The 243793-nt window shown below is 46.5% G+C and overlaps 5 protein-coding genes and 1 long non-coding RNA gene across 24 annotated transcripts; 3 read left to right on the top strand and 3 right to left on the bottom strand.

Annotated features, from left to right (window-relative positions):
* Positions 1-10434: 10434 nt before the first annotated feature.
* On the top strand, positions 10435-45779 carry LOC105474515 (bromodomain and PHD finger containing 3). Of its 6 annotated transcripts, none has more exons than XM_011729248.3 (13): positions 10435-10566; positions 13902-15361; positions 18221-18377; positions 20866-20997; positions 23323-23451; positions 23752-24064; positions 24794-25096; positions 27092-27598; positions 30965-31058; positions 35207-35304; positions 38284-38381; positions 41911-42065; positions 43433-45779. In XM_011729248.3, the coding sequence occupies exons 2-13, from the start codon at positions 13914-13916 to the stop codon at positions 43614-43616; spliced, it is 3618 nt and encodes a 1205-aa protein (XP_011727550.1). In that variant the 5' UTR covers positions 10435-10566; positions 13902-13913; the 3' UTR covers positions 43617-45779. The 6 variants fall into 6 exon arrangements, 5 of the variants coding, with proteins under 5 accessions (XP_011727550.1, XP_011727548.1, XP_070953248.1 ...); XM_011729246.3 differs by having other exon boundaries at positions 10446-10566; positions 13888-15361; XM_011729245.3 differs by lacking the exon at positions 10435-10566 and adding an exon at positions 10924-11014 and having other exon boundaries at positions 13888-15361.
* A 10310-nt stretch (positions 45780-56089) lies between these two features.
* LOC105474519 (patatin like phospholipase domain containing 1) lies at positions 56090-129302 on the top strand. Of its 5 annotated transcripts, XM_071097146.1 has the most exons (11): positions 56090-56495; positions 95988-96210; positions 105991-106223; positions 108028-108093; positions 109162-109371; positions 110337-110397; positions 117165-117773; positions 121306-121390; positions 122584-122709; positions 126216-126321; positions 127037-129302. In XM_071097146.1, exons 3-11 carry the CDS (start codon positions 106071-106073, stop codon positions 127085-127087), a joined length of 1467 nt encoding a protein of 488 aa, XP_070953247.1. In that variant the 5' UTR covers positions 56090-56495; positions 95988-96210; positions 105991-106070; the 3' UTR covers positions 127088-129302. The 5 variants fall into 5 exon arrangements, with proteins under 5 accessions (XP_070953247.1, XP_011727562.1, XP_070953246.1 ...); XM_011729260.3 differs by lacking the exon at positions 95988-96210; XM_011729255.3 differs by lacking the exons at positions 56090-56495; positions 95988-96210 and adding an exon at positions 84170-84970.
* A 383-nt stretch (positions 129303-129685) lies between these two features.
* On the bottom strand, positions 129686-151189 carry BNIP5 (BCL2 interacting protein 5). Of its 4 annotated transcripts, none has more exons than XM_011729252.3 (12): positions 150946-151188; positions 144373-144986; positions 142734-142850; positions 141185-141249; positions 140673-140910; positions 139477-139608; positions 138392-138450; positions 137572-137803; positions 136603-136734; positions 135442-135506; positions 133666-133920; positions 129686-131658 (listed from the first exon to the last, which is right to left on the bottom strand). In XM_011729252.3, exons 2-12 carry the CDS (start codon positions 144980-144982, stop codon positions 131623-131625), a joined length of 1941 nt encoding a protein of 646 aa, XP_011727554.2. In that variant the 5' UTR covers positions 144983-144986; positions 150946-151188; the 3' UTR covers positions 129686-131622. The 4 variants fall into 4 exon arrangements, with proteins under 4 accessions (XP_011727554.2, XP_011727553.2, XP_011727555.2 ...); XM_011729251.3 differs by having other exon boundaries at positions 138392-138453; positions 140673-140907; XM_011729250.2 differs by having other exon boundaries at positions 129687-131658; positions 138392-138453.
* Positions 137202-143954, top strand: LOC105474516 (uncharacterized). Of its 4 annotated transcripts, XR_011623783.1 has the most exons (5): positions 137202-137314; positions 137740-137859; positions 139110-139262; positions 140530-142875; positions 143414-143952. It is a non-coding gene; the product is annotated as an uncharacterized lncRNA (long non-coding RNA). The 4 variants fall into 4 exon arrangements; XR_011623782.1 differs by having other exon boundaries at positions 139110-142875; positions 143414-143953; XR_011623785.1 differs by lacking the exon at positions 139110-139262.
* Positions 151190-175241: 24052 nt separating the features above from the next.
* LOC105474521 (ETS variant transcription factor 7) lies at positions 175242-198531 on the bottom strand. 3 transcript variants are annotated; one of them, XM_011729264.2, is made up of 9 exons: positions 198023-198531; positions 196041-196176; positions 185290-185454; positions 182837-182962; positions 180746-180976; positions 178335-178477; positions 175952-176052; positions 175696-175838; positions 175242-175472 (listed from the first exon to the last, which is right to left on the bottom strand). In XM_011729264.2, exons 1-8 carry the CDS (start codon positions 198026-198028, stop codon positions 175721-175723), a joined length of 1026 nt encoding a protein of 341 aa, XP_011727566.2. In that variant the 5' UTR covers positions 198029-198531; the 3' UTR covers positions 175242-175472; positions 175696-175720. The 3 variants fall into 3 exon arrangements, with proteins under 3 accessions (XP_011727566.2, XP_011727563.2, XP_011727567.2); XM_011729261.2 differs by having other exon boundaries at positions 175242-175838; positions 198023-198530; XM_011729265.3 differs by lacking the exon at positions 198023-198531 and adding an exon at positions 197328-197670 and having other exon boundaries at positions 175242-175838.
* A 2522-nt stretch (positions 198532-201053) lies between these two features.
* Positions 201054-236443, bottom strand: LOC105474522 (peroxisomal testis enriched protein 1). 2 transcript variants are annotated; one of them, XM_071097143.1, is made up of 4 exons: positions 236070-236443; positions 221722-221832; positions 210485-210615; positions 201054-202344 (listed from the first exon to the last, which is right to left on the bottom strand). In XM_071097143.1, the coding sequence occupies exons 1-4, from the start codon at positions 236119-236121 to the stop codon at positions 202240-202242; spliced, it is 399 nt and encodes a 132-aa protein (XP_070953244.1). In that variant the 5' UTR covers positions 236122-236443; the 3' UTR covers positions 201054-202239. The 2 variants fall into 2 exon arrangements, with proteins under 2 accessions (XP_070953244.1, XP_070953245.1); XM_071097144.1 differs by lacking the exon at positions 236070-236443 and adding an exon at positions 232251-233862.
* Positions 236444-243793: the final 7350 nt, after the last annotated feature.

The following is a 243793-nucleotide window of genomic DNA, read 5'->3' as shown; positions in this document are numbered from 1 at the left end:
GTAACCTTGAACTCTTGACTCAAGTGATCCTCCCACCTCAGCCTCCTGAGAAAACTGAGACTGCAGGCATGCACTACCAGGCCTGGCTAATTAAAAACAAAAAAAAGAAAATTAGAGATAGGGTCTTGCTATGGTGCCCAGTCTGGTTTCAAACTCCTGGCCTCAAGTGATCCTTCCACCTCGGCCTCACAAAGTGCTGAGATTACAGCATGAGCCACTGCACCCAGTCTATATTTCTTTTTCATGTGTGATATGGTCTGGCTGTGCCCCCACTCAAATCTAATCATGTAGTTCTCATAATCCCCATGTGTCATGGGAGGGACCCAGTGGGAGGTAACTGAATCATCGGGTAGTTACCCTCATGCTGTTCTTGTGATAGTGAGTGAGTTATCATGGTACCTGATGGTTTTATATGGGGCTTTTGCCCCTTTTGTCCATTCTACTTATTGCTGCTGCCATGTGAAGAAGGATGTGTTTGCTTCCCCTTCTGCCATGATTGCAAGTTTCCTGAGGCCTCCCCAGCCATGCTGAACTGTGAGTCAATTAAACCTCTTTCCTTTATAAATTATCCAGTCTTGGGCAGTTCTTCACAGCAGCATGAGAACAGACTAAAACAATATGAGTTATCTTTCTTGGAATTAGTAATTCTCTGATTTAAAATTTTTATTTTCTATGTATACATTATTAAATCCATCCAGAAACTCTTCATCAATATTGAAAAACTTCCTCTCATATGGTCAAATGTATGTGTTAATCTATCCATTCCGATTGTTTCTGGAGTCCTTTGTCTTCTTACTCCAATGGTTTCACTTTAGACCTGCCACACAATTCTCTTCCTTGAATTTCCCTTCATCATAATCCATAATCCTGGGGATATCTTTTGCTTCTTTCTTATACTGAATCCTGTATTAGTCCATTCTCACATTGCTATAAAGAAATACCTGAAACTGGTTAATTTTATATATGTGTGTGTGTGTGTGTGTGTGTGTGTGTGTGTATACACATGAGGTTTAATTGGCTCACAGTTCTGTAGGCTATACAGGAAACATGGTGGCACCTGCTTCTGGGGAGGCCTCAGGAAACTTACAATCCTGGAGGAAGGCAAAGGGGAAGCCCACACTATACACGGCTGGAGCAGGAGGAAGGGTGGAAGCAGGAGCCACACATTTTTAAACAACCAGATCTCATGAGAACTCATTATTGTGATGATAGTAACAAGGGGAAGCAGAAAATCTGTCCCCATGGTCCAATCACCTCCCACCCAGGCCCCACCTCCAACACTGGAGATTACAATTTGACATGAGATTTCGGCAGGGACTCAGATCCAAAGCCATTTCCTGGATCCCATGTATTTTACTTTTCTTGTTTTTTTTTTTCTACCTCATTTTTTGTGAAAAATGTCATGCAGTTATTTCCTGAGAAAGCATAGATAAATGTGAAATCTTGAATGTTTGAAAATGTCTATACTATTCTCACACTTGATATTTTGGCTGGGCATATACTTTTCTATTGGAAACATTGTTTCTCAGCATTTGAAAGAGTTTTTTTAATTGCCTTATAGCTTCTTGATACCATTCTGATTCCTAGTTCTTTGTATCTGACCTGCTTTCTCTCTCCAAAAACTTTTTGGATTCTTTCCTTTTCTATCACTAGTGTTCTTGGTTTAGATATTTTTGCATTTATTGTACCAGAGCACTGGGGGAGGCTTTCATTCTGGAAACTCACCACCTTCATTTCTGGGAAAAATTCTCATCTCTTTCTAGAACTACTGTAAATGGAATGTTGAGCTTCTTAAATTCATCTTCAAATTCTCTTTTTTATTCTCTTTTCTGTCCTATTTTCCATCTCCTTTTCTCTCTGGGAGACTTGTTAAACCTCACCTTCTAACTCTTCCATTACAGACTTTAAAATTTTTTCACATTTTTAATATTCAAGATTTGCTCTTTTCTGACTCCTTCTTTTCTGTCCTTTCTTCCTTCTTTCTTCCCTTTCTCTCTCTCTCTCCCCTCCCCTTGCTATCTTTATTTCTTTAAGAGGAGGTCTCTGTCACCCAGGCCAGAGTGCAGTGGTGCAACCTTGGCTCACTGCAGCCTCAACCTCCTGGACTGAAGCAATCCTCCCGCCTCAGCCTCCCAACTAGCTGGGACCACAGGCACATGCCACCACACCTGGCTATTTTTTTTTTTTCTTTGTAGAGACGAGGTTTCTCTATGTTGCCTATGCTGATCTTGAACTCCTGGGCTCAACTGAGCCACTCACCTCGGCCTCCCAAAGTGCTGGGATTACAGGTGTGAGCCACAGAGCCTGGCCTCCCCATCTTTTTTTTTTTTTGAGATGGAGTCTTCCTTTGTTGCCCAGGCTGGAGTGCAGTGGCACTCTCTCTGCTCACTACAACCTCTGCCTCCCTGGTTCAAGCAATTCTCCTAAGTAGTTGGGATTACAGGTGCCTGCTAAGTAGTGGGGATTACAGGTGCCTGCCACCATGCCAAGCTATTTTTTTTGTATTTTTATTAGATATGAGATTTTGCCATTTTGACCAGGCTGGTCTCGAACTCCTGATCTCAGGTGATCCACCCACCTTGGTCTCCCAAAGTGCTGGGATTACAGGTGTGAGCCACTACGCCCAGCACCTTTTTTTTTTTTTTTTTTTTTTTTTTTAAATGAAGACAGGGTATTTCTATGTCACCTAGACTGGTTTTAAATTCCTGGCCTCAAGCGATTCTCCCACCCTGGCCTCCCAAAGTGCTGGGATTACAGGTGTGAGCCACTACGCCCAGCACCTTTTTTTTTTTTTTTTTTTTAAATGAAGACAGGGTATTTCTATGTCACCTAGACTGGTTTTAAATTCCTGGCCTCAAGCGATTCTCCCACCCTGGCCTCCCAAAGTGCTGGGATTACTAGGCATGAGCCATTAGCCCTAGCCAGCTACTCTTTGAGGCTCATAGAGATTTTTGTTTGTTTTCTTTGGTTCTGTATATTTTCTGTTTTCCCTGTTCTTTTTTCTTGGATTCTGACCTTCATGATACTTTCCTCATATATCTGTTGGTTTTTGATTGTTTATTCAACGTTGAGGTAATTTTTTTAAAAGCTGTTTAAAACTCTGTGTGTTGGGGTAGGGGTGGGGAATGTTTGATACCAGGTGAGCTTCAGCATAAGGCAAAAGGTGACAGGCTGGATGTTTTAGTGAAGATGTTCCATCACCAGTATTCATAAATAGGTCTTTTCTCCATCTTCAGAGAGGAATCACGGAATTCTCTAACATTCTGTAATCCATTGCTTCTCAAACCTGAATACGCACATGAATCATGTAGGGAGATCTTAAAATGCAGATTCTGGTTTGGTAGGTCTAGAGTGGGCCCTAAAATTCCACACCTTTAACCAACTCCCAGGAGATGTCAATACTGTTGGTTCTTGGACAATAATCTAAGTAGCAAGGTTCTGGCTGTGGATGGTGGCTCATGTCTATAATCCCAGCATGTTAGAAGGCCAAGTTGGGAGCACTGCTTGAGCACAGGAGTTCAAGACCGGCCTAGGCAACAAAGTGAGACCCTGTCTCTTAAAAAAAAAAAAAATTATCGAGGCATGATGCTGTGTCCCTGAAGTCCCAGCTACTCAGGAGGCTGAGGTGGGAGGATCGCTTGAGCTTGGGAGGTTGAGGCTGCAGTGAGCTGTGATCACACCACTGCATTCCACCCTGTGCAACACAGCCAGACCCCATCTCAAAAAACAAAAACAAACAGCAGCAAAGTTCTAAAATAAACCTGGCTTCCAGTGTTTTGCAATATGACTGGGGGAAGAGGCAGGACCCCTAAGAATTTTGATCTATGAAACATTTATTTCAACTAAAAGGATGGACTGACTAGAAATGTTTTCATGGAATTTCCTCTTAGCCCCCTTCTAGACCACCAGATTCCAGTAATTTGTATCAGATTTCCCCTTCCTCATCAGTCTAGGCAAGGAAATGTGATGGTGATGATTGGGGCTGGGGGGAGCATCTTATTATTTAGTATGTAGAGTTTTCCTTTAACTTCCGTTTTCAGTGTGACACTTCATCCCTGTCTTCATTGGTTCCTGGTGGCCCCACGTCTAGTACTTCTTTAGTTCAATTTCTTGAGATAGTAAATCTCATCTGCTGTTCTTTTCCTCCATTCTCTTTGTTCTTGTGAATTTCATTGTCTTGTGGATTTCTTTTATTCTTTACTAACATTATTGAAGTTAGGGGAGGGAGTGGTGACAAATGCATGTGGTCAAGCCAGACATTTTAACCATCCAATCATTAAACTTTTCCAGAAATGTCCCACTCATTGTGGACTACTCTTTCTACAGTGTACAATGTAAATTATAAATTGAATTTAAATTTGCCATCATTTCATTGTTTTCTATTTGTTTCACCTTTACTATATTTCCTTTTCTTTCCTTGACTTCTTTTAGGTTGGTCGAATTTTTTATTCTTTTTTTCCTCTGTACTAGTTTGTGAGTTGCATCCTCATTTTTTCATTCTTTTAATGTTAATGATTAGTCTAAAAATTGCAACAGGTATGCTTTATCAACTTAATTGTGGTAAAATTTATGTAAAATAAAGACAGCTACTCTGTACAGTTTAAGTTTTGGCAAAGGAATATACCTGTTTCTCCACCACTGCAATCAACTTACAGAATGTTTCCATCACTCCACAAAGTTTCCTCATGCCCTTTATAGTCCCTCCTCCCCTCCACATCCAGGAAACCACCAATCTACTATCATTATAGAGCAGTCTGCATTTTCCGGAATTTCATATAAATGGAAACATATATTTTATTACTACAGGTATTCTTGAGTAATCAAAAGCTAATATTAATCCTTTAACTTTACCTTTTTCTCAGAGAGTATTTTAATCCTGGAATTCTCTAAAATCCTCTAATTCACTGCTTCTCAACTTTAATACGTGTATAAATCACTTACAGAAATCCTGCCAAAATGTAGGTTCTACTTTACTATGTGCTATTATTTTTGTGTATTTTCTCTCCCTTCAGTAAAATTATGCCAAGAAGATGGCTACTTTCAGGGTTGGTACTTCTGCTAAAATATGGAATTATATTTTATGGTGTCCTGGCTTCACTCACAGTTAAGAGTTTAAGATTTAATAGAAATCCTAACTAAAGGTTGAAATGATAAGACATTAGATCAAGTTGAACAATTTATACTTGTCACATACTACTTGCTCTCATGCTTGCTTGGTTTAGCATTCCACTGAGTATATGGCAAAATGTTCTAGCTAGAATTCAACTTCAAAGAGGATAATGCAAGCCATACTGGATAGCTAATTTAAACCACACTGTATCACACTCAAGCCTGACTAGAACTTAAAGCAGGGAAATTGAAGTCATTTCCCAGTTCTAAAAACTATCAGGGTCTCCTGCCCCTTCATGTCTAGCTCCCCACCCAACAGTCTTCATGCTCTGACTTTACCTTACCAGCCTTCTCTCTCATATCCCTCATTTTTGGGTCAATGGGTAACTGTTTCCTGAATCAATCTTATGGCATTCCATGTGTTAAAGATAAGACAGCAGACCCCAAATGGAGTCATTCATGCTGAGAGGTTCCATGACACCAAACCAAAACCTGTATTTTACTGTAAGATCTGACCCTTCAAGAAATCAGGAGAGAGATGACAGTCAAATCCCATGAAACCAACAAGATTTCATTTATATTCCTATAAAGAAAAATAGTCTTGACCAATCTGCTATTTGCTCATTGTTCCTGATTCATTTCACTTTTTCCTGCCTATAAAACTCATCTACTTGTTTAGCTCATAGGAACTCCTTTCTATTTTGTAGACTGGATGTTGCTCAGTTCATAAACAGCTAATAAAAGCCAATTGGATCTTTGGGACTCATCTGTTGAAATTTTATTCTTTGATGCATTCTTTCTTTTTGCTCATGCTGGTGGCTCAGCCTGGACCACACTCCCTCCACCATGTTTCTAGCTGACACCTACCAGAGAGCTTTCAGGTGGAGCTCAGATAGCACTTTCTTCACAGAGCCTTCCCTCTTCTCCCAAACGGACGAGCTTACTCCCTTCTCCAAACTTTGCCACTTTGTTGGCATCTCTCTTAAAGTGCTTATATTGCGGCATGTTCCAGTTATAAATACCCTTGCTTTATACTGTGATTAGAATGTAAGTGCCTTCAAGTCTGAAAGCATACTCTTTTCACCTTTGTGGCCTTTACAGGCATAAAATAGAACCTTACCAGCAGCTCACAAATAATAATTGAATAAATAGGTATTTCAGTGTGACCAAAAGAGGTTCCAGAGAACTTGAGCTGATTCCATCATTTCTTCAATCCTCAGGTTCCCACCTCCAATAAGAGCTCCCGAGTGACCCTTTGCTACCTCTTAATTTGCAATGATTGTACCAAACTGTGAAAACCTTCCAAGTTTGAACTTAGATTCTTCTTCAATCTTCTCCTTTATTCTTATGTCCAATCAGACAAAACAGTTGCTTTGTCATCTGATATCTGATTTGACCCTTCCTTTTCCTCTTTCTCTACCACATTTTCCATCATTCTGCTTAATGCCTTTTTATTTTCATAATGCCTAATTACCTATAGTAAATTCTTCCAGGTTTACTGGATCTCCTGTTTTACTTTCTCCAATACATAAAGAGGATAACAACAACATTTTATAGAGTTAGTAAGTTGATAAATAAGATACGGTGTGCATATTGGACCTAGTTTGTACATGTACCTACTATCTCTTTGTAGAATCTTCTCCTGCTCATGTCCTCTGGTTTCAGGAGTTGATACATGACAAGCAGCATGTCCCTCTGGCCACAGTTATTGGCTCAGGATGGCTGAGAAACTGCAAGATACACTATGCTGATGACATAATTTGAGTCCCTTGACTTGATCTTGTCTATAGCTAGATGCACCCCTGGGCTTTCTGGTTATGAGAGTTGATTTTCTTTATTAAACTCACTTAAGTTGGTTTTCTGCTAAGTGCAACAAAGATCTTTAATAAATGAAGTATGTAAAGCATTAAGCACAGTACCTTGTACATAAGTGTTAGGTATTATTTTTATCATCCCTGTCCCCTTGCCATACCTCCTACCAAATTCAACCTTTTTCTTATCATCTGCCCATACATACAGCTAGGATAATTTCCTTATTATTCCCTGCACATTTTCCCTTTGCCTGGACTGTCTGACAGGACATTTTACACTCTTTTCACCAATTCACATCCATCACGATTTAGAATTTGGCTTAAAGAAATCTCCCATTCTCTAAGAAGCCTTCTTTGAATAATGGTGGCTCCATACTCTTCACTGCCTTATCTATTTTTTCTTGTATGTGTTTTCTACTTATTTCTACTGTTTTGGATCGCACACTACTCAAGGCAAGAAAAAATATATTCTATCTATACTTGTGATCATTAGTCCCTTTCTAGATTGAGATTTTGTCATTATTTTCCTAAAAAACTTGTGCAGTATTAGACATACTCTAAGTGGTCAATGAATATGTTTTAGATATACATAAATGGAATTAAATCTACAGGGTGTGGTATGTTATTCTATTTAAGACCTGTTGTTAACCTAGCTAAACTTTTCCCATTTTCTAAGCACACTTTACATTCTTAAACCATTTTAATTAGTGTAAAAGTATCACAATGATTCCAACCTCAAATATTCCTTCCAACTGTGGTTTCAGAATCCTTTTAGTCAAGTTTCTAAGGAAGGAATATTCTATTAAAAATAATTTAACTATCAGTCAAGGCCTATTTTTTTCTCATCATCCACATGTTATTAATCCAGTGGGTATTGTGTCTGACCCTTGAGAGGTTTCTTGGCCTGATAAACTAATGACAATAGTGAAGCATTAACAAAGATATCCTGAGACGCTGAAAAAAAGTGTGAGGTGGAAGTGTGAAAGAAAGAAGTGGGGAAAAGGTGATCTTTTTTTGTATTCATGTTTCTTTTAGTTTTAAATGGTAAAACCTTCTATCCCAAATAAGTTGATTTCTACTTACAGCTGGACGATTTTTAAAAACAACTATTTGGAATTAAAGGCCCGCGCCCCTGTTCGTTGAATTTAATTGCTGTATGGTTTATTGAAAAGGTCAAGGACTAGTGAATTTAAACCGTTTAAAATAGCAAAAGATTAAAGTGAATTAAATGTAGTGCCTCTGGGATTTCTGATATATGTTCCAAATTTGTTTTTAATAATATAATTGTTCCATGTTACATTTAATATTCCATAACAGGGAACTGGTTACCTGTGCAGTTATGCTCATAGAAACCAATTCCAAATGTCAAAAATTAAAGTGAGGGCAACTGTAATGTTATGATTAAAAAAATAGGAGTTGAAAATGTTGAAAATGGAAGAGAAACACTTAGGTTGAATAAGGTCTTAACAGACCTTATTAAACTTTAAATAAAGCTTTAAACAGAAAAATCTGAAAAAAATAACACGCATTAGGTTGACTTAATGCCTTTTCAACAGCATTTAAATCATTTGACTTACAAATAGAAACCAATGCATTTTCTCAAAGTATTTATCCATTCATTTTAGTGGAAAAAGATAGCTCCTGATTACACGAATGGGAATTGTGCTAAATAAATTTTGAGAACAACCATCAAGAAATAAAAGTTACTAGTCATATGTGTAAATGATTATTACATTTCATGTTTTAAAAGAACAAGAAATTCGATATTGTTTGTTAGTTTTCAGACTTTTTTTTTCTTAACTAAAAGTACTGTAATTGCCTCTGGGGCTTTCCCTTCCACAATTAATCATCTTTTTCTTCCACACCTTCCCTCCAAATGATTATTCCCCCAAGCTTCAGAACACTTGACATTAATTCATACTATTTCATCTTCACAGCTCTCAAAACATTGCCCTGCCCGTGCTTAGCTCCACAAGCCACCCCCCTTGCATTTAAAAAATTGGTTAACAGAAGCATTTTTGTACTATCTCTTTGCCAGAAGATGCTATTTACTTGGAAACAAATTAGCTTCCTTAATCAAACTTTTGAAACTCTCTATATTTAAATTCCTTAGTATAACAAACATCTATACTTCAAAAGTAGCAGTATGTTCACTTCAAACATTCAGAAAACTTGGATCCTAAGACTTTATCCTTCATCCTCCTGACTCTGGAATACATTTCCTTGATCATCAGAACCAAGCAAGAAATTGAGTCTCACCAGCTACACCACAAGTGCCGGCAGAGGAAACACTTTCAAACTGTCATTGATCTCCACATTTATAGGTAGCTTATCCATACGTCCTTTATAAACATCATTATTTTTGGTGCTTAAGACTTCAGTCATACGAGGTAAGCTTTCCAGTTTATAGGCAAAAGGAGGTGGTAATGGAGGCCTTCTCTCCCTCCCTCCCTCTCTCTCTCTCTCTTTAAGATCAAAACAAGCCAGTTTGGTCTGATGCTGCCATTTATCAAGCATCTTTTAGAAAGCCGCCTAGTGCACTGAATTAACCAAGTCAGGTTTAAAGTGTTTCCCATGCCCACAGTGACAGACCAGCTATCAGGCATACTTAAGCAGACTGTCAAACTTTTATGTTTACTCTTTTTAAACGGAAAGTCAGATTTTTTTTTTTTTTTTTTTAAACGAATGTCTGGTGCGGAACAAGACGCTCACCTGTACACAACAAAGGCAGGTCTTTCTCGGCTGTCCTCACTGGGGGAGGGGACGGACAATCGCTAGACCTTTGTCCTCAGGTCCTGGGCATGGGGGTTGGGGGAGACGCGACTTTCTGGGAGTCGTGTAGGCACCTGCACCCAAGAAACTACAGACCGGTTTTGACCTCAATGACTGCCCGGGCTTAACCTTTGGAGAGGCCCTTTAGTTCGGGGAAGGGGCTTGCTGCTCCAAACCGTAGCCACGTCACCCACAAGGACTGGGGAGGAAATGACTGACCGCTCAAGAGTCAGGGACCCCTGTCTCTCCCAACTAGACCCGAACGTCCACAGCCCTCTTGTCGGGCTCGCCCCGTGGCGGGCAGGGCCGTCGTGCGCAGGGATCGCGGCGGGTGCAGACCCGGTCTCTGCTCGGTGTCCCCGCCGCGCCCGCACCGCCACCGTGAGGCCGAGCCGGGGACGCTGCCCCGTGGCGGCGGCGGCGGCGCCTCCGCGCTCCTCTCCGCACCGCCCCGACCGCCGCCGCGCCGGGCACGGGCGGGGGGATTTTTTTTCCCGTTTCCCCCTCTTTCGCGCTCTCGCTCCTGTTCAGCGGGAGAGCCCGCAGAGTCAGGGAGGGAGCGAGGGAAGGGGTGGAGGTGGCGGGGGGAGGCCGGAGGGGCGGATCCTGCCTGGGGGCTGATCCCTCCCTCCCCTCGGCCGGGCTCCGTGGCGGCAGCGGCAGCAGCGGCGGCTCCATTCCCCCTCCTCCCCCGGGAGCGGCGGCGGCGGCCGGGCCGGGGCCCCAGCGCGGGCCGGGAAGGGGCACGGCGGAGGCCACGGAGGCAGGCGCGGGAGGAGACCGCGCTCCGCTTCCCGGGCCGCGCCGACCTGCTCGGCGGCCGGCCCGCCCGCGCCCAGGGGCCCCGAACGGTGGGGCCGGGCAGGCGGCTGAGGTAATGGGGGCGGCAGCGGGGCCGGACAGAGCGGGGGCGGGGGCAGCAGGGCCTACGGGGACCAGGGACTGCACGGGGGGAAACCGGAGAAGCGGGGGGCTTTCCGAGCAGGGCGGGGGCGGTGCGAAAGCTCTCTCCTGGAGCGAGGGCGGCGGCAGGGAAGGAGAAGGCGGGTGAGCGGGGGAGCTGAGAAGCGAGGACCCCCTCCCGCCGCCGCCATCTTGTCTCCCCCCAAGCCTTGGATTCCGAGCCGCCAAGCCCCGCCCCCACCACGCCTTCCAATTGGCCTGGCCAGACGAGAGTTCCGCCCCTTGAGCGTCCCTTGGTCCCCTGGGTCCCTCTGACGGGCAGATGAGGCGACCAATGGGCTCTCGCCTCTCTGCCCCGCTCATTCGCTGGCGCTCGCTTTCTCTGTCTGAGGGTCGGACTCCACGTCAGGCTGTCTCTGGTGCGCTCGCCCCCTCCCCTCTGAGGAGATGTTATTTCCCTCCTTTCTTCTCCGAGGGGTCAAGATTCTTCTGGAAGAGGTGCCCCCTTAAAGGAGCAGGAGCCTTGGCTAGGGTCCTCCTTGTCTCCTGAGTAGCTTGTGTGGGGTACAGGAGATACAGTTTGATTGCAGAAGATCCTCATTCTTCGGGGACCTGGGTGGGGTGGGCGAGCGGAGGGTCAGGGGGTGCCGAGAGGAAATCTGGGGGATGGGGGATGTTGGAGATGTGTTGGAGGTGTGTATGTGGGAAGGGCTGTGTAGGTTGATAAACTCCCGCCAAAAAACTCGTCTAGACTGTAAGCTCCTTGTGGGCGAAACTCATTTCATTTCCCTCAGCAGCAGCCTTTCCCCCTCTAGAGTTTCTCCCCGGTGTCTGGAGGCGTGGGTGGGACAAAACACGTCTGTGTATAGAGTCTTGCGTGGTCGAGAGATGCTTGAGCAGCCGAGGAGGTGGCAGGTGGGGAGGGAGAAGATGGAGCGGCTTTCATGAAAGGGGGCGCCGCATCGCCTGTCTGCGCTGTTTGGGGTCGGTGTGGAGGCAGATGTTCTCACCTCTCCTAGGGCCTCGGTGCCTTTGGAGGAGTGGGTGACGAAGCAGGTCTGTTGGCCCTGTCTGCCCCCAGGGACTTGGCATTTCTAAGGAATCCAGTAGCCAAGGGCCTCTGGAACCCGGACAGAATTGCTGCGATGATTCTGTTTCCTTTGGCTCCAAATGGGGTGTGCCAGCCCGCCTGGCACTGCCCCTCAGCCAAATTGGTTTTTTGTTTGTTTCAGTCACACTTTGGTATTGGAAGGCCTTTCAAATAAGGATGTTAATAATACCTTATTAACAAGTAGCACCTTGAGAGCTAGATTGTATTACCCTCATTTTACTGATGGAGTATGGAGGCATAGAGAGCTTAAGGGACTTTCTCCAGGTCACAGAGGGCCAAGATTAGAACCTAGATTGCCCCAGAGCCTCTTTTTGTACCAGACCATAGCACCTCTGTGGTGTTCTTAATTCCCACCGAGAGGAATTGAGCATTGGAAGATCTGGGTTCAAATTGTAGCTTTATCACTTACTCGCTTTAGGTTGAGTGACATCTTTCTGAGCTTCTGTGTAGATCATAGTAGCTACACCATCTCCTAAGGTAGTTGTGAGAAATATTAAGAGGGCTTTGTAGTTTGGAAAAAGTGCTTTTATCATCACTGTCCCTACTTTATATAGATGGTAGACCCTGCAACCAAGGTGATGAATTGTTTTTCTCTTTGAAATCTTCTCCCTGTTCATATCCTTCCAAGTCTGCCCACACCATGGGGCCCTGTATCCCCAAAGGTCTCTCCTGGTGGTGACAGCCTTGGTAACTGCCTACTGCAGCTCCTTATGAGCTTGTCATCCAGAGAATGATGTGGGAAACTAGGACTTTCTCTTGGCTGTACAAGGATAGACTAGATATAAGTGTTCTAAGAGAGACTTTTGAGGTAGCAGAATGCATTGAGAGTTTACCTCAGATACTGCCCGGATCATCTTGGCCTTAGGTGAATGAAGGTCCTGGACAGGCCACTACAACTTCAGAGATCTCTTGGAGCCACTCTCAGAGCTTCTAGGGTTTGTTTCTGCCTTAAAATGTACTAGTTGGTGTATCCTGGATCAGGGGTCCCCAACCCCCAGGCCGCAGACTGTGGCCTGTTGAGAACCAGGCCATACAGCAAGAGGTGAGTGGTGGGCAAGCAAGCATTACCACCTGAGCTCTGCCTCCTGTCAGATCAGCGGTTGCATTGATTCTCATAGGAGCGGGAACCCTACTGTGAACTGCGCATGTGAGGGATCTAGGTTGCATGCTCCTTATGAGAATCTGACTAATGCCTGATGATCTGAGGTGGAACAGTGTTCACCACCCACCCTCATCTGTGGAAAAATTGTCTTCCATGAAACCAGTCCCTAGTGCCAAAAAGGTTGGGGACCGCTGTCCTGGATGCTGCCTTTTGTAGGGAATACCCTGCATACTGTAGTTTGAAGCCCTTAGACCATGTGTTATAGGCATTTCAGATGCCTTCACCCCTTCATCTCTAGGCAGGGTCAAGGAGTAGGGTTTCTGATCGTGGTAAGATGTATTGGGAGAAGACTCTAGACCTGTGACTTTTGATCCTCTGACGGGGCCCATTGTTCAGTACAGAGCTTAACAGTGGATGCTGTTCTTGTTTTCTTTTCTAAACCCTTAACTACTCATGGCTTTTCTGTAGTTAGCTGTTGCACAGCTTTATGTACATCATTAGAACATTTAGATCTTTCCCCATGTTACACTGTAATAATCTGTTTACTTTTCTGTCTTCAGTTAGACAGGGCTCCTTGAGGGCAGGGATCATGTGTGTTTGATTTCTCCTTTCATTCAACTAATACTTATTGAGTGTTTACTTAGGAGCTAAGCACTGCTCCAGGAACTGGGGATACAGCAGTGAACAAGACAAACAAAAATTCTTCCCCTCATGGGGCTTACATTCTAGTGGAAGGAAGGAAACAATAAACGTAGTAGTAGGTAAATTATGTAGCATGGTATAAGATGATGAGTGTTAAAGGGAAAAATAAAGCAGAATGAAAGGTAGATTGCTGGTGGAGGAAAAGGATTTGCAATTTTAGATAAAGTGGTCAGAGAAGGTCTCACTGAGTAGTGTTGTTCACTTGAAGAAGTGAAAGACTCAAAGGAGGTGAAGGAGCAAGCCATATGGATGCCTGAGGGGCAGGTTGTTCAGACAGAGGGAAAAGCCAGTCCTCTTGGTGGATGCTTGATCATATAGGAGGATGAATGGGTGCATAAGGGCATCCAAATCATAGTCTCCTGGCCTTCTCTCCTTAGGCCTGTCCTCTTAGTCCCCAGGTGCCATGAGGAAGCCTCGTCGGAAGTCCCGGCAGAATGCCGAGGGCCGGCGTTCCCCGTCCCCCTACAGTCTGAAGTGCTCACCCACCCGGGAGACCCTAACGTATGCCCAGGCCCAGCGGATTGTCGAGGTAGACATTGATGGACGCCTGCATCGTATCAGCATCTATGACCCACTCAAAATCATCACTGAGGATGAGCTAACTGCCCAGGATATCACTGAATGCAATAGTAACAAGGAAAACAGTGAACAGCCTCAGTTCCCTGGCAAGTCCAAGAAACCCTCATCCAAGGGCAAAAAGAAGGAATCCTGCTCCAAGCATGCATCTGGTACTTCCTTCCACCTCCCACAGCCCAGCTTCCGGATGGTGGACTCAGGCATCCAGCCAGAAGCACCCCCACTGCCTGCTGCCTACTATCGCTACATTGAGAAGCCACCTGAAGACCTGGATGCAGAGGTAGAGTATGACATGGATGAGGAGGACCTTGCCTGGCTGGACATGGTGAATGAAAAGCGGCGAGTAGATGGGCACAGTTTGGTGTCTGCAGACACCTTTGAGCTACTGGTAGACCGGCTTGAGAAAGAGTCATACTTGGAGAGTCGCAGCAGTGGGGCCCAACAGTCACTCATCGATGAAGACGCTTTCTGCTGTGTGTGCCTGGATGATGAATGTCACAATAGCAACGTTATTCTCTTCTGTGACATCTGCAACCTGGCAGTACACCAGGAGTGCTATGGCGTCCCCTACATCCCTGAGGGTCAGTGGCTATGCCGCTGCTGCCTGCAGTCTCCCTCCCGGCCTGTGGATTGCGTCCTTTGCCCCAATAAGGGTGGCGCCTTCAAACAGACCAGTGATGGGCACTGGGCCCATGTGGTGTGTGCCATCTGGATCCCTGAAGTCTGCTTTGCTAACACCGTGTTCTTGGAACCTATTGAGGGCATTGACAATATCCCACCTGCCCGCTGGAAACTAACCTGCTATATCTGCAAGCAGAAGGGGCTAGGTGCAGCCATCCAGTGCCATAAAGTGAACTGCTACACAGCATTCCACGTGACATGTGCACAGCGGGCTGGGCTCTTCATGAAGATTGAGCCCATGCGCGAAACCAGCCTCAATGGCACCATCTTTACAGTGCGCAAGACTGCCTACTGTGAGGCCCACTCGCCACCAAGTACTGCCACTGCTCGGAGGAAGGGCGACTCCCCTAGAAGCATCAGTGAGACTGGCGATGAGGAAGGGCTAAAGGAGGGTGATGGAGAGGAGGAAGAAGAGGAAGAAGTGGAGGAAGAGGAGCAGGAAGGCCAAGGCGGGGTGAGTGGCCCCCTCAAGGGAGTGCCCAAGAAGAACAAGATGAGTTTGAAGCAGAAGATCAAGAAGGAGCCAGAGGAAGCAGGCCAAGACACACCCTCCACTCTCCCCCTGGTCACTGTGCCACAGATACCCTCTTACAGGTAAGCATGCCCAGAAGGGCTCCTTAGGGACTCATGGTTTCTTCTTGGGTTGGTGTTGGCCCTGTGCCAGGCCTTCCCTAAACACAGTTGGACACTATTCTCTTCCCCAAATTTAAACTTTTTTTTTTGACCCAGGCTCGCCTGGCCTGGTTTGTGGTTTTGATTGTGCCCTCAGAGTAATGTATTTCCTTTATTTCAAAGTGAAATAAAACACTTAAGTTACTTAGAAACTCAGTTGATAGGATATCTTAGACAGTATTTTTCAATAGGGGCACTAAGTGACATTTTGGACAGGATAATTCTTCATTATTAGAACTGTCCTGTATGTTTCTAGATGTTTAGTATCCCTGGTCTTTGTAAATGCCAGTTGCATCATCTCCCCCATTGCCTGGTCTTTGTGACAACCTCAAACACTCTTCACGCATGTTTTCAAAAGTGCTTGGGGAGGGTAGAACTAATTACCCAGTGAAGAACCACTGTTTCAGAGGATTGGCATGGCCATCTGCTGTCCAGCAAGTTCTGTCCTGGGTATGAGGGGGTGGTGGTGTGGAGAGAACATGGTATTCCTCCTTTTGAAGCTTTAGATTTAGGGATAAGAGGATCATTCAGTTCAGCTGTGTAGCTAAGCTCTGTGGACCCCCATTGAGTCTGTAGAGAGCCCATGGTACCTGTTTTAAAATATCAGAGAGGTATCTGGAGCCGTTGGAGGGATGGGAGCTTAGCAGAGAAGCAAGAGAATAGGGAAGATTTCCTAGCAGAGGCTTATCTTGGGTGGTGTTCATTAAACAGTATACACTGTTAGAGCAGGAAAGAGTCTTGGAGATTGTTCATCTGATGTAGTCCTTGCACCTTCTCCCACACCCCCAGATGAAGAAACTGCGAACACGGGAGGTAAAGTTGTTCACTCCTTTATTCATTCAATGATTTATTTATTGAGCACTTAATACATGCCATGTCCTGTTCTAAGGGGTGGAACCAGGTGGAAAGTAACAGACCCTATACCACAAGAGCTGGGTCTCATGATACCTCTAGGTTGCATTCCTGTAGTCCATCTCTCTTGATGAGAAGCGTAGAGAGAAAGGAGTGCTGGGGAAAGAGTTGTATGAGAGCTATGAATAGGCAACCAGACTTGCCAGGCTGGGAAGAAGACATTAAGTGCAAGATCGGAAGGGGGAGGCTCTTAGTGTCAGCTATTACCCAAGTTAGAATTTCAGTGACTCTGAATGTGTTTTCTAGTCACCGAGCTGTTCTAGGTTATTCTTTTTCCTGAGGTAAGTGGGTGGATGCTTAGTTCCCATCTGTAGGGAGGTTTACCCTGAGGCTAGAATATTTGGTTGACATGTAGGTTGTTCTAGATGCCTCTTGCTGGGGCCAGCAGAGCTTGCTAAGAACCAGACAAACTGACATTTGAAACCCATTTCTATCACTTAGTACCTGTGTGACCTTTGGCAAGTTGTTTAACTGTGCTAAGCCTTAGTTTATTTGTAAATGAACCCACCACATAGAGCTGTTGTGAGAAATAAATGAGATAATATAAGTAAAGCACTTAGCACAGTGTCTGGCAAATAGTAAGTGCTCAATAAATGGTGGCTGCTGCTGCTGCTGCTATTTTATCATTACTATTCTTTTCCCTACCTGCACAAATGCTGTTGGGATCCTCCATGGCCAAGAGGTTGTAGACGGAGGGTGCTGCCTATATCTGGGCAGGTGTGCTTGGCATGGACATTGGTCGGGATCTCTCCTTTGGGGAAAGGCCTAGTTCTTGATTTTATAAGCTTGGCTTTGGGGCAGGGATGTCTAACTGTGGAGAGGAGCAAGGCCTAGGTGAGCAATGTCGTGCCCAACATGCCCATCCTTCTAAGGTTTCAACTTGTTTAGCTGTGCTTATCTTTGTTTCAATGGAGTGGCATGAAGAGAAAAAAGGAGAGGAAACATCACAGGAGCACTGAGGCCTTGCTTACCCTGTGGATAACCAGTCTGGGGATGTACCATGGTATAGCAGAGAGATCGTGGATTCAGGTCCAACCCAGATCCACCATCTTATTAGCTGCATTAGTTATTTTGACAGTTTATTCAGCTTCTGTTCCTATGCTGCCTTTCCATCTTTTGTGACATGGGAATAATGATACCCACCTTGCAATATGGATATTAAAGACAGATATTATAGGCTTGCATTAATTCCTCTCGTACCCTTTCCTCCCCCAAGGAGTTACTGGCTTAAACCCTGACCTTAAGACTTTTGAGTAGTTTAGCCAGCTGCATTTTCACATTTCCCATCCTCTTACATCTTTAGATCCAATTTTTTTTTTCATTTGGTTCAAAATTAACATTTTTAGGCTGCTGAGGTTTATACCATGAAAAACCAGAGGTCAAACAACTCTAAGGGATTGCATTGGGCTCAACCTGGTTGTGGGCTACTCCCTGGTTTGATGGGACTCTCAGCCTCAGAAGGCAGGAAATAGTGGCCACATTAACCATAGCTTACCCCAGTTCCTGTTCCCTTTCGCTGCTTTTATAAGAGGAGGGTGGGGGTATTGAGGCATAGGCTTGTTTCTCAGTCCATCCCTGGAACGAAGAAGTCTAGGACCATAGGAAACGGGGTTCTGGGAGAGGGTTCTTTTGGAGGATTAGGACTGCAAGGCAAGAGGTGGAAAAGCAAATGAAATACCTCATGCTGAATCTGAGCTGCTTAACTTTACTGTCCTTTTCAAGCTTTTCTCTGAGGTGAGGTATTTGGCCATTTTATTCTGTCTTCCTGTATAAGGTTCAGAAATGAACCAGGGTCTGGATAGGATGCATGGGCTATAATCTGGGCTGCCTACTGACCCTGTCTTTCACTTCCATGTGCCTCTACTTAAGGTTGAACAAGATCTGTAGTGGTCTCTCCTTTCAGAGGAAAAACCAGTTTATGCAGCGGCTTCACAACTATTGGCTGTTGAAGCGGCAGGCACGGAATGGTGTCCCTCTTATCCGGCGCCTGCACTCCCATCTGCAGTCCCAAAGAAATGCTGAGCAGGTAGGTGCAGTGGTGATTTGAGACTGGTAGAGGGAGGTGGAGAGTGAAGGAAAAGGAATGGTGGTTGGGGTGGGGCTGGCATCCCTCCTTGATCCCTCCATGGAGCCTTTGCCTACCTGTCTGGGTGGCCCATCCCAGGAACAACCCCCAGCACTATAGAGATCGTCAAGCAGCTCCTTCTGAATGGATGAGGCTTGACTTTGTAGAGAATTCTAGGGGAGAGTGGAGAGCACGCCCAGCTTTCCATATATGTGGGGAAAATCCTCTAGATGTGGCAGAAAGCGAGAAGTAGGCTGAATGAGAGCCAGGGTGGCCACATTGTGTCAATTAGGAAAAGGCGCCCTTTCCTCAAGACATTTTACTGCCATCTGCCAAAAAATGTTTCATAGTAAATACACAAATTTACGATCTAAGTTGTAGCACACAGCCTGTCCAATTGTGGTGGCTGTTAGCCATTAGCAACTGGAGTTGCTGCATGTTTAATGTTTTTTGCTCCTAATTTCCCTTATTTGAACTATTTAGTTCTTTCTCCCCCCTTCACCTGTTCTATTCCTTCTGCCTTTAAGTGTTCCCACACTGCTGCTCCAGAGATGAAGCAAAGCTTTATGTGAGTCTGGTGCCTTCTGCATTCTGTCTGATCTCACTTTTGCCTTTTGTAACTAAACTCCTGAAGTATAAGCCTGTATCTGGCCCCCTTGAACCTTTTGGTCCACCTGCTTCACTGAAGCCTCCCCTAAAACATCAGCTACCTTGTCCCAGGAAGTCTTTCCTTATATTCTCACCTGATTGATCATTGGGCTGCATTTGACACCACAAATCACTTTGTCTAAGAGCTTCTCTGTGATACCATTTCCTGCTGCTTCTACCTCTCTGACCATACCCTATGCTGATCCCACTTCTTGCTCTTTAATGGTAACATTCCCAGTGGCTCTGTTATCTGCTTGTTTGCTTAGAGAACATGTCCACTCTCATAATTGACAATAACTGTATAATAGCAGCTCCAGACTTTTTGTCTTGTCCTCATCCCTTTTTTCTGCCATCAGTCCCTCAGGGACGTTTCCATGTGGATGTGGTTAACTTGTAACTCAAATATTGGACGTTAATTATCTTTTTTCCTCTCAGTAAACTTATTTCCCCATCATTATGGCTCTCCCCTCCCTCCTGACTCATATCAAGAGTTCCCCACCTTGGAGTTACTTTTGACTCTTTACTCCCTAATGGGCCACTGTTAATCATCCCTTAAGCTGCTTTGGGGGCTTTCTCAACATGGTTTTTTGTCTTCATTCTGCAGCTCTCCTGCTCATCCATGCCCTCTTAATCTCAGCAATAGCTTTCTAGGTGATCTCTAGCCTCTAATTCTTTCTTTGCTCTACAACTGGTAGTTTCTTATTCACATGCTGTTGGGATCCTCCATGGCCAAGAGGTTGTAGAGGGAGGGTGCTGCCTACATCTGGGCAGGTGTGCTTGGCAGGGACATTGGTGGGGATCTGTCCTTTGGGGAAAGGCCTAGTTCTTGATTTTATAAGCTTGGCTTTGGGGCAGGAATGTCTGACTATGGAGAGGAGCAAGGCCTAGGTGAGCAATGTCCTGCTCTTCCATTCTCTTACTTCCTCTTCCAGAGTATACTCCTCTTTCTAGGCAGGTGACGTTAAGGCTCTTTTGCCTTACATTTGAAGCTTCTTATTAGCTGTATCCTGGATCTTCCTTGACTTTTGTAGTTCTCCAGCATCTCTGTTCTGGTCAGCCTGTTTTGCTTACTAAGCAAAGAATCACTAATTCTGCCTCTACATTTCTACCCCTTTCATCCCTTTGGTTCCAGGAGAGACCTTCCTTACTACTTTGTCCATCCATGTCTGTCACCTACCTATATGTAAAACTCTAGTAAGATTCTTCACCAGGAAGCTTCTCTGATCTAACCTCCACCTACTCAGATCTTCTATATTGTATCCTCTTAGCATTTATATTATTAGTTTTTATTATCTTTATGCTAATATGCCCTTGTGCTTCAAGCTCTAGGTCTCTTCCCTTCCCCTGACTCCAACTGTAATCTTTTCTAGGGCAGGAATCATAATTTGTTTGTTGTTGTTTTACCAAAGTATGTTCAAGCTTATAGTAAGAACCTCACTTTGTTTTCTAGCCAAGTGAAAGCTCTAGGGTGAAATTCTTTTCACCCCTGAGGTCAGTTTTCTAATGAAATTCTTTCTGACCCAAAGGGCCATAGCTGCTCTCTGGTATACCTGGGGGTAGGGGGAAGCAGTCCCAGATCCTACTCCAGCAAAGGTTATTGCTTTATAATGAAGAAACAGTGCCATAATACTGGGGCAGCTCAGGAGGAAGGCATGGGGTAGAGAAGGGTGGAAGGGCTCTTGGAACTGTGGGTTAAGGAAGGGGACAAGACTTTTACCTGCTGCAGCCCCAGGAGGTGTGAACAGGGAGAGGACTTTTGCAAGAAGGAAATTCCTAGTCCCTCTTCTCTTCCTTCCTGCAGCGAGAGCAAGATGAGAAGACAAGTGCAGTGAAGGAAGAGCTGAAGTATTGGCAGAAGCTCCGGCATGACTTGGAGCGGGCGCGGCTGCTGATTGAGCTGATTCGGAAGAGAGAGAAGCTCAAACGGGAGCAGGTAAGGAGGAGCCCCCAGCCCTAGAGCCCTAGTTCAAGGTCACTTTCTCCCACTATTAGTCTAGTATTGGGAAATCTGGGAGCCCCTGCCTTATGCTAGCTTGCTTTCTCCCCTCCCTACCCAGGATTGTAGGCTCCAAGAGCTGCCTACTTTGTATTAGCTGTGGTGCTACTGGTGGTTTCTATATTTTGGGTTTCAGCTCCTGGTAGCCTCAAGCATAAGCTTAATATCATATATATGCCTGGGCCCGTCCCTGGAATTTCTGATTCAGGAAGTCTCAGAGGGAGCCTGGCCTTGAGGATTTTGGAAAGCTTCTTAGGCCATTCTAATGGGCATCATCAGTTGAAAGCCTCTGGCCTGGGAACTTCTGAGGGTTCCCACTTGACTCTTAAACACTTATGGTCTTGAATCATTTAAATTTTCTATTTATCCTCTGTTCTAGGAGATTTTAAGCCCCTGAGCATAGGAAATGTTGAGGTAGGTAGTGTAATATAGTGGTTTAGGAACACGAGCTATGGCACCAGACTTCCTGGGTTTAAATCCTGCCTCTTCTACTTACTACCTGTGTGACGTTAAGCAAGTTCTTCAATCGCTTAATACATCGGTTTTCTCACCTGGAATATGGGGGTAATTATAGAGCCTACATCATAAGGTTGTTTTGAGGATTAGAAGACTTAGTCTATGTAAAGAGTTTAGAACAGTGCCTGGCACATAGTGACAGAGAAGTGTCAGCTGCTGTCATTATTATTATTATCAATTTTTTGCTTCCCTGCAGTGTCTACTGCACATGGCAGAGAGCAAATACTATTAATTGAGTAGATGAAAAGCCAAAACTGTTCTCTCTGGGCTAGGAATAGCAGCTGTCGCTCACATGCTTCAGAGGCCCGGGTTAAAGATGTTCCTTTCTTGCCGGGCACAGTGGCTCATGCCTGTAATCCCAGCACTTAGGGAAGCAGAAGCAGGAGGATAGTTTGAGTCCAGGAGTTTGAGACGAACCTGGGCAACAAAGCAAGACCTGTTCTCCATAAAAAGGGAGGAAAAAAAAAGATGTTTCTTTCTCTTTCTCCAAATTCTAATTCGTTGTTCAGCCTTAGCACAACCGCTTTTCTAGCAGGCCAGTAGCCTGAGTTTCCTCCTCATAGCCTGGGCATCTCATGCCATATTTACCATGGGTGGCCATGGAGGACATCTCAGGACCTTCTTCAAGGGTTCAAAATGTCTGTGCTATCCCAGGCATGATCCCACAGCTGAACTTCTTATCTCATCTCTGATTCAGAGAAATGAGAGAGAGAAAAAGGCCCTGGTCCTGGGGAAGTAGGCAGGCCTGTTTTGATACAGCCAAAAGGTGGGAATTTTCTATAGTCTTAATTTGTGGCTTCCCAACTTTTCACATTGGGGCATATGTAGAAAATAGCATTTGTACAGCATACTACTGTAAATATATGAAGCTACTTGCCACTTGTGGGGGTAAACCTGGAGGCCCTGGTGACCCCATGCTGACCCAGATGCTCCAAGGGCTGATGGAATCAGTACCTCAGCACACTGAATGGGAAATTCTGGTTCAAGCACATTTTACATCATCATTGTGTCCCTTGGACTAGTCAGACTTGGGTTCAAATCCTATCTCTATTCTTTTCTAGCCAGATAACCTTAGAGTAATAACTCTTGCATCATGCTCTCTCTAATCCTCAGATTCTGTATATATATTTTTTTAATTTGTATTTTTTTTCTTTTAGTCCTTGGTGATCCTTGTTCTGATCTATATTTGTAAAATGGGGATAATAATTTCTGTTTCAGGGTTATCGTGATGATTAATAGAGGTAATACAAGTACAGAGTTAGTGTGGCATAATGGTCAAGAGCACTCACTGTGGAACCACTGTCTGGTACTGAATTCCAACTCCGTTCCTTATTAGCTATGACTTTAGGCCAGTTACTTAGTCGTTGTGTGCCTTAGTTTCCTCTTTGTAAAATACCTCATCTGTTCCTACCTCATATACTCATTTATTTTACATAAAATGCTTAGAACATTACCTGGCATTTAGTAAGGGCTATAGAAGTGTTAATTATTGTAATTGTAATGATAATTATTATTACTGTAAATTTTAGTATGGTGTTTGGTACATAGGAAACAATCATAAAATAGTAGCTGTTGGTATCATTATTCCTAGGCTGAAGGTTGAGTGATAGCTCCTCATACTGGTCAGCTTAATATTCTATGAAAATTTGTTGTACATGATTGGTAAAAGTCAAGCTATCACGAAAAAGTTTCAGCACAGTTTTGCAGGAGATGTCCTGATCTGATCTCACCCCACCTTCCCCACAGGTCAAAGTCCAGCAGGCTGCCATGGAGCTGGAGTTGATGCCATTCAATGTTCTGTTGAGGACAACACTGGACCTGCTGCAGGAGAAGGATCCTGCACACATCTTCGCAGAACCAGTCAACTTGAGTGAGGCAAGTTCCCCCCACTTTCCAAGTAGTAAATTCTTCCTGAACTGGAACAGGGTCTGAGTAGGGTAGGAAGGAGTTGGGCCACAGGGTGTACAAAACCAGGGGTAGGAGGGTGGGTCTGGCAAAGCTAGTAGATTTGCCCTTGATGAGGGGTCAGCAGGCCAGGGTGGGCCAGGACCATAGGACTCTGAGTTAGCCTGGCTTGGCCAAATCAGAAACCGAGGAGGCCAAGAGTATTGGTGAAGGGTGTGCCTGTTTGGCTAGTAAATGGTTGTTGTAATTGTACAGGTTTTATATGTTTAGGTTCCAGATTACCTGGAATTCATATCCAAGCCAATGGATTTTTCTACTATGAGGCGGAAGCTGGAGTCCCACCTGTACCGCACCTTGGAGGAGTTTGAGGAGGACTTTAACCTTATAGTTACCAACTGCATGAAGTATAATGCTAAAGACACAATTTTCCACCGAGCAGCTGTCCGCCTGCGGGACCTGGGAGGGGCCATCCTACGGCATGCCCGGCGGCAGGCAGAGAACATCGGCTATGACCCCGAGAGGGGCACTCACCTGCCCGAGTCACCCAAATTGGAAGACTTTTACCGCTTCTCCTGGGAAGACGGTGAGAGGCCTGGATGGGTGGGGAGGAGAGGGGCCAGGAGGAGGCACAGGAACAGAGTGTACAGAGTGAGGGATCAGGGTGGTCTTTGGGAGTATAGGTAGACTCCAGGAGCAAAGCTGAGGGTGAGCACAGACTGAGGTATACCTTTGTGGCTAGAATAGTTCTAAGGGTTAAAGTTTAACTAACGCACTCAGCACTTCTTAAGTGGTAGAAAAGGGGAATCAGGTACTAGTGGTCTGTTTGAAAAGCTTAAAGCCTCATCAGAGGTCTTCCTTTCTTGGATCCCCTCTGTATGGCATTGGAGCATGGGACAGGGAGAGTGCATTGCTGGTGTGTGTCTGGCTCATTCAGAAGATTGCAGGTGGAGGACCAGAAAAATGGAATTGCCTCTGAGCCCCACACGCTGCCTGTCCCTGCTCTCTGCTTCTCGATGGCAGCAGCCAGTCACTCAGGCCAGGGTATTGCCAAGCTGCCTCATGCCTGCTCCATGGAGCCCATAATCGTGACTGTGAACTGCTTCCTGCAGACGTTTCCCAGATTCTGACCTTGTCCTTGTGGCTGCCTTCTGGGCAGTGGTGTTGCAGGGCCAAGGCCCACAGTGACGCTGCTGGAAGCTGCTGGCCCAGGCATTCCAAGAGAGAGTTTTGCATCCGAAGGATTCGGCCCCTTTCTCTTGCCCTGTGCTGGGCAGGTCCTTCAGCCCCTTCTGTCCTCCCTTCTCCCTGGCAGTGGACAACATCCTCATCCCAGAGAACCGGGCCCATTTGTCCCCAGAGGTGCAGCTGAAGGAGCTGCTGGAGAAACTGGACCTGGTGAGCGCCATGCGGTCCAGTGGGGCCCGCACCCGCCGTGTCCGCCTGCTACGCCGGGAGATCAATGCCCTTCGGCAGAAGCTGGCACAGCCACCACCACCACAGCCACCATCACTGAACAAGACAGTATCCAATGGGGAGCTGCCAGCAGGGCCCCAGGGGGATGCAGCTGTGCTGGAGCAGGCCTTGCAGGAGGAGCCAGAAGACGATGGGGACAGAGGTGAGAGATAGTCACAGGCAGGCAGGGGGTTGGAGGGTAAAGAGGGATAAAGGCTAAGCTGAAATCTAATAATGGGGTATCCTTTCCGAGTTTAGATCTGACACTTATGGGCAAGCAAAAGCCCTTGGAAGGGTCACATTTGCATGTATACGCAGGGATGATGTTCAAAATATTTAACAATCAATAGAGACCAAAATTTATCCATCTCAGTAAATGTTGGCTGTTGTATTGGAGTGGGCTCCCAAAGGCTTCTGATGTGGATATTTAGTTGCTGGATTGTGGGGAGTTTCAGGTGCTGCAGCCCAGCAGCTGTTTATTAGCCAATTAAGTATGTCAGTATTTTGCACTTGATACAGCCATATTGTACATACCAGTTAAATATCAGCCTACCTTGTATCATCATGTGGAGAGACTCTTAGAGCAGGTTAGGTTGGGATGTGAGGGGATAGCAGAGAAGGAAAGACCCCGGGCTTTTGAGCCACCTCATGGTTTTTACCCCATTTGGCTGAATCTATAGGCCCATCTCAAGTAGAGAGGCCAGACTATAAAAGATAGTTGGTTTCCACAGATTTTCTTAATCTTGAGAAAAGACAAAAAAGAAGAAAAGACAGCTGGGGAAGTGATTCTCAGAAACCCAGGAACGTTATAAGCTAAGCTGCTTCTCATTCTTCCCCTTCATTGGGGATGGAATTGTCTCCCTCATACCTGCCTTTGGATCTGAGCCTACAGGTTGGGAGAGCCTGTCACACACACAGTTCAAAAGGTTGAAAGTTACTTCCAATGGATAGGGGCCCAGATTGTAGGTAACAGCCCATTTTATTTCAGGTTGGCAGAGAATGGGGACGTGGTTGAGAGATCACATTTGACATCAGAGGGCTTTGTGTCCATTGTGATTCCTCTGGACTCCCCATGTGACAGTCAGCATGCCACTTGTATCCCTACTTCTGGGGCTGTGGCAGTGCAGAGTTGTGCCCAGTAGGCCAACAGCATCGCCTAGAAAATTAAAAAAAAAAAAAACAAACCATGTCGTAGCCTCACCTCCCATAGATTCAGTTAGGGATGTCTGGGCTTTGGCTTGGAAGTCTCAATTTTTAAAAGTTTCAAGGTGGTAGGTGAGCAGACATGTTTGGCAACCACTGATTTAACTTACTTGGTCTCTGTTTTTCACATTTTTGAACTTTTTCTGCATGCTGTACTTGCTGTCACTTGGGTGATGTGAAATAAACTCGAAAGACAGATGAGAAAACTCTTGAGTCCAGTGAGAATTGTAGATACCTAATCTGTCAAGCTGAGACTTACCTATTTATTGATTAAGCATGTGACTTTCTTGGGTGTAGAGCAATGGTTTGCAATCCTCACTTCATTAGACTCACCTGGTAAGCTTTAAAAAACAAATAGCCTATCTTTACAAATTTGGTTTCAGTTGGTATGGGATGGAGCCTAGGCACTGGAATTTTTAAGAAACTTCCTATGTGATTCTTATACATAGCCAGGGTTAAGAACTACTAATGTAGATAAAACTTACTTCTTCTGGGGTTGGGTACAGTGGCTCATCGCTGTGATCCCAGCACTTTGGGAGGCAGAGGCAGGGGGATTGTTTGAGACCAGGAGTTTGAGACCAGCCTGGGTAACATACTAAGACTCTGTTTCTACAAAAATTTTTTTAAAAAATTAGCCAGGCGTGGTGGTGTGTACTTGTAGATCTAGCTACTTTGGAGGCTGAGGCAGGATCATCACTTGAGCCCAGGAGTTTGCAGTTGCAGTGCTCTGTGATCAGACCACTGCACTCCAGCCTGCTCAACAGAGCAAGATCCTGTCTCTGAAAGAAAACAAACCTAATCCTCCTTTCTCTTTGCTTCAGATCTAAGACCTTGAATGCATCTCAAGCCTTATAACAGCCCATGCTTTTGGTCCTTGGTTATCAGTGTCAGTATCTAGCCTGTAGGAGCAGACTCTTTCTAAAATGTTCAAGCAGGTTCTCTTTTTTTCTAATAGATGACTCCAAACTGCCTCCTCCACCAACCCTGGAGCCCACTGGGCCTGCACCTTCCTTGTCTGAGCAAGAATCCCCGCCGGAGCCCCCAACTCTGAAACCCATCAATGATAGCAAACCTCCAAGCCGGTTCCTAAAGCCCAGAAAGGTGGAAGAAGATGAGCTCTTGGAAAAATCACCGCTGCAGCTAGGGAGTGAGCCTTTGCAACGCTTGCTCAGTGACAATGGCATCAACAGACTATCCCTCATGGCCCCTGACACCCCGGGCGGTACCCCACTTAGTGGTGTGGGTCGCCGCACATCAGTCCTCTTCAAGAAGGCCAAGAATGGGGTTAAGCTACAGAGAAGCCCAGACAGGGCCCTGGAGAATGGCGAGGACCATGGTGTGGCAGGCTCTCCTGCCTCTCCAGCCAGCATCGAGGATGAGCGCCACTCCCGGAAGCGGCCAAGGAGCGGGAGCTGTAGTGAGAGCGAAGGGGAGAGGTCCCCCCAGCAGGAGGAAGAGACAGGTGACCCTGCCTGTGACTTCTCTTGATACTTCGCATCTGCTTTTCTGCTTTGCCTTGCCAATCAGCACCTTCCCCAATTGGCCATCTCTCTAATGGCCCCATTGGACAGCAATAGTAGCATTGAGGGCACCATAGCTCACAGTTGGGCCTGGCATGTGAGTAGCAGCCAGGGGAAACAGGCTTTGAGCAGGTATTTTCCAGAGAGCCAGATTGTGTCTGGGACTCTCATTGGCCCTGAGGGTAAAGCAATGTTGTATAAAGTAAAATGATTCCTACCTTCATTTCAGTTCATCAAATATTTGTGTCAGGCACCGTTCTAGGCATTGGGGGAAAAAATCAATGAACAAAACAGACAAAAATCTCCTCTCTTATGGGGGAATACATTAAAAGCAAATGAGTAAACTGTATCTTGTATTAGAAGCTTTGGAGAACGATCTAGCAGGGAAGGAATTCTAGGGTGGTCTTAGAGATGGTGGCCAGGTCTTCTAAAGAGGTAACGTTTGAGTAAAGATCTGAAGGAATTGAAGGCATGAGCTATTTGTATGTCTAGGGGAAGAACATTCCAAAAAGATAGACTAGAAAGTACACAGGCCCTGGAGGTGGGAACATGCCTTCATGTCTGAGGAACAGTGAGGGAACCAGTTTGGCTGCAGCAGAGGGGTTGGAGTGGGGTGAGGTGGTGATAGAGGTAGATAATGGAGGTTCCATCACTAAAGAGAATTCTTTTTTTTTTTTTTTTTTTTTTAGTGGAGATAGGGTTTCACCTGTTGGCCAGGCTGGTCACCTTACCCCAAGTGATTTACCCGCCTCAGCCTCCCAAAGTGATGGGATTACAGGCGTGAGCCACCGCGCCCCGCCTAAAGTGTTCTTAATATACATCCAGCAAGAGCAAGAGCTAGTCATGAGTAGGTGTGGGGAAGTAATAAAATAAGTCATACTTAATTCCAGCTCTGGAAGGTTCACAGGCCATTGGGCAAATGAGTCTCTCAAAATGTAGAGAAATCACAGTGGTGAACAGTATGTTGTTATTTGTCAGGTGAGAGGTAGCATTGCTAGAGGTGTTCAGGGAATTTGAGCTGCAGGAGTTGGCCTGAGCTGGCCCTGTGGGATGAGGGCAGACTGGCAAGGAATGGTTATGAAGGCCTCAGGCCTGGGTCTGTGGGAACAAGGAGGAGGACAGAATCTCTGTGAGGGGCAGCTTAGAGAGGGGCTTCCCAGAGCATCAGGAGCCAAGACTGGATGGGTAAGATGGGACTGAATGTGAAGGACTTTGAAGCCGGGCAGAGTACTTAGGTCTTGGTGGGTTAGGGAAGACCCACTTTCTTGGCAGGGAGGGCTGCTCTTGGCTTTTGCTCTTTGTGTCCCTCATGTACTTTTATGTGGTGACTTTGGACTGTGTGGCCAGCACTTGCTTTTCTGTCTTCTTGCCTGACATTTTGTTTTCAACAATACCTTCCCATCTCATCTGGCCAAAACTTTTCTGTGTCAGGGGAGTAAGTTGGTATATAGAGGCAAGAGCCTAAGGCCTGAAGTTAGGCATACCTGTGCTCAAATCCCCAATTTCTTACTGGCTGTGTAACCACAGGAAAATTAGTTAACTTCTCTGAGCCTGTTTCCTTATTCCTAATAGGGGGTTTCTGATACGTACCTTTGCAGGGTTCTAAGAACTAGAAATACCCTTTATAAAGCACTTGGCATATAGCAGTAGATGGTAGCAGTTACTGTCATCCTCTCAGCTGAATCAGGCTTAGCCATACAGTGCTGAGAACACTGCATTAAAAGAATGAGAGATCCTGCTATTGGGAAGTAACTGTACATGAGGCCCATCCAACCTGAGGGGGCCTGTTGCTTGGAGATACTGCTAGAATCCTGTCTCTCTCTCACCATCCCAATTGCCTGGCACTCAGGAATACTTCTATACAATCTTAGTTGAATCTCACAAAAAGAGGTGTTGATCCTTTGTAAGTGAGGCACCCAAGACACAGATGGCTTCAGTGATTTAAATTGTGGTAATAATGTTAGAGGAAGAACCAGGTCACAGGATAGACATTGTGGCTCAGACACCTGCTCTTATAGAAGGGACTTGTCTCACAGTTTTCTAGTTAAGGTGTCTGTAATTTACAGCTTTCAAATCAGGTGCCTGGTCCATCTCCGCACACCTCTTGGCTCAGCTGTTAGAATTATAGGACTTTTAGTGTGGTTGGCAATTAGATAAAGGCCAGGCACAGTGGCTCATGCCTGTAATCCCAGCACTTTGGGAGGCTGAGGCAGAAGGATTACTTGAGCCCAGGAGCTCGAGACCAGCCTGAGCAATATGGCAAGACCCGGTTTCTACAAAGTTAAAAAGTTAGCTGTGCATAGGGTGCATGCCTGTGGTCACAGCTACTGAGGAGGTTGAGGCAGGGGATCACTGGAACCCAGGCTATTGAGGCCCCAGTGAGCCTTGTTTACACCACTGCACTCCAGCCTGGGCAACAGCGAGACCCTATCTCAAAAAAATAGAAAAATAAATGTGGATAGATAGGAGAGTAGAAGCCTTCACTTCAAGGTCACATACCTGGGATGACCAAACAGCCTTCATTCGCCTCTGAAGGACTCCCCACTGTAAACAGACCTTCTCTCATACATACTGAATAGTAAGTAAGGTATTATCTTCACTTCACAAAAGGAGAGGTCAAGAGACCTCAAAGAAAGAGAAAAGGAACCTGTGTTTCAGAGCCCAGCCTAGAACCCCAGGTTCTGACTCTCCCTGCCAGGAAGTTCTGGGCTGCTTTAGTTCTGCTGAAGAGTACCCCCATCCTCAATTTGGATTAGCCCTGCGAGGTATCTCAGGGTGTGGTTGACAAAGGGCCCTTATCCTTCTCTAGTCTCTCTTGACATCACCCCCAAAGAATCAAACTAGCTATTGCCAGCTATGTGAGGCATAGGTTATGTGAGTGTTTATCTGAAGAGGCAAGGTGGGTGGGCTCCTGAAAAAGGCAGAGATTACCTGATAATTGAGATTTGAAATTAGAAGCAAATCCAGGGACTTGTGAGCAAGCCAGGGTGGGAGAAGTCTTAGTATCTCCCTATGTAGCCAAATGACAGTAGCTGAGTGAGCTGTGTGCTATGGTTTCCTTAAAGTAAAAGCAGAAGGATGGGAAGGAAATTGCAGTGTCTGCTCCTTGCCCTAGCCAGCAATATTTCCCCCAAAACTTTTGTCTTGATCATATCTTCTTTATCACCCAAGACTCATTTCTCACAGGGAAAGGAATAGCCATCCTCTCCACTCCTCACTGAGCCCTCCTGAGGTGGCTGCCTCACCCTGTAGCATGTGTTGGGAAGGGGGATTTCTGCACTCAGACTCACTATGTGTGTCCTTGGCAGGCATGACCAACGGCTTTGGAAAACACACCGAAAGCGGGTCTGACTCGGAATGTAGTTTGGGTCTCAGTGGTGGACTGGCATTTGAAGCTTGCAGGTAAGAACACATTTCCTAAAGCTTTGTCAGCAGCTCTGCCACCCCTCCTTTTACTCTCCATTCAGCTACAGGTTGAACCTCTTCCTGCTTACCTTTTTCTCTCCCCCAACTCCTGCTATTTCCTGAGGCCTCTTATCTGTAACTCTGGGATTTCCTAGAAAACAGGGTGACCCTTGACTCTCAGGTCTGATCTGAGAGAGGAAGAGTAGTGCTGATGCTTTACAGGGTTTGTGTGACTGAATTTGGACTCTAGAGGATAGGGAAAGCTAAATCTCGTATTGCTCAGTGAAATTAACATTTGAGCCAAAGTCCCCTGCTGCCCCTACACACATACTTAGACAACCCAGCCTGTTAAAGACTTGGTTTTGCTCTTTGCCTTTTGGGGTGTCATAGCCTCTTTATAGAGGTGTGGTGTAGGTGTATGAAATGACCAAGTAGGAAATTTAGAATTGCCTTTTTTTTTTTTCTTTTGAGACGGACTCTGGCTCTGCCACCCGGGTTGGAGTGGAGTGGCCCAGTCTCGGCTCACTGCAACCTCCGCCTCCTGAGTTCAAGTGATTCTCCTGCCTCAGCCTCCTGAGTAGCTGGGACTACAGGCACATGCCACCATGCCCAACTAATTTTTGTATTTTTAGTAGAGATGAAGGTTCACCATGTTGGCCAGGCTGGTCTTGAACTCCTGACCTCAAGTGATCTGCCTGCCGCAGCCTCCCAAAGTGCTGGAATTACAGGTGTGAGCCACCGTGTCTGGCCTGGAATTGCCTTTTATTCAGACAAAGGTCCCAAAGCTCTTCTACTATCCTTGAGCTGAAAAGGGATGGACTTCTTCCCATTCTTTTATCTGAAGGGAGGATTTCTCAGACCAGAATCTTAAAGTTTATTCCAGGCCCAAGAGTTTATGGAGCCCCTGTTCTGTGTTCTGTATTCTGCAAGACACCAGGGCGGGTGGGGGGGACTCTTATAAATGAGAAACCCTTAGTGCCACAAAGGAAAAGTGACTTGTCCTGAAGGCTAATGTCATGACCCCACCATATGACTGCTGAATGGATCTTAGGTTCAGAGTAGGGGAGCAAAGGTCCCAGGGCAGCACCAGAAGACTATGTATTTGTATTTGAAGTGCTTCCAAGGCAGACTGGGCATGTATTCTTTTAGGCATTCAGTCTGCCTGGGCTGTGGGACTACTGGTAGGGCTGAGGGGGTCCCCAGCTACTCGTTGGCCTGGACTGGTTCCCTGCTGTGGTTTCTTTGTGATTCCCCTACCCCCAGCCAACCCTCAAAGTTGCCCTAGCTTCCTATTGCAGCCTCCAGAGATATAGGGAAAGTAGATGGAAAAAAGTTATCAGGCACAGGAAAGAGAAAGAGATTTCATAATCTTACAGGATGCTTCTGTCCTGGACCTGGGTTGAAGTTCCTGACTCCCTTCAAAGATAAGGTACCTGGAAGCCCAATTTGTTGGGGTCAGGGTAGGATTGGACCCATCAAACTATCCTTTTTTAGCTTTTGACTAAATGTGGAATGTGTGTTGGCCCCTTCTTCTATGAAGGGCATTCTTTTCAGCTATGAGCCATAAGAGCAAGCAAGGCCAGGCTCTGGTTAGCCTGCTGATTCAGGTGGCGTGTTTGCCTTTCTGCAGAACTCCAGTGCAATGCCCTTGATTTATCTGGGGCCCCTTGGAGGAAGTGTGTATTAGGATTTCAGGGTTTAAAATAGGAGATTCAAGGGCTTCAACTGCAAGCGTTGTTTTTCTTTTTCCCCCTATACTGTGGTAATAAGTACATAAGGGAAGACCTTATTTATTAGACCAGAATCATATAATCCCAGAAATAGAAATAATCTTGAAAGAACTGGTCACTAACCCATCCCCCACACCTCCTTTTTCACTTGCCCCTTGGTTTATCTTTTCTGACGATTTTCTGAGCAGGTTGGTGCTACACGTGCTTTCTATAGGTCACTCATTCAAATATTGATAACTGAACACCTACTGTGTGCCAGGTACTGTTCTAAGCACTAAGGTGCCTGTTGTCATGAAGATTATCTTCTAAAGTGTCTGTTCTCATGGATATGGATGTTAAATCAGTAAATAAGATAATTGTAGGTTGGGTTGTCTCCTTAGGCCTGGGTAACTTGGAGAAAGGGCTGAAATGCAGGCCATGATTGAGTCAGTTGTGCTTTTTTCTACAAATCAGGAACATACAGACCTATTTTTGGTGTTGCATCCTATTTTATTGAGCTCATCCTTCTGAGAGCTCATCATTCTATAGTAGAGTATTAGCAGTTTGTAATACTTTAAGTAAGACATTAAAATTTACTACCCTTCGTATGACAATAACTACAGCTGCTATTTATTGAATGCATGGTATGTGCTGTACTGAGAGCTTTATGTGTGTTCATTCATTAATCTTTACAACAACACATGGGGAGTGTAAGCCTCAGAGAAGTTAAGTAACTTGCTGAAGGTTACAGAACTGTTAAAAAGAGCTGGGTTTTGAACCCAGATAGGCTCCAAGAGTTTAATTTCTTAACTGCTTTGCTGTGCTCTCTTCTGTTGTATTTGAAGATGTCTCCCCAGATTCTTGATGTGAACTTTGATTTGTTTTTCTTTTTCTCATCTTGATGTGAACTTTGAGAGGCTTTCCTGATAAAATTACTAGCACTTTACATTTGTACAAGGACTCAATGTCTCTAATATGTTGGCAGATTTTTGTAGGGTAAGTGGGAACTAAATCCTAAATGTAAACTGGGTATTTTTTGTTTTTTCCCAAACAGTTCCTAGTTTGACTAGCAATAAAAACTACCAACTTAACTACTGGTTACTGAAAAATCATGATTCACTGGGTTTTAGTTAAGCAAAGTTTTCTTAGCATACAGTCCTGATAAAGTCAGTTCTGATTCAGTAAAACAGGAATACCCTACTCTCTAACCAGTCCCTACTCCTGGCTGCTGCTTATCCCACCGGGGGTTTCTTTAAGCATTTCTGCTTTTCTGCAGATTGACGACCTATTCTTTAAGCATTTTATTAGTAAAAAAAATTAAAGTTATATAGGAGTAATATTTTTTGAAGTTTGGATGGAAAAAAGCCCTAGCCATATCATTTTTGCCCAGAAGCTATAGTATACATTAGAACTGCATGGGGAACAATTTGAAAATACTGATGCGTGGGTGGGCTTCAGTTACAACATTGCTTTGGTATTGCTATTCTAATTTTTGCTTATCACTTTTTAGTCTTTGTGTAATATATATTTTGCCTCTTTGAAATAGCCATGAAAAAAATTTCTTTTTTTTTTTTTGAGATGGTGTCTCGCTCTGTCGCCGGGCTGGAGTACAGTGGCGCCATCTTGGGTCACTGCAACCTCCAACTCCCAGGTTCAAGTGATTCTCCTGCCTCAGCCTTCTAAGTAGCTGGGAGTACAGGCACGTGCCACCACGGCCAGCTAATTTTTGTATTTTTAGTAGAGATTAGGTTTCGCCATGTTGGCCAGGATGGTCTTGATCTTCTGACCTCCTGATCTGCCCAGCTCGGCCTCCCAAAGTGCTGGGATTACAGGCGTGAGCCACCACACCCAGCCCACTTTTTACTTTAAAAAATCCACTTCTCTCTATCCAAGAAAAACTTCACACATAAACCATTTGGAAGTGAGAAGTGCATTTTTTTTTCCAATTTAAAAATGTCTTTTCTAATTAAGGAAGTATGACATGTCCACTTTAGAAAATTTGGCAAAGAGGCAAATTTTTGAATCTCAAAAATAAATTGGTTTCTAAAGAAGACACAATGTGAACCAGAGCAAAGAATTCTGAGCAGATGTAAGATGGCCCCTGTCATGGCAAGGCTGCTTAGACTCTGGAAGGATTGACAGATGACTGATGTGACCTTTCCTTTGGATGAAGTCCAAGGTTCCTGAGCAGGGAATGAGCAACTCCTTCCAGGTTCAGTCCTTCCATGTAGATGAAATGGTTCCTCAAAACCTCATGGGAACTATGCAGTCAAAAACATGGGTTAGTGTGAGTTTTTAGGGGAAGGTGAGAACTGTCCTCCCTGAAGAGTTTTTGTAGCTCCACTCCTGTCAGAGAGGGTAGAAGGGAGAAGGGGAGTGGGCGTTTTAGTCACTGAAATTGCTCATTTCACCCCTTTCTCCCTGCTCTGTGTGCAGTGGTCTGACGCCCCCCAAACGCAGCCGTGGGAAGCCAGCCCTGTCTCGAGTGCCCTTCCTGGAAGGTGTGAACGGAGACTCTGACTACAATGGCTCAGGTGAGGAGCAGTGTTCAGGCAGAGCTGAGGGGGCCAGGCCTTCTGAGGAGCCAGCTCTTCAGGCTGCTGCACTGCTGGGGCTCTGTACCAGGCAGCCAGTCCCTGAGCTCCCCCAAACTCTTGGGCCCTTGGGCAGGGAGATGGCCCTCTCCCAGGCCAATCATACTCTTTTTTTTTTTTTTCTTTTAATTGCTTCTTAAATTTGAATAGGTTATACATGCCCATAGTAATAAAAATCAAAAAAGTACAAAAGAGTGTATAATGAAAGCTAGCACTCCCCTCCCTGGAACATCAACTGCTAGCATTTTCTTTTCTATCTTTCCAGAGGTAATCCATATGTATACAAGCCAAAACTTGCATGAATAATTAAGAGAGTGAGTAGAGAAGCCTAATATGCACATGTTCCTCTAAACCATTCCTTTTTTCCAGCTAGTAATATATCTTGGAAATCCTTCTGTGCTTTTTATTGGCTTCCCAGTGTCCCATTATATAGGAATGCCATCATTTGCTTAGCCAGTCCTCCAAAGATGGACTTTTAGATTGTTTTCATTTATTATCATAACCAGTGTTGCAGTGAGCAACCTTATACATAGATAATTTTATATCCATAGGGAGCCTATCCATAGAAGTGGAATTACTGAATTTAAGGAAGTGTATGTTTGTAATTTTCATGGATACTGCCTGTCCCCATTCACAAACGTTATCAGTGATAGCCTGTATCACTGAATCTCGCACATACATAACCCTGTAGTTTTATGGGCCCTGTCTCCTTGGACAAAGGGAATAAAGGGCAGGGCAGGACCTGGGGGAGAGGCCTGGGGTGGTGCTCAGGTGGGACAGGTGCAGAGCAGGCTGTTCTCTGAGCTCACCTCTGTCCAGCCCTGCTGTACAGGCGTGTGTGCTCCCTGGATGCCCTGTCTTTGAAGTTTCCATCTAACACACAGGCTGCAGGGCTTCTCTTCCTTCTTTCCTTTACCCAACTACTTTATTTTCCCTTAGCATCAGTTTCTTTCTCGTATGTGTGTTGATGGATGCATGCCTGTGTGTTTCATTGCTTTCCGTAATTGTCAGTGCCCAAAAGGCTGGGCTCATGTCAAGATGAATTTGTACAGCATCTCACACAAAGCCAGGAGTGGATTGGCACACTTTGTGCTTCTGGTGGTGACATCTTATTCTTACTTTTAAAACCACATGCTTATTAAAATGATGCCAAAGGATATTGACCTCCCGTAGTTCCATCACCGTAACATGATTGTCTTCATTTCTCTGTGTTGCCTTCTGTTTATTTTAGGCACATTTTTAACAAAATGCTGATCCAAACACATGTACTTTTGTATTCTACTGTTTTCAATTTTTTTTGTACTTTCTTCATGTTGACACATAATCTTTCTATATCTCATGTTATTGGAACAATGTATCTAACAACGCATTATAATTTACTTAACCATTCTATTGTTAGGCATTTGGGTTTTTTCCAGCTTTTAACATTATATGTAATGTAGTGAACCCATATTTTTGTTTAAAATCCTTTTATTCATCTTGAAAGTTATTTTTCTTAGAATAAATTCCCAGAGAAGGAATTTACTGGAACAGGTGGGTTCATACATTTTTTAAATGGCTCTTCAGACATACTGCCAAATTACATTCCATAAGGATGGGTTTGGTCTGCAGTTGCATTAGTAGTATGTGATTGCACCAGTTTCTACTCAGTCTACCTCTTTGGTATTGGATTTTATCTTTTTATTGTTACTGCTATTGATTCAATAGGTGCAAAATAGTATCTTATAATTTTAGTGCATTTTTTAAAATTACAAGTAGAGTTAAGCACAGTAGCTCACACCTGTAATACCAGCACTTTGGGAAGCCGAAGTGGGAGGGTTGCTTGAAGCCAGGAGTTTGAGACCAGCCTGGGCAACATAGTGAGATCCTATCTCTACAAAAAATGAATAAATAAAATTTTTTAAAAAGTGAGGTAGTAATATTTCTTTAGAAATAACTAAAGTGGTCACTGAGTGTGGTCACCTGCCCATTCCAGTGTATAGATGGGGGGAGGGAAAGAGAGGTTCTTCTGCGTGTTCAGAAGCATCTGTGAAGCACTCATTCACATGTGCTAGTGCATTGAGTGCAGAGCAAAGTAAGATGAAAAGATGCAGTGCCTGCCCCAGGGATACCCAGTATCAGGTTCTGACAAAAGAAGACATGCGAAGGACTTGCAGACCGCTTAGCTCTGCTAAGTGCTGTGCATCCAGGTGACCTAGGTGGCCAGGTGTGACCCTGTCAGAAAAGAGCTCAGTTAGCAAGTAATTTTACCAGGATGTCTTCCCTGGCATCTTTGTCCATGAAGCCTCCATCATGAGGACTCCCCACTCAGGGAGGCGCAGAGAACAGTATGTGGCATTGCCCAAGCTGGATTTTGGCCCTTCTCCCTAAGGCTGTGAGGATGAAGCAGTTACATTTTTCCAGGGAAAGCCATCTTAGGTGTTCTAGTTCAGAGGTCGGTAAACTATGGCCTATTGCCTATTTTTGTATGGTCCATGGGCCAAGAATGGTTTTTACGTTTTGAAATGATTGAAAAGAAAATCAAAAGAAGAATGATATTTCATAACATGTGAAAATTACATGAAATTCAAATTTCAGTGTCCAAAAAATAAAGTTTTATTGGGACATAGCCATGCTCATTCATTTATAGATTGTGTATGTGACTGCTTTCATGCTATAACAGCAGTGTTGAGTAATTGCAACAGAGGCCGTGTTGCCCACAGAAGCTAAAATATTTACTATTTGGCCCTTTACAGAACTAGTTTGCTGACCCCTGATCCAGTCTAACTTCTAAGGAAAGGAGAGGGAAAAGGAAGGGTGGAGGGGATGTTGTGACTCATTCCTGGGTTGCCCCAGTCAAATGGAGGCCACAGGCAGGCCTTTTGGGTACCATTCCAAGTCCCCTTTGGGTGCTGTCTCCTCCCCTCCCCCACCCCCCAGGCAGAAGCCTCCTGCTGCCCTTTGAAGACCGCGGAGACCTGGAGCCCTTGGAGCTGGTGTGGGCCAAGTGCCGAGGCTACCCCTCCTACCCTGCCTTGGTGAGTCTGCCCCAGACGCCACCCTCCTACCTCCCCTGCCTTGCCTTGGGGGCTAATCTGATTGGATTAAGCCAGCAGAGTATGGTGGGAGTCAGAATGTCTTTAGCTGTAGATGGGAGGGGGGTTTTGCCCCAGCCTGAGTGGGTCAAACTAGCAAGGCTCCCAGCTTGGGGCACTAAAAATAGGCTAAAAGTATGCAGATGAAGGCCAGGGTTTTTAGAGTTTTAATGGCATTTAATAGCATTTATTTATTTCCTTATGCATAAAAGTAACAGGGCCCATTTTAGAGAATCTTTAAAGCTACTGATAATGCTTAGACGTTTTATTAAATATTTGTCACGCTAAGTCCTTGAAATACTGAGGAAAGTATGATTATTCCATTTTCTAAGGAAGAAAACTGACTATTTGTGGTCATTCAGCTAATAAATGACAGGGTTGGAATTTGAGCCCAGGGCTTAAAATGTGTGACGTCAAAGCCTGTGTTCTGAGCCACTGAGTTCAAAATCATCCACAGTCCTGTCTATTCAAGGATAATTTGGGGTGTATATCCACTTACTCTTTTATAGAAAATGTATAAATATGCATATATATGAGACCATACTGCTTTTAGCCTCCCTTTCACCTAACAGCATATCATGAACATGCACATCTTATGCCATTAAACATTCTTTGTCAACATCACTTTTAATGATTGCATCGTCTTCAGTTGTATGCATGTACCATATTTTAACCATTCCCTAGTTGGTCACTTAGATTGTTTTGAATTTTTCACTATGATAAACAGTTGGCAATAAACTTCATTGTAGCTTTACCCTTGTGCACATCCATGATTATTTCCTTAAAGTGAATTCTTAGGAGTCCCTTCTTGGGGCAAAGTCTATGCAGAATTCTGATACAAGTTGCCAAGTTGCCGAAAGTTCATTTTGGTTTATACTCACACCAGCAGTAACTAAACTTTTCATTTCTTTCATAGTAGCAGCAGCTAAAAATTCAATTTTTGCCACCTTGATTGTTATTGCTGAACTCTGTCTCAGTTAGAGAGGTAGTGTCCATCTGGCTCTGGAAGATACCACTGATACTAAACCTTTGAGGCATGTCAGAATAATCTGGGGAAAATTTTAAAACAATACCCATGTCAAGTCACCTGCACCCCAGCACTATCAAATTAGACTCTCTGAGGCCAGACTGAGGCATCAATATTTTTTAGAAAACATCCTAAAGGATCTGTAGCCAGGATTGGGAACCACCCCACCAAGCTCTTACATGTATACAGGACTCTGGGTTTCTCCCAGCCCCTTCATATCTGTGACTTTAACAGCAGCCTTTTAAGATAAGGAGAGGAGGAATTCTGATCCTGTTTGGTCAGATAAGGAAATCATAGTCCAAAGAGGTTGTATTAATACAGTTTGTTGGAGCCATATTGGAAACCATGTTGCCTACTCTACTCCCTCCTTAGCAGTAGCAGGTGGGAAAAATTCATACTGATCTAGCAACTGAAGAGTTAGGGCCTGGGGCTGCCTGCCTTCACAGGGCTCTCTGCCTTGCCAGCGGTGAAACTGCAGGACTCCCAGCTCAGTCATTAAAGAAGTGATTAAGCTGTGCAGGTTTGGATTTAAAAAACAAACAGAATACCTCACAATGCAAAAACACTAGCCTAAAATTCATCTTTTTTTTTTTTAAATTACCCTCTACATTTTCTGTTATGATTAAAGAAATTCAGCCACCACCTGAACACAACCTGTGTTTTTATTTTGGTGTATGCTCTCCTAGTCTTTTTTCTATGCATTCTTCAGTATGTATTTGCATCCATAGATAGTGGATATAAAGTTTTTAATTTTTTCTGGCTCTTGTCTGTTTTTTTCCTTGTCTTTTAAACATTTTTTCTTTTTTTTGGGTAAGAGTAATATACTGCATTATAGAAGTTTGGAAAAACAGGGGGAAAAAAACAACACAAACCCCACCATTCTAGTGTTGACTCCAAGCATTTTGTATCGTTCTTTCTATTTATTGTTCACATATTCATATTATAGTTGTAATAATAGTGTATGTACACTTATGTTAAGTTTTATCACAAGCTTTGTTACCATGCTGTTTTACATTTGCATAGTATTCATTGAATGAATGGACCATTTATTATTTTGGGACATGAAAGCTCTCCTCAGATGGCAGACTTATCCACCTTGCTTTTGCCCTCGGGAAATTTTTCACAATCTACCCTCTGCAAGCACCCTGGGTTCCGAGGCAGGAGCCAGCATGCCTTAGTCAAGAGGAAACATATCAGAGTAGCCTCACTGTCTTGTTTGGTAATCAAGGAAGCTTACAAGGGCTTGTATGGTGGCTCTTGTTAGGACTTTTCAATCCCAGAAGGGACAGACAGCCTGGGAGAGAGAGTTTTGATCAAATTACACACCCGGTGGGTGGGGTAAGGTGGTTCTTCCTTAGAGTAAACGCATAACCAGAACAACTGCTTTCAGCTGCTTATCTTAAGAGGGATGTCGTGAAATTGGCAGACGTGCAAAGGTAAATAATGAGAGCAGTTTATTATGAGAAGGGGCCCAATGGGACAGCATATGGGAAGTAAGATTGCTCTGTCTCTGGAGAAGGCTGCTTCCTCAGTAAGTTCCCAGTCTTTGCTCCCAGAGCTATTAGCTCTCTGCTCTGGAAGCAGGGGCTGCGTAGGAGGCAGTGGGCTGTGGAGGCCCAAGCCTTGTCTGGGTTTAGTCCCAGTGTGATTTTAGCCAGCTACATCCTGCTTCTGTGCTTGGTGTTTTCCTCTGTCAGCTAACACCTGTCAGCAGACTTCTCAGCATCAGCAAGAGATTGAAATGAGATGATGTGTGAATAATTAGGAGCTCTGGAAACTTTGAAAGTGCTCCCTAGACCTGGATTTTGATTGTTGTGTTGATGCTGCCGGGCATTTTGCTGAGCACCCGCCTTCTCTGAGCCAGGCAAGGCGGGGCTGGATGCCAGAAGCAAACCTGAAGAAGGGCCCAGCTGCTGCCCTTGTGGAGCTTGTTGCCTCAAGGATTAATGCCTCCAGTGGCCCTTGTTTCCACCCACATCATCCCCCTCTCCATCAACCTCCAAGCTCATTCTCTAGCTATACACTGAGCCTCCTCTCTGATCTTACCATGGAGGTGTCACAAATATACCTGGTCCATGTATCAGGAAGGATTGTAGTCAGACAGAAAGGTAGTGGGTAACCAGAGACCTTGTTAGAACCAACTGGATGGCCTTCCTGATGCAGAGCCTTCTTCATAGCCGTGGTACCTAGGGAAGGCCCCCGAGCATTTGAAGTGAATTGCAAAGGTACTAAAGGGAAATTGACAGGAAAAAAAAAGTGACCTGTACTCTTCTGTCCTAAGGGACATTGGAGGAAGAGGTTTGCCTGTCTGGTCTGGACATCAAAGATATCCCACTCAGACCTGATACTCCCCTGATGTAGGTGCTTCAGCAGTTGGTCCTGCAGCAGGGGTGCTGCTCACCCTGGCCTCCCTCACTGAGTGCCCATCTTCTATTCTGCCTCCAGATCATCGATCCCAAGATGCCCCGGGAGGGCCTCCTGCACAATGGCGTTCCCATCCCTGTCCCCCCGCTGGACGTGCTGAAGCTGGGAGAGCAGAAACAGGCAGAGGCTGGAGAGAAGCTCTTCCTTGTCCTCTTCTTTGACAACAAGCGCACCTGGTTAGTGGGTGCTGCTGTGAGGGGGCTGAGGGGCACGCCAGGGGTCTGTGCTAGTGAGGTACACAGAGGGGCCATGGATGCAGTTACCCTGGTTTCCACCCAGGTGAAGGGGAAGGCATTACTTGCCAGCAACAGGCCTGTACTTGCCATGTTAATAGTAACTGAGGGGTGTTGCAGATCAGATTCCCTGGGAAACACTCTGAGGTCGAGACTTGCATCAGGAGGCTTATTGAGGAGAGCTGTGGAGTGGAGTGATGCAGCAGTGGGCAGAAGTTGCAATACAGCCCACTTGCTGTCTCACCTCATCCATTGGGCACATCTGGAGCTGGGTGGCTCAACAAGATAGAGATGTCAGGAATTGGGGCTGTGCCTTTTTGCCCTGTGCCAACTAGTAATTGAATGCCACTGCCCCAAGGGAGGGGTGTGGCCTGGGCCAGAGGCTTCCTTGGTGGAGGGTGATTCCTAGTGAGGGACTCAGATGAGAGCCTGTCGGCTTCCAACACTTCCAGTAGCTTCTGGGAAGCATGTTTCCATCCTGAGGGGGGTTCTGGCCAGTGGAGTGTCCACTACAGGAGACTTGCTCATTTATGGTTTACAGTACTTAAGGTTTCTCTTAGCACCAGCAAGAGAGTACTTTCACCTTAGCTTCTATAGAGTGAGGAGGGAGAACTAGCTAATAAAAATAGTGATAATAGCAGCTGCCATTGAGTGCTTACTGCATGTACTTATGCAGATTGCTTTATATATCTGATCCCTTTTAATCCTCATTTAAGTCTTCATTAATCCCCTCATAATCCATTTTGCAGATGAGGAAGTTGAGGCTCAGAAAGTCCAGATCCTGTAGCCAGAACTGAGATACAAAACAAGATCTTGTTCCAAAGGCTGTATTCTTAGCCACATGTTGTATTCACCTGGGAAGTTTTAAAAACACACACACAGTGTGCAGGCCCCACTACAGATGAGTTTATCAGTTCCTGGCATCAGCTGTACTTGCTAGCCATTGCCCCCTAATTCTCCAAGGCAAGGCGAGGCTCAGAGCCCCCCAGGGTGGCTCAGCTGACCCCAGAGGGCAGCAGGTGGGCCTTTCTTAGCCTATGGACCCTGACAACTCTCCAAACAGAGTGAGGGCCCAGAGAAGGACCTAGCTGCAAAATTGATTTCATGCCATTCCCCCACCCTACTCCTGCATATCCTGCTTGCTGCCCTGACCTGCTAGGTTCTTGGTGGCCTCCTGCATGGAGTCTCCCAATTTACTTCCCTCTGCCCTGTACCCTCTCCCTGGTTTTGCTGGTCCTGGCCAAGTGGGGCCACAGGAGCCCCCTGTGAGACCCACTACTGCCCAGCCTCTTACTGTGCTTGCATTTCAGGCAGTGGCTTCCAAGGGACAAAGTCCTGCCCTTGGGTGTGGAAGACACCGTGGACAAGCTCAAGATGCTGGAAGGCCGCAAGACCAGCATCCGCAAGTCAGTGCAGGTGGCCTATGACCGTGCGATGATCCACCTGAGCAGAGTCCGGGGGCCCCACTCCTTCGTCACTTCCAGCTACCTGTGAGGGCGGGGTTGGGCCTGCATCTGCTTGCCCTGCCTCCGTCCCGCAGGGCACAGAGAATCCTCTTCTGCCCCTGCCAGATGTATGGCCGGCAGCTTCCCCCTCTATGGTAGGCCAGGGACTGGGCTTCCTCCCCACTAGGGGCAAGGCCCCAGTTTTGACCAATTGCATGGTTCTCCTGGCAGGCCTGCTGTGTGCCAAAAACTCCCACCCAAGATCCCTCAGGGGATTTTTTACTGAAGAACCAGTTAGAAGTAGAAAGAGCTGTGGGGCTTGGGCCCAACTTAGGAGATGGACCCCACCCAGATGGCAAGAGGTCCTAGGCTCCTTCTTGAGGGGCTGCCTGGCCCCCTCCATCCTGCTCCCACTAACTACACCTCAGGGCGGGTGAGGTTCTGACACTGATCCCAGAGATGCTGTGGATATGCCAGGGTCCCAAGGGGAATCTCCCCAAGCTCACTGTCTCTCCCGCTTATCGCCCATTCTCACACCTCTTCCCTGTCCCATCTTCTGTACCCATTGCTCACCTTTTCTTTTTCTCTTGTGCCAAACTGACAGAAACCGTCATCACACTGGTCCTTTTCTGTAATGTCTCATTCCCCTTGAGGCCAGCTGCTATGCCAGGTGGTGTCTCTGCCAGGCTCCTCAGGGCCCAGACAGAGGCCAGCCCACAACCTGTGACCCCCTCCCCCAGGACATCACCTCCCACCCACAGACCTTCCCTTTTGCTGTCGACACAACTTCCCAGCTCTGCGAGTGTGCCCCCTGGATCAAGGCGGGTCCCCTCTTGTTTTCCTTTGCTGCCACGAGGTGGTCCAAGCCTCCAGAGTAGGCTCCTGTCAGGCTGGGTGTGCGAGTGTCCATCTGTCCACGTGGACGTCGAGGGTGGTTGGGATGGAGCTGTGCCCGTCAGTGGGGTCTGCCCTCTCCCCCCTTTTCTCCTCTCTTCTCTCCTCATGGACTTTTTCTGCAATTGCAGTCTTAAGCTTCACTCTCCACCACCCGGATGGCATGGCGCCTGCCACCAAACATCTTCCTGGCCTGCGCTCTGCCCTGCCCTGCCTAGCCTCTGCTACTCCTACTTCCCAACTTCAGGGAATGCATTACTTTTATTTCAAACTCTCTGCCTCCTTCCTTCTTTCTCTTCAACCCCCTCCCCACCTTCACCTTCTCAAAAATGGAAGGAAAAAAACTGTGAACGGGGAATGCTGACTGACAAACCAACACAACTTTCAGAGGCTTCAGTGTCTGTTCTCTAGACATTTCTTTTCACCTCCTGAGCACCAAAGTCGCAGGGCCAGTTGCAGGCTGCTGATTGCCATGTTGATTTTTAACCTGATATTCTTTTTAATTGTTTTAAATTTTTCATAGGGGAGTTTTGGACAAAACAAAGTCACTGGGGAGATCACTGCCATTTTTACACACTTGACTTTTTAAAAATACAACCAACCAACCACCACAACTTCTTATACATTTGGGACATGAGCCAGAGTTTAAAAGGGAACCAACAAAACACTATAACTTAAAAGGATGGGGTTTTGGATTTTGTATAATAATAAAAACAATACAGCATATGGCTAGGGAAGGACATGGTGTATATAATTGTAAAATACTGTTCTAAATTATTCAGGCCTATAGTTTCCATTATTGGAGTCCTCCATTGTGTGGCCACACAGTGTCGTTGATTTAAAGGAGCCAGTGCTTCCCCTCTCCCCAGGTAGTTGGTCAGCTGTGGACTCTGTGACCTTTGTCTAAACCTGTGTTGTAAGATCTTGGGACTTTCTCCCTCTCTTTCTATGTCTATCTCTTCCCCCCAACACTTTCTCTTCTTAGTCTCTCTTTATTTTTCAATCTCTGAATCTTTTAGTCTCTCTCTCTGAGTCTCATTTTTTAAAATGCTCTTTTAGAATGGGAAACGGCTCAGATCCTGCTGTGGCATGGGGCCTATGTGTCTCTGTCGCGTCTGCTGTGAAGCACATGATGCTCTATTTATTGTAGAAAGTGACTTTATTTGCTTTCTAGAATTGTTTATAACAGATGGTATAAGAGAGGTAATAAACAGAGAAAAATCTATGCTTGTAAAGAATACAAAAGTTAATTTTACCTACTATAATATGACTGTCTGAAACTTATTTTCTCTCTGAGAAATAAATGTTCTAATGGGCAGTAGTTGCTGTGTTGTGTTTAATCAGTAGGGACCTACCCCCTACCCTTCTCTTCCCGTTCCCTACAGCCACCTCTTCAACAGGCCAGGACCATTAAGAATGGGGTTGTTTAGCTGTTGCAGTTTCCTAGCTAGTGAGGGCTGTATCTTTTTTTTTTTTGAGGCAGGGTCTCTGTTGCCCAGGCTGGAGTGCAGTGGCATGATCATAGCTCACTGCAGCCTCAATTTCCTAGACTCAAGAGATCCTCCTGCTTCAGCCTCCCCAGTAGCTGGGACTACAGGCACGTGCCACCATGCCCAGCTATTTTGTGTTTGTCATTTTTAGTAGAGACGGAGTCTCACTGTGTTGCCCAGGCTGGTCTCAAACTCCTGGACCCAAGCAATCCTCCCGCCTTGGCCTCCCAAAGTGCTAGGATTATAAGTGGGAGCCACCATGCCCAGCCTCTATCTCTTGGACCCCTGGGAGCAGTGTGAAGATGTTCTCTGACTTTGCTTCCCTCCTGCACAGCGCTGGCACCTTCTGGTAGCTATTGGAAGGTCTGTCCTACCTTCCCATGCCTCGCCTTCCCTGAGGCCATGTTCCTTTAGGAGCCTCTGCTCCTCATTAAGAAGGAGAGTGACCCTTTGGACACACCTGGCACTTACTTACCAAGCTTGCTGAACTCGAGAGTCTAGGATGCGCACACCTCCTGTTTCATTGCTGCTGTTTTAATTCTATAGATGGGTAGCTGGGACACACACACAGGGGAATATAGGCCTCACTCCTCTTAAAGCTGGAAGGCATCCTTGAGCCTACCTGGTCTTCATTTTAAAGACAAGGGAACAGACTAGCAAAATAAAAAGACCAAGGTCAGCCAGCTGAGAAATTGTGGCAGAATTCTGGGACAAGGATCTGGCCAAGGCTTTCTTTATGGACTCCACAGCATTTCAAGACTCCACTGGCCTATTCTGTATCGTGTTCGTCTCTCAGTGGCTGTGGCTCTGGCATTTCTGGGTGGGAATGTCCTGAAAAGCAGAAGCAGAGGAGAGTTCCCAGAGACAAACTGCTTAGTTGCTGGGCATGGAATAGCTTTTCCCCTGTCCCTACTCCTATCCCATTCTGGTCCTACCTGGCTCCTACGCTTGTCTCAGTGGTGTGGCTGAGGACTCAGCGGTCTCTTGATCACTTCCTCGATGGGGCCTTTGACAGCCTTGTCACTGAAGTCAAAAAAGTGTCGAAGTTCTCGTTTTGGCCTAACTGATAAAGTACGGCCGGTGTGCTGATAATCCTTGTATTATGTGTTGGGGCTGCAAAGACACCCTGGTCTTAAGACACTCACAACCTGATTTATAAGATACATCTCACATAACTCCGCGTAAGACCAGCGTGAGAGTCTCAGACGTGGAAGCGTTTAGGAGAGACATGTTTGGTTGGGCAGTAATGAAAGCTTTCAGAAGCAGCAATTAATTCAAGCCTTGACAAATGGGGTTAAGAAAGACTTTATGAATTGTAAGTTGAATTAAAAAGACATTTGCAAAATATTTACAAAATATTTAGGGTGAAATTACAAGCTCATTCTATAAAACATTTTAGAAATAAAAGTGGCCAGATGGGTAGGATTTTAGCACGTGAGGCTAAGAAGCGGAGGCAAAGTCAAGAGAGGGATTGTGTATATTCCAGCTCCAGTGACTAGCTGACCTCCCATGTGACTGGAAGCCGCTGAGGTGGCGAGCAGTATATTGGGCTTAAAAGCCCTGTCACTGTCACTCACTGTGTGACCCTGGGCCTCTCTGAGACTGATGTAATAAAGGATCCCGAAGACAGGGCAAGGTGGGTGCCATTCATATATGGCAGGTAGCAGCATTCATTGAAAGATCTGAACAGGGCAGAGACTTGACTGGAGCTTGGCAACTAACTAAACTCAAAGTTAAAAAGCAGGAGTGTTGAGACAGGATACTGGGTGGCTGCTGGAGGGATCACTGTGGGTTTTGAAGGGAGGAGAAAGTATAGTTTTTTGATGAGTTTGTGTTGTCTATGGGACATCTAAGAAAAACCTCCAGCAAGCAGATGAGAGTTGAGCCCAGAGTTCAAGAGAAAGATGGGAGCAGATGACAGAAATGTGGGCACACTGGAGACCACCTGGGCAGTTAGAAGAATGGCCAAGGACAGCAAGGAAGGCGAAGGACAGACCTGAGGAAAACCCCTTACATTTAAAGTCTGGGATTGGGGAGAGGGAGAGACAGCACCTTTTGAGGGGTCTGTTCTCCAGGGAGGGCCTCACAGGGAATGTCAAGCCCTCATGCCACAGATGGAAGGGAGAGGCAGGTCAGATGTGCTCGGCATCACAAACAGGAAAAGGCAAGGCTGGACCAGAACTCAGCACCCAGCCCTTCCTGCTGTCCACAGACTTACATATTACTCGAAGTAGGCAAAAGTGTCCTTAATAAATGTTATCAATGTTGTGATTGAAATTCATGAACTCAAGTCTAAAATGATACCGTGATATTGGGACGTGTGTTGGAGACACTCTGACTCTTGGAATAGAGAATCCCATTCTCCTAACAAGTTTAAAAAAATCATTGAAAGCATTTGCCAAAATCCCTGGTCAGCTTGGCTGCTTCCATTAATGTATTAGATGCCATTAGCACCTGAGTGTGAATGTGCCGGTGTTCAGATGGGCTCTCCTGACCTGGCTAGACTCTGAGCTTCACTTTGAGAGAAGAGCAGGGGCTAGTGGCAAGACTGCCAAGATCGGAGCAGTGCTGAAGGAGAGATGGAGGGTGTGGGCCTTGACTACCCCGAGTCTGCAGGCCTCCCACAGTGTCTGCAGTAGGGCAGTAAGTGTGCAGGTCTCTAGTCCTGCTGGCTGCAGCCTTCTGGCCTCTCCTGAAGCTGGGATGAGGGAAGGAGGTCTTTGGAGGACGGAAGTGGTTTCTCCAAAAGGTGGGGCAGAAGTTTCTTACTCTGTGGTGAGGAAGAAGTGCCAGGGAGATACGTGCTGGGCTAGAGCTGGAGGGGAGTGCTGGCTCCACCCTGGTGATAGGGGAGAGCGGCAGGGAAGTGCTGGGGAGAGAAGGGCCGGGCCCCTGGTGAGGGCGCGACCTTCAGACCTGGCCCACGGACCTAGGTGAGGACAGGCGCTCTTGTTTTTGAGCCCAAATGTTGCATTTTCCAAGACCACTCTGACCCACCACGCTCCCGACCCTGGGCCTATACAACCCGCGAGACCCTATTGGGCACACACACACAGGCGGCTGGAAGTCCAGAGGAGTGGAAGAACACACCGAAAGGCACCAGCAGATGCCGACAGGCTATCCCCTGCACGATGACGTGGAATTTGGCGGGGGGCGGTCGGAGTCCAGCTGCCGGGCAGCCCAGTTCCAGGGGAACACCACCTTCCCACTTCATCCTCCTTCTGGCCTCCCCATTCACCTCATTAGAGCTACCTCCACTCAATAAAACCTTGCACCCATCATCCAAGCAAGCCCACAGGTGATCCTATTTTTCTGCCACACCAAGGCAAGAACCCAGGATACTGAAAGCCCTCTGTCCTTGTGATAAGGCAGAGGGTCTAATTGAGCTGATTAACACAAACTGTCTGCAGGTGGTTAAACTGGAAGAGCACACTGTAACATACACCCACTGGGGCTTCCGGAGCTGTAAACACTCAAACCTTAGACGCTGCAGTGGGGTCGGAGCCCACGCTCCCCATGACCTGCCTGTCTGCATGCTCCCGCTAGGGGTTGGAGCTACGGGGCACCAAAGAAGCGAGCCACAACCCCATCGCATGCCCAGCGAGGGGGATAAGGGAACTTTTCCCATTTCACTGGCACCTGGGGTGACCTTCTGTCTGCCCTTTCCCTTCGAGGGTGGCAGAAGGTAATCGGGGATACGTACGTGTGTGTGTGTGTACCTATACATACGTATTCTCTTCAACTTTAATAATAAGGCCAGAACTCCCAGGCTACACGCGGTCAAACACTCTACTACTGAGCTCTACCCCCATCACAGGCTACATAGAGTCAAAAAAGCTAATTGTCCCCAAATTTCAGAAGGGCTGTGGTGCTGTTTCCGAAAACATTTTGTGTCCTTTGCTTGACACCCGTAAGGCTGGTTGGAAGAGGGTGGATTCAGTTGAACTCCTGAAGCCGTGTCTCAATCCCTTCCTCTTCCTTTCTGCCTGGTATTGGTCCCTTTGGGGGATGCAGAAGCCATACTGGGGATGCAACGTTGATGGTTCCTCATGGGCAGGGAGTGTCACATAAGGACCCAGGGGTAGACCCCTTCCCTCCAGCTTCACAGTCCCAGGTGACACCTGAAAGCGATTTTATCTAAGCTGGTCATGAAAGATTATGAAATTTGTGGGAGTTTTTGTATGTAATGTGGGAAAATTTTTAAGTGCAAAGGAGAAATTAAGAACTACCCTTATTCTGACCACGCAGAAATTACCATTTTAATGGTCTCTTGTTTTTTCTAGGTAGAGCATGTATTTTAGTTTCTTGTACTGGGTAGTTGAGAAGTCTGTTAGCTCTCTGACATCACTGTGGAAGTTCATGGTACAACGGGAATGCAAGTCCTCCCCACACCTCCTCAGCCTAAGTCTGGCTTTTTCTCGCTTGCTGTGGATTGTGGATTGGCCCAAACCAAGCATTGCCTGTTTGTTCCTCTGTTTTGTTAAAATATTGCTAGTCTCCATAGCATTTGAAATTAGATGGGAGCTACATATCTTCATCCTGACAACTTTGCTCTCTCGGGTCAATTTCCATGGAATTCAGTCCTAGACCGAATTCTGCCCCATGTACAAACACCTAATGAGTGAGGAAGCTACCATATGGCCATATAATTCTCCTCTTGATTGAGAAGTTCCCACCTCTGCTTTCGGGTACAGCCATCAGCATCAGGAACGAAGATCACTCCACAGCAGATACAACATGCTTCCGAGGGCAGGACCAGTTAGTGGAGTAGTCAGGTCGGGAGCAGGAGGAACAGAGCCGGAACTTTGAGTATTTGCATGTTTTAGATATAGTTTTACATATAGTAACTCTGGCACACAAATCTTAAGTTTAATCTCTATGAGTGTTTATATGTGTACCCACCCATGAAACTGGGACCCAGACCAAAATACAGAATGTTTCCAGTGCCCCAGAAGGTTCCTCATGACCCCGCCCAGTCAGGACCCCCTCTGCAAGTGTAACTACCATCCAGACTTGCATTGTCCTGAGTTAGTGTTGCTTGTTCTTGAACTTCACATTAATGGAATCGCACAGCTTGTGCTCTTTTGTGTCTGGCTTCTTTCATTTAACATTGTAGCTCTGAGCTCCACCCTGTTTTGCATGTAGCTATAGTTTGCTTTTTGTTGTTGCTGAGTAATAGTCCATCATCCAAACACACTACAGTTTGTGTATCCATTCTCCTGCTGATGGGCACTGGGTTATTTCTGGTTTAGGGCTGTTATAAATAACACTGCTGTGAACATTCTTGTACATGTCATTTGATGGACATAAGTGCTTGTATGTCCCAGGAATGGAATTACTAGGTCACGGGGCAGATATATGTTTAGCTTTAGTGGATTCTGCCAGTTTCCCATTTGGTGTTCAATTTACATTCCCTCCTGTATTCATCTGATCTTGCACAGCTCCCCACCTGTATTAGTCTGATCTCTCCCAGCTATAAATACATACCTGAGACTTGGTAATTTATATAAAGAAAAAAAGAGGTTTAATTGGCTCATGGTTCTGCAGACTGTATAGGAAGCATGGCTGGGGAGGCCTCAGGAAACGTAGAATCATAGCTGAAGGGGAAGGCGAAGCAGGCACATCTTATGTGGCCAGAGCAGGAGGAAGGGAGCAAAGTGGGAGGTGCTACACACTCTAAAACAACCAGATCTGGCCGGCCACGGTGGCTCACGCCTGTAATCCCAGCACTTTGGGAGGCCGAGGCGGGCGGATCACGAGGTCAGGAGACCGAGACCATCCTGGCTAATATGGTGAAACCCTGTCTCTACTAAAAATACAAAAAATTAGCCAAGTGCTGTGGCAAGTGCCTGCAGTCCCAGCTACTCCAGAGGCTGAGGCAGGAGAATGGCATGAACCCAGGAGGCGGAGCTTGCAGCGAGCCGAGATCATGCCCCTGTACTCCAGCCTGGGCGACAGAGCGAGACTCTGTCTCAGAAAAAAAAAACAAAAAACAACCAGATCTGAGTCATGATCCAATCACCTCCCACCCGGCCCTTCCTCCAACACTGGGAATTAAAATTCAACATGAGATTTAGGTGGGGACACATATCCAAGCCATATCAGAGTGTAGTTGCTCCACATCTGTGCCAACACACAGTACTGCCGGCCTGTGGCGTTTGCTCCAGACCCGCTTGTTGAGTGACTTCCATTAAGCTCCACTGTGCAGCAAGGCCTCTGTTTTCCTTTATAGTACTTTCTGGCTTTAGAGGGAGAGTTATGAACTGCCAAGGTGCTTTTCAACTGGGGAATCCTGATTAAGAGGATGGTGAGCGGGGAGAGCTCCCTGGAGTGGATTCGCTGCTGATCCTGTCCTGGATGCCAGGGCATGAATGCACCTGGCTGTGCAGCCCGGGCTTCTCTTAGCACCCACTTCCGTACTATGGTGCCACCCAGATCCCTGCATGGGCTGTTTGGGAAATAGGGTCACACTGGACAGTCCTTTTTAGTTCAGAGCAACACAACCGTTCCCACCTCATCCTCCCCGTCACTGCCATTGGGCTCTGAGGACCCACTTCTGCTCGAGGGTTGCTTTTTTATTTTCTGTTTTTGTTTTCTTGAGATAGGGTCTCACTCTGTTGCCCAGGCTGGAGTGCAGTGGCTCGATCACAGATCACTGCAACCTGTGCCTCGTGGGGCTCAAGCGATTCTCCCCACTCAGCCTCCCAAATAGCTGGGACCACAGGTGTGTGCACCACCATGCCCGACTAGACTAATATGGTATTTTTTGTAGAGATGGGGTTTTGCCATGTTGCCCAGGCTGGTCACGAACTCCTGGGCTCAAGGGATTCACTGGCCTTGGCTTCCCAAAGTGCTGGGATTACAGGCGTGAGCCACTGTGCCAGGCCTGAGGGACCCATTTTTGAATACAGACCCCAGCCTGTGTCCTGAGGTGTTATACTTACCGGTGGCGCAGAAAGGACCCCTGCGCATCGCACCCATTGTGTCCTTGTCTACTGGCTGATGCCCAAAATTCTACCCTTAGTGCTTCATGCTTTTACCTCTCAAGGGCATGATCCTTGGGGACATGGCAGTGACCCTGGTTAGAGTGGGCCTGTTTTCCTTTAAGTGACTGGTATCCCAGTGTGAACAAAGGATGTGTGAGCAGGTTTCGATAAGGCAATACAGCAAGGACACTGAGTCCTTGAGGGGAAGGTTTAAAAGGAGATGAAAAGGGCCTACTTGCGGCTGGCTGACCTTGGTGCCACAGACGCACATTTCAGCCATCAAGGATGAAGGCTCAGAAGACTCTGAAGCAACTTCAAAGGAATCGCTCGGATCACAGGTGGGGTGAAGGTTGGAGATAAGAAGGCAGGGCCAGGGAAAAAGACCCAAGGGAGCCTCGTTTGGAAGCAGAGCTCTGGAAACAAGACTGCAGAGCCAGGGTCAGGCTGGGCAACTGTTTGAAGCCGGCCCCATCCTCAGGTGCAAGAAAGAGCATCCTCTGGGTCTAGGCCTGAGTTGTGTGAGGAGGACACAGGCTTTCCTGGGCGGGCCCTCAGGCTTCTGGCTCCACTCGTGCCTGTGGCATACACACAGGTTTTGATAGCCAGAGCCTCGCCAGTCCTCCTTTTTCTGCTCCCTGTCCCTCCCGGGACCAGGACTTGGCCTCTCCCCTCTACCTTCCCTTTTCTTCCTCCTTCCCCTATCTCCTTCTCTTTAAATTTTGTGATTTTTAAGTTCAATTGATTTATTGTCCCTCCTTGTCCCCAGCCTCCCAGTTCTCCTCCCCAGAGGAAACCAATTTCACCAGTTGCATGTGTAACTTTCCAGAGATACTTTATGCACATGAATGATGTGCATGTCCCCTTTCTCTATACAAATGGTAGCGTACTTTTTATACTGTTCTAGGCCTCATTTAAAATTTTAAAATTAAATATCGAGTAGATACAAAAATAGTATAGAATATATATACATTTTAAAAACATTCACAATACAATAGGCCAGCATGGGTACCCACGCCCTGTTCTAGATAAAGAAGCTGGGCTTTTGAAACCATGTACCTCTCTCCAGGCCCACCTCCTCTTCCCCTAAATACTACCATGAATCTTACGCTTATCCTGCGCTTTTTGTTTCTTTATAATCCTACTGCTTGTTTATAATAGATTACAATAAATATACTATATTTTTATACTAAATAAATGTAATAAACATTATATGTAACAGACATAAATATATATAACACATTAATATGGTATACCGCCTCACTTTTTTGGATTATGAACAGTTTTCTACAGCTTGCTTTTATTTCACCCATAATTATAGTTCTGAAGTTCAGTGTACTGATATGCATGTCTGGAGTTAGTTCATTTTTCACTCTTGTATAGAATTCCATTGCACGGGGATACTATGATTATCTTCATTGGACTGTTTATTAATAATAATTATTATTGTTTTCTAATTTATTTTTTGAGACAGGGTCTCACTCTGTTGCCCAGTCTGGAATGCAGTGGTGCAATCATGGCTCACTGCAGCCTCAACCTCCAGGGCTCAAACGATCCTCCTACCTCAGCCTCCCAATTAGCTGGGACTACAAGCATGAGCCACCACACCTGGCTAATTTGTAAAACTTATTTTATAGAGAGGAGGTCTCACTTATTTTATAGAGAAGGCTGGCCTTGAACTCTCAGCCTCAATAGTCCTCCTGCCTCAGCCTCCCAAAGGGTGGCTTATGCCTGCTGGGATTACAGGCATGAGCCACTGTGCTTGGCCTCACTGGACTATTTTAGGACATTGGGTTGCTTTCAATTTTGGGCTTCTAGGAACAGAGCTGGTACAAATGTTCTTAATTGTTTCTTCTGGTGTGTGTTGGGGGGAATGTTGGGGGGTGGGGGTTGGGTAAGAACTTCTCTAGGGCATTTGCAAGGTCACTGAGAAAGTACATTGTCAACTTCAGTAGATAATGCCAAAGTTTTAAAAAGTGGTTATAACCATTCACACACCCGCTAGTAGTTTGAGCATTCCTCTGGCTCCACTTCCCACCAACACCTGCAATTATCAGCTTTTTAATTTTGTAGATGGTTTTGTGTGAAATTGTAACTCACTGTGGTTTTAGTTTTCATTTCCCTGGTTATGCATGCTGCATTGTTTTACTTAAAATATGTCTTGGTGACTATTCCATATCAGAGCAGTGAGGACTTCCTCCTCCTTTCTTGGCTGGAGAGTGTTCCATCGTCATATGAAAATCTTGTGGTCAATTTAACCCGTTCCCTATTGATAGACACTGAGTGGGCTCCAGCCTTTTGCAGTCGATTCTGCGATGCATAACTTTGTGTATAGATAGCAGGGCGCAGCTGCACATGGGGGTGTGGACATGTAGGTTTTTCACAGGAACTTCCTGAGATGCTTAGAAGAAAAGGAAAGATAGTGTTTGCTCCCCCTGGCCCTGTGCCTCCCTATTTTCAGCAAATTCCCTTAATTCCATGAGTGCCTCAGGGTCAGAATGACATCCATCCTGTCCTGTTTGTACTGCACCATCTTTTCTCTCAGTGATGATGTTCCTCTCCCACCTACATCCCTTCGAGCCACCCCCACCTCCACAAAGACTCCTCAGGAATTGTCTCTACCCAGCATCTCTTACTTTTTCTTTTCTTTTTCTTCCTTTCTCTCTTTCTCTTCCTTCCTTCCTTCCTTCTTTCCTTCCTTCCTTTCTCTCTCTCTCTCTCTCTCTTCCCCCCTACTCCCTCCCTCCCTCCCTTCCTTTTCTTTCCTTCTTTTTTTCCTTTTTTTTTTTTTTTGATCAGAGTCTTGCTCTGTCACCCAGGCAGGAGAGCAGTGGTGCAATCATGGCTCACTGTAGCCTCAAACTCCTGGACTCAAGCGATCCTCTTGCCTCAGCCTGCCAAATAGCTAGGACTGCAGCTGCTCGCCGCCATGCCCAGCTATATTTTTTATAGAGACAGGGTCTTGCTATGTTGCCTTGGCTGGTCTCAAACTCCTAGGCTCAAGCAATCCTCCCTGCTCAGCGTCCCCAGTCACTGCCAGACAACTTTCTTATGAACACCCCCATCTCGAGAATTCAAGTTAGTATTAACTGAGGGATTAGACTTTGCCTGGCCCTGAAAGAGAGAAAAATAAGCTGACCACCACTCTAGAGAGTGTTTAGTCTCAAAAGTGGGCACAGTAACACACACACACACACACAAAACCAACCAACCAAACAAAAAAACAGGTAAAGGCAGACAAATCCCAACCCATCCCCTATGTGCTATGCCCTGGGCAAACCCTCTGACATCCCTCAGACTCAGCTTCTTTCTCTATGAAAAGGGACAATAACACTTACCTCTTGTGGGTGTGAGGCAGATGAGGGCCAATGTTAATAAACCACTCACATTCATGCACTCACTAGTCCAAGCTTTCATTGTTGTCAATGATAATTCTAATTCGAGCAAGCTATGAAGAGGCTATGACAGACACAAAATCAGCCAGAGGGGAGCCCACATTGGAGGGCAGCCCACATCAGAGGGCGTCCTGGAGGAGGAGATGATTGAGCTGCTTCTATCAAGGTAAGCATTGTATAGGCAATTGGGAAAATGTGCATGAATACATGGTAGGGGATGGTGAGAAGATTCTTGAAGGAGAGATCTGCAAAATCAGAAGCATGAAGAGTGAGGGAGGAAAGATTTGGACATGTTTGGGAACCAGTGCGTAAGTGGGGAGAGATGTGGATTGTAAAGGGTGTAGGACCTACTGCCCGAGAGGTGGCAAGAGCTCCATCTTTGAGAACTCAGTGGGCAAAACGAAGTCCTGGGGTGGGCCCAGGAATTGGCCCTGCACCAGAAATTCAGATGCACACTTGTGTTTGAGAATTGCTATTTTCATCTGAGGAAGGAGGTGCCGCCCAGGATGAAGGGATGTGGGGTTCAGTAGAGCAGGACCCTACTACCAGAGAGCCCAGCAGCTAGTCTGCAGGGGGCTTTGCTTTGGGAGGAAGCCTGGGGGCTGGTATTGCTTTTGACTCAAGATACTCACCTCCCCCAACTCTGCTTTGATGTGGTATCCTGCAGGCATAAGGACTGCCATGAGCTGGCGCCTGGGGCATTGCATGGGAAAGGAAAAGATGAATTGTATGTGCCCTCCAGGAAGTTTGGAAGCCAGCCTGGAGAGTGGGAAGCCAGGGCTGACTAAACATCTATAGCAACCATTTCCAGCTAAGAGCTTTAAACTCATTAGTCTCAATCTCCCAACAGTCCACGAGGGTTGGAGGCATTATGTAATTGTCATGCCCCTTTCCTGCACAGATTGAGCCCCAGAGAGGTTGAGTAGCTTGGGCAAGGTCACACAGCTGGGAAGTAGTGGAGCTGGAATTCACAAGTCCATCTGATTCTAGAGCCCATGCACAGTGTTTCTTTCTCTCCCTTCCTCTTCCACTTCCTCTTTCTCCTCCTCCTCCTTCCTCTCTCTCTTTTAGATATTGCATTTACATGGTCTCAAAATCAAAGGGTACAAAAGGATATACAGTGATAATCCTCCTCCTCCTATTTCCCAGTTTTCCTTCCTAGAGAAAACTAACGGTACTCGTTTCTTGCAACTAGCTTTAGAATATTCTATTCATATATAAATGAGTATATTCCATAGATATTCTTCCCCATTTTTTAGACCAAGAAAAAAAAAAAAAAGTGGCATCCTATATGTACTGTTTGGCACTGAGGTTTTTTTGTGTGTGTTTTTTTAACTTAGTATTTATTGGTAGTCTTTCTGTATCAGTTCATAAAGAGCCTTTCCTTATTCTGTTTATTATCTGCATATTCAACTTACCCTCTATTTGGTGGATGTAGAGGGGGCTTCCGACCTTACGCAGTTACAACCCATTCTGTGTGAGCATCCCTGACCTCAGGTGCAGAAGGCATGAGTAGCACATCTGTCAGATAACACATCTGTCAGATAACACCCTAGAAGGGGAGATGCTGGTGCCACTCATTACCTTCTCCTCAAATCTGCTCACAGACTTAACCATAATGACACTTCTTTCTTCTATAATCTGGCTGCTCAGGCATGTTCCTCTGACAGCACTTTCTCCCACAGACTCTGTTGCCAAACTTGGGTCTGCCCACCAGGTGCAGCAAAGCCAAGCACTGACATTGGGATTTGCAGCGAGAGAAAGCGAGGCATTTACTGCAGGGCACCAAGGAATGAGAGTCAGGCAGCTCATGCTTAAGTCCTGAACTCCTCAGTGGCTCACAGGTAAGGGTTTTTAAAGGCAGGGAGGCAGAGGTTACAGGCAAAGTCATAAATCAATTCGTGGAGGCTGTGTATCGGTTTGACCTAAAAGGGTGGGACATCTTGAAGCGGGGCCTGCAGGTCATAGGTGAATTCAAAGACCCTCTGATTTGTGATTGGTTAAGGAGGCAAAGCTTTGTCTAAAAACCTGGGGTCAGCAGAAAGGAATGTTGAGCTCTGGACTGTGGGCGTGACTTCCTCCAGGCCCCTCAGGAAGAAATGTTGAACAAAGAATGGTGGTCTGAGTTCAGTCCTCGGCTCCCAACTGAAGTCTCCGTGCCAGTGGATGGCATTTTCCACTGTGGGGGGCCTGGGTTTCTGAAAAACAACTCAGAAACGTACATTAAGATGTTATCTTAAGTTTCAATAGGGAACCAAGTATTTTGTGACTAACTTCCTTGGCTATTTTCTTAAAAAAGCTATTATTACCTTCTTGCTTATTGTGTTCATTTACTCTCAGGACTAGCTAGGTGCCTGGAATTTCCCTTGAAAGAACTCAAGATTTTCCTTTATTTCCATTCCTGGCAAGGGAGTTATGCCTGGCAGGCCCTTAAACTCTGTCTCAACTCTGACTATCTGGATGCTGGTCCTGTCTTCCGGGCACTGCTGCGGGGAGGGGTGGGTGGCTCTGCCCCTGTGCCCAGCACACAGTAGTGGGCACTCAGCATGGGGGAGCTGCATCTGCTCTTCTGGGGCATTGTCATTTACCTTCAAGGAGCATTTCCTCATTTGGTCCTCACAACAGCCTTGTGGGTACCTGGCAGGAACCATCATCCCCACGTTACAGGTGGGCAAACAGGGGCTCAGGGACATCCTGATTTGGCCTTGGCCTCATTGGCTGAGGAGGAAATCCAGGCCCCCTGACTCCCCACACAGTCTCACTCCTCGCCCCGCCCCTCCACACTGCCTCCCAGCGGCTGCTGAAATGCAATTAGTCAAGGAAGGACCTGCTTTTCAGCTTTATACTGTCTTGTTATTCCACACACAGAAATACCAATGGCACAGGGCCATCTCAGCCTGTTTTTGTTTGCCAACAAACATGAGAAAGATTAGGATATCTAGCCAACATTTTGTGAGTCCTCACAACACTGCAGGCAGGTCTCTGTGCACATATGTGCTCATCTACTTCTCAGAAACAGAGGGGTGGGGGCTGGTATCACCCCTGCTGCACAGATGAGGATAACAAGTAGCAGGGAGCAGAGCCAGGGTTTAAACAGATCCCACAGTTTTAGATTTTTTTTTTTTTTTTTTTGACAAGGTCTTTCTCTGTCACCCAGGCTGGAGTGCAGTGGTACAATCATTGGTTCACTGCACCCTCCGCCTCCCAGGTTCAAACAATTCTCCCATCTCAGCCTCCCAAGTAGCTGGGATTACAGGTGCGTCCACCACCACGCCCAGCTAATTTTTGTATTTTTACATGTTGCCTGGCCATGTTGTCCAGGTCGATCTTGAACTCTTGAACTCAAGTGATCCACCCACCTTGGCCTGGAATTACAGGTGTGAGCCACCGTGCCTGGCCAGATCCCGTGTTCTTAATTCCTCCTACCAATCAATTACATTAGTTATATGATACTGATAAATTGTCATTATCAATGTAATTCAAGCCTCTGCTGAAACAGTGGTGATCTACTTGGTATGATTTCAGAGACAACAGGAAGGTCCTTTACGCATAAGAAACTAGACGCCTTCCCACCCAGCTTCGAGTCACTCACAATTGCACAACTCGAGCTCCATCCTTTTCGCCCATGACTTTGAGCCCCGTTGAAACGAGATCCTGCCAGGTGTTTCTCAGTCTTCTAATGCTCAGGCCTGCTTTTCGTGACACAAACAGCTCTGTCCCTTTCTGTAGTTCCGATTATGAAAACAAAAGGTTCTTCCCACATGTAAAATTACACAGTACTCTTAAATACGTCTTCTCGAACTCCATTGCCCCATCCCAGACTCAGGACTAGCCTCCGGCGCGCTTACCGCTGTCTCTGCTTTCCGCACTCCCTGCAGATTTTAGCTCCCATCTCGTGTCCTCTCTCCAGCTCCTCCTGCCTCCTGCATGTTGGTTTCACCATCCACTCACCAGCCCCGCCGATGGTGCCCTGGCCTCCCAGTTCTTTGACCTCCTCTCCCCAGTGATCTTCTGGGGCTCAGCACTCAGGTTCACCGTCAAGCTTGAGCCCTCCAGAGAAGCCACTGTCAAATGTCTTTCCGGCTCCTACCTTGAAGCCATCGCCCCCTCAGGGCCCTACAGTCTACTGACCTCACCCCCATTCAAATCCCTACTCCCTCCTTTACCAGCCTAAATTCCAGGGTTAGTTATTCTAGTCCCTACCTTTTCTGTACTCTCCCCTCTGCATCCCAAGCTGGACTGTACTCGCTTGGCAAAAACCCCAATCCAGTTAGATCCAGCTCTCTGCCAGCTCTGCCTGGTCTACTGTGTGTCTTACTTGCGTATTTTATTACCTCTGACGCCCCCACCAGCATGTTGACCCCACGGGGACAGGGGCTACGTCCCTGCTACTCTGCCCTAGCAGCCAAAGAGTATCTGGTACATAGTAAGGGTATATTCATTAAAGTATATAGTTGAAGAACGATTTTTTTCCTGGGTGTGGAGAAGGATCTGAGAGCAGGTTTACCATAGTATCTGGAAAAAAGTAGAGGGTGGAAGTTGCATTGTGTCCAAGGGGGCTAGAGGAAGGTCGAGGAGGCAGGTATAAGGAGGCAAAGCCCAGGGGCTCCTTCAGTTTGCCCAAGATAATGCCACCATTCTTTCCTAATTAGCTCTTTTTGGTCTGAGAGAAGATCTTAGAAGAGTATTTCATTCTTGAGCTCTAATCATAGGATTCTGAACCTTTACTAAACTGTTGCTTCCTCCAGTCTTGGTTACTCAAGGCTCCCGAGCCAACTTTTGGATGGCTGTGATTATCTGGGATGTCTCAGGAGTGACTAACCATTTACCTCTTCCAAGTTCTGAATTTTACAACAGGAAATTGAGCCCAGAGAACAGAAGGACACATGGGTGCTGCTGGTAGAGCCGGAACTGGAACCCAGATCTGCCTCCAGTCCCCGGCTTGTCTGCCACCGTGTGCCATGCCCTCTCTCTGTTGTCACATGCAATCACTTGCCTGATTGTCCACACCCTTAAAAGAAGCAGAGAAAATGTTTGGTGTAATCCACACTGAACACTCAGATGAACAATGCTGTGGGAGGGAGATGGTTAAAAAAAAAAAAGGAAAAGAGAAAGAAAAGAAAAATGCAGCGGAGAACAGATTGAAGGATCCGACAAGGCTCTGGTGAACCTGCAAAACTTACTTCCTGGGCGACAGCACAGTTCTCGGGACTCTGCATGTAGCACCTCATCTACTCCTCCAGCAACCCTCTGAGGAAGGCTGTTATTATTATGTCTATTGTATTGAGACACAAGGAAGTAAGGAAGTTGTGTAACCACACACATTGTTAGGAAGTGACAGAGCCTGAACTCAAACCCTGCTTGACTCGGGCTCATGCTTTATAACCTTATTCTTTAGGTGTCTTAAATGCTGCATCAAAATTGCTTTTCAATTTTTTTTTTTTTGAGACGGAGTCTTGCTCTGGTGCCCAGGCTGCAGTGCAGTGGCGCGATCTCAGCTCACTGCAACCTCTGCCTCCTGGGTTCAACGATTCTCCTGTCTCAGCCTGCTGAGTAGCTGGGATTACAGGTGCATGTGACCACGCCCAGCTAATTTTTGTACTTTTAGTAGAGACAAGGTTTCGCCATGTTGGCCAGGCTGGTCTTGAACTCTTGATCTCAGGTGATCTGCCCACCTCAGCCTCCCAAAGTGCTGAGATTACAGGTGTGAGCCACTGAACCTGGCCAACTTTTCAATTTAAGCAAACTTCCCCCCCAGAAGACTGAGTCCTATTGAGAAGAACTTGATCTTCTGAAACAGGATGGGTGTGGGCAAGGTCGGTACTGCTTGTTGCACTGGATACTGGCTGCATATCTGCCCTAGAGAGGCCCAACAGGGAAGGTGCAGAGACCAGGGGAGAGGGAACTTGCTCTTACAGAGTCCCACTTCATGCCATGTGTTTCCGTCCGTTAGTGCTGCTTAGTTTTCGCTAGGGGCCGAGTCATGGGGTCCCACAGCTAGGAGGTGGTATAACCTGCACACTTTCTCCTTCAAGAGACTTCCCAAGGCTTGTGTTACACAGGACATGATTAAACGTTACTAATAAGGCATTTCTGGGTCGTGAGCTTGGGGTTGGAAGTCATCTCAGTACATCCCAGCTGAGGCTCTGACCTTACATTCTTCCTTTTATTTCCTGAGAACTAAAAAATATTATACACACTGGAGTTTCCACTGAGATGAATAAAAGAGTTGGAACCAGCTTATCATCAGGTTTTGACTCCGAAAAAGGAAACAACTTGTTCTAATTTGCCAAACCTTAAGTCAAATACAGTTCTATTTTTAACCAAATTGTCCACAAGATTCCAAATTTGGCATTTTTTCTTTTTAAATATTAGTGAACTGATGTGGAGTTTCTAAACAGAGGATGCCCAGTGTGGCAGAAAATAAAACAATGGCCTTGGTGTTGGGACTCGTGGGTTCTGGGCCTGGCTCTGACTTAGGCTTGTGCTGTGACTTGGAGCAGGTCACCAGCCATCTCTGGACCTCAGCTTCAGTACCATGGAAGTAAAGGGTTTGTGTGTGATGAACTCTAGGCTCCCCTGAGATCTAACTAACATTTTAGGATAGGAACATGGGCTCTGGACTCAGACCATGAGAGTTTACATCCCTGTTTCGTCACTTACTAGCTGGTAAGTGAACAAGTTGGACAAGTTGCTTAACGACTCTGAGATCCAGTTTCTTCATATGTAAAACAGAGATTGATATTATCTCTGTCCTAGGGTTGCAAAGACAGAAGGAGAAAATTCATATAACTTGCTTAGCACAGAGTTCAAGATGAACAGAAAACGTGTTCAATAGTGGTTAGTCATTACAATGATGAGTTCTTTATATGCTATTACAAACAAAGGAAGAAGCAGACCATAAAAATCTGAGCCTCCGGCCGGGCGCAGTGGCTCACACCTGTAATCCCAGCACTTTGGGAGGCCGAGGCGGGCGGGTCACGAGGTCAGGACATCGAGACCATCCCGGCTAACACGGTGACACCTCGTCTCTACTAAAAATACAAAAAATTAGCCGGGCGTGGTGGCAGGCGCCTGCAGTCCCGGCTACTCAGGAGGCTGAGCCAGGAGAATGGCGTGAACCCAGGAGGCGGAGCTTGCAGTGAGCCGAGATGGCGCCACTGCACTGCCGCCTGGGCGACAGAGACTCCGTCTCAAAAAAAAAAAAAAAAAAAAAATCTGAGTCTCCGCCAATAAATGTTTATCAAGCACATATTCCTGATTTGCGGTGAATGCTTTTGGTTGGCTACCCAAACCATTCCCAGCCCCTTCCTTGCCATCTGCAACCACAGAGATTGGAAATCCAGATATTCTCTTTCCTGGCCTTGTTCTGCCACGTGATCACGCTTTGGCTGTGAGATGTGAGCTACTGGGTGGCTTCTGGGAAGTCTTTCGTTCCCTGCTAAAGTGACAGTCCCAAGAGAAGAGCCCCCGTGGTCCCTTCTGCTTCTCCCACCTTAAATATGAATACTGTATGTTATTTGGAGCTGTGGCAGCAGTCCTGTGATCATGAGGCACAGTCACAGGAAGGAAAGCCCAAAAGCTGAGAATATTATGGTGTAAGGCTGGAAAGAGCCCGGGTGCTGGGTGACATTGCTGAGCAGAGAAACCAACCCCAGCAGTTATTGGGTGTTAGACTTTTTGCTCTGCAAAAATACCACCACCACCCATGCTTATTTAAGCCAATGACAGTTGGGTATCTTATTCCTTGTAGCTGAGTTCATCCTGTCTCATACGTCATTCGACAAATATTTATTAAGTGTCTACTAGTGGTAGGCACCATTCTAAGTATAGTTCATAAGAAGAGATAACCATCTTTAAGTTTTATAGTCTATTCAGGGAGACAGGCAAGTTGTTGTTTTAATGCAATAGAAATGTAAGAGGCAAGCTGGGTGCGGTGGCTCACACCTGTAATACCAGCACTTTGGGAAGCTGAGATGGGCAGATCACGAGGTCAGGAATTCGAGACCAGCTTGGCCAATATGGTGAAACCCCGTCTCTACTAAAAATCCAAAAATTAGCTGGGTGTGGTGGCACATGGCTGTAATCCTAGCCACTTGGGAGGCTGAGGCAGGAGAATTGCTTGAACCTGGGAGGAGGAGGTTGCAGTGAGCCGAGATCACGCCACTGCACTCCAGGCTGGGTGACAGAGCAAGACTCCATCTCAACAAAAGAAAAAAAAAAAGAAATGTAAGAGGTGGTACAACTGAAGTCTCTATATGTTAGCATAGGGGCACAAAGGAGGGGGTAAACTGTTCTGTCTTTGTTTGTAAAGGCTTTTTTTTTTTTTTTTTTTTTTTTAGACAGAGTCTTTCTCTGTTGCCAGGCTGGAGTGCAGTGGCGCGATCCCAGCTCACTGCAACCTCTGACTCCCCGGTTCAAGTGATTCTCCTGCCTCCGCTGCCCAAGTAGCTAGGATTACAGGCATACACCACCAGTCCAGCTAATTTTTGTATTTTTAGTAGAGCCAGGGTTTCACCATGTTGACCAGGATGGTTTTGATCTCCTGACCTCGTGATCCATCCGCCTCGGCCTCCCAAAGTGCTGGGATTACAGGCATGAGCCACAGCGCCCGGCCTTCAGAACAAAAGGCTTTCAGAACACATACTTCATTTTGCTCACCAATGCATCTCCAGCAAGGAGAGAAGGGGAAGGGGCCGTTTCTAGTAAGGTAGGGAACCAACAGTTCTGTCTCAAACTTCCTCACCTTGGGTCTCCCGAACCCCTCACTTCATTTCTGATACTGCCACTATTCATTCATTCATTTAACTAAGCATTCATTCATTGCATTAGTCAGCTTTGGCTAGATCTTTTTGTTTTTTTGGAGACAGGCTTTCTCTGTCATCCAGGCTAGAGTACAGTGACGCCATCATAGTTCACTGCAACCTAGAACTCCTGGGCTGCTGGGGTAGGCTTCTCTGCTTAGCAATGTCATAGTAGATGCTTAATAAATACGTGTTGAGTGTGGTAACTGTTACTTCTGTTCATCCTGCACAAAGGATGATTGCTCTTCTATGCCCTTTTGAAGCTAGGTGTAGCTATGTGACTTGCTTTAACCAGTAAGATGCGAGCAGGAGTGATGCATGTCAAGTTCAGGTGGAAGCATTTCAGAGCTGGTACAGGTCTTTTTTTCTCTTCCCCCTGTTGCCAGTGAAGGTTTAGTTGATACCATGGCCAAATATATAAACTTGTTATTCCAAGCTACTGGTAGTTCAAGATTGTTTGTTACCACAACATAGCCAGGGGGTGGCTCACACCTGTAATCCCAGCATTTTGGGAGGCAGAGGTGGGAGGACAGCTTGAGGCCAGGAGTTCGAAACCAACCTGGGCAACATAGCGAGAGACTTGTCTCTTAAAAAAAAAATGTTTTTTTAAAATTAGCCAGGCGAGGTAGTGCAAGTTGTAGTCCTAGCTACATGGGAGGCTGAGACAGGAGGATTGCTTGAGCACAGGAATTCTAGGTTGCAGTGAGCTATGATGGCATCACTATACTTCAGCCTGGATGACAGAGCAAGACCCTGTCTCCAAAAACACAAAAAAACCTAGCCAAAGCTGACTAATGCAATGAATGAACGATTAGTTAAATTAATGAACGAATAGTGGCAGTGTCAGGAATGAAGCAAAGGGGTGGGGAGACCCAAGGTAAGGAAGTTTGAGGCAGAACTGTCAGCTCCCTATCCTAATAGAAACTGCCCCTTGCCTTCTCTCCTTCCTCCAGGCAGAGGCTGCGTCACGGTAGAGATGGAAAATGCCAAATGAGGGCTTTCCCAGCCTCCCCTGCAGCTCAGGCATGGATGCATGACCCAGTTCCAGCTGGCAGATCCTGAGGGCTTTCTAGAAAGAGTTTTTTCTCCTCAATAAAACAAATAGTCTTGCTGTGTAATCCACTGCACATTGAGTTTTCTGTAACTTGCAGCCCAAAGCAGCCTAACAGTGACAGCATTGATTGCTGCAGTAATGCAGGGAGAGATGAGGCAGCCCTGAACACAGACCTTCATGGAGGGGAGAGAGAGGTGGGGATGGAGTAAGGAAGGCAGGAAGCGGAATTGGTAGGACTTGGTGAACGATTGGGTTCAGGGGTTGGGCTGTGTGTGTGCATAGCAAAAGGGGTCAAAAAACACCCGGGCACATGTCAGGGAGCCCAAGGGAAGAGACAGGTACTTAATGAAGACACCAACTCCACAAGACAGTCTATCTGAGGACCAAAGTGTGCTGTAGGAGTTGTGAAAGGAGGGCTGAGGATTCAGGGGAAGCCTCGTGGAGAGAGCAGGACATGAAGCATGTCTGGGCTTCAGATTTGAGTGGATAGAAGAGATGGTAATGTCTAGGTAGGCCCTTCCTGGTATATCTTAGACCAAATGTTACAGCTAGTACTTCACAAAAAATCTTTGCCTTGCAATTTTCATTTTTAACTTTGTTTCAACAATTTTCCTTTGTTGGACAGAAAGGCAACAGAGGGCTGGGCATGGTGGCTCACGCCTGTAATTGCAGCACTTTTGGAGGCGAAGGCTGGTGGATTGCCTGAGCTCAGGAGTTCGAGACCAGCCTGGGCAACATGGTGAAACCCTGTCTCTACCAAAATACAAAAAATTAGCCAAGCGTGGTGGCGTGCTCCTGTAGTCCCAGCTACTCGGGAGGCTGAGGCAGGAGAAATGCTTGAACCTGGGAGGCGGAGGTTGCAGTGAGCCGAGATTGGGCCACTGCACTCCAGCCTGGGAGACAGAGTGAGATTCTGTCTTCAAAAATCAATCAATCAATCAATCAATAAAGGCAATAGAGGGGGAAATCTAGTTCAATACCAAATATACTATGAATGTCAACATCATTTAAAATATGGCTACTCAACACAGCATTGGGTGGATACACTGTAGATCATTTTACTACTCCCTTACTCTGCAATGTAGCTTTACAATGCTTGAATAGTTAAAATAATGCTGCGGGGAGCTCTTTTGTTTAGTTAGGTTATTTCCTTAGAATATATTTCCACAAATGGGATAACTAAGTCAAAGAAATATTGAAAACAGTGAGTCTCACCTAAGACACGACTGTTATAATTCTTGATAATTTAAAAAAAAAAATTTTTTTTTTAAAGACAGAGTCTTGCTCTGTCACAGACTAGAGTGCAGTGGTGTGATCATAGCTTACTGTAGCCTCAAATTCCTGAGCTGAAGCAATCCTCCTGCCTTAGCCTCCCAAGTGGCTGGGACTACAGGAATGCATCACCACATCCGACTAACTTTTAAAAAATTTTTAGTAGAGACTGGATCTTGATATTTTGCCCAGGCTGGTCTCGAACTCCTGGCCTTAAGTGATCCTCCCGCCTCAGCTTCCCAAAGTGCTGGGATTGCAGATGTGAGTCACTGCTCCTGGCCAGAATTCTTGATAAATAGCAAATTGCTTTTTAGAATGGTTCTATCGTTGCACATGAGAATTTTGTTCAACATTTAAAGTGCAAGACTGGCTAACCTGAACCAGGAAGAAGTTAATGTGTCTTTTGGCTGTATTCTCACCATGTGAGCTCAGCCCTCAGCACTGTCCTCATCTTAGATTTCTTACAGTTAGGGTATGCTGCTCCCATTCTGAGGTCATATGGTCTGAATACAGAGCTAAAGTCGTAGCTACTGTTAACTGAGCTAGAAAGCAATATGTTTTCTCCCCTTATAAAAAAACAAAATTGGAAGCCTTTATTAAACAGCTAAACAACCATTAAATAGCCAAGTAAAGAATGCATCATGAATTGTTTTTAAAAACAATTTAAATAATAAATAATACTTAAATTTAAATAATACTTAAATTTCTTAAAAACTAATTGCTTCTGTTCTTTTCTCACTAATCATGAATTCTTTTCAATCACATCCTAATCTCATCCTGGTCTTGGTTCCCTAATTGATTAGATTGGGCCATCCTAGGATGGGTGGGTGGCTCACACCTATAACCCCAACGTTCTGGGAGACTGAGGTGGGAGGACTGCCTGAACCCAGGAGCTCGAGACTAGCCTGGGCAACATAGTGAGACCCTGTCTCAACAAAAAATTTAAAATATTAGCCGGGCGTGGTGGGGTGCGCCTGTAGTCCCAGCTATGCTGGAGGCTGAGGCAGAGGATCGCTTGAGCCCATGAGTTCAAGGTTGCAGTGAGCTATGATCGCACTACTGCATTCCAGCATAGTCGATGGAGGAAGACCCTGTCTCAAACAAAAACAAAAACAAAACAAAACAAAAGAAAAAGAAAAGAATGGGCCATCTTAACTGGAGTGGACTTTAAAAGTCCTTGCAGGCTGTAGGGACGGGCCTGGCTTTCTCCACCAGGAATTTGTTATTGTGGCCATTGGGTCTACCTAACTCTGAGCCTTGGATTCAGGCCCCTCTCAGGGGCTGAGACCTCTCTGGGCCATTAGTAGACAGACAGAAGCGGCTGCTTGGGTGAACTGGATTATCATTTCTCTCCTTCTGGGGCACAGGACAGCCCTGGGCATTGAGAGAGGAGCACGATCCAAGTAGAGACTGCAAAAGGATGTTCAAAGGGATAGCAGGGGCTTGTCTCCAAGTTTAATTGGGCATCAAACGCCTGCATCATTGAAAACAATAACATAGTGCCTGGACAATGAATTGCAACTTCTTTCTCAACTACGGGACTAATCATAACTCAATATAATCTGTCACTTTACTTTGCTGAATCTTATTTCCTCTTCTATACCCAGAGGTTTTAAAAAAATCGAATGCCTGTAATCCCAGCACTTTGGGAGGCAGAGGCAGGTGGATCACTTGAGGTCAGGAGTTCGAGACCAGCCTGACCAACATGGTAAAACCCCTTCTCTACTAAAAAAATACAAAATTGGCCAGGTTCAGTAGCTCACACCTATAATCCCAGCACTTTAGGAGGCTGAGGTGGGTGGATCACCTGATGTTGGGAGTTCGAGACCAGCCTGACCAACATGGAAAAACCCCGTCTCTACTGAAAATATAAAAAGTAGCTGGGCAAGGTGGCTCATGCCTGTAATCCCAGCTACTTGGGAGGCTGAGGCAGGAGAATTGCTTGAACCCGGGAGGAGAAGGTTGCAGTGGGCCAAGATCGTGCCATTGCACTCCAGCCTGAGCAAAAAGAGTGAAACTCCGTCTCAAAAAAAAAAAAAAACAAAGAAAACCCCCCAAAAAAACCCAAAACGAAATTGGCCAGGCATGGTGGCACACGCCTCTAATCCCAGCTACTTCGGAGGCTGAGGCAGGAGAATCACTTGAACTCAGGAGGCAGAGGTTGCAGTGAGCCAAGATCGTGCCACTGCACTTCAGCCTGGGCAACAAGAGTGAAACTCCGTCTGAAAAAACAAACAAACAAACAAAAATCTAACTGAGAGCATCGCTGTGAAAGCCAAATGAGATGATTCTGTGAAGGTCTCTGAAATAGCAGGCTGAGAAATTTAGTAGTAGTAGTTTTTTCATTAATTACAGTGCCGCTAACATCTCTATTGCAGTTTATAGCTTACAGGAGTCCTTCTCAAACTCTAACATGCATATGAAACACCGAGGAGTCTTGCTGAAATGCAGATCTTAGATTCAGTAGATCTGGGCTTGGGCTGAAATGTTGCCGTTCACATACCACACTTTGAGTACCAAGAGTTTCCAGCAATTTGCAAACATGAAAATTTCTAATAGTAGGTTCCTAGAAGACTTCTAGTCACCAGTTGTTTGTGTATCTCACTTGTTATACAGTCAAAATAGCCTGGGCCTTTAATATCCTACAGGTGATATAATTGAATGATGCAGATTTTTAAGGTAGGAACTAGGGTCTACACAAGATTTTCCTAAGTGTGCTTGATATGTCAATGGATGTTACTTTAAAAAGATGTGGTCAGCCAGGCATGGTGGCTCACGCCTGTAGTCCTAGCACTTTGAGAGGCCAACGCAGGAGAATCCCTTGAGCTCAGGAGTTCGAGACCAGCCTGGGTAACATAGGAAGAACCTGTCTTAGAAAAAACAACAACAACAACAACAAAAAACATGTAGTCACATACATTTGGTGAACCTTAGGTTAAACAAATCAAGCCAAATTATTTACTTCAGAGTGTTATCACTTATGATGCTCTGAGAAGTTACCCCCACATTTATTTGTTTATTTAGTTTTGAGACAGAGTCTCACTCTGTCGCCAGGCTAGTCTGCATTGGTGCAATATTGGCTCACTGCAATCTCCACCTCCCAGGTTCAAGCAATTCTTCTACCTCAGCCTCCCAAGTAGCTGCGACTACAGGCATGTGCCACCAAGCCCAGCTAATTTTTGTATTTTTAGTAGAGATGGGGTTTCACCATGTTAGCCAGGATGGTCTCGACCTCTTGACCTCATGATCCACCCAACTCAGCCTCCCAAAATGCTGGGATTACAGGCATGAGCACTGTGTCTGGCCTACCACATTTCTGAGGTTTGATAATTTCGTCTGAAATAAACAGACAGTAGACAGACTAATAGAAGAAAAAGCATACCAATTTATTAACATGCAAATGAATGGGAGTCACACAAAGCTTGAAACTCAAAGAAGGGCAAGATGATTAAAGCTTAAATACCCTCTTCATAGGGGAGAGGATGTAGGGGGATATAGGCAATTTTAGAAGAAGAGTAAATGATTTTTAGGGGAGATAAATAGTTCCAAAGAACAGAAAATAGCCTGGGACAAATTTTGCCTGGGCTCTGGGTGTGGTGTCAACTCTAGTCTTCCTTTTTGCAATATGCGTCAGTTTCCTCCAGTAGGTGAAATATGTGGAGAAGGGATTCACAGCAATTAAATATCTTCCAGAGGAACCTTTAGGTAGAGAACTTCAGAGAAAACCCTTCCCTGCATTTGCTGCTCCCCAGGTACTCTCAGTCTGAAGTCCAAAACAGCATACTTTAGGATATCATTTTCTGAACCCTAACAATGCTTTATTTCTCATATTAGTAACATAAAATCCAAACAGAAATTGCTTAAATAAGGATATTTTATTTTTCTCCCAATACAAAAAGCCTGGCAGCAGGGAAATTCTAATTAATCCAGTGGCTCAGAGACATGATTAAAGACCCAGATTCCTTCTATCTTCTTGCTCAGCCATAGATGGCACAGCACGTAGGCCTTGTCCTCAGTATGGCTATCCTTGTGACCAGAAGTTGACTGTAGCAAAATAAATGTTACATCCTGATGATGGCCAGAGGCAAAAAATGGGTTATTGCTTGTTTTTTTTCTTTCAGATGTTGTATTTTTCAGTGCTAGAATTCCCACTGAGGTCTTTTTACAGTTTTTGTTTATCTGCTGAGATTTCCCATCTTTTAATTCATTGTGAGCATATTCACATTTACATTCTTGAAAATGTTTATAATAACTGCTTTAAAATTTTTGTCTGTTAGTTTTTACATCTGGGTTATCTCAAGGTTGTTCTCCATTGACTCCTTTTTCTCTTTTGTATGGGTCACATTTTCCTGCTTCTTCTAATGTCAAGCATCTTTGAACTGTCTCCTGAATATTGCAAGTGTATAGTGTAGGAACTCTGGATTTCTTTTGGTCTTCTGAAAAGTATTACTGTTTGTGTTTATTTGTTTTAGCTAGCAGTTAACTTGGCTCAACTCTCAAACTGCAAATGCCCTTCCCTCCGCTGAATAGGAGCTGAAATCTTTATCTTATTTTTTTTAATTTTTGTAGAGATGAGGTTTCGCTACATTGCCCAGGCTGGTCTAGAACTCCCAGTCTCAAGCAATACTCCTGCCTCAGCCTCCCAAAGTGCCTGGATTACAGGTGTGAGTCACTGTACCTAGCTGGGAGCTGAAATCTTAGTTTAGATCATTTAGCCTTAGCCACGCAGCTTGGAGTCTGTCCCGCACATGTGGGGTTCAGAGATTTGAGCAGAGTCTATACACAGAATTTGAGGCTACTCATTTGTGGCTCCTTCTCCTTTCCAGGATTTCCTTCCTCACTTTCCAGCTGTGTAGTCACCAGAACTCTGTCCTCTGATTTTTCATGCCAGTACAAGTGTGAGCTTTATATCCTAGTTTTATCTACCCCACATGTCCCTGACTAGGGGCTTCCCTCAGCAAAAAAACTAAAAAAAAAAAAAAATTCATTGGTATTCCCTTCTTCCAAGTATTGACTCCCCTCCAATATCCATGACTTTTGATTGCTCTTCAGGGTTTTCATAGTTGCTTTTCATAATTTTGTCATGTGGGAGGTTTGTGGTCCCATGGGAGCTACTCAGCCGCTACTGAATGCAAAATTTTTGTTAGTGTCTTTTTAAGGAGTGAAGACATCTTTCTCAGAATTCCCCAGCAGGTTTATTCTCTGTCTTATGGGCCAGAATTGTTTTCATCTGCTCTTTCTTAAACTCCTTTGTTCTGGGGTCTTTTTGTCCTGGGGAGGTTGGCTGCCCCAAAGAAGGTAAACAGAATTAGGACTTGTTTAGTTAGGAAGAAAGGGACCAGAATCCAATGAAACTTGCCACACAGAACTTTTCAGTGCCTTTAATATGAAGGTTTGCATTGTCGCTCTCCAAGTGCTTATCCCAATCTCACCTGCAATCGTCCTTAAACATACTTATTTGATTTAGAAGTCTTTTATCCACAGAGATTTGTCAGGACTGGTCTGAACTTCTGGAAGCAGCAAGGTTTCAAGGCCACCCTTTAGTTACAATGCTCAGTGTGCTACCCCACTATGGCAGTCTGGCCAGCAGGCTCTGAGATGTATCACCATTTCCAACTCATCATGTGTTATGAACCGCAGCAATGGTTCAGAGCAAAACTTGAGGTCTGAACCAATTGCTGGAACAGACCCTCCTGGTGACTAAGTGAGTATTTTCTCAGTTTTGCACAATCTGTTCCTAGAAGGTGGATTTCTCATGAAAAATCCAAAGACAAAGGGTCTTTCCTTGGAACTACAGCTGAATTTAGGACTCCGGGCTTTATTCTGCTAATTATATTTAAGCTAAACTAAGCTGAGGAGGTGGTGACTTTCATGGGGTTATTGCTTTGCAGGTTATCTAAGGAACTCCCCCAAAACCATCGATTATCTGCTGAAAGCAGTTAAAACTATGTTTAAAGAAAAAAAATATTGAAAAGATGATATAAATATACTAATAAAGACTATTTTGATAAAGAAAGATCCCCGTAGTCCCACCACACAATGGTTTTCATTGTACAGTCCCTCTCCACACACCCACATTTTTATGTCCTATATTTCCTTGATTATAAAATGCTATCAGTTTTAAGATCCAACATTGATTTAGTAAAAGTTTTTCAGGAGAAAAAAAACACTGCAAGAACCTAATAAGAATGACCATTAATACTATACAGCCATAAAAAAGAACAAAATCATCCTTTGCAGCAACATGGATTTAGCCAGAGGCCATTATCCTAGACAAATTAACTCAGGAACAGAAAACCAGATACTGCATGTTCTCACTTATAAGTGGGAGCTAAACAGTGGGTATTCAAGGACATGAAGATGCAACAGTAGATACGGGGACTACTAGGGAGGGAGGGAGGAGGGCAAGGGTTGAAAAACTATTGGGTACTATGCTTAGTACCTGGGTGACACGATCAATTGTACCCCAAACCTCAGCATCACAAAATATACCCAGGTAACAAATCTGCACATGTACTCCCTGAATCTAAAATAAAAGTTGAAATTATTTTTAAAAAAATGAATGACCATTGAGGCCAGGCTCATACCTATCATCCCAGCACTTTGGGAGGCTGAGGCAGGAGGATCGCTTGAGGCCAGGAGTTTGAGACTAGGCTGGGCAACATAGCGAGACCCCATTTCTACAAAAAATTTAAAAATTAGGTAGGTGTTGTGGTGTGCGCCTGTAGTCCTAGTTACCAGGAGGCTGAAACAGGAGGATTGCTTGAGCTCAAGAGTTCAAGGCTGCAGTGAGCTACGACACACCACTGCACTCCAGTCTGGGTGACAGAGTATGACCCTGTTCCTAAAATGTAAAATAAGGATAAAAAAATAATAAAATGGCAATTGACGGTGAGATACATCTTAATATCAGAAACCTTACAACATGAGGGGAAAATATGTGCCTTAGGATTGAGAAATATATGGAAAAATATATTTATTTTACTTTACTATGTATCAGGAAGTGTTTTAAATTATTTAATTTTTGAATCAGAAACACATTCACATGGTTCAACATTCAGAAGGTGCAAAAGTATTGTCAGGGACAGGTTTCCCAGCTCTCCATCTCTTGGTCCCCTCCCCAGAGGCCACCAATGTTTTCAGTCTCTTGTGTCTCATTCAGAGGTAGTTTATCCTTATATCTGCAAATGAAGTCTTATGTTCTTTGCTCCCTTTTTTACACAAATGGTAGCATATTATACACCTTCTTCTGAACCTCATTTTTTACCTAAAATATCATACAGATGAATCCACATCAGGTCTGTTTTGATTATTTTTCTTTTGTTTTTCTAAGATTACATCATAAGCATTTCTCTATCTTTCCACATGATTGTTTTCTGGGGCAGGGAGGAGGGTGCAGGCTCTGTCGCCCAGCCTAGAGTGCATGCAGTGGTGCCATCACAGTGCACTGCAGCCTCAACCTCCCGGGCTCAAGCGATCCTCCTTCCTCAGCCTCCCAAGTAGCTGGGACCACAGGCATGCACCACCACACCCGGCTAATATTTCGTGTATGTCTTTTGTAGAGGTGAGGTTTTGCCATGTCCCCCAGGCTGGCCTTGAACTCCTGGGCTCAAGCAATCCTCCCTCCTCGGCTTCCCAAAGTGCTGGGATTATAGACATGAGCCACCAAGCTTGACCACGATCATTTTAATGATCATTTTTAATGATTGTTCAGTTCTGTGAGGTGACTAGACCACAATTTAATAAAAAATCCCTGTTGTTGGACACTTAGATTGTTTCCAGTGTTTTGCTATGACAGAGAGCACTGTGATGACCATCACTCATTCAACAGATATTTTTCTGACCACCATGAATGGCAATCCTCCTGCGTACCAAAGTGTCTTCCCCTAAGGGGCTTACAGTCAAACAGCAGGAACAGCCGGGGAAGTAAATAAGGCACAGAAGTGCTCCCATCCCGCAAAGAGCCTCTGAGGACAGTCTGGGCTCCCACATGAGGAAAAGGGAGGAAAGTGTTGATGGGTTTACCTAGGTGTTCAGGCCAGTGTAAATTAATAAGTTAGGTTACAATTCATTCATCAGGCTTGAGAGTTTGGTGAATGTGTGTCCACCTCAGACGCAGTTCGAATCTTCATGCACTGACCATATCACTGTCCTAGCTCCTAGCTGCACTAAACTCACGAAAGTGAGAAATAAAGAATAAAAACAATTAACACTTTGTAAGCACTTGCCATGTGCCAGGGGAGGCAAGTTTAATTATTTTCCCGTTTTCTAGATGAGAAAACTAAGGCACAGAGATGTCAAATAACTTGTCAAAGGTGCAAATAACATAGCTGTGTCTTGAACTAAAGACAGCCGGACTCCCTAAGTGGCCATACTACACGGCCCTGAGAAAGGCAGCTGGACTTAACCCTGGCGGCACATCTTGTCTTTGCTCCATGGATGCTGACCCCATCCCTTTCTCTTCTTTAAACCAGGGTAAACTCAGGGTGCCTTTATTTCTCGTTTATTGGATGAACATTTTCCTAGGAGGAGCATGGCTTTTTTTCCTCTGGGGAGAATCACCTGCCAGAACCTTTGAGATTGGGATTCTCCTCCTCTACTGCAGGTTCTTCCAACCCTGCAGCCAGGCAGTGCAAGGACAGTGAGTGCCTAGGGGTGACCCAGACCTCACACAGGTGGTCCTGGAGCTACAGAAGCCCAGGCTGATCCTCTGGCTCAGACCGTCCCACCTTCCATCCACTTTCCCCTGCCCCCACCTTGCCCACCCCACTCCTGTCCCACAGACAACCCTCCCATGCCCCCTGCTCCCACTCTGCCCTCAGTCCCCAGACAAAGCAAGCCTAAATCTCATCAGCCAGGCGGGGCTACGCAGCACATGTAATGAAACCTCCTGCCCCATTTCTAATAATTCATTTTCTTCATAGCTATTGGAACAAAAGGCCCTCTTCACCTCAGAATATTCCAAATGCCAAAACAAATAGCAGCGCACGGAAAATGTGACCATCCACAGCAATCCTTCTTTGTTTACTGTAATGGAAGTAACAATGAAAACAACAGAAGAGGCTGGCAGTGAAAAATAGGTTTCCCTCCATTCGCAAGCCCCAGTCCCCTCCTCAGAAGTAACCATCCTCAGCAGTTTTATTTCTGAAATGTTACGTGCATATACATAGAGAAGCGCTTCCCCTGCCTTTTAGACATAAATGGTAGCATACTATATTGCTTGAATCCTTGTTTCTTTATCGTTATTTTTCCTTCTTACCAATATATCTTGGAGAACTTTCCCTATGAGCACACCCAGGTCCACAATTATTCTTTTCAATAGCTGTAGAGAATTGCATTATGTGGCTATACCATCATTCATTTAACTAGCTTGCCATTGATATACTTTTAGGTTATTTCTGGATCTTTGCTATTACAATTTATGCTGTATTTAAAAATCCTGTGCATATATTTTTGGAGGACTCCTATGAGTATTTCTGTAGAATAAATTCCTGCAAGTATTGATTTTAAATAGACGGTGCCAAATTGCCCATCAGACTGCAACATTTTAAAGGAGACTGAATGAATAGCTTAGACTTGATGGTCAAATCATTTAAAATAACCAAGACTTTATTTTATATGGGAGAGAATCCTGATGCCTTTAAAACATAAACCATTAACACAAAAACATAAACTATAAAAGAAAAGAATGATACATGTTATTACACTAAAATTTAAAACCTTGTATCACCGAAGACACCATTAAAATGTTGACTAAAAACCGCACACCGGGAGAGGATATTTGCAATGCAGTCAACGGAGCCGATATTAGTACCAACGTCTACATGTTATTAACAAAAAGACAAACACTTCCCCCGCCCCGCATTCCCAAATGGAAAAAGGCTAAGAACAAGCCATTCAGAGAAGAGGAAACTGGAACAACCAGTGAACGAAATGGTGCCCAGCTTCACCAAAAAATAAGGAAAATGTAAATTAAACAACAATGAGATAGCATTTCGCACCCTTCAGACTGGCAAAACATTTCAAATCTGGCAATAACAAGAGAAGTGACGTGATTAGGTCTCTTATAAACACGCAGTGGGTGTGGAAACTGGCACGCCAACTCTAGAGAGCAATCGAGCGGCTCCTTGTAGAAATGCCCACTGTACTAACCACGCTTTCTCATTTTGTGAATTTTTTTTTTTTTTTTTTTTGAGGCAGAGTCTTGTACTGTCACCCAGGCTGGAGTGCAGTGGCGTGATCTCAGCTCACTGCAAGCTCCTCCTACCGGGTTCACGCCATTCTCCTGTCTCAGCCTCCTGAGTAGCTGGGACTACAGGTGCCTGCCACCGCGCCCGGGTAATTTTTTGTATTTTTAGTAGAGACGGGTTTCACCATGTTAGCCAGGACGGTCTGGACCTCCTGACCTCGTGATCCGCCCGTCTCGGCCTCCAAAAGTGCTGGGATTACAGGCGTGAGCCACCGCGCCCGGCCTATTTTGTGCATTTTTGATGTTCTGGCATTTGTGGCCTCACTGATGAGGGAGAGGCTGCCCCTCCCAGGGCTACCCCATTCTTAGAGATGGCAGAGGGCTGGGGTGGGTGGGGCAGCAGCGCCTCTCATATGTAAACTAGCCTGTCCAGAGCCCATGCTCTGATCCACCCTCTCTATCTGGCTCTTATACTCCAAGAGGCAAAATCACCCAGAGCCAGGCACCCGTCAACTAGAGACCACCCCTATGACCCAGAGCCCGCCATCTTGATTTGAACCAACCAGTCCTAAGCTGCTTCCCTGCCCCGACTTGCCTTATCCACGGAAAACACTGTAAAGGCTCTGGGCTGTGCTCTCCTTTTGTCTCTTCTGCCCCCTGAGCGAAACTGGGGCTTTCCCATGTGGTCCTGCATGGCAAGGAAATGTAAATACGTGTAATAGAAATCTCTTCAATGGCACTAGCCTCTCCATGTGGTAACTCAGTCACCTTCGTCAACTGAAGTCCTGTGGGTACCATTGATAAACCCACATTGTGACCTGAGAAATTCCTGTGCAGGGCCAAGGAAGGATGTACACAAGAGCATTCACTGTGGCATTGCTGGGTACAGCAAAACACTAGAAACAATCCAAATGTCCATCAGGAGGAGAATGATACATGTTGTCCCGTGGTCTCATAATGGGTCACCAGAAAGCAGGAAAATGGAAAAGACTGGAGCCAGGGATCATAATACTGAGTAAAAACAGCAATTTGCAAAATAAATGCAACGTGTTTGTTTATGTGAAATTTTTAAAAAGGTTTATAAAACAATAGTATATATTGTTTACAAAACATATCCATGTACTGAAAGTATAAAAAACATGGAAGGGAAAGAGTCCTTTCAACCTGGAACACGGTTCTCATAGGAAGGAAAGTGAAGGGTGATACTGATTAGGAAACAGTTTGAGGAGGTTTCACCTTTACTTGTGATGTCTCATTGCTTTAAAACCAGGGAAATAGCTGAGCCAAATGTAGTAAAATGTTAAGACTTCTTCAGTCTGGCTGGTGGGTATATGAATGTTTGCTGCACTAGTTTGGGTACTTTACGCTAGAGCTCTTTCATTATGAGAAAAAAGATACCATTTAGGCTGCATGAATAATCTCAAGGTCCTACAAAATAACAACAGCTCAGGAAGCCAGCAAGCTTCTCCACTGTGCCCATCTCAGCTGTGTCAAACTTTCTCCTCTCTCCTTACATCATATCTTTAAAACTTCCTGACTTTTTGGAAATGTCTAAACACTTCTACCCCCATCATGGATATGTCTACATGTTTGGTCAAGTATTCAAAAATTAAGTCACACACCTCAAAAGGCCAGTGCTACATTGGAGGGCTGTTTAATTAGTTATCGGGACCAGGCTTGGTGGCTCATGCCTGTAATCCAAGCACTTTGGGAAGCTGAGGCAGGCGGATCACCTGAGGTCAGGAGTTTGTGACTAGCCTAGTCAACATGGTGAAATCCCATCTATACTAAAAACACAAAAATTAGCTGGGCGTGGTGGCACATACCTGTAATGCCAGCTACTTGGGAGACTGAGGCAGGAGAATCACCTGGACTTGGGATGTGGAGGTTGCAGTGAGCCGAGATAGTGCCATTGCACTCCATCCTGGGCAACAAAAGCGAAACTCCGTCTCAAAAAGAAAAAAGAAAAAAGTTATCAGACCCCTACCCAGCCCAGACAAAAGGCTAAGAACAAGCCATGCAGAGAAAAGGAGGGGTAGGGAAGAGAAAAAATATCTACTTCTCGGCTTCTAACAAAAATAAGTTGGTAAACAATTTCTAAAAGTATATAAAAATTTTCAAATTAAGTTCTTCAGAATTTTCATGAATCAGAGTTATTTTACCTACAATAACAAAGTATCTATACCTTAAAGTATTTCTTTTGTTTTTACTAAAAGCAAAAGGCATATTTCATTCATTCTCTCAAAATAAGGGCTACATTTTACTAGAAATATTTAAGAGCCCTTGCATTGGCCATGAGGTTTTTAGCAGCAAATATCAAGGGAACAGTGACTAAAAGCAAAGACATTGAGTTATCTGTCATAATAGGAAGCACACACATGAATGGTGTGGGGGTTGGTGCAGTCACACAAGAATCTCATCCAGACCCAGGATTTTTCTTGCTTTCTTTTATACGATTTTTGGTGTTTTAGCCAGCCTTCAAATTTGCCCTCGATAATACCCACTCTCTGGTATTCACTTTTCCTACATTTTACCAGGGCTGGTCTGTGTGACCAATAGAATATAGCTGAGATTACATCAGAGGTTAGGTTATAAAAAGGCTGCAGCTCCTGTCTTGGGTTCACATGCTCTCCTTCCCTTGTTCTCTCTCTTACTGTCTTCATCTCTCACTGAAGAAAGTCAACTGCCAAGTCATGAGCCACCCAATGGAGAGGCCCACTTGATGAGGCACTAAAGCTTTTGTCAACATTGACCAAGAACTGATACCCACTGGCAACCAGAAGGGTGGGTTTGGAAGTGGGTTCTTTAGCTCCAGTGGGCCTTGAGATGACTGCAACCCTGTCAATTAGCCTGAATGCAACCTTGAGAGACAAGAGCGAGAACCACCTGCTAAACCATTTGCAGTTTCCTGACCCTTAAAAATGGTGTGAGATAATACATGCTTGTTTGAAAGTGCCATGTTTCAGGGTAAATTGTTATGAAGCAATGGATAACCAATACACTCAGTGTGTCTGCCACGTTTCCCCTGACGGAGGTAAAACAGCTGTTATAGATCCACACACCATATGATCCCAGGACAGTGTCTCTGGCAGGAAGAAAAGGGGATGGAGCTACCAGGGTCTTCCTATGTGCCTTTTACCTTTTATCAAGGAGGGAAATCTTTCCAAGAAGCAATCCAGCAGAGTCCCTGTTACTTCTCATGTCCAGGGGGTGGGGTCTGATGATCACCGTGAGCTCATGATTCACTCTTAGCTGAAACCGAGGACCAGGCCTCTCAGCTGCTTTACAGGGAGGTGAGCAAGGAGCAAGTGGGCCGGAGATGGCTGCTGGTAACCAGCAACAGTCTCTGCCAGCCTCCCACGGGCTCCGTTTATCTAATTGTTTGCACCTGGCATCCTTCATGCTTCGTATTTACTGTAAGCTGGACGTTAGGCCTCAATTAGATTCAGGTGACATCGTTTTGGCATGAATATTCACAGGTGATGTTGTGACCTTCCTACTCTACCGAATCAAGAAACTACCAGGTTCTTCACTAAATTAACATTTTCAGGATGTAAGCAGAGGGTGATACGCCATCAGGCAAAAGCCAATCTGGAATCTATGTGCATCTTTCTCCCCAGTATCTGTCCTGGGTGGCTTCACATATCTTAAACTTATGGGAAGTCCAGGTTCCTCTAGAAATTCATTTTGGGTTGTCTTGTTGGAAGTGTGTGTGATAAGCAATCTGTTTCTCCCACGTGATTTCCTGGGATGGATGAGTCATACAAGCAGTGTTAACTTCGTTAAAAAACACCTGCGAAGATCATGAGACGACTAAAAATCAAATGCAGAGATGCTGGAAAGCGATTCTTCCTCGATGTCATTCGCTTGAAGTTCTTAGGGCGTGAGCAGAGGGTCAGGAACGAGGGCAAATGAAAGGAACCTTCTCAGGAGTTTAGCACCCAGCAGAGGACAGGCTGAGGCCTGCTACTCACCAGCCCTTATTAGCTGTGGAGACCGGTCTGGCAGGCTCAGTCTTTGGGGTCCAGGTTAGCAGCTCCTTCACGGCCTTCCCAGGCACAGTCACGGATTTCTGGCTGACGTGTTTGCATGGAGGAGACTGTGCGGCACTGCTGTCTCCTCGTCCACAGGGAACAGAAACGTATGTGCATTCGTGGAAGTCAGCCAGGTCCAAGGAGGTGGGGACAATGGGGGCCATGTCAGGATGCACTGTCTCTGAACGGGTGGTGCATCCCCAGTGGCCCCAGATGCCTGCAGCTCATGTACAGCAGGTGGCCTTGCTTTCTGTTTCACTGGGATGACCCGGAAAAAGAAACTTATCCATAGCTGTCTTCCCCTTAACATGACCCCATGCCCTCCTCCACCGCTTACCCTTCTCTGCTGCTCAGTGGCAGGGGTCTCTGTCCTTGGTTCTGGTGCCATTCCTGCCCCCGCATGGACAGTGCCCATGTCTTGCTGTCATCTCAGATGCATCTTAAAGTAAAAGCATCCTCCACCCAGCTTCCCCACGTCTGTCCCAGTTTCCCCAACTCTGCTGAAGACAGCCCCACTCCTCCCTACCCCCAGGCTAAAAGTGAGGCCTCAGCCTTGACTCGCCCTGCCCATCCAACCAGTCCCTCGTCCTGAGAGTCTTCTGCAGCAATAACTTCATTAACTTGTCTTCCTGCAGCTGCCACCCTGGCCTGGCCACCATCATCCTAGGAGAATGGGCCACCATCCTCCTTCCTCATTCTCCATCCCCATTCTCATCTTCCTTCCAACGCTCTGCTGCTTGAGACCTCTCCAAGCTCCTCCTCATGTCGCATGTGGGCCTTCCCCTTTGGACCCTGCCTTTCTATTCCACCATATCTCTGGGGTCTATCTGTTCCAGAAGCCTTGACTCTTACTACCCTCTGATAACCTCAGACGTGCCGTGTGTCAGGCATCCTACAGCCATTACCTTTAGCCTTTACAGCTACTGTGCAGCATAGGAATGACAGTATTGTCCCTTTCACAGATGAGGAAAACTGAGGCCCAGAGAGATCATGCACAGGTCACACTGCCTGTAAATAGCAGAACTGGGATCCAACGTCATGACTCAGAAGGGCTCTCATCCAAAGTCCTTCATCCTGTGAAACAGGTCCCATTACACCCCTTCCCTCCTCTACCAGGGGCTCTTGCTGTGCCTTGTCCCAGTGCCCTGCCTGCTCCTCCCAGCTGCCTCCAGTCCCGCAGCCCACACCTCCGCACAGCTCCTCAGATGTTCCAGCCCACACTGCTCAGCCCTGCCTCTTAACTTTTCTGGCAGGAATCTCAGCCCTGCACAGTTCAGTACTTAATTATAGATTGCCTTGTACGGTTCTCTGCTTATTTCACATTTGCCTGTCTTTTTCCCAAGAAGCCTGCAAATGTCTGAATTGGGGATGGAGCTTCTATGTTCTCTTGTCCCCCCACACAGCACAGGGCCCCGACACAGCACAGGACTGGGCACACAAGCACTCAGTGGAGCTGACTTGACCTCCCAGGAAGGGGGCAGGGTCTCTGCTGTCCAAAACTGACTGGATTCCACCCTGACACACCCGCCCCCACCCCAGCAATACGCCTCAGATATCTGCACACACACGCACACATGCATACACACACGTACGCACACACGCTTTATCTCATCTAAAGCTCTCTTTTCAACCTGAGGCAATGATATGCCTGGAATTACCTACCCAAGACGGAAAACTCCCTCCTAACTGAAGCCTGGCCTTGCCCTCATTGCGGAATTCCCATGCAGATCAGTGAGTCCACCAGAATGGTGTGAGCTCCCCAGGAGCGGGGAAGCCACTGATGTCACATCCTGACAGAGAGGCTGGGGCTGGATTGGCACTTGGTGGAGGCCTTGCGTCTTGATTCTGATTCTGGTCCTGTTGCTGTGTGGTCTTTGAGGGGAGCGGGAGATGCAGTCTTACCGTCTTTGTTATATCTCCATGAGGGGACATTTTGTGGGTGTGAGGATCACTCCCCACCATCAGGACCACATGATACAGCTCCTCAGGGAACAGAACCGCAGCCCCTGGAGCTAACCCTGGTCCTCTCACACCACCTCCCTTACCAAAATGTCTGTCTGCCCTGACCCCGACATCCCCACAGGTGACCTCCCCAGCTGCTCCTCCTTGGGGTTAAACATTGCTATCTCAAACTTCTCATTTCTGAGCGGGAGGAAGAGCACGCAACACGAAGCCTCACACACTTAGAATGATCTAGATTTCAGGTTGATTTCTTCCCGCACACTTAGAAGATAGCATGAGGGCTTGGGGCTTCGCGAGAGGGTACTGACCAAGGTCACAGGGTCCGTGAAGGGCCCAGGAGCAGAGACAGAGAGAGGTGCAGAGGCGGTGGTGGGTGGGGCTCCCAAAGTCAAACTTCTCTTACAATTTTACCCAGGGCCGATGCTAACATGTAAATAAACAGACAAGTGAATAAACAAAGGGGTGTTTATATAAGAAAAACAAATAAAAATGCTTGTGTAACACACCACACATACCACACAGCCTGAAGGAGCCCAGGAGGGGCATCTCTTTGGGGATGTCCTAAAGAGACAGGGTGGGCACCGTCCTTCTGGAGGGAGGTGGACTTGGAAGCCCTTCACTGCCGCAGGAGCATGTTGGGGAGGGAGGTGTCCGCCGATAACCATCACGGAGGTTTTGCAACTGAATGTTGCAGCTGAGGACTGGGCAGAGCCTGCCTCCTTGGGCATGGCCCTGTGTCGGGGAGCAGTGAATGCGCCCTGGTGTACCACAGATGGGCAGAGGGCTGAGGATCCTGTGCCCGAGATGAATCTAGCCAAGAAATGAAGCCAGCGGGGGGCTCACGGGATCAGGACCCTGCTCACACACCGGAGGGCCGTCTGCATCTCATCCTGGGGCACCTTTCCAACCTTTGGGGTTGCCTCCTGGCGGAGCTTAACAGGCCGAGGCAGCTTCCTGAGCAGCCTGAGGTTGCTCCAGCTGGGTAGAGACGGCCACATTCCAAGCTCCGGGGTGGCAGGGAAGCTGGGCAGGGAGTTCCTACAGGGAGCGGCAGCCCAGGCTTGGGCAGGCAAGCACTGAAGGGTGGTTCCTCCTTCCGCGGAAAGCCAGAGGCCGAGGAGATGGAAGAACAGGTGTTCAAGGGGGACCCGGACACCCCTCACTCCATCTCCTTCTCGGGCAGTGGATTCCTCTCCTTCTACCAGGCCGGGGCCGTGGACGCCCTGCGGGACCTGGCCCCCCGGATGCTGGAAACAGCCCACCGCTTCGCGGGGACATCGGCGGGTGCTGTGATCGCCGCCCTGGCCATCTGCGGGATTGAAATGGGTAAGGCCTGTGTTCTGGGTCCCCTGGGAAGTCTCTTGGGGGATTCCACAGAGACAGAAGGAGCCTGAGGGAGGCTGGGGATGCTTTGGGGGACAAAGCCAGGCCTGGATGGCAGGAAGGGAAGGGAAGAACTGGTTGGAGTAGGACAGCAGCAGCTGTGACATTTGAAGGTTGAGGTCTGCAAGGCCCCAGTCTCTGACCTGCAGGGTGAGCCTGGACCCCTGTCCCTCTCCCTCAGTGCCCTTACCTGTGAGATGCTCTGTCTCCCAGCGCCTGGGAGAGTGAAGGGCAGTATCTCCCTCAAACATTGAACATGGTGCTGTCAGAAGCTACACCGAAGCACAGTCATACATTGGGGTTCAGTGTTGCTCCTGCCTGGCCTCTTTCAAAATGAAAATACCCTTGGGAGAGGCAACTCTTCAAATCTCTATCACCCTGATTGGGATGTATTGTCCACCATTTCCAGGTGGCTGGAAAGACGAACGCCCCGAGGCTGGAAGGGTAGACAGGAGAGAGCCCAGAGTGGGAGAAGAATAGGAAGGGGTGGGGAGAGAAGACAGAAGCTCTCACTTCACCTTCTGTCCTGCTGGTCCAGGAGCCCCAGCGAGAAGGACTGCTACGTTGCTCACCCAGAGAGAGAAACTGTCCCAGGGAGCAGATGCGTCTAGCAGCCCCGAGGAACAGGCCCAACAGCCTAGTGGGCTACCTTGGAGGGGTATTTTATTCATTTACGGAGCTCCTGTTCTAGACGGGGCCATGTTCCAGGCACTGAGGACAAAGTCCCTGCCCTTCTGGAGCAGAAATTCTAGAGAAAAGAAGCAGATAATAAACATCGAAACAAGGCATCTTCTAGGATAAGGTCAGGAAGTGATATGATCCATGAATAAAATTAAAGCGGGAAAAGGACTGAGAATAAAATGGAGACTATTTTAGGAAGGTGGTCAGGGAAGACTTTCTGAGGAGGTGACATTCAAGCCTAGAGCTGGGTATGGTGACAGAACAAGCTACTGGGAGCTCCTGAAAAGGAGAATTCCTGGTGAAGGAGCAGCCACAAAGCCTGTGGTGTGGAAAAGGTGGTGGGAGGTCAACCCGGGCCAGGTCATGTGGCCTCAGTAGCAAGCTCTGATCTCACCTAAGAGAGGGGAGCACAGGCGGCTGTGACAGTGGGCGGGGAGGGGCAGAGAGCGTGAGCTCCTCACGTGGGATCCCAGCTCTGCCGTTTCATGACGCGTGCCCAAAGCAAGTTATTGAACGTTCTGCGCCTCTGTTTCTCTATCTAGAAAAGTGAGATCCTAGTCGTGCCTGGTTCCCGGCATCGTTATAGCAGCCGTCTCCAGCCTTTATGACACCAGGGACTGGTTTTGTGCAAGACAATTTTTCCACACACCAGGGTTGGTGGGGGATGGTTTCAGAATGATTCAAGCGTATTACATTTGTTGTGCAGTTTACTTCTATTATCATTACATTTTAATATATAATGAAATAATTATACAACTCACCATAAGGTAGAATCAGAGCCCTGAGCTTGTCTTCCTGCAAGTAGACAGTCCCACCTGAGGGTGATGGGAGCCAGTGACAGATCATCAGGCATTAGATTCTCATAAGGAGTGTGCAACCTAGATCCCTCCCATGAACAGTTCACTAGAGGGTTCACCTCCTATGAGAATCTGGTGCCGCCACTGATCTGACAGGAGGCGGAGCTCAGGCGGTAAGTTAGTGAGCAATGGGGAGCCACTGTAAATACAGATGAAGCTTCCCCTGCTGCTTACCTTCTGCTGTGCGGCGTGGTTCCTAACAGGCCACAGACCCGGGGCCATGGCCTGGGGGTTGGGAACCCCTGGTTATAGGATTGGCTGAGCTAATATGAATCCCTGCTTAGAACAATACCTGGCATATGGCAAGTGTTCGGAATGTGGCAACCATCTGATTAGGCTTCTTAAGATCTCTGACCGATGGGCAGAGTGTGTTTGAGGGGGCAAGGTGGAAACTAGATGAGGGAAGAGATTGGGTTCAGGATGTGCTTTGAAAGTAGAGGCCATGAGACTTACTGGAGGGCCGGCTGGGCTGTGTGAGGGAGAGGCTGCAGACAATAGCCTCCTCCCAGCCCAAGCAGGGTACTTCCTGGCTGGGGACCTCTATGCTGGGTGGAAAGTCTTTATTTTAAAGAATAATAGTAATGCCCATTCACTGAGTACCTCTATATATAAGATTTTTTTTCTTTTTAATATCTCACAAGTAATAAACACATTTTTCTCACTGGACAAAATTCAAACAATGTGAAAATGTATAGAGTAAAAGTAGAAAGTAGAAAGAGGCCAGGCACGGTGGCTCATGCCTGTAATCCCGGCACTTTGGAAGGCTGAGACAGGTGAATCAGAAGTTCAAGACCAGCCTGGCCAAATGGCGAAACCCCTTCTCTACTAAAAAAATACAAAAATTAGCCAGGCGTGGTGGTGCACACCTGTAGTCCCAGCTACTCGGGAGGCTGAGATGGGAGATTGCTTGAACCCCAGAGGTGGAGGTTGCAGTGAGATCGTGCCGCTACACTCCAATTTGGGTAACAAAGCCAGACTCTGTCTCAAATAAATAAATAAATAAATAAATAAATAAATAAATAAATAAATAAAGAGTAGAAAGAAAGCCTCCATTTGCCTGGGTGCGCCTAATCCCACCGTCCCTCCTCTAGCCAGTGCTAAGGGCTAGGCATGGATCTTTCCAGATCTTTTTAACGCACTGTCTTCTGTGAATGTAGCCGTTAATGGCTCTTCCACAGTGAACTCCAGGCCTTCAGAATGGGGCTAGGGTGACAGCCCCTACTCTGTCCTGGAGTCACAGAATTCCTGCCTTGAAACACCTGGTGCAGGGATTCTCCTTCCTTTTCCAGGCACCTGCGTTGCTCGTCTGCTCCATTACTCTCACTTTTCTGTCTTTATGTCATCTTAAAATATAGCATCTGGGCGCAGTGGCTCTTGCCTGTGATCCCAGTACTTTGAGAGGCCAAAGCAGGAAGATTGTGTGGGTCCAGGAGTTCAAGACAAGCCTGGGTAATACAGGGAGACTCCATCGCAAAAAAAAATTAAAAATTAAAAAAATAATAAAAAAAAAAAGAAGAAGAAGAAGAAAGAAAGAAAGAAAAAAGACTTTTCAGAACTAATTTAACTCATTCAGTTTGAATACCGCTGCAAGCCTACTTGACCAGGCTGTGATGGTCACGGACGGCAGTGGTGGGAACTAAAACCTATAAAAAGGACATCAAGCAGCGGGGTGTAATCAAGGACTAGACTGTGGGCTGCTCATAATGATGGCAGAAGTCCAGGGAAGGGTGAGGGAGGTGTGTGTGGGACTCACTCTGTCCACTCAGTAGCATGTTTATGAGACTTGTCAGTGTCACTCCAGTCTAGTTCATTCACTCATTTAACTGCCATACAATTTACTCTTAACTAGCACTTCCTTTCTATCAGGCACCATTCTACCTCTGGCATATTAACTCATTCAGTCCTCACAACAGCCCTCCCAGGTGAAAACTGTTATTACCCCATTTTACAGAGGAGGAAACTGAGTCACAGAAAATTTAAATAAGTTGCCTACAGTCACATGGATAGCACTTGGTAAAGCTAGAATTTGAACCCAGTCTAGCCAGAGTCTACATTCTTATCCTTTAAATTGCCCTGCTTAACAATGCAATGTTAAGGGGTGCAGAGGCAGGGTTGGGGAGTCTCTCTGAGCAGGTGGAATTTCCACACAGAACTGAAGTGGGTAAGGGAATGAGCCCAAGAATATCTTGGGGACAGCATTCTATGTAAAGCAAAAGTCCCTTCGTTAGTTAGAAGCCGAAAAGGAACCAGGGCTAGGTCTCCGGTTTTTCTTCAAGTCTCTGTATTCCTACGCCACAGTACAGTTAGTCATTTTATTGATGGATATGACCAATTTCCTTGTTGTTACAACCGTGCTTGTTTGTGTCTCCCATGCTCACATGGAATGTATATCATTCTAGGGTATTTGTGTCATTAACTTTGTTAATGACTTTGATAAGTTACTCTCCAAAGCAGTTGTACCAATTTAATCACAAGCAGCAGATATGAGTTCTAATTTCCCCACAATGTCACACTTGAAAATCTTATGCCAATCTAACAAATGTGAAATTGTATCTCATCTACTGTATTTAATCTACCTATCCTGATTGCTAGTGATGTTCAGCATCCCCACGTACTTATTGACCACTAGACGTTTCCTCTTCTGCAACTTGCCTGCTCACCACATTTCCCTATTTTTTCCTACTGAGTTATCTTTTTTCTTTAATGTGTAGACGTTCTTTATATATTCTGTACACTTATCATTCACCAGTTATACACAATGCACCTCTCTTTTCCCACTCTATGTCTTGTATTTTTATTTTGCTTTGATGTCTTTAGTTACTCAGATATTAATTTTAATGCTCTCAAATGTATCCATCTTTTCATCTTACAATTTGGGTTTTGTTTTGTTTTTGAGACTGGGTCTCATTCTCTCACCCACATCGGAGTGCAGTGGCACATTCATGGCTCACTGCAGCCTCGAACTCCCAGTCTCAAGTGATCCTCCTGCATCAGCCTCCTGAGTAGCTGGGACCACAGGTGCGTGCCACCACGCCCGGCTAATTTTTAAAATTTTTTCGTAGAGTCAGGGTCTCACTATGTTGCCCAGGCTGGTCTTGAACTCCTGGGTTCAAGCGATTCTCCCTCCTCAACCTCCCAAAGTGCAAGGTTTACAGGTGTAAACCACTGCGCCTGGCCATCCTCTTATATAATACGTGTTATAAAATATCTTTATTACAATTATTTCTTCTACATTGTCTTTCGAAAGTTTTAAAGTTTTCACATTTAGGTTAATTCCTCAGGAATTCATTTTGTTGATGGTTGAGGTAGAGATCTAATTTTTAAATTGTTTTGCCATGTGATAGCCAATTAGAGGCTATCTCCACACTTACTTGAAATGCTGCTTCTGGAATATTCAAGTGTCTCTTCTATTCTGTTGGCTCATTTGTCTATTTCTGTTGTAATCATTATAGTCTTATAATAAGGGGTTCATCACCTATGGCGAGCAATCTCCTCCTCTTCCTCCTCCTTTTTTCTTCTTCAAATATTGCCTCCATTATGTTTGGCCCTTTCCCCGCCCCATGTGAAAAGCTCTGCTGGGCTTTTGACTGAAATTGCATCTTCCCATTTATAAATACAGTTGATCTTTCTATTCTGGTCTTTTTTTTTTTTTGTCCTTCAGTAAAGATTTTGTGTGTTTTATTAGATTTATTTTTCCCTTGTAGTTTTATTTTTTATTGCTATGGGAAATGGGATCTTTTTTTTTACCTATAGCATTTTCTTTCTTCCCTCCCTTCCTTCCTTCCTTCCTTCCTTCCTTCCTTCCTTCCTTCCTTCCTTCCTTCTTCCTTCTTTCTTTCTTTCTTTCTTTCTTTCTTTCTTTCTTTCTTTCTTTCTTTCTTTCTTTCTTTCTTTCTTTCTTTCTTTCTTTCTTTCTTTCTCTTTTGATACAGAGTCTTGCTCTATTGCCCAGGCTGGCATGCAGTGGTGTGATCTCAGCTCATTGCAACCTCCGCCTCCTGGGTTCAAGAGATTCTTCTGCCTCAGCCTCCTGAGTAACTGGACTTACAGGCACCCCCCACCACACCCAGCTAATTTTTGTATTTTTAGTAGAGATAGGGTTTCACCATATTGGTCAGGCTGGTCTCAAACTCCTCACCTTAAGTAATCCACCCACCTCAGCCTCCCAAAATGCTGGGATTACAGGTGTGAGCCACCGCACCCAGCTAGCATTTTCTGAGGCCCTCCTCAAGGTCATGTCCCCACTTTTGTAGCCAGCTTGGGGCTTTTCTGTCCTGAGATCCTGTGTTTTTTTTCTGTGAAAGCTGAGGTGGCAGAGGTGCATCTTCTGACATGTATGCCCAGTTTTGCGACCAGGCCAGTGCAAGTCACATGCAAATGTTTGTAAAAGCACTTAATACAGTGCCTAGTTTTTACTAGAGAGGTGGTAACCTTCATTAACCCATTCATTCACCTAGGAGGGGTGGTCTCCGTGATTGCCATTGGGGGGTCCAGAGTTTCCAATCTTGTCAGAAGTGGGGTTGGAAACATGCCTTGAAGCTGCATTTGCATAATTTTGAAAAATAAAATGTTTCTTATAAAAGAATAGTGATTTGGCAGACTTAAAACCCTACTCCCACTTAAGCTACTTCTTGGCACCTTTCTCCCCATAAAAAACTGGCAAGCCAGTCTGTCCCTCCGTCCTTCCCTTCCTCCCTCCCTCCCTCCCCTACTTCCTTCCTTCCTTCCTTCCTTCCTTCCTTCCTTCCTTCCTTCCTTCCTTCCTTCCTTCCTTCCCTCCCTCCTCCCTCCCTCCCTCCCTCCCTCCCTCCCTCCCTCCCTCCTTCCTTCCTTCCTTCCTTCCTTCCTTCCTTCCTTCCTTCCTTCCTTCCTTCCTTCCTTCTTTCCTTCCTTCCTTCCTTCCTTCCGTGTTAGTTGAGCATATACTAGGCCCTGCAGAGGATGTGAAGATACAACACAAAATGAAACTCTGATCTTGCTACAAGGAGCTTATAGTCCACTCAAACTTAAAGGCAGCTACCAAATAGTTATAATGCAAGAAAGTTCCAATTGAGCTGGGTACGGTGGCTCACGCCTGTAATCCCAGCTCTTTGGGAGGCCGAGGCGGGCGGATCACAAGGTCAGGAGATCGAGACCATCCTAGATAACACAGTGAAACCCCGTCTGTACTAGAAATACAAAAAATTAGCGGGGCATGGTGTTGGGCGCCTGTAGTCCTAGCTACTCGGGAGGCTGAGGCAGGAGAATGGCGTGAACCCGGGAGGCAGAGCTTACAGTGAGCTGAGATCACGCCACTGCACTGCAGCCTGGGCGACAGAGCAAGACTCTGTCTCAAAAAAAAGAATAAAGAAAAAAAAGAAAGTTGCAATTGAATGTTAGAGAATTATAAGGCATAGGAGTGCAGAGGGATGGAGAAAACACTTCCAAACATGGAAGGCCTCATAGAAGTGGCATTTGGGCTAGTCCGTGCTTGAAAGGTGAGTAGAAGTTGGACAGGTAGAGACAGGTTGGGCAGGAACCAAGGCTTCCAGCAGGGATGTAGCATGACAACACGACAAAGCCACGCAGTGGGGAAATGTGGTGCCTCCAGAGCATGGTAAACAGTGCAAGTCAACTGACGTCGGGAATTGAAAGGTGTAGCCTCTCCTGTGGTCCAAGTGCCCCTGCCATGTCTGCACTCCAGCTAGTCGGAAAGGGAAAAGGGAAGGGCACAGTCCTTTAGAGCAGGACTCGGAGGTGATACACGTCCTGTCAGCTACATCCCATGGATTGCAATTTAGTCACATGGTCACACCTGACTGCAAGAGAACCTAGGAAATGTAGACTTTATTTTGGAAGGCCATGTGGCCAGCTAAAAATCGGAGGTTCAATTACGAAAGAAGAAGGGGAGAATGGGTATTGGGGACAACGAGCAGTCTGCGTTGCAACAACCATAATCAATGGCATGAGGATCCTGGAGAAACTCTGCCCCTGCCTGAGACCAAGACCATGACTTCATAATCACAAAGTTGGCCAGGTGCCTTGGCTCATGCCTGTGAGCCCAGAATTTTGGGAGGCTGAGGTGGGAGAATTGCTTAAGGCCAAGAGTTTTAGGCCAGCCTGGGCAACAAAGTGAGACCCTGTTTCTACAAAAAAAAAATAATTAGCCAGATGTGATGGCTTATCCCTACAGTCCTACCTACTCAGGAGGCTGAGGTGGGAGGATCCCTTGAGCCCAGCAGTCTGAGGCTGCAATGAACTACAATTGTGCCACACTGCACTCCACCCTGGGCGACAGAGACCATGTCTCTAAAAACAAACAAACAAACAAACAAACAAACAAACAATCACAAAGCCAAGTCCACTTTGTTGTCTGGGAAAAGGCTCAGCTCTGGCCCACCAGCAGCTGCCCTTCTGGCAGTGGAAGCATGAGAGCTTCGGTCCTGCAGCAGGGGGCCTGGGCAGTGTACCATGGCACCTATTGTGTCCCCTGCCTAGAATGACCCTCTGCCCCCCTTTCAGAGAGAAAACCTTCTCCCCAGACACCATCCCATTTTACCCCACTCCATCTCTCTTTTCCATGATGTCCAGTTTGCCCATAAAATCTGTCCACCTATTCTAGCATTTGATGTTGTACAGTCTTAACTGTTACAGATACGGTGTCTCATTTCATCCACTAGGTTGGCTGAGCAAGCTGAGATCTTGTGGGTCCTATGGCTCCCACAAACTGCTCATAAAACAAGAGCTCCTTGATAACGTCCTGGTGTTTGCTGGCTATTGGCCAGTGTGACACTGAATGTGTCTTTGCAATTTGTATTTTGTAGTTTCCCTGGCTCTTGGATGATTTTCTGTAGTTATGGATATGGATAATGCTAGGATATTACAGTGTCAAGGTCAGCAAGTCCAACTCCCTCATTTTACAGGTAATTGTATTTAGACCCTGGGAGAGAAAGTGACTAGTTGGAGACAGACCTCACTTAGGTCAATAGTTTCCAAACTGTGTTCCAGGGATCCGTAGGGTTCTGCAGATGGGGAGGAAAAGCAGGGGACAGACATGTCTGAAGCCCTGGCTGCACTAGTATAGCCCTGCTGTTGTCCATCTCATACATGGGGGATCTTTCTAAAATTATATTTGAAGAAAATCTTTCAGTAATTTCTTTTAAAGTTTGAGAATTGCTGTTTGAGCCCGGTTCCCACAAGATGCAGACAAGGAGGTTGAGGATCAGATTTTGGCTGAATTACGGTGATGAAATAGATGATTCATTAGCTCATTCATTCTAGGTCCTGGGGATCTGGCCGTGAACAAAGCAGTGGATGTCCACCCTCATGAAACTGACATTCTCTTGGTGAAATTAAACCATAGAAAATTAAACATATAAAAAAGGCCAGCATGCGTGCTCAAAGGAGAAGATAAAGCAGGGAAAGGATGGGAGAATGACACAAGGGCACAGTGTTGGGTGGGCTGGCCTGCGAAGGCCCCTCTGAGGTGGATGAAGCTAGGAGAGAGCCATGTGCACTGAGGGAAGAGAGTTCCAGGCTGAGAGATCTGCAGGGGTAGTTACCCCCCGGTGCAAACATGCTTGTGTTCTCAGAAAGGGAGGTGGCTTGTCCCTCTGGACAGGAAACAGGCTTCAAAGGGATCTTGCAAAACACATGAGAGATCCAGAGTAGCTGTATGTTTTGCCCCCTGCCCTGCAAATGTGTGCACAACAGGACCCAGCACAACTCCTCCCATGGAGACAGAGCACTGGAGAAGTATTTTGATTGGCCTCCCACACCCAGGCCAGTGCTTCCTTTGGCAGCTCCTGCCCGTCCAGTAGCTGAAATTCTCCTGGGGTCCTGGAGCTGAGGCTGGCTGGTTATTGTCATTGATAGGTGGCTCAAGGTGTATTCTGATCCACTGGGACTGGCACTGGGCTTCCTCTGTGAGAACCTCGCTTTAGTAACTCCTTTCCTTGGTCACTCATGCACCCATCTTTGTCACTCAGTTGAGGAATGAGACATGGTCAGGATTGGTGGAGAATACAGTTCCCAGAAAGGAGGAGGGCTGGGGCTGAACTTCCAACTCTGCCCTTGAGTTCCGTGGGTTTTTGGCTGGCCAGGGACCCATCTTGCCCTTGGTTTTGCCATCTGTAACTTGGATAATTGGAAACACATCTCTTGGACATTATAGTGAAAGACAAAAGAAGTCATGGATACATTCCTGGCCCAGTGCTTGGCAAATATTAGTCACAAAATAAGTCTTTGAAGAATGAATGTTGAATGAATGGATGAATAGGTGAAAAGAAAATTACCTTGAAATAGAAAAGCATAGATAAAGCAGCACTTTCCAAACTCAAGAATGTCCCAGAGAACGAATTAAACCTTATTAAAACAAACAGGCCGGGTGCGGTGGCTCACGCCTGTAATCCTAGCACTTTGGAAGACAGAGGCAGGCAGATCACGAGTTCAGGAGATCAAGACCATCCCAGCCAACATGGTGAAACCCCGTCTCTACTAAAATACAAAAATTAGCATGGTGGCATGTGTCTGTAGTCCTAGCTACTTGCGAGGCTGAGGCAGGAGAAATGCTTGAACCCAGGAGGCGGAGGTTGCAGTGAACCAAGATTGTACCACTGCACTCCAGCCTGGCGACACAGTGAGACTCCGTCTCAAAAAGAAAAAACAAAAAACAAAAAACAAACAAAAACAAAGATGACTGGAATCCAGCCTGGTCTAAGCAATGTTTTTCATGATAATCGTGAGCTCATCTGCACAAGGACTTGGTTTTTCTGCGGGAATTCTGTGTGGCCCCAGCAGTGGAAGGACCCATCTCAGCTAGTCTGCACTGGCTCTGGCCAAACACCCTAGGATTATTGCTGACTTGGGAACACTTTTCATGTTAATTACTCTGTAGGTTGTATCAATTCAAGCTCTAAACCATATGTAATACAGATTTGGGTCTTCCATTTTTATGGGAAACTGTTTTTTCACCCAGATCCCTGTGCAGACACAAGCCACTGGCATCTCGCAATAGCCCAGCAGCCTTTGGAGGGTCCTAGCTTTAAGCAGAGGTCTCAGTTCACCCAGCCCAAGAATGCAGTCCCTGTCCCTGACAGCTTCTGGTCTGGTAACAGTCCCCGCAGTTACCACATCATCAGCTTTCCTTCTCATGTCACTGACTTTCAGTTCCCTCTTCATTTCTTCCTTTCTCGTGAGTTCAACCATGTCTTACAACTTTGTTTTATATTTTATTTAATATTGCGCTTTTTATTGTTATTGTTGTTGTTTTTGTTGTTTGAGACAGGGTCTCTGTCACCTACGCTGGAGTGCAGAGGCGCCATCATAGCTCACTGTAACCTCGAATTCCTGGGCTCAAGCGATCCTCCTGCTTCAGCCTCCTGAGTAGTTGGGACTATAAGCACGTGCCACCATGTCTGGCTAATTTTTAATTTTTTTTGTAGAGACAGGGTCTCACTATGTTACCCACACTGGTCTTGAACTCCTGGCCTCAATCGATCTGCCTGCCTCCGGCTCCCACAGTGCTGGGATTACAGGCATGAGCCAAAGCACCTGATCTCTTGTTTCTGAAGCTGGAGAGGTTCCTCTTTAGCTCAGCCCACCGTACTACTGGAGCTGGAAGTTCCTTAAGACCTGAATGAGAACCTCCATTTTTTCCTGTTGCAGGTATGTAGGTGAGTGTGAGTGGGTGTGTACATGTATATGTTGCCCAGATGTAACTTGGATTTCAGTCCTGGCTGCTGGGGACACTTTCAGAATCAAAATGTCTTCATTAAAAATCACTCCAAAAATTAGTTATCTGAGATGGCAGTGTTTTCTCTAAAAAGGTATTCTGCTCAAATTCACATCCTAGTGTCTTTCGAATAACAGCTATTTACCAAGCACTTAGAATGTGCCAGGTCCCGTGCTAAGTGCTTCATATGCATCATTTACTCTAATCCCCTCACAACCCTATGAAGCGATACTATATTTATATTCACTTTACAAATGAGGAAACAGGGATTTAGAGAGATTAGATAATTTTCCCAGGTTTATACAACAGAGCCAAGACTGGTATTTCTCTAAATGTCTACATTCTACATCCTCTCTAATCATGATTTCAGAAATTGCTTTGCAAGCAACATGACAGTTTTCTTGTTACACTCCATGGGTCAAGCAATTATTTATACATTGGTTAAGAAAGTGAGATCAGGCCGGGTGCAGTGGCTCATGCCTGTAATCCCAGCACTTTGGGAGGCCAAGGCAAGTGGATCACCTGAGGTCAGGAGTTTGAGACTAGCCTGGCCAACATGGTGAAACCCTGTCTCTACTAAAAATACAAAAAATTAGCCAGGCATGGTGGCAGGCACCTGTAATCCCAGCTACTCAGGAGGCTGAGGCAGGAGAATCACTTGAACCCAGGAGGTGGGGAGGTTGCAGTGAGCCAAAATCGTGCCATTGCCCTCCAGCCTGGGCAATAAAAGAGAAACTCTGTTTCAAAAAAAAAAAAAAAAAGAAAAAAGAAAGAAAGTGAGATTGAATGGCATGACAAATACAAAAGGACTTTTTATACAATATTATGGAGATGGTGTCATTGTGTAGTTGTTGTAACTCCCACTACCATGTTGGACCCAGTATCTTCCATCTCACTCAAAGGAACTTATGCTTTACATGTTTAAACCTCTCCATCCAAATGGGTAAAGATTCATTTTCTCCAAACAATCCCTTGGACTTTTTAGTAGAACATTGAATGGAAGATCTGGTAAAGCTCTGAATGTGTTCGTTACGCAGTAGAAACATCTATTTGGAAAACAACTCACGTAGGTGACATATGTTAATCCATCCCCCTGGTATCAGAAGGTGCTAACTGAGCCCCTGTGAGTGCAAGACACTGTATCCCCAACAGCCTTGCTTCATCTGTGTGTATGTGTATGTGTTATTTAATTTAATTTAATTTTTTTGAGACAAGAGTCTAGCTCTGTCACCCAGGCTGGAGTACAGTGGCAAGATCTCAGCTCACTGAAACCTCTACCTCCCAGGTTCAAGCAATTCTCCTGCCTCAGCCTTCTGAGTAGCTGGGATTACAAGTGCCCACCACCACGCCCGGCTAATTTTTGTGTTTTTAGTAGAGACACGGTTTCACCATCTTGGCCAGGCTGGTCTTGAACCCCTGACCTCATGATCCACCTGCCTTGGCCTCCCAAAGTGCTGGGATTACAGGCGTGAGCCACCACACCTGGCTTGATCTGTGTGTGTGTGTGTGTTTTTTTTTTTTTTTTTGAGACGGAGTCTCGCTCTGTCGCCCAGGCTGGAGTGCAGTGGCGCAATCTCCACTCACTGCAAGCTCCGCGCCCTGGGTTCACGCCATTCTCCTGCCTCAGCCTCCCATGGAGCTGGGACTACAGGCGCCCACCACCGCACCGGCTAATTTTTTGTATTTTTTTTTTTTAGTAGAGATGGGGTTTCACAGTGTTAGCCAGGATGGTCCATCTGTGTTTTTAAAAATTTTAATAATAAACTTTTTATTTTGGAATAATGTCAGCTTCACAGAAAAGTTGCTAAAATAGTACAGAGTTCTGCATATCCTTCACCCAGTCTCCCCTAATGTTAACATCTTACATAACCATGGCCCATTTGCCAACACTAAGACATTAATATTGGTACATTCCTATTAACTATACTGCAGATTTATTAGAATGTCACCAGTTTTTCTACTAATGTCTCTTTTCTGTCCCAGAATCCAATCCAGGATTCCACACTGCATTTGGTGGATCCATTTTTAAACCCACTCACTTAGTATTAAAATAGCATTGTTTTATTTGCTTCACTTTGGGCTCAAATTCAAGAAAGACAGTTGAGCTCTTTTTCCAATTCTAGGGGGAAGACAGCCAAACAAATGGTAAATAAACCTCCAGACTTCTTTGGTTCCCCTGAGTTAGGAGTTCACCCTTGAATCCTGTGGGTAACCCAACTCTGTAATCATGAAATCAGCACGTAAGGAAGAATCTCCTCAGTTGGGTGTGGTGATGCACCTGTAGCCCCAGCTACTCAGGAGGCTGAGGCAGGAGGATCACTTGAGCCCAGGAGTTCAAGTCCAGCCTGGGCAATGTAGTGAGATCCTATCTCTAAAAAAATTAAGAAAGAAAAAACAGAAAAAGAAAGAATCTCCTGCTATGCTCTAACTCAGAGTCTAGTATGCATCCCTGTGGGAGCACAAGTTAGAAGCAGAGTTGATAGAGCACACTGCCTGTGGTTTGCCTTGTCAGACCTCAAGTCCAGCTGAGTCTTAAGACTAGGGGGTGACTCAGTTCACAGCTGTGGCATCATCCCAGTGTCCCCTGGGTAGTGCAGGGAGAATCTATAGGGCAGGAGAGGCCACAGCCTAGATGGGAGGCAGTATTAATTCCTACCTTGGAGCAGGACCCCAAAAGGACTTTTGGGTCCACCAAAGAAAACAGAGAAAAGAGCAGGGGTAATGGCCCTGAATACATGATCATTTCCAGGGAACTTTCTAGATGCATTCCCTCTCTGCCTGTTTCACCTCAGGGTGATCAGTAAGAACCTGCAGTGGGATGTTGGAGGTTGTGCCTGAATTCTGGGGGGAAAAGCTCATAGTGGGCTGAGGGCTGAGGCCCCAGGCCCTCTACCTGAGGGCAAGCAAAGAGTCCTGTGGACACCTTGCTAGGAGCATAGGTGATGAATCAGCGGAAGACACTTCTGTTTCCATGACAACCGGATATAAGCCAGTCTGAACTTTTAAATCCAATTGTTTAGTAAACTCTTAGCGTTAGAAGAAGGTCTATGTGGAGGATTGTTATTATCCATTAAAAACATTGTTTTGTTTGGTTTGATTTGAAGTGCTAAATAGGTCAGAGTTGTTTTGCTGTTGGCAAAAGCCTATAATGCGTTCAGTACAGAGAGAAAAATGTGAGTTTTCACATACATTCTCATTCTATTTCTGCAAACAGAAACTGTGTGACCTAGGTCCCAGGGTACATCCTTCCTTTATCCATCCATCCATCTAACCAACCATCCAAACATCCATCCACTCATCCATCCATCCGGCCGATATTTATTGAGCCTCACCTTTTTCCTGGGCAGGATTTCTTACCTGTAAAATGTGAGAATTCGCTGAGATTCCTATTTCTGACCTAGGATCCCAGAATCTTAGGAGTCTCAGGGCAGTGTTTTGGGGGCTACCTTCCTAGGGAGGGTGGGGTGATGGGACAGAGTCTCAGAACAGCCTCAACCCAGAACAGCCACATTTTTTGTTGTTTTATATATTGGGTTTCCACCTAAGATTTCTTTTGAACAAAGGCTCCCTAACTGAAAACTCACTGCCCCAAAGGGTCTCTGTAAACCTTCCAGTAGTGGCACTGTAGCTTCAAGCCAAACTGTTTTTCAATCAATACCCCTGCAGTGTAGGACATAGAAATAAAATGGTAAATAAACCAGGGTCACTGCTCCTCGGAGGCTGGCTGTCACTGTGAAAATAAACTGAGATAATAGGTGGGAAAGCCTGCTTAGGGAAACGATTGTTGTTAAGATGATAACAATTATTATTATTACGTTGGGGTCGGGTATTCAAGATATACCCACAGGAAAATGCAGATTACAATTCAGTCTGCAATTAGGGACCAGATAGGAGCAGCCAGTTCTCAGGTGCTCCATGCTGGGATTCTGAGCATTTGTCGGCGCCTCCCCAGGGGCTGCTGCGCCCCCCGCTCCCCGCGCGCCCACCACGCACGCTGCTCTGGGAGCAGGGCCTGCGGCGGCGCCTCGCAGTGATTGGCTGAACCGGAGGTTGTTGCTAGGCTACCAGTGCGCCCTGAGCCTGGGGCCCCGCAGTCCCATCCTCTGTGGCTGATCCATCCCTCGCTGCAGACCTAATTCCGGCCCCCTGTGAACGGCATCCTCAGCAGCTTAAATTATCAGCCCCAAGAGCCCGTCTTTCTATGATTTTTCATTTAGCAAGAGGCCACGTGGAGATGGGGAAGAAAAGCCTTCTGTTTTCATCCTCTGGGTCATCTTGAATAGCGACTTCTCTCTCTGGGCCTCAGTATCCCGCTTCAGGTTCTGGAGTTCGTTCATTTATCCATTATTCATGCCTGCGTGCATGTTTCTTAAGTGCCGACCGTATTCCAGGCACTATATTGAGTGCTAGGGACAAAGGAATGAACAAGACAGAGACCATCCTTGCCCTTGTGTAGGGGGGAACATTATCCACCTAAACAAATAAACGCATGTACAATTATCCCTTTTCTTCCCCTTTGATGATTTTTCTAGCCCCTTTTTCCCCCTACTATATCTGTAGGATCCCCCAAGTTGACAGGAGAGGGAGTGTTCTCCCAGTCAGGCCTACACTATTCTGAAACTGGGGCGCACCCTCTCGCTCCACGCTCGTATTTTGCTCTTTTGATTCCACACTTGAGCCTGACCACAGCTTGATAAGGATGTGGGGGCTGGGATCACTGTCTTCTGTTCAGATGAGTAGGCTGAGAGTCCGAAACATCCAAACGCTTTGTCACATAAGGAATGATTGCCATACCCAATGTTTGAGCATTTACTGTGTACAGGCACTTTAAAAGCTGTCTGCCTCTTCATAATCCAGTAAGGTAGGTATTCTTAGACTAATTTTACAGGCAACAAAGTTGAGGATGAAAGATGTTATTTAAGTGGCCAGTGATGATCTAGATAGCATGTGGTGAAGCTGGGATTTGAACCAAATCTGCCTGGCTCCAAAGCCTAAGCTCTTTCCAAGAAATGGATGTGGTCACGGAAAGACTCTGATCAGCTGGGCACAGTGGCTCATGCCTGTAACCCCCGCACTTTGGGAGGCTGAGGTGGGAGGATTGCTTGAGCCAGGGAGTTTGAGACCAGCCTGAGCAACAGGGCTAGAGACCCTGTTTCTACAAAATAAAAAGAATTATCCAGTATGGTGGCACATGCCTGTAGTTCCAGCTACTCAGGAGGCTGAGGTGGGAGGATACTTTGAGGAGCCTGGGCAACAGAGTGAGACCCTGTCTCTAAAAAAAAATTTAAATCAAATTAAAAAAAGAAAGACTCTCCGAGTGGCTGAAACTTGGAAATATAGCTTCCAAGTGCCCTTCAAAAATCTCCCGGTCTCAACATCTTTTTACATTTTATTTTTTAGAGGCAGGGTCTCACTCTGTCATCCAGGTTGGAGTGCAGTGGTGCAATCATGGCTCACTGCAGCCTTCACCTCCCGGACTCAAGTGATCTTCCCACCTCAGCCTCCTAAGTAGCTGGGATGACAGCAGCATGCATGCCACCATGCCTGGCTAATTTTATTATTATTATTTTTATTTTTTGTAGAGACAGGGGTCTTGCTATGTTGCCAGAGCTGGTCTCAAACTCCTGGGCTCAAGCGATCCTCCCATCTCATCTTCCCAATGTGCTGGGATTACAGGCATGAACCACCACACCCAGCATTGACCCAGCATCTTATTTACTTATTTTTCTTGGCACATTAGACTCATAAAACCTGGTGAGCTGACCACACTAATCAATATTGTTAACTCTGCAGTCTACCCATCTATCTGGGATGATCTTGCCTTCAAGCTTTTATTGGGTAATTAAGTCAAGTAGCTCTTCCTTGGGGGCATCTCCATTGCTCTCAGGTTTTTGTATTCCTTTGTTCACATACTGAGAGGCTTGATGGGCATAGATTATGGCCCATCTCTGCCCTGGAGGAATTTCCAGCCCTCAGGGGAGGTTTCTGAAGACCTTCGTATGGGCAAAGCTCAGTGATAGGTTATTGTGAGAGGAGGAGGAGAACCAGATTTGCCCTCAGAGAAACCCCTCCTCTGAGCAGAAGTGGATGTGCCTAGGGTGGGCTGAGGGGTGGGAACAGTCAACCTTGAGTACCCTGATCAGGACACATTGGGTCTGCGGTGCTGCTTCTAATAACCTCGCTGTGGTTAGTATGGGACTCTGTGTCTCAGAGCCTGGCAGCATGCAGCTCGGAAGGAGGCCTTTAAATGGGAGAAGGTGCTGGAAAATATGGTAATACATAAAGAAGTAAGCTAAATTTATCCCCTCTCTCAGCACCCAGCAATTGCTATGCTTAACACTTAACTTTCTACTAGCATAGATTTGTTTAACCAGATTAGTTGCTGGGTGAGAGAGAAAGGAGAGAGAGACAAAGAGAGACACAGAGAAGAGACACAGAGACAAAGAGAGACACAGAGAAAGACAGAGACTTTGAAGACAGACAGGAACACGCACACATACACACCCCCCCCCACACACACACACACCTGGAGAGAACTAAGAAGATGCAGAGCTAACAGTATCTTTTGGTGTGTGGCTTCAGCCAGCAGCAGCAGAGCTAGACTGAGAAAATCAGACAACTTCCTGCCCTCTTCCTCCCAGGCTACATGACTGGCTAGAGCATTGCTAATTTCCAGATAGCACCATTTTCAGATGTCAGTACTTTGGAATGTCGACACTGTTTCCATTATTTTGTCCCATGTTTTGTTCCTGTCACCCACTCCCACCACTGAATAGGTGAGTTGACTGTAGATGAATAATATACTAAAGCCACCATTAAAGTAAACATTATAAGACTTTAAATATGCATGCCTTTGACCTAGCATTCTCACTTCTAGGAATTTATCCTAAGGAAAATAAGTATATGGATAAAGAAGTTAGCATGAGATTGTTCATTGCATCATTTATTTAGAAAAGCAATGAAACAAACTAAATAGCCAACCACTCTTGGTTTCCTGATCAATAAATAATGGTATAACCTTACAACAGTTTTCCATACTGCTTTTAATATTAGAGTATAGGCTGGGTGCAGTGGTTCATGCCTATAATCCCAGCACTTTGGGAGACCAAAGTGGAAGGATTGCTTGAGACCAGGAGTTCAAGACCAGCCTGGGCAACATAATGAGACCCTATTTTTACAAAAATAAAAAAGTTAGCTGGGTATGGTGGCACATGCCTGTAATCTCAGCTACTCAGGAGGCTGAGGGGAGAGGATTGCTTGAGCCAGGCATTCCAGGGTGCAGTGAGCTATCATGGTGTCCAGCTTGGGTGACAGAACAAAACCTTATTTGAAAAAACAAATTAGGTTATAAATGAATATTTGTTGACCTGGAAAAACATTCACAACAGATTAAGTGAAAGAAGCAAATTACAAATAGTATGTATTGTATGACCCTTTATAAGTATGAATAAAAATAAAATATATAGTTTAAGGAGACAGACCAAATGTTAGTCACTAGGAGGAGGGATTCCAAGACATTTTATTTTTTTTCTGCTTATCTGCATTTTTAAAAGTTTTTCCATAATGAGCATGTCTGAGTTTTGTAATAAGAACAAATTTCCTTGCTTCCCTCCCAGGGGTGGCTTCTGCTGGGAGATCAGGCATTCCTGGCTCCCAGGCATCATGGGAAAAGCCATTGACCCTTGCAAGGTGTTAAGCTGGTCACTAAGAATTCCCTGCCCTGGCTTGACTCCCCATCCCGGCTGGTCTTATGGGCGAGACCTCAGTGATCCAACACCTTGGTATCCAAATGAGCAGTTGCTGTGTCACCTGTGAGTGGGTTAGCCTCTGCCCTCCCTTGAGGGCAGACACTGTTTACCACTGTTGGCACATGGTAAGTCTAACCTTACTAAAACTGTAGGGCCTTTCTGCCTCCCAGGAGCACCCTCCCCTGTAGGAGGGTAACAGCTATGATGCTCCATTGCTCAGGGCGGTCCCTACTACACATAAGCAGGTGTAATTCTGAAGGTTGGGGAAAAAAAAAAAAAAAGGCTGTCACCATGGCAACCCAGGCTTGCTCAGCCTCTTCATTCCTGAGATCAGTCCAAATCCCAGGGAAAGAAGGTGGGGTATGGAGTCAGAAAAATCACTGCCTGGCTGCCTGACCTCAGGCAAGACACTTACCTTTTCTCTGTGTGAGTTTCTGCATCTGTAAAATGGTGCTGAAGCTTCTTATCTTACCTCCAGGACTGGGGTGAATAATCTGTAAACTGTAAAATACAAGAGGAGTAGGGCATCCTTAGTTTTGGCTTGTCCCCAAATTGCCATGTGACTTTGGGCAAATCACTTAACCGCTCTGTGTCTCAGCTGCTCTGTTTATAAATAGGCGAGTAAGGCACACTGATTACTTCCCAGATGTATTGCGAGGTGCCTATGAGAATCCCAGAATCTCAAAACTGGAAGGAATCCTAGCCCTACCACTCATGCAGGAATCTTTTTGATAAACTCTCTGACAGAGGTACTTATCCAGCCTCTGCCTGGTTACCTCCCATGGCGGAAAACTCATGACCACACAGCTTCCCTTGTAGCCATTGCTACATGACACTAACTATAAGAAAGTTCTTCACTATAGCGTATTACAGCATGTTTTACAAATAAATGTTTGTTTAAAAAAGTTAGCAATCCTTTCCAGAGCTATCTTCACTCCTGATTTTCCCAAAGGCTTGCACAGGGTAGAGATGAGCAGTGGTCAGCAAAAAGTAGGTGTGGGCTCAGCTCCAGAAGAAGCTTTTGGCTTAGCGTAGTAGAAGGAGCCCAGGCTCTGGGGTCACACAACCTAGGTTGAAATGCTAACTTTATCCACTTACTAACTGGCTGACGCTGACCCTGGGAAAGTTATATTACCTATCTGAGCCTCAGTTTCCTGATCAGTAAAAGGAAGATAGAAATACCTATCTCCCAGTATTGTTGTGGGAATTAAGCAAGTTATCACTTCTTATTAAGCTGACAACACAGACTTCCCTGGTGGGATTCTGGGGACTTGGGGTGGGGAACATTACACCCTCTTCTGCCACCCTGAATAGCACATCTGCCCTCTGAGCACATGGCACAGGCGAGCCTTACATACTCCATATCTCAGGGTCATCTCCCTCTCAGACCTGGACCAGGGCCATAAAGGAAAGGTGACGCAATGGTTTCAAGACAAAGTTCACCTCCTCCACGTGATTCACCGGCCCAAGGCCAGCACCCCCTCCCTGCCCACAGACTCAATGGGCACAAAGCAAGTATCCCAGGGCATCACTTGGGAACAGCTTCCAACTGCACCAGTGTTTTCATAGGAATCTCATACAGGATCCCAGAACTGTGGTCTGGCAGTGGACTTCCAGGCAGAGTGACAAGAAGTTGCGGAAAGCTATTTGGGGTTGGGGTAAAGTGTTCCTTTAGCTGTTGATAAGAAGGTGTCTGTCACGTAGCAACTCCTGGACAAAGGTCAGGACGCCTGGGTCCAGCTCCACCATCGCCTAGCTCTGGGCTCTCTGGAGCCAGCGACTTCCTTCCTCAGTGTCTTGCTTTCCTCATGTGCGGGACAGCAGGCCGATTCCTGGGGCTTTCCCAGCTCCCGAATTCTAGGTTTCCCCATTTGTTGGATGAGTTGGAGAAACCACCCTAGACCTCCCTTGGCCCCTGGCCACTGGGTGGTGCCGACCACCCCCTCTTCTCTGCTTCCTTTGCAGATGAGTACCTCAGAGTCCTCAATGTGGGTGTGGCCGAGGTGAAGAAATCCTTCCTGGGGCCCTTGTCCCCATCCTGCAAGATGGTGCAGATGATGAGGCAGTTTCTGTACCGGGTCCTGCCCGAGGACTCCTACAAGGTCACCACGGGAAAGCTCCATGTGAGCCTCACCCGCTTCACGGACGGGGAGAGTGTGGTGGTTTCAGAGTTCACGTCCAAGGAGGAGCTCATTGAGGCAAGGGGGCTGGGAGGGAGGGAGGGCCAAAGAGGGGGCGTGGGAGGGCTGCTCCTGCTCTCTCTCCACCACCCAGCCCGATGCCTCACCCATCTGCCTCACTTCCCTAGTCCTTCCCTTGCTTCATGCCCCCAGTGTCTCCCTGTGCAAGGTGCAGTGTTAGATGAGATGGACACAGAAGCCCAGGACAAACCAGGCTTGACCACCACCCTCAATGCTTTGGCCTTCACGTCCGTCCTGTCTGGCCCTCTGTGCTAAGCCTGAAGCTTCCCAGAGGCCCAGGTGTGACCTGCAGAGGGCCTGGGGCTCTTTCAGGGCCTTCCAGGCTGGGCTGCCCTGCGTCCTCTCTGAATTACTCACAGTTTGTGAGAACAGTCAGGGGAGACGGGCCCCCATGCCCCCTTTCTGCCTCCTCACTTCCAGTGGCCCTTGATAAGGGATTGAATTACTACCAAATCAGTTATCACTTAGAAAAGTGCATGCTAGGCCGGGCGCGGTGGCTCAAGCCTGTAATCCCAGCACTTTGGGAGGCCGAGACGGGCGGATCACGAGGTCAGGAGATCGAGACCATCCTGGCTAACACGGTGAAACCCCGTCTCTACTAAAAAAATACAAAAAACTAGCCGGGCGAGGTGGCGGGCGCCTGTAGTCCCAGCTACTCGGGAGGCTGAGGCAGGAGAATGGCATGAACCCGGGAGGCGGAGCTTGCAGTGAGCTGAGATCCGGCCACTGCACTCCAGCCTGGGCCACAGAGCGAGACTCCGTCTCAAAAAAAAAAAAAAAAAAAGAAAAGTGCATGCTAATCCTGAGTGCACTGCCCTAAGCTCATTAATATGAACTTTAGTTATGAACAATGATTGCTGGAGAGGGCTGCAGATAGGTCCCATTGTCTTTCGGGACAAAGGGGTCAAGCTGCATGGCCTCCACCCCACATCTCCACTCTCCTTCCTTCCCCACATACAGGGCCTTTGCCTCCCCATCTGCATCCCATACTGGCCTGGCAGTAATCCTGGGGATGAGGGATTAATAGGCAGTGTGCACGGACACCTCCTCCACTCCTCATGGCCCCCTGGGTTTATCAGCAGCCGGCTCTTCCAGATCTGCCTCCTCACGCCCACCCCCGTTCCGACTTCATCGCCCACTGCTGCAGTTTTCTCTCCCCGGCCCTCTCCGCCACCTTCCATTCCTACCATGCCAACCCTAGCAAACCACACACAAGCCAGACCTCTGGGCCTTCCTACCTGCCGCTCCCTCTGCCCGGGATCCCCTCCCTCCTTCCTACGCTGCTTTGCCTGCTGCTGAAACCCAGTCCCTCCTGCCAGGGCACTTGCCTTCATCCCCTCCCACCCTGCCTGCACCCCTCTTGTGGAGCCACAGTGCCCATGCTCACCTCCACCAAGCCCCTGTCACCCCACTGCACCGTCACCCACTTGCTCACTCCCCCCTGTAGAGCACTCCCAAGGGTGGGCCTCTCAGCCTCCTTTGCTGACACACATTAGTGGTTGTTGAATCCCACTGGATTCATGAAAGTTCAGCATCAGAAGGAACCCTGAAGCTATTGAGGACCCCCTCCCACTTTAATGCTGGGATGTCAGGGCCAGACGGACCAAGTAGGTTACCAAGGACCCCATTAGTGAGGACCAGGCCAGGAATTGAACTCGGAGCTTTGCTTCCCAATGCGGCACCTTCACTTAGGATTTAAGGAGGTCCAGCCTGGTGGTGGATGGCCCAGCAGCGGACAGACGAGCCGTCCCCACCCCGCCCCCTGGGCCTCCGGCATCTCAGCCCTGTTCTCTCCATACAGGCCCTATACTGCAGCTGCTTCGTCCCCGTGTACTGCGGCCTCATCCCCCCGACTTACCGCGGTGTGGTGAGTGCTCCAGCATGGTGAGGGGTGAACCGGGATCCAGGGGACCTCGGGTCCCTGTGACTCACACCTGGGGGAGCAGGAGGGTGGTCTCAGAATGCAGTGGGAGGACCTAGAGTTGGAGAATTTCTCGTGTTGTTACTCAGAATTCCCAATGTAGATGGCTTTCTGGGTCTTTAAGATGAACTTCTCCAGCTGGGGTGGGCTCCTCTCTGGATCCGCCTACCCACTGCTGAGCCCGGCAAATCAAGGCTCCATAGGCTTGGCAGGCTTTCCCAGACTTCTCGGAACAGAGGAGGTGGACCCTGAAGCGCTGGGACCTGGAACCTCAAATGATGAGGATGTTTTCTGAGGCCCTTTAGGCCAGGGCCTTACAGACTTTAATGTGCCCGTGAATCACTCGGGGTCTCGTAAAACTACACAAGTTCTGATCCAGGCGATCTGCGGCAGGGCCTGAGGATCCGCTCCTAACCAGCCTCAGGTGCTGCCCATGCTGCTGGTGGGTGGGCCACACTCTGAGTAGTGATGGTCTAGCTCATGCCCCTTCCTCATTTTATATGCAGAGAAAGTTAGGGCCAGAGACTAGGATTCAGGTAGTAGATGGAGCCCGTATTGCACGTCAGCCAGCCTGAGAGTTAGAGCCTCAGTATTTATCATCCTTCACTCATAGGTGAGAAAACAGAAGCCCCAGAAAGGACGGGGCTTGTGGGTGAACAGGTGGTGGGGCTGTGGCAGAGGGGCACATCTCCTGCTTTACCCAGAGTATGGGTCCCCTGCACACGAGCCCTGGGAGCCCCAGTCTCAGCACCACTAAGATAGCGGAGGGAGGATCAGTGCAGGACAGAGCACCAGGCTGGGAGTCCAGAGGCCAGTGCGGACTCACCAAGTGACCAGGGGCACACCACACACCCACCAGGACCTCCATCTCCAGGCTTATCCCGAAGGGTCTTCTGGACCTTCCTTGATGGGCCCTTGAAGCTGGTACCATGTCCTATGGGCCATTTTGAGGTACTCCGAGTGGGGCTGAGAACTCTGGCCCCAGGTGAGCATTTCTCACTCTGCCCCACACAGAGGTACATTGATGGGGGCTTCACAGGCATGCAGCCCTGCGCCTTCTGGACCGACGCCATCACCATCTCCACCTTCAGTGGGCAGCAGGACATCTGTCCCCGGGACTGCCCCGCCATCTTCCACGACTTTCGCATGTTCAACTGCTCCTTCCAGTTCTCCCTGGAGAACATCGCCAGGATGACCCATGCATTGTTCCCCCCGGACCTGGTGGTGAGAGGCAGGAGGGGTCTGGGGAGTAGGGGAAGGTACCAGGGACTAGGGGTGGGGTTAGAGAGCCACTGGGGCCCACTCAAGTTCCATCTGAGTCTCCTCCCCTCAAATGATCCCTTAAACTTCCTCCTAGACCTGCCTACTGGCCTTGCTTCTAACTAGCTATGTGACCTTGAACAAGTGCCTTAAGCTCTTCCTGCTTCAATGTTCTCCCCTGTAAAGCGAGATGATGTCAGAAGTGCTGATAGAAATATTAACTGAACCCTTCCACTCAGACAGTTCATGTACCAAAGCAAGGGTCGGCAAACTGCAGCCCACGGGCCATATCCAGCCTATGGCTTGTTTTTGTACAGCCTGTGAGCTAAGAAAGGGGTTTCCATTTTTAGAGAGTTATGGGGGAAAAAAAGAAGAAAAAGAAACAGAACATTAGGCAGAGACTGCATGTGGCCAGCAAAGCCCAAAATAAGTATTTACTATCTGGCCCTTTACAGAAAAGGCTTTGTGGGTAATACCTCATGTAATCCTCTAGCATCCTCTGTGACCAATATTATTGCTGTCCCCATTTTGTAGATGAAGAAATTGAGGCTGTGAGAGGTGAGAGCAACACAGCCAATAAGGGGCAGCCCAGAGACCTGAACTCAGGCTCCAAACTTTGCTCTTCATATGGCCCCAATGCACCTCATCTGGTTCTGCCATGAGCACCCAACACTTTCCTGCCCAGGGGAGGCTGAGGATCCACCATGAATAGTGTCACTCATGAACGCAGCATCACTGGGGCGTGTGACCAGGAATTGCTCCCCAATTCTTCTTAGTAGATAGTGAGGGATGGGACACTGGATGGGTATGTTTTGAAAAGTCCATCAAATAAAGTTCAAGAGCAATGGGAGTAGCAGCTCTGGGTCAGGGGAACTGTGGCTTCCTTCATCACCGCAGCCTTGGTTATTCTCCCGGTGCCCCGCCCCCAGATCCTGCACGATTACTACTACCGAGGGTACGAGGATGCAGTTTTGTACTTGAGGCGACTGAGTAAGTACCGGTGGGGCCCCAGGCAAGGGCAGTGTTGGAGGGTAGGGACAGTTCAAACCGTAGAAGGGCTGAGTGGAGGGGTATTCCCCCCAAATTTGTGACCTGGAGATGCCCTTCACCTGGGAGAGCTGGAAATGGGGGTGGGGATCTAACAGGCTGCATCACCCAGCCCAGACCACTGGGTCTAGGAAATAGGATCTCCATGTAAAGGGGGCTTTGGGGTTAACTAAGGGCACAGTGTCTAGGACAGTTGTACATGTATGTTTATGAATGTAAAAACTCTATTTAGGAAATCCAGAGTTCAGATCTCCCTGGAGAATTCCATTTTCATGTCATTTCATTCTCTTCCACTTTATTCTCTTTCCAGTAAAATTGCACTATTAAGGTAGAACTGGATGTCACTAGTTTATATTTGCGTAAGACTCTGAGTGACCAGCAAATCACAGAGAAGAGCCTTTGCACTGTGTAGGTTTGAAATGGTGGTCCCTCCACCTATATATTCTCTGTGCTTTATCAGGGTGGAAGAAACAATTCCAATGACATGTCTTTTATGTGCTAACTCCATGGCAAACATCTTTGTTACAAGAAATGAACAAGACTGGATGTGGTGGCTCATGCCTGTAATCTCAGAACTTTAGGAAGCCAAGGCAGGAGGATCACTTGAGCCCAGGAATTTGAGACCAGCCTGGGCAATTGTGAGACTCCCATCTCTACAAGAAATTAAACAATTAACTGGGTATGGTGGCACATGCTTATAGCCCAAGCTACTTGAGGTCAAGGCAGCAGCAAGCCATGACTGCACCACGGCACTCCACTCTGGGCGACAGAGTGAGACCCATCTTTTTTTTTTTTTTTTTTTTGAGAAGAAGTCTCGCTCTGTCGCCCAGGCTGGAGTGCAGTGGCCGGATCTCAGCTCACCACAAGCTCCGCCTCCTGGGTTCACGCCATTCTCCTGCCTCAGCCTCCCGAGTAGCTGGGACTACAGGCGCCCGCCACCACACCCGGCTAGTTTTTTGTATTTTTGTAGTAGAGATGGGGTTTCACTGTGTTATCCAGGATGGTCTCGATCTCCTGACCTCATGATCCACCCTTCTGGGCTTCCCAAAGTGCTGGGATTACAGGCAAGACCCTGTCTTTAAAAAAAGAAAGAAATCAACAAAAGCTTTGCCATATTTAGAATCAATTATTTTCAGAAAAAAGGATCACTAGATCAAAGGGTTTACCTAATGTTACATCAGAAGCATTTTCCTTGTTGCCACACGTCTTTGTGACTGTCTTTTTTGGCAGTTGTATAATATTCCATCATAGCTGTACAGAAAAATTGGCTTGATCATTCCTTTGAGTTTCCAAATGTTTGTGATTATGGGTAATTCTGTGGTAAACTTTTTGTGTATGTAGCTTTAAAAAATACTCTGTGGGTGAGATTAAGGGGTTGGATGAGATTTTCTTCCTAGGAGGTGTTCACTTATTTTTCCCTTCTTCAAAATTCCTTCCTGCTTCCCAAACTCCCCTTATCCTGTCTCTGCTTTCTCCTGGGTCCTTTCTCCCAACAAGGGGGGTGGACAGGCTGGACAGATAGGAGAGCAGGATGGAGAAAACCTGGGCTCTAGAGGCAAGTAGCTCTAGGCCCCCACCTCACCCATAGCTATGTGACCTCCGGATAATCGCTTCTCCTCTCTAAGGCTTGGTTTCCTAACCTATGAAAAAGGGGGTTTAGATCCTAGCTCCTGACACCTACTAACTGTGTGATCTTGAGCAGGTAATTAATCTCCTGGGGCCTCAGTTTCCTCATCTGTAAAAGGGGCCTAATTATGGAACCTTATGGTTTTATTTCGAAGATTAAAGGAGCGAAGCCACAAGACCTTAGCACAATGCTCAAATAAATGGTAGCTCTCATGAGACGTGCTGAGTCCTAGCCACGGTCAGTCCAGCCTACTGCAGGGTGAAACCTGATGGTGGCACTTCAGGAATCCGCCCCCAAAATTGAGCCAGTATATGGATGGGGCAGGTTTCTTCAATGGCCCTGGAATCACTCCAAGTAGGAACAGATACAACTCCTAAGGGAGAAATGGTCTCGTGCTGACTACCAACTATTTTTGCTTCCTCTTCCAATTTGCCAGTGTACGGCATGGCTTTTTCAGCACAGATTTCACCTCCACCACCTCAGTCCTCTTGGATTTGGTGGGAGTGGATTTTTCTCCCTGCATCAGATGTGAACAGGAACTACTGACACATACTGAGAAATTGCAGCTGGTCTCCAGAGCCACACCCTTATCCCTACCTGCCATCTGGGAACAGAAAATGGGAGTCCGCCTGGCCTCCCTCAGGCTGCTTTCTGGGTGGGGGGTCACCTCCAGTAGGAAACTATACCCCAAAAGGTGTCACCCTCCATTTCTCAGCTCACATTCTCACAACCTCTTTCTCCTCCCTCCCAAGGGAGGAGAATTAATTATTCCTGCTGCCAGGCAAGCCACTCTCTCTACACTCGGCCCATCCTGGCAGCGGCCTCCTGCCAAAGGGAAGGGCAGTGCACGCTGGCGTGCTTGAAAATCCGCATTCCCCACACAGATGTATGAACGTGGGTGCTGAGTGAGGTTGGAGCTCAGAGGATGCCATGTCTAAAATATCCATCCGGCATTCAGGCATGCCTGGCCAAACCTCTTTTCCGCCTTCCTCCCCGACTCCCTTCTTCCCTCTCACAGTTTGGTAAGTGTCTCCCTCTCTGTACACACACACACACACACACACACACACACACACCCCTGTGAAACCATCACCACAATTAAGATAGTGAATAATTCGTCATCCCCAAAATTTCCTCATGCCCTTTCATGATCCCTCCCACCTTCCCTCACCCCCTGCCTTTCCCAAGCAACCCCGATCTGCTTTCTGCCATCACAGATTAATTCACTACAATGTGAACTCTTTTTTTAAAATCTGAATTATTTCACTCTGCATAATTATTTTGAGATTCATCCATGTTGTTGAATGTATAAATAGTTTGTTCCTTATTACGTTCCGTGCCACTGTATGAATGTACCACAGCTCACCTACCAAAAGAGTTGAATATACCACTGTATGCATATGCCACAGCCCATTTACCCATTCCCCTGTTGATGGACATTTAGGTCATTTCCAGATTTGGGCTATTATGGATAAAGCTGCTGTGAACACTCATACATGAGTCTTGGTGTGGACATATGCTTTCATTTCTCTTGGGTAAATACCTAGAAATGGAATGACGGGATTGCGTCGTACATGCATGTTTAACATACATCCACAAATATTTTAATCGTGGTAAAAAAACACATAACAAATTTTAAGCACGTAGTTCAGTTGTGTTAACTATGTTCATATTGTTGTGCAGCAGATCTCTAGAATGTTTTCATCTTGCAAAACTGAACCTTTACACACATTGATCAACAACTCCCCCTTTTGTCTTCCTCCAGCCCCCAGCAACCGCCATTCCACTTTCTATGCTGATGGTTTTGACTACACTAGGTACCTCATATAAATGGAATCATGTGGTATTTGTCTTTTTGTGACTGGCTTATTTCACCTAACATAATGGCCTCAAGGTTCATCCATGTTGCAGCTGTAGCATGTGACAGGATTTTCTTCCTTTTTTGAGATGGAGTCTCGCTCTGTTGCCCAGGCAGTGGCACGATCTCGGCTCATTGCAACCTATGCCTCCTGGGTTCAAGCGATTCTCCAGCCTCAGCTTCCTAAGTACCTGAGACTACAGGTACATGCCACCACGTCCAGCTAATTTTTGTGTTTTTAGTAGAGATGGGGTTTCACCATTTGGCCAGGATGGTCTCGATCTCCTGACCTCATGATCCGCCCGCCTTGGCCTCCCTAAGTGCTGTGATTACAAACGTGAGCCCCTGCGCCCGGCCGATTTTCTTCCTTTTTAAAGCTAAATATATTCCACGTTTTCTTTGTCCATCCATCTGACAAGGGACACTGGGGTTGCTTCCATCTTTCGGCTATTGTGGATAATGCTGCAGTGCCCATGGATGTATACATGTCTCTTCCAGATGCTATTTCAATTCTTTTGGATATATAACCAGAATACATGTTTGACTTTTTAATAAACTGCCAAATGGTTTCCCAAAGCAGTTGTACCATGTTTCATTCCTACCAACAGTGGATGAGCATTCCCATTCCTCCAAAACTTTTGGTCTTTTTTTTTTTTTTTTTTTTTTGAGACGGAGTCTCGCTCTGTTGCCCAGGCTGGAGTGCGGTGGCCAGATCTCGGCTCACTGCAAGCTCCGCCTCCTGGGTTCACACCATTCTCCTGCTTCAGCCTCCCGGGTAGCTGGGACTACAGGCGCCCAACACCTCGCCCGGCTAGTTTTTTTTGTATTTTGTAGTAGAGACAGGGTTTCACCGGGTTAGCCAGGATGGTCTCGATCTCCTGACCTCGTGATCCGCCCGTCTCAGCCTCCCAAAGTGCTGGGATTACAGGCTTGAGCTACCGTGCCCGGCCAACTTTTGGTCTTTTTAATTAATGCTCAGAATGTTTCATTCTAGCCCTTCTAAGAGGTGCATGTCAGTAACATATTGTGGTTTTAATTTGCATTCCCCTAATGACTAATGACTTTGAGCATCTTTTCATTTGCCTATTTGCCTGCCATAGATCTTCTTTGGTGAAGCATTCGTTCCACTCTTTTGCACATTTCTCACCTAGACTCTTAATAAGCTTTGTGTTTTTAGGGTAGTTTTAGATTTATGGATAACTTGTGAAAATAATACAGGGTGTTTGTTTCACATCTGTTATATGTTACAGAATGATACATACATACCATGGTATTCAGTCCAGTACATTTGTTACAACTTACGAACCAGTCTTGATATATTTTTAAGTAAGAGCCATTGCTTATTCAGGTTTTCTTAGTTTTTACCTAATTCGTTTCTCTGTTCCAAGAACCCTCACCCAGGGATCATATTACATTTCATTGTCACATCTCCTAGGGTTCCTCTTGCCTATAACAGTTTCTCAGACTTTTCTTATTCTTTTTTTTTTTTTTTTTTGAGACAGAGTCTCATTCTGTCGCCCAGGCTGGAGTGCAGTGGTGTGATCTCAGCTCACTGCAAGCTCCGCCTCCTGGGTTCACGCCATTCTCCTGCCTCAGCCTCCCGAGTAGCTGGGACTACAGGCATCCGCCACCATGCCCGGCTAGTTTTTTGTATTTCTAGTAGAGACGGGGTTTCACCATGTTAGCCAGACGGGGTTTCACCATGTTAGCTGGGACTACAGGCATCCGCCACCATGCCCAGCTAGTTTTTTGTATTTTTAGTAGAGACGGGGTTTCACCAGGTTAGCCAGGATGGTCTTGATCTCCTGACCTCGTGATCCACCCGCCTCAGCCTCCCAAAGTGCTGGGATTACAGAGATTTTTCTTATTCTTGATGACCTTGACAGAGTTGACTATCGGTCAGGTATTTTGTAGAATGTCCCTCAGTTGGGGTTTGATGTTTTTCTCATGATTAGGCTGGGGTTGTGAATTCTGGGGAGGAGACCACAGAGGTAAGGTGCCATTCACATTGCATTACCTCACAGGCACATGCTGCCAACGTGACGTATCCCTGCTGATGTTGACTGTGACCACCTGACTGAGGTAGCGTCCATTGGGTTTCTCCATTGTAAAGTACTCTTTCTCCCTCTATCCTTACTGCAGTCTTTAGAAGAAAGTCACTGTGCACAGCTCATACTTAAGGAGTCAGAAGTTATGCTCTACTCCCTAAAGGGTCAAGTATCTACACAAATTATTTAGAATTCTTCTGCAGGGGAGCTTTCTCTCTTCTCCCTGATTTACTTACTTAGGTAATCATATGTTTATATCCGTATAGATTCACGGTTATGTTATACTTTGGGTTATTATTCAATACTACTTTATCTTTTTCCTCAAATTGTTCCAGCTTTGGCCATCGAGAGCCCTTTCAGTTGGCTCTTTTACACATTTTAAAAACTGAATTATTTGTTTTCTTATTTAAGGGCTGTTGTATGGTCTAGATAAATGCCCCTCCCCCACCCATCGTTTTTGAGACAGGGTCTCACTCTGTCACCCAAGCTGGAGTGTAGTGGCGCAATCATGGCTCACTGAAGCTTCAGCTTCAGACTCAAGCAACCCTTTTACCTTTCTCAAGAGTCTTACAACCACAGTGACCTTCTCAGAACCAGCCTCAGCTGGTTGCCTCCCCTGCCTAAAAGTCGTGCTACAATAATGCTTGCCATGAAAACCAAGGATCTTAGCTGCTGCCTACAGCCCTGACATGGTCTGGCCCCTGCTGCCTCCTCAGCCTCCTCCCCCAGCATGGTCCCCTCACCCCACACTGACCTTTCAGGCCCCCACCACCTGGAGTGTCCTCAAACTTTGTGGCTTTTGTGTGTACTGTTCCCTCTGCTGAAACACCCTCACCACCCCGCCCTGACCATCCTGGGCCACGTGCCCTTCATATCTCTGCTCACTGCCAGTCCCTCAGATGACCTGCCGTCTCTCACAGCACCACACTCCTCTCTTCCTGCACTTGCCTCAGCTGAAACTCTAGATGATTTGGGTGGGCAACGCCTGCTCCCCTACACTACACCGTAAGTGCCAGGAACCATCACGTTTGTTTTCACTCATGATAAATTCAAGTAAGTACAGAAAGACCTTTGAAAAGCACTGATCCTGTTTAGGAAAATAACTCAAGAAACCATTTTCGCAAAAGCCATGCTGCTGCCTGGGCTGAGTAACACCCCATGCTGTTGTTTCTCCTAGATGCTGTTTATCTTAATTCTCCCTCCAAGAGAGTGATTTTCCCCCGGGTGGAAGTGTACTGCCAGATAGAACTCGCCCTTGGCAATGAGTGCCCTGAACGCAGTCAACCAAGCCTTCAAGCACAGCAGGCCAGTCTGGAAGGAGCCCCACGACCTCACACGGAGTGGGTTCCCAAAGGGGATGGAAGGGGCGGCCACAGTCCGCCTGTGTCCCCACCTGTGCAGACACTTGAATCCACATGCGAGTCACCTGTTTCAGCACCAGTCTGTCCACTTGAGCAGCCACCTGCGCAGCCACTGGCCTCTTCAACGCCACTTTCTCCAACTAACATGCCACCTGTATCATTCCCAGCTGTGCACAAGCCACCCAGCTCCACACCTGGCTCATCACTGCCCACCACACCACCTGGACTGTCACCTGTGTCACCTCAGCAGCAGGTACAACCGTCTGGATCACCACCCAGATCCCCACACTCTCAGGCACTCACTTCACCCAGGCCATCCCTGGGGCCTTCAACTGTGGGGGCACCTCAAACACCGCCCCGAGGTTCTTTTTCAGCCTTCCCTGCTCAGCCACCTGTGGAGGAACTAGGCCCAGAACAGCCCCAAGGTATGGACCCTTCTGGCTTCTTATGGCTTTCTCATTCCTGGAGCCCCTCGGCAAGAGAGCAAGGACACCAGGGCCGATAACTGCTTTTCTAGGGGTGCATGGATGAAGTTAGCAGTGAGCTTCAGCGCCTCTGTTCATTATGAGGACATTCCGCCACAAGGGGGCAGTATAAAGGACATTGGTTCATTCCCTTGGTGCAGTGCTTCTCAAAGTGTGGTCCCCCCACCCGCAGCAAAAGCATCACCTGGGAACTTGTTAGAAATTATAATCCTCAGGTCCTATTGCAGACCTACTAAATCACCAACTTTGGAGGTGGGGCCCACCTGTCTTTTTTACAAGCTCTCCAGGTGATTTTTTTGCCTGCTCACATTTGAGACCACTGGGCCAGTAGATTTTTACTGTGAAACCTGCTGTGCTGGGCAATGCTACTCAAAGAGTGGTCTGCAGACCAATCCAGCCCTCAACTGTGTGTTACTAGCCCACCACGGAGTGAATGCAGAAATTAAGAGTAATCACTTAGAAATGTTTGTAGCACTAAGGTATTGCCACAACATCCTGGAGCTTGACCATTTTTTACTAATTTATTTGCATTGTATTTCACAAAAGTACGAGTTTGTTAGACTACAAAGAAATTTTTTAAAAACTGGTTCCTTACTACTACAGATGATTTCAGAAGCACCACTATATAGGCTGCAAAGATAAACTGTTCTCAATTCCTTACTCAGGAAATCTCCCTTTCAGCAGAGGAGATAACACGGATACTAACCTCAAAAATACAGTCAGGGCCTGGGTGTGGTTACTCACAACTGTAATCCCAGCACTTTGGAAGGCCAAGGTGAGTGGATCACCTGAGGACAGGCATTCAAGACCAGCCTGATCAACATGGTGAAACCCCATCTCTACCAAATACAAAAATTAACCAGGCATGGTGGTGCATGCCTGTAATCCCAGCTACTTGGGAGGCTGAGGTAGGATAATCACTTGAACCCAGGAGCTGGAGGTTACAGGGAGCCGAGATTGCTCCATTGCACTCCAGCCTGGCCAAGAAGAGTGAAAATCCATTAAAAAAAAAAAAAAAAAAACGGAAGTATTAAGTACTATATAACTAACAAAAACACAGTGTTGGAGGGTATTCGTAGAGAATAAGATCCTCCAAGCTCCCTTGCTGGCTGAATGCCGTTTGTACTGGCAGTGGGGGAGGCACCGCAGGAGATCAGGGGGAGTATGAAAAGCTTCTTGGAGGTGACTGGTGAGTTTAAATGGGCAGGATTTTGAACATCATGGTTTGTGGGATATATGGGATGGAGTAGAAAGAGCATTTCCGATTTTGTTTATTTAAGACGCTCAGTTGCAGTGCAGGGATGTGCAGGGTACTTTCAAGGTACTTTAGGAAGGAGAGGACATGTGTGTGGCCACCATGGATGGTCTGGGTGGGGACAGAGGGACAGAGACCCAGATGAGGGACTGAAGCCAGATTGTAGGGTGCTCATGGTCCTCAGCCAAATTTCCAGAGCTATTATAGTAAACGTTACAGATCGGCAATGTCTCCTCCTCTGGGAATTAGCCCCAAGTTGGCAGAGATGCCCTTTCTTTGGAACAGGTTTACTTTGACTCTTTTAATGAGACAGAAACAAAAGGCCATTAAGAAAATTAGGCTGTGGCTCATGCCTTTGAGAGGCAGAGGCGGGCAAATCACTTTCAGTCAGGAGTTCGAGACCAGCCTAGCCAACGTGGTGAAACCCCATCTCTACTAAAAAACAAAAAATTAGTCGGGCATGGTGGCAGGTACCTGCAGTCCCAGCTACTCAAGAGGCTGAGGCAGGAGAATCACTTGAACCAGGGAGGCAGAGGTGGCAGTGAGTAGAGATCTTGCCACTGCACTCCAGCCTGGGCGACAGAGTGAGACTCCGTCTCAGAAAAAAAAAAAAAAGAGTCAGAAAATAGGTCACAGTGTTTTACCTGCTCTCTTATTTCCTGTTGAATGCAAAACATTTATTTTACATTAATCATACCTGTGCATGAAGGTGGCCATCTTCACGTACCTGAGCAATCCTGGGCCCCAAGTTGGCATCTTCACTCATATTGGGGGTGGATAGAGGGCATATATAGTCTAGTGATTCTCCACTGGAAGTGATTTTGTCTCCAGGAGACATTTAGCAATGTCTGCAGACATTTGGTTGTCACCTAGTGGTTAGAGGCTGGGGACACTGAAAAATACCCTGTAATTCACAGAATAGCCTCTGTAAAAAGCGCTAACTCTTAGTGTCAATAGCATGTACTGAGATTGAGAAACCATGTTATAGCCTACAACTGAGCCTCAATGGTGACATCCTAGGCCATCTATGCGAGTTAGGCAGAGCTGAGACGCCCTAGAGCAAGCTTATCCAATGCGCGTCCCAGGACGGCTCTGAATGCACCAGTCTATAAAAAATTCATAAACTTTCTTAAAACATTGTGAGATTTTTTTTGGATTTTTTTTTTTTTTTAGCTCATCAGCTATCATTACTGTTAATGTATCTTCTGTGTGGCCCAGGACAATTCTTCTTCTAGTGTGGCCCAGGGAAGCCGAAAGACTGGACACCCCTGCCCTAGAGTTTAGTAGTATCAGTCATTTAATGATGGCCATTGGTGGCGTTGGGGAACAGGAAAATTGTTAAAAGCCCTAGGAAAATCCAAAAACAGAAGGACAAGCCTCAATGTGAATAGATTTGGGAGAGTTAGGGACATACAACAGGCCTCTAACAAAATAACTTCAGAGGAACCTACATATACTTTATATTACTTTTATTTATATATAATACATAATTACATATTAACCTTCATATATTATGTACCCCCATACTCATTAGAAACATGCAAAGAGCTCACTTAAGAGCAACGGTTGTGAAACTATTAATACTCTGTTCCAAGAAACAAGCAAAAAGCATTACATGAAGCATGTGATGGAAAGTCCAGCCCCCTCCAGGGGATTTTCCTGAAAACCTTCCCTAACACACTGCTTTCTGTGAGGGCGCTATTTTTTTCTTTTCCTTCTTTTTTTTTTTTTTTGAGACAGTATCCCACTCCCAGCTCACTACACTCTCAACCTTTGGGGCTCAGGTGATTCCCCTGCCTCAGCCTCCCACGTAGCTGGGATTACAAGCATGCACCACCACACCCAGCTAATTTTTGTATTTTTAGTAGAGACAGGGTTTCACCATGTTGGCCAGGCTGGTCTCGAACTCCTGGCCTCAAGTGATCCACCCATCTTTGCCTCCCAAAGTGCCGGATTACAGGCGTGAGCCACTGCACTTTCCCTGGGAGTTGTTTCTAATGTTCCACCAAGGGTCCGAGTCAGCCCCTCCACAGATGCCGCAGGCCTGCATCTCAGTCAAGTCTCACAGCATGACTCTGGTTGTAAAGATGAGAATTTGAGGAAAGAGAGTTCTTTGCTGTTTTTAAACCTTCTCATTTACTTACTATTGCTATTTCAAAAATGACTCCATATCCCCCCTCCCCATCTCCCTCTCGTTTCCTATATTTTTACTTTTAGCTGTAGCTCCTCTTGTCTCTTCAAATCCAAAAAGCGCCGTGCCTCTGGTTCATGTGAAGGAAACCGTCAGCAAGCCTTATGTCATGTAAGTTTCTCCATGGAGCACGTTCTTTCCTTTGGGCGGGAGAAGGGAGCCCGGCTAAGCCATATCTTCCACCACCTTAGCTGCCCCAGGAACCCTGGGATCCTTTTCTGGTGTGTGTGATTGTGTGATTACAGGTCCACCCCTTTACGTCTCACAAAGCCGCCTTCTCTTGTTCAGTGAGGGCAATGTGTGGGGAAGGAGCCTGTCCGTGTTGATGTCATTCTCTTCTCCTGCACACTGGGAATGCTCCTTCTCTGAGTGCAGTGTGAGAATGCGCATCCCCTGCCCTCATATTTTATTCTCCGGTGATACCACCGTTCAAGAAGGCCTGCAGGCATCCTACCTCCCAGCCTTAGGCAGCTCCTGCATGGCATGAATTAAGGATCTCTATCAAAGGCCTTCCTTACTCGAACTATTTTCTATTAGCCTCATAATGACCTGATAGTCCTAGACTGTAGACTGTCCCCAGAAAATCTTTTTTATTATGCACATCAAGTGTCTGGGTTGTGCAACATACACTCCATTGTATCTTTGCAATAACTATGAGAGGGCCTGGGGATCTGCATTTTTTAACATCCCTGAGGACCACATTACCCAGGCTCCCTTGCTGGCTGAATGCCGTTTGTACTGGCAGTCGGGGAGGCACCGCAGGAGATCAGAAATTGGGTCGAGGGTATTTCTCCCCACAACCCCAGCCCCCTCTGATCCCTCCCTGCCTTGGGACCACTCTGGCAGTGGCTGGGTTTCTCCATGACCACAGCTGCAGGTATTGAGAGAGCAGGGCCCGAGGCATTCTTGCTTTTAATGTTTGCACTCTCTCTCACATCAAGCGTATTAGAATTTACCTGCTTCCCACATTAAGTATAATTTTAACCATAAAACTTTTTGAAAGAGTTTGTATGAATTTAACAATTTTGAGCTTAGGCATAAGTTATGCATTTTGTTCACATAATTTAAACCTTTTTAAATTTACATATAACTGTATAAAAGTCTGAGTTTCAGTTGACTCATGGACATGATGTTACTTAGATAAATATTCATCGATTATATTTTTAAAAGTTTGCTGGGAAATCCAATGCTCAGCCAGGGTTGAGAACCATAGCACGGGTGTGCCCACTTGCGGAGCTGAGCAGGCCCGGATGTTGGAGGGCCCAGGCCAGGCCCATAATGAACCACTTAATCTCTTTGCCTAGGGAGAGCCCTGCTGAAGACTCAAACTGGGTGAATAAGGTCTTCAAGAAGAACAAGCAAAAGACAAGTGGCACCAGAAAAGGTTTCCCAAGACATCCGCGATCCAAAAAACCAAGCGGCAAAGTGCAGTGAGAATGACTAATGTTCCTTAAATCCCACGGAGAGGAGCAGCTTTGGGAACTGTGTTCAGGGAGATTCTGAGGAATGGAGGGGAGAGTAGAGGAGTAGTGGAGGGGTGGGAGGTTGGGCTTTGGAACAGACACATCCAACATAAAATTCCTGCTCTGCCACAACTCCACTCAGGGATCATGGTTGGGACACTTGCTCTCCCTGAGCCTCCATTTCCTGTAAAATGGGGATGATACCACTTCACAAAGTTGTGAGAGTTTAATGTGATCAATGATGTAAATTGCCTCATAGAATGCAGCATGTGTAATAGCTCACAATAAGTAGATGTTATGTTTATATAATTCCCAGAGGTTAGCTGGTTGTCTCTCTGCTTCTGAAGAGATGCTACTTAAAAACAAAACTAGACAGGCCAGTCACGGTGGCTCTAAGCCTCACCTAAACCAAGTTTTAATTTTTTTTTACTGAGTCATCATATTTTAATTAAAGGCTCATGCAGGTATACAAACACACTCACAAATTCAAATGACAGCCTCAAATTCAAACCAAGCCAGGTATTATTTACAATTATTTCATTGGGTTATCAGTGTATTCTCTGAATTGGCCAGGCATGGTGGCATGTGCCTGTAGTCCCAGCTATTTGGGAGGCTGAGGCGGGAGGATTGCTTGAGCTCGGGAGTTGGAGTCTGGCCTGGGTAACACAGTATTCTCTGAATGGAACAGACCCACACTGCTATTTAATTTGCTTCAAGTCTTTGTTGGTCAGAGAAACCTCTAATCATTCTGAGCAACATCCTTCCTGGTTGTTCTTGTCCCAAGTGGGGTCCCTGGATGAGCACAGGGATTTATCAGACAGACAAGGGTCAGAGGCTCACCTGGTGGCCAAAGACCCATCTCGAAGTCTAAGCAATGCACTTGGTGAGTGGTGGGAAGCAGTATGGTAGGAGGAGATTCTCAGAGCTGCTGCAGGAAGTGGAACAAACCACATGTTCTTTCTGGATGACAGGTAGGTAAGGGACCGTGCAGGATGGCAGCTAGAGGTCCCTGGGTTCATGGGATCAACAATCCCAGCCTGGGATTCTTCTCACTCATTCTTGATCTCCAGCCCCAATGCTTTCCTGACCTTTGAGTGTCCTTATCTCTGTCTCTAGGAGCTCATGGTCAAGTTCGGTCGTGGGAAGCCAGGCAGGTCTGCGGTGGGTGTGGGGAGCCTCCCTGGGGCTAGGAGCACTATCTGGAGGCCAAGCCCAGGCTCCAGTTCCTTGATTCCAGGGCCAGCTCTCTTCCCACTGCAGCAGAGAAGCAGGAACTGTCAAATTCAGCAAGAGCCACTTTGGTCGACAAACCTTCTGGGAATGAAGGTGCTTTACAAAGAAACAGGCTGTGATAGAAACAAACAAGACAACATTCATAAACTGTGGGAAGCACTGTTGTCATTGGGTCACACCTCCTGCACCAGGCAGGTGGTTGTCTGCTGCGTTCTTTCACAGAACAGATGATGAGCCTGCCTGGAGGTGGCAATTTACCAACTGATGGTCTTAAGCAATTCCAAAGGCTGGGGTAAGGGGTAGAAAAGAGAAGCTCAAAAATGTTAGGGATAGAGAAGCGGGGAGTGATTCAGGAAGAGGAGAAACCTGCTCATTTCCTCCCAAACTACAACTACTGTCACATCCATGGGCTAGTCCTGTGCAAACTTCGAGTCCCCAGCTGATATCCCTGCTGACAAGCAGAGAGAGGCTAGAACAAAAGCTAAAGTGTAGATGTCCCACACACTAATCAGTATTGCTTTTTAATCAGAGGTCGAAATTCATACTCTGATGCAAATTGTATTAGTCAGTTATTGCTGCTATTATAACGTTGCATAACAAACAATCCCCCAAATCTCAGTGGATTACAAGGACAAACATTTGTGTTTCTCTTTCATGGGGCTATGTGTTGGCTGGGATAGCTGTATTTAGGCTGCAGGCTGGGTTAAGTCTGCTCCAGGCCCCTTTCATTCTAGGACCAGCAGTGATGCCAGACTTGCTCTTCTCCTGGAGCGTGGGTGGGTGTACGTATCAGCCTAGCTTTCCTCTGCTAGCCTTGGCTCTCCTCCAGTAAGAGTTCAGTGGTCATCTGACTCTGAATTGTCACTGGCCTCAAAGTGAAGAGACAGACTGAGAAATTGAGAGGCTGCCTACAGGCTACAAGTGGAGAAGGAGGACCCCATCTTGCCCCCAAATCCTCCTAATTCCTACCAAGTCTGTGAGATGCCGTTTCCACCATAAGAGATCCTTTTCTTTGAATTTCTGTGTAATTTCCCCCATTACAATGTGAGTGTAATAATAATAGCTACAGTTTACATAGTACTTATGTGCCCAGCGCCATGGCACAGAGAGGTTAAGTAATATGCCCAAAGTCACACAGTTGGTAGGTGGCAGAGCCAGGATCCCAATCCAGGTTGTCTGTCACCAGTGTCCTGATGTTCCAACTCAGTGACACAGCCTATGAGGGTGGTAGGAGCACTGGAGTGGGAGTCAGAAGTCACAGAGGTTAGCACTGGTTTCTCCATTCTGGCAAGTTACTCAGTGGGAGTTTCAGTTTCTCTCTATAACATCGGCCCTGCCTTCAACCCATGGTTATTTAGGACTTAAATGAGAGGCTGAATGTGGAAGCATCCTGTGTGATTCTGGTAACAAAGACATGTCAGGACCTTATGACCAGTGCCCAGGCCTGTGTGGGACATTTGGGAGGGTCCCAGGCAGTGTGTAGGCTGGGGCACAAGACAAAGGAGCAGAGAGAGGGTATCTGAATGCGTGGTTCCTCCTAGGAGCTTTTAGGAATGCCGATTCTTGGGCTCACCCTGCACCTGCTGAATAAGAAACGGGGCTGTGGCCCAGCAGTGTGTATTGTGCATGGTCCACCAGATGACTGATGCACGCTGGAGTTTGAGAACCACTGGATTACTATGGAAGAGAAGCACAGAGGAGAGGCAGCTAATTCACTCTGTTAGCTTGGGGATCTCAGAGAACCTGGTGGAGGTGTGGAAGAGGAGCAGAAGTTAGTCAGATTGAGGATGGGGGTGTGGGAAGGTATTCCAGGCACATGGGATGGCCCAGAACAAGGAAATAGTCTATGCAAGCAGTTAACTGCGGTTGCAAGGATGGAGGTAGCGGAGAGGCCTGGAAGTGAACTTGGAGATGTGGTGGAAGGTAGGTCAGGCTGGCTTGAATGACCGGCTAATGAGGCTGGACTTCCCATGTGGTGCTGGGGAGTCATTGCAGGGTCTAAGCAACAGAATGATAGATTTGAAATTTATGGAGATTTGAAAATCATCCAGGAATGTACAAGTCCACATCCCAGTGTTTTTCTGGGCTCCGCAAGTGTTTTCCTCCATTTTCCTAGAGAGGGCGAGTTACTTGCCCAAACTCACACAGCAGGTGGAGGTAGGGCTTGGAAATGAGGCCTTCTGATTCTCCCTTTTGTCTCCCTTCTTTTCACCTGTTCTTCCTCGGCTTCTCCTATCCAGGTCTGCTGCCTGCCCACTCCACTTCCCTCTGCTCTCCACTTCTGAGACAGTTTGGCTCACCTACAGACCTCATCCCAGCCGGATCCAGGAATGCAGCTGCCCTGAGGTGTGGAATTCCTTAGGATGACCTTGGAAGGCAGACACTGCCTGTCCTGTTCTGGGATGCTGTGGTGACTCCTGGGTCTCATTGATCCAACTCCTCTTCTTCTCCCACCTTTCCCTTCCTGGTCACAGTCAAGGTCAACACTAGCCCAGGCAGCACCTTGTGTACTAAGAAAATAGCACTCCTTCCTGGAGAACCTGACTACCAGCCACTGGAAAATTGTCATAATATACTGATTTTGTTAGAGTAAGATACTTGACTGACAACTGCTAGAAAACTACAAAGAACATGCAAAGACATGCATAAGTCTACGAATCGCCTACCCCCTTTATATGGCACTGTATCTTTGTATACTGTAAACTCTGTACAACTGTACTCAGCCATCCGGAGACCACTCCAGCCCTATCCCCTTCCTAAAAAAACAAGTATCTGTTGAACTTTCATACATGGAATGATGTTTCAAACACCCTTGTATCACCTCCCACTGGAGATTACATTTGCAAGCAGCAAAAGACCCTTGGGTAATGAAATGAACCCCCTAACTGGCTTTTGGTGTAACCTGAGATTTCCAATTTCCGTGCATTGGCTATAAAAGGCCCGGCTACTTGCTCAGGGCTGCCCAAGGTGTATGAACCTGTAAGGGTGATCCTTGGTGGAACTCAGGTTAGGGAAGCCCTAGATGGGGGACTCAGAAATGACAAATCTGTCCTTTTCCTAGGAAGCTGTGAGCCGTGAGAGAGAACTGGAGCTGGAATGGGAGAGAACCTGAGGATCCTGAGGCCAAGCCTGCTTCTCACTGCTGTCCGGCACACTCCCCTGACTCTAGGCCTTTTTGAGGACCGGGGGCAAGACCTACTGCCAGTCCCAGTGGTGCGCAAGATCTGTTTCCCTTCCAGGGTGAGCATCTCAGCTTCCCTGCGATCCTTTCAACCCTTCCACTGCCCTACTCTGGACAGACTGATGGACGCCAGCACTGATCGGCGCTCATGGACCTTCCTCCCAACCTTGGCCTGAGCTTGCTTCTTTGAGATGGGCCGGATCATTTCTACTCTCCCCAGGATCCTGTCCAAGGGCAAAACTCTTGGGGGCCCAGCAGGACTGAGCCAACGACACACTCCCTCTTTCCTGTGGTGGCAGGAGCCCAAGTTCTATTGTTTGTTTTTTAATTCTCACAGTGTACTAACGGCTTGGCCTGAGCTGGTCACTGGAATCACTGGCTGAAATTGCTCAGGCAGCCCAGGCATCGAGATCTTTCGAGCTCCCCTGGGATTTTGTGGTGCTGCGGTGTTGAGATGGGCTGCCCTGAAGTCCTGGGTGGCTGTAGAGGAAGAAGGAGGCCAAATGTCCCTCCCCTGCAGCCAACACAAATGAGGGCTAACTCTCTGTCTGCTGTTCACACCTCAGTGAAAATGTTCCATGAGGAAGACAACTTCAGCCTCAATTTTTCCAGCCTGTCCAGAAAATAATTGCCCCCCACCTCCCCAGAGAGCAGACAATCTCCAGTCCCCGCCAGGCCCAGCAAGGAAGCCCCAGCTGCCCACAGGCCTCAGGTACATTTGCTTACCAAATCCTGAAATGCAAAACCCAGAATGAATGGGTGGAGGACGATGCTAAACTGGCCTTAGGAGCCTGAGGAAGCCATATGCAAATTTAAGCCTGGTGGGGTTGGGGATTTAGGGGCTTGGGGCTCAGCTGTGGCAACAGACCCCACTTAACATGGCCATTTCAGGGAATAAAATGTACCTTTGAGACCCTGAAAAGGGTCAAAGTCCCAGGGGTCTTGCATCGTCTGCCTACTCTGGTTGATCTGTGACCAGACCAGCCAAAGGAAGCAGCTGGAGGTGTGTGCTGGGGGGAGACTGACCAGAGAGGCCCGCCTGGCCGCAGGCCTTTCTTCCAGGAGTGGCCTCCATGTTTGCAGAAGCCTGAGGCCTGGGAACTAGGGGGAGGAGAGTGGCCTCTTTTGCACAGCCCAGGAATGCTTGTTCCCTGGGACCCAAGGAAGACTAGAACTTAATCATAATTATTGTTTTAATTCAAAGTCTGTATTTAGAGCTCAGATGCTCTTAATGTCATTTATGTTAAAGTATTAATACATCCACTTGTTCCCTTCACTTGGGTTAATTATTTTTCTTGTTTTGAGGTAATTAAAATAATTGTTCTTACATTAGTTTCAGAGTTGCCAGATAAAATAGAGGACATTTTGTTAAATTTGAATTTCAGATAAACAATGAATAATTATTTAGTAAGAGTATGTCCTCAATATTGCAATTATTTATAATTTATCTGAAATTCAAATTTAACTGGGTCTCCTGTATTTTTATGTGCTAAATCTGGCAACCCAAACTAGTTTCTTTCTCCTTTTTCTCTTTTTTTTCCTAATCAACATGAATGGATTATTACATGTCAGCCACTGTGCTTTGAAACTAGGAGGCCTCGCTTGTACCAGGGGCAACACCAGAATGCTGTCTTTTCTTCCAGACAAGCACCTCTGACTGATACCCACAGCACAACCCCACTGTAACCCAGCTAACACCTCCAGTTCACACCTCCAGCTCAACCGGTTCTCAGCTGACCCCATTATCTCTGACTCACCCACTTAGGCTTCTGACTTCTCAGAGGGAGGGAATTAGGTTAATTATGTTATGATGTTACTTGCCCACCTTTTTAAAGCCATGCAAAGCAGCAGGACCTCCATGCACCTCAGTGCTCTTGTAAAAACCATCTGTGTTGCTCTACATACTTGCCAGCACTTGGGGGAAAAAAACCAAAAACATCTATGGTGGGAGTTGAGGGGCCCCACCCCTCCACAGCACCCGCACATGGTGCCCTATATTCATATTGGCACAAAAGCCCCATAACCAGTGGGGCCTGTGAGCATCCTGAGGGCAGGGGTTATGTCTTTTGCATTTGTGTATTCCACACAGTTAGCACCAGAGCTGGTACACAGTAAGTGCTCAATAAACATTGGTTGAATAAATGAACTAATGGATAAGATCATAAGTGGAGGGAAGGGCACTAAAATAGGAGTTATCAGAGCCTGATCCTGGCTGGGTTCTGTCTGTATCTGGTTGTGTGACTGTGAACAAGGCGCTTCCCCACTCTGAGCCTCTGTTTCCTCATCTGTGAGAGGAGGATAATAATGTCGCCTCCTCCTGCTATCCTTGGAGCATTAGGGTGAGCCTTCGGGGACTGAGGAACAAATACTCATGTGTCACCTGAGAGGAGAAAGAACATCGTCAATATCTGTCTCTGGAGACCACATTTTATGGACCAAAAACCTAGTGCTGTGTTCTAACAATTTTTTATCTTGGCTCTGAGTGACAGAATTTAAGCACCAGATTTGGGGGACTAATAAGAGACAAGGTAGAATCAGTACTGCTCCTGATTTTCCTGGACATACTATGAACTGTCACATTGAGAGTCAGTGAGTTGTAGAATGTCAGGTCTGGAGGGCAAGTATCTTGTCCTCAGGGTCACCCAGCCTGGGGGCAGCTAGACTAAAACCCAAGTCTGACACCCAGCCCAGGACACTTTTTTTTACTGCATCAGCGAGCTGGCACTCCAAGGATGGGACACCTGGAGGGGATCCAGGCAGGGACAGGGAGGCCAACCCCCACAGCCTTGCAAGCACCAGACTGTCATAGATGTGGCAGGTGGGTATCTGTCTTGCTTCCATGGTGAATAACCCAGATCACACCTTTGCGCAAGTTAATTTCTTTATTTGCTCAAATAACACAGTACAAAAATGAGACTCAGATGCCAGCATCAGAAGCACATATCAAATACTCATAGGGCTTCAAGAACATCATTCCAAATAAGAAACTATGTACAAAAGGTTCCTGACCTTAATTTCATAACTTATTCTGACCCTTCATATTTGGGTGATCGTGAACACTGCCTAAAACAAATCCACAAATAGCTCACCTCTCCCCCACTTCTCAGAAGCAGCAGTAAAAACTAAATGGCTTTCCAGATAGGCTGAATTGAGCTTATGGAGCCGGTGCCTCAGGTTGGAGGCCAGTCCCATGTAAGCACCCAGGGCCTCTCTGCCCCAGGCTGCTCCTCCTCCCCAGTCCTACCCCATGGTGTGACAGCAGGTTCAACACAGCAATACCATGTCCCCAAGGGTCACAAGATCTCACTTGCCATCCAGGTTTAACACCCTTTCCCCCGTGACCACATGTTCTGGGCAGTGTCCAAGGGCGCCGGCTGTCTGTCTATAGTCTTGTCCTTCCTGCACATAGATATGAACATGTGGCAAATTTCACGCCTGAGTCAAGCTGTTGAAACTTGAGCTGTACAGAAGGCAAAGCCTCTGGCACCCCCACACTTCACCTTTGTGCAAATACAGAAAACAGCCCTTTCTCAAGACGTGTTACTGCTACCAGCTACAAAACTGTCATCATAAATCTACAAACCCACAATGTCCAGGATACGAATAGCACCTCCTGGAGTATGGTGCGCTTGGGCAGTGCAACAATCCATATCCACCCCTGTGCAACAATCCATGGCAGTCTAGCCCATTGAAGCCCTCCTCCGCTTCCTGAAAACTACCCAAAAGAAGCTATAGTACATACATGGACATGGCACTAGGTAATTTTCAGAACTCTTCACACCCATTTTCTCACTGACTCCTAGCCAATCCCATGAGATGGGAGAGGTGCAAGGTATCAGCTCCATTTCTCTAGTCACAGAATGTCAGGACACAGGTTAGAAGGATTCTGAGAGACCAAGGGTCCGCAGTCTCTAGGTCTTTCCATCTGGGGCCTGCAGAGTTCCTGGGAGGCATCTACAAGTCCATATGAGCACAAAGAACTGCCGGTCAACTGAAGAAATGATGGGATACACTTCGATGCACATCTGCTTGGATGCATGTGAATGTTCTGGTTGGAAATTAAATAAAAATTTAGTTTAAAAACTAGACTCAGTTAAAACGAACATCTGAGAAAATATCAGTAGGCCTTCTGGGTGGGATCCTAGACTCCAAATTCCGGAGAGGAGTGGGGATGTGTGGAGGGTCACCCAGCAATTCTGGGGTAGGTCCAGCAGGTGGAACCCTGGTCTCCTCACTCCCAGTCCAGTGCTGATTTCCCCAGACATGGCCTCTGTGTCTTGCCTTGTGGAAGAATGCTTTGTGCTTCTCAGATACTAGGGTATGGACACAGAATGGTTGTCTGCTCTTGTCTTCCATTACGTTTGTGAAGCAGGGATTGGGACATCACAGAGCATCTTCAGGGTCTCCTGGCTAAAGCTGCAAACCATTCGGCTAGTTCAAGGGAATTTGAGTGCAAGACACAGCTTTCAATCTGGACTTTGAATCTCAGGACTTGTGATGTTCTGGGAAGAGAAAAAGAACATAGATATTAGCCACAGCTCAATTATTTATGGGTTCACTCTGGAAACACCAGACTTCCCATTACCCCATTGACACCCCACCCCAGCCTCCATCTCTGGGTCTTTGCTCTTGCAACACCTCCTGCTGACATTGCTCTCCTGATCCTTTCTCCCCAGACAGCCTCCCCATTCTCAAAGGTCAAAATCAGCACCTCCACCTCCTGGAAGGCTCCCAGGACCAACTTGCTTCATGGGCCTCAGTTACCACTCATTTGGCATTTGGTTGCTATTTAATTTTGTCATCAAACAGTTGTCTTTTCCATTGGCAGATGAAGCTTTTGAAGGCAGAACCTTCCACAGAGCCTCACAGCACTTTGCACAACTAAGCACATAGGAGGCTGTCAACAGCTACCAGTTAAATGAATGAATGAATGAATGAATGAATGAATGAATGAATGAATGGTTAGTAAAACCAGAAGATGGAGTCAGGGCAACTGAGGATGTCACAACTGATGTTTCTATAGTATCTTTCACAAATAACTCAGATCAACCTGTAAGCTATTACCTAAACCACCCTAGAGGGCAAATTATCTGTAACCTTCCTATTCTCTCAGAGAAGACAGTGAGGCCAAGAAGAGAGACAGGTCTATGGTAAGGAGGATTTCCCACCAGGAAAATGAGCCTAAGTAGAGCAGAGCATTCGAATGACAAGATACAACTATCATGAAATAAGCCAGCTGTCTTGAGAGACTTTTCAAATGGCTTCTAAAGGTAATTCCAAGAAAGACAGAAGTGTTTCGGGTGATAGTAGCATCATTGCAGAAGGGTCTGCTTTCCCAGGGGACCACTTGGATGTAGAAGTTCTGGTCCTGTTGGTCCAACACCAGCAAACAGAACATTTCATTCCTCTAAAGTCACACCTTCATTCAGTGGCTTCTGCACTGTGGATCTGGGTCAAATGTTTGTAAGCAGGTTATGTTAAGTGAATTAGAAAAGGATGAAGAAATCTTTATCAGAGTCTACCAGAAAATATGAGAGATCAGAATTTTTAAAAATCAGGCCAGGTGTGGTGGCTCATGCCTGTAATCCCAGCATGAATCTTGGCCTTGGGAGGCCAAGGTGGGAAGATTGCTTGTGGCCAGGAGTTCAAAACCAGCCTGGTCAACATAGTGAGAACCCATCTCTATACAAAAAAATAAATAAATAAAAAATAAATTAGCTAGGCATGGTGGCATGCACCTGTAGTCCCAGCTACTTGAGAGGCTGAGGTGGGAGGATCATCTGAGCCCAGGAAGGTTGAGTCTACAGTGAACAGTGATTATACCATTGCACTCTAACCTGGGTAACAGAGCAAGACCCTGTCTCAAAAAAAAAAAAAAAAAAAATCATTGACAAGCATCATCTCTGAAGGGAATATCTCAGAGACTTGGAGGAGGGGAAATTATTAGGAAAAGCATAAATGCACTCAGAACAGTGAAGGTGACGTCAGGAGAGAGGCTGTTCATTAGGCAACCAAGGCCAGGTCAGTGAGTGATCACCTCCTGGAAGCCTTCCAGAACCAACAGCCCATGGAGCCTTCTTGTCTACCTCAGCCACCCCTTATTTGATAGATAACCTTAGTTTGTTATTTACATTTTATGACAGTCTAGAATTGAGAAGGCAAGCAACAAAGCCCACAAAATAATAACAAGGCAAGCTAAGATCATAGCCCGTCCAATATGCCATTCTATCAAAAAAGCATGGAAATGTACATGTAATTGAAGACTAAAGCCAAATAAAGAAGATGCTAATTATGGAGTAAAATCAGTGAGGTTTCAGAAAAGAAAAAGGTCGTCATGGTTTAGAATTGTCTCAGAAGGCCTCAGTGAGGAGGTGGCATTTGAAATAGACCCCAAAATTCTGAACTGAGCAGGGGAGGGGAGAGGAGAATAAATAGATCCCACTGGAGGCCAGCTGTGAGCCTGCTGTCACTTATGCCACATCGCCATTGTCTTCCCCGCCCTCTCTCACCGGCTGGTCCTCCCTGTATGGGAACCGGGTGCAATTGTAGTGGTCTCTTAGGCCCATGAGGATGCACATGGCGTGGCTGTTGTTGCCAGCAAATTTGTTAGCTAAGCTAACATCAAACTGGTAGAGTCTCCTGGCGCTGTTCCTGTCCAGCTTAGAGGAGTGGGCCACCTGGCTGCGCAGGGTGGCTACCAGCTTGCTGAGGGAGGAGTCCGAGAACTCATAAAAAAACCTCTTAAAGCTGGGGTGGCGCCTGATCTGGAAGTGGAAATGAAAGCAGGTCATTAGTGTTGCTGGCAGTATCCCTCCCACCAACTGCCCCTCCTGCAACTCCATGCAGCCAGGCGGGGCACCTCCTCTTCCCTGGGATGAGCTCCGCTTGTTACATCCCTCCACTGCCCCTAGCCTCTCAGAATCTGTTCTGCAAGGTCCAGCTCAAAGCAGCAGGACAAAGTAGAGGGCAAAGGTGGAAGTACAGGTCTTTAGACTCAGATAATTCAGAAGCAAACACCCCACAGAGCCTTCTCATCTACCCTAGCCACTCCTTATTTGACAAGTAATCTTACTTTATTATTTAAATGTATGACAGTTTAGAATTGGGATGCTTGAGTTGCACTTACTAGGTATGTGAGCCTCTGGTCATCTGTAAAATGTAAAATATCCACCCAGCCCCAGGATTGCTGGGGGGGATTGGAGGGGGAATGAAATGAGAGAGTTTACAGAAACGATTTAGTGCCGAGTAGATGTTAGAGGAATTTTAGTTCCTTCTAAGCCTCCTCCAACAAGCTCCTTTCTCTTAATAACTAAATGAGTTCCCCAGAGGCAGACCCAGACACAAGGACTTGGGTACAGGCATTTTATTCATTAAATGATCCCAGGAAATGCTGATGGGAGAAGGAGACCTGGAACAAGAATGGGAAGGTGGCCCAAGGGGTGGCAACTGGAGCTTAATCCACTCAGGGCACCTTGGAAGCCAGCTGAGAGCACGTTCCTCAGTTATACCACATAAAAGCGAGGGAGCTGGGGTCTCTATCCACCAATTCCCACCAGCCATTGGTTGAGGGCTGCTCATGCGGAAGTGGAGGCTGTTAATTGTGCCCCCAACATGGGTTGCAAAATGGCCCTGTGTCCTCAGGCACAAGGAGGCAGGAGCTGGCAGCTGGACGGGCCAGTGTGCACTCTGGTGGTGAAGAGAGGCACCCAGAGCGTCCGCTATGCTGATTACTCATCTTTAACCTGACCTCTTCACATGTGATCTGTGTTTGTCTCTCCAGATAGACTGTGTTTTCCAAGGGTGGGGAACCTTCTGTTATAGACTGCCTATCAGGGGAGGAAAATCAACTTGAAAGAATGGGAGACCAAATAAATGCTGAAGGGCGTGGCAAGACCAAGAGTGAACCCGGAGACCACAGGGAATGGAATCGACTGTGCGGGTGGGGCAGGTGGGAGGCGGCTTCCAAGGACGGGGGACATGAGCCGAACTTTAATAGCTGATTTAGACAGGAGTGGTCCTGGCTGGGGCAGGGAGGTCACATGAGCATTGTGTTATTTTAAACAGTTCCCTCATCTGCTACATGTCTGGCGCTTTCTACATATGCATTAAGCTTGGTCAAGGAGGTAATCATCTCTCATTTTGGAAAAGAGGAAACCGAGACTCAGAAAGGTGAAGGGACATGCTCAAAGTTGCCCAGAGGTGCAGACTTGGGGATGGAACCCAGGTCTCAGCTGTGGGTAGATGAGGCCCTGGGGTTGGCCTGGGGAGGGCTGAGTGGTGCTCACCTGCTGCCCCAGTTGGCCATCCACTTCTTGGAGAAGCTCCACAAGCTTCTGGATGATGATCTCCTCTAAGGAAAAGAAAGGAGAATTGAGTGACTGTCGACTGGGTGATGCCCGGTTCCCTTCCAAAAACAAAGTGCTGCAACGACACATCCACCTGGGAAAGACAGTATTTTTTCTCTAAAACCCAGCACACACATTAGTTATGATGGACCAAGACACTTCTTGCCTTAAACTAATGCTGGAGTGTGAGAGCCTTGTTTGGGTTCCCTTTATAGAAACAGAAGGGACTTTGGCTTGCTGGGCCTCACCTGTAACCACATTCAGCTTCATTTGATAGGTGGGAAACTGAGGCCTCCCAGTGTCCCTTATCTAGGCTACAGAGTAGCACAGTCAAGAATGGGAGTTTGGACGAGGAGCAGCACATCAGAATGCAGGGAGGGGACATGCCAGGGCTACTGACCCATTAGGAATGCACCCGTCCACTTGGGTTCTAAGCAGCGGTGTGCCAGGGCCTGGTCGTACTAAGTTCCCTGTAAATATTCAGGAAATTTGTGGACTAGTTGTCTTGTTTTGTTTTAGACAGAGTCTCGCTCTGTCACCCAGGCTGGAGTGCAGTGGCGCGATCTCGGCTCACTGCAACCTCCGCCTCCTGGGTTCCAGTGATTCTCCTGCCTCAGCCTCCCGAGTAGCTGGGACTACAGGCGCACACCACCATGCCAGGCTAATTAATTTGTGGACTAGTTGTTACAAACTGTTAGCAGCTTGAAATCAGCCACAGTAAAAATATTTATGCCATGGAAATCTGCAAATGCTACAAAGTAGGGCATCCTCCTCCCAATGGAGAGCCTGTCTGCCAGCACACCACTGCTTATGAGACCTGGAGCAAGCTAGGAATTTCATATGAAACATTCAAGCAAACGAATGGGGGGTGTTAATTACATCCCACAGGATAGACAGGTGTCCTCTACCTGCAACTCTGCCCCAACAGCCCCAGTTTAAGGCCAAGCCTGTGCCCTCTGCCCCCTCCTAGAGTCTCCTGGGGTCTTTGCCTGCTGCCTTCCCCATTCCTTCCTCAGAACCCTCCCCTATTCAGCCTGTGAACTCCATGTGGAAGAGAAGCGCCCGGGAAGCTGTCCAGGTAAGTGCAGGGGTGGTACTGACTAGATTCATATGTTCCATTCGGCTGAGGTGCCCCTTCTGGCGTGTGGCCTCTGGCCTGGGAAGGTGCTTCTGAGATCACAACTGGCTCCCCTTCTGCGGGCAGGGGCTCCCGGCCTGAGAGATCTTCGGGATCTAGGGCAAAAAAGGGTTGTTGAGTGTTTTTGCAGAGAGCTGAATCTAGTTCCTGACAAGATGTTCGGAGGCACGAGCATCAGCGGGGGCTGGTTCCAGGCTCCTCCGTGAGTTTCCTGTCCCCGGCTCTGCCTCAGAGGAGTTCGTGGTGCACTCCTGGCCTTCTCCAGAAACCTGACTTTTGCCCACCAACCCTTTCTGCCTCCTTAGTCTGGGAGGGGCTCAGTTAAAACAGGTGTGCCCACAGGGCCCACCAAACGAACCCTCTCCCTCTGCCAGGTTTTCTGGGTCCCTTAGCCTGTCTGAACCTCACTTTCTCCAAGTGTTAAGTGGGAGTGATAAGATTGACCTCACAGGGCTGCGAGCAGGTTAAATCAGATAATATGTGTGCAAGTAGCACATAGTAGGCACTCTGTGATGTCAGGGGAATTACTGTACACCAGTGGCCCTCATGCCTTGGTGTAGTGAAAAAACAGGCCCACACCATCTCCTACTTCGTCAAACCCAGTCTCTGTGCTTTTCTATGAACTGGCCAGGTGATTCTGATGCACAGCGGCACGGCTCTCTCACCACATTTATTGTTAAGTGTTTGCATGTGGAGACGGAGGGGAGGGCGTGTGCTGTGAGCAGGGGCTACCGGGGGTGGGGTCCTGCTGGCACCTGGCCCCTCACCTCTCCCCACACTTCCACATCCCCCACTCTGCTCAGCAAGGAAATAAACAGGGCTTTCAGCAACAGCGGACATCCCCCACTATGCCAGCCTGTCAGCGACAGGCCACACAGCAGCCCTGCCCAAGAGGAAGCCTCTGTTACCATGGCAACACCAGGCCTGCTCACCAAGGCTGCTGGAGGTGGACGGCCGATGGCCACCGACACACAGGGGCAGAAAGCTGGGCCTCTTGGGCCGTCGGGCCTCTGGGCTGGCAGCCCCCGGTCTCCTGGGTTCCTTGGAGCTGTGTTTCTTATGGTAAAATGCTCTCCTGAAGCTCGACTTTTTTTCTACAGATTTCCTTCTGCAGTGTGGGGCCAGGTTTTCTAGACCCACCTCTTCCTCCTGGACTTGAGGTTGCTGTGGGGGAGATGAGAGAAACTGAGTCGGGGCCCCTGACCTTGAGGAGATCTCAGGTGAGCTGGGGAAGGAGACCCACGGTGGGCTAGGAGGCGTTGCCCAGAGAAGAGTGGTTGATGCTCAACGCTGGGGAAATATGTGTGGTCTAGAGAGGGCTGGGGAAGCTTCAAGAAGGAGAGACTGGGTCCTGGTGCAGTGGCTTACGCCTATAATCCCAGCATTTTGGGAAGCTGAGGCAGGTGGATCACCAGGGGTCAGGAGTTCGAGACCAGCCTGGCCAATATGTAAAACCCTGTCTCTACTGAAAATACAAAAATTAGCTGGGTGTGGTGGCGCATGCCTGTAGTCCCAGCTACTCAGGAGGCTGAGGCAAGAGAATCGCTGGAGCCCAGAAGGTGGAGGTTGCAGTGAGCCGTGATCGAGCCACTGTGCTTTAGCGTGAGCGACAGAGCAAGACTCCATCTCCAAAAAAAAAGAGGGACTGGAGTAGGGCTTTGGCAGGACACAGAAGAGTTCGGCAAGGACAGGGAAGGCAGGGTTGGGGAGCCCACAGTGAGGTCACGGTTACATGGGGAGCGTCTTCCTCACCTCCTCCCCCTGCTGTTCTTCCGAATCTTGGAGCATGGAAATGATCTTCTGAATGAATTCTTCTGAAAAAGATCAACAGGCATGGTTACACTGTGGTGCTAGAAAAACTCTTCTGTGATCAGTCTTCATTTCCTAATGCCCTGGTGGTTTCCTGGGTGATTCTCCAGGGGGCTAAAGAGCTGCCAGAGGTGGCCTGAGGGCGGAGCTGGTTTCATGGGATACACATTCACTTTACCAGTGAGGGCCTCTAAATAGATGCCCAGGAGGAACCCCTCAGGGCCATCTGGAAAGGCCCATTCCCTACAGGTGCCCTCACCATGCACCTTCTCCCTGCCCAGGCAGAATCCCCCTTCAAGGCATATTTTCTATGAAAAGCAAACAAGGCAGAATGGCAGGGGGTAGGGGGCAGAGATCTTTCCAGGTCTTTTCAGACCTGCCAGTGATTTTATTTATATATATATATATTTCTAGGCCTGGCTCTGCCAATGGTAGAATAATAATTACAGTGATGGGAGATGCCATTAGCTGAGCTTCCCTCCTAAGGCTCCTACCCCTCTCCCTATCCTCTTTACTTCTGAGCTCTGCTCTTAAGCTGGGTCACCCAACAATGACAATAACAGCAACAAATGGCACCTAACACATATTAGCCACTAACAGGGGCTGTCCTAAATGCTTTGACAATTCTAGAAAGTAGGTACTTGCTGTCCCCATTTCACAGATGAAGAAACTGAGACCAGAGACGAAGTAACTTGCCCAAGTCCACACGGCTCAAAGGGGTCAGAGCCCAGACTCAAACCCAGGTCCGTAAGATCACCCCATCAGCTGAGCACTTGTTGTGGGCCTCCCGTTGCCTCCTGTCTGCCTCATCAGGGTGAGCACCAACACTATTGCCATTTATCGAGGTTCAGTCAGGCAGCCTGGCTTGGGCCTGGGCTCTGGACCCCAAGCTGCCTCCCAGCCTGCTGTACTCAGAGGGAGGTCTGGACAGGTCACTGCCTCTCTCTGGCTCAGTGTCTCTTTGCAAGTGGGGGAGTCAGAGCAGAAATTTTGCAAGGGGTGTCTGAGAAAAGGAGAGGAGTACTAACTGTATTCCGAGGCTCTGTCCAGCTGAAGCTCCTCTCTAGGTCCCCAGCTCTCTGATGGGGTGGGAAGCACGAAGGGACCTGGAGCCCCAGCCTCTGTAGATGCGGCCTCCTGGACTTTAGGCTCTTCCAAGCCTGAGAAGCAGAAGGAAAAAGGGGTGTGTTTTGTCCGTCTGTGGCTGTCAACTATGCACAGAAGCTAGCACAGACTCTATAGTGGGTTCCGTGGCTGGATCACACTAAGGCCTTATGGGGCTGGAAGACAGCTGCCGGGCAGGGTCGTGTCTCTGATTTACTGGCCCAGACCAAGCTCCCTTATCCCTTTGTGCTTCCATAGAACTGGCTTTCCTGGGCTTTGTTGCCCTCTCCTCCCTCCACCGTTTTGACTTGATCCACAAGTTGAATAGTAGAGGCCTGTCATGTCCCATGACATGAATTAATGAATCACAGCCAGAATCCCCCTGCATGAAAATATCTCCCACGTGGCCTGAAATTCCCCTCGTTGGTGTTAACCATCACCCCTCCTTTCTAAGCTATAAAGTCTCCCAGCCAGGATGACCTAACAGGATGGCCTGTTCTCCCTGATGCCCAGGAAGAAATAACTCGTCTGATCCTTTCCCCCTCTAGCTCTGGCCCATCATCCATGGGCCACGTGACCTTGAACACATTGTTTTACCTCCCAAAGCCTCAGTCCCTTCATCTGTAAGATGGGGATAATAGTTGTACCTCATCTGATGGCTGTGAGGACTGATTGAGTTATTGATATGCAGCAGGGAAATGTCTCACTTTACAGGTGAAGAAACCGAGGCACAAAGATGGGGAATGACATAGACAATATGCTAGAACCCAGGTCTACTGCCTCCCCTGCTCCAGCTCCTTCCTGCACACACTACTCCCCTCCCTGCCAGGGCGCAGAAGCTGAGGCAGCCAAGAAATGTGGATAGTTGGGGAATTGCGGAACATAATTTCCATCAAGGGCTTATTGGGGTTGCCTAGACCTCGCTGAGGTTTTGTGTGTGGACGTGACCCGCTGGCATTCTTTCTCTCTTCCCACAGTCATCCTCACACCGCTCAGGGCAGAGAGCAAAAGTCAGACCAGGCGCAACGCAACCTTTAAAGTGGCCAATTCCATCCCCTGGGAAGGTTCCAGAGCTGGAGGCAGCTGCAGGGTTGCTATGGCAACTGCAGAGCCTGCTCACCATAGCTGCTGGAGATGGAAGGCCGATGGCCGCCAACACACAGGGGCAGAAAGCTGGACTTCTTGGGTGGCCGGGCCTCTGGACTGGAAACATCTGCGGCCCTCCTCTTGGCCTCCTCGGAGCCGTGTTTCTTAAGAGAAAAGGTGCTCTTGAGGCTTGTCTTTTTCTCTTGGGATTGCTTCCTAACAGCCAGTGCTGGGTTTGGCAGGGCCACCCCCAGCTGTGAGATCAGAGACTGCTGCCGGGAGAGGAGAAAAACTGAGTCAGGTTCATGACATTGAGGAGAGGGGGAAAGCTCTCTGGATGCAAAGTGAAGGGTAGCCAAGCTGCAGGATGGCCCCAGGAGAGGGGAGGCAGCAGAGGCCAGAGCAGGGGGAGGGCTGAGTTCTGAAGCTGCAGGAGGCTTCAGGGAAGGAAGGGACTAGAGCCCGGCCTGTAAGGACAGGTGGAGCTTGACAGAGGAGGAGGAGAAGGCAGAGAGCCCCTGGAGACCTGCAAAGTTTACTCCTCACCTCTTCTTCCCACTGGTCTCCCACTCTTTTGAGCAATTCCACAATCATCTGAATGATAGCATCCTCTGGAAGAAAGCAAATGCATTCGGTTATTCTTTCTAAATGCACAGACAACTCCTTCTAAATTACCGTCTTGGACAGTTCTCTTAAACAACTCTTTAGGCCACACAATGGAGGGAAAGCACCACATCCCAGGGGCAGGTCCTTCTGAGAGAAAGCTGGAAGATCCACGGGGAAGGCACTGAGCCAAACCATGACACTTCATGCAAGACATTTCAGGTCAGCCCTTTAGGCATTCAACTTGTGCCCCACTGTTTCCTTTGAAAGTCACAGATCTCGGAACATCTACTTTGGGTTCAGTAAGCTGTGTGACCTTGAATAAGTTTCTTAACCTCTCTGGGCCTTTATCGCTCCCAGTGAAATGTGGGTCATAATCTGTGTCCTGCCTCCCCCAGAAGGCTGTCAGGCTGTCATATGAGGGACTGGGCTTGAGAACACTTTGCAAGGCTAATGCTGATCTTCCAACCTGCAAAATTCCAGTGGGAAAATGGTGGATACCTGGCCTCACTAAGGTGGAGGATGAAAGGACATCAGCAGGGATGACACAGAGAGAGCCTGCCACGCTGATGCCTCAGCCACACCCCCATCTCTGCACAGAGAAGCCACTGACAATGGAAATGGTTTCCTTTGATACTCCGGTCAGCCTTTTCAAGGACAATGTGCCCACACTGTCCTCTGATAGGTACCAGCTGATGAGTTTACATGAAAAGAGATGCAAACAAGGTTCCCTGTTCTGAGGCTATCTGTGGGTTTGCTTTTTTTTTTTTTTTTACTCCTAACTTCCCTCTCTCACTTCCCTCACTTATAAATTGTTTGGCTTTTGTTGCTTGACTCAGCTACCAGCTGGTTCCCTCTCATGTAAGAAAACAATTAGCTGCAAAATAACTAACTCAATGCCTTTTAGTTATTCTTTGACACATGCATAGCTCCTTCATTTCACATGTTATAAAATATGCTCATCTTTTTTTACAGGGAATTAGACGAATAGGGGATTATTCTCGATTTATTAAGAGCACTCATGGTATTGTGGTTTTGTGTGAGACTGTACTTATTTTTTGGAGATGCATGTTTAAGTATTTAGGGATGAACATGGTTTACTCCAAAATGATTCAGCAACAAAATGATACGCACACAAAGCAAACTGGCAGAGTGTAAACAACTGAGTATACAAAGCATTGAACTATACTTTTCACTCTTCTATATATTTTTTAAAGTAAAATACATTTTAAAAGACTAAGAAAAGTTCCATTTTCATTAACACATAAGGCAGAAGCATTTGCCAGCAGCCTTTCCAATTCCCTAGCCTCCCTTCTGTGAAATTCTAAAATAAGCAAACGTGGCCAGAAGCACCAAAAGAGGCAAGAAAGGCCAGTGCATGTATTTTGAGAGCCACTATCCAAGGTCTCAGTAATCATTCAGAACAATCCGTCTCATTCAGTAACAGCCACCTCAGTCAGAGGCAAAAAGGTCACTAGAGATTCCGACTCACTATCAGGCTTTTTGAGCTCCTCTTCTTGCTGGTGACCTGTGGCGTGGGGAGAAACATCCAAAGCTCCAGCACCATCCACTTTGATGAGGAAGGAGTGGCAATCAGAATCTTCCCCACCTGGAATAGAGACGTAAGCAAACGGGTATGTAGGTGTGTATGTGCGTGTGTCAGTGACATTCTCCCGACTTTGTTCATCAACACGAGAAAACAGCACAGAATTCACAGTGCAACAGGCACTGCTGCAGCCTGCTCCAGGCCTAACCAAAAAACCAGAAACCCACCAAGGTTTTTATCTGAGAAGAGGCTACTTCCACCAAGACACCTCTCTTGCTAACCCCCTCCCTGCAAACCCTCAATCTTCTCCCCATCATAAACACCGAGTTTTGAGTGCCACGAGGCAGAGCCCCCCTCCCTCTAGGTGCCAGTGGGCATTCAGCTGCAGAGCCTTGCGAGGCATAATAGGAAGGCACCTTGGGAGCCAGCACCCTCATTTACCTGCGGGGAATCAAAAGTTCCAGAGGGAGCAGCTCAAGCTCAAGGTCACACAGCAAGTTTACTCCTGATGGAGCCAAGTCTAGAACCAAGGCCTGGAAGCAGCAGCCCAGAAGCACACAGGCACCAGTGGGGTGGGAGTAGGGCTTCCCTCCTCGCCTGACTCCCTGCCTTCTCATTTCTCCTAGGTCTGTGCTCCTGAAACTAGAGGAGTTGGCAGTAACAGCTATTGTGCATTGAGCACTTTCCTTGTGGGCTGTGGCCACTCCATGAGACAGTAACTACTTATCTTCATTTTATCCATGAAAAAAGTTGAGGCTCAGCGAGGAAACCTGCCTCCCTGGGCCACACAGCTTGTGAACGGCGGCCCTGCGAGTGGGCGAGTGGTTTTCCCTGGCGCTCAGCCGTGGTGCTGTTCTACCTCAAAGAAATGTCACAGTGGGCCAGGCGTGGTGGCTCACACCTGTAATCCCAGCATGTTGGGGGGCCACGGCCCGTGGATCACTTGAGTCCAGGAGTTCAAGACCAGCCTGGCCAACATGGTGAAACCATCTCCACTAAAAAATACAAAATTAGTCAGGCATGGTGGCGGGTGCCTGTAGTCCCAGCTACTCGGGAGGCTGAGGCAGGAGAACGTCGTGAACCTGGGAGGCAGAGCTTGCAGTGAGCTGAGATTGCGTCACTGCACTCTAGCCTGGGGGACAGACAGACACTCCGTCAAAAAAAAAAAAAAAAAGCAAGCAAGAAAGGAAGAGATAAAGAATGGAAGAGAGAGAGAAAGAAAGAGAGGAGGAAGAAGGAGGAGGAGGAGAGGAAGGAAGGAAGGAAGGAAGGAAGGAAGGAAGGAAGGAAGGAAGGAAGGAAGGAAGGAAGGAAGGAAGGAGGGAGGGATTCACAGCGGTGCGGAGGGAGGGAGGGAGGAAGGAAGGAAGGAAAAGAGGGAGAGAGGGAAGGAGGGAGGGAGGGATTCACAGTGGTTCGGAGGGAGGGAGGGAGAGAGGGAGGGAGGAAAGAAGGAAGGAACGAAGGAAGGAAGGAAGTCACAGCGGTGCGGCCCCTGACTATTCTTGTCACTCTGTGGAGAGGCTCCTGGAGCAAGTTTAGAGCACCCTAGGGGTTTCCACAGGAACAGGCACGGTCCACTCACCCCTGCGAGCTGGGCCCAGGTCAGCCTCCCCAGAGCGTGAGGCAGCAGCCGCCTTGGACAACCCTTCCTCTTGGCCTCTGGCATCCTGGTCTTGAGCTGCTTTAGTCACCTCGGCTGCATGTTTCTTGTGACCTTGCTTCTTGCGACTGGCCTTCTTGTCGTGGTGGGCTCTCTTCCTGAGGGCTGGCTCCCCTGCTGCTTCCAGGGGCTCCAGAGGCTGGGAGAGGCCCTCCTTCCCCCTTGGCCTCCTGCTGGCCTTTTCTCTGGGCTCCTCAGGGCCCGTCCTCACGAAGAAGTTCAGCACGGTCTTCAGCCACCCCTTCTTGGTGTCTTGCGAAGGCCTCTGCTCACTGGGGAGAAACTCTCCAGTCTCCTCGGGAGTGGGGGCTGCAGTGGTGGTGCAGTGAGCCTCAGCAGACGGAGCTGGGTTGTCTGAATGTCTGGCCCAATCACTGGTCGCCCAGTGAAGCGCCTTCCTGGAGGGGGCAGTGGGCAGGGAGAGGCAATGGCAGTCCCACGGCTCCAAGCCTTTCCCGGGGGCCAGCGGCCTGTCCAGAGACCTGGCTTTCCTCTCCGCCAGGGGCTTCCTTGGGCACCTTGGATTCTCCATCGGGCTACAACAAAAACAAACAGCTCCCTTAGTTTTTTTGGTTTCGTTTTGCTTTGTTTTTCTGTTTTTGTTTTTGTTTTTGTGACGGAGGCTCGGTCTGTTGCCCAGGCTGGAGTGCAGTGGTGTAATCTCAGCTCACTGCAACCTCTACCTCCTGGCTTCAAGTTATTCTCCTGCCTCAGCCTACCGAGTAGCTGGAATGACAGGTGTCCGCCACCACACCTGGTTAATTTTTGTATTTTTAGTAGAGATGGGGTTTCACCATGTTGGCCAGGCTGGTCTTGAACTCCTGACCTCAGGTGATCCGCCCGCCTCGGCCTCCCAAAGTGCTGGGATTACAGGCGTGAGCCACTGTGCCCGGCCCAACAGCTCCCTCAGCAGAGGCCTCCTGGGCACGCCGAAGTTGGCTCCCGGCACTGACCAGCGGACCCATTCACCCTGCCTGCTAATGTGAGTAGTGTCAACTTCCCATGTCAACAATTTCTCAAAGCTGTTGTCTTGTGCAAATTCCCCCAAAACCCTCGGGGAATGGGGGTCATTATTCTCATTTTCCAGAGGATAAAACTGGACCACAGGAAGATCGTGCTCAGATCTCAGGGCTGGTCAGCTGCACCTCCAGAGCCCCTGAAAGGAACATAGCCCTGTCCACACCTAGGTTTTAGTCTATCAAGACTGATTTGGGACTTCTCCAGAACTGCATGATAATTAATTCATCTTGTCCAAAACCACTGGGTCTGGGGGCTTTTCTCACAGTAGCAATGGAAAACGAATACAGCCGGAGCCAGAGGCCTAGTCCTGCCCCTCACTAGCCTTGGGACTTTGGGCAGCTCAGGCACCTCTTCTGGCCCCATGTGCTCATCTGAAGCATGCCTGAGCCCTGCCCTCTCTCACAGGCTGTCGTGAATATTCCATGAGGCAGCTCTGTCAGTGGCAACTCTTTTCTTCCAACTGCTCAAGCCAAAAATGTAAAGTCACCCCGACTTCTTTCTTTTTTTAAAAAATAAATAATTTTATTTAGAAAATAGATATGGGGTCTTGCTGTGTTTGTCTGGGCTGGTCTCAAACTCCTGGGCTCAAGCGATCAACCTACCTCGGTCTCTCAAAGTGCTGATTACAGGCATGAGCCACTGCGCCTGGCCTCCTTTCTTTCTTTTACTCCCACATTCACCCATCAGCAGAGCCTGTTGGCCTCACTCACATAGAGCCTGTCCTCACCCCAACAGCCCCCTGGGGTCTCTAGGTCCCCATCTGCACTCACCTGAACTGTTACCACCGCCTCCTAACTGACCTCCCTGCTCTCCTCTTGCCCTCCCCAGTAACTTCTCCTCTTTGCAGCTATGGGGGCTTTTAAAACAAAAGTTACTTCCCTTCCTCCAAGGGTCCCCTTTCACTCAAAGTCTTTACAGCAGCAGGCACGTCCCACATGTACCAGCCTCCATCACCCCTCTGACCACATCTCTCTCACTCCACTCCACACACACAGCCCTGCTTGCTGTCCTTCAGGCCCGCCCGCCTCAGCGCCTTCACACTGGCCAGTCCCTCTTTCTAGAACATTCTTCCCTCATGGAAAGAATGAGTTTGTTCATGGTTTGTTCCCTCACTTCCTTTGGGGCTGTACTCAACTGTCACCTTCCCATCGAGGCCCTCCCTGCCCACTTCCCATCAGCGCACCCTTTCCCCTCCTACCCTATGCGCTGGTGGTGTGCAATGTCGTGTCTTTATGTGTTTAGTTGTTTTCTGTCTGAGTCTCTCTCCATCTCCTGTGTTTATTTTGCTAGGTCTTCTGTCTTTGAGTGTCTAGAACAATGTCTAGCATATCACTGCTACTGAATAAGCACTTATTAAACAAATGCATAGATGTATAACATTTAGTAAATGGCACAACACATAAGGTATCTTTGGATGTGTAGTTAACATGAAATCACTGCTTTCAGGCCAATTTCATCTTAGAGCAGTAGGGACTCCTCCATTCTCCATCCAGAATGAAGCAGCGGCCAATGGAAAAAGACAAAAAAACCCTTTCCCTCCCGGGCAGCATTTCAAGCAGGCCTGGGTGTGGGCGGTGCACTTCATTTGTGTATCTTTAATTTAATCTAAAACTGCTGGGGCTTTCCAATTTTTCCAGAGTTGTTCAGAAGGCCTCTTCCCTTCAGTGGAAGGTAAAAGAAAAATAAAATATGGTTTTGAATGCCAAACCTGAGCCCCTGGAGAGTCCTGTGGAGTTTAGGACCACAGGTTGCCTGCTCTAATTTGTCATTACAGCTTTAGCATGCATTGACCAAGTAATGTTTAGTGGTATGGGATGTACTCTAAAATGTATTCTATTGCTATGCTCAGCTTAGAGGCAAAAATAAGAATCTATAATTGCAATTTCTTATGTGTGGGATCCACAGGAAAGTGAAGAAGATACAGAGAAAGAAGAAAAGAAATGGGAACACACATATTTGAAGGTGACATGAACATTTGGGATGCCTTCCCTCCTCCAAGCACCCGTCTGGGAAGGAAACCAGACGATATTGCAGCCCCAGGTCGCCAAGGCCAGAGGCCATTGGAGCCAAGTGTCCACACGTGGATGACCTTGGAGGAAATGAGAAATCAGGTCGGGGTGGAGGCAGGCAATTTAAAAGGACTTATTTGTTATTTAATGTTCCTTAAAAGGAACATCTGGGCTACACGGAAACTTTTAGCAGTATGTATCTGTACCTTATATGGAAATTCACTAATATTCCTGAAAGACTCAGAGACTGGCTGCCTTACGGTTGTGTTTCCGAAGACAACGGGGGGTAGGACAAGGAGAAGAAGTCATGGGGAAAAATTTATGTTTGTTCTCACTTATTTCTCTCAAAAAACATTTAATAAGCACCCACTCTGCACCAGAAATTATGCTCGGTGCTAGGGATACAATCATGAACGAGATGCAGTGTGTGCCCCCAGAGGGAATATTCTGGTCTTCTCTGAACGCGCAGGAATAAGGATGTGAGTACACAGTGATGACAGCAATGTTCCATTCCCCTGCATCTGCTGTCTCTTCAGAAGCACATGGTCTTAAAAGAAGATAAATTTAGGTTGAAGTTCTATGTGATTTAAGATCATATTTTAAAAAAAGTAAGCCGAGCCAGAAATATTTACTGAACGCTGTCAGGGTTCTCTCTGCGTTTTCCATATGTTCCTGTGGTCAGGGCAAATTGGATGGGGTTGGCAGAGAAGCTGTTCATTAACAAAACCACAGAACCAGGACACTCTTGTTCAGCTCAGCCTCTCTTCCGTCTGCACAGATTTGGCTCCATGGGACCCATCGCACGGAGGGCCAGCGCTTCCTTACCCAGTTAACGGGAAGAGAGACGCAGTCATCTTTTAAAGAGCTGTCATTGCCATGGAAACGGTTTTCGCCACTGCCAATGGCGGCAGTATCCTCCTAATGCATTCCAAGGACACGCTGCTCCTCCTGATCAGAACATTAACACAATCCCACCAGCACATGCTTTCCCTGACGTTTTTTCAGGAAAGCTACTGTGATTTGGCCGCCCCCTCCCTGGAAAAACCGGTGCCCTGAGCCCATGGGGAGATGCGAGAAACTAAGGCCAGGAGCCCCGCAGCTGCTGCTGCAGCCCAGAGGCAGGAAGGGGGCCGGGTGACGCCCAGCCTCTGCTACCCAAGAGTTTCCCCAATGAAGAGATTCCAGGGTCTCCCAAGGCTTCCTAATTCCAAATCCAGTGACCTCTTCCCATGCCTTGTCCTCCCTAACGTGCTGCAGCATTTGATACCAGCCCTACTTCCTTCTTTTCTCTTTCCTCTCTGGGTGGCTGTGACTGTGCTCAGTCCAGCTCTCTCCTCCCTCTCCCCCGCTCCAACTGCTCCTCCTCTGTAATGTTTCAAAGATTGTCTTCAGCCCTGGGCCAGGGATTGAGAGAGTGCGGCTGACTGGGGAAGACACACCAACACGCCCCCAGGAAGACCCCTGAAGAACCTCTGTGGATGGTGTGTCCTCAGACTTTTAAAGTCTCTAAGCCCTGGGAAGCTTGTCTTTTAATCCTAATAACCTCCCCTTTCCTACCTGTGCCAAAATTAAAGACTTTCCAAGTATAAAATTCTGCTATCCAGGATTTATCAAAGCAAGACTTTCCTTTCTTCTTCTTTGTTTTGTGCCCCAGGTGCTCAACTACATTCAGCCCGACCACCAGGGAATCCCACCCCGCGCAGGCTGTGCTCCAGACCAGGAACCCTAAGCCAGCAGCGCGGCCTCACTATGCGGAAACCCAGCTGCTCTCGTAAACTTGTTGTGGATGTCAGAGCAAAGTCCAAATCAGCTCAGAAATACCCGAGTGATCTACAGATCACAAGACTTCTTCTGATAAGATGTGGCATTTACTGGCGACATGTCCAGCAACAGCGACAAAGAACCAGAGAAGGCTCACGAAGCTGACCCTGGAGCAGGAAGTTTGCCTGCCTTCCCCAAGCTTACTGCTGTGTATTGTTTACTTTCTAAGTTGCATGGTGACCTCATCTCTATGCCTTTCATGGAGATAACTTTGCGGCTCCCCTTTTCCACCCATGATTCACACAATAGAAACTTCACAGAGAGAAAACCTGCGGCACACCCACAGCAGCACCCTGAGGGACAGAGTGTGTGGCACACGCACGTGGACCCACAGTCCACACCACAGACATCCACGTGTCACCAGAACACACTTGTGCACACCACAGACCTACACGGACTCAAGACGCCCTGGATTTCTCCTGTCCCAAGTGTAAGGGAATAATTATATGACCAAGCTCACTACTTGCCATCGGTGCTAACTCTAAGTTCCGTGAGAGGGGACCTGAGCCTGGGAGGCTCTCGGTGTTCGTGAAACAAATAAATGATACATAGGCACGTGAAAACCCAAACCATCTCACCTTCATGCAACCACACGGCGTCCAGAGGGCCCTTTTCCTTTACATGATCTCATTCCATCTTTGCCAAGGGCTGTGACTCAGATGGGCTAACAGTGGTGCACTGAGGCTCTCAACCATTAAGAGACACGCCCCAGGTCACATAGCCGGGAAGCAGAGAGCTGAGACTCGAATTCACTTCTCCGGATCTGAATCCTATCTTCTCTATTCTACACCAAATGGCCTCATGTAAGCATAGATACACATGCACACACTTACATACAGACTTAGAGGGGAGAAACCTGCTCTTTCACACTGATGGAAATAACCACATTCACATACACACCTACAGTGACCTGTGCACACAGAGTCACACAATCACGTGTGCCTAGGTATAGACACCCATGCCCTCCCCACCCCATTCTGTCCTCTATCCAAGACCACGGGCAATGCAACACTGCGTGAGGAGTCGGTCAGGACTGTGGGTTATAATCCACCCCCAGCCTCTAAATTCCCATCCAAGAAAGCAGTAGACCATGAGTTTTTTTTAATAAGATCTCCCCGTTCTTGGACTAACTTCCGAAACCTTAAAACTCATAGAATCTTAATTCAACCATAGGTAATAATAACACCTCCCATTTATCGGGGGTCCCCTCATGTACCTTCACATAAGGTCTAGAACTCGACCTCTACCACATCCTATAGGGAAACTAGCAGGTGAGCTATGTAATGCTGCCCCATCCTACAGACAAGAAAACTGAGGCCCAAGGAAGTGAAGTTCCTTGCTCAGGGTGCCGGCTAATAAGCAGGATTGGGACTTGAATACAGAGTTTTAAGTCCAAGTGAGCCCAGAGCTCTTTGAGAAACACCCCATTGAGATAATGTCACTGAACCCTGCTTCATCTTTTTAGAGATAAGAAAACTGATTCCCCCACCTCCACCCCTGCTGCCTCTCTGGGAGGGCCCAGCATGCTGGAAGCAGAATTGGAACTGGACTCTTGGTTTGACTCCCAGGACTAAACTCCTCTCCGGACCCCAAGATACATACCCACTGCTCCAGCCCCCAAAGGAGAGGGTATTGTTCAACCAACCTTGGACCACAGAAATCGCTTTTGTCCCGAACACCCGGGGCCGGGATCTTCAGACAGGAGGTCTCTGTGGTAGGCTCTCCTCCCTGTCAGCTGGAAGTTGTGTCCAATGAGAAGTCAGACCCAGCTCTCCCAGGGAGAAGATGCCACGACTTTGGTGCTGGCAATTTTCTGAGTGTCTCAGAAGATGCTTTGGCCGTCCATATATATAGTATCTTCCAGGAGCTGAGCTCATGGCAGCCAATCCAGAGAGCCATGGGCTGGCTCACCTGCCTCCACCTGTTACCACCCATCCCAGGGCTGCTCCCCGCTCCTCCAATGATAGGAGGCTTAGCTCAGCTACCCTGGAAAAAACAGTTTCACTTGACAACTTCCTTATTGCACCCAAACCCCAATAAGAAACCAAAGCTCAGAAAATAACCTAAGGTCTGGCTGGGGAAAGCCCCACCTTAGAGTTGAAAACAAGCCTTAATGGGAAACGCAGGTTAGGGAAGAAAGTGGAGGTAGCTTTACTGCCTTTACAACATCCCTCAGTTATCTTTGAAGATTAGTGGGTACCTAGAAAGAAAGGTCAGCGATGGGATACATACGTCCCTTGACCTGGAGACAGCCCAGAAGAAAGAGCCCGCAAGAGCCACGTGCTCCAGATCTGCTGCGCCCGGGAAGGGTTGCCACGGATCTTGAGAGAACATTCTAAGAAGTCCTAAAAAGTCAGATTTCCACTTTCTGTAATGCCTTATTTAAAAAAAGAGTGTAAATACATGTTTATAATCAGAAAAGAAAAACTAGTTTTATTAAAATGAAAGCAAAGGCCGGGCACGGTGGCTCATGCCTGTAATCCCAGCACTTTGGGAAGCCAAGGCAGGCGGATCACATGAGGTCAGGAGTTCAAGACCAGCCTGGCCAACATGGTGAAACCCCATCTCTACTAAAAATACAAAAATTAGCCAGGTGTGGTGGCAGACACTTGTAATCCCAACTACTCAGAAGGCTGAGGCAGGAAAGTCACTTGAACCCAGGAGGCAGAGGTTGTAGTGAGCTGAGATCACGCCACTGCACTCCAGACTGGGTGACAGAGCGAGACTCTGTCTCAAAAAAAAGTTAAGAAATTCTATTTTGGTTCATTAACACAGGGAGGCATTACAAAATAAATACGGAGGCACCAGACTTTGGAGTCAGCCCCGTCTGGAGACACCTGCCAGCTATGTAACCTCAGCAGAGGACACAATGTCGCTGAGCTTGTGCTCACTTATAAAACAAGTGGTCATCTCAGAGGGTAGTTGTAGGGCCAAATGTGCTAATGCTTATAAAGAAAAGAAGGAGGCCAGGCATGGTGGCTCACATCTCTAATCCCAGCACTGTGGGAGACCAAAGCAGGAGGATTGCTTGAGCCCAGAAGTTCAAAACCAGCCTGGACAACCTAGTGAGATCTTATCTCTACTAAAAATTTTAAAAATTAGCCAGGCATGGTGGCACATGCATGTAGTCTCAGCTACTCAGGAGGCTGAGGCAGGAGGATTGCTTGAGCCCAGGAGGTCAAGGCTGCAGTGAGTCGTGATCATGCTACTGCACTCCAGCTTAGGCAGCAGAGTGAGATCCTGTGTCAAAGGAAAAAAGAAGAAAGGAAGGAAAGGAAGGAAAAAAAGAAAGAAAAGAAGGAAGAAAGGGAGGGAGGGAGGGCGGGCGGAAGGAAGGAAGGGAGGAAGGGAGGGAGGGAGGGTATGGAGTGCCAAACATCTTTCTTTCTGTGTATTAACAGTGCCTGGTACTTGTAAGGGTTCAATAAAGGCCCAATATTTTATTACAGGCAACAGAGTTATTAATGCTTCATTCATTCTGTCAACAGGTTTTGGATCCAGCTATGTGCCAGACACTGTCTCAGCACTAAATTTAGAGTTTATTAGTCAAGAAGTCACCCAGCCTTCAAACAAAGGTTAAATAATATTACATATTTTTCATTTATTTAATGAAACTATTCTGTCACCCACTTCTTCCAGGCCCTGTGTGTATTGTATGTGTTCTTTCTTATTCTGAGGTGAATATGCCTGGCCTGGCCCAGCCCTCACAGAGTCCACAAAGTAGTTGGGAAGAGAGAAACACACAGAGAAAACCATACAAGCAAGCAGAAGGGAATGGGAAGTTGTTTAATGCATACAGAGTTTCAGTTTGAGAGGAATGTTGTACCACCACCTCCACCATTGAACCATCTCCACAACTTTTGAGATGTGGAGGATTTTCACAAGGCAAACTCAAACTCAACTTTTGAGTTGTGGAGATGGTTCAGTGGTGGAGAGTGGTACAACAATCAAAATGTACTTAATGCCACTGCACCGTACACTTTAAAAAGGTTAAAACAGTCAACTTTATGTCATGCATATTTTACCACAATAAAAAGAAGGGGAGGGGCAGAGAGCCACGTGGGACACTGTGCAGGCACCTCCCATGTACCCAGCAATCCCATCTGCAGGTACATGCGCTCCTAGGTTCTCACGGGAGGGACAGCCGTCATGGGCCGCTCTGAGCATTCCACACCTTTTCCATCAGGGGTCTGGGGGAGCAACCTAGCCCTGCCCTCAGTGCCTGCCAAAGATCACGTCCTGGGCTGGAAATCTGGAGACAGACTCTGGCAGCTACCTGACCCGGGGCCAAGGTCGGCTACACTATGTGTGAGCCCCCATGCAAAATGAAAACAAAGCACCCTTGCTCAAAAAGTATTAATAGTTTCAAGACAGACAGCAGAACTTTAAACCAAGCACCAGGCCCTTCTGAGTGCACACCCTGTGCAACTGTCCAGGTCACACAGCCTTGAAGGGGGCTCTGAAGGTGACAGTTCCCAACCATGTGCTGGGAGGGAAGATGCGAGAGGGAGACAGAGGGAGATTGAGACAGAATATTTTTGAAATGTTTATTTAAGTATAACATATAAAAAGGTACGCAGATCACAAGGAGATAGCTCCATGAATTTTCACAAAGGGAATAAACCGGTGTAAACCAGCACCCAGATGAAGAAAAAGAACATTCCTAGCACCCCAGAACCCGCCTTGTTCCCCTCATGACTCCCAGATTAGATTAGTTTTGCCTATTTTTGAGCATCATCGGTCTGCATGTTTTCTTTTACGCCTGACTTTTTTCACTGCATGTCTGCGGGACTCAGCCATACTGCTGTGCTGTCATTCTCAGACAGACAACCCCAAGTGTCAGAGCCGGTGCGGGGCAAACAGAATTCTCATACGCTGCTGGTAGGAGTGGAAAATGGTGCAACTACTTGGAAAAATCGGCTGGCAATATCTACCAAAGCTGAACAAACACCTGCCCTATGACCCAGCAATTCCACCCACGGATAGATACATAACAGAAATGCATTCCCATGGCCCCCGCCAAACTTTTATATGAATGTGTATAGCAGTGCTGTCTGTGATAGCCAAACCCTCAAAAACTTGAAACGACTTAAATGCCCATTAACAGGAAAATGTATAAACAGTGGCATATTCACAAATTTGAGATTTTGTTGTTTTTTGTTTTTTCCCGGAGAGTCTGTATATTTGTTTAGAAAGATTTTTCACCCGCTTGTGTAGCCTGGGTGTGCAGCGCGGGGCACGGAAGATAAAAGTGGTCTTAGATAAAAATGATGGTAGCCAACGGAGAGGGGTGGGTGGAACACAGGGCCCCAGTCTCAGGAGCGCAGGATGTGGTGGTTCTGAGTAACAAACCTCAGAAGGATTTTCACAGGGCACCCTCTAACCTCTCTGAGTGTGAACGCTGCTTCCCAGAAATCCGTCCCCATCCCGCCAGAATTATCTACATATGGAAATGAGCTCAGGCCTTCATTTGCTCTGCGGCTCCTGCTCACCGCAGAGCAAAGAGCAAGCTGGTGAACTCTCACTCCTTTCCCCGGCCACACCCTCTGCCTGGCGCCTGGTAATTCGACGTCCAGCCTCCAACCCACCGGCCTTCCCTAAGTCTCCTTCCCTGTCCTCAGTGAGAGGTACCTGAAAGACTATGACCTCACTCCTTCTTAAGCCCCGTCAGGACCCAGGACCAAAGTCCCCAGCCCGAAAATAGCCTCAGAATATCCCCTCGGTTGCCGTGTGTGAGGCCTGATTTAGGTCTTGTGCCGGAAGTGCTCAGTGAATCCCAGTTCCCCTCCAGGCTCCCCTGCTTCGTGGCTCCCAGGGACTCCTAGACTGTCCTCTCCCTCGGCGGTCTGCGGGTCCCCGCTGCAAGTGGGGGCCTCGAGTGCGCATCCCCATGGAGTGGGAAAGCGGTGGCTTTGACTTTAGGCAGACCTGCGCCGCAGCTCCGGCTGCCCACCCCCAGAGGGCGCGCTGGTGATTGCAAAGACGACGGCCATTCGCAAAATGGTTACCAGACAGACCTTAGGCCCGTAGCAGGGGCTTCTAAATACGTAATTTTTGCCCCCACAATGATGTTCATAAAGCGTATATTGCTATTTTACAGATCAGGAAATTAAGGCTCAAAAAGATAAAATAGGCCGGGTGCGGTGGCTCACACTTGTGATCCCAGCACTTTGGGAGACCAAGGCGGGCAGATCACTTGAGGCCAGGAGTTCAAGACCAGCCTGGCCAACATTTCGTATTTTCGTAAAAATACGAAAATTAGCCAGGCATGGTGGCGTGCGCCTGCAGTTCCAGCTACTCGGTAGGCTGAGGCAGGAGAATTGCTTGAACCCTGGGAGGCGGAGGTTGCAGTGAGTGAGCCAAGATGGCACCACTGCATTCCAGCCTGGGCAAGAACAAGACTCCATCTCAAAAAAAAAAAAAAAAAAAAGAGTAAAATGCTTAAGTGATACTAGTAAACGGCAGATTAAAACCTGCCAGTCAGCCAGGTCTTGTGGCATGCAACTGTGTTCCCAGCTACGCAGGAGGCTAAGGCAGGAGAATCTCTCAAGCCTAGGAATTCTAATCTGGCCTAGACAACATAGCAAGACCTTGTCTCCAAAAAATAAAAATAAAAATGTACCAGTCTCCAAAGTACACTCCACTGTTCTTCTGAACCTCAATTTTCAAACCATTACAATGGGAATAAATGATACCCGCCTTGCGGGAAACTGGAGTGAGGCAATGCAGTGAGCACTTGGCACAGGATGCTGGTGGGCACTTGGGTAGTGGGAGCATTTGCTGTAGAGGAGCCCACAGTGAGGTCTCATCACGGGACTGGGGCCCACAGCTCTCTCACAGAACTTGCTCCAAGCCCAACACTGTCACATGGCTGAGCCCAGCGAGGATAATTCCCAAATTCCTCTTTCCTGGGCCCTAAGGTGGACACTGGTCTCCTCAACCTCCAGTGGCTCCAGCAAGTCCTCTCACACTGTGCCAGTAAAGGAAGCACCTGGGTAAGGCAGGGTTTCTCAACCTCAGCTCTGTTGACATTTTGGACTGGACACCTATTTGCTAGAGGGGACGGGGGTTGTCCTGTGTATTGTAGGATGTTTAGCAGCATCCCTGGCCTCTACTCACTAGATGATGGTAGTACCCCACCCAGTAGTGAAAACCAAAAATGCCTCCAGGTCCCCTGGAGAGCAAAATCTCGCCCAGCTAAGAACTATTGGCGTAAGCAATAACAACATGCAATGATCTCAGGTTAACTAGGAGTCCCTGAAGGCAGGTAGTTCCAGGTTTGGGGCAGCAGCTTGATGATGCCAATAAGCACCAATGTCCTAATGCTCATCACTTCATGATCACAAGATGGCTGCCACAGATCCCATTGTGCCACCACCACAGTCCCACTCAAAGGCAGGCAAGAGGGGGAAAGCGATGGTGTCATCTGTGGCATCACCTTTAAACTAGACAGTTTTCCTAAACACTTCTCAGCAGATCTCCCCTATGTCTCATTGGCCAAAACTTGGATATATATCCAGTCCTAGCAGCAAGGGAGCTGGGAAAATGACTAAGTGGCAAGGGGGAAGAGGGATGGAAATGGTGGGCCCTCCCTGACCTGGCAGAATAGACACTCCTCATACTTGCAGAAATTATTTTTAAATCTATCTACTTTTCCTCACTAAGGCTTCAGGACAGGGATCCACATGTTTTCCTCTGTATCCTCAGAACTTAGCCTCGTGTGCAGCACTTAGAAGGTGTTTACTCCATGCTCGTTGAATGAATTAATCGATCAATTGATCAATTATTTGACCTTCCCCCTTCCTTGCTTATATCACTAAGAGCCCTAAGTAGGTGGTTATTTATCGATATGCAAATTAACTTGTCTAATTACAAATAAGCCTTTGATACAAATAATAATGCAAACATCTCCCAGTTTCTCCAATAAGCCCTGATCCCTCTGGCCATTGAATATGCTGTTCCACTTGCCTGGAACATTCTTCCTGCCACCTCTAACCTCCCCTCACCCCTCTTCAGCTGGCCAGCTCCTTGTCACTCCTAGGTCTCAGCTTAGATGTCACTGCCTCTGGGAAGCCCTCCCTGATCTCCTCAGTGTGGCTCCAGGTCTTGGTCACCTGTGCTGCGCCATCCTAGCACTTATCACCCTGTGTTGTGACTGTGTCCCCAGCAGGACAGGAAATGCCCATGGAGACCAGAACAGCTTGTCCTTCACCAAAGGTGAACTTAAACTTTTATTGTTTGAATCATTTATGCCAAGGGTTGGCAAAGCTGCTCTGCAAAGTGCCAGATAGTATTTTCAGCTTTGTGGGCTGTATGATCTCTGTTGCAACCATTCGACTCTGCGGTTGGAGGGAGAAAGCAGCCATAGCTGATACTTAAACAAATGAGCATGGCTGTGTTCCAATAAAACTCTATTTGTGGGCACTGAAATTTGAATTTCATATGAATTTCACATGTCATAAAATATTATTCCTTAAAAATTTTTCAACCATATAAAAATGTAAAAACCATTTTTAAAGGCTCACAGGTTGTACCAAAACAGGTAATGGACCTTAGTTTGCTAACCCTGATTAATACTGAGAGTCACATGTTTGGGATTTTCTAGGTCATTCTCAAAGATACAACAGGATCGCATAAAGCAGTAATGCACAGTATTTCTTAAGATCAAGCAGTAAGTTAAATTTGAAAGTGCATTAAATGACTTAGCCATCACAACCCAGAAGACTGTGTCTTAGGAAATCAAAGATTAAGATTAAGACTGGAGCTGGGCACAGTGTCTCACGCCTGTAATCCCAGCACTTTGGGAAGCTGAGGTGGGCAGATCACTTCAGATCAGGAGTTGGAGACCAGCCTGGTCAACATGGTGAAATCCAATCTCTATTAAAAACACAAAAAATTAGCCAGGCCTGGTGGCAGGCGCCTGTAGTCCCAGCTACTCAGGAGGCTGAGGCAGGAGAATCGCTTGAGCCCAGGAGGTAGAGGATGCAGTGAGCTCACATCGCACCACTGCACTCCAGACTGGGAGGCAGAGTGAAACTCCATCTTAATTGAAAAAACTAAAAAAAAGATTAACTTAAGACTGGGAAACTGTTACTATCAGGGAACCATATCAATAGGTTCAAACAAAAATGTTTGATAATTTCTATATGCAATTCTGTTGGAAATTTTAAAAACTAGGCAGAAGGATATTTCTTTTCCATAAAAATGATTTCTCTGAAATGATATTCAAAACATTATCTAGATTAATGAAAGTAGCTGGGATGTTCCAGTCTACATCTTTCTCCTGTGCTGGATGCTTCTGGCCCTCAAACATCAGACTCCAAGTTCTTCAGTTTTGGGACTAGGACTGACTCTTCTTGCTCCTCAGCCTGCAGATGGCCTATTGTGGGACCTTGTAATTGTGTGAGTTAATACTTAATAAAAATATATAATATATAATATATAATATTAATTCTGTCCCTCTAGAGAACTCTGACTAACACAGTAGCCATTGGAAAATTGAAAACAAATTAACTGAGACTAGTTGTCCTTAGGGCATAGGAGTGAGGGTGGGAAATAGGAGTGAGGGTGGGTTTCCCATAATGCTAGTTTGTTGTTGTTTTTTGTTTTTTGTTTTTTGTTTTTTTGAGACAGAGTCTCGGTCTGGCTGGAGTGCAGTGGTGCGATCTTGGCTCACTGCAACCTCCACCTCCCGGGTTTTTAAGCGATTCTTCTGCCTCAGCCTCCTGAGTAGCTGAGACTACAGGCGCCCACCACCACACCCAGCTAACTTTTTGTATTTTTAGAAGAGACGGGGTTTCACTATGTTGGTCAGGCTGGTCTCAAACTCTGGACCTTGTGATCTGCTTGCCTTGGCCTCCCAAAGTGCTGGGATTACAGGTGTGAGCCACCGCGCCTGACCTCTTGTTGTTTTTAAACCAGATTTCCTGTGTTGGCCAGAACATTCACAGGGGCATAGAACTTCCATGCACTGCTAGAGCAGGAGGGTATATGGACTGGTGCAGCCATTCTGGAAAACAATCAGGCACTGTTAGTCAAAACTGGTGTATATATTCCCAGGACCCAGCAATTCCACTCCTGCATGTATATTCCCAAAAAATTCTTACACAAGCCAGGTGCAGTGGCTCACGCCTGTAATCCCAGCACCTTGGGAGGCTGAGGTGGGCAGATCACCTGAGGTCAGGAGTTCGAGACTAGCCTGGCCAACATGTTGAAACTCTATCTCTACTAAAAATACCAAAAAATAAATTAGCCGGGCATGGTGGCAGGCGCCTGTAATCCCAGCTACCTGGGAGGCTGAAGCAGGAGAATCACTGGAGGCGGAGGTTGCGGTGAGCCAAGATGGTGCCATTGCACTCCAGCCTGGGTGACAGAGCGAGATTTGGTCTGAAAGAAAAAAAGAAAATTAGTTACCAGTGTTTCTTTGGCTCTGTCCCCAACCAGGTAAATTATAGAAACAGGCCCTTTTTGTCAAAGGCTGTTTGATTCCAGGAGTACCTGCCACAGTGATAGTTTCCAGGTCACTCTTCCTCACGGAAAGATTCCTTCCCATCCACTCTGGGTTTCACACATTGGGCCCTCTCAGTATCACAGAGAAACTCCAGCTGCACGGCCAGGCCTCCTCTCTCACAGTGAAGCTGTGGCTCCAGCTCTCTGGAGACTGAGCAAATCCAGTTCAAGCCCTGACACTTGGGGAATGTGGAGGGATTTCCCCACCAGCACAGGCCTGGGAATGACTATGAGCACAGAGGAGGAGAGAGGATTCCAGAAGGAGTTAACTGTCTGCCCCAAATGCCCATCTACTTCTCTTTCCATTGAGCATCACAGTTTCTTCTGCAAATGGGCCCCATTATATCCACCCTCCAGCCAGGTGTGAACTGACCGACAGTAAGTTGAGTCCTAGGAGTCAGGATTCAACTGCCAAGGCGGGGTTTGGACACCAGGCCAAATTGTGGACTAGGTAAAACCAGGACAGAGCGAAGCCGCTTTCCATAAGACACGCCCATCAGTGCGCCATGTCAGTTTACCATTGCCATGGCAACACCCGGAAGTTACTGCCCCTTTCCATGACAACTACCTGGTGACCTGGAAGTTACCACTCTTTTTCTAGAAATTTCTACATAATCTGCCCCTTAATTTGCATATAATGCAAGTGGGTATAAATATAAATGCAGCCCTGCCTCTCAGCTGCTGCTCTGGGAACACTGCCAATGGGGTAGCCCTGCTCTGCAGGGAGCAGGACCTCTGCTGGTGATGTACACTGTCGCTTCAATAAAATTTGCTGTTTTACCACCACCAGCTTGACTTTGGATTATTTTTGGGGCAGAGCCAAGAACCTTCCTGGGCTAAGCCCCAATATTAGGTTCACCTGCCCTGCATCAAAAGGATGTAATTGAGGCCTCTGGAGCTGGGACCTCTTTTACAGATACGAGGTTACATGAAAGGTTAGGCAAGGAGAGGTTGGCCGCCATCACGCCACAGCCATGACTAATTAATCACCGTAGCTTGAGGGAAGGAGAGCAGCAACTGGGCTCAGCTGTGTCGGGTCCCTCTCGGTCATGGCCGGAAGAACGGCTCCAATAGGATATGTCCAAATCCTAATGCTCAGAACCTGTGAATGTGACCTGATTGGGAAAAAAAGGGTCTTCACAGACATAATTAAGGATTTCAAGATGAGATCATCCGGGATTTGGAGGGGGCATAAATCCAGTGAGAGTGGTCCTGAAAAAAAAGGCAGGAGGAGACCTGAGGTTCACAGAAACACACAGGGGGAAGATGGCCACATGAAGATGGGGGCAGGGATGGGAGTGATGCAGCCACAAACCAAGGCATGCCAAGGTCTGCCCGCCAACTCCAGAGGCCAGGGGCTGGGAGAGACACAGGGAAGGGACTCCCTGTCAGAGTGCCCAGAGGGAATCAATCTCTGCTTGATTGTGGACCTCCTGTGAGACAATTAATGTCCATTGTTTTAAGTCCTCAAGTTTGTGGTAATTTGTTACAGCACCCCAGGAAAATAACACTCTCTCTCTCACACCCAGCCACGCAGCAGACTGGGTCTCCAGGTCCTGAAGCCCCCACCCACCTCGCTCAGGCTCGTGGTTGAGCTGCCTGTCAACCGGAGTGTCCCCCTTCCTGCTGGCGGGCAGGGGCCCTCAGGAGCACTGACTTTGATCGTCCTGACTGTCCTGCTGAAGGGGTGGATGCCAGGCCGATGGCAGAGCCTGAAGATCTTCCATCCTGTCACTCTCAAAAGTGTTCCCTTTGTGGCCCTAAAAAATAAGCAAATAAAATGATGTAAAATAATTAATCTTGAAGTAAAAAATGTAAAAACAATGCCGAGGCTGATCCCTAAAGCACCTCCTTGCCCTTTTTCCTACCCTTGGTGACTTTTGTTCTGAGTCAGCTCTGACCTTCAAGTCCAGGGTGAGACCAGGTTTCCACGCACAGAGGTTGCCCACAAGGTGAAACTTGAGGGCCAGGCCCTCTGAGCTCAACAAACTGCAATTCCCAGGAAGTATGATCAGATGGCGGGATCTCAGGCACGAGGCCCAGGCAGGAAGGGGCTGTATTTCAGGGAAGGAGCCATATTTCAGGGAAGGGGCGGGCCCTTGCATTAGCGGGTGACAGTCCTCTCAGTTGATAAGAACACCCCATTAACCAGAAAATGGGCTGTCCAAGACAGACTTTGGTCTTATCAAAGCAGGAGCAGACAGCCTGTCGAAACAGCTTGCGGGGAGCCAGGCTGTTGTACTGCAACGATTAGTACATGCCTGTGTCTCATTTACAACACCAGAGGCTCCACACTTTAGCGATGGCCACTGAGGGTTTTGTTACGGTGATTCTTGTTTGCCACTTTCCTGCCTAGGAATAGCCACTGTTTAGAAAAAGCTCTTCCAGGATATTTTTTCTATGCACATAGCATTATATTATTCCTCTTTTTTTTCTTTTAATACAGGGTCTCACTCTGTTGCCCAGACTGGAGTGCAGTGGCATCATCACACCTCATGCAGCCTCAACCTCCCCTCACCTCAGCCTCTCAAGTAGCTGGGGCTACAGGCAAGCACCACTATACCAAGATTTTTTTTTTTTTTTTTTTTTTTTTTTTTGAGATGGAGCCTTGCTCTGTCACCCAGGCTGGAGTACAATGGCACGATCTCGGCTCACTGCAACCTCCACCTCCTGGGTTCAAGCGGTCCTCCTGCCTCAGCCTCCTGAGTAGCTGGGACTATAGGCATGCACCACCACGCCCAGCTAATTTCTTGTATTTTAGTAGAGACAGGGTCTCACCCTGTTGGCCATGATGGTACCAATCTCTTGACCTTGTGATCTGCCTACCTCGGCCTCCCGAAGTGCTGGGATTACAGGCATGAGCCACTGTGCCCAGCCACGAATTTTTTAAATTTTTGGTAGAGATAGGTTTTGCCATGTTGCCCAGGCTGGTTTTGAAATCCTGAGCTCAAGTGATCCACTCGCCTCACCTCAGCTTCCCAAAGTGCTGAGATTACAGGCGCGAGCTACTGGCCTGGCCTCTTTGTTGTTAGTGGTGTTGTATTTTGTTCCAGTGGTGGTGGCAGTTCCCAAAAAACATTATCCTAAGGGAACTTTTGGTCACAGAGTGGGGAAGACTCCCTTCTCTCTTCCAAGTCCCAAATAATTTCTTTTTTAAAACTTAGTGAGGGAAGCGGTTCAGAACTCCAAGAGACCATCACTTCTCAGGAAGGGGGGTTTCCACACAAGGGGACATTAGGAATAATTGCATTTCACCCACATGAACTTCTCAACCTTCTGCTGATGACTTTTCCCTTTGAAATCTTGCAAAGTTAGAGTGGAACTTGCAGCCCCTATTCCCACTCCAGCTTAGGCAGACAGGGATAGGGTAAGGGGACAAGCAGGTGAACCCAAATCAGCTTGTCCCCAGCAAGATCACTCACTGCCTCTCTCCCCAAGGCAATGCTCCTCCCTTTTGTAATCCCAAGACAGTTGACAACACATCCAAGTCCAATTTTTTTTTCACTTGGGGCACTTGAGAGGTAAGTAAAATTCTCATGACATATGGAAGAGACACAGACTAGAGAATATCCCATAATTTTAGTCTAATTCCTTGAAATAATTTATAGAAATTATCTTATATAACAAAAGCAACTATGCCTTGCTGTGCCATGTTCTCTGAATCATCATCCATTTTACCAGCTCCACATGTTCACAGACAGGGCAGCATCACCACTTGGCAGATGGCCCAGGAGCCCCAGCCTTGCACCTGCAGAGGCATCACGCGTCCTTCCCCATCAGTTCTTGCAGATCTTCTCTTTATGTGAGCTGCAGGGTTTTCCACTGTATTTACTTACCCAAACCCCATTGCTAGACCTTTGGATTTTCCCCATGTTTTGTAAGAATAACCAGTGCTCCAGAGAACATCTCTATAAATATATGTCTGCACATATGTGAGAAGTTTTGTGAAAGTTGTATTCTCAGAAACAGAATGTCTGGGTCACAAGGGAGACACACTTACAACCTGGGTAGGCCCTGCTGAATTCCCTTCCAAAAGTGCGTGCCTCTTTCCACCACCAGCTGTGTCAATGAGTGTGGCTGCTGCTTCACCCTCACACTCACTGTGGACACTGTGGAGCCTGTTCATTGCTGTCCATCAGATGAGCCACTCTTGTCTTAATCAGCCTTCCTTTCTTTCCTTTCTCTTTCCTTTCCTTTCTTTCCTTCCTTTCCTTCCTTTCTTTCTTTCCTTCTTTCCTTCTCTCCTTCTTTCTTTCTTTTTATTATTATTACTATTATTTTGGTAGAGGCAGGGTCTTGCTGTGTTACCCGGGCTGGTCTCCAACCCCTGGGCTCAAGCAATCCACCTGTCTTGGCCTCCCAAAGTGCTGGGATTACAGGCGTGAGCCACCGTGCCAGACGTAATTTGCCTTTCTTTCACAGTGAAGTTAAGCATCTTCTCAAATGCTTCTGGGCCTCTGAGTTTGTTCCTGAGCAGCAGATTCTTTATTGGGGAAAAAAAAATCCACTTACAAATTCTATTGTTTCCTCCTGGAAGTGCTCATTATAACCAAGAGAATACGTGGAAGCCCTGTCTTCCTATGGCACACAGACCCTTCTCACCTCGCGGGGAAAAGGAAACTGTTGATGTCAGCACCCACCAAATGCCACATGCCGGGAGCCGATTCCAGGGCTGCTCCACAGGAAGCCGCTTCTCCAGCTTTTGAGGGCACCTGTGTTCACAGACAGGACTTCAGAGATCAACTTACAGACGCCACAGAGAGGAGGAAGTCACTTCACACCGCAAATATAGTTTTTATACAGACAAAAATAAAAGGATTGTCAGTTATCTCAAGTAAGTACTGAACCAAAGTACATGTTAAAATCTTGACGTAAGGTCCTGGTGGGTTGGCCTGGACCACACCATCAAAGGCCCTTTTTCTCCCTCAGAGGCGGGAAAACTGAAAAGTAAACTCCCCTGGCCCCTTAGCAGCTGGAGTTTCTGATGTGAATTAGGATCTGACAATTCGACGCCCTGGCCCGGGTTCCCTCTCAAGTGCTCCAAGTGAGGAAAAAAAATTGGACCTGGATGTGTTGTCAACTGTCTTGGGATTCCTCACCCAGGAAGTGAGGTGAGGGCATTTTCCTGCGGATCCCGTGCTGCTGAACAAGCAAGGTCAAGGAGAAGCTGCGCGTTCCAGCAAGGCTCGCGTGCTGATGATACGCCTCCATGCGCGGCTGGTTCCCTGCTGCGGTGCTGAGGTTCTGGCTCATCCCAGGAGCCCCACCGGGAACCCGCTCCTCCCCTCTTCCAATGACTTTGTAAACCCCTGATGCCTTTCCCGCTAAAATTAGCTGCTGTGGTTTCCTCCAGCTGAACCGTGACTGATACAGCTCACAAATATGCTTTATCTTGACGGAGGCAGCCATGCAAGATAAGAGAAAGAAAAGTCTAGACAAAGGGCAACACGGGCATGAATCACGCTTATTACGGTTTTCCCAATAGCACTTTAATTAGATACCTCGTCCCTTTAGACAATGTGAAAACTAAGCAGAGGCACAAAGAATGAAATAAAAATCATCTGTTATTCCACAAGAATCAAATATTGACGAGAAGAAAACAGCCAGCCCCACTGAGATGCTGGGTCTAGCAGGCCAGCTGCTGTTCATCCGAACGCAGACTCACCAGCTCATGTGAGGACAGCCTGGGCTGATCTGGGCTCACACTTAATATCTGATGTGAGACTGCAGAGGAGCTCCCAGCTCCTTTCCGAGAGTGAGGGGAAAAGTTGTGGCAACAAAACGCGATGGTAATAACTTATCTCATTTTTCTCCTGGCAGAAAACTTGAATACCAGAGCATCCAGTTCTAACCCACAGACCTGGCAGCCTAGCGGGAGGCTGAGTGTCTGTACTTTTTCTGCCTCCAGTCACCGTCCCTGAACCCCTACTGACCACCCACCATGCCTGGACAGGGTCTTCCGTATCCCTCTAGCGCATGCTAGAACCTGAAATCTATTTGTACTTATTTAAACTGGGCCTATTCTTTCCATCTTCAGTCCAAGGTCAAAGTCGCCTTCCAGAGACTCCTTTCCTTCTTTTTTCCAGAGAAAAAAAAATGATAAAACTACCTATCATTTACTGAATATTCAAAGCTACCAAGAAGTTAACCCTCATAAGAACTTCACAAAGTAGGAGTTATTCTCATGTGACAATTGTGAGGTTCAGAGAGATTGAGTCCATTTTCCAACATTCCACAGTTCATGAGACATGGAAGTAGGATTCAAACCCACAACCATCAGATTCAAAGCCTGGGTTCTTAATCCTCATGCTACATCCCACTTTGCCAGGCCTAGGAAAGTCCCCCTGATTTGCTGCCCTCTTTGGGGGAGCTGCCGCTCTATGCAGAGCCTCTGTTTGCTCATAAATTTGTTTTTGTTTTTTTAATAATAACTCCACTGGGATCTCATTCACATGCCATAAAGTTCACTCTCTTTTTTTCACTCTGTCACCCAGGCTGAAGTGCAGTGGCATGATCTTGGCTCCCTGAAACCTCTGCCTCTTGTGTTCAAGCAATTCCGTGCCTCAGCCTCCTGATGTAGCTTTAACTGGAGGCATGTGCCACCACACCCAGCTAATTTTTGTGATTTTAGGAGAAATGGGGTTTTGTCATGTTGGTCAGGCTGGTTTCGAACTCCTGGCCTTTAGCAATCCACCTGCCTCGGCCTCCCAAAGTGCTGGGATTACAGGCATGAGCCACCATGCCTGGCTAAAATTCACTCTTTAAAAGTATACAATTCTGTGGGTTTTAGTATATTCACAGAGATGTGCATTAATCACCACCACTGCCCACTTCCAGAGCATTCTCATACCCCTGGAAAGAAATCCCATATCCGTTACCAGTCCCTTCCCAGGCCCTCTCACCCCCAACCCCAGTCAACCATTAATCTCCCATCTGGCTGGGTGGATTTGCCTCTCTGGACATTTCATATAAATGGAATCATACAAGCACATGTTGTGACTGGCTCCTTACACTCAACACTATTTCTTCAAGGTTCACCCGTGTTACAGCATGTGTTAGAACTTTATTCCTTTTTCATGACTGCATAATGTTCCATTGTGTGGATAGATCACATTTTGTTTATCCATTCAGCAGTTAATGGACATTTGGGTTGTTTTCATTTTGGCAACTACAAATAATGCTACTGTGAACATTTATGTACAAGTTTTTATGTGGACATATGTTTTTAATTTTCTCAGGTATATAGTTAGAAGCAGGATTGCTGGGTCATATGGTAACTCTATTTTAGCTTTTTGAGAAATTACTAAGCTGTTTGCCACAGCAGCTGCATCATTTTATGTTCTCACCAGTAATGTATGAGGGTTCTAACTTCTCCACATCCTCTCCAACACTTGTTAATGTCCATCCTTTTTTTTTTTTTTTTTTAATTATAGCTCTGCTGTTGCCAGAAAAAGAGTCTCAATCCAGACCCCAAGAGAGGATTGCTGGATCTCACACAGGAAGGAATTCAAGGCAAGTTACAAAGTACAGAGAGAGGATAGTTTATTGAAAGCTACTCAGTTACAGAATAGGGCATCCTCAGAAAGCAAGAGGAGGAACATGCCATCTCTGTCTTAAACTTTTCTCATACAGGAGTCTCATCTATGTAAAAGCTAAGATAAATTATGTCTATGTGTGAGTGGGCTGACAGCATGATAAAATTTAGTACTTTGTTGATGTAAAGAAAGTTATCCTTGGCATTTTAGTGCATAAGTACATCAAAGCATGACTATAGTCATCTTAAAAGCATATCTTGTTAAGGATAGTGGGACATCTGGATTTTTTGTTATTGTAGGAGTGTGTCCTTGCAGGTATTTTTAAGGTGTTTCCTCAACTGTAAACATCTTAGGACCATGAGTCATGACTAGCAAGGAACGTGCCTTGATACTTTTAAGATGGAGTTGATTTTAAAATGATGTCACTGTGGCTCTCCTATGCTTCTGTTTCCCTAACAATCTTAGTGAGCGAGAAGTAGTATCTCATGGTAGTTTGTTCTTCATTTCCCTAATGATTAATGATTATTGTGGTTTGACTGTGTCCCCCTGAACCCCCGCCAATTCTCATCTTGAATTGTAGCTCCCACAATTCCCACATGTTGTGGGAGGGACCCAGTGGGAGGTAATTGAATCATGGGGGCAGGTCTCTCCCGTGCTGTTCTCATGATTGTGAATAAGTCTCACGAGACCACATAATTTTATAAAAAGGAGTTTCCCTGCATAGGCTCTCTCTCCCCTGCCACCATGTAGGTTGTGACTTGCTCCTCCTTGTGTTCTGCCATGATTGTGAGGCCTCCCCAGCCATGTGGAACTGTGAGTCAATTAAACCTCTTTTCTTTATAAATTACCCAGTCTTGGGTATGTCTTTATCAGCAGCGTAAAAACGGACTAATACAATGATGTTAGCATTTCTTTTTTTTTTTTTTTTTTTTTTTTGAGACGGAGTCTCACGCTGTTGCCCAGGCTGGAGTGCAGTGGCGCGATCTCGGCTCACTGCAAGCTCCGCCTCCTGGGTTCACGCCATTCTCCTGCCTCAGCCTCCTGAGTAGCTAGGACTACAGGCACCCGCCACCGCGCCCGGCTAATTTTTTTTTTTTTTTGTATTTTTAGTAGAGACGGGGTTTCACTGTGGTCTCGATCTCCTGACCTTGTGATCCGCCCGCCTCGGCCTCCCAAAGTGCTGGGATTACAGGCTTGAGCCACCGCGCCCGGCCGATGTTAGCATTTCTTCATGTGCTTGTTGGTTATTTGTGTATCTTCTTGGGAAAAATCTCTATTCATGTCCTTTGCCCAATTTGGGGCTATTTGTCTTTTTATTATTGAGTTGTAGGAACTCTTTATCAGTCCTGTATACAATTCTCTTATCAGATATATAATTTGGAGATATTTTCTCCATCCTGTGGTGCTTTTTTTTTTTTTTTTTTTTTTTTGCTTTCTTGATGGTGTCTTATGAAGCACAAAGGCTTTTAATTTTGATGGAATTCAATTTATCTATTTTTTGTTTTATTATTTTCTTTTCTTTTTTTTTTAGACAGAGTCTCGCTCTGTTGCCCAGGCTGGAATGCAGCGGCCGGATCTCAGCTCACTGCAAGCTCCGCCTCCCGGGTTTACGCCATTCTCCTGCCTCAGCCTCCCGAGTAGCTGGGACTACAGGCACATGCCACCATGCCCAGTTCAGGTCTCCTGCTTTGTCATAGGCCCTTTTTCCTTTTGGTGGCTGATCAAGACCCAGCTTGGTAAATTAGTCACTGGTCAATCAGGAAAAAAATAATGTTCTTATTGCAAATCACTTTAGAGTTTGCAGAGGGCTAGAGTTGGCATATTCTGTCCCTAAGGTTGGAAGGGTCCCTGGCTGAAAGTCCAGAATCCCAGACTCTCCAGGTCCGCCTGGTGTTCAGTTTCCCCATCCCTAAAACCCTAAAACTGGGTCAGTTCACTGACGCTCTTGGGGGTGGTGGAGAAGAAAGTGCCTTTGTTGGTGCTTTAGAAGCTCTCTAGAGATTTGCACGCCACGGTCAGCCACCCACAATCAGCTGTCCCCTAAGAATCTGATGTGTACTCCCCATCCCACACCACAGGTCAAGAACCTGAGCTTGTCACTGGCTGGAGCATATGATCATGTGACTGAGGGGAAATCTCTTCCTGCTCAGAATTGCTGGAATTTTAAGAGCCATGTTTAGAACTCTGGGGCTTTCCAGCCAGAGCACTTTCAATAATACACCGTGCTTCCTTGAATTGGGATGTTTAGATAGGCCGGATCTGGAGAGCTGAGGTCTATTCAGGAGACTTTATGATCTCAGTGGTCTTAGCTGATGGCTCCCCCAAAGGAAGAGGATGGGAGAGGGGAGCTCTAGGCCAAGGTGGTCTTCTCCTCCCAGCCTGTCTATGTTATTCATATCCATTAAGATTGCATTGGATTGCACATAACAAACTAACAACAGTGTCCATCTTTCATGGTGTGACCTGCAGGTTAAATAGAAAGGGGATGGACAGGCCGGGCGCAGTGGCTTACACCTATAATCACAGCACTTTGGGAGGCCGAGGTGGGCAGATCACCTGAGGTCGAGAATTCAAGACCAGCCTGACCAACATGGAGAAACCCTGTCTCTACTAAAAATACAAAAATTAGCCAGGCGTGATGGCGCACACCTGTAATCCCAGCTACTCAGGAGGCTGAGGCGGGAGAACCGCTTGAATCCGGGAGGTGGAGGTTGCGGTGAGCCGAGATCGCGCCATTGCGCTCCAGCCTGGGCAACAAGAGTGAAACTCAGTCTCAAAAAAAAAAGAAAAGAAAAGAAAAAAGAAAGAAAGAAAGGGGACAGACAGACTACAGGGGAGAAAATGACATAGATAAAGCTGACTTGTTCCTACTTACACGTTTTTACATCTCCAACAGCTCAATTTAAATTTGGCCGCTCTCACTTGATTCTATTTTATTTTCCTTCACAGCACATATCACCACCTGCCATTACATTCTGTTTTGATTTGTTTATTTATCTGTCCTGGTCACCACGATATTCCTGTTTCTAGACAGTGCTTAACCTACAGTAGGTGCTCGATGAATGCTAACTAAATGAATGCATTATTTCATTTGAAATTTCTCAACAACTCCATGTGCTAAGCAGGGCAAAGGATGTTGTCTTTCATTTTACAAAAGTGAAAAGTGAGGCCTAGAAGGGTAGTGTAACTAAAGCCAGCAGAAAATTAAGGAAGCCTCAGTCCTTTTTTTTTTTTTTTCCTTTTGAGACGGAGTCTCACTCTAATGCCAGGCTGGAGTGCAGTGGTGTGATCTCAACTCACTGCCTCCACCTCCCGGGTTCAAGTGATTCTCCTGCCTCAGCCTCCCAAATAGCTGGGACTACAGGCATGTGCCACCATGCTCAGCTAATTTTTGTATTTTTAGTACAGACGGAGTTTCACCATGTTGGCCAGGATGGTCTCGATCTCTTGACCTCGTAATCTGCCTGCCTCGGCCTCCCAAAGTGCTGGGATTACAGGCGTGAGCCACTGCACCCGGCCAGTCTTTTTGATTCCTAATCAGGTCTACATGGGTAGGGTGAGGGTAGAGAGGCTTTGACACGCCCCTAGCAGATGTCCCAGATCTGAAAGAGGCCTCATCTAGGCCCCTGCTGACAAACTACTCAAGGATAAAGTGATCATAAGAAGAGGAGATAAGAAGTTATTCCCAATAAAGAGACTGGGAAAATAGGAATTGCAGAAACCAGTGTCCTGTGGGTTAGGAGAGGAGGCCGACACTATCAATGGACAGTTGGCTTTTTGGTGCCCCTCAATTCCACCCCCACCCTTGCTACTTACTTTGTCCCCTGGAGGTGTGAGTTCCCCGTCACTGGAGGTGTTCAAGCAGGGCCTGGATGTCTACTTACAGAGCATGCCTGAGCTGGAGAGTACACCTCCCCGTGAGAGACGGCAGGCTTGCTGTCCACAGAACATGCAGCCAGCCACCGCCCGGCCCCACACTAACACAAAAAGAGGCTTTTGCACCACCTAGTGGACATGGTTTTAAACTGCAGGCCTTGGCCGGGCGCGGTGGCTCAAGCCTGTAATCCCAGCACTTCGGGAGGCCGAGACGGGCGGATCACGAGGTCAGGAGATCGAGACCATCCTGACTAACACGGTGAAACCCCGTCTCCACTAAAAAAATACAAAAAACCAGCCGGGCGAGGTGGCGGGCGCCTGTAGTCCCAGCTAACCGGGAGGCTGAGGCAGGAGAATGGCGTAAACCCGGGAGGCGGAGCTTGCAGTGAGCTGAGATCCGGCCACTGCACTCCAGCCTGGGCGACAGAGCGAGACTCCGTCTCAAAAATAAAATAAAATAAAATAAACTGCAGGCCTTTCCGTGGAGAGAAGCCCACAGCCCAGAATCCCATTTCCCGTGCAGTCTCCCTGACCCCTCAAGGATCGGAAGGCCCACAGCCCCGCTGTGCTTCTAGACCTCAGCCCTCCAAAAGGGAAGTTGGAAAAAGAGGGCAGAAACCTGTGATTCTCCGGAGGGAAACGCTCCCTGGTGCCTCTCAAGCCGAATTCACCGGCACCACTTTGTCCAGCATTGTCCCCAGTGGGTGCACTTCTCACGTCATCTCTCCCTGGGGACTGCAATGGTTTGCTCATCTGCTACCTCTGTTTCCCCTACTTCTGTACAAACTTTCCAAGCCAGGGCCCTATTCCCCTTTGTTTACTCACCATCACTCCCCATCCCCGGTATATGAGCAAGTAACTCACAAGAATTTTGGACTTTAAAAAATCAAGATCACGATTAAAATATTTCTGAGTTGAATATACTGGTTTCAGAACAACCTGCTTTAAACTCCTCACTCAGGTTCTAGGGCTGTCCCATTGGTGGCTTAGTTCCTGCTGAGGTCCTTTGAGGGCCGAGGTCTCACTGAGGGAGCTCGCCAGCAGCGCGGGGCCCTGACACCAGCATTCGGCAGGCTCCCTCTGAGCCCACACTGCCCTCCCATTTACCACCAGATTTGGACATTTCTGCGGTACAGGCCCTTGGTCTGTAAAGGTCCGTGTTTTCTGTGTGTCTCTACAAACCTTTTGTGAGAACATTTGAGTAGAAAATGTGGATCACTAACACTGTGGGACCAGAGGAGGGAGCCAAGGAAGACTGTCACCCTGGGATCCTCTGGGACAAAGAGGATGGGTCCCCGGCATCAGCCCAGGCTTCCTGCAGTAAGAGCCCAAGACCCAGCAGAGCCACCAGGATTAAATCAAGTGCTAGATCTGGAACTTTCCTATGAGGGAAAAAGCCTTTCTAGGCAAGAATGCACCGAATAGAGAAGATGAAGACCAGAGCTCATGCTCATGGGTTCATGCTATAAATGGCTCAACTGGACCAAGACAGTGACTTGTATCATTTGTTTCATTAATGAACTTCTTATTATACTTATTTTTTCATTAATTCTTTATCAATTGTCTTTATTGTCAATTCTTTAATTGTAATGTAATCTGACAAAAAGAGAGCACTGGCTACTTTTTTGAACCATGAGAATGTATTTCCTGCTTTTTAAAATTCTTTGTTGGCCAGGCACAGTGGCTCACACCTGTAATCAACACTTTAAGAGGCTGAGGCAGGCGGATCACCTAAGGTCAGGAGTTCGAGACCAGCCTGACCAACACAGTGAAACCCTGTCTCTACTAAAAATACAAAAATTAGCTGCTGTGGTGGCGGGTGCCTGTAATCCCAGCTACTCAGGAGGCTGAGGCAGAAGAATCGCTTGAACCCGGGAGTCGGAGGTTGTGGTGAGCTGAGATTGCATTACTGCACTCCAGTCTGGGTGACAGAGCAAAACTCCACCTCAAAAAAAAAAAATTATTTGTGAGAAGTCCACTTTGACATATGTCATTTTCAATGACCTGCCACTTTTCAGGACTTTAATTGTATGAAAAATGGATATAAACGCAATGTCTCACCTGGTACCCGGTACATAGCAGGTATTCAATTAAAGTTTGTAGAAGGAAGGCCTGAATGAACCCCTTTATTCCTGGCACCCAGGGGCCCATCCCCAGCCCAGGGCCTGATCTCCCTGGGGAGATGGAGAAAAGGTGGCATGGCCCCAGGGCTGAGTGCAGAGTTCCGGAGTCGGGATCTCTGGCAGTGGTTCACGCTTGCTCTCCTGGTAGCCCATCCCTGGCCCTGATGGTCTCCGTGCTGGGTGAGACTCATCACCTGAGTTAAGGCCTCATCCCTGGGAAATGTAGCTGTTGACATCCGTCAACCCACCAGCAGGCAAAACACCACTTACAACTGAAAGAAGTGATCTAGGAATCCATCCTCCCGCTTCATCCTGGACCCAACCACAATGCCGAGGTGAGGAAATGAGGTGGCTTCAGGAGCCAGGAAGCTGGGCTGGGCCATGTGATCTTGGGCAAGTCACTTCTCTCTGGCCTCAGTTCCCTTCTCTGTAAAATGAGGGCCTAAATAAATTGATTTCGACAGTCCCTCCCGGGCCAGGTATGCAGCTCTGGGTTGAGGAGGTGATAAGAGAGGCCATGGTGCATAGGCTCATCCCAGAGCAAAGTCAAGGAGCCGGAACAGTCTCAGAGGGAAAGTGAAAGGGGCAAAGCATTTTCCCATGGATCCTTTTTCCAAAGCCACCTGCCTGTCCCCTGCTGGTGAGGACCATCGAGGGTTCCAGATGAGACTAAGCCTGGAGTTTCCCTGCTTGTGGGCTATCACAGCTTTGAGCCCCAAAATCCAAGAGTCCTTATCAAGAACTTCTCTGCAGTGACTCAAGGCCAGTGCAGGCTCCAGCAGAGACAGGGGGATTTCCTGACTGGCTGGGGGCAAGAGGCTGAGGTAGTTTCCTCCTTCTGAGAAAGAAGATGTGAATCCAGGGAGTTCTATTCTTGGTTAAATGAAAATACTCCCTTCTCCTCCCCGAGCTTTACCTGAGGGCTTGCAAGGACAGAGGCTCTGGCCCTCAGGAGGCCCCAGTCAGTACTTGGGGCTGGGGCACAGAGGGAGAAGCTGACCCACTGGACCGAGGTGTTTTCATGCTTCAGAGCAGCTTTTGGTCTGCAGAGATGTCTCAGCTAACACAGGTTAAGCCCTCCCCCCAGAGCAGGCAAACATTAAGCATTTCACAAGTATGGCCTTATGGAAGCTTTCTGACAACGCGGAGGTCAGGTGAGGAGAAGGAGCCCCATTTTACAGACGAGAAACCTGAGGCCCCAGAGAGGCGGAACACCTTGCCCAAAGTCCCACAGCAGATACAGGGACAGGAGCATAGGAAGCCACAGGTACGGGGGTACGGGGGGCAGTCTTCACTGGGCCATAGTCACTGAAAACTGAGGATGAGGGGGCTGGGCCAAGTGAAATGGACTATTCAGTGAAGATGCCACGAGCAGACAGGTGGGACCGGGGCCTGGTTAAGAAGCGCCCACATACAGTCAGAGGTGCTGAAAGAAAACAGGTCGAAGCCCTGGGTTCTGGAGAGGCAGGCCAGCTCCGCAGGCCTCTCCCTCAGTGTCCTCACCTTCAAGCCCGAGGGAGGTGCCGAGTGAATTAAATGAGATAAGATATCCGAGAGGCCCTTAGCACAAGGCCTGGCACATAGCAAACACTTAAGAAACATCGACTGGACACAGTGGCTCACGCCTGTAATCCCAGCACTTTGGGAGGCTGAGGCAAGAGGATCACCTGAGGTCGCAAGTTCGAGACAAGCCTGGCCAACGTGGTGAAACCCTGTGTCTCTACTAAAAATACAAAAGTTAGCTGGGGGTGGTGGTGGGCAGCTGTAATCCCAGCTACTCGGGAGGCTGAGGCACGAGAATCTCTTGAACTCGGGAGGCAGAAGTTGCAGTGAGCCGAGATCGTGCCACTGCACTCCAGCCTGGGTGACAGCGCAAGACTGTCTCAAAAAAAAAGAAAAAAGAAAGAAACGTCAGCTAGCATTGTTTTTATTATTACGGAGGCTGCTCGTGCTGCCTCAAAGCACTGACACTTTTCCCATTTCCTGCATCAGCCCCTGAGGGCGGGGTTTTCAGGAGCAGGTGAGGAAATCTGAGGCTCACTGAGGGACCTCGTTCCCTTCATCCTGGAAATTCCATTTACAGGGGTGGGGCTGGATGCTCTTCCGGTGCCTGGCTTCCTCTCCCGGGGCTGCAGCAGGAGAGAGAACACTCCCCTGTACCCCGTTTAGCCCCAGGATCGCCCTGCCCAAAAGATGACCCTCCTGCCCCCAGTGTCCTGGATGGGAGGCCTCCCAGCCCTCCCAAGCAATGGCTGCAATCCTGTGGGTATAGAGTCTAGCTGGGGATCCTGCTGCTCTGCTGGGAGGAGGAGGCTGCCTTCATAGGAGACTCGGTCCCTGCCCCATCGGTACCGGGTGCCTGGAGTCCACCTGCCCCTCATGGAGAGATTTCTGGCCTCTCGTCCTTGAACTCCATTCTGTCCTGCTCGTGGCTCTCCAGCGGCTCCAGGTGGCTGTCCTTGTCCTGGCTCATCTTTCCCGGAGTCTTCAGAAATCTAGAATTCAGGCCCCAACTGCAAATCATCTCCTGCCCCAGTTGCAGGGGGATTTCAGCCCACCCAACCCCAGTTCTGCGTCCCCCTTTCACCACATCCCCTAGGCTACTCACCTGAACAGGAGCTTCTGCCCCGGTTCCTTCTTAATGATATTAAGCTTATAATAGTGGCGCAGGGCACGAGACATTTTCTCATAGGTCATGTTCACCCGGTTCTGGAAAGCAAAGCAGCCCCCACATCAGCCCTGCTCTCCATGTCCCACTCCTTCCAGGCCTCACTTTCCACCCTGTAAGGGAGCGGGGTGGACTGGACAGCTTCTTAAGCCTCTCATTCCAGGGATCTGTGAGGATTTATGAGTGCTCACTTGAGTTTGGAAGGAGGGGGAAGGTTGGGGAAGAAATGATGGGGCTGGGCAGGGTGGCTCATTCCTGTAATCCCAACAGTTTGGGAGGCCTAGGTGGGCAGGTCACTTGAGGTCAGGAGTTTGAGACCAGCCTGGCCAACATAGTGAAACTCTGTCTCCACTAAAAATACAAAAAGTAGCCAGGTGTGGTGGTGCATGCCTGTAGTCCCAGCTACTCGGGAGGCTGAGGCAGGAGAATCCCTTGAACCTGGGAGGCAGAAGTTGCAGTGAGCTGAGGTCGTGTCACTGCACTACAGTCTGGGCAATAAAGTGAGACTCCATCACAAAAAGAAAGAAGAAAGAAAGAGAGAGAAAGAAAAAGAGAAAGAAAGAAAGAAAGAAAGAAAGAAAGAAAGAAAGAAAGAAAGAAAGAAAGAAAGAAAGAAAGGAAGGAAAGAAAGAAAGAAAGAAAGAAAGAAAGAAAGAAAGAAAGAAAGAAAGAAAGAAAGAAAGAAAGAAAGAAAGAAAGAAAGAAAGAAAGGAAGGAAGGAAGGAAGAAAGGAGTGAGGGAGGGAGGGAGGGAGGGAGGGAGGGAGGAAGGAAGGAAGGAAGGAAGGAAGGAAGGAAGGAAGGAAGGAAGGAAGGAAGGAAGGAAGAAGGAGGGAGGGAGGGAGGAAGGAAGGAAGGAAAGAAGCGTTCTCTTGCCTACTTGGCTGAGAACATAGTGTGGGAGTGAACTGCATGTTACTTTTAAATAGCAAATGTCACAACAGTAACAAATATATATATTTGTTCTATAGATACAGATATAGATATAGATATATTTGCAGGAAATGCAATCAGAGAGACAGCATGGTGGGGTGGCATGGATGGCCTTGCCAGGCCACACCCTGGATGACTTTGGCCAAGTCATTTCTTTCTCTCTCGGGGATAGGCAGTATGAGGTAGGGCCAAAGAGCCTGGGGTTTGGCATAGATTTCAGCCCCAGCTCCAGTGCTTGGCAGCTGTGTCACCTTGGACAAGTTTCTGGACCTCTCTGAGTCTGCTTCCCCAGCTACATAATGAGAAGAACACCCATCGCACAGGTCGAGGATTAAATTATTAATAGCTAATCCATGAAGGCAATTAGCACAGTGTATGGCATGTAGTATGTGCTCATTAAATGGAACTGGTGTTCTCTGGGCCTGTTTTCCTCCCTGTTCTATACGAGGATTAGACCAATACATCCACTGAACTTTAGTCATCTGCATCTTTCCAGCCACCAGCACTGCTAAGAGTAATAGAATATTGCTCTTAGCTCTTGAACCCACAGCCTGGGTTCAAGTCCCTGCTCTGCCTCTTACATAGCAGGGGATGGGTAAATTTGGGGCAAGTTGTTAGCCCTCACTGAGCCCCAGTCTCCACATTTGATAAAACCTCTTATGAGGTTGGTATGAGAATTAAATGAATTAATACAAGTGGAGCTCTCAGGGCAATGCCTGGCAATCAGGCACTATTACATCTTAGGAAAGGCTATAAATTGATGATTATCATTATCATTAATAGTTTTCTTTAAAAGATTTTTTTACTTAAAGAAATCTATTTATTTTAAAAGGCTACATTCCTTATATCACTGCTATAAATCATGAGATAGTCACGGTAGATACATTTTGTAATCCTAATTCAAAAATAAATAATTATAAGGATATTAAACCACCTAAGATCATCTTGCAGACGCCCATTTAGGTACAGGCATTCCTCCTCATGGGAATGCTGGCCTCAGTCATCCCCAGGCCTTTCCAGCCCTGACATCGGATGCTCCTGTTGGGCCTGAGACCTGGGTTTCTGTCCAGCTCCCCGCAGGAAAGCAGCTTCCTCATCTGGCCTAACTGTGCAGTTCATGTAAACATGCTTCTAAAGGCTAAAATGCTAAGCAAAGGTAAGATTAAGCAATGAGAAGACACAATTGTTCAGTTTCAGAGACATTCCCCGTCCATAAGAGGTAACTGCCTGTCCCTCAATAGCTCCCCAAATAAAGTTATCCTGACACTTCTGGGGCTGCTGGTGAAGGCGCCATCAGCTGATGATTGTCCCATAGTGCTAGCGGTTCACTCTGACTCCCAACTCTGTCGCCTTCTGGTTACGTCGAGACCATCCTGCCGGCCAAGGCTCACCTTGTGATTTCCCCAGAGTCTGGCGAGCCCATTTGGATCCACAACTCGGAAGATCTTGGCGTCCTTGTCTTCCCACCTGATGTAGGGCTCATACCGGGGGTCAAGGAGCAGCTGATACACGTATTCCCACAGCAGCCGGCAGTCTGCAATTTAGCACAGGGAGTGCAGGCAGCTTTACTGGAGCTGTGAGGACAGGTGTTAGAAAGGCGCTCTTGGAGGCCTCCTGGCCAGAGCCCTGGGAGCACCAGCAGAATGGTGAAAATGATGGTATCCACAGAAACGGCCACTAACGGGGCTCCTCATGCATTGTCTCATGAGTCTGGGAAGTGGCTACCTTTATCCCCAGGAAGAGGTGAGGAAATGGGCTCAGAGGTGCAGAGGTGTCTAACGTTGCCCAGCTCCTAAGTGGCAGGCAAAGCGGGGAGTCTGACCGGCTCCACCCGACATCAGAGCCACGTGAGGGTAGGTGCTGGGCCCACAGGCCAAGTGGCCAGGCCCCTGACCGCAGGTCCCTCTCTGCCCCTGGCCCACTTAGCCCCCTGGACTTCTATTAATTATAACATCCACCCCTTCAAGTTCCCTAATGGTGAAGTTCAGGAAAACCAAGCATGCCATTGGGAGGGTAAGTGGGTATCTGGGAGCAACTGTGTGATCTTGAATCCCAGGACCTGGCCTGTCGGCTGGGTCATTGCAGGCAAGTTACACAACCGCCTCTGAGCCAGTTTCCTGGTATGGGGTGGTGAGGGAATTAGGTAACATAATAGACCACAAAACCTTCAGCACAGTGCCTGGGATAGTGTAAGTGCACAAAGAATGTTAAGCATTATAATTGAAGAATACAGTAATTGCAAGAGGCTGAAGTGGGAGGATTCCTTGAGCCCAGGAATTTGAGGCAGCAGTGAGCTATGGTTGCATCACTGCACTCCAGCCTGGGCGACAGAGTGAGACTCAGTCTCTTTAAAAAAAAAAAAAAAAAAATCCAATTATTGTGAATCATTGTGTGTTTTATTGATACATAATATTTGTACGTATTTCTGGTGTACATGTGAGATCTTGTTGCATGCATAGAATGTGTAATGATCAAGTCAGGGTATTCAGGACACCATCACCTCAAGTATTCATCATTTCTATGTTTTGGGCCAATCATTGTTTTTTAGTGACTTCTAGTCATTTCCAACCCAAAAGCCAGGCTTCTGCCCACTCTGTGGCTTCATAGAATAAATGTGTGGACATAACGATGGGAACGATAGACTCTGGGCACTGGGGACCACTACAGGGGAAGAGCCAGGGCAGAAAAACTACCTATCACAGGCTGGGTGCGGTGGCTCACGCCTGTAATCCCAGCGCCAAAGGAGGCTGAGGTGGGTGGATCACCTGAGGTCAGGAGTTTGAGACCAGCCTGTGGCCAACATGGTGAAACCCTGTCTCTACTAATAAAACAAAAATTAGCCGGGTGTGGTGGCGGGCGCCTATAATCCCAGCTACCTGGGAAGCTGAGGCAGCAGAATTGCTTGAACCCGGGAGGCAGAGGATGCAGTGAGTTGAGATTTTGCCACTGCACTCCAGCCTGGGCAAAAGAACCAGACTCCCATCTTAAAAAAAGAAAAGAAAAGAAAAGAAAAGAAAAACTACATATCAGGTACTATGCTCAGTATCTTGGTGACAGGATTATTCATACACCAAAGCTCAGTGGCACGGAATTTACCCATGTAACAAACCTGCACATGTACCCCCTGAACCTAAAAGTTGGAAAAAAAAAAAAAAAGAAGAAGAAATGCAGTGTAAATATTATGACTAGAAAAACACCCTTCAGCTTACCTGTCAGTCTGTCAGGTTGTCTGCCTGCTAATCCTTTAACAATGAATGCAGAGAGGAAGTGTATCATTTGGTTAGCACTCAGGCTCTGGAGCCAGACTGCCTGGGTTCACATCCCAACTCTACCAGTGCTGTGTGATCTTGGAGAAGTTACTTAACCTTTCTGTGTCTCAATTTCCATATCTGTGAAATGGGGCTAATAATAGTACCAAACTCAAAAGGCCATTGTAGAATTAAATAAGGGCCTGGGAACCATGCCTGGCACATAACGAATGCTCAATTATTTTAAAATAGATAAAGTTTTAAAAGGCAGGTGTGGCACTCCATGCTAATGTGAGTGTCAGAATATGACTGGTAAATTGCCCCTCTGTGGGAGACAGGGTGAGGCTTGGTGATCCCAGGTATCACTGCCCGCTGTAACCAGATTGTGGCCAGCACACAGGACAGTCATGCTGTCCTGTCATGCAGGACTCCGAAATCCCCCAGCCACAGACCTCCCATCACCAGGTCAAAATAGCCCTGTCCTTATCACTCGTGATGCTGGGACTCAGACTCAGGGCACCTTCCCATGGCCAGAGGAGCAGCCTCCCACTCACCAGCGATCCTGCCGTCAATGGGGGCCTGTGGCATCACAGGGAAGGCACAGACCTCCTGGGTCCTGCAGGTGAGCTCTGCACAGTGACATAAGTTCAGGGACTCCTCCTTGCCAGGGGTCCACCTGGCCAGGCCAGGGTCATCCAGATGGCCAAAGGAGCTGGTAAGCCCTGGGTCTGGTGGCTGCAGCAGGTGGCCACTTCGGGTGTCCATCTGAGAAGGGCCAGTCACCTCTGCAAGCAGATGAGCACCAGTGGTAGCAGGCAGTGGGCCCCAAGCCTCCCCAACTCAATCCCTCAATGGTGAGCCTGGGAGCCCTGTGGGGCAGCACTCCTGATGCTCTTCCTCTGTCCAGCCCCTGGTTAGAAGGTCACGGAGGCAGTGGGGGGCAATGGGTGAGAGCCAGACAGCCTAGGTGCTATCCCCAGCTCCCACACAAGTAAAAATCTGTCAAGCCTGTCCCCTCATCTGTGAAACTGGCTGCAAAGCCAAGCAGTGACAGAGCCAGGTCTAGAACCCAGGGGCGCTGTATCCCACCTCTCCATTTGCCCAAGTATTTATTGAGAGCCTTCTATGAACCAGGCATTGTTCTAAGAATCTTGAGGATATATCGCTGAGCCCCCAAAAGCCCCTGCCCTCAGGGAGCTTCTATGCTAATTGAGAGCAGGGGAGATGGACAGTTAAAATAAAAAGGAAACAGAAACAGTATACAATGTGGGAAGAACAAAATAAATCACCCTAAGGCAGAGAGGGAGATCTGGGAAAGGAGCAGGAGTTGCCACTTTTGAGAGGCTGCTCAGGCCTCCCTGACAGTAGCATTTGAACAGACCCGAAGGAGGTAGAGGAGTGAGATCTGTGGGTTTCTAGAGCAGGGAAGGGATGCCAGGCAGAGGGAACAGTAATTGCAAAGGCCCTGGGGCAGGAGCATCTCAGGCTTGTCCAATGAACAAGAAAGCCCATATGACTGGAGCAGCAGGAGCAAGAGAGAGAAGGCTGGAAGGGGAAGGAGTCAGAGGAATAACTGCACTTGGACTCCGAGTGAGAAGGGAGCCGCTGGAAGATGCTGAGCAGAAAAGTGATGTGACCTACTTCTGAATCTCCCTGCGCTGTGGAGAACAGATCACAGGAGGTCAAGAGCAGAAGCAAGGAGACCAGTGAGGACGTTCTCCAGAGGCAGTGGGGACTGGAACGGGGCAGCAGGGGAGGAATGAGAAAAGGCTGGATTCTGGATAGATTTGAGGGTAGGGCTGACAGGATTTGTGGACAGTGGGATGAGTGGGGGTGGGGGTAGAAATGACATCTGAGCAATTCGAAGTGTGGAGGCGGGTTTGTGGGGCTGGGGAAGACTGAAAAGGGCAGGATATCAGGCATTTGGTTTAGGGGCTGTGGGGGTTGAGATGCCTACTAGATGCCCCAGTAGAGGGGTGGGGCAGGCAGCGTGGGTGCACATATCTGGAATTTGGAGAGGCTGAGGCATATATTGGAATCATTGGCACCACATGGTGTTTAAGATCCAGGATCAGATGAGATTTCCCAGCATCTGAGTGCAGATAGAGAAGCAGAGAGGTCCTCTGACCCTGGGGTACCCCAACTTCTAGAAGCAGGCAAGAAGAGTAGAAACCAGGAGGTCGAGGAGACACCAGTGGGGTAGAGGAGACCAGGTGAGTGGGGTGGCCTGGAAGCCAAGGGAAGAAAGAGTTTTGGGGGAAGAAGAGGTGACCCCCAGGGTCGAAGGCTGTGAGAGGCCACAGTAAATCAGGACTGAGAATGGCCATGGCATGGACATCCTTATTTTCAGGTTTCTGGAGACCCTGACAAGAGTGGTTTCCACGGAGGGCTCCAGAGAGGAAACTGAGACACGATACCAACAGCTCTTTGCTGGAGAGAGCAGAGAAACGGGGATGTGGGAGGCAGGGAGGGTGCAGCACAGAGGGAGGGCTGCCAGGAGCACCCCAGACAGGAGGTGGGGGGGGAGGGAGGGGAGCTTGCCCACACTGGCCACCTCCTTCATTGCTTTGCCTTGAGGACGTCCTGCCCTCCCAGTGAGGCTGATCTGAGGGAGGTACTCAGAGCACCACAAACAGCTTCCTCACCTTCCAGGGAGACTGGAGAATGCTGGGTGGGCATCTTCAGCCTGAAGGCCCCTCCAAAAAAAGGCCCACACACAAGGGCTCGCCGCTGAGTCTTGATGTACTGGAGCAGCTCATACAGGACGTCACCTGGACATGGGTGGGAGGGAGGGCAGGCTGCTGAACAGGCCACGTGGGGAGGGTCAGCCTTGGCCCCCTGCAGCCACCTGCCTCAGGGTGAGGGCTGGCATGTCCTGTCACAGCTTCATGCTGCTGGCAAAGGGGTTCCTGCTGCAGCTAACAGGAGGCTGGGCTGGCGATGGGCAGGGACGCTGCTGCTCCCGTGGTGGATGAATTTTAGAAAGACATCCTATCCTGCCAGTAGACGTGGCCGCCTCCAGGGCATGCAGCTTGCAAGGTCAGGCTGCTTCTCAATCCCCGCACACACCCTTGGCTGAGGGCTTGTGCACAGTGCATAAACTGTACCACTGTACCTCACGTTTCTGGGGGCAGAGACAGTTCTAAGGCTCATGGGATTCCAAGCTTTTTAAAAAGTCTGCCCCTGCCTTCTAAGGAGCAAAGCTGTCTTAGCCTCTTCCTAAAAGGCAGAATTAGTAGCCGCTTCAATAAATGGTTGAAAAAAAGAAAGGTCAGGTGCGATGGATCACACCTGTAATCCTAACACTTTAGGAGGCTAAGGCAGGAGGATTGCTTGAGCCCAGGAGTTTGAGACCAGCCTGGGCAACATGGATAGACCCTGTCTCTACAAAAAGTTTAAAAATCAGCTGGGTATGGTGGCACATGTCTGTGGTCCCAGCTACTTGGGAAGCTGAGGCAGGCGGATCACTGGAACCCAGGAGGTTGAGGCTGAAGTGAGCTGTGTTCACACCACCAAACTCTAGTCTGGGCAATAGAGTGAGACCCTATTACAAAAAGAAAAAAAAAACAGAATTGGACTGTGTCCAGGGTCCCAGAAATTTCCCTTGACTCATACCTTGGGCTAAGGTGCTGATAGTAGGACAGGAAAGAGGGGATCCATGGGTAGAGAGTCAACCTGGGGATCCCAGGCACCCACCGGGATACAATGTAGAGAGTGGTTACTCGAGCACCAGGAGTGCTTGTAGGAAGATGGAGAGATGAACAAGGGCATGAAGGGGACCAGCCCCAAGCTCACCTGCTTCCCCGCTTTGCCTTGGCACAGGACCATTAGGGCTGTGGGGAAGCCTTGTCTCTCTGTCCCTGCCTTCCCCTCACCTCCCACTGAGCTCTTGAATCCAAACTCTTAGAAGGACGAAAGTTCCAGCAGCTGCTACAAGAGGCTCAAGGAGGGAAGTGGGTGGGAGGCTTGTGGAGGGAAGTGGGTGATAGAACTTGGGATGTCAGCCAGGAGCGGTGGCTCATGCCTGTAATCCCAGCATTTTGGGAGGCCGAGGTGGGCAAATCACCTGAGGTTGGGAGTTTGAGACCAGCCTGGCCAACATGGCGAAACTCCATCTCTACCAAAAATAAAAAATTAGCCAGGCATGGTGGCGCGCACCTGTAATCCCAGCTACTCAGGATGCTGAGGCAGGAGAATTGCTTGAACCTGGGAGGCAGAGGTTGCAGTGAGCCAGGATCACGCCACTGCACTCCAGCCTGGGCGACAGAGTGAGACTGTCTCAAAAAAAAAAAAAAAGAAAAGAAAAAAAGAACTTGGGATGTGACATGAGACTGGCTGTGCGTGTTAAGAAGAAAAGGAGCAAATCAGCAGATTTTAGAACATCTCTTTGCCACATACACTGTGGGCCTGCTTGACCAAAAGACAGCGTACACAGAAAACATCAGCGAATTCTTAAAAAAAGACACCAAATCAGCACAAACATAAGAGCCACCTGAAAACAAGCCAAATAAGACTCAAATGCAATTCTAGAGATTCCTGGAAGGCCCTGCTGCCCGCTACCACTGGCCACCCTCCCTCCCACCACCAGTCCCTCCCCACAAACTTCGTGCTGCTGGAACACCATAATCTGACGTTCATTCCTTTGCCCTCAGACCTAGTTTCTGGTTAAAATCAAAAGTCATATTGAGAGTTAAGGCTTTTGCTGTTACCAGCCATTTATACCTCAGTGTGAATGAATATCTGATCTTTCTCTAGTTGGTTTTTTGTTCAGTAGGGGTAGGGGGTGGGAGGCAATAGGATGGAAGTGGGTAAAGGAGACAAGGGCCACAGATAAGGGGAAGAGAAAGTGAGACAGCAAAACAGGCCCCTACAGCTCTGAAAACACGTGGTCAAATGGACTCCCTCGCCTCGAAGGCCTGCTCTAGCTAGGACCCACCAGACACACGCGTGTGCAGAGGGGCATCTGCAGTGCTGGAAATGAGCATGGTTCCCCAAGGAAGACCTCCTCCATCTCCCTCCCTGGACCCCCCTGGGGTATTTGGGCCGTCCTGGCCTACCAGTGCTCCTACTTAGAGGAAAACCTGTGAGTCTCTCTGACCTGAGCTGGGCACGCGGTGCCGGAAGTCGTCCTTGGTGAGGATACAGAGGGCACGTCCATTCATCTCGAACCCGTGCTCCGCGGTGCATGGCAGAGAGTACTCCTGCTCTGCCCAGCGCAGCCAGTGCAGCACGTCCTCCCTGCTCCACAGTGCGGGCTGGATGCCTGCAACCAGCAAGAACCAGTCCCATCACTCCCCGTAGGCCTCTCAAAGAAGCCTACCCTGAGCACTCCATCTGAGCAGACACTCCCCTGTCCTGGCTCCCAACCCCCATCATCTTCTGTCCCTGGCACCTGTTCCTTTCCTTCCTAGCACCTTACCTTCTTTGTAATGACATTTTACACTGGATAGAACCATATGTTGGTGTTTATCATTATATATGTATCATGCATGTATTCACTTATTTATTGTTGGTACCTCCTCCCCACCTGTTTTCCAATCATTCATTCAACAAGTGTTTAACGAGAACCTACTTTGTGCCGGCACTGGACTAGGTGTGCTGGGGCACACTGTTATGTGTATTCAGCACCTAGAACAGTGCCTGGAACACAGTAGGTGCTCAAAAAACACATGTTGAGTGATTACTTGAATGACCGAACAGTCCAATGAAAGGGATGTTACTGGCCGGGCACAGTGGCTCATGCCTGTAATCCCAGCACTTTGGGAGGCCAAGGCAGGCGGATCATGAGGTCAGGAGATTGAGAAAATCCTGGCCAACATGGTGAAACCCCATCTCTACTAAAAATACAAAAATTAGCTGGGCATGGTGGCGGGCACCTGCAGTCCCAGCTACTCGGGAGGCTGAGGCAGGAGAATGGCGTGAACCCTGGAGGCAGAGCTTGCAGTGAGCCGAGATCGCGCCACTGCACTCCAGTCTGGGTGACAGAGAGAGACTCTGTCTAAAAAAAGAAAAAGGAAGGGGTGTTATGATTTCCCAAATGAGGCAATGAGGCTCCCAGAGGTTAAGTGACTAGTCCACACTCACACAGGAAGCATGAGGCACAGCTGGGATGTCTGGTTATTGAATTTTTCTGCTCCATTGTGCCAACTTGGAATCAGGTTTGCTCAGGGAACAGCCCAGGGGACAAGGGAGCCTCCTACACTCACCTTCAGTGCATGTGTTTTTATTTCTGGCAGTAGCCAGACAAATGGCTGCTGATTCTCCCCACGTTTCCACTCTGCCTGGGACTGCTATGCTCCTAATGCCAAGTTTTGGGTGGTGTTTAGCAGGGCTACATTATGACTTTATTGACACATTTGCCTTGTGGGCAAAAAATATTTAAAATAGACTGAGTGCAGTGGCTCACCCCCATAATCCCAGCACTTTGGGAGGCCAAAGTGGGCAGATCACTTGATCCCAGGAGTTCGAGACCAGGCTGAGCAACTTGGCAAAACCTTGTCTCTCCAAATATACAAAAAAGAAAATTTAGCTGGGCATAGTGGTGCACACTTGTGGTCCCAGCTACTTGGGAAGCTGAGGTGGGAGGATCTCTTGAGCCTGGGAGGTCACAGTGAACCATCATTGCACCACTGCACTCCAACCTGGGTGACAGAATGAGATCCTGTCTCAAAAAAAATACATAAATTTACATCCTATTTTATGACTGCACTGGTATAAAGACTCAGAGCTTACTGGGTTCAGTTCTACAGGTAAGAAAGTTGAGGCAGAAGAGAGAAGCAATGGTCCAAGGCCACACCTTGGCAATGACAAAGACCAGACCAGCCTCTGCTCCCTTATACTCAAAGCAACACAAGAAATGAACTTAATTTTAACATTTAAAACAAGGGAGATCTGCATCCTTCACTGTTCATTCATTCAGCCAATATCTAATGAGCACCAGCTTGTGTCAGTCACCGTGCAGGGCCAGGGACATGGCAAAGAACCAGGCTGGCAGGAGGGAGGAGTCCCACAACCGGTAACTCTAACGACAGTCCTCCTGACGGCATGCGAGGAGTGCTCATGGTGCCGAGAAAACAGAAAGTAAGGCACTAGAGCCCAGGTTAAAAGTGAGGAGGGGTTTCCTTTACTTCTATTTTGGGACCTAAAAATAAATAAGAGAAAAAAGTAAATGTCTGAAATTGCCAAAAAAATGATTTAAGATGGGAAGAAAGAATACATGTGAGAACTAGCCTCTGTGGTACTACATATGACAAAGCCATGTAACTAAGATTGAAAGGTCTTATGCTAAGATTGGCAAGTATCACTGGGAAAAAAAAGGTGGATCCTAGGAGTAAGTAAGTGTTCATGCACATACACATGCATACAAATGTGTGTATGTGTATTTTGTAAAGTTAATACATGGCAGAGGTAGGATTTTAATTCAGAGGGAAAGGATAGTTAATCTAATATGAAAAAAAAAAAAAAACAAACCTGATTCTCCCCCTGGAAAAAAATATATTTGGGTCCTCACCTCCTGTTGCAGGAAGTCAGGGACCCCAAACGGAGGGACCGACTGAAGCCACGGCAGAAGAACACAAATATAAATTGTGAAGATTTTCTGGACATTTATTAGTTCCCCAAATTAATACTTTCATAATTTCTTACACCTGTCTTTACTGCAATCTCTGAACATAAATTGTGACGATTTCATGGACACTTATCACTTCCCCAGTCAATACCCTTGTGATTTCCTATGCCTGTCTTTACTTTAATCTCTTAATCCCGTCATCTTCGTAAGCTGAGGAGGATGAATGTCGCCTCGGGACCCTGTGATGATTGCATTAACTGCCAAATTGTTTGTAGAGCATGCGTGTTTGAACCATGTGAAATCTGGGCACCTTGAAAAAAGAACAGGATAACAGCAATCTTCAGGGAGCAAGGGAGAAAAGACTTGGAGCCTGACTGCCGGTGAGCCAGGCGGAACAGAGCCATATTTCTCTTCTTTCAAAAGCAAATAGGAGAAATATCGCTGAATTCTTTTTCTCAGCAAAGAACATCCCTGAGGGTAGGTCTATAGACAGCCCCCTTAAGGTGGCCTCCTTTTACGGTCGGTCGAAGCCGAAGGGATGAAATAAGCCCCGGTCTCCTGTAGTGCTCCCAGGCTTATTAGGACAAGGAAATTCCCCTGCCTAAGAAATTTTGGTCAGATAGGTTGTTTGCTCTCAAACCCTGTCTCCTGATAAGATGTTACCAATGACAATGCATGCCTGAAACTTCATTAGCAATTTTAATTTCACCCCATCTGGTGGTCCTGTGATCTTGCGCTGCCTCCACTTGCTTTGTGATATTTTATTACCTTGTGAAGCATGTGATCTCTGTGACCCACACCCTATTCGTGCACTCCCTCCTCTTTTGAAAATCGCTAATAAAAACTTGCTGGTTTTATGGCTTGGGGAGCATCACAGAACATGCCAAAGTGTGATGTCTCCCCCGGACACCCAGCTTTAAAATTTCTCTCTCTTGTACTCTTTCCCTTTATTTCTCAAACCAGCTGAGACACTTAGGAAATAGAAAATAACCCACAATAAATATCGGGGGTGGGGTTTCTCCCGATAACCTCCCACCATTCACATTCACAAAAATCAATTGTAGGTAGATTAAAGGCCTAAAGAATAGAACAATACAAATCTTAATATAGTAGAAATCAAAAACCATATGCACTCAATAAGAGCGGAGGGGACCTCAACCATGACAGGAAACACAGAGGCTATAATAAAAACGAAACACACATTTGACTACATTAATTTTCTGTATTTGCTGCAAAAGATACCATAAACAAAACTAAAAGAACATAGATTTCGGGGAAATATTTGCAATGCAGATGATAGATAAAAGGTTAATGCCTTGTCAAGAGCATCTGTAAATTGATTTTTTTTAAAGACAAAAAAAATCTTCCCAGCAATCCCAGCAAAGCAGGATTTCTCAGCCTCAGCACTATTGATGCTTTGGGACTGATAATTCTTTGCTGTGAGGGCCTATCCTGTGTGTTGTAGGATGTTTAGGAATACCCTGGTCACTATCCACTCAACGCCAGCCTAGTTCCAACAACTAAAAATGTCTCCAGACACGGCCCAAATGTCCCCAGGGGGAAGGGAGCAGCAAAATTGCTGCCAGGTGAGATCCCCTGCAGCACAGCAAATCCACCAATAAGCATGTGACAAGACATGTCACCTCAATAGTCAGGGAAAGGTACCATCAGAGAAGAATAAGATATCATTTAGGCCGGGCGCGGTGGCTCAAGCCTGTAATCCCAGCACTTTGGGAGGCCAAGACGGGCGGATCACGAGGTCACAAGATCAAGACCATCCTGGCTAACACAGTGAAACCCCGTCTCTACTAAAAAATACAAAAAACTAGCCGGGCGAGGTGGCGGGCGCCTGTAGTCCCAGCTACTCGGGAGGCTGAGGCAGGAGAATGGCGTGAACCCGGGAGGCGGAGCTTGCAGTGAGCTGAGATCCGGCCATTGCACTCCAGCCTGGGCGACAGAGCGAGACTCCGTCTCAAAAAAAAAAAAAAAAAGATATCATTTAATATCAGGAGTGCAGGGAAAAGGATGCCTTGCTGGTGAAGATAGGAATTTGGAGCCTCGCTGGGAGATGAGTCTGGTGATACATGAGATGCTGAAAGCTGACTTAGTGTAAAATGTGGAGGCCACATGATGGGCAGATTCCTGAGGGGTCGAGGGCAGGCCTCCACAGCCAGCCAGGGCTTCTGTGGCTAGGGGGTCAACCGCCAATTGCATTGTACCTGAACTCATATTTTTTGTGTAGTTCCCCTAGTTCACCATATTGGAGGCTGTCAGCCTGAAAATTCAAAACTGTGATTCCTGGCCAGTTGTGGTGGCTGAGGCCTGTAATTCCTGCAGTTTGGGAGGCAGAGGAGGGAGGATCATTTGAACCTAGGAGTTTGAGACCAACCTAGATAACATAGTTAGACTCAAGACTCTACAAAAAAAATTTTTTTTAATTAGCCAGGCATGGTGGTGCATGCTTATAGTCTCAACTACTCAGAAGGCTGAGGAGGGAGGGATTGAGCCCAGGAGCTCAAGGCTGCAATGAGCTATGATAGTGCCACTGCACTCCAGCCTGGGTGACTGAGTGAGACTCCATCTCAAAAAAAAAAAAAAAAAAAAAAAAGTAAAAACATGCAACAGCAACAGAAAGCATAGATGATGTTGCCAGGCCACTTGTAAATAATGTGACCTAAATGACAGTACCTCAGTTTCATCATCGGTAAAACCAAGGATGATGGAAAAAACTGTACCGTCCACACAGGGCTGTCACAAGGATGCTATGAGATAATCCATTTAAAGAGCAGCATCTGGCATGTGGCATGTGCTTTTTGACATACACGGAGCTATAGATGTCAATGAGGTAATATGTGTAAAATGCGTAGCACAGGGTCCAACACCTGGCGGGTATTATCTAAGGCGTCAATCACCCTCAAGAAGTCTCCCTGACCTAGTTGCCGGGATGAGAGCAACTAGGACTCCCCTTCCCAATCCAAGGTGAATGTGGGACTTCCCCTGCAGATCGGCCCCCGGCCTCTCCCTCTCTTGGCAATAATCCACTGCATTTTCACTTCTTTCCCATTCACCATCTTTGTCTCTCAAGATTCCAGGCAAATGTCACCTTGTCACCTCACTCTCCTGGCCCAGTGGCCTGCTTACTGAGGATTTCCAGCTTGGCCAGCTCCTGACTCCCAGCTCCCAAGGCAGATATGGACAGAGCCCCCTGGCTGGGGCAGCAAGAGGAGCTGCCTGTCCAGGACACAATTGGAGGGCTCAGGTGTCTCCCTGAAGAGTCAACACTGTGTCCCCTACCTCCTTCCAGAACAGAGCTAGATGTGGGGGCTCCCCTCCACCTCCCAGCTGTATCATCTCCACTGCCCTTATCTGTGGACATAGTGCTTCTTTACATAGTCACCTGAATCCCCAACTAGAATGTAAGCTCCAGGAGGCACAGACTTTGCCTGTCTCAGTTACTGTGGTCTCTCCAGCCCCTACAGCAATGCTTGGCACGTAGTAACTGCTCAACAAAAATAAATTGCTTAAATAAGTGAGTTGAGCAAAGCAGTGTGGAGTCACCCCCAGGGCTTCCTTGCCTGCCCTTTCTCCAGCCCCTGACTCCCGCCCCGACTGGACCTCTCTTCCCACAGCATCCCTTTTACTCTCTTGCTGAAGAAACTATTGCTCCCAACTATCAAGCCCATCAAGTCAAAACCCCTCTGTCCTGGTTTCAAGACCCCTCAAAGTGCCCCTCCCCACCTGACCAAAGCTATTTCCCACCACTTCCCACCACACCCCTGTACTTTACTGGGTCTAGTGAGCTCCAGGAGCCACAGAACCTGACCAGCATTCAGCAACCAAATCAGAATGAACAGCTGGCTTTTCCCTACCTTGCAGGATCCTCTTGCAGGAAGAATGCAAGAGACAGTTAAAGTGCTTGGCCAGTATGCTAAAAACGGGAGCTATCATAACCTGAGGCTAGAGGCAGTTTCTCAAAGCAAATGGCAGCTGTGGGGTCTAAGGGATGCCAGTTCGAATCCCAGCTCCACCATTTTACTGGTGGGTGGCTTTGGACAAGATAATTCACCTAAGGCCCACTTTTCACAAATGTAAGGCAGAGATAACAAAAGAAGCTACGCTCCACGCCTACTGAATATATTCAATCAGATAGTAAATACGGTATGCCCATCACAATGCCTAGTCAAGAGTGAAAACTCAAACAATGGCCTTTATGCTGATTATCAGCATCCTCACTGGCTGAGCCCAGCCCGAACACAGAGAGACTAGCTTGCTTCTCTGCCGTGATGACTACGGCTTATCAATTACCATGCCCTTAGTTTATTGTATTTCATTGTGTCTCCAGAGACCCCTTAAATCCGTCACCCCACTACTTGGCCCCATTCTTAGCCGATAATCCTTTTCTTGGTAATCACACCAAGCTTTATGGTCATCGCTGTGGGGGGCGGGGCCAGTGCACATAGTTCACATTGTGTACTGCACAAAGATACCATCAGAGGAGGGGAATGGGAGGATGGAGGTGAAATCCAGCCAGGACTTTGATTGGCTTCTCCCCAAAGGAGGGGTCTTTCCAATTTGCACAAAGATGCATATGATCTAGCCCTGACCTTGTGTTTAGGGAGGAGAGAGGTTCTTTATCCTCATATTAATAGTTTTTGCAATTCCCCATCTGTTTGTTTGGGTCCTCACCACCATATTCCTTTTCATTGCCAGGTGATGATGTCACTGTCAACACTCACACGTTCCAGTGAATTAGAACATTCGCTTTTAATCTCCATCCTCCCATTCCACCCCACCTCTCTGGTGTTTTACACCCACATCCCTCTGGTTTCCTGCTTCTCATATGCCATGATCTAGGGCAGCATTTCTCAAACCATTTTGACGTCAACCCATGGTAAACAAATACATTTTGTACCCACACACACATATATATATAAATAGCCTAAACAAAGTAGTCACAAATCTCAGCTACCTTTACTATTTATAATGCACCCTGATGTGTTGTTCTATTTCAATTTTTAAAAATATTTATCTTGGTCCACTAAGTTGATTTCACTTCCTTAGTAAGTCTTGACCAGCATTTTGAAAACAAATAAAATGTGGTTCTCAAACCAGCAGCATCAGCATTACCTTCTGCAGAGTTTATTAGATTCTGCAGAGTTTATTAGAAATCTCCAGAATCTCAGTCCCCATCCCAGACCTACTGCTGAACCAGAATCTGCATTTCAACATGGTTCCCAGGAGATTCATGTGCACATTAAAATCTGAAAAGCCCTGGTCTGGAATACCAGGAAGCCACAATTGTTAATGCTGATCTATTAAATGAAGTGCCCAGGAACTCTCTCACACGTGAAGGATGTGAACTTGAGCATGGGCACCCAAAATCTGTTCAAGCTTCCCAAAGGCCCATTTCTCCTGCTTTACACTTCCAGGGAGTCACAGAGAGGTATTATCCCTCTCCCTGTGATTCTGAATATAGGACACGGCACTCTACATCTCTTCCCGTGGCTTATTTACAGCTAGGAGCTTTGAAAGTCAATTTCAAAACACAAAGAAGTCTCATTTCCTCTGCATCCAAAGCAAGAAGTTCACAGACCTTTTCTCTGGGGAATAAGCTCCAGGGAAAAGAAGAGATGCAGGACCGAGAAGTAAGAGTCCTGGGTTGGAGGCCTAGTCTGGCCGTTAGCATCACAGATGACCCTTGCCCTCCCCGAGTCTCAGTTTCTCTGTCATTGAATGAGGCCATGGTGGTGACCATCTCTGAACTGCCTCCTCTCAAAATTCTCCCAAGTTGTCCCTTGAGGATACATTAACTCCTCCCAGACTCACTCCTCTGTGACATCAGCCCAGTTCTGAAAGTGGTCCTAGAGTCTGCACTGCCAGCTGTCCCTGCCCTGCAGCTGCATCCCCCCCCCATAGCTCCTGACTCACTCTGGCCTTGGGCAGACCCTCATGGCCGTGGACCAGGGATGGGGAGGTGAGAATCCTCTTTTGTTCCCCATTTCCATACAGGGAAGCATAGTTGTGAATCTCCATGAATCCCACTCCTCCATCCCAGTAGACCTCATGTCCCTTGCCACAACCCTGGACATCACAGTTGTCCTCAGAGTGGACTTTCCACTGCTTTACTACACATCTTTGTCAGGAAAATCAACACCAAAACAGTGAGCTCTGCAGGAAAATAACTTCGTGTTCCTCTTAGCGTCAACTCACAAGGCTAAACAAGATGTGTTTTGTTTGTTCACTTCCTGCTGAGGCAAATCAGTCCTGACTGCTAAAAGGGAGGCTGGAGGTAGGGGAGGGAATGGGGTGGGTGATGGGGTATAAACAAGCGAGATGGACAGAGATGGAAATCCAGCTTCCAGAAATTTGGGAAACTGGGCTGAGATCACCCCCAACAGGGCTGAAAAGTCGAACCCTCATTTTGTGTCAGCAGTTGGCTTGTTTGGGATGCTGTTGACAGGAAAATGAGTCATTTGGCATCCCCTATCTTTTAAAACTGTCAGATATTTACTAAGGGCCAGAACTGTATTATCTGAATATTTGCAGATGTTCCAATAAATATGAGTCATGGAATCTAAGATGACAGGTATAGAAGACGCTGCTGGGGCCCTGCCCATAGGCACTGCCTCTCACCTCCGCACTCTGAAGGCTGCCAAATGCCCCATCTGACTCTGCCTTGGGTTCTTTCTGGCTGCGGGAAGCCCTTAGCCAGTGTACAGGGTAGCTTGGAAATGCTGGAGAGCCAATACCCCTGGAAACAGCATTTGTCCTGTCATGGAAGGGAAGTGAGTGGATAACCCCCTTACCCATTGGTTGGAATAACTTAGGATTCACTGTCCCCAGAGACCCCATGGTGCTAACTGGCCCAAAAGAACACCTCTGGGATTTCTTTCTCTTATTTGTCTTTCCTCCCCACTCCTCACCAGTATTTTAGGGTTTGCTCCTGGGGAAATCTAACCCAAGGCAACAGAACTGGTAGCTCAGGAGTTCTAATCTAGGAGAAAATAGGCCACGATGACCTGCACCCTGAGTTATGCAACCAGAGAATAGGCTGCCTCAAGAGGGGATGATAAAATGCCTGTCCCTAGAAGTGTGCAGGAATATCTGGTGACCATCTCAGAAGGGCCCACAGAAGTGACCCTGCATTGTTTGGAGGTCCTGGTGTTCTTGACAGAGATCCCGAGTCATTCATGCATTCATTCATTCAGTAGATATTTAGTGAGCTTCTGAACTTAAGAAGTTTGGTCTTAGGGAAATAGGATTTCCCAGGGCTCAGAGAAGAGTTGTGGGTCTTGTGCTTGAGCTTCACTATTAGAAAGTATTTCTTAGAAGTTGTGTTAAAATTTCTAACCTTGGCCGGGCACAGTGGCCCACACCTGTAATCCCAGCACATTGGGAGACCAAGGCAAGTGGATCATGAGGTCAGGAGTTTGAGACCAGCCTGGCAAATATGGTGAAACCCCATCTCTACTAAAAAATACAAAAATTAGCCAGGCGTGGTGGCGCACACCTGTAGTTCCAGCTACTTGAGAGGCCAAGGCAGGAAAATAGCTTGAACCAGGAAGGCGGAGGTTGCAGTGAGCTGAGGTCATGTCACTGCACTCCAGCCTGGGTGACAGAGCAACACTCCATCACAAAGGAAAAGCTAAAGAAAACTCAGCAAAGAAGCAGCAAACAGAGGGAAGGTAATTTAATTTTGGCACCTGACCAAAATTAAATTTTTAATTGACAAATTATAAATAATAATTGTATATATTTATGCGGTACAAAGTTATGTTATGAGATATATATAAAATCTTGGCCAGGCACAGTGGCTCATGCCTATAATCCCAGCACTTCGGGAAGCCAAGATGGGAGGATTGCTTGAGCGCAGGAGTTTGAGAACAACCTGGGCAACATAGACAGACCCTGTCTCTTATTTAAAAAAAAAAAAATTAATTTTAAGGGCCAGGTATAGTGGTTCACGCCCCGTAATCCCAGCACTTTGAGAGGCAGAGGTGAGAGGATAGCTTGAGCCCAAGAGTTCAAGACCAACCTTGGCAACATAGTGAGATTTCCATTTCTACTAAAAATTTTAACATTAGTCAGTGTGCCTGTAGTCCCAGCTATTGGGGAGGCTGAGGTGGGAGGATTACTTCAGCCTAGGAGCTCGAAGTTGATGCTGCAATGAGCTGTGATTACACCACTGCACTCTAGCCTAAGCAACAGAGCAAGACCCTGGATCTAAAACAAAATAAAAATTTACCTTTAAAAACTCAGCTTTTCTCCTCCCCTCTACTTACGGAGTCTTCCCGGCAGCTTGCAGATCCCCCTTTCACCCAGCAGGTTAATTTGAGCTTCACATCTGGCTTGCACGTGGGTGCCTAGGGGAGGCATGGCTGCCACAGGGCTTATAGGAGAACCAGCCAATTCTCCCTCCTAGAGAGAGAGAAACCAGGACAGAAGAAGAGCGTCTTGGTGAAGGTTCAGCCATCTTTAAATGTCTTAAGAATTTTTTTGGAAGGGAAAGAGTGTTTATCTCTCCCAATAGACTGCATCAACCTTAAAGGTAGGAACCATGTATATCTTCAACCCAGTACCATCAACATCTTGTACCCAGTGGGCACAATAAATGACATCCTTCCAATTCAAGCTTTCCATGCCTGTGCCTAACTCCAAGAGGGATCCCCTGTCAAGACTTGTATGATTGAAATCTGAGAGCCTAGGGATACTCACTGGATCCTTGGTGAGGACAACACAGGAAACCTGAGAGGCCAGTATCAAAAGACCTTAAATCAGAAATAAACAAACAGGCCAGGTGCAGTGGCTCACACCTATAATCTCAACACTTTGGGAGTCTGAGGCAGGTGGATTACTTGAGGTCAGGAGTTTGAGACCAGCCTGACTAACATGTGAAACACCGTCTTTACGAAAAAATACAAAAATTAGCCAGGCGTGGTGGTGGGCGCCTGTAATCCCAGCTACTCAGGAGGCTGAGGCGGGAGAATCACTTGAACCCGGGAAGCGGAAGTTGGAGTGAGCCAAGATTGCGCCACTGCACTCCAGCCTGGGCAAGAGAGCAAGGCTCCGTCTCAGAACAAACACACACCATTTTCAAAAGAGAAAAAAGGATAAATTTCTGAATCCTAAGGTCTCACCACCGGAAGCCTGTATCTTTACAATTCAACAATCAGCCTGGCCCCCAGAGATGACGGGGGTTCATCCATCCAGATGAGAAAATGAAGAAGGTGGCAGGATTTTGTAGGAATAGGAGGCTCCTTGGGGCTCATGCCCAGCCACAGGCTGCCACAGCACGGAAAGGAAAAGTGAAACCAATTCCATCAAGTCATTTTTCACTCTAGGATTGTCAAAAGCTTTACATTCATCTCTTGGGATCCCAGGAGAGCGATCTGCTGAGAAAGAATTTGGATCGGAGCCAGCAGAACTCCAGAAGCCTTGGCTGCTTCGAAAGGGGATTCAACACCTTCCAGGGTCGTTCTCACTTCATTTCCAGCCAGACCCCCTTTGGTGCTGTTTCCCAAGTAATCAGACCTCAGGGGCTGCCTCCTAACGGGGAAAGGAAAGCTTACCTTGCTGGAGAAGGGGCTCAAGTCACAGGACTTGCCTAGGACTTGCCTAGGACTTGCAGGAGGCTCTTTGTCTACTCCTCTATCCCCATCCAAGTAAGAGGAGCGGGGAATTCCGGGGCTGTAACTGCGTGGGAAACGCCAGCCATGGAGCTGCTGAGGATCAGACTCCTGGGTTTCAGCATGGAGGCCAGGGAAGGGTCTGATAAACGGGTATGGGTCTTGGCGAGAAGCGAGTGGAGAAAGGCCTTGGAGTGGGACGGGTCCCCAGCTCTGGGGGCAGTTCCGAGGCTCCCAGGAAACCGGCGAGTGGGGAGGGGCTGCTAAAGAGGGGCTCCCTGCGAGAGAATGCGTTCACCAGCTGTGAGGACCCGGCTTGCGCAGGAACTTCCAAGGACCTCACATTTGGTTGGTGTAGGGACGACCAGTGGTAAGGGGGCTGCAGAAAGGGCCTGCAGGGGCTGTGCGTGATGCCTTCAGAGCTGTGTATGACACTGAGTCAGGGGCGGTGACCCGCGTCTGGAGGTGGAAGGGGAGGTGAGTGGGATGGTTGTGAGGTTTAGGAATGTGTTGGAAAGAGAGATTCCCGCCAGGTAAAAGGTCTGATAAAATAGGTTTGGAAATCTGGATAGTGGGGAAAGGATGAGGGAGCAGGTGGCTCCGCGTGCGCGCTGCGTGTTCAGCCGCCAGGCTCTTACCTGCATTACAGGTGGAGGTGAGGAAGCCACCGGCTTTCTGTCGTGAGCGCTTCCCCGGCTGTGGCTGCTGGGGCCCTAGGCCCGCGCTCCTAGTCCTCCTCCCCCAAACCCCTAACCTGGCTCCGAGAACTGGAAGGTCGCGTGGGAGGAAATGTCTTTCGAGAAGCGCCAAGGCGTGTGCGCCCGGGTCCCCCGCAGGCGGGCAGGGGCGCCAGGCGCTCCGGTAATCGCTATCCTTCCGGGAAACGAAAACGAAAGAGCGGGATGCGGTTCCACTCGCGCCGCTGCGGGCTAGGGGCAGGGCAGGGGCCCGCCCCGCGCGAGCGCAACCCCGGGGCGCTTCCCGCTCGCCAGCCTGGGAGGCGTGGATCCTGCACACAGCCTCCTGCCGGTGGACAGCCCCTCTGGCGACCAGGCCTTGGCTCCCACTGGGGCAGAGGTGGGATTCTGCAGGATCTGAGGAGCTAAGGGGACCCCTAGTCCTGAACTCGGGACCAGCTGCCTCTCTTATGGTCCCGAGCCCAGGAGCAAGACCCTGTGAGTCTCCGCACATGGGATGGGAAGGGGCCGCCCATGGGGTGTTCCTGGGCCTGGTGCCTCTCCGTTTAGGGGTGGGTGACCTTCCCGGCCCCGATAGATACTGTCTCGGTCTGCTGTTTGGCCCCGCGGCGGCCCCACAGGTCCGGAACCGTAGCGCCACCATCAGAGCGGCTGTGCTCTCCTGAGCGGGACCAGACTACTCCGAGATCCCGACTGACACCTTTTCCTGGGCCTCTGAGTGCTCCAGAGTTGGTGCCTGGCCACCCATCACCCTTTCCATCTGTCTCAGCTCCCCCTGTCTCAAGGGAGGTTGTGCGCATAAAAACAAATCAGCAGACACTGAAGAAAAGGAAAGAAAAGCATTAACAACCTTCTGCTGAAAATCTGACGGTGTAGATGTTGTTACAAAGTGGGCTTAGCGCTGATATATTATCACCAGCTCTAGGCCAGCAATAAGAAACCAGTAAGAACAAGGCCAGAAACCCAGTAGAAAAAAAATGAGCAAAGGATATGAATAAACAGTCCACATCAAAGGAAATGCCAAATGGCTCCTGAATATGCGAAAAGATGCCCAGGGCGCAGTGGCTCATGCCTGTAATCCCAGCACTTTGGGAGGCCAAGGTGGAAGGATCGCTTGAGCCCAGGAGTTGGACACCAGTCTGGACAACATGGTGAAATCCTGTCTTTACCGAAAATTTTAAAAATTAGCTGGGCTTGGTGGGGCTACACCTGTAGCCCCAGCTATTCAGGAGGCTGAGGTTGGAAGATCGCTTGAGCCTGAGAGTTGGAGGCTGCAGTGAGCCGTGATTGTGCCACTGCACTCCACCCTGGGCAGCAGAGAAAGAAAAAGATGCTCAGACGAACTCACTATTTCCAATGTGCAAATTAAAGTTATTCTGAGACAAAAATTTTTACCCATAAATTTGGCAAAAATTTAAAAGTTTAATAACATAATCTGCTGGAAAGGCTGAGAGGAACAGGCACTCCACTGGGAGTGTAAAGTGGTGCAACCCCACGGCAAGGTCTGGCAAAGTTACAATTGCATTTTCCTTTCACCCAGCAATCTGCCCACCAGAAATTTATTCAACAAATATCCAAAGTATACGTAGTTACATATTTCATTATGGTTTATAATAGCAAAGTATGAGAAATAAGGTGTCCATAAAAGGCGGCTTGATAAAGTAATGTGCATTCATTTGTTTTAATTTTAATTTTCCTTTTTTTTTTTTTTTTTTTTTAGAGACAGGGTCTCACTCTATCACCCAGGCTGGAGTGCAGTGGTGCCATCAAAGCTCACCTTAACCTTCAACTCCTGGGCTCCAGTGATCTCCCACCTCAGCTCCCAAAGCACTGGGATTACAGATGTGAGCCACCACACCCAGCCAAATTATGTACATTCATTTAACTGAATACAGTTCAACACTTTATGGAGTTCTCTGTGGATCATGGCAAGCTCTCCAAGAGGCAGTATGGCATAGTGGATAATAATCTAGACTTAGGAACACCTGCCTGGTTTGGAATCCCAACCATGTCATTTACTGGCTGTGTGCCCTTGAGCAAGTTTGTTAACCCCTCTACTGCCTCCCTCTACTAACTACTGCCTCAATTTTTTAACAGTGAAAAAGAGCAAATAATAATACCTGTCTCATAAGGTTGTTATGAATAAGTAAGTTAACATTTGTAAAACACCCAGAACAGTGCCTGACCACCCATGCTAAGTAAAAAAATCAAGGTACGAAACAGTGTGTATTACTACCTCTTGTATGTAAATATATGTGTGTGTATATATGTGTGTGTGTGTGTATGTATGTATTAACTAGTGTTTATACAAAGAACCTCTGGAAGAATACATAAAAACTAAAAAGCATAACTGGAATTTAGAGTAGAAAATAAGAGAAAGGGTTTTTGTTGTAAACCTTTTCATATTGTTGTGATTTTTTTTCCCCCTAAGACAGAGTCTTGCTCTGTCGCCAGGCTGGAGTGCAGTGGCATCACTTTGGCTCACTACAACCTCCGCCTCCTGGGTTCAAGCAGTTCTCCTGCCTCAGCCTCCTGAGTAGGTGGGACTACAGGCACGTGCCACCACGCCCAACTAATTTTTGTATTTTTAGTAGAGACGGGGTTTCACCATGTTGGCCACGATGGTCTTGATCTCGTGACCTTGTGATCTGCCCACCTCGGCCTCCCAAAGTGCTGGGATTACAGGCGTGAGCCACTGTGCCCGGCCTTGTTTTGATTTTTGAATCATATAAATAAAAACCTATTCAAAATACATTTTAAAAAGAAAGTTTTAGGGCTAGTCTGCCAGAACCTAAGTAATAATAGAAATAAATAGGCACTGTCTGTGACAGACTAAAAATGGAGACATTTCCCTTTGGAAGGACAAAGTTGATGGTATGTATAATCAAAGTCTACAAACCAATATGAGCAGGAATAAGTGGCTAGACCCTGCCATGGGGTTCCTCCTTCAAGAAAGAAATATGCACAGGGGTTTCATGCTCAATAAAATAACAATATTTATTTCTGTTTTAGAATTTTTTAAAATAACACTACTATGAAGAGCTCAAGATACATAAACTTTTAATTTATAACAACAAACCTTCTTAATACTTATAATTATTTTAAAGGAGGGGAGAGAGGGACTATGAGGTAGACAAAAACGTAAAAGGAGAAGAATGGAGGTGAAAGAACTGCGTCAGAGCGTGCAGGAGAGAATGAGTGAAATACATTCAACAGGCAAAGGGCCCACCAACCAATAACAGCAAAACCATCCAGCAATAGGAACAGAGAAGTTTTTGCCTTGTGATGGATTCATAACTCTGTCAGGTCTTACACTCTTCTAGAAGGCAGGACTGTTGGCTAAGGACTAAGCACTCCCAATTTTAAGCAGGCAAGCCTAAAAGAGGATGGCAGAGCAGGGAAAGACACCTTGGAGCAGGGTTGAGTGGTATGGGAAAACACTGGAGTGCTGAAGGAAGACCTGAAGGGGGTCACAGAGGAGTAAGAGGATCAAAGGTGAGACAAGAACGTAAATGTTGTAGAATCAGAGCCTGAGAAGGAAACACCCAACGGTGCTAGTGGTAGTCGTGGGGCCTCTAGGCATGGAAATGGGAAGGTAGATGAGATGGACCATATGTTGGATTTGAGTATTAGAGACAAATGTTTCACTTCGATTTTCCAGAGAGAGTTGGGGCCAGGACTGGGGCAGGGAGGTGACATGTCACTGAGAAGGAGAAGCTGTCACTGCAGATCTGGACATGAGTAACGAGAGTGGAGCCAACAGGTCACCAGAGGGCATGGTGCCCAGGGAGTGGCCCAGGAGAAAGTGCCCATTTCTGTGATCTTTAGTTTGAGGACGAGATTCTCTTTCATTCCTGGAAGGAAATGTTCAAGGTTTCCTCACAAGGAGCCCTGGGACCATCCACAGCACTGGCATTTTCTGGGCAGCAAGGCTTCCTGGGGTTTACTCCTTGGGCTTTATCATGACGTGATTGCAGACATCTCATAGCTAGTTCCTCCGAAGAGACAAATGGCTCGTGAGCCTGCAGTTCTTCAACAAACCAGGTGTAGACCAACAGTGATGGGAGACGAAGAAGGGTGTTCTTCCTGTCTGTCCCAGTGGGATTCATGTTTCTCAGAGGGTAAAAAGAAAGCAGAACTTGACCTTTACTTTCCTTTTACAGCAAATGGTTGTTCCAGAAAAAATGCAACAACACCTGAACTCTTCTAAAGAAAAAGAAGACAAAACCATCTAGTGCATCTATGCCATCCTGTTGAAGATCCTATTTGAAAAAAAGAGAGACAGAAAGGTTTTATTTTTAAGTGATAGAATAATCCAAAGTTAAAAATTCAACACAATGGAAAATAGTAATTCAATCCATGCTGCAAACAAGCTTCTTTATGAATAGTATGAGCTGAAGGACAGCACCTTCCATATGGCCATATCCTCACATCGCCTTGGAAGTTTGCCTCTGGACATATTTTCCTATCTGACCATCTTTCCCATCTGGCTTCAAACTTCTGGGCTCAAGAGATTCTCCCACCTCGGCCTCCCCAGTATCTAGGACCACAGATGCATGCCACCACATCTGGCTAATTTTAAAAAATATTTTGTGCAGACAGGGTCTCACTATGTTGCCTAGGCTGGTCTCAACAAATTGGGGCTCATCAGCAAACTGGGACACCCTTTTCAGGGCTGATAACCTATTCCCCTGGCTTCCCAAAACACTTTCTTAGTCCTCTCAAAGGGGTAAGCAAATTTGCCTTGAGGCTAGAAGAATGGAGAGAAGACTGGGCATGGTGGCTCCCGCCTGTAGTCCCAGCACTTTGGGAGGCCAAGGCAGGTGAATGGCTTGAGCTCAGGAGTTTGAGACCAGCCTGGGCAACATGGCGAAACCTCATTTCTAGAAAAAATTAGCCAGGCATAGTGGCACACACCTGTAGTCCCAGCTACTCAGGAGGCTGAGTGGGGAGGATCACCTGTGCCTGGGAGGTCGAGGCTGCAGTGAGCTGTGATTGTGCACAGCACTCCAGCCTGGGTAACAGAGGGAGATCATGTCTCAATAATAATAATAATAATAACCGTAAATAATGTCTAGGACTTAGATGGGCAAAGAGGTGAGGTGAATATTAAGTACTTTGGAGCAGAAAGTAACAACTGTTTATGTCAGAACATCAGAAAAAGACTGTGGGTCAGACACAAATGCTCCCCCTGCCTGCCCCCTGCAGTCTGTTCTCAGCACAGCTCCCTCTGTGGACTGTTGAAATGTGGTTCCTCGGCTCAGTGCCCTCCAATGGCGCCACCTCACTAGAAAAAAAGCCCTTGTAGTGACCTCAAGGCCCTACCTAATCTGCCCACCACCCACCCCTGACCATACACAGATAGATAGATAGATAGATAGATAGATAGATAGATAGATAGATAGATTGATTTTTTTTTTTCAGATGGATTTTCACTCTTGCAGCCCAGGCTGGAGTGCAATGGCGCACTCTCGCTCACCACAACCTCCACCTCCCAGGTTCAAGCGATTCTCCTGCCTCAGCCTCCTGTGTAGCCAGGATTACAGGCATGAACCACCAAGCCCAGCTAATTTTTTTTGTATTTTTAGTAGAGACAGGGTTTTTCCATGTTGGTCAGGCTAGTCTAGAACTCCCAACCTCAGGTGATCCGCCCTCCTCGGCCTCCCAAAGTGCCAGGATTACAGGCGTGAGCCACCATGCCCGGCCCTGACCATATCTTTTATGACTTTCTCCCTCACTCAGCTTCAGCCACACTGGCCTCCTTGCCATTCTTCAAACACATGAGATGCATTCCTGCCCCAGGGGCTTTGCTGTCCTCCTGCCTCCAGTCCTCTGCCTCCTCCCCGATACCCACAGCTCAGTCCCATGCTTCTTTCAAGGTTTTCCTCAGAAGTCACCTTCTTTATGGCTCACGCCTGTGAGCACTTTGGGAGGCCGAGGCTGGTGGATCACTTGAGCCCAGGAGTTTGAGACCAGCCTGGCCAACATGGTGAAACACCCCTGTACTAAAAATACAAAAATAGCCGGTGTGGTGGCATGCCTATAATCCCAGCTACTCGGGAGGCTGAGGCATGATAATTGCTTGCACCTGGGAGGCAGAGGTTGCAGTGATGACTTTGTTCCACGGCATTCCAGCCTGGATGACAGAGTGAGACTGTCTCAAAATAAAATAAATAAAATAAAATAAAATAAAATAAAGTCACCTTCTCAGTGAGGCCTTCCCTTAACATCTCTACTTAAAATTGCAAACCCCAACACTCCTTATCCCTTTCCTTGCTTTACTTTTCTCCAAAGCATGTATCACTATCTGATAAACTACCTACTTTATTTGTGTAGATACTGTTTGTCTCCCTTACAAACTCTGTGAGATCAGGAATATTGTCTCTTTGATCACTCCCATATCTCCAGTACTTAAACAGAGCCTGACATACAGTAGGTGCTCGATAAAAGTTGAAGAAATGAATGGAGAAAGGAATGGAAAACCATTAGCAGTAGGCTAAGGAACTTAGACTTTGTCCTGCTAGTAACTGAAAATCAATAAATGTTTTTCTCCCCCTCTTATAGTTGATATCAGCTAGGAAAATGGAATGAGTTTCCTTTCAGCATGGCAGACAAGAAAAAGTATAGAACACTGAGTCAGATGCTCATATATTTAAATTCCAGTCTTGTCACTTAGAAGCTAAGTGCCCTTTGATAAGTTTTGTAATCGCTCTGAAACTCCACTGCTTCTCCTGAAATACCTGTGACAGCAGTTCATAGGGTTACTGGGAGAATGAAATGAAACATGAAAAAGTGTCTCAAATAGTACTTGGAAAAAAATTTAATAAATGTTTGTTTCCCTCCCTTCCTCCTAACAAACTGAGAAATTCCCTATGCATTATGACATCAGTCAGATTCCCAGACGAAACAGATGGCACACCCAAATTAGGCTAATTCAAGGTGAGTTAAATAGAGAGACTCTACAAAGGTGTGGAGAAACCACAGAGGATGGGGCAGTACCCAGACCCAGTGACAACAGAGTTGTCACCACTCCTAGGGGCGTAAGGACAGGGAGGGAGCAGTTTCCAGAACCCAGAAGGAGAGAAAAATTTCGAAGGCATATTTAAAATTCTAAAAGTGATGAGAAGCCTAACTATTTTAAAACATGCTTTATATCTAGAAAAAGTATATGTCCCGGGCTTAAAAAAAAAAAAAAAAAAAAAAAAACTGGATTTAAAAAAACATACTTGAACCCAAACCCCACACAACTCAATGGTAAAATAGAGATTTTTTTTTTTTTTCTTTTTCAGATTCAGGGTCTCTCTTTGTCACCCATGTTGAAGTGCAGTGACACAATCATAGCTCACTAAGGCCTCGAATTCCTGGGCTCAAGCAATCCTCCCACCTCAGCCTCCCAAGTAGCTGGACTACAGGCACACACCACCACACCTGGCTAATTTTTCAAAAAATTGTTTTGTAGAGACAGGGTCTCACTATGTTGCCCAGGCTGGTCTCAAACTCCTGGCCTCAGCCTCCTAACGTGCTGGGATTACAGGTGTGAGCCACTGTGCCCAGCCTAAAAGATGTTATTTTGAGAAACACAGAACACTTTTGAAAAAGACAGAGCACTTGCTTAAGTAAAAAGAACAAGAGAGGAAAACTTTGGCAGCTCAACAACAATCCATTTAGCATATAAAAATATAACTTGATGAGCTGCTTGATAGGCAGTTCCAAGAGCAAGAATAAAAGTTTCTTTAAATACATCAGTGGCAGGAAGGCATCTAGAGAATCGATGTGACTGCTTGATTAGAGTACAAAAGGTAAATAAATGATGACTATATATGAAAGAAAGTTATCATGCCAGACTTGAAATTCTGTTAATTTCCTTGATTTGAACTTCGAAGCAGCAAAGCCTTTAGCATTTCAGAGCCAAACTTAGAAGGATTTTTTTTTTTTTTTTTTTTTTTTTTGAGACAGGGTCTCACTCTGTTACCCAGGCTGGAGTGCAGTGGCACTATTACAGCTTATTGCAGCCTTGACCTCACAGGCTCAAGCGATCCTCCCACCTCAGCCTCCCGAGTAGCTGGGACTGTGGCCACCACACTCGGCTGGAATTTTTCAAACTATTATTTTTTAAATGTGTTGTGGTCTTTTTAAAGGTGTTCTAGGCTGAGCGCAGTGGCTCATGCCTGTAATCCTAGCACTTTGGGAGGCCGACGCAGAGATTGCTTGAGCCCAGGAGTTTGAGACCAGGCTGGGCAACGTGGCGAAATTGTGTCTCTACAAAAAAAATACAAAAAAATTAGCCAGGTGTGGTGGGGGGCAACTTTGGTCCCAGCTACTCTGGAGGCCTAGGTGGGAGGATTCCTTGAACCTGGGAAGTTGAGGCTACAGTGAGATAGTGCCACTGCACTCCAAATTGGGCAACAGAGTGGGACCCTGTCAAAAAAACAACAACAAAAAAGGTATTCTAAAGTGCAAGTTTATAGGTTTATAGTACAGAACAAATGTCTAGGTCAAAACCAGCTTTGTAAAGTTCTGCAAGAAAAGCTGGAGCAGGCATAAGGATAGCTATACAGATCAGTGGAACAGAATTGAGAGTACAGAAAGAAACTCTCATATTTACAGCCCATTGGTTTTCAACAAGGGTGCCAATGATGGCAATGGCTGCTGCCCTCATACTGGCTGCAGCAGGAAGGTGCAGCTTGGGCCGCATGCTCCATGGAGCCAGTGGGAGCCCCACCTCTTCTGAGTTGGGGCAGGAGCTCCCTGGGTGACACTCTGGCCACCCTCCCAGTTGCAGGACCCAGGCATCTCTGCAGCCTGCACCCTTGGGGGCCCCAGGAAGGACATACCCCTACCCCTGAAGGCTCAGGGGTGTCTGTTCCCACTGCCTGGCCTCTCTCTGCTCCCAGAGCCTGCTCCAATCTCTGAGTAGGGGTGGGGGCCAAGTCCCTCATGGTGCCAGAGGCAGATTGATTCCTGGGTGGAAGGGAGTGGGTCCCCAGTGAGACCCCACCTTCAGGTCAGAGAGGGTCTAAAGGCTGGGGGCTAGGCTACCAGTCCTGTGGACCAGAGTGGGTACTGGTGTTGCCCCTTCCAGACCCACACATGGCCACCCATGGACCAATCAGCATGCACTGCCTCCCCTCTGAGGTCCATAAAAGCCTTGGGCTCAGCCAGAGGAGGGCAGATGACGTCCTCAGGACAAAGAGGGTAGAGAGACAATGGGATGATCAGCTGCAGAGAGAAGCTACCCTCTCTGCTGATAGCTGGAGATGAGGCAACAACAAGTTGCAGAGAGGAACTGCCCTCTCTGCTAACAGCTGCAGAGATGACCTGCTGGCAGAGAGGAGCCACCCTCTCTAGGGCCGCCTCTCCACTGAGAGCTGCAGACATTGGGAGGACTAGTTGCAAAGAGGAGCTACTCTCTCTAGGGCCTCCTCTCTGCTGAGAACTGAACACTCAATGGATAACCTGCCTACAGAGAGGAGCTACCCACTGCGGATCTCCTCTGAGCTGTTGTAACACTCAATAAAGCTCATCTTTGTCTTGTTTACCCTTCACTTGTCTGCATACCTCATTCTTCCTGGATGCAGGACAAGAACTTGGGGAAAAGATGCCATGGCCACAGAGATTTCCGGCCAGAAAATTGACACCCCAAAGATCCCATAACACCAAAACAATTTATAGGGAAACAATCGTCTTTTCAACAAATGGTACTCCAGACACAGTGAGATGTACCTATAGTCCCAGCTACTCGGGAGGTTAAGGTGGGAGGATCTCTTGAGCCCAGGAGTTTGAGGCCAGTCTGGGCAGCATAACAAGACCCCGTCTCAAACAAATAAACAAACAACAACAAAATCCAAATGATGTTGGGACAACAGGATATCCATATGCAAAAAAAGGAAGACAGACTCTTAACTAAAATGTATGCAAAATTTAATTTCAAATGGATCAAAGACCTAAATTTAACAACTAAAACTAAAAAGCCTTTAGAAGAAAACATAAATGTGACACCCAAAGCAAAAGCACTAGCAACAAAAAGAAAAGTAGATAAATTGAACTTCATCAAAATTTAAAACTTTTGTACTTCAAAGAATGCTATCAATAAAGTAAAAGGACAACCTACGGAATGGGATATAATATTTGCAAATCATATATCTGATAAGAAACTTACATCCAGAATATACAAATGACTCCTAGGCCAAGGCAGGAAGATCATTTGAGCCCAGGAATCCAGGACCAGCCTGGACAACATAGTGAGGCCCTGTCTCTACAAAAAAATAAAATAAAATAAAAATTAAAAAATTAGCCAGGTGTGGTGGCACGTGCCTGTGGTCCCAGCAACTCAGGAGGCTGAGGTGGGAGGATCAATTGAACCCAGGAGTTCAAGGCTGTGTGAGCTATGGTCACAGCACTGCACTCCAGACTAGGCAACAGAGCAAGAACCTGCCTCAAAAAAAAAAAAAAAAAGACTCATATAATGATAAAAAGATAAGTAGTCAATTAAAATGGGCAAGGATATGAATAGACATTTCTTCAAAGAGAAAAATGACCAATAAGCATATGTAAAGATGCATATTATTCATTAGAGAAATGCAAATCAAAAACACAATGAGATACACTTCATACCCACTAGGATGGCGATAATCAAAAAGATAGTTAATAACAAATGTTGGCAAAGATGTGTAGAAACTGGAACCCTCATACTCTGCTGGTGGACCACAGTGTATAATAGTGTAGCCACCTTGGAAAACAGTCTGAAAGTTCCTCAAAAAGTGAAACACAGAGATGTCACATGACCCAGCAATTCCATTCCTAGGTATGTACCCAAAAGAATTAAAAACATTTCTACACAAAAACTTATATACAAATGTTCATACCATCATTATTCATAACAGCCACAAAGTGGAAACAACCCAAATGTCCAACCACTGGTGAATGGATAAGCAAAATGCGGCATATCTGTACAATAGAATATTCAACTGTAAAAAGTAAAATACTGATACATGCTACAACATGGATAAGCCTTGAAAAAAGTATGTTAAGTGAAAGAAGCCATACACAAAGTTCCATATTGTGTTACTCCACTTATATAAAATGTCCAGAATAGACAAATCCACAGAGACACAACGTAGATTGGTGGGGCCGGGCTTTGCACTGGCTGTTCCCTCTGCCTGGAACACTTTCCCACTCCAGGTGTTCCCATGGCTAGCTCCCTCATTTCCAGTATCTGCTTAAATATCACCTTCCCAGAGACGCCTTCCCCGACAGCCTATTGGAAGTCACTCTCCATCAATCAGTGTGCCCTGATCCTGCTTGGAGCTCACATCCCTGTCTGACTTGGCTGTTTACTGTTCATCTGCCTTGTTATCTGCTCCCTCCCCACATCATTTCTATGAGACTGATGCTCACTGCTGTAGCCACCAATGCGTGGAACTGAGTCTGGCATTCAATAAATATTTGTTGGAATGAAATTGGCCTATCAAATATTTATTTGATTGCCTATGTTCTCTATGTTTATTTTCTCTTTATTTCTCTCTTGCTTTATTTTATTTTATTTTTATTTTTTGGGACAGAGTCTCACTCTGTCACCCAGGCTGGAGTGCAGTGGCACAATCTCGGCTCACTGCAACCTCTGCCTCCCAGATTTAAGAGATTCTCCTGCCTCAGCCTCCCAAGTAGCTGGGACTATAGGTGTGTGCCACCATGCCTGACTAATTTTTGTGTTTTTCAGTAGAGATGGGGTTTCACCATGTTGGCCAGGCTGGTCTCGAACTCCTGACCTCAAGTGATCTGCCCACCTTGGCCTCCCAAAGTCCTGGGATTACAGGCATGAGCCCCCTCTTGCTTTTATAGCATTATTGTTGGGATCTCCCATCCATGTTTTGTCTCCAGGATGTTTTATCTGAGGAAAAGGCTGTGTGTTGTCCACATTTGGACCTGAGTATAAAAGAGGACACGGCACTCCCTGTGGCATGCATGGTGGAGGACAGCATGGTGGAAGCTGCACCAAGAAAGCTTCACAGGATAGTTGAATCTAAGAGCAAGAAACTGGGCTCTGAGGGGTCCGCCACCCCGTCTGTCACAGAGCGCATGTGATCACACAAATCCCCTGAGGAATGCATAAAAAGGTAGATTCTGATTCTGATTGTGTGGGCTGGAGTCTCAGATCTTACACATCTAACCAAGTGATGCTGATGCTGCCAGTCCACAGACCACATTCTGAGTAACAAGTATGAGATTAAATGCCAGCTTTGGCTCAGGTTCACAATATTTAGATCTAATATGTGGTAATCCAGACAGTATTAATCCATTAATTCTGATAATTCCTGGGCATCTCAGACACTTGGCAGCTGTGGTTTTGTTTGCTCTTTCCTCCTACCTGACAGGCCCTGGCTGGGGAAACTGAAGCCTCACCTCTCGAACCATCCTATGATCAATACTGTCCCCAATGTGTCTCAGCTGCATGGCCAACTTGTGAATTATTTCCTCCTGGTGATGCTTCTGACCAATGCTATGCTCCTTGGGCTGAGAAGGTAGATTATGATCTGCATTGAGAAAAAAAGAGTTCAAAAGAGATAATCCTACTTAATTATCTGTAAAATCACCACTAGTTACTAAAAACTGTCTTAGAAAATGAGAGGGTGGGCTGGGTGCAATGGCTCATGCCTGTAATCCCAGCACTTTAGGAGGCCAAGGTGGGTGGATCACTTGAGGTCAAGAGTTCAAGACCAGCCTGGTCAACACAGTGAAACCCAATCTCTACTAAAACTACAAAAAATTAGCTGGACATGGTGGCGGGCACCTGTAATCCCTGCTACTCGGGAGGCTGAGGCAGGAGAATCACTTGAACCCAGGAGGCAGAGGTTGCAGTGAGCCAAGATTGCACCATTGCACTCCAGTCTGGGTGACAAGAGTAAAACTCCATCTCAAAAAAAAAAAAAAAAAAAAAAAAGAGAGAGAGTTGAAATTCAGTTCTTATAATAATTATCAAAAAGCAAAGCCTATCTATTGGAATAGGTCAGCTCTCTCCAATAGAAATATAATTCAAGCTACACATGTAATTTTAAATTTTCTAGCAGTAAAATCAGGTAAAATTAATTTTAGTAATTTATTTTACCTAAATCAATATATCCAAAATATCATAATTATAACATTAATCAATATAAAATGATTAATGATGTATTTTGCATTTTAAAATTATACCTAAGTCTTTGAAATTCAGTGTTTATTTTGTACTTACAGGACACCTCAATTTAGATGCTAACTTTTCACCGGAAAATCTTGATCTATACTTAGATTTCATGAAGTTGACAGTTTAAAAAGTAGATTCAGGCCAGACGCCATGGCTCACATCTATAATTCCAAAACTTTCGGAGGCCAAAGTGGGAGGATCACTTGAGCCCAGGAATTTCAGACCAGCCAGGGCAACATAGTGAGACCTTGTCTCTACAAAAAATTAAAAAATTAGCTGTGCGTGGTGACTCACACCTGTAGTTCCACCTACTTGACTGAGGCTGACATGGAAGAATTGCTTGAGCACAGGAGGGGAGGCTGGAGCCAGCTATGGTCACACCACTGCACTCCAGCCTGACCAACAGAGCAAGACCTGCCTCAAAAAAAAAAAAAAAAAAAAAAAAGATTCACATATCCAGGTCATTTCAAACATACTTAAAAGGGCTCCAACAATTAAATCAATTATCAGTTTTCAATTTAAATTAATTAAAATTAATTAAAACTTAAAATTCAGTTCCTCAATTGCACCAGCCACATTTCAAGTGCTAATAACCAAATGTGGTTAGTAGCTATTGTATTGGACAAGTAGTAATAGATCTTTATAGCTTTTCAAAATAGATTTTTCCACTATATATATAATATATAGTATATATTATATATGTGTGTGCACATATATAAAATGGAAAATCTATTTTGAATAACTATATATAAAAATTCTGTGTGTATACACACACACACACACACACACATATATATATATATATATATTTTTTTTTTTTTTAAATAGACACAGGGTCTTGCTTTATTGCCCAGGCTGGTCTTGGTTTTAAACTCCTGGGCTCAAGCGATTCTCACACCTCTATCTTCCGAAGTGCTGGGATTACAGGAATGAGCCACTATGCCCAGCCCCATTTAATATTTTTATGCACTCTCCTTGATGAGCTCTCTAAACTTTATTTGCTTCCAGCAACCAATGAGCATTTTTAAGCAACACTATAAGTTAACACTTGTTAGGTGCTTTGGGGAAGGTCTAAAGAATACAACAAGGTTTCTGTCCTTTAGTTGCTTAGAACCCACAGGTTAGAGATGATACAATTCCCAAGTGCTTTAGGACTACAGAAGAGAAGGAAATGAATTTGGGCTAAAGTAGACATAGGTATGGCTTCATAGGAAAGCAAGAATTGTGTTGAACCTGTTTCATTTCAATAAAATTGGAGAACCTTTGATTTTCAGCCTTGAACTCAAAGAGTCGAGTGGGAGAGACACAAACTACAATTCAACATGTTAGAGTAAGAATGAGGTTTGCACAGATGGGTCAGGAAGACATCCCAAACGAAGTAGGTGATATCTGAGTTGAGTCTTGAAAGATGAAGGATGACTAAGAATTAGCCTGGAGAAGACACAGACTGGGGAAGAGCCCCCTGAGATAGTGCAAACAGGACATTCCAGGCAGAAGGATCAGGTGAGCAAAGGCTTGGGGGTGACAGACAGGAAGGTTTTATGCATAAACTCTAAGTAGTTCTGTTATTGAAAGGGAGGGACATAGGAGACAAAGCTAATAGAGACAGCACAAGAAGAGGCTTCAACTTTATCCAGTAGAGATAAAGGAGAGCTCCCCGAGGGGAGACTTTAAACTCCCAATGCTCAAGCCTCTTTCCGCTCCAGCGAAATCAGGAGCCTTGAAGTTGGACCAAGCATCAGTAATTTTCTTTTTCTTTTTCTATTATTTTTTTGAAATAGTTTCACTCTGTCACCCAGCAATGGTGCGATCTCAGCACCACCATGTCCAGCTGATTTTTGTATTATTAGTAGAGATGGGTTTTCACCATGTTGGCCAGGGTGGTCTCAAACTCCTGACCTCAAGTGATCTGCCCACTTCAGCTTCCCAAACTGCTGGGATTACAGGCATGAGCCACTGCACCTGGCCAGTACTTTATTTAAGCTCCACAGGTGGTTCCCATGTGTAGCCAGGTTTGAGGATTGATGGTTTAGAGAGGTTGAGTAACTTGCCTAGGGTTTGAAAGCCAGTGAATGTGAGCCAGGATTTAAACTCAAGTATGTCTGGCTGCAAAACTCATGCACTTAACCTTAGCATGGAGCCTGAACTAAAGCAGTACTAATAGGGATGTAATAGTGGAAACAGATTATATATTTAGGAAACAGAATAGGCTGGGATTTAGTATTAGCTAGGGAAAGGGAGGAAAAGGGAAACTCCCACTTTTTAGGCTCGAGGTATTGAAATGGCAAAGGCAGCATCAGCCTGTACAGAGAATGGGATGGAGAGAGGGCAGGTGTGGAAGGCAGAGGAGGCCAGCAGAAAGAGAAAGAAGAAAATTTGAGTTCATTTATAAATTTTAGGTACCGACTAGGCATGGTGGCTCATACCTGTAATATCAGCATTTTGGGAGGCCAAGGCAGGCAGATTGCCTGAGCTCAGGAGACTACTCTGGGCAACATGGCTCAACCCCATCTCTACCAAAACTATAAAAAATTAGCTGGGCATGGTGGCACACGCCTGTGGTCCTAGCTACTTGGGAGGCTGAGGTGGGAGGATCGCCTGAGCCCAGGAGGTCAAGGCTACAGTGAGCTGAGATTGTGCCACTGCACTCCAGCCTGGGTGACAGAGAAAGACCCTGTCTCAAAATAACTAAATAAATCGTAGGTACCTTTATGACATTTTAGCAAGCATTTGGATAACATTCGGAGCACAGAGGATGTAGAACTTAAGATAAAGATTTAAGAGTCATTCATTCATTTATTCAATAACAATGTAGGAGAGTGGTTGTGATTGAGGGAGAGTTTATATAGGTGATGACAGGACCTCTGGATAAACCAGATGGTTAACAAGATAGACAAAGGAACAAAAGTCCACAGAAATGACTGAGAAGAAATCAAAGAGGTAAAAAGGGAACCAAGAAAATGATGCCAGGAAAGGCATCTTTCAAGTCTTGTTGAAAATGTCCTTTTAAAATGTATTAATGGACACTGTTACTTGGTTAACTACAGTATAAGAACACAGAGAAGGGTCGTATAACCATATTTCAGTCAACCACAGATCACGTATACAATGGTGGTCTCATAAGATTACAATGAAGTTGAAAAATTCCTATCACCTAGTGACATCATCAACACATTACTTATGTGTTTGGTGATGTTGATGTAAACAAATCTACTGTGCTGCCAGTCACTCAAGCAATCCTCCCAACTTAGCCTCCTGAGTAGCTGGGACCACAGGTGCAAGCCACCATGCCCAGCTAAATTTTGTATTTTCTTTAGAGATGGAGTCTTGCCATGTTGCCCACACTGGTCTCAAACTCCTGAGCTCAAACAATCCACCTGCCTTGGCCTTCCTAAGTGCTAAGATTACAGGTGTGCACCACCGTGCTCAGCCTGTTATTTTAGAGTATACTCCTTCTACTTACTAAAAAAAACAAAAACAAAACAAAACAAAACAAAACAAAAAAACGGCCGGGCGCAGTGGCCCACACCTGTAATCCCAGCACTTTGGGAGGCCGAGGTGGGTGGATTACGAGGTCAAGAGTTTGAGACCAGCCTTACCAACATGGTGAATCCCTGTCTCTATTAAAAATACAAAAATTAGCCGGGCGTGGTGGTGTGTACCCATAATCCCAGCTACTCAGGAGGCTGAGGCAGAGAATTCCTTGAACCTGGCAGGTGGAGGTTGCAGTGAGCCAAGATTGTGCCACTGGACTCCAGCCTGGGCAACACAGCAAGACTCTGCCTCCAAAAAAAAAAAAAGTTAACTGAAAACAGCCTCAGGCAGGTCCTTCAGGAGGTATTCCAGAAGAAGGCATTGTGACCTTCCCACGGGACAAGATATGGAGGTGGGAAAGAGTGATATTGATGATCCTGACCCTGTGTAGGCCTAGGCTAATATATGTGTTTGTGTCTCACTTTTTAACAAAAAGTTAACAAAGTAAAACATAAAAAATTTTAATAGAAAAAATCTTATAAAGATGTGAAGAAAATATTTTTGTACAGCTGTACAATGTGTTTGTGTTTAAGCTGTGTTATTACAAAAGACTTAAAAATGTAAAAGTTTTAAAATAAAAAGTTACAGCAAGCTAAGGTTAATTTATTATTGAAGAAAAACTTTTTTTTTTTTTTTTTTTGAGATGGAGTTTTGCTCTTGTTGCCCAGGCTGGAGTACAATGGTGTGATCTCGGCTCACTGCAACCTTTGCCTCCTGGGTTCAAGCAATTCTCCTGCCTCAGCCTCCCGAGTAGCTGGGACTACAGGCACACGCCACCACACCTTTTTTGTAGTTTTTTAGTAGAGACCGGGTTTCACCATGTTGGCCAGAATGGTCTGAAGAAAAACTTTTAAAAATAAATTTAGTGTAGCCTAAGTATAGTGTTTATAAAATCTACAGTAGTGTACAGTAATGTCCTAGGCTTTCACATTCACTCACCACTCACTCAGTGACTCCCCCAGAGCAACTTTCAGTCCTGCAGGCTCAATTTATGGTATAAAAGATAACCACTTTTTACTTTTTTTTTTTTTTTTTTTTTGAGACGGAGTCTCGCTCTGTCGCCCAGGCTGGAGTGCAGTGGCGCGATCTCGGCTCACTGCAAGCTCCGCCTCCTGGGTTTACGCCATTCTCCTGCCTCAGCCTCCTGAGTAGCTGGGACTACAGGCGCCCGCCACCGCGCCCGGCTAATTTTTTGTATTTTTAGTAGAGACGGGGTTTCACCGTGGTCTCGATCTCCTGACCTTGTGATCCGCCCGCCTCGGCCTCCCAAAGTGCTGGGATTACAGGCGTGAGCCACCGCGCCCGGCCCACTTTTTACTTTTTATACAATATTTTTACTCTACCTTTTCTATGTTCAGATACACAAACACCATTGTGTTACAATTGCCTACAATATTCAGTACAGTAACATGCCGTACAGGTTTGTAGCCTAGGAGCAATAGGCTACACCATCTAGCCTAGGTGTGCAGTAGGCTATACTATCTGAGTTTGCGTAAGCACACTCTCCGATGTGCACACGATGACGAAATCACCGGATTTCTCAGAACCTGTCCCCATCATTGACACATGACTAGTGTAATGATTTGAGTGTTTGAGTGTGATAATAATGATGATCCAGAATCCTAAAACACAACTTAAGGTCCTTGTTTTAAAGATGCCAATCACTATCTGATTTGCCCACACGCCCTTCCAAGAGAATCTATCTTGTTGCCTAAGCAATCAGGTTCTTTCCTACATGTTTCCACCACAACCCCAGGCCAAAGTGATTTGGATCAGAGGTGGACACCTGACCCAAGGACAAATAATCCATTGCCTGGCCAAGTACTTACAACCTAGTCCCAAAAGGAACAGGGTGAGTCAGGTTCCTCTCTGCTCAATAGACTCGGGAGACTAAGGGAATGGGTGGCATTGGGATCACAAATGCCACAGGACTGTGTTGGGGCCATGATGAGTTGAAGCCACTTGCAAGTAAAAATTATGAAGAGGAAGAAAGCATTGAAAAGACGCGGGATGCTGGTTAATAGAGGAGAACTGAACAGGTAATCAGAAAGAAACCAAGATTCAAGAGGCCAGGTGTGGTGGCTCACGCCTGTAATCCCAGAACTTTGGGAGGCCGAGGTGGGTGGATCACAAGGTCAGGAGTTTGAGAGCAGCCTGGCCAACATGGTGAAACCCCATCTCTAGGAAAAATACAAAAATTAGCTGGATGTGGCAGCACATGCCTGTAATCCTAGCTACTCGGGAGGCTGAGGCAGGAGAATCGCTTAAACCTGGGAGGCAGAGGTTGCAGTGGGCCGAGATCACACCACTGCACTATAGCCTGGGTGACAGAGTGAGACTCTGTCCCAAAAAAAAGAAAAGAAGACTCAAGAAAGACTGGCCCCCAGTGCCAGCCTGCCTCAGAGCCCAAGCCCTTCAAGTTCAGTTCATTTTCATAAGCATCCTCACCAGAAACCACATCTTTCTGGAGGTGACTGAAGTAGATTTCTCTTCCCTGCAGCTAAACATCTTAAATATCTATATCCATTATTTCCATTGTCCAGAGCTGTCGAATGTACATAAAACTGTAGGAGTATACGTTGGCTATAAATCAGCTTCAGCACAGACTCTGGAAGTGAAATTTAAAAATTAACTTCGTGATACTAGTAGGTTGTGTTTTTAGTTCTGGTCATTTGCCACTCCTCATAAAAGTTCAATGTAAAACAGATTGAAAGCTGTGCAGTACTCAACCTATATATGACATTATTTGCTAGCTAAAGAGAGTTGGTGCACTTGCCTTATAGACATTTATGCACTAAGATAGCTATACCACCATATCGTAAGAAACATCGTAACAGGGAAGAAATCATTAGATCACAGTTCTAAACTAGTCACATATTGGAGGCAAAAAAAAAATTCCTTTAGCAAGATTATCAAAATGAATGAAAAAAGTAAAACTCTGTATTATTTTCCAAGCATTAAAATATTAATATCTAGGAGAAAAAAGTTTCTCATTTTTTAGATGGAGTATTGAGTATTGCTCTGTTGCCCAGGCTGAAGTGCCATGGTGCAATCTTCACTCACTGCAACCTCCACCTCCTGGGTTCAAGTGATTCTCCTGCCTCAGCCTCCTGAGTAGCTGGGATTATAGGAGCCCGCCACCACACTGGGCTAATTTTTGTATTTTTAGTAGAAACAGGGTTTCACTATGTTGGCCAGGCTGGTTTCAAACTCCTGACCTCAGGTGTTCCGCCTGCCTCGGGTTCCCAAAGTGCTTGGATTACAGGTGTGAGCCACCATACCCAGCCTTTTTTTTTTTTTTTTTTAAATACAGGGTCTCTCTCTATTGCCTCTCTCTGCTTCTCTCTGTTGCAATGGCACAATCACAGCTCACTGCAATCTCTCAGGCTCAAGCAATCCTCCCACCTCAGCCTCCCAAGTAGCTAGGACTACAGGCATGTACCACTATGCCCAGCTAATGTTTTATTTTTTGTAGAGACAGTCTTACCATGTTGCCCAGGCTGGTCTAGAACTCCTGGCTCAAGTGATCCTCCCTTGTCAGCCTCTCACAGTACTGAGATTACAGGAGTGAGCCACCATGCCTGGCCTTGGTTAATCTTTTCTCAAAAAAGAAAAAAAAAAATTTTATAGGCCAGGTACTTTGCAGCATTTTGGGAGGCTGAGGTGGGAGGATCCCTTGAGCCCAGGAGTTCAGGACCAGCCTAGGCAACATAGGGAGAGCCTGTTTCTACAAAAAAAAAAAAAAAAAAAAAAAAAAAAAAAGTTTTAATTAGCTGGGCATGGTAGTGCCTGTAGTCCCAGCTACTTGGGAAGCTAAGGTGAGAGGATTGCTTGAGCATGGGAGGTCGAGGCTGCAGTGACCCATGATCGTTCCACTGCACCCCAGCCTGGGTGACAAACACCATGTTTAAAAAAAAAAAAAATCCTTTGTAAAGGAAATAATCAGCCTCAATGTGTCGGAACTTTAAAATATATTATTGTATGTTGCGAATCCTATGTAAGGACCTCCCACCACCTGTCTTTCGGTTGCATTTAGGAAAGCTTTGAAGCAAACATGCTGTGAAGATTTATAAGTGCCTTTCCACTGCCAGGCATAATGTTAATATTTTATTTTCTCACATGGTGGTCATCCATTTATACTCCTGATTTTGTTCACTAAAAATAGGGGTCTAGGGGCTTCTGGTTCAAGACTGAGCACAAGCACTGGTTTCTCCATCTCTCCTAATCTCCCCCAAGACCTCACCAAAATGAAAGTATGAAAAAGAACAAGGTCAGAACACCGAAGAGAATGGGAGGCAGGTCAAACAACAGATGAGAGACCTATATGTGTTTCTGGAAGGCAGAAAGCAGACGAAACAAGCTGCAGATAAACAAACCAGGAGAGAAAGCACAGAGAACCCACCACAGGAGCTCCTGATGCTTGGAAGCCCATCTACCCAGCCAAGACCCAGAGACTGGAAGACGGAGACGCACCCTTGACTGGAAGTCTGATGGGGACCAACTGCACCACTTGGTGCCCCCAGCTCACTGTACCCAGCAGAGAGTTCAGGCAAATAAAACGAAAGAAAAGAGAATTCAGACCAGGCAAGGTGGCTCAGGCCTGTAACCCTAGCACTTTGGGAAGTTCAAGTGGGTGGATCACTTGAGGCCAGGAGTCCGGGGCCAGCCTGGGCAACATGGCGAAACCGTGTCTCTAGAAAAAATACAAAAAATTAGCCAGGTGTGGTGGTGTGTGCCTGTAGTCTCAGCTACTCAGGAGGCTGAGGTGGGAGGATCACTTGAGTCTAGAGTTTGAGGCTGCAGTGAGCCATAATTGTGCCACTACATTCTAGACTGGATGACAGAGCAAGACCTTGTCTGGAAAGAAGGAAGGAAGGAAGGAAGGAAGGAAGGAAGGAAGGAAGGAAGGAAGGAAGGAAGGAAGGAAGGAAGGAAGGAAGGAGAAGGAAGGAGAGAGAGACAGAGAGAGAGAAAAGAAAAGAAAGAAGAGAAAGAGAAAGAAAGAGAGAGAGAAAGAAAGAGAGAGGAAAAAGAAAGAAAAGAAAGAAAGAAAAAGAAAGAAAGAAAGAAAGAAAGAAAGAAAGAAAGAAAGAAAGAAAGAAAGAAAGAAAGAAAGAAGCAAGCAAGCAGGCAGCTGGTGGGGTGGGGGGGGCACGCAGTGGCTCATGCCTGTAATCCCAGCACTTTGGGGGGCCAAGGCGGGTATATCATCTGAGGTCCAGAGTTCAAGACCAGGAAGGAAGGAAGGAGAGAAGGGGGAGAGAGAGAGAGAGAGAGGCCAGATGCAGTGGCTCATGCCTGTAATCCCAGCACTTTGGGAGGACGAGGCAGGTGGATCACCTGAGGTTGGGAGTTCAAGACCAGCCTGACCAACACGGAAAACCCCTGTCTCTACTAAAAATACAAAATTAGCCGGGTGTGGTGGTGCATGCCTATAATCCCAGCTACTCAGGAGGCTGAGGCAGGAGAATAGTTTGAACCCAGGAGGCAGAGGTTGCGGTAAGCCGAGAATGAGCCATTGCACTCTAGCCTGGGCAACTAGGGTGAAATTCAAAATAATAAAAGAAGAAGAAGAAAGAGAATAAAGAGAGAAGGAGAGAAAGAAAGAAGGAAGGCAGGAAGGCAGAAAGAGAGAAAGAGAGAGAGGAAGAGAGGAAGAGAGGAAGGGAGGAAGGGAGGAAGAGAGGAAGGGAGAAAGAGAGAAAGAGGAAGGGGAGGAAGGGAAAGACAGGAAGAAAGAAAAAAGGAAGAACGCAAGAAGAAAGAAAAAGAAAAGGAAGGAAGGGAGCAAGGAAGGAAAGAAAGAAGGGAGCAAGGAAGGAAAGAAAGAAGGAAGGAAGGAAGGAAGGAAGGAAGGAAGGAAGGAAGGAAGGAAGGAAGGAAGGAAGGAAGGAATCCAGACCATTATTTAACGGAAGAGGTCAAACCCTGTGGTGAAAGCAGAAGCTTCTTTATGGATGTTGGCACCTCAAATTAAAGGTCTCTTTGTTCTGGCATTTGGGGGACATGGAGCTAGAAACTAACTCATCTCCCTAAATCCCAGACAACTCAAAACCCTCCTATGCACCATTTGAGCCTCCATTAGAGAGAGTCCTGGAGAGGCATTCAGGTATAGTGGTAGAATTTTGAAGCCAGAAAGCTTGGGTTCAAATATAAAATCTGCCACATATTAACTATGTAACCTGCCACAAGTTATCCATTCTGTCCATGCCTCAGTTTCTTCATTTGTAAAACGGCAATAGTAATGTATTATTCATTCATTCTAAGATTTTTAATACATGCATAATCAGTATGTGTCTTATAATCTTATAAAGACATGTCATACTTCAACAGCATTATTTACCTTTTTAGTAGTAAACAAAATAATGGTTCATCTTACAATTGATGGAATAGTAAACTGAATGAAATACTATGGCCAGGCACAGTGGCTTAATGCCTGTAATCCCAAAACTTTGGGATGCCGAGTTGGGCAGATCACCTGAGGTCAGGAGTTTGAGACCAGCCTGGCCAACATAGGGAAAACCCGTCTGTACTAAATATACAAAAATTAGCCGGGCATTGTGGCACGCACCCGTAATCCCAGCTACTTGGGAAGCTGAGGCAGGAGAATTGCTTGAACCCAGGAGGTGGAGGTTGCAGTGAGTCAAGATCCCACCACTGCACTCCAGCCTGGGTAACAAGAGTGAAACTCCATCTCAAAAAAGAAAGAAAAGAAAAGAAAAGACCATAGTAACTACCTCATAGAGGAGTTGTTGAGATGACTTAATAAGTTAATACACTACACAGAACAGTGCCTAGAACGCAGGTAAACACTGTATAAATGTTAGTTATTACTACCCACCTGGGGGAACAGTTCTCACATAACAGCAGAAAAAACCCACACTAGCTACCCACTGTATCTTTCACTAAAATAACAAAGAATTACCTGCAAGGTGGCTCATGCCTGTAACCCGAGCATTTTGGGAGATGAAGGCAGGAGGATTACTTGAGGCCAAGAGTTCAAAAGCAGCCTGGGTAACATAGTGAGACCCCATCTCTACAAAATAAAAACAAACAAACAAAAAATTAGCCAGGCATGATGATGTGTGTCTGTAGTCCCACCTACTCAGAGGCCGAGGTGAGAAGGTCATTTCAGCCCAAGATGTTGAGGTTGCACTGAGCCAAGATCTTGCCACTGCTCTCCAGCCTGGGTAACAGAGTAAGACCTTGCCAAAAAAATAAATACCAGATAAACAAAACGGTAATCCTGAAGAAAACACATAATTCAGTGAACAGAAAATAATGTTTGCAAATTCTAATGTATGTGTTTAGAGAGGTTTTTAAAAATAAGAGTGGAGCCAGGCGCAGTGGCTTACGCCTGTAGTCCCAGCACTTTGGGAGGCTGAGGCGGGAGGATCGCCTGAGGTCAGGAGTTCGAGACCAGCCTGGCCAACATGGTGAAACCCCGTCTCTACTAAAAACAGAAAAATTGCCGGGCGCGGTGGCTCACACCTGTAATCCCAGCACTTTGGGAGGCCGAGGTGGGCGGATCACCTGAGGTCGGGAGTTCAAGACCAGCCTGACCAACATGGGAAACCCTGTCTTTACTAAAAATACAAAATTAGCCAGGCATGGTGGCGCATGCCTGTAATCCCAGCTACTTGGGAGGCTGAGGCAGGAGAATCGCTTGAACCCGGGAGGCGGAGGTTGCGGTGAGCCGAGATCGCGCCATTGCACTCCGGCCTGGGCAAAAAGAGCGAAACTCCGTCTCAAAAAAAAAAAAAAAAAAAGAAAGAAAGAAAGAAAAAAGAAAAATTAGCCGGGCGTGCACCTGTAATCCTAGCTACTCGGGAGGCTAAGGCAGGATAATCGCTTGAATCCAGGAGGTGGAGGTTGCAGTGAGCCGAAATCCCGCCACTGCACTCCAGCCTGGGTGGCAGAGCGAGACTCCGTCTCAAAAATAAAAACAAAAATAAAAAAAATAGGCCGGGCGCGGTGGCTCACGCCTGTCATCCCAGCACTTTGGGAGGCCGAGGCGGGCGGATCACGAGGTCAAGAAATCCAGACCATCGTGGCTAACATGGTGAAACCCCGTCTCTACGAAAAATGCAAAATTTAGCTGGGTGTGGTGGTGCGCGCCTATAGTCCTAGCTACTCAGAAGGCTGAGGCAGAAGAATCGCTTGAACCTGGGAGGCAGAGGTTGCAGTGAGCCGAGATCGTGCCACTGCATTCCAACCTGGTGACAGAGCGAGACTCCGTCTCAAAAAAAAAAGAGAGACTCTTGAAATCCTGGGTTCAAGCGATCCTCTTATCTTGGCCTCCCAAAGTGCTGGGATTACAGGCATGAACCACTGCACCTGGCCTGTTTAGAGAGAGACTTAAGACAATATTACGTTCATAAAACAAAAGAGAATGCTATGAAAAAAGAAAAATCCTAGAACAAAATCTTTCAGATTTCAAAAATATGATTGCCAAAATTAAAAATACAATTGATAGCCTGAAAAAAGTTAAGTCAAGGAAATCTCAGTGGGGGAAAAAAAAAATCAGAAGTTGAAAAACATGAGAGAAAAGATAGGCAATACAGAGGAACAATATGGAAGGACCAGCATCTGATTAATAGGAATTCCAGGAAGAGTGAAACAGAGGAGGAAATAAACGAACAATGCAAAACAGCTTCCCAGACCTAAAGGGCACAAACATTCATATTAGAAAATCCTACCAAGTTCTTAGGACAGCAAATGGGGAAATAAAAACCTTACCCTTTGAACATATTGAAATTTCAAAACACCAAGGATAAATATAAGGAGACTCTTTAAAGCATTTGAGGAGAAACAGGAATTCATTCGGCAACGGACTTCCCATCAACAACAATGGATACTAGAATATAGTGGGAGAAATTTTTTAATGCCCTCAAAGGTTTTAAAAAAAATTATTTTCAATCTAGAATTATATGCCCAGCTAAACTGTCAATAATATGTGAGAGGTGGGGCCAGGCACAGTGGCTTACCATAATCCCAACACTTTGGGAGTCTGAGATGAGTGGGCTGCTTGAGCCCAGGAGTTTGAGACCAGTCTGGGCAATATAGTGAGACTCTCATCGGTACAAAAAATTTAAAAATTAGCCATATGTGGTGGCATGAGCCTGTAGTCCTTGATACTCAAGAGGCTGAGGCAGAGGGATAGGTTGAGCCCAGGAATTCAAGGTTACAGTGAGCTAAAGATCACTGCACTGCACTCCAGCCTGGGAAACAGGGTGAGATCTTGTCTCTAAAAACATAAAAATAAAAATAAAAAATATGTGAGAATTGAATGAAGACATTTGCACACATGCAAGGACTCAGGAATTTTTCTCCCATACACCATTTGTTAGGAAGTCTCTTGAGGAAGTATTCCAGTAAAACACAATAAATAGAGTAAGACTAAATTAAGAAAGAAAAAGCCACAAGATTTAACAACAGGTGGGTCCAACCATGTGTACGGAAGTCCCAGGATCTCAATGGTGCAATGTGCCTAGAGAGTAACCAGATTGGCGCAAGAGAACAACTCTCAAAGGGTAGTTCCCAGTGGAAAGGGAGACTTGGTGGAAGCGACTGTATGGTTTAGAACTTGGGGAAGTTTGAGGATGTAATAATTACAAATCACATGGATGAGGGGAGGAAAGGAAATGATAAAGTCCGGAAAATAATAAAAGATCATATAGGAAGCTTATAGTCCAAATATGAAGCAAATTAAAATGTGGCTTAAGTTTAAACTGAAGGGATTGTTTTATACTTCCTTCCAAAAAGATATTCCTCTGTGTTAAACCTGGCAGCGCTTTATCTGTATAACTAGGCATAATTTCAGGTGATTTTTCTCAAGGTAAAGTCATTCTAGGACATAGAGTCTTCACTGCTGGTAGCCACCACCCCTAAGTCCCAGACTGTTAAAAGGAATTTCAAGAAAGTATTTGAACATTACCTTTGGAATGTTGACACAATGTGGAAAAAAATTAGGTTGAAAGTACTGGAAGTCTTGGCCTCTCCACATTCTGGGCCATCTGCTGACAGACTGGAAAATGTATGTCTCCCTTTCTCAGAGACAAACCACCTCACCAGAACTCAAGGCTTCATGTCAAACTCAAAGTGACCTCTTCTTTTAGTTGAGGAAAGTGGTTTCTTTTATGAGGACTTTAGAGCATTAGCTAGTGCTTTAAATTCAATCGTTTTGAAGATGCAAATATTTCAAGTACAAAATCAATAGTTATGGCACCATCTCAAAAGGCATGTCCTTTCATAATCAAACTTATTATAGTTAAAAGTTTAATTCTTAACAATCTTTGGTCTGAATAATAATTTCAAAATAATTTGCTTAAATTTAGCAGGCCTACAAATCAATCTCAGGAAGGCTCAAAGTCTCTTGCCAAGGACAAATTGATCCTTTAAAAAGAATTGCTGGCCAGGCATGGTGGCTCACGCTTGTAATCCCAGCACTTTGGGAGGCTGAGGTAGATGGATCATCTGAGGTCAGGAGTTCGAGACCAGCCTGGCCAACATGGTGAAACCTCGTCTCTACTAAAAATACAAAAATTAGCCAGGCATGGTAGCATATGCCTGTAATCCCAGCTACTAGGGGGTGCTGAGGTAGAAGAATTGCTTGAACCTGGGAGGTGGAGCCTGCAGTGAACTGAGATGGCGCCACTGCACTGCAGCCTTGGCAACATAGTTAGACTGTGTCTCAAAAATAAATAAATAAATAAATGAAATAAAACAAAAAGAATTGCTGGTATAACCCAGGCTCTAAGTATCAGAAAAGAGAACTGGTCTTGCAGTAGGGATGAATGGAAATTTTCATGACAGTGAGCATGAATTTGAGTTACCAAACTGGACTTGGCATCAATATGTGTAGACTGCTCTTCTAAAGTGTCCTGATGAAGGAATGAGAGAATTGGCAGTAGCTGGAGGAGGTGTCTTGCAGGAACTTTCTCAATTGAGTCTTGAGCAGGTTTGCAGATTGAGGAGAGGAATTAGATTAGGAGCCACAGAAAATGGGAGATACAGTAGGGCAAATTGTTGAGGTGAAGTCCCAGAAGTTAAGGAGGAATGTGAATACAAATATGAGGATTAGTTTTGAACAGGAGGAGGGTTCCTCCTTCCTTTGAGACAGGACAGGAGATAAGATATGATGCTCATTTAAGGAAGTCTGGAAGAAGTGAGGAAGATTCAGGTATTTACCCTTGATGACATCAATTTTGTATGTGAAACAGGAGACTGGTCCATCTGCTAAGAAGGAAAGAGATCCTGAAGTGTTTGAAATTAGTCACTACCAGAAATTTAAAAAGTGGCAGGGCAGGGTGGCTCATGTCTGTAATCCTAGCACTTTGGGAAGCTTAGGCAGGAGCATCGCTTGAGCCCAAGAATTTGAAACCAGCCTGGGCAATATAGACCAAGACCCTGTCTCTACCAAAAGAAGGAAAGAAAGAAAGAAAGAAAGGAAAGAAAGAAAGAAAGAAAGAAAGAAAGAAAGAAAGAAAGAAAGAAAGAAAGAAAGCCAGCCAGGTGTGATGGAGTGCACTTGTGGTCCTAACTACTCAGAAGGCTGAAGTGGGAGGATCGCTTGAGCCCAGGAGCTGGGGGCTACAGTGAACTATGATCACGCCACTGCACTCCTGCCTTGGCAACAGACAAAGACCCAGACCCTATCTCTAAAAAGAAGAAATAAACAGAAATGGAAAAAAGAAAACTGACAAGACCCAAAGACCACCCTTATTCCTCCCCGAAACAGAGAAGAGAAAAATATGTATTTGACCTTGATGTGCATTATCTTTTCATCTGGCAAGGGTCCTAAACTTGTACCTAAAGAAAAAAAATTCATCCTATCCTTCTGTAGAAAATGGTGCAAGTTCTGTCTCAACTACTTTCTGACTTCCTGTTCTTAAATAAGCCTCAACTTCTCCGTGCCTCAGTTTCCCCATTTTTAAAAAGGGACCTTCTGATCATTATGACAATTAAACAATGATGTTCATAAAGTACTTACTATACAATAAATTCTGTATTATATAAATGTCAGCTACTATCACTAGACCTGGTGATAGACACTATATAGATACTATAATGTAAACCAAGTTTATTGGTTTGTAACTTTAAGAAACAACTTATGGATAGCATGGAAGAGCTGATTGTGGCTGGAGGTCAGAATGCAAATGTTACTACTTCAAAAATGTAAGAATTAAAAAATATGGGGAGCAAATAGCAGGCTCCAGAAGACTGGGTGAGAAGACATGGAAGTTAGTATCTTCATCTTACAAAATGAGAGTTCATGTGACATTGCTGAAAATGGATCGAATAAGAAATAGGAGTGCAAATTATTTAAGTTTATGAAGACAAGAAAGAGAAATATTAAAATAATTTAACAGCCAGGCACAGTGGCTCGCGCCTGTTATCCCAGCACTTTGGGAGGCCAAGGCGGGCAGATCACCTGAGGTCAGGAGTTCGAGACCAGCCTGGCCAACATGGTGAAACCCCATCTCTACTAAAAATACAAAAATTAGCCGGGTGTGGTGGCGGGCATCTATAAATCCCAGCTACTCGGGAGGCTGAGGCAGGAAAATCGCTTGAATCAGGGAGGCAGAGGTTGCAGTGAACCAAGATCGCGCCATGGCACTCCAGCCTGGGGAACAGAGCAAGACTTCGTCTCAAAATAATAATAATAATTTAATATCAAATATGAGAAAAAGGAGGGTGCGGTATGAGCTAAACCTCATCTGTCATGTCAAGGAGTCAATGGATGATATGAATATGATTAACCAAGAGATAGCGGGCCAGGCATGGTGGCTCACTCCTGCAATCCCAGCACTTCGGGAGACAGTGGCAGGAGGATCACTTGAGCCCAGGAGTTTCAGACCAGCCTGGGCAACATAGTGAGACTTCGTCTCTAAAAAGAAAAAAAAAAAAAAAAAATCAAAAACTTAGCCAGGCATGGTGGTGCATGCCTGCAGTCCCAGCTACTCGGGAGGCTGAGGTGGGAGGATCACTTGAGCCCAGGAGGTCAAGGCTGCAGTGAGCTGAGATTGCACCAATGCACTCCAGCCTCAGAGACACAGTGAGATCCTGTTTCAAAAAAAAGAAAGAAAAGAAAAGAAAAAAAAAAGAAAGAGAGGAATAAATGTAAAGGCACATTATTTAGAATACTGGTTCTGAATGCTGGCTGCACAAGACAATCAGCTTGGAGGCTTAAAAAGTAATTTTGTTAGTCTGGGAATGAGACTACACATAGATTTTTTTGTTGTTGTTGTTTGTTTTTTAAGCTCCCCAGCTGATTCTAACATGCACCCAGGGATAAGAATCATGGATCTAGAAAACCGGAAAACATGACCAATTAAGGAATTTCACTTCTAGTAAAGGAATGGTGGGATGGGGTGGAGGTGTAAAGGACAGGCTGGACACTGACTTTGTATTCATTCATTCATTCATTCAACAAATAGAGGGCTTTCTATGTGCCAGGCGCTGGTCCAAGTCCCTTTTCACCATAAGCTCTCTGTACTAGTTGATTTGTTTCCATGAACCTGAGTTGCTTTGATTTTAAAATTAATGCAACAAATATCATTATACAAATATCATTATACAACAGCATCATTATACAAATCCACACTTTTAAACACATTGGGCAACTAGTGAGAACCACTTCTGCTGAGTGGAAAAGGCAGCCACCTACCCAGAGTGATAGAGATTGAAAAAAAAAAAAAATCACCTTTCACCATGGGCAGCCAGGCTGCAAGGTGACTGGGAGAAGACAAAGGGAAGAGTGCCTAAGAGCACTGGAGAGTACCCACTCACTTCCACCGTTACATTCCCACTCTCCTCCAGAGGCCACCGAGCAACAGCTGCCAGCTGGGTTCGAAGATCTCTGACAGTAATGGTCCCCAAAACTCCAGGACCCTATGACAGAGTAAAGAGTGGCAGAGGGAAGATAGTGTGGGGCAGGGAGGGCCAGGGCATTAATTCACTTCAGCCAAGGGTAAGTCCCTAAGTCGGTGGCTTACAGCCTTCTGATCAAAATTGCAACCCTATTGCCTGTCATTTCAGTTTTCTATAAAATTGTATCTTGAAACATAACACATACTCCTGAGATCCTCACTTCAAACCATTTTGAAATAACACCCTAATGATTAGTTGACAATCACCTGAAAAAAAAGTGAGGATATCAATGAGGGTTGAGAGCTCACCCAGGAGAGAAGGTACTCACACAGGAATCAACTGGGAAGACTGAACAAATTTCACCTACTTCCAAATGGGCTAGGCCTGCCTGTGCCAATCAAAAGCATATTGATTTGTAACTATTAGTTTAACAGAATAACTAATCATAATTAATTATCACTTGAGAAATACAAACTCTAATATCTGCATCAGGAAAGTGAAATACAAGTTGGGTAAGTTTCAATAATGGACACTGGGAGAAATGAAGGAGCTACAAGGAAACCAACAAGGCTTGGGCAGCTCAGTGATCAGGGCAGTTAGGTAGGCAAAGAGGCAGAGGAGGAAGGAGACAGGAAGGAAAGCAGTGAGTGTGCCAAAAGCAAGAGGTGTATTTTGCATGTTGAAACTTGACATAATGATTATTTATATTTTGTGCCTGTCTAAACAATAGTGAAATCCTTGAGGGCAAGTATCTATTTCATAACTCTTAAGACCTAGCGGCCGGGCGCGGTGGCTCAAGCCTGTAATCCCAGCACTTTGGGAGGCCGAGACGGGCGGATCACGAGGTCAGGAGATCGAGACCATCCTGGCGAACACGGTGAAACCCCGTCTCTACTAAAAAAATACAAAAAACTAGCCGGGCGAGGAGGCGGGCGCCTGTAGTCCCAGCTACACAGGAGGCTGAGGCAGGAGAATGGCGTAAACCCGGGAGGCGGAGCTTGCAGTGAGTTGAGATCCGGCCACTGCGCTCCAGCCCCGGCGACAGAGCGAGACTCCGTCTCAAAAAAAAAAAAAAAAAAAAAAAAAAAAAAAAAGACCTAGCTTAGTGCCCTATACATAGGAAGTACTCCATAGATATTTGTTGATTAGGTTAGAGTTGGATGAAAAAGGTCAGCTACTCTGTAACTTTATCTAAAAACAGCACTACCTTTCCATTTGTCTTGAAGTCAGCTCTCCTTTCATTTAAAGTTGTAAAACAGCAACAATAATGCACATTCATATATTTAAAGCTCTCGGTTTAGAACCAGGTGAAATATTTGGCCTTTGATCAACGATGGTCCCCAAATCTCCAAGACCCTACAACAGAGTCAAGAGTGGGAGGGAGAAGATAGTGTGGGAAGAAAGAGCCAGGGTCTCAAAGCATTGATTCACCTCAGCCCAAGGGTAAGCACCCAAGTAGGTGGGTTTAGGGCTAGGCTTTTCACTGTACATCTTTTCATTTATTTATTTTTCTAAACAAGAAAATCTAGTTTTTAAGCAAACACTTATATGGCACTTACAATATGTCAGCCACTGTTGTAAAAGCTTGGAGATACTCTCACAATTGCTAGTGGGAGTTTAGATTGGTACAACCTGTGTAGGGAGCAATGCTATCTATCTATCTATCAAATTTTACAAACAGAAATATGTCTAAGGTTATCTGTTACAGCATTGGTTTCAATATTAAGTAATTGGAAACAGCCCGAGTGTAAGTCAATAGGGAACAGTCTAAATAAATTATGGTATATCCACACAATGGAATACTATGCCACTGTAAAAAAACAATGAGGAAGTTATTTAAGCATTAATGCAGAAGGATCTCCAAATCATATTAAGTGACAAAGCAAGTAAGAATTGTGTGCTTAATACGATACTTTTCATCCAAAAATAGGAACAAAAATCCATATTCACAATTGTCCATGTTTGCATAAAGAAATTCTGGAAAGATACCTGAGAATCTAAGAACAATAGTTGCCTAAGATAGGGAACTAGGGGAGTGAGAACTGAGCAGATGGGGGACAAGAATGAAAGAGATAGTCTTCGCTGTATGCCTTTTCATATTTTTTATTTTTCTAGCCAAGAAAATGTATTTTTAAGCAAACATATAGCACTTACAATGTAGTATGAAATTAAAATTGGTCAGTCACTTATTAATTAATAAGTACTTATTCAAAATTTAAAAGTATCTCAGGGCCAGGCGCGGTGACTCACACCTGTAATTCCAGCACTTTGGGAGTCCAAGGCGGGCAGATCACCTGAGGTCAGGAGTTTGAGAACAGCCTGGCCAACATGGTGAAACCCCATCTCTACTAAAAATACAAAAAAATTAGCTGGGCATGGTGGTGTGTGCCTGTAATCCCAGCTACTGGGAAGGTTGAGGCAAGAAGATCCCTTGAACCCGGCAGGCGGAGGTTGCAGCGAGCTGAGATTGTGCCACTGCGCTCCAGCCTGGGCAACAGATAGAGACTCTGTCTCAAAAAAAAGTACCTCGCAAGTGTCGTATTGTGGTTATGCAGAAAAATATCCTTGTTCTTAGAATAAAGCAAATGAGGCAAAATCAAACAACAACAACAAAAAACCAAGGCCAGGTGTGGCTGACGTCTGTAATCCCAACATTTTGGGATGACAAGGCAGGATCACTTGAGCCCAGGAGTTAAGATAAGCCTGGGCAACAAAGTGAGATGCTATCTCTACAAAAAAACAAAAAATTAGCTGGGCCCAGTGATGCATGCCTATGGTCCCAGCTACTTGGGAGACTGAGGCAGGAAGACCACTTGAGCCTAGGAGTTCAAGGCTGCCATGAGCTATGATCGCACTACTGCACTTCAGTCTGAGCGACTGAGTAAGACCCTGTCTCAAAAAAAGCAAAACAAAACAAAACTGACTAATCTGTGGGAAGGGTTTATGAATAACCATAGAGTTAATTTTGTCACTTTTCTGTAGATTTAAAATTTTCCAAGACAAATATTAGGGGAGAAAAAGTATCTCAGGAAAGTTCTTAAAACTTAAATAGAACTTTTTAGTTTCTACAGACTTTTAAAAATATTTTAGACAGTGTGTTTCGCTACATTGCCCAGGCTGATCTCAGACTCCTGGGCTCAAGCAATCCTCCCATCTCAGCCTCTGGAGTAGCTGGGATTTCAGAGGCAAGCCACTGCACTAGCTTGGTTTCTACAAACTCTTTAGACTGGTTTTCAAGGCCCTTGGAATGTATTTCAACTGATTGGTTCAACCTCCTTACTCTTCTTTTAGAACCTTATGCTCTAACTAAATTGTATCTTTATCTGACCAAATCTTACCTCAATGATTTTTGAAAATTACTTTCGCTAAGATGCCTTTTTTGAGTCTTCCAAAATCATGTGATCTCTCACTACTTTGTCTACAGCACTTTTAGTTCTATTGGGATATATCATATCCTACGATTTGTTACAGTCATTGTATATTTTTCTTATACAAAACAACAGATAACGCATATTAGACTGTATATTAATATATATTGTATATTAAATGCATATTGCTATTATATTAGATATGTATACTTACCTATTGGGTAACACTGTCTTTAACAATCATTGTAGGTTACAACCAGGCACTCCCTAAGAACTTGGAATTAAGAGAACAAATGTCTTCTGAGAACTGAGGGGCAAGATGAATGTATGTATAGTGGAAATGGGTGAGGTGGGCAGTCATTGGAAGGGGAGAGGCTCCCAGTGCTCCCTTGTACAAGCTGCTCCCTCTGTCTGCAACCTCCAACCCCCTTAACCCCTTCAGGTCTCATGTCAGGGGTTGTATCTTGAGGCAAGCCTTCTTTGATCTCCCTGCTAGGTCAAATCCCCCATTATGGCATCTAGACCTCTCCTTAGCACTTATCACATTATATTTAACATTGATATGTGCAATTAACTACTGTCTGCTTCCTTTACCAGACCATATGCTCCATGATTGAAGGAACTGGTACTGTTTTTATTTATCATTGTCATCTCAGTACCTAGCACAGTGCCTGGAATATAGTAGGTCCTAGTATTTCTGGAATGAACGAATTAAAAAAGAAAATGTTTATCTAGAGGAGGAAGGGTTGGTAAGCCTTCGAAGCAAAAAATTAAAAAAAGCAAAAGTAAGCAAAGCACTCTTAAAGAGAAAAATAAGTTAAATTGAACTCTACTGAATTCTACAATTATATTTCCCATTTATACTACTTACACACACATGCACACACATTTATTTAGCCCTTTCCTATCTGTAATTATTACACTACTGGCCCTTGTCAAATCATTCTATTCCCGCACAGCAATGGTGCGCAGGGCCTCCTTCTGCTTTTACTCATCTTTGTTTTCCCAGGAGTTTCTAATTTCCCTTAAATGATGTGTATCAGGATGGTTGCTCCGGATTTCCCACGACCCTCAACTCTTCTAAGAAAAAGTGGCTTTGAATTCCCCATACAAAAATTATGTATTTTCCCCCGAAGAGTTAGGTTTGTATGTGTAGAGCGCCCCCAAAGAGATAAATCTTGGCTTCAGCGAGTCACATTCCTGCCAATGAAAGGCTTGTGATTTCCATTTTCAGTCTGTCTGTGTCACAGCCCGGGACAGAAGCCACTGAGGGGAGAGGTGGACCTCCTCAATCTTCCGCTTCCTCAGTAAGAGTCTTCCTCTGGACAGTACTTAGGCATTGTCTCAGGCTCCCCGCCAGAGAGCGCCCCCAGGTCCTCCGAACGACCTCGCGCACCCGTGAGACGCCCGCTTCCGCCCTAGGCTTTCTGTGAAGGAAAAAGCGCGCGCGGACGAGCAGGTTAGGCGATAGAGGTCACGTGGGCCAGCTGTGGCCAATGGGGAGGGCGCATGGTGGCGCGGTCCGCGGCCGCGCGCGCGTAGCTCGCCTCGGGCTACTGGCGGGAGCTGGAGTTAGGAAGGCGCGGTACCCGAATTATGCGCACCAGCGTTATTCTATTCGTCCTTGGTTACTCTGGCGTTCTCGACGCAGTAATAACAAGTTCGCGCCCTCTCATTCCGCACATCCCTCATTTCTTCAGTGGTATCATAAAGATGAAAGGGAGAAATGCGCTGCTGCCTGAACAGAAAGGCAACTTAGGTCTCCTGGGCCAGAAGTGGAAGGACATGGGAGGCACCTCTTTATTGGGAGATCCCTGGTTTCTAATTGTTTGGGAGGCATTGAAAGCACATTGGTGGCTCACCAGACTACCAGTCATATGTCAAAATAAGATTTGACATATAACTCGCGTATGTTAAAACGAGAGTTCTAGGTATGAAAACAAGCATGTACTTTAGCTAGTGGGTTGTTACTCTATAATCAAGGGCAGCAGCGTTAGTAACTCTTCACCTGCCTCTTCTTTTGAAGTGAAACTGTAATTAGAAAAGCATTTGAGGCAAAAGTAGCAACGCCCACGGAAAACTTCGGAAGACAGCGATCAGCTTCACAAGGAATCTGAGGATCAGGAGGTGGAGTGTGAAAACATACTGGAAAGGGTTTACAATAAAATATAAAATCTTAGAATAGTGGCGACGATTTGCACAACTTTGTGAGTATACTAAAACCCTCTGTACTGTGCACTTTAAAAGGGTGAACTTTATGTTAAGTGAATTACGTCTCAAAAATAAATACAAGTTCCTAGAACGTGTTCATAGGTGACACAATCTCAGACTTTGGGGAATAATTGTTGACAACGGAATTAACAAATGAAGATTCAGGCGGGGCGCGGTGGCTCACGCCTGTAATCCCAGCACTTTGGGAGGCCGAGGCGGGCGGATCACGAGGTTAGGAGATCGAGACCATCCTGGCTAACACGGTGAAACCCCGTCTCTACTAAAAATACAAAAATTAGCTGGACCTAATGGCGGGCGCCTGTAGTGCTAGCTACTCGGGAGGCTGAGGCAGGAGAATGGCGTGAACCCGGGAGGCGGAGCTTGCAGTGAGCCGAGATCGCGCCACTGCACTCCAGCCTGGGCGACAGAGCGAGATTCCGTCTCAAAAACAAAAAAAAAAAAAAAAAAGAAGAAGATTCAAAATTTCAGTCAATTCAGTGCTTTCTAAAAAATGGATAGCAGGGCGGGCGCAGTGGCTCACGCCTGTAATCCCAGCACTTTGGGAGGCTGAGGCCGGCGAATCACTTGAGGTCAGGAGTCCAGCCTGGCCAACATGGTGGAAACCCCCTGGCTCTACTAAAAATATAAAAATTAGCCCAGCGTAGTGTCGGACGCCTGTAATCCCAGCTACTTGGGAGGCTGAGGCAGAAGAATCACTTGAATCCGGGAGGCGGAGGTTGCAGTGAACCAAGACTGTACCACTGCACTCCAACCTGGGCGACAAAGTGAGATTCTGTCTCAAAAAAACAAAACAAAACAAAAACAAAAAAAGTATTTGGTGTGGTGGCAAGCAACTATCAGGATGCTTGAAATTTCCACTTTCTCAGGAGGCATGTAATTATTTTAAAATTAGATATTAAGTTGAAATTAATGTTCATAATCCCTCTCGGGTATCTAGCATATTTTTTATCTAAAAGTCTAAAACCTCATAAATTTACCTAACACTGCCCTTTAATGCTCTTCAAAACATAAAACTACTTTTCCAGCATTCTGGGACATTTAGGAATCACATTTTTGCAACGTAAAATTTCAAATTTATCTTTCCTTCATGTTCTCTCTTCTAGTGGCAAAATCAAGAAGAAATCTAATCTGAATGTTCCCTACCTTAACAATACAGACACTATCAGGTCCAATTTAAAGACTAATTTTTATTAAAAGATAAATTTGATCTATTTTTAGCCCATTTGGGATTACCTTAATTGGTCATCACAGCAATGATTCAGGGCTAATAGAAACTAAAGAGATTTAGTACCATGAAGCAAAGTCACTTTTAGATTTTTGCCACCTAAGAACCGGGATGAATAGATTTTCTTATAGTTCATATTTAAATAATATATTTAATGTGATTCAGGCGCAGTGACTCACGCCTGTAATTCTAGCACTTTGGGAGGCCTATGAGGGGGGATCAGTTGAGGTCAGGGGTTCAAGACCAGCCTGGCCAACATGGTGAAACCCCATCTCTACTAAAAATACGAAAAAATTAGCCAGGCATGGTGGCGGGCGCCTGCAATCCCCAGCTACTCGGGAGGCTGAGGCAGGAGAATCACTTAAACCCAGGAGCTAGAGGTTGCAGAGAACCGAGATCGCACCACTGCACTCCAGCCTGGGCGACAGAGTGAGACTCCATCCCAAAAAAAAAATAATAATAAAATAAATAAATATATATATATATATATAAAATGTCCAATTTATGGTCTTAATATCAAGAAAAACACATGCTAAGTAAACTATTTATCTTAGTTTAATCCAAATAAGATCTTACCTGAGTTCCTTGACATTGCTGGAACTGGCTGGGAGCTGACAAGTTGGGTCATGTATGCCTTCTGAAAACTGTATTTTACCCACAGTGATTTGCAACAATTTGTTACTTTGGGAGATGGATTGAGAACTTCTTTAGTTTCATAAACAATGCCATCATGTTTTTTCTTCTTGTTTTTTCCCTGTTGAAAAACATATTTTCAGAGGCTTTCCCCCATTTCTCAGTTAAATATTTGGTATTTTGGATAAATATTAATGTTTTAACAATATCAGCAGCATTTATTCCACATATAAGAGAGTTATGGATTAGAGTAGAAGGTGGATTAGTGTAGAAGGTGGACCAGAGTGAGGTCTTTTTCAATTTAGTTAAACATCTTTCTAGGCTGCTGCATCCTTATCACCTATTACACCTGCCTGCATCCTTATCTCCCATTAGTCTTTCTTCTCTCTCTCTCTCTTTTTTTCTTAGACGGAGTTTCGCTCTTGTTGCCCAGGCTGGAGTGCCATGGCGCCATCTCGGCTCACTGCTACCTCTGCCTCCTGGGTTCAAGCAATTCTCCTGCCTCAGTCTCCTGAGTAGCTGGGATTACAGGCATGTGCCACCATGCCTGGCTAATTTCGTATTTTTAGTAGAGACAGGGTTTCACCATGTTGGTGAGGCTGGTCTCAAACTCCTGACCTCAGGTGATCCACCCACCTCAGCCTCCCAAAGTGTTGGGATTACAGGCGTGAGCCACGGCACCTGGCCTCTTTTCAAGAGCCACATTCCATCAGGGGAAGTGTGTAAATTGGTACACTGAGAAAAAGAGAGAAAAATTGGTATAGCCAAAATAAAGTAGATCAAAACCTAGAGAGGTGGAGAGGGGTGGAGATGGAATACAACACACTCTTTGTCCTATTTCCTCGTGGGTGTGTGTGTTTCCTCCCCAAAATAATTCTCATAGTCCTCTTTGATCCTTCATACACACACATTCTGTCTCTGCAAACACTTATATGAAGATTACTCTTCTGCCCCCTTTCCCTTTTCCCCTCCAATATTGTAGAATAAATCCAAATGAGATGAAGAATTGCATTAAGACTTTTTTTTTTTTTTTTTTTTGAGACGGAGTCTTGCTCTGTTGCCCAGGCTGGAGTGCACATCTCAGCTGAAGTGCACATCTCGGCTCACAGCAACCTCTCCCTCTCAGGTTCAAGCGATTCTCCTGCCTCATCCACCCGAGTAGCTGGGATTACAGGTGTGTGCCACTACGCCCAGCTAATTTTTATATTTTTAGTAGAGACGGGGTTTCACCATGTTGGCCAGGCTGGTCTTGAACTCCTGACCTCGTGATCTGCCCGCCTCGGCCTCCCAAAGTGCTGGGATTATAGGCGTGAGTCGTCACCATACCCGGCCGCATTATGACTTTTGTTGTCTTCCTGGGCATTTAATTCTTTTGACTTGAAGGGTGGCCACAGGGTTCAAAACTTTCTATTCTACCTCCTAAATCTACCTGCTATCCTAACTTCTAAATCTAAGTTACTGCAAAGGCAAAGAATGGATAAGACCACAATGAGCTGCTAAGATAATAGAGGCGGACTTCAGGAGCCTTACATCAGTGCTGTCTAATACAAATAAGTGAACCACATATATGGTTTTAAGTTTTCTAGTAGCTACATTTAATAAGTAAAAAGAAGTGAGTGAAATTAATTTTAATGATATATTTTATTTACTCTATCCCCAAATAAATCCAAATATTATCATTTCAACATGTAATCAATATAAAAAATTATTAATGAATTATTTTACATTATTAATTTAAGTCTTCAAAATCTGGTATGCATTTTGCACTTACAGCACATCTCAATTCAGACTAGCCACATTTTGGGTACTCAGTAGCCACATGCAGTCAGTGGCTACTGTACTGTACTTTACCGGACAGCTAGCCATACAAACCAAGGGGAGAAAGACTGTCAAATAGAATTGTGACTCATCGTTTTTCAAATGTACCACATTTTCCAGTGTAGAATGCTACCTCAATATATTGCTTAAGTTTGTAATTCAGGCCAGACTGGGGGAAAGGGAGCTGAGAAATGAGTTGTTGTGGGTTTCTGGGCATTTTTAGTGCCTTGGGCAGCCTGGCATTTTAACTGGACTCATTAGGCAAACTTCTGACCCTAATTTGATTTGTCAAGTAAGACATGCTGTTCAGCTCATGTGTCAGAGCCAGATCAGACCTGGATGAACTGATAAAAGTATTAAAATTCCTGGCTGGGTGCGGTGGCTCATGCCTGTAATTCAGCACTTTGGGAGGCCAAGGCGGGCGGATCATGAGGTCAGAAGATCAAGACCATCCTGGCTAACACGGTGAAACCCCGTCTCTACTAAAAATTCAAAAAATTAGCCGGTGTGATGGCACATGCCTGTAGTCCCAGCTACTCAAGAGGCTGAGGCAGGAGAATGGCTTGAACCCTAGAGGCAGAGGTTGCAGTGAGCCGAGATCGTGCCACTGCACTCCAGCCTGGGCGACAGAGTGAGACTCAAAAAAAAAAAAAAAAAAAACTGTTCCTAAATGAGCAAAGTTGATCATCAAGATGCAGCTACCAGGCGAGGTTCTTACCTGAAAGAGCTGGCTGACAGCTTTACCCATCAGCCTATTGTGAAACTGTCATTTTGTACTAGTCATTCATGTAACATTGCTAGACAACTGAGAATAAAATATCTAACCACATCCTTTTAAACTAAACTATCAAGAATGTTGGATTTTATTTTTCCCAAGTAGGTTTTTATTATAATTTCCCTCAAACAATACTGCAGTATGTTAATAGGTACTTATTGAAAATAATTAATGCTAATTATATTTTTCATCTAAAACCTTTTTTTTTTTTGAAACGGAGTCTCTCGCTCTGTCACCCAGGCTATAGTGCAGTGGTGCCACCAAGCCCAGCTAATTTCTGTATTTTTAGTAGAGATGGAGTTTCACCAAGTTGGCCAGGCGGGTCTCAAACTCCCGACCTCAGGTGATCCATCCGCCTCGGCCTTCCAAAGTGTTGGGATTACACGCATGAGCCACCGTGCACAGCCTAAAACTTATTTTAAAATATATGTCAGGACCAGAAGTGGTGTGGCTTATGCCTGGAATCCCAATACTTTGGGAGGCCAAAGTGGGCTGATTGCTTGAGCTCAGGAGTTTGAGAATAGCCTGGGCAACATGGTGAAATCTGATCTCTACAAAAAAATACAAAAATTAGCGTGGTGGCGCACACCTGTAATCCCAGCTACTCGGGAAGCTGAGGTAGAATCACTTGAGTCTGGAAAATTGAGGCTGCAATGAGTCGTGTTTACACCACTGCATTCCAGCCTGGGGTACAAAGTGAGACCTTGTCCCAAAAAAAAAAAAAAAAAGAAAGAAAGAAAAAATATATACATATATATGTACATAAATGTCAGAAAAACACTATGCTGTTTTATGTAACTGTTAGTATAACTGGATAATTACCAGGCCGGGCACAGTGGCTCACCCTTGTAAACCCAGCACTTTGGGAGGCAGAGGCGGGTGGATCAATTGAGGTCAGGAGTTCCAGAACAGCCTGGCCAACATGGTGAAACCCCGTCTCTACTAAAAATACAAAAAGTAGCTGGGCATGGTGGCGCATGCCTGTAATCTCAGCTACTCAGGAGGCTGAGGCAGAAGAATAGCTTAAGCCTGGGAGGCAGAGGTTGCAGTGAGCCAAGATGGCACCACTGCACTCCAATCTGGGCAACAGAGTGAGATCTTGTCTCAAAAAAAAAAAAAAAATTGCATAAATACCCTTAAGAAATGTTGGCCCTACCTGAAAATATTATATATAACCAGGAAATCTCAGAATTCATGAAAGCATGAGAATGTATCTGCACATGCTTCAGCAACCATTTAGTTGATGTATGTTGTCAATTTAATAATTACTGGTTTATGTTAGGTATCTTGTCTTATTATTATTATTTTCTTTTCCTTTACTTTTTTTTTTTTTTTTTTTTTGAGATGGAGTTTCACTCCTTTTGCCCAGGCTGGAGTGCAATGGTGCAATCTCGGCTCACTGCAACCTTCACCTCCCAGGTTCAAGCGATCCTCCTGCCTCAGCCTCCTGTGTAGCTGGGATTACAGGTGCATGCCACCGTGCCTGGCTAATTTTTTATTTTTTGTAGAGATGGGGTTTCACCATGTTGGCCAGGTTGGTCTCGAACTCCTGACCTCAAGTGATCCACCTGCCTCAGTCTCCCAAAGTGCTGGGATTACAGGCGTGAGCCACCATGCCGGGCCAAGTCTTATTATTTTGATATATATTTATGAAAGCTTTTACTTAATAAAATAATTTATTTTATCTTCTTTGTGGGTTGTTCTGATATAAAGCTTAAAATACATTAGAAGTAAAGCTTTTGGCCAGGCATGGTGGCTCATACCTGTAATCCCAGCACTTTGGGAGGCCCAGATAGGTGCTTGAGATCAGGAGCTCGAGACCAGCCTGGCCAACATGGCAAAACCTTGTCTCTACTAAAAATACAAAAATTAGCCAGGCATAGTGGCACATGACTGTGGTCCCAGCTACTTGGGAGGCTGAGGCAGGAAAATCGCTTGAACCCAGGAAGCAGAGGTTGCAGTGGGGTGAGATTGCACCAATGCACTCCAGCCTGGGTGACAGAGCGACACTCCATCTCCAAAAAAAAAAGTAAATCTCCTATCATTTCTTTTGTTAATTATTAATTCATCTATGGGTTCACATTTTGCTGTCTATGTGTTGTAGGCTAAATAACAGCCTCACAAAATATCCACATCCTAATTCCCAGAACCTGTGAATATGTTACCCTACCTGGCAGAATGGACTCTGTAGATGTAATTATATTAAAGCTCTTGAGATGAAGAGATTATCCTGGATTAGCTGGGCCCAACCTAATCACATAATCCTTAGAGAGGGAGGCAAGAGGGCCAGATTCACAGAAAGAAATGTGACAATGGAAGCAGAGGTCCGAGTGACATGAGAAGAATCTATAACCCAAGGAATGCAGGCAGCCTCTAGAAGCTGAAAAAGATGAGATGGATTCTCTCCTAGAGCCTCCAGATGGAATGCAACCCTGCCAACTCATTTTAGACTTCTGACCTCTAGAACTGTAAGATAAATTTGTATTGTTTTAAGCCACTAAGTTTGTGGTCATTTGTTACAGCAGCAGTAGAAAATTTATATACTATGTTAATCTCAGTGCATAATATTGTTAGTAAATTATCATTTTATTTTATTTTTTATTTTTTGAGACAAAATCTTGCTCTGTCACCCAGGCTGGAGTGCAATGGCGCAATCTTGGCTCACTGCAACCTCCACCTCCCGGGCCCAAGCAATTCTCCTGCCTCAGCCTCCTGTGTAGCTGGGATTACAGGAGCCCACCACCACAGCCTCCCAAAGTGCTGGGATTACACGCGTGAGCCACCGTGCCTGGCCGTAAATTGTCATTTTAGAAGTGTTCATTGTAAGATAAATTTGAAAATGTAATTATGGAAACACTATACTATAAAATGGGCTCTTGTCCATAGCAATAAACAGATGATCATAATAACTAGGAATGCTGAACTCTAAATAATTACTTATTAGTGATGGCAACTGTAAATTAAGCTACAAATCTTTACAGCAATCAACATACATTGGTTGACAATGAAAAATATATATTGATCTCCTACTGAATACCAGGCACTGCTCTGGACCCTGGGGATATAGCAGTGAACAAGACACACATGTCTCCTTTTCTTGCGGAGCTACAGTCTAGCAGAAGAAAGAGGCTATATTAGAGTCATGCTGGGTGTTACAAGAGTACATCGGCCCAGCACAGTGGCTCATGCCTGTAATCCCAAAGCTGAGGTGGGCTGATTGCTTGAGATCAGGAGTTCAGGAACAGCCAGGGCAACATGATGAAACCGTGTCTCTACAAAAAATAGAAAAATTAGCTGGGTGTAGTGGCATGTGCCTGTGGTCCCAGCTACTCAGGAGGCTGAGGTGGAAGGATCACTTGAATTTGGGAGGCAGAGGTTGCAGTGAGCCATGATTGGGCTACTGCACTCCAGCCTGGGCAATAGAGTGAGACCCTGCCTAAAAAAATAAAATTAAAAAAATATATATATATACACATATACACACACATATGCGCCAGGTGTGGTGGCTCATGCCTATAATCCTAGCACTTTGGGAGGCTGAGGTGAGGGTATCACTTGAGGTCAGGAGTTTGAGACCAGCCTGGTTAACATGGGAAAACCCCGTCTCTACTAAAAATACAAAATTTCCAGGCATGGTGGTGGGCACCTGTAATCCCAGATACTCAGGGAGCTGAGGCGGGAGAATCGCTTGAACCTGGGAGACAGAGGTTGCAGTGAGCTGAGACAGTGCCACTGCACTCCAGCCTGGGCCACAGAGCAAGACTCGTCTCAACAAATTAAAATATAAAAAACATATGTATACACACACAGATAGATAGATAGATATAATATATCATGAGGGGTGGACCTAACCTAGTCTAGGTGATCAGGAAGGACTCATCTAGGAATGATGTTTAAGTTAGGACCTAAAATTTGACTTGGAATTAGCCTGGAGGGAGGATGAGCAAGGGAAAAAGAATGTCAGGGAGAGCTGAACACCAAATGCAAAAGCCCAAAGGTAGTAAATAATTCAAGGCATGTAAAGAACTAAAAATAAAAACAGAACTTTCAATTCAAAATAGCTGAGATATTCCCCGCACAACTCTCTCAAAAATAACAAGTGGGGGGAAACACCTAGAAACACTCATTTCATTTTTCTTGAACTGAGACTCACCTCAAACCACAATGCCTGAAAATAGAAAATGGATGGAGGCTATTAAAGGACTTAGCAGATCCAAGGAAGGTCAAGCCTAAGTGCTTAGAGAAGGAGAAACCAAGGAGAAGCAAGGCACGTCTCCCTGAGGAGCCCTGGAAAGACTCAGGTATCAGAAGCAGTGAAGTGGGAGAAATGTAGTGCTTCGAAAAGGAGACTTGTTTGAAAATCTGTTTAAGAAGTAGGCAGGTCTCCCAGAGCCCCACCCCATCTAATGTAATCAAGCTATACTTTTACCTCCATAGGAAACGGGAAATGCCATCTCTGGAGAAAGTAAACTAAAGGAGTTACAGATAGCGGTACACTTGGCATAGATCAGAGTGGGAGTCAGACATATTACTGAAAAGAAAACACCCAGGCCTCTTCTGCATAGATACAGAACTTCATAGCCCGGTTCTACTCTCGAGCAAGAAAAAAAAAAAAAAAAGTACTTCTTAGGGGAAAAAAACCTGACATTTTGGGGGCTCCCATAGAAAAAGCCTCCAGTGAATTCTTTCAATTGATAAGACGCAAAGATATACTTAGAATTTCCAATTAGCTTTTAGGACTTTATTCTTAAAATACAAATGTACAAAAATCATCAGCTACTAGAGGAAAATCTGCAGTATAAAAAAAAATTCTAAACCTCAAGCATGGAAGAATCAGGGGGGAAAAAATCACAGAAAACTGAGACAATGCAAGGAGCATAAAAATACTTCAAATAAATTATATCATCAGAGAAATATTATATCCATGAAACAAGAACAGGATGCTAACAGAAGAAACACTCTAAGAATAAACAAGAGCAGCTGGAAATTACAAATACTATAATTAGAAATCTGTAAAAATATATACATTGTGAAAGATAAAGACAAAAAAAATGCTCCAAAAGAGAATGACCTT

Source organism: Macaca nemestrina, chromosome 5 (genome assembly GCF_043159975.1).
Source record: "Macaca nemestrina isolate mMacNem1 chromosome 5, mMacNem.hap1, whole genome shotgun sequence".
Lineage (NCBI taxonomy): Eukaryota > Metazoa > Chordata > Mammalia > Primates > Cercopithecidae > Macaca > Macaca nemestrina.
This window is presented reverse-complemented; position numbering and strand designations above follow the sequence as displayed.

Coding starts and splice junctions, on each gene's coding strand:
- LOC105474522 (XM_071097143.1), bottom strand. CDS start 236,121: ATGACCCAACTTGTCAGCTCCCAGCCAGTTCCAGCAATGTCAAGGAAC. Junction 210,616..221,721: donor AGGCATGAGCCACCTTGCAG/GTAATTCTTTGT, acceptor TTCTCAATGCAG/ATCATAATCTACCTTCTCAG. Junction 202,345..210,484: donor ATCATAGGATGGTTCGAGAG/GTGAGGCTTCAG, acceptor TTTTTCAAATAG/GATCTTCAACAGGATGGCAT.
- BNIP5 (XM_011729250.2), bottom strand. CDS start 144,982: ATGGAGAATCCAAGGTGCCCAAGGAAGCCCCTGGCGGAGAGGAAAGCC. Junction 140,911..141,184: donor GAGACCAGTGGGAAGAAGAG/GTGAGGAGTAAA, acceptor CTCTCCCGGCAG/CAGTCTCTGATCTCACAGCT. Junction 131,659..133,665: donor CATACAGGGAGGACCAGCCG/GTGAGAGAGGGC, acceptor TTCTCTTCCCAG/AACATCACAAGTCCTGAGAT.
- LOC105474515 (XM_011729248.3), top strand. CDS start 13,914: ATGAGGAAGCCTCGTCGGAAGTCCCGGCAGAATGCCGAGGGCCGGCGT. Junction 27,599..30,964: donor CCAGCAGGAGGAAGAGACAG/GTGACCCTGCCT, acceptor TGTCCTTGGCAG/GCATGACCAACGGCTTTGGA. Junction 38,382..41,910: donor ACCCCTCCTACCCTGCCTTG/GTGAGTCTGCCC, acceptor TTCTGCCTCCAG/ATCATCGATCCCAAGATGCC.
- LOC105474521 (XM_011729264.2), bottom strand. Junction 185,455..196,040: donor CAAGCTGCCGGGAAGACTCC/GTAAGTAGAGGG, acceptor TGCTGGTTGCAG/GCATCCAGCCCGCACTGTGG. Junction 176,053..178,334: donor GACTCTGGGGAAATCACAAG/GTGAGCCTTGGC, acceptor TTTGCTTTCCAG/AACCGGGTGAACATGACCTA.
- LOC105474519 (XM_011729255.3), top strand. CDS start 84,766: ATGGAAGAACAGGTGTTCAAGGGGGACCCGGACACCCCTCACTCCATC. Junction 117,774..121,305: donor AGGCCCAGAACAGCCCCAAG/GTATGGACCCTT, acceptor TTTTACTTTTAG/CTGTAGCTCCTCTTGTCTCT. Junction 121,391..122,583: donor GTCAGCAAGCCTTATGTCAT/GTAAGTTTCTCC, acceptor CTCTTTGCCTAG/GGAGAGCCCTGCTGAAGACT.